This window comes from Anguilla anguilla, chromosome 1 (genome assembly GCF_013347855.1).
Source record: "Anguilla anguilla isolate fAngAng1 chromosome 1, fAngAng1.pri, whole genome shotgun sequence".
NCBI classification, from domain to species: Eukaryota; Metazoa; Chordata; class Actinopteri; order Anguilliformes; family Anguillidae; genus Anguilla; species Anguilla anguilla.
In genome coordinates, this window is record NC_049201.1 from 35,041,187 (window position 1) to 35,329,544 (window position 288,358).

General features: G+C 39.5%; 2 protein-coding genes and 1 pseudogene across 10 annotated transcripts; all 3 read left to right on the forward strand.

Moving 5' to 3' along the window:
• Nucleotides 1–11,468: 11,468 nt before the first annotated feature.
• Nucleotides 11,469–155,429, forward strand: esrrga (estrogen-related receptor gamma a). Of its 9 annotated transcripts, none has more exons than XM_035382099.1 (9): nucleotides 11,469–11,877; nucleotides 23,364–23,495; nucleotides 40,843–41,258; nucleotides 51,227–51,355; nucleotides 105,136–105,246; nucleotides 110,278–110,460; nucleotides 138,428–138,697; nucleotides 151,805–152,001; nucleotides 152,430–155,429. In XM_035382099.1, exons 2-9 carry the CDS (start codon nucleotides 23,365–23,367, stop codon nucleotides 152,505–152,507), a joined length of 1,515 nt encoding a protein of 504 aa, XP_035237990.1. In that variant the 5' UTR covers nucleotides 11,469–11,877; nucleotide 23,364; the 3' UTR covers nucleotides 152,508–155,429. The 9 variants fall into 9 exon arrangements, with proteins under 9 accessions (XP_035237990.1, XP_035237918.1, XP_035237937.1 ...); XM_035382027.1 differs by having other exon boundaries at nucleotides 11,469–11,873; XM_035382046.1 differs by having other exon boundaries at nucleotides 11,469–11,873; nucleotides 110,299–110,460.
• Nucleotides 155,430–163,091: 7,662 nt separating this feature from the next.
• On the forward strand, nucleotides 163,092–170,326 carry LOC118226124 (annotated as a pseudogene).
• Nucleotides 170,327–276,476: 106,150 nt separating this feature from the next.
• Nucleotides 276,477–281,220, forward strand: LOC118226189 (general transcription factor II-I repeat domain-containing protein 2-like). The gene is made up of 3 exons (XM_035415634.1): nucleotides 276,477–278,358; nucleotides 280,743–280,856; nucleotides 281,120–281,220. Exons 1-3 carry the CDS (start codon nucleotides 276,711–276,713, stop codon nucleotides 281,218–281,220), a joined length of 1,863 nt encoding a protein of 620 aa, XP_035271525.1. The 5' UTR covers nucleotides 276,477–276,710.
• The last annotated feature ends 7,138 nt before the right edge of the window (nucleotides 281,221–288,358 follow it).

The window sequence follows — 288,358 nt, forward strand, 5'->3', positions numbered from 1 at the left end:
TGTGGCTGGCAGTAGATGGGCATAATTGTGCGAGTATAATTGATGTGCTGATTTTTTGTTTTGTATATTCAGTGAGCACCATAATTCATTGGACAGTGACACATTTTTTGTTATTTTGATTCTGTACTCTAGCACTTTGAGTTTGAAATGGTACAATGACAATGAGGTTGAAGTGCAGACTGTCAGCTTTAATTTGACAGTATTTTCATCCATATCGGATGAATCGTTTAGAAATGACAGCACCTTTTGTACATGGTCCCCCCATTTTAAGGTACTACTAAGTATTTGTTGAATTGGCTTCACAGATGTGTTTCGTTAGGCAGGTGTATTCATTTGTGTTGTTAGTGAATGCAGAAGAGAGCTGTTGATGTCTAGTCTTGATTCTAGACTTTGCAATTGCCTTTGGAGATTGTTGTTGGGGTGTGACAACATGAGGAAGACAGCAGTGTCGATGCAAATTAAGCTGGCCGTCATCCCGGACGGAGTGTGGCACAGTGGGTAAGGAACTGCGCTTGTAACCGAAAGGTCGCAGGTTCGATTCCCGGGTAAGGACACTGCCGTTGTACCCTTGAGCAAGGTACTTAACCTGCATTGCTTCAGTATATATCCAGCTGTATAAATGGATACAATATAAAGTGCTATGTAAAAAGTTGTGTAAGTCGCTCTAGATAAGAGCGTCTGCTAAATGCCTGTAATGTAATGTAATGTAATAAGGCTCAGAAATGAAAATCAATCAATCAGGAACATTGCAAAAACCCTGGGCATGCTCAAGTCAACAGTTTGGTTCATCATTAACAAGAAAAAAACAATTGGTGAACTCAATTATGTCGAAAGACCCGGTAGACCGAGGAAGACCACTGTAGTGGATGACCAGAGAATACTCTCTATGGTGAAGAAAACCCCCCTGACAACAGCCCAACAGATCAAAAACACTCTCTTGGATGCAGGTGTAGATGTGTCAAAGTCTACCATACGTAGAAGACTACACCAGCAGGACTACAGAGGGTACACTACAAGATGCAAACCACTGATAAGCCTGAAGAACAGAAAGGCGAGATTACAGTTTGCTAAAAAGCACCTAAAAGAGCCCCAAGAGTTCTGGAACAAAGTCTTGTGGACAGATGATACAATGGAAAGAGTGATGGAAAGAGGAAAGTGTGGAGAAAAAAAGGAAATGCCCATGATTCAAAGCATACCACCTCATCCATGAAACATGGTGGAGGGGTGTTATGGCTTGGGCCAGTATGGCTGCCAGTGGAACGGGCTCGCTTGTCTTGATCGATGATGTGACTGCAGACTGAAGTAGAACAATGAATTCTGAAGCCTACAGAAATATTGTATCTGCTCAGATAAAACTTATTGGATGGCACTTCATCATGCAACAAGACAATGACACGAAACATACTGCTAGAGCAACGAAGGGGTTTTTGACAGTCCTTGTGGAAGTGGAAAATCCTTGACTGGCCGAGTCAATCACTGGATCTGAATCTAATTGAACATGCATTCTACATGCTGAAGAGGAGACTGAAATCAAAAAGTCTCAGAAACAAGCAGGAACTGAAGATGGCTGCAGTACAGGCCTAGCAGAGCATCACCAGGGAAGATACCCAGCGTCTGGTGATGTCTATGCATCGCAGACTTCAAGCAGTCATTGCATGCAAAGTATATGTGACCAAATATTAAAAATGATTACTTTATTCTACATTATGTTAAACTGTCCAATATTTTTTGCTGCCCGAAAATGGGGAGGACTATGTACAAAAGGTTCTATCATTTCTAAACGGTTCATCCAATATGTATGAAAATACCCTCAAATTAAAGCTGACAGTCTGCACTTCAACCTCGTTGTCATTGTATCCTCAAACTCGAAGTGCTAGAGTACAGAACCAAAATAAAAAAAAATTGTGTCACTGTCCAATGAATTATGGTGCTCACTGTATATATAAATGTTTGTATAATAGTTGGTGGCACTTCTGTAAATAAAACACCCCTCTTGGGTTGCAAAAGTTTGAGTCTCATCTCCTAGTTCACTGTAAAATCCGCCAACCGACTATCCTTGTAACACTGTCCACCTTCACTCAGGGACCTCTGGGGTTACGTAGCAGAGCATGACATAACCAGACTCATTCTGTACCAAAAGGGCACCCTTTTTCAGATTGAAGAAGCTGACCTAAACACCTTTAACTTAAATTAGACATCTGCTGAAATAAATTTTAAAAAATTTATAAATTAAAAAAAAAATGCACCCAGCACTGTTCTTTACAACCTTTAGAGTAGAGGAAGCAGGAGTGAAACTATTAAGTGTGAGCTGTACCCAGGCCAGTTTGCGTGGGAACATCCCACAATTCAAAAGGCTCTGTTAAGAAACTTGCTGTTATCTGATCCACAAACCTTTTGCTCATCTAGGACTATTGTTTTCTAGAAATCCAGGATGTCCTTCATTCCACGTACAAGTGTCAATGGTGGACCATATTTCTGTGCCTATGAATACTTCACAATTTTTAGTCATAGTCTGAGAAGCAAGAAAATAATGCTATGGCAAGTCACACTCTCACCAGACACACACTGAAACAAGGTTAAACAGGCAGAATAGATGGCATGTGTACAGGGCTTGGATTCCTTAATGTGCTGTCCATAACTTTAACTTGCTATTTAATACATGTTTGCTTTTATCTTCATCAACACAGTTTGACGAGTTCAGCAATCACAAAAATGAAAGCTGTCTTGAATAAAAAAACTCACACTTACATTAAATTTTAAGAAAACGAAAAGGGCACATGCTGATTGAATCTAGGTCAAAGTAATTAATTAGGCTGTCCTTAATCAAAATGCTTGTCAACACTACTACTCCCTCTGTGTTGTTTAGTCTGAAAAAATATAGTTGGGTCATGCTGCAAACAAACAACTAATAACTCACACGCAATGTTAGTCTCAACAGTGTAAGAACCTTTTGATGAACTTGCATTGTAAAGAGTGCCAGGAGATGCTTTTCTCAATATAATTTCAGATATGCATAATTCATTCGTATTATATTGCATTGTACATGGAGAGCTCTTCCGCACTCTGTTATAGTATTTCAATTATAACATGCTTCAACAATACAAATCTACAGAGAGATACGTGATAGAAAAATTTCTTTCCACAAGTTGCTTTTCATAACTTCAGAAGGCAAGTATCACCATGAACTTAAGCAATGATGGAAGGATCTTGTGCTCCCTTAAAAGACTTAAGCCGCGTTTCCACCGCAGGAACTTTACCCCGGAACTAGGAACCTTTTGAGGAACTCAGTGCGTTTCCACCGCAGGAACTAGGGTCTAAATTTAGTTCCGGGGGCTTTGTTTTACCCCCCAAAAGGTTCCTGCTCGGGGGGTAGTACTTTCCGAAAGTACAGGAACCTTTTGGGTGGAGCTTGCAGCGCTGAACATTTCTGATTGGTCGAGTACTCGCAGCATTTTTTTGTGTTTAATTTCAGGCGCCATGTTTAAAAATATGCAGGCGCAAACCGATTTATTTTCATAATAACTTCAAATCAAACTTGTATGTTATGCGGCGCAGTAGCCTACTTTTGGTTATAGCCTGCCAACGTCTTGGAATTATAACGTGTGCTCTTCTGTTCTTGCTTTAGTATTTGTTTTATAAAATGCTAAGCATTCGTGCTGGGACAGCATATTACGTACCAAAAAATTCAAACGGATTAATTTGGTTGCTGAATATTTTCTTCCGGATTTTCTTTGTTAGCCCGTTGTAATTGACTCAAAACGTTTGATACAGTTATGTGAGGTATGCGGTAGTTCTGCGTAATTCACATTGGTGATACAGTAAAAGCAAACTGGAAATCACCTTCCGCACTTTTTGTCAGGGTAAAATAACAGGTTAATTCTAGTAATCGTACCTTTAGCTTTTTCAGACTGCCGTAATTTTGCCATTCTTCAATTCCACAAAAAGACCAGGAAGACTATGGACTAATTTATGGTGCATGGTTCGCATCTGGAGGGCACACTTCGCTGCTCGGCTAGCAGTAACTTTGAAGGAAAGCAAACGGTGGCTGTACCACTACTAATTTAAATTTTCACGCAAGTCCGAGTTTTCGTTCTATTCTTGTCATTTTGCGATTAGCCTATATAGAATTGACGATGAGAAAGTAATCAAACAGCAAATTGTTTACAACGTGTGCATGTTTTCTGCTGTTGTTGCCAGTTATAGGCTACATATAAATGTGAATGCATTCTGTCGCTTTGGATGTCAAGACATGAAAGCGAATGTGAATGCATTCTGTCGCTTCGGATGTCAAGACATGAAAGCGAATGTTCGCATAAAAACATAATGAATGTGTTTGAGAGGATATATAAAACAGTTACAATCTGACTATTGGCCTGTTATGTTATAAATACAAAACTAACCATATATAGTCATTGTTGGTAACCCGTTGTATATAAGTGGAATAAACCCCTCCGGGCTGTCCCGGTTATTAGAAAATAATGTAGGCTACTTCGGTGGTAGTATGGGGTTACAGAAGAAATCATATGACAGATGGACCGACGACAACGTCGCTTTTTCATACGTCAGTGGGCTAATTTGCCTAATCTTCGCGGGACTTTAGACCGCGGTGGAAACGCAGACAACTATGGGCTGAAGGAACCTTTTCGTTCCTGGTAAAGTAGTTCCTGGGACTAAAAGTTCCGGGTAATTTTGGTGGAAACGCGGCTTTAGGCACTGGCCCTGAGACCAGTGGCACAGTCTACAGCAATGCCTTTGGTATTCCAAGAGGCTCAGTCAATAAAGGCTCTCACCACAACCACATGCTGAGATCTACAACCAACACTAAGTTTTGAATTAGTAGACAGTGCTGAGTAGTCAACAGTGCCGGGAAACAAATAAATGTAACCTCAGCAGGGTGTCCGCAGGTAAACTTGGGCTCATATGGTTACTGCAGTATGAGCATCCTCCAGACACCTACTATAGTTATAATCAGTGATACAGGTTGTACCCTGTGTGGTGTATAGTGTGGAAAACTGTCACTTGTTCATGGGTGGGTGTATCAGGGGAGTAAATGCACTTAAACTACTGGAATTGCTGTGTGTACGCAGGTGGCCAGAACTTGGCTCCTCTATAGTCAGGCATCAACCTGTTGTCCTCTTTGCTTCCTTTATTTTAAAAGATTTTCTAACAGCTGATATTCTTGTACAACCCCCCAAAGCAACATATCAAACTCCACTTGTAGTGAAACTTAACTATAAAGGTTGACATTTTGCAACTTTGTAAACGTATAGCAAACTATAGTAATTCACCTAATGGACAAATTCAAAAAGGCAAACGTATCATTCCAAGTCGGCTAACATAAAAGAAAAACACACGTAGTAGCAAAAGGCCCCCTTCTCTTAGACTTCCTTTGTGGGCCCTGTGTTTGAGAATCTCAAGTAGCTCTCTGTTTGCCAAACTATGACGCATGTATGGAGCAGGCTTCAAAACCGAAAACAATCCAATGTGTTTGTACTCCTTTTTAATAAGTACCTGCCTTATCTCACATTGGCAAAAACTAGGAGCTATGATTATTACAGTGCATCCAGTGCAGGGCATATTATGCTGTGCAAATGTCTACAGAGTTTGGAAGGAAACTATTGTAGATTTGTGCAAATATCCACAGGGTCAATTGGACGTTGCTTTGTTTAAATGCTGATATTATTCCTCTACTGTAGGGGAGGGGAGGGGGGATTACAGATAGTCTTAATTGCAACCTCAGATAAGGATTAGAGGGGTCTCCTTTCCAGCCAAAGTGATTTGCAAATACCTGTTCCTAATGCATTAATGTGTATCACATATCAGGACCTGTAATTAGTTCATTCTACACTGAGTGCTCAGAATCTTCTTTTGTGTGCATGTGTATGTGCACGCATTCGCATATGTGTGCGTTTATGCATATTGTCCAGCATAATGTCGCTAAATCTCCTTGGACTTGGATTTCCTGTGCCACAAAGGAAAGTTGTCTTAAAGGGAGAGTGGAGCAGCATAGTTTGATCCCAGCATTGGGGGCCACCAAATGCAAGTGGCAGCAGCAGTGACAGAATCAAAGGAAGGTTAGCCCCCATAAAATGGCATTACCTCCCCTCCACCCACTCACTGTCCCCCAAGCCCAGGGAACCTGTTATCACCTTGCCAAGCAGGGGGTCTTTGAAAATGGCACTTTCTTACATGTGACAGTTGTACCTGTGGATAGACCATTAGATTACTTAGCCCCTTGTTCATTTCCAGTCACTGTAACCTTGTGTTATGTTTTCTTATAACAGTGGTTTGTTTGGCAGAATTTTGTGCTGAGGGAACTGAGAATGCAGTGGTAGCAGTTGTTTAACCCAGCACTGAAGGGAGTTTTTTTTCCCATGGGTTTGGGTAGGTATATGTGTGTGTGTGTGTGGGTATGCGATTAAGTTTGTATGCTTCTCATGTATCCACAGAATATCCATTGTCACCATACAAATAGATTGAATTGCAAATCAGCAATATACTTTTTGTTACAATTTTGGTTTTCACACTAGCACCAAGGTTTGAAAATTTGTATTACCTCCAGTGTATCACAAGTTGTGTGTTTAACCTGCCACGGTGAGCTTGGCAGTAAGCAAAGCACACGACATGGTGTCATCATTTTTTGATGTCATGCTGTGAAACGAGATTTACGTAATTATGAGTAGAAGATGAAAGTGTCCCTTTTTAGCAGCAGGATCCTGTATAGGCAGCATCTCACTTGGAGCAAGTGGCCTCCACTGATCATGGTCATATTCCCCACACTACGCCAGCTGAATGGTCAGATCACAGTCAGTAGCTCCCTCTGTTGCCCACTACTGAACTGCAGACTATACATACATCAGATTCCTGGCCACGTCTGTGTCCTCATTTCAAATCGGCAGACACTCTAGCAACACTCTCTCTCATACCAACTGAATTGTGCAACTACTTTAACCTAATGCAGAAACTATTTAGATATTTAGACATTTTATATATATATATATATATATATATATGTGTGTGTGCATATGTGTGTACGTGTGCATGTGTGTTAGTCATTAATATTTGCAGCATTTATATTTGGGAATGATATTGCAGTTGGATGGTGTGTGGTATTCATGGATGCAGTTATGCACGGCTGTGCCCTGATGAAGCAGTGGAGTGCACAATGGTGTCGCAAAAACCTCAAAGCAGGCCCTTTTCATGGTGTCATTGTGGAGACATGGCAATCTATGCCATATCTACATGCACCACACTTTGCACTGAGATTGTGTCCAAACTGACCACTCTATACAGAGTAGGGAGAGGTAGATCATGAGGGAGTACACTTGTGAGTGTTTGTGTTTGTACAATTGTGTATATGTGCTCAAGTGTATGCGTGTGTTTGCACATGTGATTTTTTTCCACTTTAAAAATGTTCAAGGTCATCATACTGTTGATTCCCAAATACGCAAAATATGTGCAAATAACTTTTTCTCAATGGTGAATTAATTCTGAGACCATGTATCTCAGTGCCAGCATTAGATGGAGTATTCATTCACAAGGTAAAAATCAGAGCACTTGCACAGATGCCAATTACTTACCAACAAGGGAAGAAATAAACAGCCAACATCTTGAATTTATTTAGGCCCAATTTTGACAAGTTGATTTTAAACAACTCCAGCAGCTGCTGCATTGACTGCTTTTCAGGGCCCAGACGGTTGACATGTGACCTAAATGAACTTGCCCGACCCTATTGACTAGTGTGATTGATGCAGCGCCATGTGAGCCCTGGTAATTCCTAGGCAGGTGTCAACAGCTTGTGACCAAAGGGGTCATCATTTTGTTTAACATTTCACATAAAAAAGGCTGCTGATGCAGGGCTCTCGTCATATTAAAATGTGTTCACAATTGAGAGGTCAGGTTTTTTTTGTTCATTGTTCTAGACTTAGTCCTAGGAACTTAGTCCTTTTTTCTGGTATAAAAAAAAAAAAGTTTAAAAAAAATGTTGTTTTTATTTTTCTTCTTTTTTATAAACCTGTTTGGCAAATACATCTTAATGATCGCTGTATTTATGATACCCTTTTAGTGAAGAAAACTTGGAATTTGAATTGAACGGTGACTCACTATTAAATATAAATTTTGATTGAATCCAGGTCTTTGTTTATTAATGAAATGCTAAGCCTGTATAATTAAAGGAAAACATGTTCAGTGATTTGCCTTATCAGAATCCCATTTTCACATATGTTCTTTTTTTTGTATTATGTATTATGAAGCACATTCCAAAAGAAGACAGGGCACTGGAAGCAGGTAGTGCGCCACATTGGATGCAGGCACCCGAATGAAAACCACTAATGAAAAAGAAGAGCGGTTATTGAGACATATCAACACCAGGAGCAATCAGCCCTTCAGGGCTCCGCATGCTTAAGTTCTGATGTATTCATGAAGGTGTCATGGATTAGAGGCTATTAATGGAAAAATAAGGGGTCTTCCAGAATTTGCACCTATTTAATCTTATAATTAACTTCATAATTCCAGGAGCTTGAAGTAGAGAGGGGATAGTGTCTACATGGTAGTTTAGTTACTGTATGTGGATTTATGTTGTAAAAATTGCTCTTAGGAGCAGCATTATTGATACTGTCAATAGTGTTATTTGTGTCTGGAGTGGATGTGACTGATTTGTAGTGTTGTGCATTTCACTTCATGTCCCTTGGAGAGGGCCATCAGAGGGGGTCCCATTAAAATGTTGGGACCCCGTCTTCCCACTGAAGCATTTACACACCCTTTAAGGATAAAGGACTGTGACCGGCACACCTGAACCAGTGTGTTCAGACAACATGCCGTACTCCATAACCCTGCCCAAAGAAGGAAAGCAAGGAGAGGGGGACATGCTGCACTCTGAGAATGGAGCAGCTAGTCTGTCATCACAAGCTTTGTTTGAACAACAGCATCACAAGCTTGTTTCATACACGCATCTCTATGCTGACTGCTTTGTGATGTTTTGAACTTTAATAATTGTGTAAAAATTCTCTTTTCTTATCACTTGTAAGAGGTCTGTTGAATGTTTGTGTGTACAGTATGTGTCTACATGTGTATGTGTTTGTGTGTGTTTGTCTTTCCATATATGCTATGCCACGCTCATCCTCCTCCAATATCTGACACAAAATGAAGTAATAATGAAAAGAAATGCCAATGATAATGGTCATTATTCTGCTTGTGGAAATGATGTTGACTGAAGCTGTAGAAATGCAAGCTTTTTTGATCATAGTAAATCTTTATGTGAAAATGTATACCAATCCCCAGGGATCCACTGGTACACAGGTAGCTCTGCCAATTAAAACACATTTACAATGTCCCTAGACTCACACATTTTAAGACAAAGCTCTTTGAAACATTTCCTTTGCTTCCTCAAAACCATTGTGGAGTTGTGTGGAAATTAAATATGTCTTTTAAAAACTGCACAGTCCAGAAGAATAAATTAGGTGTGCATTGCTTTCTAAACAAAAGTAAAAATTTCAGTGTCTATTATCTTTTCCTGGAAGGACGTTGGAAAGAGGAGAATCTGTTCTGGGTGCATTTACAGATATGTGCACTTGTTTAAGGGTGGGGGTTTCTTTTTTGTTACCCAGTGCAACAGAAGTATGTGTATTCCATGTTTGTGGACAAATACATTATTTATTAATTTTTGGAGATTTGTTTGTCAAGAAATTTGTAGATGTGGGAGCCCACAGTTCGAGGGAAGGTGTTTTTAAAAACGAACCTCTCTCTCTTTTTCGTTCTTTCTGCCCTTTTCTATCCTTTCCTCATAGCCTTAAGCTCAGTGCCTTCAAACTGATTTGAGGCCTACAGTGGACATATTTATTTTTATAGCCATTGGCGTATTGACATTTGTTTCCCAAAGCAATCAAGTGACAAAACTGCACAGTTTTGCAAAAACACATGTTTGTGACTTGGATTCAAATTTGTGTCATAGAATACAGAATGTATCATTAAAGAGGTCCAATGTGGTTCCCACAATCAAAGATACCAAAAGTACTCTTACACCTTAAAAATAATATGAGGGAAACGAAAATAATACTAAGCTATTGAGATACCTATTCTTTAGAGGAATAGCAAGTCATGTGTTGTTAGAATATTAAGAATAACAGTAATGCTTTATTTTCCACGAATAGTGAATTGTGCTGGTTTTGTTATCAAGCACCTGTTTTTGCTTCAGCAACCAACAGCAATTTGTGTATGTATATGAAGGTCGAAATGTTCTCGGTGTATCCCCCGATAATTTGTGTAATATTTCCTTTGAGGATTTAGAGAAGTCACGGTGATTGAATCCATTCTGTGGAGTGTGAATTATCACACGGACATCAAGGTGAAGGGAGTGCCGCTTATCATTATGAAAAATAAAAATGGACATGAGGTTCAAATGCCTTCAAGTAGAAAAAAAAAACAACAACTGAGGGGACAGTTTCACAGACAGCATGACTGTGAGACAATAGTTAGCTTACTGGGGGAGCTTCCGTATTTTCTTATCAGTGGGGAATTGTGGTGCACTGAGAAGCCAGCAATACATTCCCTGCTGCTCGTGAAAATACAGCGTATAGGCGAGGTGTGTGTGGCATGGGGAAAATGTGTCGGAATGATTCCCTGACAAAGAAAATTACTAAAGTCTTCGCAAATTCAAGCAAACTGAAACTGTGCAAGCACCTGGTTGATGTAATATATATTTAATTGAAACTTAATTTTCTCCTTCAAAAGCTAGAGATAACTGTTTTTCTAAGACGAAATACACAATACATGTTATGCACAATAACCTTAATTTGAAAGGAAAGATTTTTGTTTTCTGAGGCCTAAATATAATCTGTTAAAAGACACTAAAATTGAGATTTAACATAGGTTCTATCATAGAATTATATTTTTCATCGGGACATTTCCACTGTTCATTAAAAATTGCATGGCTGTGTTTTAACTTCGCTCTTTCTCTTTCTCTCATAAATACACAACATGTATCCTCACACATACATGCAAACACACACGCACACACACACACACACACACACACACAAATATATACAAACACACAGCTTTGTACTTGGATTAGTCCTAAAGTACTGCTAAAATAAGGTGTTTATTTAAGTAGCTTATGTATGCATTTGTAGGAATTCCACTTCATCTCAGGACAAAATGATCTATCCCCCAAAGAGAAAAATAACAATAAATGGGAGACAAATCCAAAAAGAAAATAACAGTAAACAGATAAATACTGTATTGAAATAACACAATTCTCTAATCATAGTTTGCACAGAGTCCTGCAAGAGGATGTGAAAGGTATGTCTCCCTGTGCCTGACACTGCAAACTGATTGTCTTCTCAAAGAGAATGTGCTGGTTCTTTAAATCCCCCTCCCTCCCTCTCCCTCTCTCTCTCTCTCTCTCTCTCTCTCTCACTGTCACCCTCCCCAATCTCCCTCTTTGTCTCTCCCCTCCCTCTCCACCTGCTCCGCTTCTCTCTGTGAGTATAGACAGAGCCTTGTCCAGTTCCAATTGGCCAGGAAGCCACCAATCTGGCATCTGGATGGGCCAGAGGGACTACATATGCAAAGCCGTACTTCATATTAATGAGCTCCAATCGTGGCTTTAAGTCCTTGATTAGAAGAGTGCAAGAGCTTTTGGTCCCAACTGGCTGTGCCTATAGGCTTGTCATCGGGAGCAAATTTCTGTTAATTGCAGTGCTCTGTCAGGGAGAGAGAGAGAGAGAGAGAGAGAAAGAGAGAGAAAGAGAGAGAGAGAGAGAGAGAGAACTTCGATTTATAGAGGGGGCTTGCTCAAATTATGGTTGCAGTGTGCACATGGATTCGGTAGAACTTTCCCTGCCTGAGTGTTTCTCCTTGCACTCTGAACAAGAGTAGGTAAATTTTCTTTTTATTCATCTTGCATAGGAATGCATGTGTATATGTGAGTGTTGGTGGTGTGTGTTTGTGCGCGTGCTGTGTCTATACATGTCTGTGCTGCGGTGGTAGCCAGTAGCATGTTTGTTATTTTTTGTTATTTATTTGGTCGCTGTCAGGTTGCTTATGAAATCTTTGACATGTTTGTTGGTGTCTATGTCGCCGCTGACAGCCAGCACCGGGCTCGAGTATAAATGCTCTGTACGGTCTACAGCAAAGAGCACTACTACCTGAAACAAGTCTGTAGTTGATTTAATGCTCCCCAGTTCAGGAACCACAACATATAGAAAATTATAATACTACAACTTTCAACCTGTTATTTCCTGTTTTAATATTATAATTTTCTATATGTTGTGAATTTAAGGAGACATGGTCAAGACAAGGGGTGCTGACACACAGTTAATATTTGTATAGCAAATGTGTCTTGTAAGTCTGAGGGCATGAGAGAAAGCAGTCAGGGGGAAAGCTGTCTTAAATGCCAGGAGAGTTAGAATTTCAGACAGGCTGCATAGCATGTGGCCCACAAAATGTATTAGAACTGATACAAATTCACAGAACAAACCATGCAGGGGGACAGTATAAAGTGAGGGACAAATTTTCAGCTCTGGTTAATTTTTCTTAGCTTTTACTGTGGAGCTCCTTCACCTAGTTGAGTGGGAGTTTGAAGTGTAAATTAGAGATGCTGGGAGGTTGATCAGGTTAGTTTACATGGTTATATGTATACACACACACACACACACACACACACATATATGCCCCTTTACATGACCTTATTGGAGTGTAAATGTGCATTATTCATTCCAAATACACACACACACGCACACATATTGCGACTTACTCATTATTGATTAATGCTTCCTTTACTCTTGTTGTGTAATTGAGCATTGAGCAAAAAGACATACTGTAAAAGAGCTTTGGAAGTTAAAATTGCACCAGGTTGCACAATACAAACAATGAAACTATTCACTGCTGGCCTCTTCTATATTAAAGCACAGTTTAGACCTTAAAAGCAAAGTTCCATTCTTGGATTATTAAGAGATTAAAAATAAGGAAGTTGCTAACATATTTAAATTCAATGATAGCGGCTAACCAACTTCTTCCAAGAGCAATGTCTGTTGTTGTGGACTGGCAGCAAGAACCTTAACTGTGACATAAGCATGATGTTATGATAATCATTCCATTAGCAAAATAATTACTCTGCCTAAAACCTTCAATTCATGCTGGAATAAAAATTTTTGTTTAAAATAATATGCATTTGTGAACTAATAGAATGGATATATGTATGCTTAACAGCCAATGGAATTTAAGCTTTTTATTTTGGCTTGTTTTGTTTTGTGTCTATACATCCACTATTTATGCTGAATTGTTGCTTTTCTTTGGTAATCTGAATACTTTGATTGCATAAACCTTTTCTAGAAAATTTATAGATAAAATTGAGTCAATTAATTTTTTGTGAGATTTGAAGCTAATTTAACTCATCATTCTAAAGTATCAGCAAATGACTTTAGCAGCAGTGACAGTGTTTAAAATGAAATCATAATAACAAGTGCTGTTTTACCAATTTGATTATTTCATTCAATGCATTTCCATATAAAGTTAATATTTAATTGACTTAAACATTTCGCTTTATATTCATTTTATTGTTAATGTTATTCAGGTTGTGATGTTGTTTGTTTTCGTAGTTTTCATATTTATATTTAAAATTGAAATAAAAATATAGACATGCATGTCCATCATTTGATTAAAATGCCGCAGGTGTAAAAATGTGAGAGGAGCAAAATTGCAGATGAATTGCAAATAAATTGTTGAACTTGTTGAAAATGTTGACTAATGTATGACCATCAAACATTTCAATGTTTGAAATTAATTGTGAATTTGCCAATTAATTTGCTTTCATTGTTTGTGTAATTCTATTTCTTTATTAAATTAATATGCTAATATGTGTGTGTGTGTGTGTGTGCGTGTGCGTGTGAATTAGAAACACTCTATCTATGTTGTTAATGGGAATAGGTGCTATGGTGTTCTTTAAATATTTTGTCTTTGGGACAGGACAGCTTGGTAAAAAAATTGTTTGATATCTTTTGTTGTGAATTCACATACTACAAATATTACAAATTATAGTATTCTCTGAATCTGCTTATTTTATATTTGTACTGAGGGATCATTCTTTATATTTAGCCATTCATTTGACAGAGGGTATTCCTGTGGGTGTATTTCACTATCAAACAGAAAGAGATGATAAATAGGTTCATCATTCTAAGTCGCTGAGATTGTCCATTCTAATTGTAGCCAGGAGTTTATCCATACCCACTTTGCCCCTTTCAGTTGAGCAGCTGAGAGTGAATAAGACTCTTGGCAGCTTGTCTTTGAAGAAAAGTTGATGATTTTTATGTTCTCCCAGCATGAGGAGAAGGTGGAATGCTGGAGGCAGAGATCAAGAGGAATAAAGAGAGATTGCACAAATTAAATTATTCCTAATCTTTTTATAAAATCATTTACTTCATTCACCCATCAAACAATGTGAATATGAGTCATACAGGTTTTTATTTATTTTTATTTTTTTTTTTGTTTTTGGTTTGTGCATTGTTAATGCATAGAGCCACCCCGGGGTCAGCCTTTCCCAAGTGAAGAGACACATTGCTCTGTTTTACATGTCTCCCACCCCCCCCCCCCCCCCCCACCCCCACCCCCACCCCCATCCGCTGCTGTCTGGCTGCTCATTGTCTTTATTGTAGCCCCACTTATTTGAACGTGAGTGTTGCCACTTCCTCTCGTTTCAAGGGGTCCAAAGCATTCCAAGGGTAATTAACTCCAGTTAAAAGGGAAAACACTTATGAGTGCCCCATCATTCAACAGAGAATGCTGGTCGGGAAGGGCTCTGCTTTTTGCCTTTTGTTTGAAAGGTGTTATACGTACTCCTGTGGATATGCACACACAGACAAACACACACACACACACACACATATGCATGCACACACACACACACACGCACACACACACACAAAGCCTTTGGGAAAAAAACAGTGGGCATTAAAGTTAAGGAAAAAAATTGGTACCTGATAATGCGATTGTCAATTTCTCTGATATATACTCAATCCATCAAGACTTTTCTGACAGGAGTAGATGTGCTTTTATGAGAATTTGAAAGCTGTTTTAAGAGGCATAATACCAGCTGAGACTAGGGCCACAGCATTTCAGAGGTGTGTGGCACAATTAGGAATCATAACCCACCATATCAGCGTATTGACAGAATTAGTAATTAGGAGAATGAGGCCATTACCTTCCTCCTTTTTATTTAGTTTTTGCATTAACCTGTAGACATTCATGTGATATCATCCCTATTGAAATGTATCCTCTTTTTCTCATGTTGAAACTCACTGTCTTGCCATCAGCTTGTCTTTATAAAACAGAACAAAGGATTTGTTAAGGTTGGACATTTTAAAGATTGATCTGTTCTTAGGAAGCCAGTTTCTAACATCTACAAAAGCTTTTTGTGATTCTCAAGAAGTAGTTTCCAAATAGACACATTGTTCATTTATTAGTGGCATCCAAAGCAGCTAGATGGATGCTGTTGTTTTTTCCCAATAGAGATATACAAATTTCGTAGCCTGTGTAAATTGAGATGAAGAGGTAGGAGTAAATTTAGTTTCTGATAGTGTGTAGAGGTGGTGGATAAAAGTTTGTGCTAGTTTGCTCGTGAAATGGGGAAGGCTGATCATGCACAGCCAGGCAGGGTGCAAGTACGGAACTTTACTGTGACCACCAGAGATTTTATTATTCGTCTTACTCACTGCAGGGAACCAAAGATGGTTGTGTCCTCTGTAGAATGTCCTAGCATGTGTGTGTGTGTGTATCTGTGTGAGGGGGGAGTATACTGGTTGCGACTCTATACCAGGAAGGCCAGCACTCTTAAGGTAACGTGATTATGCAGAGTTTGTGCAGTTTGTTTATTTTTTTATGTTCATTGGCCTTGTGTTAAATTGACATTGTCCTGCAGCAAAGGGGGGGAATGATTCGTCACTCTCCATGAGGAGTGACAGTGAAATATTTAGCCTCTCTTTCCCCTTCCGCACTTCATGTGTGCCACTGATGGTGGTGGTGGTGGTGGTTGGAGTGGGGGGTTGGGGTCAGCGCTGCACTTTTTCTGCATTCACCATTCCTCCCTCTCCTCTTCTTTCGTCTACAGTCTTGCCGATTCAGCTGTACACATGGGATATTTTAGGACACCCCTCATATTGTTAAGCATCTCTCACCATCCATTTTCTATATTCAGATGTCTAACACTGCTATCCCTTCTTCATTCCTTAGCAAAATCCTTGATTCCTTGGATAGCTCTGCTCTCCTGTTGTTAGTGAAGGTAGACATGAAGATAGATTAGTTAAATCACTATTCTATTAGGTCAAAAACCATATAAGAAAGTTGTGGAAGTTTTTAAAAGTAAGTCATTAATAAAAATAACATTCTGAGGAGGACACCTCAGTAAAGTAGGGCTGGCTTTAATATTTATGTTGTTTCAAGAGTGGTCCTGAATGTCCCTCCCATTGTGTTGTCAGAAAAGCAATTTAGTACATGAAAGTTCAGCTGTGAAATGGGAAAGATAGGTAAAGTGTTAAGTTAGGCACTATGAATGGTTGTGTTTTGATTTAATTGCAATGGTAAAAGGAAATAAAATATATATTTCTAAAGAAAATTCTGGCAATTGAAAATATGGCATTCTCAATATATTTCCTTTAAAATGGTTTTTATATCCCTTCTTCCTTCCATAGTTTGTGAAATGCTCAGATGTTTCTCCATGAATTAAAAATAACAATTGTGGGACTGAGATTTTTTATGAATGTAAAGGCATGTTCAAAGTGGCAGTAGCATGGCTATGGTTAGGAGAGATGGCAATGAAAAGGCTGCATGTCTTCCCGCGGTAGGTAAAGTAGGAGGATGTCATGGTGCATGGACGAAAGTGTGAAAATCTAGCAGTCTTCTCCCTGGACAGGCGGATACTGGGTGTGTAGTGCAATGAGTTCTTTCCTTACTTGTCTGGACCAATGGGGGAGTGTGGTCTGTGGGGTAGGTGCGACTTAACCGTGCTTGACCACACCGGCTGTTATACGACGCAGCGAGAGGCACGTGTGGCCTGGCTGAACCCCTGTAAGGTCACAAACCCTCCTCCCCTTGCCCTGACTTTGGCGTAAGAACATGAACTGTATAGTTCAGCAAAGGTGCAAACTTGCCTTTTTTACACAAACATTTTTTTTAAACACAGAAAGAAATATACATTTCCCTATCATTCAGATTTTTCATTTTCAGTTGAGGTTTCACATTCAATTATATAAATGTACTGGATGTTTAGCAGATAATATAACCATTTTACTCAGAAGGTTTCAACAAATAATTTGTGCACTGCACAATTTTATACAAATTTTTTTTAACATTTCATTCACTATTTTAATTCATTACGATGCCACTTTCTCTTTCATACGAGCACCAACCGTGTTGTATTTAACAGATCTACAAAATAATATAAAAGTGTGAATTGAAAATGGATAAAACTGCGGAAGGCACATACATTATCTGTTTAAATTCCACTTTAGCAAAATATATATATATATATATATATATATATATCAATCAGTACACAAACTAATCAAATAATAGCAAATTAAATAATCAGTCTTTTTAAAATTTTGTTATTTTGTGAATGTGCTTCCCCCTTCCAATGATGCTGTCCGATTGCACTTTTGGGCAGCTGAGACGGCAAAATCATGTGAGGAAGTGTTCACCCCTGCCTGTCACTTCCGTATATGGTCCATCATATTAAACCCGACAGTCCATCTGCTGCATGGTCTCAACCACTATTGTAACTCAGCAGCATTAAATTCCACCTGTCCCATTAATCATAGCTGAACCAAGGAGGTTAAAGGGACAATTCCTGATAACTAAATAACACAGGATTTAAGAAAAAAAAAAGAGGAATCCAAGCACGCAAGCACCCAGAAATTAATTCTTTACACTCTGTGTGCCCTGCTCAATTGTGCTTTTTTTCCAAATTAGAATCGAAACGGAAACACAGAGGGTGAGCGCATTGCGGTGTATAAGAGAATAAAAGAGATGTCTTGTTTTCTGCTGAACTACATGAACAGTCCTCCCCCCCCCCCCCCCCCCCCCGCCCAGTTTATTTTTGTATAAATTTGTGCATTTACCTTGATTATTTTCTCCACACCACTAACCAAGTAGAAAATGGCACTGGCCTGCTCTGAGGGGCAATTAGCACGGCTGGTGGAACCTGGTCCAGCCACCCATCAGAGCAGGGCAAGAGCAGCGGCTGTAGCCATAACCATGCGCGAAGGCCATCATTCCCGTGTTAGTAAGAATGGCACCTGTCTAATCAATCAAGGGTCTTCCATTCACAGATGGAATAGCAACACTTGAGTGAATAGCTGAGTACCAACATGCTTTCTCAATCTCTCTCTCTCTGTCTCTGTCTCTCTCTTTCACACACACACACACACACACACACAACACTGAGGCGCACGCACAAAGTCCCCAGGCTTAATTCAGCTCATTGTCCTCTCTGCTAATCCTCATCCACGCACTGGCTGTACTTACCCATTTTGACAGGAGTGTGAAATGAGCTCAGGTAGGATCCTATAGGTTTATCCTTTCTCCACACATGGCTCCAGCCCCTCTTTACTGATATTTTTGTTTGTTTTTTATTTGTAATATTACAATTTAATTTTGTAATCTTTGACATTTTTCCTTTCATGCTCTGACATTTGTTTTAAATTTTGATTTTTAGAATATCTCACCCTTTAAATATCCTGTCTTGTATTGGAGCATTTTGGATCAGTTGTATTTATATAATAATTGTGGTAATTAGAATGCATAACCTTATTATTAGCCAGCATTTCTAGCTGTTTTCCTGCAATGTGTGGGACAACACTGATACTGGGGTTGGGAAAAATATATTACAAGGTGGATTAGAATATGAAACCTATACACAAATTATTATTATTATTATTATTATTATTATTATTAGTATTATTATTATTGTTGTTGTTCAGTATGCGCTGATGTGTATTTACCCATTTGCAGTCATGTGTCAGTAAAAATTTTACTCTCTTCTCAGATAGATATTTTCCCATAGCAGTGTATAATAATATTATTATTATTATTATTATTATTATTATTATTATTATTATTAATAGATGCTCGGAAGATGTGCAACCTTGTCTAGCCAGTAATGTCACAAATGATAAAATAGGAATGATGAAGGAACGGATTTTTTATATTTTGCATCAGATTTATCAGTTTGCAAGGAACATGTCAATGAAAGTAAACATTTTAAATGTCCGTCCCTGGTACCAGCAAAACAGTTTGACATTGACGATCTTTATCAACATCTTCATCTACAATCTGCATTGTAAGTCTAAAAATCTGTAGGCTGTACACAATAATAGCTGTTTTTTCTGCTGTACATACTTTGACATATCATTTTTAGCTCTGATTTTTGTATTTTTCATAGTATTTTTTTATTATTATTTGCTAGCCCTCAGCTGATATCTTGAACCCAGTAGTTGAGGCTCATTTTGTGCTTTAATAATGAAGGTTATGTACATTTTGATTCTCATCCAATAACATATGCTTTTTAATATGATAGAATAAAATAGATTTAAATAGAGTTAGAAATGCATCTATTTTTTGAAGTTATGTTGAGCCCATGATTACTTCAATACAAATTTCTTGTGCTTAGGGAGAAAAAATGTATCTATAGATATTAAGAAGCTCGACTGAATGGGTACTAACAAAATAAATAATTTGTCTCTGCCTGTGTGTGTGTGTGTGTGTGTGTGTGTGTGTTTGCATGTGTTTGCATATGTAATAAATGTTTACTCTGGTGTCATAAAATTGATAAACATGTTCTCATGAATATTTTTGAGTGATAATATTGAAATCATTAGTTCTGTGTAGAATTTTACAATTTGAAGTGTGTATTGTGTTGTTTCATTTGTGAAGAAAAGATCATATCAGTGTTTCATGAAAAAATTTGTATAAGATTTCCTCAGTCCCAAGTTTTGTGTTATAATTCTGAAATCATTAATAGCATATTTTAAAAGTCTATGTATTATTATTCCGTCCATTATTGCACTGAAACATCTCCTAAGATAAAGCGCTGGCACAGATCATGGTGTGAAGCCATGAAAACGCACTCTTCTGGAAGCAGTTCAGAAAAGATTCAGCCTCACTGAATCAGAGCTCCTTTACTGTGTGGCTACAACAACAATATACCAATAATGCTGTTAATAATAATAATAATAATGATGATGATGATGATGATGATGATGATGATGATGATGATGATAATAATAATAATTTTATTATTAAGGGATAAAGGCATAATTTACAAAGTACAAATATAATTTTGTCCTCCGTTTCCTCCCAGTGTTATAACGGCTATGTACGTGCCATATGACATAAAAAATAATTATAAAATATCTATCCATCCATCCATTATCTATATCCGCTTTCCTGAGCAGGGTTGTGGGGGGTGCTGGAGCCTATCCCAGCATGCATTGGGCATTACAAAATAATGGTCCATCAATAACAAATTATCTGCAATATTAATAGAAACTAATAATGATAAATAAGATTCTGATATGTCTAATATCAATATATCCAATGATCATATTACTGCTATTAGAATTTATATACTATTACTACTAGTACTACTACTACTACTACTACTACTACTACTAATAATAATAATAATAATAATAACAACAACAATAACAACAGCAACAACAACAATACACATACAAATGAAATAATAATGATAATAATAATAATGATGTTGTGAAACACTTAGATATCGACTATGTTCTAGTGTACAGTATTCTAATTATTTTTCTGTATCAAATACATATATAACTCTCACCTTGCTCACAACTAAAGCATTTATGTAGGCAAGAAAAACTGTCTACCACCCCCAGATTTATATGTAGTGTCCCAACAAGTAAACTAAAGCCCTCTATGCCATAAAACATAAAGCAATGTACATTTTGTTTCCTTCCTTTTCATGTTCCAGTCGATATAAACATGTATTCATCACTAAGGAGAACAAATTATTTTAACTAAAAACATACTGTGATGCACCTCTGAATGTGATCAGTGCAACAAGCACACATTTATTTCTATATTCACTCAGCAGAAAAAAAGAATGAACATGCAGATTTGTAAGCCCATTTTTCCACTCATGTGGTTCCTCGAGCAATGAGCAATGTAGGTCCACTTCAGCATTCCCTGTGTACAGTTCAAACATAGGTGCCTGCTCTAAGCTGCAGTTGTGTGCACATAACCTCAATGGACCTGAAAACTTGTATTTACTTTCCCTTAACTCCTCTAATCTCATTCATATTACATTCATATGGAACCCAGAAAAACAAATACTTATATCAGCTTAATTCAGGAATTGATCTTTAGAAATTGCCTTCTCAAATATGCAATAAAAAAATATGCAAACTTGCATTCTCAATACTACATATGTAGTTCACAGTACCATAAAATTCCACCTCCCCTCCCACGCCCCCAACCATTCCACACCAGCACCACCTCTTGCCACCACTAAAGTTCTGTTGATAAGAATGTTGAGTATAATTGAAAATGCACTTTTAATTCCAAAAACACAAAAATTCTCAAAATGGACAACATACACAGTAAAATGTTCCGTGTAGAATCAACTCTTGCAGAGTACATTTTGTCCCTGTTGGAGCTGAATTAATGCTGGACATTTTCCTGTATAGTAGGCTTTGTTCTGTTAGCTAATTTTATTTAGTTGGTTAGTCAGTAATTAGGAGTGAGATGTAGAGATATAGCCAGGATGAAGAAATCAGTCAAATCTGGAGAAAGAGATACAGTACAAGTCTGATTTCTGACGTCAGGGTTGAGCAGAGCATTAGTTGAGCGAGCTGAGTGATTAGTTTCATTACTGAAAGTGTGGCTGGTGTTGAGGGTTGTATGGCTAATGACATTGATCATGTCCTCTGAGGTGGAACGGAAGGGAGAATTAGGGAGCCTCCTTTCTTAATTAGGAAGACAGTAGGAGACTTGTACACTATCCTGTAAGGACTCTGAGGCCAATTGCTCCAACAAAGCAAGGTGTCAGGTATGGCAATGCCTACACCACATTGCTCTTTTGCAGTGAAGCATGCAAAGGCCTTGAATTGGAGTGCAAACATTATAGTGTCTGTAATGTGTGTGTGTGTGTGTGTGTACATTTATATAAAATGCAGGCCAAAAGTATTAGGCCACTTGTGGTTTATTTAAAACACCTTAGGTAGAGACAAATTCAGTTAATATATGCACTTATTGAATAACAGACCAAAGTATCAACATTTTAATTTCTACCTACAAACACACATACACACACACACACACACATAAAAATGGACATTTGTTTATTTCATGACCAAGAAAAAAAATATAAAACAAACACAACTGTGAGCGTTTCCTTGGAAATTTGTGGAGCGGCTTCAAAGATGATTTGATGTTCATGTTTTCCAGTGGTACTTAGTGGTGGCATTTTTCCCATTAGATGTTTGAATCCAACAGAAATCCAATCTGAACAAAAAGGGGTTGAAGCAAAGCATCCTTCATTTGTTAAATATAAATCTCACACAGCTCCAGTCAAAAGCACAAAACAAAAACTGCTCAGGTTTCATCAAACAAACAAGACCAGTCATTCAACTTTACCCACCATTACACATTCCACACATTCCCATTTCTGTCTGTATCTGATCCTGATCTCCCTGTCCTTCAGGTGAGGTTACATCTTTTTTTTTCATAAAAGTGCCTGTTTGTTGCATCATCATGATCCAGCGTAATCCCAAACAAAGAAAAATAATAGCCCATCATCACCCCATAGGCCTATATATGCTGAAAAGAGAAAAGAAATTAGACAATTCCCACACAGTGATTATTCCAGTTTCACATTGAATGTAGGACAGTTTAACGAAACACCCTGATTTTTCTCTCCTGTTGACGTCAAACTTTTGCCCATTGCTTAAATTCATCTGCGTCTGTGTGCAAGCTTCCGGCTCCCCATAATGCAAACTGATTGCTCCTGCAGTCCCAGCGGCTGATCAGTCATGTGTCATCCAGCATACCTCCTGTTATAATTTCCCCAATACAACTCAAGACCTGATAAACTCTAATAAGTGCAATGATGAGGCCGTGCATTAAAACGTCAAGGCGGTTTCAATTAACGCTACGCATTAACTTAGGCCCTCATCTGCACTCCCTGTCCAAGAGGGCTGTTAAATAAATCTTTAAAATGCCATAAAAAGTCCTTCACTGCGATTAGGCTACATCACTGGCTGTTAGTGCAAAATGGCATAGGTCTTTATCAATATTTCTGATGCGTTTTTTTATTCTCCTTCTTGCTTCTCCTTTTGTTATAGAATGAATTTATCAAAGGTGCGCGTTAATAGTGAAGATAAGTACAGCAAATGCAGCTCATGGAGAATGCAACAGCATTTCAGCATGGAAGCCAGCCACACACTCTATTCAGCACATTCTCTATGTTGTCCAAGGTAAGGAAGTAAAATAAAAGCCAATAAAAGGTTTTTTTTCTGTTTATTGTAGTTCACTGAGGTATAGTTGCACTTTGCTTGTTTCGTTAAGTAGTTTAGTGTACAGTGAGCTGTGGAATGAATGGTTGTGCTGCAGTGTTCCTCCAACATGCATGGCATGGCGAATGTGATGCTGGCAATAGCACGAGGACTGGTTTTTATTTAGGACAGGGGTATTTCCACCAGTGTGGTAGCACAATGTGAGGCACGGTTTGCAGCAGGGTCGCTGGGGAGTGGGCGGGAATGTGGGGACAGGTTTTATGTTGTCTTTATGCTGTTGTTGTTTAGCTTTCTGCCAGTGGGAAGCTAATGTACCTGGATGTGGTGTGCCAGTGGCGGCTCTGCCATCTGTCTCACCTGCTGCACGCAGGTGTCCATCTGCTCAGCTCCGGGACCACGCGCAGGGGCTGCTGCCCAGACGACCAGCGGGCAGCCTGAATTATTCAGCCTGCCAAACCAAATAAAGAGGCAAGAAAAGGGAGGGGGCAAAGGGAGGGGAGATAGAGAGATAGCACTGGAGCTGAAGAGAGAGAAGAGAATGAGAGAGAAAGTGAAATCTTATGAGTCTGTGGCTAAATGCTTTAAGTCCTGTACCAAGAATAAAGCCAATTAAAATCATTTCAAAGAGAGACACAGTAGTATGCGTATGTGTGCATGTGTGTGTGAGAGAGAGACAGAGCAAGAGAGACAAGACAAGAGAGAGAGATCATTTTTGGGAGGTTTGAGAGGCAAAGAGATCATCATGAGAGTGGGAGGGCTGAGTGAGGATGAGGATGGGGGGTCGGGTGAGGGGGTAGAAGGTGATAGTGCTCAGATGCAGAAGAATGTGTTAAATGCTTGAATGATTCCGATTAGCATATAAATTTAGATGTATGAAGATCATCGCACCGATCACGAGTCAGTGAGTTTTATCTAGATTTAGTGGAGGCTGATTTGCGTATAAAATACAGCCAGATGGGACCAGTTAATGCTGGGCCTCTTTGCTCCCATCCATAGGCCACTGCACAGACACTTGCCTTTTTTGAGGCGTCGTTTGTTTAATTGTTTAATTTAAGGTCACATTTGTTCCAAGTTCAGTAGGTAATTGGAAGACTACAAAGGACTGTACTAGGAATTAAGACATATATTACATTTGAAAAAATCATTTGTAACTTTCTCTAGCAATGCATAACCAACTTGTTTTTCTGTGACAATTATCATCAAAACTGGTTGGTACCACAGAACAAATTACCCCTGATTCTGCATGTCATTCAGAGCATTACATAATAAAGGACATCATCTGTTTGTGCACCCTGAAAACACTTGACCATTTAAAAAAAAATACATCTGGCATATATAAATCTGCAATGCTTGTGTTTGTTGTTAACTGAGAAAATAACATTTAGAAAATAACATTACCTGACAGCAAAAAAGTAAACTAAGATTATATCATCACGCAAATCAAGATAAGAGAGAATTAAACAAGCAATGCTGCATTTCTGCACCATATGATAATCAGTGTTGTGTCCTTTACGGTCATTTAGATAAACTGCCCTTCTGCCTTATGTAGGAAGGACCAGGGATAGTTTTAGTAAAACCTTCAATAATAATGTGAAAGGAAATCAATAAGATGGAAGCATACTGTAACTATTTTTTTTTCGGCAGTGTGTTTAACCAATTCTCAACATGAAGAAACTGCAGCATTATATTGTCATTGTAAAATAACACATTGCATTTATACAAAATGTAGTTGTCAGGAATTAAGAGACAACACGGAGATTTTGAACATTATTGTTTTTTGTGACACTTACATTACATAAAGCTGGATGAGAACTGAATGAGAAAAATACAAAATATTAGCATTAAATTGACCATATTTGATTTCCCACAGTTTTTCCTAATCTTTATCTAATTTAACAAAATTTAATTAGATCCAATGTTGATTGAATCTTGGCCATTCTCAGAATATATGTGATTACAGAGATACTGTCGAGGGATATGGTCCTTCAGCCCATATCCCTCTACAGTTTATCTCTGCAATCCCATATATTCTGAGTATGGCCAGGATTCAATCAACATTGGTTTTCAGCTTTGACTAACAAGTAAGTGCAACAGTTATGCCTGTTCTGCAGATTTTTTTATTTTTACCATAACCAAAAAATAAATGTGTTTGCACTGGAAAAAAAAATATTTTATTGACAACCAAAGTTAAGAACAGTGGTTGATTGCTTCTAGGACCATATTCTCTGATTACAGATATAATTCTTGCCTGGAAAAAGACAAGAATGAAAAACATATGAAGGGACCCTTTCTGCTGCATATAAAGGCCTTACTAAAACACTGACATGTACCTTGTTGCTTACTGTGTTACTTACTGTATCACTTTACCATATATGTTTCCATCACTCACTTCTGTCATGGAGTTTACAAAAAAAATAAAAATCAACTGGGAAGGGTTAGGGGATTTTCTGACTGGGCATTGACTCTGGCCTTCAAAAGATAATACATCAATTGGATTATGAAAGGTTAGTCTTGGTCAAACCAATTAGACTCAATTTGCATGCAAAACTCTTATATGGTTTAAGCCAGTTAGGATCACATTACTGGTGGGGCTGCAGCTTATGGTAGGAGTAAGTGGTGCCAGAGGCAGGGCAGTCACGCTATGGCTGTGCAGCAGGAGTGAGGCATGCTGGGACGTGGTTTCCTGGCTTCTTAGGAAATCTGTGATGTGGACTTGTGAACATTCACATTGGCAAGGAGACTGGTTGTAGCACAGAACTGGACAAGTGCAGGCGGCATTTAGATCATACATTATAGTTCAGCACCCTGTGACCATTTGCCTCCCATCATTTTGAAGGGAATAATAGTTATACAAACTATAAATTTGTTTGTAAAAAAATATCTAAAGCAGACGAAAATAATAATAAAATCATGTTTGCGTATGTATTTCTGCATAAGTGCATACAGTATATGTGCATGTGTCTCCTTAGTGCAGTGGTCTCCAACCCTGGTCCTGGAGAGTTACAGGGTCTGCTAATACAAAGAACATTTGTATTTCAGGAAGATGCAGCCTGCTATATGGGAATTTAAGGCAGTAGCAAGTTTTTTAGTTGAGGAATATTCTATTAAATTCAATCCTTTAGAAAGCTAGTTTTCTAGCTTTTAGCAAATTCACCCAGGTTCTTTTTGTACTAAAGATTTACAACTGTGAACCTGTACCCATCACACCAGGCAGTACAAGGGAGACAGACCTTTAAACAGGTAGATACAATTATAATAGAGAAATACCAATATATAACCACCTGTCTCTTTGTAATCAAACCTACAGTTTTCTGCCTAAATAGTGTCACTGGAATTTTTGTGGTTGCTTTTTTTGCTTTTTATTTTCATGGTTGGAAACTATAAGTACAGTACTGTGCAAAAGTCTTCGGCACCTGTAAAAAAAAATGCTATACAGCTAAGATGCATTCAAAAATAATGAAATGAAAGGTTATGCATATCGAGAAAATAATATAAAGAGCAGTAAATAGTTAAAAACTAAATAAAATCAATGTTTGGTGTGACCACCCTTCACCTTAAAACTACATCAATTCTCTTAGGTACACTGTCCGGCAGTTTTATAAGAAAATCGGCTGGTAGGTTGTTCCCAGCATTTTGGAGAACTTGCCACAGTTCTTCTGCAGATTTTGGCTGTTTCGCTTGCTTCTGGCTCTCCAGGTAATCCCAGAGACCCTTGATTAAGTTTTTATCTGAAAAGTAGTCTATTACTTAAAATATTACTTTATTTAACAAAATACAAAAATGTATGCGTAAAATTTCATTTTTGGAAAAATTCATGTTTGGAAATCTCAAATTTGCTTTTCTACTGATACACTAATGCAGAAAACAAAAAATAAACATCTAAGACCAAATATATACTATATTACATATATATTATATTAAACAATCTAGGGTGCCTAAGACTTTTGCTCAGTACTGTATATATATACTCTACATGGCCAAAAGTATGTGGACCAACATTGTATCCAAAATTATGGGCATTAATATGGAGTTGGTCCACTCTTTGCTGCTATCATGACCTCCACTCTTCTAAGAAGGCTAGATATTGGAGCATTTCTGTAGGGATTTGCTTACATTCAACAAGAATAGAATTAGTGGAGATGGGCACTGATTGGATGACAAGGCCTGGCTCGCAGTTGGCTTTCTAATTGATCCCAAAGATGTTCCACACCGTTCTTGACAGAACTGTTTCTACATGGGCCTCGTTGTGTGCCTGTGGGCACTCTCATGCTGAAACAGGAAAGGGCCTTCCCCAAACTGTTGGGAAAAGCACAGAATGGTCTAGAATCTGATTGTATGCTCTAGTATTAAGATTTGCCTTCACTGAAATTAAGGGACCTAGCCCAAATCAGGAAAAACAACCCCAGGGTGTCCAGATATTTTTGGCCATGTAACGTATGTATATATCTTTTAAAATAATATTGACCTGAAAATAAATTGGGGAATGACAGCAAGCCCTTCCAGCTGATGGGTTCGTCTGACAGACTCTATGCATGGGAGAGCAGCCTGCCTCTGTCACAGTGTATCATCCAGCTCTGCAGGAGAAGGGGAGTGAGAGAGGGCCCTCGTGGTTCCTTGCAGTGCGGCTCAGTTGGCGGTGATTCACTGTGCATTTTGCAAGTGGTTTGGCTGGCACTCACTGCGGTGAGCACCGCAGCCAGGTACTGCTCAGGACAGGCAGGTCTCAGACACACTGCAGATCGGGGGCCGCTGGCACCAGCTGCACTGAGAGATTGAACTGTGAGCACGTTTGTTTGTGTACAAACTGTCAAATTTGCTATCATAGACATGCTGATACAAACAAATACATACATGCATGCACTGCCCCTCCCTGTGGTCAATCTGCACCTGTTATCTTTCCCTTAGATATCCCACATTCATAAGAATTGACCTCACACCAAAATTGACAAATGACTTGTGCCTTCTTTGGCTTCCGCACACAAACACACACACACACACACACACATACAGTTCCAACGCTGCTTTCCCAAATAACTCACACCACAAAGCACCCACATTTAGAGAGACAGAAGCTTACTCCTCGGGTCAGTGAAAAAAAGTCCACCGGTTCTTGAGCTATTACCCTAGTGATTGCTATGTTCCTGATAGATGGGCTAAATCAACTGATTTAGCTTATTTTTCTCCAAAGGTGATATTTTATTTATATGATAAAATGCTTGGAAAGTGATTAATTTGTCAGGGGAATGGCTTGTTACTGTAAATTTACTGAACATGTAATAAACTAGATTGCCTTAATACAGATGGGTAAATTAACAGCTTTTCAGCACAGCCCCGATTAATACTGGATTGCAGTTTATAGCAGGAATTAAATCGTGATTATAACAATGAAAAAATTCTTTTAGGAAACAGTTCTGGTTGGCTTCTCTTTTGGCAACACACATGTTCAGTGTATTGGCTCTGCACAGATATTTAATTTACCAAACATTTAAATGAATGTATTAAACAAATTTATTAAATAAAATCATTTAAAAATTTTACATTTTATTTTTGGCTTTAAAAGTCTATTTGTGATTTAAATTTGACTGCTTATTGTCTAACTAAATGTAGGTGATATGCACTTTTTTTAACAAAAGCAGACCAAATTCTGTGTGTGGGTGTGTGCATTCATTCATTCATGGAGATCTGTCACTGGAGTGTTTTTCCACCACCAACTTGTTACCTCTCATAAATCCCTCTCAAAAGGAAAAATTGGCAAAAATCATAAGCATTCCTCTGAATGTTTGATATCTTTCTATTCAATTAAAATAGTCTCAGACATAAATTCACTTTTTAATAGTTCTATAATGCACATTACAACTAAAGCTACAAACATAAGGGTGATACTATGTTTTAAATTAGAACATGCGGGCAATGTAGTTAACACTCAACACCACTAGTGAATAGAAGAGTGTACACTGTGAAGGTGGTATAGACCCACATGCTACTAAAAAGTGTGTATGATGACCTGCCCAGATAAAGCACACGATACTAACCAATCCAGACTGAACACAGCCCTCCTGTCTTCAACTGCAAGAATGTGGCCTTGAAATCCCAAAGAATCTTATAAATAGGTAAATTGAAAAATAAATAGATAGGCGTGTGGGGCTTGTGCATGTGTTATACACAGCAGACCAAGCCACGTTTAGGAAGAGATGCACAGTGGGTATTACAGAACTAAACCAGATTATGGATGAAATGTGAATTAGATTTGGTAACAGATGGTGGTGTTGAAAATTTAAGATGCTTTTCGAGGGGAAAGGTGGCGGGCGGTGGCCCGGAGCATCTCCTTGCATTTGATAGATGGGTATAAATCACAACAATCCCGATTTGACAGCCAATTTGGAGGATCTGATCTGGTTAAAGATGCGGCTAGCCCGCTCCGCTCACCAAAGACCGTTTTTTACATTCCCTGTTTTCCTTCCCTACTATTTTTCATAGGGCTGTCATATATCCCAGAGGAAAATTATCCTTTTCCATTTGTTTAATAAATTATATATACACATTGAGCTCCATTATGTTTAGGACAAAGACAGTTTTTCTTGGTTTAGCTCTGTACTCTACAATTTTAGGTTTGCAAACATTGCACATGTGGTTAAAAGGCAGATTCTCTTAAAGGATATTTTAAAACATTTTGGTTTCACCATATAGAAATAACAGGACTCTTTATGCATGCCCCCCAACCCCCCATTTCAGGGTGCATAATGTTTGGGACAAATGGTTTCACAGGTTTTTGTGAATATTCAGATACTTTTAATTGCTTCTTTAGTCCTTGTATAAGAAAGCACTAAAGAGAAGAAAAGAAAAAAAAAACATTCAGCGGCATTTGCCAAACCTTAGGCTTACCAAAATCAGCTATTTGGAACATTATAAAGAGGAAAGACAGCACTGGAGAGCTCTCTAATCGTAAAGGGCCTGGTAGGCCCAGGAATAAGTTTGTCACAAAAACAGAACAGAAAGTTACATTTTGCTAAGAAGCTCCTAAAAGAAGCTCCTGCAGGATTGTGGAAAAAGATTCTAGAAAACCAAGATTCACTTAGTGGTAGTGTTGCGTGGTATACCGAAACTTTGGTACTTTTTGGTACTTAAAAAAAAGAACGGTTCGGTATTAGAATTTTCCGACGTTCTGTACTTTTAGGTCAAATGGAAAAGCCAGAGAAATGTGTCTCCCGCATTACTGATTGAGTAGATGAAAGGTGTCATTTGTCTGAATCTTCGCTAGATGGCAGTAGCAACTAAGGTAGCCAAGTCAGGTGATGTGCGCTTGTGCATTCACCCTCGTTGATACAGCGCAAGCTTCGACTCAGTTTACTTCAGTAGCGACTAGTGAGAGAGAGACAGAAAAGTAATGCATCAGGCTCAACATGTCTTCTGTTATGTAAGATTTTATTTCTGTTATTTAATATGGTGTTGTTCTAACACTATAGGTGTTCTAATTTGGAAAAATTTCATTATAGGAAGATGCTGTATTGTTATTAAAATATGCAGTTTTAGATCTATTTTAAAGTGAAAGACCTGGTTAAAGGTTTTTTGGTTTACAATTGTTTAATTTTTGGAATATATTTTATATATTTTTCTATTGTTTAGTGTTCTAACCCTATAGGTCTATGCTTCAACTTAAAGGTTGTTAATAAACCAGGTTGTTAATAAACCGTGAATTCAAAAATGAGGTCAACCCTTGTGGACATTTCTGATCTATTAAGTTAATTTCAGTATCGTTAGGTACCGAGTATCGAATCAGTATCGAGTATCGTGATACTAAACCTGGTATCAGTATCGAAGTCAAAATTTTGGTATCGTGACAGCACTACTTGGTGGTGGGGGCTTTTCTGGTTTAGATATGTATGGCTGCCACAGATGCTGGCTCACTTGTCTTCATTGATGATGCAACTGCTGATAGCAGCAACAGAATGAATTCTGAAGTGTACTGAATCTTATGTGCTCAAGTTCACCCAAATGCCACCAAATTCATTGTATTCACCAGGGTCTTTGTGCACCAATAAAAGACTGAAAAAGACAATCAAAAGGCTAGAATAAAAACTACACACTGACAGCTCTCTTATACCTGCATGAAGGAAGCAATTTAACACACCTAACTGATCAGAAACAACCGTGATGCCATTTGTCCCAGATATTATGACACCCTGAAATGGGAGGACTATTTATAAAAAGTGCTGTGATTTCTACATGATGAAACCAAAATGTTTAAAATCGGACTGAAATTGCTTCGGTTATATTTTGTATTACCCTTGGTGGTAAAATTGGTCAGCTGTATTATCAAATCATTTACAATTTATAATTTTTTGTTTTGAATTATAGAAATTAGTGTTTTAAAAATCACTGCGCTACCTACTGTGCTTTTTTTCTACATTTTTTTGATTGCCGCTTCCTGACGTCAGGAAGCGGTCTCATTTGCATGCAGCCTATCACAGCGTGTATTTTCTTATGATTGACGTTGAGGGCTAGGCTGCATTTGTCTAAAAAAAAGAAGTGGGTAGAATTTTTATCAGATTCATTAGTGTCAAACAACACAAGAGTCTGCAGTCTGCATTTTAAACCAGACAACTTTTTGAATTGGGCGCAAAAACAGCGTGGATTTTGCAAAGAACTGCGACTGAACCCCTGAGCAGTCCCCACAATTCGACCAAGCACAGTACGGAGCAGTATGAAGGATAACCACAAAGTAAGTTTCTAATATTATTATATTTTGGATGTATAATTACTGAGTGTATGAATTACCTTTGCCTGACTTACAAGGAGGATAGCTAACAGCTACATTTGCTAACGTTGGCTGGCATAGCTGAAAAGCATCAACATAATTATCACACGAAATATAAAGCAACAATTCAGGAAAAGCCTAATATTATTTATCTAGCTAGCTACGGAGATTTGTTGACTTTGTGCAATATGACAACTCATTTAGCTTTACCTATCTACTGAAATGTAGCCTGTCACCCTATTATTTTATCTAGATTGCTATCACAGTCAACATTTCCCCACCATCCGCACTTTTATTTTTTTCCTGACATCGTAATTTGAGTTCCCCCGAGTTCATTGTACAAGCCTACTCCGAGGGAATGCTGAATTCAGCTGTCTACTTTTCTGTCATTTTAAAATGTATTTTTTAAATAACTTTGCAGTTCATTGGTAAACGAAGTGATGCCGCTTGCCAGACCGAGACACGCACTAGCTGTCACTCAAAATGCAAGGAGTACGCCCTCGACCCCACCCACACAGTATCCAACCTCCATAGTAACATGATAGTAACATTTTTTGTGATATGTCCAAAAGTATACATTTTTATAATTAAAAAAAAAAAAAAAAAAAAAAAAAAAACATTTACAACCATTTAACAACAATTTTGCAAGGGTATAGAATATAAATAATGATGCAATATTTCAAATTTCAGTCCGACTTTAAATATTAAATAACAAGCTGAGAATGTGCACTTCAACCACATGTAAATTAATTACAAATCTAAAATTGTGGAGTACAGAGCCAAATCAATAAAAAATATGTATTTGTCCCAAATGTTATGGCACAATATGTGCATTGCTTATTTTTGTTTTCAGTGTCATTTCATTCACTCCCTTATCTGCCTTTAAATAAATGAAAGCTTTAGGCAGGGCAGATTGAGATGTCTGATTTTATGCACAGTGCTCAATGACAAAAAAGGGTTACAGTGTCTATTGACCCTTGTTACGTTCCTCAGGAGTTCACTTGAAACAGGGTTATTTTGAATGGCCGTGCATTTTAATTTAGTTTTTATAAATAAACTGTCATAGTGGTGAAGTTGGTACAAATCTTCTCTCATTAGCATAAATACTTTTTTGTTTGTTTGGCAAATTTTTTTAAATGTAATTTTTTAGATCAATGCACAACATTAAAATCTGAAATACAAAACTCTGGTAACATTTCAGTTAAAAACCACAATAAATTAAATATGTGTCATCTTCTTGAAAATAGTACTTCTGGTATTTCCAATAATAATAATAATCATAATAATCATTATTATTATTATTATTATTATTATTATTATCGGATTTTACAATTGCAGTATTCAGTGACAGCAGAAAGTTGTAGCACTGTGGGCCTAGCCCCTGCCACTTTTATCACTGTTGATGTGGCATGTGATGTGAACATTCTTGTAACTGTGTGAAGTTGGGCCAGTGAAACAGTGGTAACACTATTGCTGATGGAAATGCAATTAACAGTATAAAAGCTACAACCATATGTCAACTCAGACAAATGTAACAATCCAATGGATGTTATCAAAAGTGTTGAAGTATTGCTACATGAATATTTGAACATTTGTAAAGTTGCAGGCTAAGGAAAACTTGACTAATTAACTCTTTTTATTCAAAGATTGAACCAGAATGTCTGTGAATTTATATTTAGCTTATTATTATTTTGCATTGCAATAAAAAACAATGATATTGATTACATTTGGGTTTTTGATTTGTGACATTTTGCGGGTCTGTGCAGTTATTTTCACCTGGGAATAGTTTGTTTTTTGATGGGTCATTCTATAGCCTTTGTTTGACAAATTGAGGAAGGGATGTCTCTGTACACTTTTTGTGAAAAATGATGATATTACTTCAGCATTTCCAGCATATTGTGCTGTAAAATGAATGCGACACAATCTCAATCTTAAATAATTTGGCCCACTCACTTGGCCCACCCACTAATTAAGTTCTGCTGCCGCTACTGGCAATATTACTGATGTAACAGAACCATGAGTAGCAGTAACTGCAGCTGCTGTCGCAAAAGCATCACTAGTAAGTGGGCTCATGTGGAAAGAACTAATTGCAATAGTAACAAGTGCAGAAGTACCAGTAATGATTATAACAGTGAGTAGTAATATTGTAGCAATAATGTTGAATTGTAGCAGTATTTGTACTGTCCATTAACAGCAATGTCACCAGTGTCCAGGTGAGCAGTAATAAAGTAGGAAGCTGTATTCTGTGGGGGTGCAGGGCCTGGGGTGATGTTTTAAAGCCCTCTCTTTACTTAGCTGCATCTCACCTGATAAACAGCACACTTATGTGGCTAGCTGCTAAAGGAACATGACCTAAATCATCATGATTCACATCTAGTAGTGAGTCGCAAGTTGTCAAACTCCAAATATTTTCAGCGCGCAAGCTCTTATCGAGCCTGAATCAGACCTACACAGCAGTGTAGGTCTGTGTTCAGCCTTCATATCCGTGAGTAGTAAGGGGTAAAAGAGGCTGCCACAGCCACATTCTCTAGCACTCAAACTTCAGCCACCCTACTTTATGTAAATACATGTGTTAAAGACAGTTCATTATCAGTCATGAGGAAACAACACATTTACAGTTTCCACCTAGTTGTAAAAGTATGGTTTTCCTAAAAAAAACATTTATATTATAAATAAAATATTAACAACCAAGTATAACATTTTGAATCATTCTTATGGATAAAACAATCGGATAGTACACGTGAAGTCAATTTAGCTTCACTCAAAGTTTATTTTGTTATTTCCTCTGTGTTCAGTTTAGCATTAGCATTAGGATTTGAGTGTGTGTGTGATTTAATATAAGGCATAACAATGTCTCTTTGATCACATACCATTGGTAATCCTCCTTGTACATGAGAGGTGTGTGCTTTCATGGGACAGGAAGTAGTTTTGTGTATTTCAGTCAGATTTTAAAATGCAGGTCTCACCCAGTGTCTAAGAGACATTTTTACACCCAGCTGTCCCATTGTATAAATGGGTTTTTGCCATTATCGTATTATTGCAGTGTAATCACAGGTGCTATTTTTCCAGCTCTTCATTGACAGTGAAGTGTATTACTGTCTTCCAACCTAGTAATGTTATAACAATTGATTTCCCTCCATCAGATGTGGATTTAAATGTGTGGGGGTGTTTAATGCATGGAAACAACTAAATTGGCTCTTCACAGCCTGCATGCCCACAAAAACCAGCAAGGCTGCTCAATCTGCAGTGACAATGTAGAATTTCAGAGAGAATTTAACTATTTTTCCTAAATAAAAAAAAAAGAAAAAGAGCTAAGGATTTCAGTTTTTGATGTGACTGTTTTTCATTTTTAATAGAGTAACTGGATTATTGGTGGATTATTCTATTTGTTTTTGTTTAATAAAATAAATGCTACATTTTACTTATGACTGTTATTTTTTGATGTAGTCCCTCTATGTTAATATAATATTTATACTCAAATATGTGTGACAGCATAGTTATATTGGCATTAAGTTTACAATATTGTATAAAAAATATAATCTATTATTGACACATTTAAGTGTGTGTTTTAAAAATAAAATTAAAAGTCCTCTCTGCTGCTCCTTTTCAAGAACCTGACCCAGTAATCTGCTATTTATTTTGCCCCAAAAAGGGATTGAATGGAAATAAAAAGAAAAAAAAAACACTCCAAACTCACTGTTCTGGGATTTGCACCTTGGTTGTCAGAGCACTGAATCACTCAAATGGTCTAATGACACCTTGTCATTGCCAAGTGGTTGTATTTTCTCAAACTGTTTGCCTGTTGATTTGCAATGTCTTGTTTCAGCATATTAAACATAAAGCAGCCAGACAAAGAGAGAAGAAACTAAAATCAGACGGTAATCTCTAGGGTTGCACTCACCTTTGAGTGTGTGTGTGTGTTTGGGTGTGTGTGTGTGTATTTTGCATGCTCAATGAAATTGTTTTCCAGGGAAGCTTTTTTTAAACTTTTGTTTGATAACATCTCTGATGGCAAAACATATACAGTGGTGTACATGTCCTTTTCAGTGAGTTCAGTGGGAGTTTGTAACCAATTCAGCTCCTGTACCAGGGAATACAGTCTTTTTGTGTCTCTTAGCCATTGATTGATCACAACAGTTGTCACCTACCTAGCTAAACTCTCTCTCTCTCTCTCTCTCTCCTTCCTCTCCTGCTTTTCATAGTACCATCAACCCAGGCAGCAAGCCATTAATTTGTAAGAGACATGAGTGATTCATGCGTGTAGATTGTAAAGCTCCTGGCTTCACTCCCACTGACTAATTGAACCTGTGTCCCCTCACTTTCCAACCATGAAGAATAAAAGAAGTACAATTGGATGTTTTCAACATAAGTGGAAGACTTGCTTTCTCTGTGCCACATGCCTTCCTTAATTACAAGCTAGTTACCATGTTACCCAAACCCGATATTGTTTTAATAAAGGACTAACAGCCATTACAAAAAGCAATTCAATAAAATACGCATACACTCTCTTCCTTTTTGCATGACAAATAAGATAATGCTTGAGCTGAATTTTAATATTGAGTAATAATTAGGTCTGCATTTCTTTCATCGGCATGCTGAGAAACACAGTATTTCCACACCCCCCTCCTTCTTTTTCCTACTTGACAATTATTATTTCCATCCATGAGCTCAAACTAAGTTTCAGTGCTTTATACACTAAAATTCACTGTTAATAGCCAACCACAGAATTGAAGCTACCCTGTATGCTGAAAACAGATAAGATCATTACTTTTCAAATAGTCCTTTTTTGTCAGAAAGGCTTTCTTTTCTTCTAAAATATAGGCTTTAGAATTCCATTCCTCTCTGAGCTAATGTGAATTTTACTGCCTCTAATTTTAGATTCAAGTGCAGCACAGAATAAAACCTACCATCTGACAATTGAATTTATAGATAGTTGTGAATATTTCGGGCCTGGATTAATAGAGTCATAGAATTTGAAAGACCACGACAGGGCAAGAGGAAAGAGACAGCTAATAACTTTCAACCAAAGTTATAAAGCATGATGTCTCCTGTAGAGAAAGGACTGTGTTGTAAACTAAACGAACAGTTGCAGTGCTGGTTGCCTCTCTTTTTTGTTCAGTCTTGGGCTGGGCACATCCTTTTCAGTGAGCACTTATTAAATGGTTACCAGTCCAGCTCATGTGCAAGGGAATACAGTCCTCAGACAAGTTTATGTCTCTTGGCCTTTGATAGGATCTCAGTACTCACCTACTTATGCCGAGCTCATGACATTCTTTCTTGTACTCTGTTGCCGATGTACTGGTGCGCACGCTACACAATCAAATGCTGACAAGGTTCACAAATTACAACATCTTTTATGTCTAAGATCACGTCGGAGGTGACTGTCTTTCTTGCTCTATTTTAATGTGGAAATTCATAGTCTACTCTCGGTTTTGCAAGAATGCTTGAAAATATTGGGGCCTCTGGGTCTGCTAAAAATCACAGTCAGAAGAGTCTCAGAACTGCTCATACTTTAACGGCCGTCAATGCCGGGCACAAGCACTGATTTGGCTTCGATCTGGGGTTTTTCTCGCAGATCTCAAAACCTTGTCACTTGTCATTCAAAAACTTGGGCAAAAATAGTGTAGTGTGAGCCTGGCATTAGCAGAACTGCTAAGTAATTGCATTTCTTGTATATTTAGATATATATTTAGTTAAATATGGCCTGTGTATGTACATGTACGTGTGTGAGCAAATGTTTGTGTGGGTGCACATAGCCGCATGTGTGTGTGTGAATCTTTGCTTGGTTTGGGAATAAGAGGGAAACAGCTGAGTTGAGTCACATGTATACACTAAAAAAAATTCTTATTGGATAAACCTACATTTTTTTACTTCAATTTGTTATATCTGTTACTTTTATTTCTTTCACCTCATTTGAATTAACCTAAAAAAAATTGATAAATAAAGCATTTTCTTTCAGGGCTACTATTTTAATGTGTATTGCACCGAGGTGTGTTTCCAACCATTTTTGCAGAAAATGAATCAGCCATTTAAGCACTGCAACCCAACATCTACTTAGTTATGCATCTAAGATGCATTATATGTAAGGCCTTAAATGCAATGTCATCATTGAAAAACTCCATGCATGTCTTTGTTCTGTTTTCATTTTGTTTCTCATTAGTCCTGTTGAACATATTCATCAAGTTATTCCAATACCTAGAGGTGTTTACCATTTGATCATGAATCTCCCTTTATTAAAATTCCTCAAGACTGTTCTACCTTTATTTTCCCTTTGTATCTTCAATCTTTCCATTACTGCTCTCCATTTGTTCTTAAATCTGAACTGTTTTAAATTGTTCACATTTTATATTTTATGCGGCAGATTTTTTTCACAGAACAATAAAATAATCGGATCTCTGGCCCGGGGTCAGCTCTTTCTGAGGCATTATGTTATGCTGGAGCGGCTTCACAATAGTCTAAACTTATGGTGAAGGAAAAAAGCATTGAAATGTGTCTTGAATGGACATAAACCTCCCACATCCCACAAGCCTGACCTCTGAAAGGGCTCACTAAAATAGATGACTGTGTGACCATACCTCACTTCGCCCCCTTCCCCCCACTATACAGGGTTGCAGTGAAGCCCAAATGTGCCATTTTAACTGTTTTATTCCACTGCCGCTCAGAGCTGTTTTGAAATGATAAGGTGGCTGAGGTCTTTAAAAGGGGCTTCTCTCACCTTGCTACAGCTATGGTTTATAGGCCTCAGAAGAGTCTGTCTTTTACAAGCTGACTGGATTTTTAGGGTCCTCATTTAGAAGCGGGCTTCCTTAATTAAAAAACCCTTTGTGTGGTCTTTCAGGCTGTCGTCGTTATTTGTTCCTCTCATCCTGATTTACAATTATCCCCACACACTGTTGGTTTTTGAACTCTTGTGATTTATTCATTTATTTGTAGGGTTTTTTACATACCTTATGCATAGGAAATGAGAAATGAAAGAAAAGAGAAGAGACTTGCAAGGAAAGGACATCTACTTTGATTCTGTGTGCATTCTCTGCACACAGAATGTTTATGTATGGGAGGATGTTGGTCCTCAACATTTCAATAACCAAAATCTTCATGTGTTTAAGTAGCTGTGCCTCTAAATTAAATAGAATTCACAGCGCGTTTCTCCCATACGATAGGAAGGGGTCTGCAGGGTTGTTGACTCAGGAGAGGTTTAATCCTCCCTCTTTGGCCGGGGAGCTTCCTTTAAGACCAACAGGAGATATCTATTAATTACTGCACTAATTAATAAGGCTTTCTCTCAGGAACTGAGGGAAGGAGGGGTTGTGTAAAGGGGTAGGGGGAGGGGTATCAACAAAAAATAGGTTGTTGGTGGTGGGTTGAGGGGGACTAGGCAGGATAAAGAGAGAAAAAGCCACATCCAAGGTAGCCATGTGGCTCTCACCTAGAAGTGTTTTTTGTTGACGGGCTGTCTGCGGGTATGATGAAGCTCTGCCTTGGCCCGGTGCTGATTGCTCTCATGTAGAACAAGTAGATATTGACTAGCGAATGAATGATGACCGCTACTGCAGCCCTTTTCTCCTCACTCTCCCTCTCTTGTTGGAGCCTTTTTTGGGTCTCATGCTTATTCCACAGATAGACCTACAAACTGTTTTTTGTACACAATTTGTAACACGGATTATGGTTGATAATATATACTGAAAGCAACATTTTTAAGTACATTTTTAAACTGCCATAATCATAATAGTTATGGAAGTTAATTAGATTTGCATTTAAAAATGTTTTTTTGATAGTTCTATTTAGGTTCGTTTGTTTTTATAGATGGGTATTTTTTTTTTTTCTCTTTTTTCAGTACTCTGTTTTTTAAAATACAGAAATGATACAAAAATATAATGGGCTGCGGTAACAATGCAAAATGCTAGTGTTTCGTGTTTTACATCATTTGAAATTCGTTTGACATATATTTATGATTGTCAAGTGAATGCTGTCCTCCACCTCACAGCCACATGAGTACACAAAAATACACTCAGCCACCAGGGACACCAGTATCGTGGCTTTTACATGCCATGGCTCAAGCTTTTCCATATAATCATGAACATGCTACAATACTTTATTTCTGAATTCTCGGCCTGGTCATCATTTAGCTCCCTTCCTTTGCGGCAAGAACAGTGTTTTTTTCATGGCCAGGGCAGTGGGCTGGAGCAGCACTGGATGGACAGTGAGGCATCATGAAGTGCCAGGCCTCAGGCTTCCCTCTGATGAGGCTGTCTGTCAGCTGTGACTGAGAGACCTGGGAGCAGATGTACATGAGACAGTGCTTCCACCCCTACATCCTCCTTGCCTCTCACAAGCCATCACACTAGTGACAGGTCATGAGATTCATCATCAATAAAGAGTCTTTGAATATCAAACAAATGGGTGCACAGATGTGCAAGAGCTCATATTTGTACTTTTGACACAGCCACACCATGATGTGTCTCCTTCAGATCGCAACCCCGATAAAAAAAAGCGCTGATTAAAAAGGCTAGCTTTTCTGAATGTCACATAATGTTCCTTCTTTTGTCCCCGCAGGCTCCTCTGCAGAATGTCAAGCAAGGACCGTCACACTGAGTCGAGTTGCCCCTCCTACATCAAGACTGAGCCCTCCAGCCCTGCTTCCCTCGCCGACAGCATCAACCACCACAGCCCTGGTGGCTCATCGGATGCCAGCGGCAGCTATAGCTCCACCATGAACGGGCACCAGAACGGCCTGGACTCCCCCACGCTCTATGGCCCAGCAAGTGGGCTGGGACCCAATGGCACTGCCTCTAAGCGCTACGAAGACTGCTCCAGCACCATTGGCGAGGACTCGCAGATCAAGTGCGAATACATGCTCAACTCCATGCCCAAGCGCCTGTGCCTTGTTTGCGGTGACATAGCATCCGGCTACCACTATGGCGTGGCATCCTGCGAGGCCTGCAAAGCCTTCTTCAAGAGGACCATCCAAGGTTGGCTATTATACTCCTCTGGCCCTGGTCTGGTTTGGTTATTTGTCTGGCATCGAGTAACAGTCACCCTTTACTCCAAAACAATATATATATCATATGAAAGTATACAATCCAAAAATGAAAGGAATCTTTACAATGTTTTAAAATATTCTGTGCAAAGTTATCAATTATTGCTGCTTGAATGTATCATTTTAATACATACTGTAGAGCACTTGTTGCAATTTTATGAATGCTTTTGAATTCATTATTGAATAATACGTGTGATATCATGGTCAAATGAAAGCCCTCTTGTTTGTCAACACGTTACCAAGGGGGCAAAAATTGATTATTGGTGTTTAGCTTATTGTGTTCCATTAGCCAATGAAACTCAGATTAATAATAATAATTTAAAAAAAAAATCCAGATAGAATTTGACTTCCAGTCTATTAAGATGTTTAAGATTTAGGGGAATGGGTGGGGATTCTCTACAGCTTGCAGTATCCTACTTTGGACAGACATGTCCAGAGTGTCCAAGTTGGAATGGTGGTTTGAGAGTAAGGGGGGTGGGGGGGGGGGGGGGGGGGGGGGGTGTGGGGGGCGGGGGTTGCAGCGGATGTGGGGGACCTGTCAACAGCATAGGCAGAGCATCCACATTGAGGCTCTGGCAGCTGACAGCTTGGTGGCACTACTCCAATGTCACCTGACAACCTGCATCTATCACTCTCCAATTGAGCCACTCAGGTCTACACGAGGACAGATAGACAGAAAGAGGTAGAAAGAAAGAGAAACAAAGAAAGAGAGAGTGATGGAGAGGACAATGTGTAAAAAGGAATTCAAATTTTTCCAGTCATTGTTACATCCTTTCAATTGAGTATTACACTGTATTATGCCAGAAGTTGGTTAAATACTCAATTCTGATTAGCTGAGAGGGAGGTGATTAATTTTCTATACCCTGTGTGGAGAAACAGTAAAACGCAAGGCGTTGAAGAATCTCCAGAAAAAGTGTCCGTATTATCTTCCAGATTAATATACAAGTTGACCCAACATACAATTTGATTAAAACATTGTCAATTTACAACTTAGGATAATGGCAAAAAGTTAACAACAACATAGCACTACAACAGTTTGACTGAGTTTTGCATTTCTTTTTTTATTATGAGTTTTTACAAACTGCATTCTTATTTTGGCTGAGCCGGTCCCCATAAGTGCAGATCTGTGATCAGATTTTGTACCAACCATCCTATCTTTAGCCATTATAAGGTAATCGTGATCCTGAATCTACACAGACAGATCTGCTGCTGGGAAAAAATCACCCAGCAGCACCTATTTGACCCTGGCATGCAACTGTAGATGAGTTGGCTAATCAGACAATAACAACCAAAGACCCACTTACTGTAAGCTATGCTAGCTACTGCAGTCTTTACGACAAGGAGAGTTCCAATGTCACAGAAGCACTACGCAACTCAAATACCAACTGCAAGCTAAACACTTTAGTAAGAGTGCTAGCGACAGCGCCATGAACTGAGACCGTGTACAATTTCAGAATGTAAAAATCATGACAAACCTGTCAGTCAGGCTTCATTATTTGTTACGGATTGCTATAGTGACAGGCCTGGATTAGGTGGACGTTCTGCAGGTAGCATGTGCCGACCTAACATACACATTACCCTTATATGGTCCAGTTGTTTAACAATAGCCTAAATATGAAAACAGCTGAATTGATACTCTTTAAATGTAACGGTGTACACTAATTGCATATCATTGCAGTGGTAATCGAAACACACCGGACCACTGATAATGTTAACAGACTAATTTGACTGAGCAACTGGCTTAAAGAAAAGAAACAGGCAGAGGTAGTCACCTTGTGGCTCACATTTCTGAAGCAATGGGGACAATGAAGTGCCTCTGTTCACTTTTAATGAAGTGATTTTTTTTTCAATAAAATTCAACCTAAATATTACTTTCATTGTGCTCTATCACTGCATTGCAGTGCAATATCTAGACTATTTTAGGAAGATTGCGTGCATTGTCTTTCACAGTTCTTTATGATTTGCTTCAAGAATAATGAGAGTCAAATTGTAAGTCAAAGCGTAAGAAGGCCAAATGAATTTCATTAAAAGCTGCCAATTTAATTTAAAATTTTATTTTGATGTTGTGATGTTGTGACTGAGCTGCAAAACACTGAAAGGTGGGGAGGCATATTATAAAAAAGATCTTAATCATCATATGTTTGTGCATGCATTACTTCCGGTCCATCCTATTCTAATGTTAACGCTAATATAATGCTGAAACAAATGTAATTCCAAAGTGTGATTAAATCTGTGATTAATCACAATTATCTATCGAAATTGTGAGATTAATTGTGATTGAGAAATATAATCGACTGACAACAGTAATGTATTTTCAGTATATGTAATTTGAAAGTATTTACATCCGTATTGGGAGATCCGTGTAGGAAATACAGCCCTTTTATACATAGTCCCCCCACTTTAGGAGATCAAAAATGAATGGACAGTTGGCTGCTGAACTGTTTCTCGGCCATCTGTGTGTTATGGATATATATATATATATTGATCTTTGGTATATATGGAATGAACATTGATATTTATTGAATGAACATTGATATATATAGAATGAACATTGATATATATGGAATGAACATTGATATATATTGAATGAACATTGATATATATGGAATGAACATTGATATATATTGATTTAACATTGATATGGAATGAACATTTGATAGATAATTATGAGGGGCCAAACAGGAAATATTTAATGAAGTCTGATATATATATGCATTATTTTGATATATATACATTGAAACTGATATATATATACTTCTTTCTTGATATATATACATTGAACTGTGATATATATACATCATTTCTTGATATATATACATCAAAACCGATATATATATATATACATTGTTTTTGATATTTATACATTTAAAATGATAAATATACATCATATTTGATATTTATACATCAAAACTGATATATATATACATCATTTCTGATATATATACATTGAAAACAATATATATATATATATACATAATTTCTGATATATATACATTGAAACCGATATATATATATATCATTCGGAACAGGCATATATTTGGGCATCCCATTGGGTCTTTATTAAGACATAATCAGTGCAATCCAAATTAATTTTTAATTGGATTGAGACTGAAAATTAAATTATTATATTCTGTAAGAATTTTGATGTGAATATAACAAGTGAGACAGTGAAATGTCGCTAGCTCTCCGATTTTAATACAGGCACATATTTGGTCTGCTTATTATGGGTCTTCCTGGGGTTTGCCCAGGTTTGTTCATGTGAGCCGTGCTGTTTCTGAACGAACTTCTCTTTTAATTTCAGCTACTGTATGCTTTGTGGTGAACGTGCTTCGCCCTTATTTTTTAATGGTACGCAATGGCTGACAGAGCCAGATAACTTGTCCAAACACTGTTAGACAGTGGCACATTTATTGAAACACTTGCAAACGCATGTGGTAGACCTGACACTACAAATTACAGCTATGCCCAAACATGCCGCCAAACCACTGAGGATGAACGGCACTGAAGTTGGCTCCCGATTCGCAGCTCCCGATTCTAAATTTCCGGTCCACCTTAAATCGGTTGCGTTATATGATTGGACGGTTTCGCGGTCTTCCTTACGTATTTGCAAAGGTTATAATTTGCTATAATTTGTTCATTGATTAAAAATCAAATTAATTACATGATATGCTGATTAATTAATCCAATTAATCGCAATTAATTGCATATATCAACATTTGCTTGGAAAAGCCCCCAAATTAAGATATTTCAACTCAAAAACATTACATTATTGTGGCACATGAGTAAAGCATTGACATATTAAAAGGGGGCAATAAATTGTTTTATTTCCAATCATTTTTCCAAATATATGTCTTTTTATCTTTGAACATAAGCCTATCACTCAGCCTAAAATGTGGCCATAACAGTTTTATTAAATTAGTTAACATAAGCTTATCACTTAAGCACCAATGTGGCCATAACAGTCTTCTTAACTATTTAACATACTATTTACATGCACAACTAAAGGCCAGTTCAGATCAATGATTCGCAACGAGACTAAACGGTTTTAGAATGTTGCAGTGACCGGTTGGAATTGTGCGATGCACGGTGTCAGAGGGGTGCGTTCGTAAATTCACTCCGGTGGGGTCAGTGGACCCCGAGTGCTCTCTTGTCGTTTAGAAATTAGCGCTGGTCTCAGAGGCTCAGAGCCACACCGACTGCTCCAGCTGAAGGGCCAGTTTGTCAGAGTGTCTGACCCAAGCGGCCAAAACCAGACTTCGTTTTTGAAGCTCATTTCCTGGTGTTGTAGTTCCTGGTTGCTCACTAGCGCCACTACGGATGGCTCCAGTATAGGTGTTTTCATATCCGGTTTCCATGTAAGTCTACGGTACAAATGCGATCAAAATACAAAGTCAATAATTTTTTCTCACAAGAACAAATAGTCATAATAGGTGTATTTTATTAGTCTTATAACTGTCCATGGGTCGATTTCATGATTTATTGCGTCATTTGGGCACAGTGCCAATATTTGTTCTGGACCAATGAGGTACAGCTTGCGTCACTTCCGGATTACTGCGGAGGACTGAGCTACAGTAGGGGCTACAATCTGTGGTCACTGGGGTGGGAGGTGGCGTCTCTTGGCCTTGACATTGCGGCTCCGACCACGGTCCACCTGTGCGAAGTCAGAAAATGCAGGCATCCCATTTTGTAGTGGTTTCATTATAGCGTGTGCTATTTACAGCTGCACTAGACGACCATAAAATAATCCTCCTCTGAAGTTTTGCGGTAGCCGAGTCATTTTTACTATTTCCTTTAGCCCACCAAACAATTACTTGGCAGAAAGCGTAATCAGCTAACGCTTATTTGCTATATGTGGTAGTCCAGTAGCCTATGCTAAAACAGTTCGCAACTTCGGCTACCAAGCCATTTGACTAGCTAGCTAACCGGCAAATATTCCATCTGTCAAACGTGTTTGACGGCTTGTCAGTCGTGTACATTCCGTAAATGTCTATCTGGGCTATGCTACACGAATGTGACAAAGCTAGAAGCTAGCAAGAAAATAATAATAATTAGAAATTCAATGTACATTATTTTTGTCTTTATGCAACAGGTGGAAAACTTGCTCTTCAAAGTGCGTTGTCATATTTACACGCCTGTAAATCAGTTATCAAAATACTTGGTAGATTTGTTAATCACCGCTGACAGTGTTAATTTTTATTCGGTAAAAAGTGACTTGCGAACGATCGGTCAGCTAGCGTCACCCAGCAAGTAAACACCACAAACGGCGATGGAGTAGTAGCAGTTAATGGCTCATTAACTGACTGTGGCGAAAACCTACGACGATAACTTGCTTGGTTAACAGCAGGTCTACCTTTTCTAATTTTGACTAGGCTAATTTTCTATATGAAAATTAGCCTAGTCAAATCACCAGTAGTCTACACATCTCTGATTGATTGACCATCAGTGCAGTCGATGTTCCCCTGTAGTTCATATTGCTAATGCGTGAGCTAACCACGGATAGCTTACCTAGCTCACTGGCAAGCTGATATGCTAGCTAAGCATATTCGTTTTGCCAAGAAACATAAATTGAAGATAACTGAACATAATTGTATTATTAATGTCATACATATAACGTGATTACATGACACAGTACAGTCACGGATGGAAATTAAACTCCGTAAACATTTGATCATATATTTTAAAACATAACGGCAGACAGTCAGCTAGCCTCAAGTTCGTTCTGCAATCGTTCGTTCAGGTTGATGGGCTTTTCCGCACCGGACTGTCAATCACATTGTAAAAATCACAAGACCGCTTAACTCTATGGTTTTGGCTCCAAATCGAGAACATGGCCGCGCCCGCCATTGAGCTTCAAAACGTGTTTTACAGACCCACGGAGAGTCAATGGGTGACGTCACAGTAGCTTTGTCCATATTTTTTACAGTCTCTGGTCTGACCCCCATAATGGCTGACAGTGTGGCAAAATGCGACGGTTGGGTTTTTTGGAAATATAGGTAGTGTTATTGAACACGCAGCAACTAACAGTAACATCGGTACATCAATTAATTAACATAAACATTCAGACATTATATGTGTTAATTCGCGTTTTTCTTTTACACGTTATTTTATAATCAATTACTTAATCAAAATTAATGCGTTAATTTGACAGCCCTAATATATATATATATATATATATATATATATATATATATATATATATATATATATAATGCCTCAGTAAGGTGTTGGACCACCATGAGCCACCAGAACAACTTCAATATGCCTTGGCATAGATTCTACAAGTTTCTACTGGAAGGATAGAAGACCATTCTTCTCTCATTTGGTGTTTTGATGATGGTGGCGGACAGCGCTGTCTAACACGTCGGTTCAAAATCCACGATAGGTATTTTTATACATGCCACAGAGCATGATATGATGTTAATTGCTTAATTGTATCATGCAATGCACCTGTATGGAAGCATCTGAATTTGTTATGTTTCTCTACTTATTTAATCTGGTTTTTCCTTTAATTTGTCACCCGTCTTTATATCTGCTCAGGGAATTAAAATAATGAGAAATTTCCCGGAAATTAATATGTACCCAGTGTGCAGTTTAAATGTCTGCTATATCCAACCAAACTTTTTCCATAACTTAATGTCTTTGAAATGACATCACACTTTTCTGGCACCTATTTTGAAAAGATGTATTATGTGACCTCTATGTATTCATAGAGGTCACATAAGTCTGTCAAAGGTGAATTGTTTCTCAAAGCTGACTAAGACTTTTTAACAAAATATTCCCTCTCCAGTTTATCATACCCCCATGTGAATTGACCATCAGTCCAGAACACATTTCTCCCCATGCAGACGTCAGTTCCACCCAATATGCAGACCCAAAGGGATCGTGGAGATTACCTTACTAATGAATATTGGACCCCTGTTTCATAGACATGCATTCTTTAAATACTGTTTCCTGTTGAATTAGCAGCCGTGAGTCTCCCCACACTCACACTAATCTGCTTTTTAATGAGGAAACATCAGTTCACAGAAGAGAAGTCAATATAAATCAGTGTTTACAAAGTCTGATTAACTCTGAAATATTTCATCAGTGTGGAGGTCCCAGAAGGGCTCTACATTAATTGCATGAGCCTGAACAGTTTTCAGGGGTCTTCACTTGTGAAGTATTTGATCCACCAATCCTGTCCATCCCTCAAATGTCAACGTATGCAGCTTGAGAGCACCAAAGCCCCCCACTAAAAACCACCCATGCACCCAATTTTGCTGGTGAAGGAGACATGTAAATTCAAAGCCTTCATGTGTGCTGATCTGCTTCACAGTATGAGTACTGTGTTCCATAACAAATGTGCATATAATAATAATAATAATTATTATTATTATTATTATTATTATTATTATTATTATTATTATGATTATAATAACTTATATAATTTATTATATAATTTAAAACTGCTTTTAAAGTGTAATTAATCAACAGGACTTTTGGAAGTTTTACTATTTGGCCACATGAAACCTCAAGAAGGGCACTATAAAAATGAAATAGTGGCTTTCCCACCTGCTTCAGTCAAAGCTTAAAGGTTGCAATAAACACTTTTAGATTTTTGTGACCTGTTCAGCAAACAAGGACAGGGGGGGCATGTATCCTGCACCCATTAACATTCATACCCGTAAGACATGTCATATGTAAACCATTCCTCATCACTAGCTCGGTTAGAGCCAGTTAGAGCAGTAACCTTACACTACCAGACAAAAGTAGCACAAACTAGGCTTTGCCATTGTATAGTTAATCCAGAAGAACATTCAATATGTAATAATGATGTAACGCTGAGCTACTGTACACTAACATTAGACTCTATTGCAGTCTCAAACTCTGGACATTACACCCGAATAAAGAAAGTAATTGATTCCCATGTCTAAACTTCAAAGCTATTTAAGTGTCACTAGCTAATGGTCCTTACCAATTCATCACATTCTGCTTACCAGGCACTTACCAGGCACTGAAAATACTAATTGTATTGTAATATTGCAATGCCCGCGGGCTCCAGAAATAAAAACCCATTTCTTGTAGGTCTCTTCGTTTTTGTGAAAAAAAGGCTTTCTCCACATCCAGAGAAGGGGCATAGATTAGGCATTTACACGCACAAAAGTGGAAAGAGCATCATTTATATATTACATGTAGAAAAGTTTTGTTTGTACTTAATATTTGTTTTATGTAACTAACTCCCAGTTAACCCCACTGAAAACCCAACTGAAAAAACTTTCGTTTGGCCAAGGGGCAAGCCAATTTCTGCATTGGCGTTTATACGTATTTTTTATTTATTTATTTTTTTGCAAGAATCATTTAAAAATGTTTCTCGGTTGTTTGTGGATACAAAAAAGTATTAAAACAACTCATCAGCAAATAATTCACAGATTGCAGTTTCCTGAACCTTTATAAAGAATGACGGTACTCTCAGTGTAGGACAGTGCATGCAGCCAAAAAATTTTAAAAAATAAATGCCTGGGCTCTTCAAAGAGACTAACTAAACACTGGAGCCCTCGCATAGAATAAACCTAAAACATGTTTGTTATATAAGACTGACATTTCCAGTTGGTGTCTTAGGGAACTGTAACCTTCATTACCCCAGTTAAAATCCAGTTATACTGCATATGTGAGCTACAAGATGTATAGGCTGTAAAATTATGAGCATGGATGTTGGTCTTGATGAAGGCAAATATAAACAATGGGATTCCTGTAAAATAAAAAGGAATGTGCATACTGGTTCACTTTTTTTATTATACTTAGCTAATATTTGTTTTTGTAAAACAAACAACAGAGAACCATTCTCTAGAAGTTTGGTTTCACCATCTACCCTAGTCATCATGTGAGAAGGAATTCATTATTGGGTAAAGTAACATTTAGTCCTGCACTAATACATTATAAACTGAAAGTTCAGCTGGACTTCACACAAGGGTATCACATATGACCCTCGCACAAGTCGCCATATGGACCACGATCCTACGACTGGTTGTCTCTCAATGACCCTCTAGGTGCCCGATAAGCAGTGAACCAGGAAGGGAACTGTCTGTTAGTCTGGGCCACTGTTTCTCCTGGATTTTTCTCTGTCAGCCTCTATGATCAGTATGATAATTTATGTGACTGCCAAACTCACTAAATTCTGTTGACGAAGAAAAACTAACCTGTGCTTTTAATTTTCATTCAATTAGAATGCATGCTGATTCAAATGCTGTTGTATCCAGGCCAGTGTGTCCAACAAAGATTACTTACTTGGAGAAATTGATTTTGGTGACAGGTTTTATTCTTTAAGTGCAGTGAACAGTAACACATGAAAAAACAAGCAGCATGTGCTACATATTCAGATTCTCATCATGGGTATACATTTTTCCTGTTGTCTAACTCCTTAATGTGTGACACAGTTTAAAAGCTAAAATGTGTTCATGCTTCATGCTATTGTAATTTTTTGTTTTATTTAAAAAGCAAGCTAATATGCTATTCTTACTTTAAGAATTAAGGAAATTATGCGGTTAATCACACCAGAACATAATCACACCAAAACACAAAAGAAATTTACATTTAATGTTGAAAAATAAACAGAAATATTATGTGTTTTTCCGATGAAGTAGTTAGAAATACTTCAGATCCAACCAGAAGGCCAATTTAATTATTTGCGTAACCAGCTAACGACTACATTTATTTTACATTATTTTCCTGTCATTTATTTCTTGTTATATGAATGGTCTCCATTTTAGCCCCAAGAATGAATGTCACAATGAAAAATATCACAGAAAAATATCAATGATTGTACAGTATGAAAAGTCACCTGGTAGTGACACAATGTAGATCATATTGCCACCCAGCTTCCCCAAGCAATTATGAAACACTTTCTTTTCCTTCTCTCTACATGCCTTGCCACAGGAAACATCGAGTACAGCTGCCCAGCCACCAATGAATGTGAGATCACCAAGCGTAGACGCAAGTCATGCCAGGCCTGCCGCTTTATGAAGTGTCTAACAGTGGGCATGATGCGGGAAGGTAAGAGAAGCATCACTCTGTTTTCTTGTTTCTTTTCATTTAATTACTTTTTTGCTATTCCCTAGTACACGTGAATGATGAAAAAAGTAAGAGGAGGAAAGTCAAAATTGATCTTGGTGGCAGTCTAGGGCACCTGGCCACTGGCTCCACTCAAGGCTGCCCAATAGTCTATGAGATGTTGGTCTGGTTTTTACGGTTGGTCAGTTGGTCAAGGTCTCCCCTTATTTCCTCTTTTCTACCTTTTCTGCTTTTCTGAATGTCACTTTCATATACATATAACCAGAAGAACCCAGCCACCAGCAAAGGAGCTGAATGAAGACCTCACCAGTCAGGTCAATTTATATGAAAACATCACAGTAGGAGTCAAACCACGAGAAAAAATACCCCACTTGTCATATCCAATATGTCTGTTCAGAATTTGTGTGAGTGCGTGAGTGAGTGAGTGTGAGCTAGTGTATGTGAGCATGTTTGCAGATGATACAAAACTGGGAGGTCCAGCTAATAGTTTGTAATCTACTAAAGTAATCAAAGAAGATTTAAATAAAATCCAGAAGTGGGTGGAAACCTGGCAAATTAAATTTAATATAGCCAAATGTAAACTTCCAGCAGGATTACGTTATGGGAGGGACAAAATTTGAATTTGAAAAAGACTTGGGAGTTCTGGTTGATCAAAGCCTTTCAGGTTCTAGGCACTGTGCTGTAGCAATAAAAAAAATGTTTTTAAAAAGACCAACAGGATGAGATATACCCAAAAATATTCAATATAAATCCAAGGAAGTTATACTTATCAAATACAATACAATTTGTCAGACCAAACTTGGAGTATTGTGTACAGTTCTGGGGACCGTACTACAAAAAAGATATAGAGGCTCTGGAAAAGGTTCAAAGAAGAGTAACCAAATTGATTCCTGGTGTGAAAGATAAAAGCTATGAGGAAAGACTTAAAATACTTAATCTCTTCAATCTGAGTAAAAGGAGACTCGGGTGATTTTAGTGAGGCTTTTAAATTCATAAAGGGGATCAACAAAGTGAACTACAAGAGATTATCCAGGTTGAGTTGTGTTAGTAGAGTGAGAGGACATACATGGAAATTAGCAAAAGGTCAATTCTGTACAGACATTAGGAAGAATGTTTTAATGCAGATAGTAGTCAAGGTGTGGAATAGTGTGTTTCATTCCACAAACATTACAGGATGAGCATTAGTTTGTCCCGGTCTTGTTCTCCAGTGTACTTTTACCTATGTGTTGTGAGATTTGTCTATACACCGGTTCAGGGTGACAGGTACATAACTGATAAAGAGAGAGCTGGTTTGAGAAAGGACTGAAGGATGTTTCACAGTGTTTGATATGGCATGTTTTCCCATGAGCTCCCAGACAAATAGCAGCCTTTTGTTCTTCCTCCTAGCCACCCATACACACATATATCAAAATGGCAGTGCCATTTGTTGTAAAGTGCTTGAATTTAATATAGTGGTCCCACTCTACATATGAATAAGGGTCATTTGGTAAATTTATTCATAAATTGTCTTATTTTTTTATCATGTACTCTCAAAGAAATACAATAAAGGCTTGCTCACAAATACAGTTCTACTGCATGGCTATTAGCAATAATAATTTGCATACATTTGCTGTTACTTTATACGGTTCGAACATATTCCAAAGACAAAGTTTAGGGTAGTGCTCTGGTCTTCTGAACGGAATATAAAGATTCCAGACGTCATTGTTGTCAGAGTATTTCTGTACATCTCAGCCAGCATCAATTGGGCAAATGGCTGAATTCTAATGTGAGATAACTTGGCTTGTCATTTTCAGGAATTATTTCCTAGTGGGAGTGGAGGTGGGGGTATTTGCACTGGAGGGTAGGAGATGGGCTGTCAGTTAGTGGAGGGGTTGCTGTAGGGGTAGATCTGCTTTGGATCAGAGTTGTCACTGCAGGGAGAAGGGATGTGGGGAAGATCTCTGTAATCCAGATGATACAGGCTGCCCCCCTAAACTTAAATCACACAGCTAAGGGGATACCCCAATGGTACCCACTGACTGCACACAGGATCATATCAGCTCTCCTATCTCAGAATGGACTGAACAGGTTGGAGGATGGGGGAGGGGTCTCAAAACACATCCCTCTATGGTGACAAATCCTGTTCCTGCCACATAACTAGAAACATAACCTTGGCTCCACTAGCAAATGATTGCTTCAAATCCCTTCAAATAACCATTTTCCTTCAAACACTACAGTCTCTGTGCTGTTTTAATGGCAGGCTTATGACAGGACAGGATTGGAGGGCTAGAGAGGACTGGAGAGGGGAGGAGGCACAAAAGAAGGAAAGAGAAGGGAATGGGATTGGGCCAGTAAGCAATCCTACTCTTGTGGGGGAGCACAGGTAGCCTGGGCCACTGCCATAGCACCTCACTCCTATTTATATATTTATGTACATGTAGTACATTCACAAATGCTTCACAAACACACACATATACACACACACATGTGCATACATGTACACACTTCCTCAAATGCACAACTACACCCACATATAGGAAATTGATGTTTCCCATTTTTACTGAGCCACTGGTATTCTGCCTGACCCAGGGAAAGTTGCTACATGTCCTCGTACCGCAAGCCACCCAACTGTAAAATTACATCCTGTGACAGGACCAGAATCAGAGCAAACAGCTGCACCACAGTTAGAACTTTTTACAGGTAACTAAGCTAGGGACAAACATCCATGAGTTTGTGTCGATGTAATAAAAAAGAATGTAATATTGAATAGCACAGGTTTGAATGGGATGATTTTGACTATGAAAGTGCATCTAGAGACTTTTGTAGTGTTAAGTGAACAGAATGACCTATATGAGATGTGATGTATTGGACAAATTATTGGATAATTATTAGGCTTAAATTGGGGTTAATTGATGGAACCTCCTTTAAAAAATATTATTTCTGGTTAAATATTAAGTGTAGCTGTCTTGGTTACAGTGGCTCTCAATGTACTCCAACAACCCATCTTTCACATTCACTTAGGTTAATTGTTTAAGGCATTCTGGCCATAATTATGGGCAACCAGTCCTGTCCAGAATTTTGAATAGTATCCAATGAATGCTGAGATGTTATTTTCATAATTAATGGATTATCCATAACTGTGGTGCAGTCTCTGTTTTGCTCATACAGTATATATACACTGATTGGTCAAATGAATGGGAAGGAAACCATAAGAAGCATACACAGTTATGCCTTATCAAGCTACTTATCATCAGTAATGCAAACATTTAAGCATTAAACAAATCAAGACACTTCCCATTCCATAAACTTCTAATGCTATCAAAATTAGACAAAGGGGCATGTCTTACTCTTATTTCTAAAAAATACAAGTTGGCGATACAAGTGGGAAAGTTATGTTTTGGATATAAAGGTTGTAGAACAAAATTATTTGGTTTAGAGGACAAGTATTACTATATTAGTTTAAAATACAAATATCTTTTATACCAATAACATTTAAATATTGACATATTTATCATTCAGAAAGTATGAAAAATAAATGTTCTAATGGGATTCCAATTATTGCTGGTACTGTCATCATTTTAAAATTTAAAACATTTCAAAGTTCCAAAGGAATTTCATTCATTATGTGTTTGTGTCCTATAGGATGTCCTGTACTTGTTTCTCATTCACACATATGCCCATATCTTTGGGTTGTACCTGTACCTTTAAAATGTTGTTACAGTTTCATTGTTTTTGCCCTCACAATTAATATTTTTTGTGATTAACATGCTATAAAAATTGGGAATTCACCACCAGTGGGGGCTAATGGAAAAAAAAAGAAGAATCATCTTTGTAATCACTAAACCCCTAGCGCACATGCCAAATCTGGCCAATCCTTGCCGATTTAGGGGTACCCTGTTTAAAGCTTTATAACTCCAGGTGTGAACACCACAGAGACTTGAAAAATGGCTTAAATGAAGATTGCCACAAATGCAATTGTCTAGACAAGAATTCTAAAATGAATATGCACTTTTTTGGTTTGCAATGAAATACTGAGAGATGGCATATATACAGCAGGCTAAACTATACATGTGCTGGATCAAAAACATCTTGACCACAAGGTCATAAAATCTAAGGGTGGATATGTAGAACTACTATAAATTTATGAAGCAAAAACTAAGCAGGTGTACCCAGCGTCTCCAAATCTATCCAAATTGTCTAAATTATGCATTTCTGTAAATCACAACATATTCACGTATTTCACTACAAATCAACTGTTTTGACTCAAGAAACTCACTGTTGCATCACTTTCAAGTGGGAATTACAAGCTTTCAGTCAGTACAATGGTCTAAAATGTCTAGGGGTCCAGAAACATATCCAAAATCTCTCCAAAATTGAATAAAATGTTTTTTGTCCATTATAAAGCATATAAATGAGCCCCTCATGAAGTTTTAAGATGAAACATTGCTATCAGATTAAAAAATAATGCAAAAATTGTCACACAATGCGGTACAGTAGGCTACCTACATTTGTAATAATTAAGTCTTGTATGTATTTCTATATCTGTACTCTCGTATGTTTTCTTGTATGGGGATGGGACGACATGAAAACGATTTTCAACTGTCCACCACGTTTTGGCAATGTTCCAACTCTCACATCATCACTGTTGCATGCTTCAGCTTCACAAAACCTATTACACTACTAACTAATGCTTACATTACAGTGTGAAACATCCACATTATATAATACCACTAACCTATTTAAAGACACTCAATTTAAAAAATAATGTGAATAACCGAAATATTTTGAGCAGTAATACTTACATAGCAATGATGAAATCGTATCTGTGTTCAGCAGATGGAGATAGAGACAGTAAATCAATGATACTGTTCTATCCGCTTCTGTTTTACTCCAGAAAATGATGTCAGCTAGCTCTATCAGCAAACATATGGCTTAGCTATGCTCAGAAGTCCTCAATAATAATAGTATTTTCCAAGAAATTACGAAAAATCGTTCACAACGTTAAGTCAGGTGCAGTGTATTTTACAGCTACCACAGAGTGAAGTGAATGTGATGATGAGAAAAATTTTGGTTACGCTGAGATATAAAACGCTACTCCAAAAGCAAAATTAGACATGTTATACATCGTTAGAAAGCTTATACTCTCGCCTACTGAATAATTGAATTGTCAATCAAGCCAGATGGTACTAAAAAGGGCGACAACGCCGTAAATAACACGTGTGGTATTAGGCACAGCTATTTTGGAAGGTACCAGGCATCACAAATGCGCCTATATTTCACAAACGGATTGTCAAAGGCGATGTATGACCACTCAGTCCCAAAAAGGGACATCTCTATGCGTAAACTAATGGTATGGCTGTATATTTATTCAAAATTTAGTCCCAGATTTTGACTGTAGAATGACATGGAATAATTTTTGAAAACTTTGTCTTGTTTATTTCGTTATTCAGTGAGCAGCGTTTTCACTGCTGCATTGGCATATCTTACGGCTATTGTCGGGTTTATCTTGTTACTATGACGGAATACGATTTTTGAGTGGTGAAAGAATTATTTTATGAATGCCCAGATAGACAATATTGTCCATTATGTCATGGGTGGGGGGTGTATTTGCAGATGAGACTGGAAGGACGGGGTGCTTGTTAAATGAACGACCAGAGCGACAATGGTGGCGTTGCGAAACTCCGTATTCGGCATAGTTGTGGTCTAATAATGAAACTAAAACAAAGCATTTCTGTTTTTAACTCATACTTTAGTTGCAGTAGCACTGAATGTCTGAGTTCAGCAATCTCGGCACACCGGCATCCCAACCACTAGGGGCTTTGAGCTAAGAGGCTAATAAGGGGTTATTTCTTTGTTTAGGTTAACTTTTGCAAACATGAACAGATAACATCCATAAGGCCTATCAGTTATAATCCATAGCCTGTATTTTTACTTTATGGGTAGCATGCTTTACTTGCATTTCACATTACATGAGCTCTTGTGAGTGAGAACAGGAGGGACAGAAAGGCAAGGATGTGCAGCAGAGAATGGTGGAATGATCAAGAAGAACCAAGACCTGGAGCTCCACCAACATGAGAGCCAGGTGTGGATGTGCCAGGCAGGAAAGGACTTAACCTTTCTCACTGCTTGTCACCCTCTCCCAAGCATGTAGTGCAGCTAGAAACACAACTGTGGTATGTAGGCAACCAAATTGTTACAAAACGTTGCTTATATTTTGCAGACATTTTGGAAAGATACTCATTATACTCAATGCTCTGCTGTTCATGCTTAGTGCTTGGCCCCCAACATCCCTGTTTGCAGATTTTTTTTTTTGGGGGGGTGGGGGGGATGCTTCTATTTCCCAGACGGTAACAATGGTACAACTTGGTAGGTATGTTAGGGATGTGTGAAACGGCAATCAATTAGAATATCGCAGCAAGTGACCAGTGGCTCAAAAGCATGTTCAAGAATTCATAACATTTGCACAGTTCAATTTAGAGACCTTTGGTATGCAGACAACTAAATTGTTGCAAAACTTTGTTTATATTTTTGCAGACATTTTAGAAAGATACAAATTGCACTTAATGCTCTGCAGTTCACCCTTGATGCTTGCAGGCTATTATTATTATTATTATTATTATTATTATTATTATTATTATTATTATTATTATTATTATTATTTGTGTCAGTGACAGAGTAACAGTGGTCACTGGTTTCAGATGACACGTTTGCTGCCGCCGCGGCAGTTCTGCCGGCCAGAAGGAAATGGATGCAGGGTTCTGACAGTAGAGGGCAGCAGAGTGTAATATTTCCTTCCACTATCCTGCATTGTACTTGACGTCACACTGCGTTGCATTTCGGGGTGATTCGCAATCTTAAAATTAGTTTAGCTCTGTGATTTTAAGATAACATTAGTACTTTAGAAAAATAAAGCCCTAATACCAGCTGATATTGTGCTGGTATCAGCATAGAAGCCATTCAAATATTTTTTATGGACCTGGTAACTCTCTTTTTTTTTAAATTATTACAACAGTTTGCAACATAAAACTCGTAAGACCCTAACAGGGATGTCAAACCCGTTTTGGCGATTTTTCAGCAAACAAACAGTTCATTTTTCACAATTTCATAAATGCTATTCAAATAATTGAGCATCAGAAAATAACAGCTGTTTTCTTTAATACAAACCAAAGTCAATTGGGTAATTATAAAAAAAATATATCCTTTTTGTTATAATAAAAACCAAACATAATACTATAAACTTTAAAATCAAGAGCTAGTTCAGTTTATTTAATTGTATGTTTAATATCAGTCAGCAACACGATAACCAACTGATTCTCGTTTTTCGATTCTATGTTTCAAAATGAATATCGAATACCCATTAATTTCTTGCTTTTTAATTTCTTTTCCTGAAACGGAAAAGGATTGGCCAAAAACTACACAGATCCTTATTCCCCAATGATTACTTGCCGAGGGAAGCAGCTAATTTTTTAACATTTTATTAAAGGAAACAACTATTTTATTATGTTCTGGAAAGTCAGTGATTTATATATTATTATTTGATAATACTGTAGCATTTATGCTATTATGGATTAAAAATAAACTGTCAAACTCTGTTTTCTGAAAAATCGGTTTGACCTCAGGGGTATGCATCATCTCACACTGGCAACAGGTTGAGAACTGGGAATCGAAAAGACACGTCTCCTTTTCACCATAATTAAAAAATAAAAATAAAAAACACCCATTTGTAAAACTAAAATGCTTTATACAACACTGCAGACATGGTCATGGTGAAGCCTAGATAATGACCATGACTGATAGATGGCCTAATGTTACACTCTTCATCAATTTCTTTGATGACAGACTGTCCGATTTACGCCTCTAATTACTCATTTGCGAAACACAAGGAACCTGCCAGGTGAACAGAGATTTCACTTGCTTTCTTACAAATCTTCGAGCAAATAGAACATAAAAAAAGTTTCTATAGGTTTTTACACAAATGTGTGGTCGTTAAACATTTGAAAGGCTGTGTTTTTATTACTTCTGTTACCTCCCACAATAACATGCATATTATAAAACAATAGTCTATGTTGCGAAACTATTTTCTTGAAATAAAGTACACAGCTGGATCAATTCCAATAGTTGTATTTCTGAAATATAGCATTTTGTTATATAGGCGATGAGGGAAGTATTACCTTTTTAAAATCACTACACACGTGAAAACATGTTTTCTTTAACCATTTCTTTAGCATTACCTAGTAACTTGTAATAATTGCGGAGGTCGTCTGTGATCTTAATCCCGTGCAAATCTGCCATGTCCGTAATTTGTAAAGTAAAAATTCCACCGCAAATTACCTACCATATTTCGCCTAAAACAGAGGTCATGTGATAATATTAGTCCTGTACGAATTGGCATCTCGGTCATTTGGGGTTGTATTTTACCGTTACGCAGAGCAGAGCCTTGACGTTTTCAATCATATCTGGGGGATAATGTCAGTAAATTCGAGTAAAATACAGACTTCGGGGGGGGGGGGGGGGTAATCACATGAGGTCCCCAGGTAATACTAGTGCCGTGCGAATAGGGCTTTAGTTAATACTTGTCTGTAATAGTTAATACTTCCCAGCTAGCCTACTAATTAAAATGTTTTCATTTTTTTTAGGAGTTGGGTGAACATATGGTACAAACAAACTCTATAATATAGGCCAAGTCTGACAGGATGACTTTAAATTTGAGGGCAGTTTACTGGAGTTTGGCTTGTTTTCACAACCCCACTGCCTGTCAATAGCCAGGTGTTGATGCGGAATGCGGATGTGCAAATGTACTGTCTCTCCTCTGGCAGGCTATTTAGCAACTGAACGATCAAACATCAAACATTATCAGTGGAATAAACTACATTACATTCACACTGTAGGCTACAGTAGGATGCTACCGAGGATAAATTGACGATAAATTTGCATAAGCCAATATATTTGAGGAAAAAGGATTTTAATGATATTGAAACAGCAACACCAGACCACAGATAGTGGATGAAATTTGCTCCAATTAAATTACAAAAGGCTACATTCAAGTTGGTCCACCTCGCAATTCCACAACTCGGCGCAACACTTTGTTCAGATGATCAGTGTATCTGTTGCAGAGCTCTGTGTGTTGATACGGAATGTGGATGTGCGAATGTGTCTGAACGATCCAACATCAAACATTATCAGTGGAATAAACTATATTCACACTGTAAGCTACTGTAGGACACAGTGCTACTGAGGATGAATTGACGATACATTTTCCCAAGACTTCTGGACCACAACAACCATTGTTTCAGAAACTGCTGCACATAATGAAATTTATAATCACAAAAAAATGGACAGATGAGGTTTTCCTTGGTTGTTAAATTACCTTGGATGTCTACATTAACTACAATGAGCAGCAAGCGATTTTGCCCTGAAGTATGCGCAGTAGAGACGGTTTCCTCGTAACTTTCTAGACTTCACCACCTGGCCCCTCCTACCATCTCCAGTTCTTATGTACGGAAGATGGTCTGCGCACATCTTTGCCGGTCTCTCTCAAAAGTGCCTTAAAAAAAAAAACAAATCACGAGAATGCTGAGGTAGAGACAGCGGTAATGAACCGACATTATCTACGCTCGTTTCCTTCATTTCCCCTTTAACTATGAGCAAATACTCAAATGTTAAGCAATATGGTTTATTTAAATGATTCAGTAATTTCAATAATTGTATTTGGTAAACGAGGAACGAGACGCTGTCAGGAGAGAAACGACTACGGGAAATTTGCCTTGAATACGTTCTAATTAAAAACAATTCACACAAAACCAAATAGCCAAAGCAGACCAATCCGGTGTGTGCTTATAATAAATGTGTGTGATAAATGCTGTTTCTTTTCCATTAATCATTTGGTACAGGACTGAATTGTGCATACAATTCTCAATTACGTTTATGATGCGTTACATTTATACAAACTCTACCTTATATCCTAAGTGAAACTAACATGGATGACTTTAGACTCTGCTCAAAATTATCTGACTATTATTAAGTTTCAGTCTGACCACAAAGTTCGTTGAATAACCGTTTATAGACATAAATGTCACTCAAATACACACAAAAATGTTATGGGTAACAAGCATGTTCCTATTTTCCGCTTATCTTTAAGATGTATTTTCCTTTCCTCTCTTTTCCCGTTAAAATAAGAGCGGCGATAACACTGTTCTACTTTGCTCGTGAGTGCCACAGTTGAAGTGTTAACTGCCACATATGGTTTTGAGTGCTCACATTTGCCACCTGGTGGTGGTTTTGCAAACAAAAGTAGTTCCTGTAGAAATACAAAGAAAATATATGCAAATTTGAAGCTGCCGGGAAGATCTCTCGCGGCAGAAGCGTCATCTGAAACCAGTGACCACTAACATTGGTATTATTAAATAATTTTTGTATGAAATAATTAATTCATAATTGTGTGACCCAAGAATTGAATCCAATGTTTAGAAGCCTGTATTCATTAATGCAATGCATTTTGTCATACATATAAGAATTTTCTCCACCTCATGCTCATCCAGTCCACCCATACTGTGTTAGAGTTAGAATACATTTTCTCTTTACAATTCATTCATTGTCCATGTGGGGATTGGGGATTAGAAAAAGAAGGAGGTGTGGGCACATTCTTCTGGCATTGATGGGATACACTTACGATTATACAAATTCCTGAAGTAAGCAATTAAAACTCCCCAGTTGTTGAGCAATGTGTAGCTCTTGTTGTCCTAATGAAGCTTGGAATTTGGATTCTGACAACAGGGGCTTGCAAAGTAGGGAGACTAGCTGCTGTGCTTCCATTCCGTAAAACTGTCTCTCAGGGGAGATACAGTTTTCCGGAATGGAAGCACAGCAGCCAATCTCCCTCTTATCCAAGCTAGCAGAGTGGGCATATGTACCCCTCCTTCTGTGAGTACACAAATACTTGCATGCACACACACACACACTCACACATCCAAAAACAAGCACACACATGTATACACACACTACCACCACCACCACAACTACCAAACAAATAGACACTATAAAATCTAAAGGCTATCAGAAAATGTTTTGTTACTGTAATTTTGAGACTTCCTTTCAGATTTCTTTATCATGAAATAAAAATGTAAAAACATATATTTTAATTTAAAACAATGCAATACATCAATAATGTCCCTGATAAAATACCATTCCTGATAAAAGTGGTAGTAATAGTAATTAAAAACATGTCTACTGCTAGAAAAAGAGAACAAGGCTGAAAAAAAACAATACAATTTGCACGGAAAGGCCAAAGCTTCAAACTGCATGGTGATCCACATAAGACTGTACCGCTTCAAAGTTTTCTCCCACACTATGAATAAGAACTGGCACTTGAATAGAGACCTAGGGAGATTTTGACATTTTTTCACGATCCTCTGTTTTTTACAGATTAAACAGGCTTTTCTAATAGAGAACCCCTCATGCAACCTCTAATTTTTTCACAAGACTTCCCTATGAGGAAATGTAAATTTTTGGCCTGGATATGATATGAAGTTGATAGGCCCAATTGTTTGAGAAATTATTACTATTGCTTGCTAAAAAAAAAAAAAATGGATTAATTTGATTATATCACCTAAGCCAAAAGTGTCAGCTCAGGAATATCACCTTACATTACAAGGATAGGTTGTATGAAGTAACAATATCATACAGTCATGTCAATGGAACATTCCATTGATTTATAATGAGTATATATATATATATATATATATAGCAGAGCACCTGGTGAAAATATGTTCACAGAATTGAAAGGGTAAAATAAAACTATTTTCTTTTATTTTGATGATTCTTCAACCAATTCAAACAATAATTATGTTTAACAATAATTAATCATAAAATACAAATAAATTAGCATGATATATAACCTTATAAATAACTATTCAAAGTACTCATTTTTTGTCATAAACTGAACGCTTAGTTTACAGGCTATTGAAGCAGCGGGTAGTCTGCTTCAAAAGTGAAAGTAATATGAAATCTCAATGTACCACAGTTTGAGAATAACTGCAGGTTTTATATTGCCTGTAAAACAATGTTTATATATTCCAACAGCTGTAATTGTAAATAGTGGTAGAATACATAAGTAGCTAGTAAAGTTCATATTTTATTACACAAGCAGTAAAGACATGTAACCCATTAGAATAGTGGTATTCATGCCGGATTCACGTCGTCCTCGACTGGGTCCATTGCATGGACATATTGCATGGAAATAAAAATCCTCATCTCCAGAAAGTGCACTTTCACTTTCACCTCGTGAACCATCATCTTTCTCAATAGAATGAAATATGGCTTGAACTGCCTTTGCTAATGTATTTTTCAAAGCACATTCCTGAAGGATTAAAACTACAAGGAAGATTTTTGTGGTCTGTGTGTGTTTTCAGCAGCTACTACTCATGGTGACGAAACAGTGTAAACATAGCAAAACTTTGCGTGGTTTTCAAATGCAGCCCTGGTTTTAATGTCGATTGATATACCATATTTGATAGTTGCAAGTCTACCCTGCGTAGCAAAAAAAAAAAAAGAAAATGATCCTACGTACTTTCACGGAGATTGAAGTGTGTGCTTTTTGATGCAATTTGCATCTCTTGGCTTGAACAGGTTAATTTATTTAAACAGTGACTGAGGACACAAGGGGAATGTATAAAGGGGCATGTATAAATATATGAAGGGTTACGTGTGATATTTCCTAATATAGTAAGAAAGAATTGAACTCAGTTAAAACAAGCATCCTACAATGATGCCTATGATTTTGATTGTAATACTGCTCCTACAACTAAATAGTAATAATAATAATAATAATAATAATAATAATAATAATAATATGACTGGATTGATCTGGTCATGCAGTAATATATGAAGTGATAGATATAGGGAGAGGGGGATATGTCTAGTGGGAATCTTGAGCATCTGTTTCACCTCCACCTCTCCCTCCTTCTATCTTTCCTTCTCCCACGTGCACACACGTTCGCACTGTCCCTTCCATCACCCTCCTTGTCTCAGTCCTGCTCTGCACTACCCCTGACAAGAAGCATAAATCATGCCCCTGTCAGTGGCAATATTACACAACTCTACGATTATTTCAAAGGACCAGGGAGTCACAAACCCCAAGCAGACCATGTTCATCCCACCTCTATCCTACCATTCCCTAGCCTCACATGTCAGGCTGGTATTGAGCCTGACAAACTACTTCACACTCAAATGTGGCATAACTTCAGGGATGTGCTTTGCTAATAAACCAATAGACAATCAATACTTCTCAGTGATAGAGGTACTGATTGGAGATGCTGATTTATTGTAAAGCTGGAACATTGTCTAGGGGTGCATTGGCAAATAAGTTAAATATACACACTAAGACAGGGAGAGAAAAGTCTGCTGCCTTAGGGCCTGGTATGCAGGGTCATTTAAGCTCAGGAATAAAGTCTCTACTTGCAATTTAAAACACCACTTAAGTCAATGTAATTAGCAGTGACTTTGCAATGAATGTAACCCAAGCCAACAAAAAAGAGGGACACCTCTTTTGGACGGTCCATGCACCGGCAAATAATGGTCATCCTTTCCAGGACTTTGTTTGGATGTGCTACTGTATCCATCAAGCACATGATACAAGACACTGGCTGTAATACTACACTTCCAAACATTAAAGGTCAATATTATTTGGGCAGCCTATTTTGAGCAATAAAGTTTTAGTTTGCTACACTATCTGAAATGTGATCTGGCTCTAAGCAATATATAGGCCTATTTATCTGCATGCATTTTAAAAAAAACCTAGCTAGTTGTGTTTACTACTATAATGCAAAATACTGCTGGCTATTCCACTTGTTGCAGTTGGCAGAGGCGACAGATCATTTACAGCAGAGAAATAACTAAACAAGAAGTGTATTTATGGGTATTGGGTCATGTTTTAGAGTGTGGTGACATCAGTTGATTGAATTAACATCCTACATTTTTAAATGTCTTCTTTGCATTGTAATTTCTCATAAGTTTTTTAATTCAACAGTCAAATATATGAATTATATATATATATATATATATATATATATATATATATATATATATATATTTTGAGGGGCTAAGCAGGAAATATATAAAGAGAAAGCTGAATATATAAATATAATCCCTGAATATATAAATGTAATTCCGAATATACAAATACAATTCCTGAATATATAAATTTAACTCTGAATATATAAATTCAATTCGCAAATATATAAATGTAATGCTGAATATATAAATATAATTCCTGAATGTATAAATGTAACTCGGAATATATAAATTCAATTCCCGAATATATAAATGTAATTCTGAATATGTAAATGTAACTCAGTTTATAATCAGGCATATCACAAGACAGTCGTTTTTATTTTTTGAATAATTTCTACCCCCGCTCGCCTCCACAATAAATTTTATGTAACCACTATGTGCAACTACATACAATATAATTGAAGTGGTAAGTTATTGTGCTGTAACTACTGAATGGTTGCTTTGTTAACTATATTTTCAGAGTAGTGAATGTATTCCCTTGATGCTTGAAGTGATAAGTGGGAAAATCCATTTGGAAAGAGAAGAGGAAGCACAAGTCAGGGGGAAGGGTGAGCATAACATTACTGGGGCAGATATGTTTAACAATAAACTAGTCTAGCCAACCAAATCTGCATAACAAATTCAGCACCAATCAGATTACAGGAATCATCTGTCAGAAAAGTTTACTAAATTTTCTAGATTGAGCGACTGGAATTGAGACTAAACAATCACTACACCTTCCTGCTCTCAATTCCCAGCTCTCCTTTTACTGGCTTTACTGGAACCCTCGACAGAGAAATGAGATTATGCACATTCCCTTTCTTTCTCCATAATGTTGATCTTTGTGCTCTGTCTTAAAGCACATTTCATATAGCTGTTTCCTTATATTTTTCAGGTTTCTGTCTTTAATCAGAGGTAGGATTAAAGATGGCAGCCCTTGAATCAATGTGCAGAACCCAAACCATCCCTATCATATGCCCAACTTGCCCCCATCCATTGCTTGCCAGCCTAATGTTACTTTATCCAGGATCCTGCAGCCTGTGAAATAATTATTTCAGAAAGAAGCAGAACCGGTGTTTTCTTAGTCTTGATTAAATGGCCTGCCTCGTTAGCATAGACAGTGTTGTCTCCTCTCTCTAGACTGACTGCTGGAAGGGTAGCATGGACTACATCAACAGACAATTCTCCATCCAGTGGAGAAAATACTTTTTTTCAGTAAAAAGATTGAGTGTAGTTGTCTATTTATTTTGAAAAGTGACATTTATTTTACCCCTGATATAGTCCGTATAGCATACACCACAGTTTCTGTGCAAGGTTGTCACAATGACATTTGAATACAGAGACAGCCTCATTATAATGCTGTAAATGACTGGCAGTCTCTTCTGGCTGCCATTTTCTCAGATAGCTCTCCAGATCATCTCTTTCAGAAACATCACAACTCAGATCTTTGTCTACTATACACTGTAGTGCAGACACAATTATAGAATTGCATCTTTTTTCAGCCTCAGTAATGAGGAATACCTTCTTCTAAAAATATATCAGTGCTATAAGTTGTTAGTGGAACACTACTGTATAACTGTATATAGCAATAGAAGCAGATGTACTAAGGAGAACTGTATGAGGAGTATGATTTTACAGTTACTATAAACACGAGAAATATATTCTGTAAGAATCTGTCTGGCATGTTCTCTCATGTGCAACCATGTCTGGACCTTTCAGCCTAAAAGTAAAGGCTAGTGTTTTGAAGCATTTATCTTTTTTAAATTATTTTATCACAATGTATTGTAAAAGTATCTGAACAGACATTGGTTATGTCTCAGTTGCAAGTCTGCTACCTGCACCCTTCACACGTAGCTGTAATCAAAGGCAGAACTAAAAACTGAAAAGGCACCACAAAAGGAAATGTTCCAGAGAAATATTTTAAGATGTACTTATGCCAGAGAGTGTTTACACACTGCAATGACATAGACCAGTTTTTATAGTCTTCAGTTAAGAATCTTAAGGTAACACGGAACAAAAACTAGTATGTTTTTCAAATCTATCTAGACAGCTGGTTGGTTTGTTCATCCATCCATCCATCCACCCATCCATTATCTATAACCACTTATCCTGAGCAGGGTCTTGGGGGGTGCTGGAGCCTATCCCAGCGTGCATTGGGCCAGGGGCAGGAATACACCCTGGACCAGCCACCAATCTATCACAGGGCACACACACCATTCACTCACACACTCATATCTACTGTATGGGCAATTTAGAGTCTCCAGTTAGCCTACCTGCATGTCTTTGGACTGTGAGAGGAAACTGGAGGACCCAGAGGAAACCCACGCATGGACATCAGAGATTCAAATGCTGTGAGGCGACAGTGCTACCCACTGTCCTTGGTTTTTTTCAGTAAAACTAAATTACTATAAAACTTTTTCTATGATACATTTGGTTTTGTTTTTACCAGAGATCCAGCCCATTACCATGAAGGTGAAATTTAAAATCCAAAGTCTAGAGTCCAAAGCACACTAATTCATTGTGTCCCACTGCTGCTTACCTTTCACAACACTCTGTTCACTTTTTGCGTACCCCAGTATTTGGGGCTTAAAGCACATGATCACCCCCCCCCCCCCCCCCATCCTATTTAGGATATCCCCTCTGGCACAGCCTGAAACAGCACACATAATTGGAGCATTAACTACTGGTAATTGCTGTGGAGATTGTGTGGAGAAAGGGAAAGGTCAGATGCATTTCACATAGTGGCAGAAGGCAACGCTTCACAAATGTGCCAATGTACTTCCACCCCATACTTTCCAAATCATCGCACACATGTACACGCACACACACACACACACACACGCACGGATGTATACACAAACACATGCACACATACACTTGCGCTCGCGCTTACACACATGCACACACACACAAATTGTGTCACCTTCCAAATACTTACAGACTGCAGAACAACTAACAAGACTGAGATGGCATTCCAGTCACTCCAAGAGTAAAAAAGAAAGGAAAAGTACTTACAAAAAAATTACAGACTGCTTCCCTTGTGCTTGCTCTCTAGAAATAAATTACATCTTTAAGCAAGTGAATAACCTGATGGGGATTGCTGGGGTCCGGAGACTGAATGTGAATCCGGAAGAGCGTGTGTTTGGAAGGCAGCCGGCAACAACGTATTTCACATGCTGTTGGCTTTAGGTGGTTTTCTATCCCCCAGAAGCACTTCAGTAGGTAAAGGGACAGCAGGAGGCCTGTCCCATCTCACACATGGGGTCAGCTCCTCTGAGACACCCCACACTCCCCACCTTTGTGCATCGATTGAGGGGCAGGGGAATCCTCAGTGATGGCACTTTTCCCTTTAATTGAGGCATATTTTCCCACAATGTAGCTCTGGACCCATGCTGCTCGGAGCAGTGTCACAACTCACTGGCTCAGGGAAAGTGATCGATCAGTCACTCAAATTTGGCTTAATGTGACATTCTTAATTTCCTATCAAAGGACTCATCAGAGAGCATTGACACAGTGTTCCCTATATGTGAGCAATAGCATGTGTGCTTGTTGTAGCATGATTCTGGTGAAGATCAATGATATTTTTCCAACAGATAGGAAATCACCTTAGACTGACTGAATTTAAAACAGTGATGTTTTCAGTGTTGACATGTTAGATTTTTGAATAGAAGGTTGTATTATTCATGTTAATTTATCAAGTATAAAATTGGGATAAAATTTAAAAGAAATGAAATCTGCAGATATTAGTAAAGAAAAAAGATTTGGATTTCATGTCGGTCCTACCATCCAAAGATAGGCTTTAAAAGCATACTTGTCTTATGTGGAGACACCTAAGCTGTAACAAGTGATAGCATTATTCATTTTTTATGAAAAGACTGAAAGAGAATAAAACAGCTACTGGTTTTAAAGCAGAACAAGGTCTCTTCACTGCATAGTTGCAGATGAAATTAGGCATTTCGATGAATGTTGGATGCTGGCAGCATTCTGAAACAGCTTCAAAGTCTAATGTGAAGAGAATGAAAGAGGGTCAGTAAGTTGGCATGCTAAATTAAGCATGGTGAGTCTGATAGCTTCACATAGCCCAAGCAAAGGTGATATTCATGAACATTGGCTGGAGTTACACTGCAGTACCAGTACTTTTAATTATGATTTTTCATTTTTCCCAAGTTGGAATTCCCTATTGTGTTTTGTTTGCCCATTCTATCAGTACACCATCCTTTGTCTGAAAGGAGGAATGTCCAGTCAAATGGCTTGCCAGCAATCAATGCAAAATAGTGGGGTCTAACCTTCGGAACCCAGTGTCTAAGCTTCGTGAGCCACCCAACAGCCCCTGGGCCAAGGGCTTTTAATAGTACCTCAGGATTTTTACAGAATAATGAGCTTGGTCACTCAGATATAACAGCCCAATGCGTTATAAAGAAAAGAAAGTCTGCAATATATTATTATAACTAGAAAGGAAAATTTGAAGACAAACTAAGCTGGCGTGAAAAGGCCTAGCATGGTAGCAGTACTAGTAGAAATAAGTAAAAAGACTAATGTTAGCTCAGTAGGCCAAGTTAATGCTGTTATAAATGATGGCTAATGCTGTTATAAATGAATGAATGAATGAATGAATGAAGCATTGCATTTATATAGCACTTTTCTGAACACTCTAAGTGCTTTACAGTGATGAGTGGGAAGTCACCTCACCCGGCCACCACCAATGTGTAGCACCCACCTGGGTGATTCACAGCAGCCATTTTGCACCAGAACTCTCACCACACATTAGCTAAGATGGAGAGGGAAAGAATGTTAGAGACCAAGGTTGGGAATTTAGCCAGGACACCAGGGAACCCCTTGCTCTTTGCGAGAAGTGACTTTTTCCGCCTGACTTGCAATGCAATATTGTGCTCTATATATACTGTATATACACAAAACAGTATTCATTTTAAATGCATTTTTCCATGGATTGTGATTCATTGAATACTAGGGATTAGTACAGTACCAATATATTAATTATGTATTATATTAATTTAACAAATATATATGTTGCAATCTGCAGCATTTGCAACCTGGTACGCAGAAGACATATAGGATTAAAACACAAACTCGTAGAAGAATATCAGTAAAATAATATATAGCTGATAGTTTGCATGAAGAGCAAGTTAATACTGCCCTTTTCTCAGCAAGTCTTTCATTTTTCTGGATATTGCCATGTTGTGAGAGATAGAAGTACTAATGCAATGCAAGATTATGCTGGTCTTTCCTAGTTTTTACCTTTTACCTATTGTCTGATGTTATCCATTAATAGTTGTCCCCAAATTTAAATAATACAAGGAAATCATTTTTTCTTACTGTTTCATTTCACACACATAAACAAAAGTACATTCTGTAGAAAGCGACAGTGGCTTTGCCTGGGACCATCAAATATATCCTTATGATGTGCTGTTGACACTTGAGCCAGTTGGTGGAGCCTATATGCTATTTTCACTGAAAACAATTGGTTTAATAAACTGGCAATTCATATAATCTCCAACAATCATGTTTGGTATTCCCTATTAGTTTTTCCTTGATGTGAAACAAAAGCTGTTCCTATTCATGTACATTCCTGTATATACTAAATTTTCCCTACATTCTACAGGCAGCCGCAGTGCAAATGGCTCTAATCTGAGTGTTGTGGTTGTGAGTCTGTACATATCCATTACTGTCTGTCTGTCAATGATGAGTCAAGCTAATTTCTCCTCATGTGATGGATTGATGAAAACGGCTCACAAAGGGCTTCCTGGACTTGCAAATATTGGAGCAACACAAAAAAATACCACAACCAGAGACACCCATTTGTGGTACCAATAAAATGGGCAGGCTAAAATCCTGGTGCCAAAATTCCCCCTCACTTACAATCCATCTTTAGAATCCACTCTGCACTTTTATCGTCCTGATTAATATTTACATTATCAAGCACTGGATCAATGTTAGCTTGCCCTAAAATGATTTGGCAAGGTTCTGAAGAGTGACAAAAGAGGGAGAGAGAGAAGTCACTGAAGCAGCAGACTAACAATGTGGGGAGACCTTGGGCGTATTCTGGAGTCAAATTTTGTTATTCTGTGGGCACAATTTGAGACCTGAGATAGTACAGTACCAATTTCTGGGGTTGGCATTGCCTGAGAAAGACCTGAAATTCCTGCAACTGGGACTTCATCACAGCACACAGGCAGGGGCGCCATAAGCGGGTGTGGGGCAGGTAGGGGGCGATGTAAGAATATAAGGATGACTGACAGGGGCAAATTTTAGGAGAAAGGATGTTCTGAGGTGGTGGTACCCAATGTGAGATCTTTTCATGGAGCCCAAAATCCCTGGTGGCACCCCTGGCAGCAAGTACTAAAGACAACCGTACTAAAGAAAATGATTCTCACCTCAGCTAGAATGTGAATGAGTTTACGCTCATGTTTGCACAAACTGCCCAAGATGTTAAAACTGGGTTCAACCACCAAGCTAAAACTGTATGTTGTGTTTTACAGTTAGACCTTGATTGTGTTATAACATTCATCAGAAACGTTATGCATAATTTGAATTTCTCATTATTATTCCTTTTTTTAAAGATAATGTCAATCTTCCTCCATGTGTACTGTACTATTCACTTTAGTTTTGCAAAACTTTGTAATTATGTTTAATGATGTCTTTATGTTTACTGTTTGTAATGGTTTACATTGCTTTTCACTGGCCAGAAAATTAAAACAACCCTTCATTCTTGATTTTTTTCTACCATTCAGATTTTTCTTGTCAATCGCAGTGGTCCCTTTCACAGTTCACGCAGGGCATACTTAGCTAGCCCTCTTTTAGCTTATTACAAAGCTGAGCACTTACAATTCTGCTATGATAGAAATACCGATTTTGTCAACATTCCTGACAAGATGCTTTTCAACCTATTTTAAAATTTCTCCAAGAAAACACAATACCCAATATTTTGTTTGATTTGGAGACAGATATACAATAGATTTTGGTAACCCTGACACGTCCCTGTCCTGACACACTCCTCACAGCCGGGGAAAATAGATCTGTCCTCATTTGTCAGTAGGGTCTAGTCCTTAGCTGGCAGTGCAGAGCACGTTGTACCCCACTGCCCATCCCATCCCCCTCTGTCCCTTTAGTCACTTTATTTCAAAACTGTCATATACCATACTGACAGACAGACCATGTCCTGAAAATCTAATCTCAAGGGGGTATCTCAAAACAGCAATGGAAATGTATTTTAATAATAATGCCCATTCAAATTAGTTTCTGTATAAATATTACAATAATCTTTTTTCAGCCTAAATTAATTAAATAAACAAGTTGGGATGATATGAACATCTCATTCTGTGACTCACTTTAGATGGCTATCTAGCTGGTAAATATATGGCTGAATGTGCTTCTAATTCATCATGGAAGAGATGATGGATTGTTTGAGGTGTGGTAAGACAGTGAAACAACTAAAGTTGATAACAGATAGGGACTGCAGTGAGAAGTGGTGTAAGAAAAGAGCAAACACAGATGGTATGTTCTAGTGAAAGGGAGCTGTTTTCTAGCAAGGCAAGGGGAGGGCAGAACATGGTAAGTTAAGCTGATGGCTAGCTTCCTCAGTCCAGAGAAGGTTAAACATGAAAATGGCCAGATTTGGACATTTTGACTTGTCAAAGTAAAATTACCATTTATTGTAGGTAATAATTTCAATGAAAAATAAGCAAAGTTAACCCAAAACCACTCTGCATTGAAAAGGCTCCAGCAGTGTTAGCACTGTGGGCAGAAACACTGAAAAGAAGAAAAGATTGTAGCTTGCAGCCTAAATAGCTGAAGGGATGCCCCTCTCCTGCATGTAATGTGCAATGAAAGGACCAACTGTACTGATAAGACCCAGTTATTGATTTTCAAAAGATTTGTGGACACCAAGGTGGGATAAATTAAAGCACAGTTTTTGAGCCTATTCAAAATGTACTGACACCATTTCCAATGCCACCTTGACAATTGTACCCTTTCCCTTTTGCCCCTTGGGAGTATGGGCACTGGCGCCCATAGAATGGGAATTAAGAAAATATCCACTCTTTGTTAAAAATGGGCAACAATCACATCGTAAATTAGAGCTCAGCGCCTGCAACAGACACCTGTCTGGCCGACAACTGCACTCCTTCCCTTTTCAGTACTCAGGGCAATAAATGGCAGTAAAATAAAAGGAGCATCATTGCCCAATCACTTATTACACAATAACCCACATCATAAAACTTATTTTTTAAACTTTCTGCGGTTACTTGGTCTCTTTTACTTTTGAATGAAAAAATGTACACCCTTTCAGCTTTCAGAACAGTAACTTAGATCACTGAATAAATCATTCAGAAAAAAAGTTTTAAATGTCCATATGTAATGTACTTTCATTGCATTCACTTTCCGTATATCCAATACTCGCATTTGTATGGTTCATTTGTCAATGTAAATGTTTCTGTAATCAATAATGCCTCCACTCGTATTCAAGCTAAAACTGTAAGCTTGGTCCGGAGCTATTTTTAACTCTATCCGACAAGCATCCATTTAGAACATGGCTGGCTTATGTGACCACCTCATCCTCTCTTTAGTATGGTAGTATTTTGTATAGCAGGCGTTTGCTTATCTGAACAGCTATAGGTTTACTTTAAAGTCAATCAATCTATGGAAGGACTTAAACAAGACTGTAACCTTTCAAATAAGCCCTCATTGGTGTCAATGGGTCAAGTCATTAGCATGTAATCTAACTGCGTATCTGTCAGGGGGGGCATGCATAACGTGGATTGTGCTGATATGTATAAAGTGAGCGCAGCCTGGAGTGAGCCATATCTCAGAACAACTTATCATTGTGCTGTAAAATGTATTTATAATTATGGCGGATCAGAGAAAAAGGTTTTTACACTGTGACAGAACTAATAAAAAGGCTTAAAAAGCAGATCTCAATTAGAGGCTTTTTTTAAATCATATTCATACAGTGGAGATTCGCTCAAAGATGGGGTGCTACACAAAGTTATAGTGGGCATGTGAGTTCACTGAGAAAGTGAATTTAGCATTCTCCTTATTATTTCCTCTATTTCCTAAAACCTATTTCCTCCACTAGACCTACCAACTAGCTTCACCCAGTTGTCTGTGCTTTTTGTGTTACAGTGAATATATGTATATTTTTGAGATTTACGATTTCACATCTGGAAATTTTCCATGGATTGACATTGATGGAATGTTCGGAAGGTGAACAACACACTCACAACTGCAAGCTACAATCAGATGCTGCAGCTGCCACAGTTACAGACTATTTCTATAAAAGCTTCTAAGGGACTCTGGCAATGTGAGTAACATTTATATCAGTAATGACCTCTGCCATCAACAAGGCATTTTCACCCAGAGAACTGCCGCTCACTGGATATTTTCTATTTTTCGGACTATTCTCTGTAAACCCTAGAGATGGTTGTGCGTGCAAATCCCAGTAGATCAGCAGTTTCTGAAATACTCAAACCAGCCCGTCTGGCACCAACAACCATGCCCCGTTCAAAGTCACTTAAATAACATTCCTTCCCCATTCTGATGCTTGGTTTGAACTTCGGCAGATTGTCTAGACCATGTCTAATGCCTAAATGCATTGAGTTGCTGCCACGTGATAGACTGATTAGATAGTTGTGTTAACGGGTGCAGTTTGCAGTTGAACAGGTGTACCTAATGAAGAGGCCAGTGAGTGTATATTCTCTCCTTTGGTGAACTTATCCCTCTCCTCTGGATGTGTCCCTACTGTCTTCAAGTGTCCCCCATTCCTGCACTAATGACACATAACTCTCTCCTTTCCCTCCTCCAATGAATTGGTCTCGGTATGCAACTCAGCTTGCTTACAAGGCATCTCAGACTAAATGACAAATCATTGATGTAAGATGAACTTAGATAAAACATCACATTGCAAAACTCAGAGGCTCTACTTCCCAGATAAGTCCCCCACCCCCCCTGCTGTACTTATCATTCATCCTGGATGGTGCAGTGTCACCCTCTTCATCTGCTAGAAATGCTGGAATGGTACTCAACAACAAACTGTCCCATGTGCAGATAATTCCTGCACAGCATTAAGAGAATCAACCCATTCCTTACAACCTACTCAACCCTGCTGTCAGTCCAGGCTCTGATCATCTCCCACCTGGATCAAGTCCCTCCTTGCTGGTCTCCCCGCATTTGTCACCAGACGTCTGCAGCTCATCCCAAATGCTGCTGCTCCTCAGATCTACAACCGGTCCAAACGTGGCTATTTCACTTGTTGCATGTTCGTCGCCTTCCTCTGGCTACCTATATCAGCTCATATCAAATTCAAACCTTGGTGCTAGCCAACTGGGCAGCTAAAGGAACAGCACCAGTATATTTTCAAAAGATCATCAGACCCTACACACCTACCAGACCCCTCTGTTCTGCTACCTCTGGATGTCTGGCACTTCCCCTTTGCGCGTACCTACACTTCCAGGTCAACTGTGTGTTCTAGTCTCCAGGCGGTGGAATCAGCTTCCCCTGCATTCAGAACAGTAGAAACCCCTCTTCAGAGTGCACCATGGCTTTGATGATTTCTATCTGGTAGTTTTTTTAGTTACCATACAAATTGTTGTTTGTTAGGTTAGTAGTATGCTTATTGATTGGGCCTCTGTGTCTTCTTGGTGATACTGCATTTATGTTTTTCTGAGAAGAACATTGATGTTCTAACAACTGTACATTGCTCTGGATAGAAACATCTGCCAAGCGATTTTAATGTAATATAATGTACTCTGCCAATAATAAATTTGCATAAATATACACATTTCACACTATGTCATTCAGAGTCTGTTCCTGGAGAGCAGAGATGATGATGACACCTTGCCTGACCTAAGACATTTGAAAATTCCAAATGCGATTCACAGAGGAATGCAAACGTGAACACCATCTTTCAGCTTCAGAGATGCTGCACTTTAATACCACGTTAGTTGACCATGCAAAGATGCTGCAAATCCTATTCATGAGATTCCCAGAGATAGAGTTGGCCAGATAAAAAAATTTTAGATAAAAAAATATTACCACATATGTTTTGACAGTTTATTACTAATAAGCAGGTTAAATACAAGCTGTGGTTATTTCTACAATGGTCAACCATCACTAGCCGTCTGTGTGTTCAATGTTCCCTATCAGATTTGACAGAAGATAGCGTGCAGAACAGAGCATGAGGGGACGTATGAAATGCGTTCAGTGTGAATGTGGCACTGGCAGTGACCATTCTGAAGCACAGGAGTGATGCAGGTTTAATTAGATCAGTTAGTGCAGAGGAATTGTTGAGGCAGAGAGAAGCCTTGTTAATTCAGTCATACAGCTCACTAAGTAGCATTCCCCTGGCTGAAGCTTCCAGATTTCCCCTAAAGTAATCATTGCTTTCCCAATTTTTGAAATACATGCCTCATGTCAGTCACATTCAGCATGTTCTGTTACAGAAATCAGCTCAAGGAAAGAATGTCATTTCAAGAACGTGTGGCCAAAAAGGCTACATGCAAATGCAATTTGTGTTAATAAGGAGGCTGCAGTGTTCCCCATCAACAGATTCATGGGACATGACAGTTTGGGATTAGAGGTTTGTGAAGGGGCTGGGAGTGTTCAGGGTATTGGGGTGGTAGGAAACAGCCATAGTTGTCATAGGTAGACTGACCCACACCACTGACCGGTCATGCTCAAACGTCAAAACTGAGAAAGAGAGGGTGCTACGTTAGGTCACAAATTGTGTTGTACTTTGACAGATTGTAGCCTTGCTTTACAAGAGCAGTAACATCTCATTTGTCACTGTTTGATCTGTAAGCCCGGCTACAGGAAAGAAAGGCCCTCCATCTCAGCAGCAATTTAATCGCTCTGAGGCCGACCATAGCCGACAGCCACCTGCCCACAGACTGCACCACTGATCTGTTTTAATTTAATCGGCCGTCAGTCGGAATGAAAGCATAAATCGCCTCCTTTTGATCGCATGGCGCTGTCTGCATGCTTTCTCTACCTCTGTCGCTTTTTCCTTTTCTCTCCTTCTCCGGCACTCTCCTACTTGTTCCTCTGTATTGGCTGATGTTTGTAAACATAGGTTTGTTGGAATATAATACAGTTTACAGTAGCATGGTTCACATTCAGGGGAACTTTAATCTGCAGTTCATCGCCCACCACCAACACCAGTCCATGATTCATCAGCAAACTTTCTGATATGATGATATTACATATGAAGACTGAGGAGTTGTTTGCTGTTGTTTGCTGGATTGTTTGTGTAAGTACAGTGTCATGAAAAAGTGTATGCCCCCTTCCTGATTTCCTTTATGATTGCACATTTGTCACACAGGATGGTTTCAGATCTTTACACAATATGTAATATTATTCAAAGGGAACCTGAGTAAACACAAAACATTTTTTAAATGATTATTTGAAGAAAGTTATCACACATCCATATCACCTATGTGAAAAAGTAATTGCCCCTTAAACTGAATAACTGGTTACACTACCTTTATCAGCACTAACTGCAATCAAATGCTTCCTATAATTTGATATCTTTGTCTTTCACATTGCTGTGGAGGAATTTTAGCCCACTCTTCTTTGCGGTCCTGCTTTAATTCAGACAAATTGGTTTTAAGCATGAACTGCTCGTTTCAGGTAACGCCACAGCATCTCTATTGGGTTCAAGTCAGGACTTGACTAGGTCACACTAAAACTTAAATTTTGTTCATTCATTTAGATGTGGGCTTACTTTCATGTTTTGGATCATGTCCTTGCTGCATAATCCAGTTATGCTTCAACTTCAGCCCACAAATGACCAGATATTATACTTATTATTTTATTTTATGATACAGAGCAGAATTCATAGTTTCTTCAATAAATGCAAGTTGTCCAGGTCTCGAGGCAGCAAAGCATCCCCACATCATAACACTACCACCACCATGTTTGACTGTTGGTTTGATGTTCTCACTGTGAGATGCTGTATTTGCTTTATGCTAGGTATTTTGGGATCGTGTAATGCGAAAAGTTCCACTTTTGCCTCATCTGTACCCCAAAAGGTTTCGGGATTATCCAGGTGTTTTTTTTTTCTTACAAATGTGAGATGAGCATTGATATTTCTCTTGACATTTTGGCAGGCCAGCTAAAAGATTCAGCACTGTACCAAGTGTTCTCCATTCTCAGTGTGGTTTGGTGGAGTCCCCAGAGCCTTAGAAATGGCTTTGTAAGCCTTTACAGACTGATATATTTCAACATTTTTTTTCTCATCACTTCTGGAGTTTCCTTTGATCGTGGAATAGTGTACTTGTATAAACTTCGTGGTGACTATTTCAATCTGACGACGAGATTAAATATGAGTGAGGTTTAAATTCAACAGGGCTGGCTGTATTCTTTCAGCTGAATCTAATTATCAATTAAATTTGTTTAATTGGTTGTTAATTGGTTGAGTAAATATGCAGGCAATTACATTTTAACATGGGTGATATGGGTGTTTCATGACTTTTTTAATTGAATAAATGAAATAATAATTTTAAAAATGTGTTTTGTGTTCACTCAGTTTCTCTTTGTCAGATATTACATTTTCTCAAAAGATCTGAAATCATTCAGTGTGACAAATATGCAATAATAGAGGAAATCAGAAAGGGGGCAAATACTTTTTATGGCACTGTAAAGTACTGTATTTAATGGAAACAAAATCACGCCTTGAAGCTGTGAGACATGAAGATGTAGATCCATTTGAGAAGGTAATGAGCTTCTTTAAACATGTAAACAAAACGCAGTGTGGTGCAAGCACAGAAAGATTTATTCCATTGTGTATGTTTAATTCTCCATCAGTCTGCTGAACATACCAGGCATTGTCTAAACATATCAGCCTGCCAATCACTCACCCCTAGCACTGATAAGAGACCTCTTGTACTGTTGAATCAACAATAGGGAGGCTCTGCCGGTGAGAAGATAACACCTGCTTATTTTACTTGAATTCTGGGCAGAAGAATAGCACTGTCCAAATCCAGCCAGTAAAACTGGTTCAATTATCATAAAACCATTGCAGTGGCTCCTCCTTTCTTTCAATGCCCTTCGGCACAATGAATGTGTGTCTATGTACCACATGTATAGAGGAGAAACAGGTACGTGGGATGTCTTTATGGCTTTTGTCTTCAGCTTTATGCTGAAGACAAAATGTTCCTTTATTCATTTTTGAAAAGTGTTCATTGTTGATGTTAATTATTTTACCTTGATAAGTACTACAACCATGTATAATATGCATTGCAAAATTCATAGCATTTTATGTAATGACATGTTTATGTTATTTGTGTTATTTGCATTATGATTTCCAAAGAGAAAGTTGGTCATGTGTAATTTTACCTACATATCCATAAGCAAGTCTTTTGAAGTCTCAACAAATCTTTTTCCCTCTTACAACAAAAGCACAAACAAGTCAATGGTTCTCTGTCCCAGTTCTCCTGCCATCTGTATCTAAATTGCAGTGATATCAGAAGCTAAAAAATCCAATTGTGATTCAGTCAGAACAAATTCAAATATTGGCTCTCAGCAATATTCCCACACAGACACCAGCTTCTGTTCATCTCTGTGTTTATTAAGTAAGACGGGGATTCGACAGGTTAACATCAATATCCCCATTTAAAGAAAATGTATAAAGCCAGTCAAGATGTGTGTTCGGTGGCAGTAGGTAAGGATTTGCTCTTGTAACCTAAAGGTCAGAGGTTTGATTCCCCGTTACACTCTCTCTCTCTCAGAAAGCAGCTGACACATCCAGACACATTTCATTAGTATCACACACCCACTTTTTTAATATTTGAAGGTTCACTTGTTAATGGAAAACTGTTCATTTTTTATTCTTTTTCCCCCTTTTTGTGGGTTTTGGAAATATAATTTACAATTTTTAATTTGATTCATTTAGATTAAAATCATTAATCAGGACTGAAAGTGAGTTCATTTTCTTTAAAATAAATGAGGTTGTTAAGATGGGTTTTTATTAAGTGCAGTCTTTGTGGGAGAGGAATTAGAGGAGACCAGTAAAATGTCTCTGGTGACAACAGGATTCTCCTGTTGGGTGGTTTCATATATATATATATATATATATATATATATATATATATATATATATATATATATATGAACAGCAGTGGTATATTGTGATTATATCACAACTAAGAGGTGATGTTTGGCCCGATGAACAGCTTCACCCTTAGCTGTGATATAATCAAAAATACCGTGGCCTGGAGTGAGATATTGATTTTGTAAAACGGGCATCAAATATGATAATATGGACATTATAGACACAATCCAATTAAAACATTATTCATTATTTTTATTCATTACAAGAATAATTTACAAGAAAGTAGTTCCCTGCAGCCAATCTCTGAAAAACTGTCCAACGTCACAGGGATCACATTGCATAGGTCCACTCATTTGTTTAGGTGGAGGACACATATTGCTCTCCGAGGGGAGGACGCTGCATCACCTTCTCCATTCCCTGAGTTTCAGTTGCCAATAGCTCTGGAGAGAGCTCTTACACTTATGCCCGCTTATGGACGTCATCTCTGTCACCTCAAGATCTGCGTCAGATAGTTTCAAATGTTTTCATTTATTTGACTGATAATGATCATTACATATAACATTTTTTTTATTTTGACTTGAATGACTTGTCAGAGTGATAATTGCTTTCTTCTTAATAATGTTCCAAACGGTTGATTTTGGTAAGTGTATGGTTTAGCCAATGTCTCTGAATGTTTGTTTTTTTCTCAGTAGAATAACATTTTGTCTAAAAACCTGAAACCATTCAGTGCAGCAAATATGTAATAACAAAGGAAATCAGTAAGAAGGCAAGTACTTTTCCATGGCACTGTATATAAACATATATGCATGGGTGACAAAGCAAAAAACCAACATAAAGTGTGTTAGTAAGGTGTTGGGCCACTATAAGCTGCCAGAAAAGCTTCAATGCACCTTGGCACAGATTCTACAAGTTTTTACTGGAAGGATGGAACAGATTTGGAGTTTTGATTATTTGGTGATGTTTAACATGCAAGTCCAAAATCTCCCATAGGTGTTCAATTGGGTTTAGATCTGGTGAAAATGAAGGCCGTAGCATATGATTCACATCATTTTCATACTCATAAAACCATTCAGTGACCCCTTGTGCCCTGTGGGTGGAGACTACTCCCATCAGGATAGAAATGTTTTATCATAGGATAAAGCTGATCACTCAGAATAACTTTGTATTGATTTTCAGTGACCCTTCCCTCTAAGGCAGTGGTCTCCAACCCTGGTCCTGGAGAGCTACAGGGTCTGCTGGTTTTCATAGTGACTCTGCATTTAATGAATCAATTAGAGCAGTTGATTACACAGTTAACTCAACTTACCTGGTGTCTTGGGTCTCAATTGGGTGCTGATTTTAAGGTGAAAACAAAAACCAGCAGACCCTGTAGCTCTCCAGGACCAGGGTTGGAGACCACTGACAAGGGGACCCAAACCATGCCAGGAAAATGCCCTCCACAGCATAACAGAGCCACCAGACCCCCTCACTGCAGGGGTCAAACATTCAGGCCTGCGCCGTTCCTGTGCTTGTACCATTCCTCGGGGTATGCCCACTTGCCGAGAATATGATGAAGGATGACTCATCTGACCATATAACTTTTTGCCACATCTCTGTAGACCAGTGCCTATGGTTTTTGCACCACTGAACTCAAATGTGCATTTGTCTTTGTAATAAGGGGTTTATGCACTACAACCCTACTATTGTATCCCTCTCTATGTAGTTGTTGACGGACTGTTCTTGTTGACTCAGTCTGATCACATCCTCCATTGACATACATTCCCAGGAAGAGTTACTCTTCTGTTTTTCCTTACATATTGCACCAATGTACTAGCATCATAGTCCTCAAATGTGTGCTTTCGACCACAATTATCGACCCTATTTACTGATATCTTTTCGATAGATCTAAATGCAGACATGACTTTAGTCGCATTTCCTATTGAAACATTAGCCAGCTGAGCAGTTTTTGTGACTGAAGCTCCTGCCATCCATGCCACAATAATGAACTCTCTTTTAAAGTCACGTAGATTTTTTCCTCTTGCTATCTTAATTCAAAATCAAGGTAAACTTGGCTCACTCAATTCAATTCAATGAAATGTTATTTGTATAGCGCTTTTTACAGAGAACTGTCACAAGGACACTTTACAGAGTATCAAAGCAAGAGATAGAGCAAAAATAGCAAACAGAGAAAACATCAGGTCTGAACCCCCAAATAGCAGGTACAAAAGGTAAAAAGAACTCCCAGTGGGGATAAAACCCTCAAATGACGATGAGAAAAAAATCTAGAGAGGAACCCTGCTATAGATGGGTAGCCCATCCTCCACTAGCCAGACTGGTGTAAAGTAGTAGACAGCAAATAAAATGGGTTGAGCAGGTTACAGCTGAGGTGAAACCTAACAGGAATAATAGAAGACAAAATGGTATAGTTAGAATAGAGCTGTTTAGAGGAGCCAGATGATGGATTTGGAGCTCCAGACAGCATCAAGGGCTGAAGCAGTCTATGACCATGGAGAGAAGGACAGGGCTGGAGCGATCCCACGGATTCAGGCCGAGGAAACAGGTTGGAGCGGTCTTTGGACTCAGAGCGAGGTAAGGGGTGGGAACTCCATGGAAAGAGAGACAGAGAAGACAGGGTTAATGTCAGCTAGACACTTGATACTAAGCTACCCAGTGTGTCAACTCTAAGGGCCAGCTTGACACTTGATGCAATGCTAACTAGTGTGTCCTTTGCATTTATGCAAGCTTGATACTTAATGCTAAGGTCCCTACCAAGCCCAGACATCTGTGTTTAATTTCATAGACTCCATGATCATACACGACTATTTGATAGGATTATAGGACTATTGGAATGGCTAACTATAGGACTGACTAAAGAGGTAAGTTTTAAGCCTACACTTAAAGACAGAGTATGTGTCTGATGCCCGCACATACGTAGGGATATTGTTCAATAAGACAGGAGCTCTATGAGAGAAGGTTCTACCACTAATTGTAATTTTACAAAGACATGGAATTTTCACATAACAAGCATCTTGTGAACAAAGTAACCTTGGAGGAGAGTAAGGAATAAGTAACTCAGCAAGATAGTCAGGAGCCAAACCATTTAGAGCCTTATACGTTAACAGCAAAATCTTATAGTCAATTCTGAATTAGACAGGCAGCCAGTGAAAAGATTTAAGCAAATTGGTGCAACCTGACTGTACAAATGTTACAGTAATCAAGCTCAGCATTTTTATACATGCCACAGAGCTTGCTAGGATGTTAATTGCTTAATTGTATCATGCAGTGCACCTGTATGGAAACATCTGCATTTGTTATGTTTCTCCACTCATTTATTCAGGTTTTTCCTTTAATTCATCACCCGCCTATATATTCCAACTGTTTCCCACTGTACAGTTGAGGCCAGAAGTTTACATACAACTAGACTAAAGACATTCAAACTAAATTTTTCAGAACATCACACATTTCATGTTACCATACATTACTTCTGTTAAGTCAATTAGGGTATCTACTTTATTTCCATAAAAGGTCATTTCAAAACAATGGCTAAGAGACAGATTTATTTCAGGTTTTATGTACTATATCAGATTTTCAGTGGATCAGAAGTTTACAATTTGTTAGTATTTGGTGGCATTGTCTTGTAATGGCTTAACTTGAATGAATCAAACGCTTGGGGTAGCCTTCCACAAGCTTCTCACAATACTTTGCCAGAATTTTTGCCCATTCCTTCTGACAGAACTGGCGTAACTCAGTCAGGTTTGTGGGCCGCCTTGCTCAGACATGCTTTTTCAGTTAAGTCCACAAATTCTTGATGGGTTTGAGGTCAGGGCCTTGTGATAGCCACTCCAATACTTAACTTTCTTGTCTTTAAGCCATTTTTTACAACTTCGGAGGTATGCTTAGGATCATTGTTCTGCTGGAAGACCCAGTCGCGACTAAGTTTTAACTTTCTACCTGATGTCTTGAGGTGTTGCTTCAGTATTTCTAGATAATCCTCCTTTCTCATGATGCCATCAATTGTCTGAAGTGCACCAGTCCCTTTTCCAGCAAAACACCCCCACAACATGATGCTGCCACCCCCATGCTTCACAGTTGGGATGGTGTTCCTCAAATTAAAAGCCTCACCCTTTTTCCTCCATACATAGCACTGATAATTATGGCCAAACAGTTCAATTTTAGTTTCATCTGACCAGAGAACACTCCTCCAAAAGGCTAGGTCTTCATCCTGGTGATCATCTGCAAACTTCATTCTGCCTTTTTTTATGCCGGTCTTGGGGTAGGGGCTTCTTCATTCCGCAACAGCCTTTCAGGTCATGGCGATGTAGGATTCTCTTAATGGTGGATGTAGATACTTTGTTACCTGATGCCCCCAACTCCTTCACCAGTTCATTTGTTGTTGTTTGTGGTTTAGTTGAACCTTTCGGACCACAGTTCATTCAGCCCTTGGTGTTAATTTGTGCCCCCTCCAGTGTCTGTGTGGTCCCAAGTTTTTTTTATATTTGCATACAATTGTTTGTACAGATGCTTGTGGTACCTTCAGTTGTTTGGAAATTGCTCCTAAGGAGGAACCAGAATTGTGGACGTCCACAGTTTTTCTTATGAGGTCTTGGCTGAGTTGCTTGGACTTTCTCATGGTATCAAGGGCAAAAGGGCAGTGTCTCTAAAGGCAAGTCCTTAAATACAGCTACAGGTGCCAATTAACTGCCAATTTACTCATAATTATGACAATTAGCCGATCAGAACGTTCTAAAAAGTCATTATATCAATTTATGGAATCTTCCAAACTGTGTAAAGAGTCAGTCAACTTGGTGTATGTAAACTTTTGACCTACTGGAATTCTGATATAGTGAATTAAAGATGGAAATAAATCTGTCTCTAATCAATTGTTTTAAAATGACCTCTCTTGTGAACAAAGTAAATGCCCTAATTGACTTGCCAAAATAAATGCATGGTAACATGAAATGTGTGGGTTTGAATATTTTTAATCTAGGTGTATGTAAACTTTTCGCCTCAACTGTATCTTCTGTGGCGTAAGAACCACATTAGAACTAAAAGCATCCATGAGCTTTGCAGCATGTATAATAGCGAGTAATCAAATTACCTTATTATATAAACACTGTACAAAGATTAATTGCTCCAGGAAATAGCTTCGCCTTCATAGTTTAATCTCTGAAATTTGCATTTAATTTTTATTTGTATGTGTGTAATTACAAGTAAACGTAAACGTAGATTGCAGTTTTTAACATTTTAATGGAAACAAGTAGCGAGTTAACTCATGAAATTAAAGTTAGTAAAACAGCTGGATTTTTAAGGGAGAAATCCAGTTTAACCTTGCCGCAGGGTGCAATCCCTGCCTCTGAGATCAACTACAAATTAAATAAAATGATCCTCGTTGACTGGTGAATTCAGGTGCCGAGTTCTTTAACCCCTCTCCTTCATGGTTCCCAAATCTATTTTGGTTTTCTTTTTTTCCTTCCTGCCCTACGCCTGAACTTCTGCTGTAATCGTTTACTAAAATGACACTAATTTTAGACATGCACTCACTCGCACACTCATGCACGCACTCACCCACACAAGCACACAGGTCATAGAAAATAAAGTGATTCCATGTAAAATGTTCTATGTACTGTACATGCGTGTTCGTGACTGAGTACATGGTAATGCATCTGTACTAATGGGAGGACCAGATACGTATCGGAGCTAGCAGCAGTGCTGATGGTCTGCTCTTTCCCACTGTGGAATTTAAGGTGTCATCAGATAATTCTCTGTTTTCAAAACCCAGAGCCTCAGTTGTTAAGAATAGGCCATCTTAAATTTTATATAGAAACTGGAATTTAGACTGATTGACTGATTAATGTGTTACAAAGAATTTTTTTTTTTCCATTTTTGATCATATATATATATACATTTATTTTATTTAATATGTTTTCTTTTCTCCCTCCTACTATGTTCCTGCTCTGTCCAGTAAGCTCCGTGTAATTAGTCCTCCATGGGGAACTGGTGTTGTCTGGTGCTTGCCCCAATGCTCTCATTCAGGGCCATTTGTATTCTGGGACTGCTACGTTTGCATTTCTCCGCACTTTGGTGGGTGGCCCTTTCACAACACAAAACCTGGGTCCCAACAGGTCAGGCACTTGCTATGACATTATTCTGGGCATTTAATAACAGAAGTTCTTTTTTAAAGGAAAACAATTAAATGGAGACTGGCTTTGGTAGTGTGCACACGCCTCATATGTTCTGTAGAAAACTAATATGTTTCGTGGAAAGAGAAGGAACTCCCCTTGTAATATTCAGTGAGGCTGCAACAGGGGTTCTCATCTTGCACGAGTGGTTTCCCCTGCAACGTCTTGTTCCTAGACCCTATTGCAATGTGAGCCACTGCTTGAGATCCCCCAAATCACAGTGTATGGATTTAATTAAAACAGGAGAGAATAAAATACTTTCCAATATTTCTGTATGGTCCGGATACCACACAAAAGACTACCTTTGTTTTTGTTTGTTTTTTAGAAATTTTGAAACTCTTTACAACAAAGCTGTTATTATGGGCAACAGATATAAAAAGGAAGACTGTTGTAAAATACAATTAATAATATGCCATTCTGCATTACAATTTATTTTATGTAAATAGGGGAATATGGTTAGTTTAATAGATTTTTGTTCAGCTACTATTGCATTTACAACACATAAGTAATACATGTAGTGAATCATTTTCATTTTGTCAATCTGATGATTGTACATTAGCATTTGTCCTGGAAAGGGCTGCAGGTGTATTCAGAGAAAGACCCTAATGCTTAGTTTTCCCCTAAGCTAGGGCAAAAATGTGGAGTTGAAAAACATATCTTTACAGGCTAGGCTGAATGTTATGACAGCAGCACCTCTAATATGCAACAGAATACGGTAGTGACATTTAGGCTAGCGAAGGAAGAAAAATGGGCAAAAATACATAGCCCCAGAGATATAACATCTTTCTTGTTCTCTCTCTCTCAGTGACCTATCCACAGCACTTAGTGTCTTTGGCAGGATCTGCCGCATGCATTTCCTTTTACACCTAGCCCATAATCTCAGGGCTTAGCTCCCAGCTTGATTAAAATCCCTTCTGAACGGCCTGGTTTGGCTTTGAAGGTGGTGGTGAGGCATGTCGGCCTTGCTGGCTCACAGCAGAGACCCATTTTGTTTTTCCGCTGCACAGAGCACAAGTGCATTTACAGCATACATTGTCAAGAGTGCCTTATCAGGAAGGGGAGAGAGCAGCAGCAAGGAGATGGAAGTAAGATGAAAAGATGGAGCAGTGACAGAAGTCTTTATTGAGGTAGGCATTAATGGAACATGTGCATGCAGGAACAAAGTGACAGAATTCCCCTGACATTCAAGGTAAACTAGAGCAGTAAACATGCTTTATGTCAGTGAGGCTGAACAGCTGCTTAGCAAGAATAGCATTTTTTAGTATTTTTCATTTACAAGGAGGGCATTTCTCCGGTCCAATTAAATCGTTAGAATGTGTGTGTGTGAGAGGGAGAGGGAGAGGGAGAGAGAAAGAGAGAGAGAGAGAGAGAGAGAGAACAACAAAAAACCCCAAAAAAACCCACGCACGTAAAAAATCACCCTCCAAAAGAAAACAAAAAATAAAAATAAAAAATACCCTCAAAACAAAAATAAAATAAAAATAATGCATGAAGGGCAGAATTAGGCCAATACCCACTACTAACTGATATTCAGAAAAGAGCCATCAAATTTTTAAACTTTTAAAAATGAGTGACCCCCACTGCAATCGTTACCAAGTCCTGAAATGCAAAGAGGTGAATATAAAGAAGAGACCCCTCAGTCAACTGGTACTAGGACTAACTGAAGTAAATACTAAACACAACTAATATTTGCCAGCCCCAGGACAACTAATTAGCATATTTGGATAGGCTTAATATTTTTGTCTGTACACTGCATGTCTTGATACGTGTTTTTGCTTTCAATTGTATACATTAGTTTCAGTGGTTTGGCAACATAAGCCATGCAGATAAAGCATTTTTTGAATTTTTTGAGAGGGAGGGAGGGAGGGAGGGTGATAACTGTAGAGGTGAATCCATTTATTCACTAGAATGCTGTGAAAAGTAAAAGCAATGCTTTTTTTTTAGAAAAAGATGTGAGTTGAATGGACACATACCAGCTCTTGAAAATAAAGCATCCCTCTTTCATTAACAAATCAGCTAAAAAAACCATTCTCTCTCTGGAACTGTCAGTGTACTTGTCTCAGGGGCTATGTGTCAGCATGTACTTGTGTAACCATGTGGATCAGACTGAAGCCACTTGGGCAACTGCAACAAAAGGGTTAATGCACTACAAGAGTAGTGGTATGTATTTCTGCGATATTCACCTTTGGGATTAGTCAGATTCATCTGTATCAGAACTGACAAACATGCAAGCAAGTATATTGCAAATTTGCATTTGTAGATGTCTGATTTGATTACATTTTTTTATTTCTTTTATAGTTTACTGTGTATGTACCGGCTCTGTATAATGGCTCTTTTTATTGTTTTATTTCCTTTTGTTCTGAGCAAATTAATTTATTGCATCCACAAAAGTTTTTAAGCAAATGCAGCAATGAAAGCTGGTTCTCTCCTCCTTTGCCTTGCATATGGCCTCCCATCGGGGGGACCTTTCGCCATGTCCGATTAATTAGCTACCTTTAAGTGGAAGAGTATCCCAGAACTGATGCACCCCCTACTCCTTGTAAATTCCTGGACTCACCTTGCAGGATTCCATGGCACCTATGAAATTCAAAACAAGCCTTTTAAGATTTTTATGGTCATCTGTGAAGTGCCAGTAAAAAAATAAGGAGATAATTTAAAATGGAGCAGTGAAAAAAACCTGCATTAACACTGTCAAACAATAGGCCTATCTGCTAGCTTAATTAAAACAGTGAAGTGTCTTGTAATCTTTCAAGGATTCAACAAGATGAAATGAATTTCTTCCATTTTTTGCTCCCACCCCTTTTTCTTTTCACCCGGGTAACAGAGCCACTGCACCTGAGGCGTTTGTCCTGGTGGAGAGAGAACATCCATAAACACTTGCAATGGCCATGTTACTGTTCACACATAAAAGTAATCAAAAGATAAATTTCAGGCAATAACCTCTCCGTTATTTATTATCTTAAGGGAAAGCAATCTGCTCCCTCCTGTAGCTGAGGGCTTCACTTGTCCACAGGGAACCAGGTATCAGTTTGGGGTCCCCTTCCTCTGTGGCTTACAAGCCATAATCTACAATGTGACTGAGCTCTTTTGAGAGAACAGTTTGAAGCTGAGAAATGTTATTGCTTGACTACTGTGCATTTTCCCATACAATACTGACAATCTTCAACAACAAGGGGAAATCTTTTTATTTCTTCATTTTTGTTGTTGCAGCAGGCTGACTGTACTTTTTTCTGAAATCTAATTGTCAACACAATTTCCTCATTCAATGAGTTAAGGTTCTATGTTCTTTAAGAGCAAAGACTTTCCAGGTATGGGACCTTAGAAACACAAGGCAAGCACCCAAGCACTCCTGCATCAGCATTCCTGTTACCCAATCCAGAACTGTGCTGTGTGTTTCTTTTAGACCCTCTGCCTGTGGCCATTCATTGGTTGAGAGCCAATGTCACTCAATATCATATTTACTGTTCCACCTGTTAGTATTTTGGAAAAGAGGTTATACTGTAGAGATGGGTGATGAGGTTTCATGAACCCACATAATGACTAGAGCTGTAAAGAGCTGTCAACCAATTACTTATCCAAAATGAACTTGACTGTTTGCTCTCCACGATTCAATACACATTTGTTATTAACTATGATTTTGACAAATAAATGCAAACATAATTTATTTTCATTAATCCCGTTTTTGGGTTCATTAAACCTTGATGTCCTATCACTAAAGTAGGACACTGTCTGTGAAGTTTCTTATTGCACCAGAGTAGTAAATGGTGAAAGGCTTTTGTGACTCAGTATCACACCACATTTACATTACAGTACATCACAATTGCTTGGAATATGCTTATCCAGCGTGATGTACAGAAGTGAAGAACATCAATGTAAACACTGCAGCTGGCAACACATTGCAGCCCGGCGGTATACATTCCAGTTCCCTTCTTCGTCAACCATTGCAGCATTGCCCTATGTGTAGGCCCAATGTACGTAAATGCTCTGTAACCCATAGGAGCACCCATGAACTGCACCTGACAATCCCGTTTGTGTTTATCACCCTACCATTTCAGGAGTAATTCTCCCACAACAGCAGCTTTAAACCTTGACCCCGCTAACCATCCAAGTGTTAAAGAGCCACATTAATTGGCTAGGCAGTAACAAGAATCTGAGACATTAGGGCCAAGGTTTCTTAACATTTTATAACATTTATACCCTAGTTTAATTTTTGTCTTCAGCACGTTCAGGATAGTGCAGCCAATGCAAGTTTACAAAGGAGCTGATCAGACCTGGGTCAAATACAAATACATATTTGTCTTTGTATTTGAAAATGTAGTTAAATACATGTTTGAAGTATATTCAAATACATTTACACATGAAATATTTTGTATTTGATTTATTTAAATTTTAATGGAAAACCAAATATGTGACAGGTGCTGGTGTTTTGGTCCGCAAGTAGGGCAAGGTCATTTTCCCGTTTTTTACATATTAAGAAAGTGCAGATTATAAGATTTCAAATGATGTGTCATTGAAATCTGAAAATAGTTGAAGAAGATATGCTTATTTGAATGTTGGTACTCCTAAAATCAAGTAGCAGAGAAAATCCCCTTGAAAGATCTTGAACTTTTCACACTTCTCACAGGGAGATAATGGGTGGGAACAATAGCTAGCTAACTCCACCCCAACCACTCTCCCACTAGAGTACCTGTAAATCCTTGCCCATTTAGGGGCTCCCCTATTTAAAGCTTTATAACTCCAGATGTGAATACCACAGAGACTCGAAAAATGTCTTAAATGAAGCAATACATTTGTACCATTTATAATACTAGCTTAGATTACTTTATATTCATAATTTTGTAAGAAATAAAGTGCCACAAATACAATGGTCAAGGCAAAAAATCTAAAATGAATTTGCTCCTTTTTTAGTTCGCAATGAAATACTGGGAGATTGCGGGTTAAAGTATACATGTCCTGGATCAAAAATTTCTTGACCACAAGTTCATAAAATCTAAGGGTGGATATGTAGAACTACTAAAGATCTATGAAGCAAAAACTAAGCAGTGTACCCAGCATCTCCAAATCTACCCACAATGTCTAAATTATTAACACTGGTCTAAACTAGCTAAGCGTCCAGAAACAAATCCAAAATCTCTCCAAAAAGGAATATAATGCTTTTTGTCCATTGTAAAGCATATGAGCCCCTTATGAAGGTTTAAGATGAAACATAGATATAATTTTTAAACATAATGCAAACATATAGTCACACAATGCTGCTCAGTACCTAAATGTGTAATAATTAACTCTTGTATGTAGCCTATTTCTATACTCTGTACACTCCTATGTTTTCTTGTATGGGAATGGGACGATATAAAAACATTTTTCAGCCGTCCATCACGTTTTGGCAATGTTTCAACACTCTCCTCATCACTGTTGTATGCGTCACAAAAACCATTACACTACTAACTAACGCTTACATTACAGTGTGAAATATCCACATTACATAATACCACTAACCTATTTAAAGACACTCAATTTCTAAAATAACGTAATAACCGAAATATTTTGAGCAGTAATACTTACATAGCAATGATGAAATCTTATCTATGTTCAGTAGATGGAGACAGAGACAGTAAATCAATGACAGTTATATCCGCTTCTGTTTTGCTCCAGAAAACGATGTCAGATAGGTCTATCAGAAAACATATGGCTTAGCTATGCCCAGAAGTCCTCAATAATAATGGTATTTTCCAAGGAATTACGAAATATCGTTGACATCGTTTCGTTAGGTGCAACGTCTTTTAATGCTACCATATAGAGCGAATGCCATGGTAAGAAAATGTTCGGTTACGCTAACCTATAAAACGCTATTCCAAAAGAAAAATTAGACATGTTATACATCGTTAGAAAGCTTATACTCTCACCTACTGATTGAGCGTCCGCCATTTTAGAAACCTCACACAGTAAACAAACATAGGCTACTACCACACGGCTTTATTTATGGGCGGTGGCTTGACCGAAACAAAGTGACAATAGCCAACAAAATCAAACATGCTAATTAAACTGCACCCCCATCACGCCTCCAAAACCTGGCTGTAAGAATCACTAAACAAGCCGACTTTGCTGACAAATTATAAGTATTTAGTGACCCTAAAAATGTTGTTTATTCTATTGAGTGACTTCTTCAACACTTTAACTTTCGTAATATGAAAAAAAGGAAAACAGTAAAAAAAAATTTAAAAAACCTTTTTTGCCTCCTAGCGCGATTTCAAGATTTGCGACTTCCGGACCTTTTCTCCAGCACCCGTCACATATTTCTATTATTTTTTAAATACATTCCCTTCAATGAATACTTTCCTGGGAAACCAAATACTTTTTTCAAATAGTATTTAGAGCCTTTTAAAAACACAAAAAAAAAATACAAATACATTTTTAAAATATTTTGAAATATTTCTGTGGTAGACAACAGAAATGACTGAGCCAGCAACAATGTAGGCTTCCTGCTTCATACTGAAGGGGGTATCCCAGAGTTCTTTGTACAACCTTTGTGAGTGGCCTTCAATGTGATGTAAGGGAGTTATAATGCTGTGGGTCAAGCAAGGATTAATTATGAATATGTTTATTTTCTGAATCCAGCGGTTCCAAAAGTCAATGCCCTTGTTAAAATGTTCAGCACTCTGAATACTGAACACAAGCGATATTATGTGCTAGAACTCCTCACTTTACCTACATGTAAAATATATTTTATGTTAATTAATTTAATAATTATTATTGAAAATGAGAATTATCAATTAAAGTGCCGAATTCATTGATAGGTCAATCTACAGTGCACTTGTGGAATCAACCAACAAGTCAAAACAAGTTTTATATCAGGTTTCAAGACTAACTACTTGAATTCAATAAGAAGCAGTCAATTAGTTTAATGAATTGAAATCATACATTCTTTATCGTAGCACACAACATCTAAATTACACAACAGAAGACATAATACAAAACATTAAACAACTAATCTAGAAATACCAGAAAAGAGAGAGAGAGAGACGGATAAGCCAGACTTTGCCAAAGTGTTACTCACTCCCAGTTTAAGAGCCACAGGATAAAAATAAAACCAGCAAAAAAACACACAACCAAGGAACCACCACCAAAATAAAAAGAGGAAAACTCTTCTTCTTCCAGGCTCCAAAACCAAACGCAACACACAAAAAACTTTTTCTTGTGGCCATCTTAAATACCTTACCCAGCATGGCTTGAGGATGTTTGCCTTGATTGGGTGATGCTGAGTTAAGGTGTAGACTAATTTATGTCAAGGACTGGCCTACCTAAAGATTGCATTCAAACAAAAAGGAGTGGTCCAGAAGTGCAAAACCTTTTCGTGTTTTGCACTTCTGGACCACTCCTTTTTGTTTTTGTATGTTGCATCTGCACCTCAGGGTTGCTCCTTTTTGTTTTTGTATGTTGTATTTGCACTCCAGGGCTGCACGTTTTTATTTTTGTATGTTGCATCTGCACCTCAGGACCACTCCTTTTTGTTGTTGTATGTTGCATCTGCACCTCAGGGCCGAAAGTTTTTGTTTTTGCGTTTTCTTTTTGTTTTTGTGTTTTGCACTTCAGAGCCACCGTGGTGTGTACACAAATGTGTCCTGGGCTACACTGAAGGACTGCCTACTCAACTGACATCCTCTGCGTAAGCGGAAGTACATACTCATTCGCCCGCCAATGGCGTCATATTAAAGTGCGAAACAACAAGAAGAAGCCACACTGAATAACGAAATAAACGAGACAAAGTTTTTTAAAATGATACCATGTCATTCTACAGTCAATATCTAAATATTGAATAAATATACAACCTTACCATTGGTTTTACGCATAGAGATGTCCCTTTTGAGACTGAGCAGTCATATATTGTCTTGGACAATCTGTTTGTGAAATATACAGGCATTTGTGATGCCTGCGTACCTTCCAAAATAGCTGTGTGTAATACCACACATGTTGTTTACGGCATTGTCACCCTTTTTAGTACAGTCTGGCTTGATTGACAATTCATTTATTCAGTAGGTGAGAGTATAAGCTTCCTAACGATGTATAAAATGTCTAGTTTTTCTTTTGGAATAACGTTTTATAGGTCAGCGCAACTGAAAATGTTCTTATCATCGCATTCAATTACGCATTCCCTCTGTGGTAGCAGTAAAATACGCTGCACCTAAGAAACGTTGTCAACAATTTTTCATAATTTCCTGGAAAATACTATTATTATTGAGGACTTCTGGGCATAGCTAAGCCATACGTTTGCTGATAGACCTATCTGACATAGTTTTCTGGAGCAAAACAGAAGTGGATAGAACTATCATTTTGGTTGATTCTCAAATCGCGTAAGCTGGCTTTGTCCATGACGTTTGAAAATTTTGAAAAGCGCATAGAGACATATTACAAGAACGTCAAACATCTTGGGCAATTTGTTTAGATTTTCCCTCCCACCGTTTAAAAACAACAATGCATTTGGTCTTTGCAAACGGACATGATGTACGTGTTTATTTGCATATTGAGCGGGGAAGTGAGATCCGATCACAAGTGGTCACTCGAGACGCATGTGGAGATGCATTCTGATGCCAGGTGTGAACTGACATCTGTCTCGGCTGAATCTAGACACAATCTGAATATATCTGGATACAAAGTACAGGTCTGAACAGAGGCCAAAATCCAAAGGCCAAAATCTACTCCCTGCATATCCTACAATACTGAGGGCACTCCAGAGGAACTACTAGGGACTATGGGTTGAATTTGCATTATGGGCAAGGTAGCCTACGTTGGCAATTTTAAACAACCCGTGCGCTGCCTCTAACAGACAGTAATGCCTGTACATGTCTTTCATGGGGGGGAATGGCAAACTCCGACTTCTTGATAAGCTACTTGTCAGTTTATTTGTACACATGCAATCTTTTTAAAGTTATGGCCTTTTACTGTATTTCCGTTTTATATTGTCAGAGAATTCAACAGCCATATGTGCAGTTCCATCTTTTACATTTAGTAAGGTTAGACACTGATAAAATATAATTCAGCCATGGATATTCACTACTAATTAACAATAGAAATCGGTATGATTGGACAAGGGCCGTCAGCAGTCACTTGAAGAAATTCTCATCAAAATACTGTCCTCTAATTAGACAGAATGCTCAACATTCAAAGCTGGTTATCGTATATCCAGTGTTTTTCAAGTCTTTCAACAGCTTCGTACAACGGCGCATGTTGCACCACTGGCCTTATTTTGTGGAAGTATTTTTTAATAATTCCATTAAGTCAAACACTTTGTATTTGAAAATGAAGTATTTTAAATGTTTTCTAGACATATTTTAAAGTAATTGCAAATACATGCAAATGTTCCTTAAATGTATTTTCAAATACATTTAGTAATTTTAATACTAATACTTAAGCATTTGTAAATGTAAATAATGTCCAAATAAGTATTTTAAAGTAATTAAAATACTTTAAATATTTATTTGACCCAGGTCTGTGGGTGATACAAGATTATAATTTAACTAATTTAATTAATAAATATATTATCATTGTCATTATCATCATAGGGTTAAAATATTAAGTTGGGGCTGCTTCTATCGTATGCACATCTACAGTTGTGAACTTGGCTCTCAACCAATGAATGGCCACAGGCAGAGGGTCTAAAAGAAACACACAGCACAGTTCTGGATCGGGTAACAGGAATGCTGATGCATGAGTGCTTGGGTGCTTGCCTTGTGTTTCTAAAAAAAAATGGGCCAAGCCCAAAATGGCAAAATATTAAGATTTTAATGGTTAACAACAAATAATTGGTCAGAAAATTAGCAAGAATGAATCATCAAATTTATTTGTATAGCGTATTTTACAGCAGTTGTCACAATACGCTTTACAGACAACCCTGGCCTAAACCCCCACAGGAGCAAGCCTAAGGCAACAGTCGCAAGGAAAAACTCCCTGTGGCAGATGGGAAGAAACCTCGGAAGGAACCAGGCTCAAGGGGGAAACCCATCCTCCTCTGGTCGGCTCAGGGTGCCGACTGGTGACCAACATGTCAGTCAGTTTTATAGGGTTTATGATGTGGCTCAGATGATGGGTGGGGCCGGGTGGCAGTGATGGGGAGCAGGAGGTGACGACACATGGGCAGAGTGGAGGCAATGACGAAAGAGGGGCTGGACCGAGGTGGGGGAGACCAGACGACCTCCTGTGCCACCATTTGCTTGTTTACTTTTGCTGCAGTGAACTGTTTGGGGAAAAGCTAGAAACAGGAAAATTCACTTATACAGTAGAAAAATTAACATAATGTTAAATAAAAGAGTCATGTTTTGTATGTGGTTGCATGTCATTTGCATGCCACGACTTCCTGATGTCTGTGACCTATCAACATCATCAGAGTCTGGATATCTTATTTTCAGGTTGTCCTACAAGTGATACAGAAACTCTTTACATTTGAATGTATCTGTATGGGAATTGGTGGGTGGGACTAGATTCAGCTGTAAATTATGCCGATACAGTATGGAAGACATTTGTTGACTAAATGGCTGTAAGTCATCAAAGGTCCAAGGTATCAAATGAGCCTCAAACTACCATGCTGCTGCCAGATATGCAGTAGATACTACAAGCATTGTTTCTCCTGAATATGGCCGAGTTTAACGTTAGCCACCTTGCTAACCAGAGGACAGACAGTGTGTATAACAGTACAGATGGCTGTCAAATTAAACTCAATAATCAGCATTGCTACTGGTAGGTAATGTTAATCAGTCGCAAGATAAAGACTTCTTCACAGTATGTATATCCATTTCCTTAAAAATAGAAAATATCAAATACACCGCTCTGCTGTTTTTACTGTTCAATACTTTTTACCTAGGCGTGGCTATACATTGCAACGCCATGTGTATCCTATCCCTATATTTCCTCTACCGACATACAAACAATTAGTAGGTTTGTCATGTACAATAGCCCATTGAAAACGCTTACTTTTAAAAATATGAAATGCACTTTCATTTATTTCTCATACACGGTAAAGGAAAAATGCTTCAACCCGTATGTGTTTCTTTCGGCTAGAATGTGTGTTTGCATGCATGTATGTGTATGTATGTCTCTCAGCCTACATTTATATGAGTTACTATTATCACTAACTCATAACAAACGGAGTACATGTAATGAGTGCTAAGGTAAGTAAAATCAAACAGAAAATCTGGAATGGGACCTCAGTAACCAAAGTGTAGACCAAACAATAGCCAATTTATTTGAAATATATTTTCTTTGTTTTCTTTTAAAAGACAGATAAGACCATGGCCACTGTTACAAAATAAAATAAATAGGCAGAACAGCTACTCCAATAGTCAGAAACAGAATAAATTAAATACACAATAATTTAAATACACAACACTCGAAGGCACTGCACAATAAAATCCAGTAATGTAAATACACAATAGTAATACAATAGTAAGAATGCAAAAGCAGTGGGGTTCACGGCAAACTAATACACACGTGACTATCCAACAGTAGCCGGTCTGCTTAAATATACCATCATCAGGGCCCTGGTCATAGATCTGTATATATACCTATAATTACCATACAAGATTTTAAAGAAACAAGAAAAGTATAAGAGTAAAATACAATGAGTACAGCCCTCCCCCCTCTTCGAACAATGATGTTATAATATAGCGGACAAAGCTGGGATTCTAATTATCAAGTGCACGGGGAGGGAGAATGCAAGAGACAACAACAAACAAATAATCGGTGGTGCCACAAAATCTGTGCGAGCTGGGAACACACACGCACGCCTATAATAGCGATCTACTCAAATACCATCTTCTAAAAATACGACCGGACAAGAAATTCTGACTGCATCAACATGATTGTTAATATTAAAACATTAACAAAGTAAAACAGTATTGATAGAAACACAGGCCGCCACGTTGCGTGTCCCAATTCGCACAGCTTCACCGGTGGAAGAAAGAAGAGAAGAAACGCATCTGACATGCACGTTTTTAAAGGAGCGACATTGTTGCAGATCTGTTGCTCATTGGTTAATGTGCAGTCAGCCCGTTTGCAGAGTAGCTACACACCCAGTTCCTCAATCAGCACACATAATCGCACACCGAAAACAAAGAGAGAGAACATGATTAGCGATTATCTAAACTAAAGTAAATAAACCATAATACCTTGTATCCAGTAAATGGGGGGGGGTAGAAGTCATGAATAAATTGTCAAAGGTAAAAGTATAATCATATACCCATGATGATTAGTGTCAGAAGTAAACAGGTATAAACCTTATAGACTGTATCTATTATATAGGAAAAAGGGCATAATTATATTGACAAAAATAAAAGTACTTAAACACCATGCGACCATTATATAGAGGGAACAATTACATTGACAATAATAAAAGTTTACACAATAAAAGTCCCATTACATACAAAAATGCATGATATCTGATGAAAAACATACTAAAATGTACAAAGCCTTATATATTTGCTACTTGAAATAAATACTGATTATACATACATACACACACACATACATGGAATACTTAATTATCCCGACATTTCCCTAGCAGCATGTAACATTCACATTTATTAATACACATTTATACCAAGAAACATACAATCATTCACACTACCCAGATAGAAAAATTACACATATTGAGGCCTATTACATAAATATAGAATCTTACAAACCTATCCACACATATGTTTGCCACATTAATGAACTGTATGTTAGTACACACAGGGCCAAGCTCCTTGAAATAATTTAGGAAACATTAGGTAGCATTGCTTTGTAAAACAGCGTGTTTAATTTGTCTGAGCTAAGATAGGCAATATTGATGCATGTAACTTGACACAATTTTGATATCAATACTTTTAATGGCAGGCCTAGATTTGAATGAATGACTTACAGACAGTGTTTTGTATGTGTGAGTAACTTGGAATTTTTGCATGTTGAAAACGTGTTTTTCATCAGATATGAATTTTAAAAAACGTTTATACAGATAAATGCAAAGGTGCTGGAACAGTGGCACATTGCATTTCAAATAAAACAATGAGTATAAGGTTGAAGTCCAGACTGCCAGCTTTAACCTGAGGATATTTACAGCCATATCAGGTGATCTGTATAGGAATTACAGCTGTTTTTAAACATAGTCCCTCCATTTTAGGGGAGCAAGTGTAATTCAAAATGAGTCAAGAAAATTCCACTTTCTGCCCTGAAAAGCTCCTTGGTTGCTTTAGCAGTATGAGTATGTTTTGGGTCATTGTTCTGCTACACGAATGCCATCCAATGGGTTCTGAGACATTTGGTTGAATGCGAGCAGATAGGGAATTTATCCTGCTGCTGTCAATAGTCACACCACAGTTTCAGTGGCAGCCATACATGCCCAAGCCTAGACGCTACCTCTACCTTGCCTCACAGGTATGTGGGTTGGGGGGGAGGGGAGGGGGGGGGAAGTGTACAGTAATATCCTATCTGCTGATATACAACCAATTGATTCAAAACTTGTTGGACAGCACTTCACCTTGCAGCAAGACAATGACCCCAAACACTAACACACATACCAAACATAAAGCAAACTAGTTTTTCAGGGCCAAAAACTGCAATGTTCTCAATTGAAGTCAATCACCCATCCTGAAACCAGTTGAACATGTGTTTCACTTTCTGCAGACAAGACTGAAGGCAAAACGTCGTAGAAACAAACAGGAACTGAAGATGCAGTACAGGCCTGGCAGAGTATCACCAGGGAGGTGTCTGGTGATGTCTGCGGGTTATATCCAAGTACAAAATATGATGACTTTATTTCAAATTAAGTGAATTTGTCCAATTACCTTTGCTCCCCTAAAATAATGGAACATTGTAAAAAAGAGTTGTAATTCTGACACAGATTAGCTGATATGGATGAGTACAGAGCCACAACAACAAAGGTTGTGCCACTGTCCCATAACTTTTGGATTTAACTGGATATGGAATCAAAGGGTATCAAGAGTAAGCCTTTGCAGGGGACTGTTAAAACCACTTCTGGCCCTCTAGTGACACACAAACACACACACACACACACACACACTCACACACACACATTTCACCATTAAATTGCTAATCACTCCCACTCCCCTTGGGGCCTGCACTCTGTGGCTTATATCTAGGCTGATCTAGTCTAGGCCTTTGAAGTTCCCTACAGCTCAGAACCAGTGAAATGGCGAAATTAGAAGCCTGACAATAAAAAACAGAGAAAAGGGTCACAACAGCTCATTGCAAGTGTTAGTGGGCTCATGCAGAAACTTCTAGAACAAACATAACAGTTCAATTTATACACACATGCAGGCAAGTGTACTGTAAACACAGCATCACATTTATATAGTTAACAGTGAAACCACCAGTTGAAAAAGGCAGTTTTCAGTAAAAGGTTAACAAACCAAGGTAACTTCAGGGTCCTACTCTTATCATTGATGGAATGTTGGAAAATGTGAATTTAAAAGTCACACAATGTCAGTAGAATATATCACATGAAGATGTTTGTCCAGAATACATTCATTTAAGGTTAAAGAGATTATTATTAATTACATTTATATAGCACTTTTCCAAATGATCAAAGTGCTTTACAGTGAAGGGGAACTCACCTCACCCACCACCAATGTGTAGCACCCACCTGGGTGATGCACGGCAGCCAATTTGCGCCAGAACGCTCACCACACATTAGCGAAGGTGAAGAGGGAGAGAACATTTATTTTGCCAATTAAGTCTGGGGATGATTTTTAGTGGCAAGTTTGCGAGAGACAGATCTGGGATTTGGCCAGGACACCGGGGAACCCCCTACTCTTAGCGATAAGTGTCATGGGATCTTTAGTGACCACAGAGAGTCAGGACCTCGGTTTAACGTCTCATCCGAAAGATGGCATCTCCTACAGCACAGTGTCCCCGTCACTGCACTGGGGCATTGGGGTTTATTTGTACCAGAGGGAAGATTTCCCCCTGCTGGCCCACCCAACACCACTTCCAGCAGCAACTCAGTATTCCCTGGTGGTCTCCCATCCAAGTACTAACCAAGCCCACACCTGCTTAGCTTCAGCCATTTGGCAGGAGCGGAGTGCATGGAGGTATGGCTGCTGGCAGATATTTTAATCACAATATTTATTTTGATTTGTGCACATACATTGGGAAAACATGCAGACCAAATGTGCTGATCCATCACAATATGGTATGTGGGATGTCTTGGAAAGACTAGGAGCTCTTCATTTTTAACTGATTGGATGTATACTGTCCCAACGGATTGTATGTGTCAGTGTTTATCTCTTTCTTCTGTTGCTCTCCGCAATGTAAACGTGTCTCAAACCAACTTCTTGTGGTTTCCAAGGAAACCACCTCTCCCAGGAGAGGTTTGCATAATTAAATTAAGTCTCCTTTGTATGTCAATTAATTAAAATGTGAGATAGGTCTTAAAGCATCACTCTTATTGAAATGAGGAAAGGAGAACACAATGGGATGTGTTTTTACTACCATATAACTGCAATAAATAACCCACCCACACCCCATAGGTGTGCAGGTCATGCAAGAGGATATTGACATTATGAGATCAGGGGAAAAGCAAAGAGGAGTGAAAGAGAACAAAACAAGTGTGATAATGGGACATAAAACAGTGCATATTTTCAGATGCCCCAAAGACCTGAAAACATTTTTTTCTCAATAATATTGACTGATCCTGTTATTTTGTAAATTCCGGAAATTGAGGAATTAACCCAGAAACCCCAGTGTTTCATTTTGCTTGGTTTCCTGGTAGGTTTCAGGCAGTGAAGTGATGATGATGATGATGATGATGATGATTATTATTATTATTATTATTATTATACATATTGCTTATTATATACATTTAACCCTTTTGCCAATCCTTGCCCATTTAGAGGGTACCCTATTTAAAGCTTTATACCTCCAGATGTGAGCATCACCGATACTTGAAAATAGGCTTAAACGAAGCAAGAGAATTGCACCATTTAAAATACCAACTTTGATTAGTTTATATTCATAATTTAGGAAGAAATAAAGTGCCACAAATGCAATTATCTAGGCAAAAATGAATTTGATCTTTTTTTAGTTTTCTCAGAAATACTGAGAGATTGTAAATATACAGCAGGTTAAACTATACAGGTCCTGAATCAAAAACTCCTTGACCATAAGTGCGTCAAATCGAAGGGTGGATACACAGAACTACTAAAGATCTATGAATCAAAAAGTAAGTAGTGTACCCAGTATCTATCCAAAATGTTGAAATTATGCATTGCTGTAAATCACAACATAATCATGTATTTCACTACAAATCAACTGTTTTGACTCAAGAAATTCATTGCTGCATCATTTCCAAGGGGGGAATTACAAGCTTTCTGTCAGTACAGTGGCTTAAAATATCTAGGGGTCCTGAAACATATCCAAAATCTTTCCAAAAATTTATAAAATTATTTTTGTCCATTATGAAGCATATACATATGCCCCTTATGAAGGTTTAAGGTAAAACATTGATATCAGATTTTTTTAAAATAATGCAAAAACATTATCACCCTATGTGGGACGACATTAAAACAATATTCAGCAGTCCACCACGTTTTGGCAATGCTCCAGTTGAGGTCACATCCGGTGCATTAAATGCAAACACTATGATTACATTACATTACAGGCATTTAGCAGACGCTCTTATCCAGAGCGACTTACACAACTTCTACATAGCATTTTACATTTTATCCATTTATACAGCTGGATATATACTTGAGCAAGTTAAGTACCTTGCTCAAGGGTACAACGGCAGTGTCCTTACCCGGGAATCGAACCTGCGACCTTTCGGTTACAAGCCCAGTTCCTTACCCACTGTGCTACACTCCGCCACATGATACTTAGCAAAACAACAGACGCTTACATTACAGTGTGAAATATCCTCATTATAACATAAAATACCACTAACCTATTTAAAGACACTCAATTTTTTTTTTAAATGTATATATCCTAAGTATTTTCAGCAGTAACACTTAAATTTGGACGATGAAATCTTATCTGTGTTCAGTAGATAGAGACAGAGACAGAATTAATGCCGTTCCCCAGTTCTGACTTAGCGCAGAAAACAGTAGTGTTACTCACAGCTATTTTGGAAGGTACTCAGGCGTCACAAATGAGCGTATATTTCACAAACGGATTGTCAAAGACAATATATGACCACTCAATCTCGAAAGGGACATCTCTATGCGTAAAACCAATAAGCTTGTATATTTATTACATATTTCGTTGCAGATATTGACAGTAGAATGACATCGTATAATTTTAGAAAAATTCCTCTTGTTTATTTCAGTGTTCAGTGAGCAGAATTTTTCACAGATGTACTGGCATACCTTCGGCTATTGTTGGCTTTATTTTGTTGCTACGACGGAATACAATTTTTAGTGGTAAAAGAATATTTTCATGTATGCCCAGATAGACACTATTATCCAGTGTGTCATGCATGGGGGGTGTAGTTACAGATGAGGCTGCAGGGAGGGGGTGATTGGTAAATGCACAACTAGTGCGACAATGGTGGCGCTGCAAAACTCCATATTCGGCATAGTTGTCCTGAATCATCTACTAATAAACCTAGAACACCAAGTTTGTGTTTTCAACTCCAGTGCAGGAGCAATGAATGTCTGAGTTTAACAATCTAGGCACGCCGGCATGCCAACCACTAGGGAGTGTGCGCTAAGTGGTTAAACTATTAATTAGTGCATTCTTCGTACTCCCTGCACAGTGTATTTAGGCTTCTCAGCAAGGATGTCATTGAAAATAAGAACAGGTTCTCGACTAGTTTTCCTGATTAAGGAACATTAAAAATCTTTTTTCTCATCATCTGCCTGTGCTCCTACCACCCCTCATGAAAAAATCATATGTGTTCAAAGACCACGTTCGACAACCACATGTGAACACCCAAAATATGAAAAAATACACATGTGAATTACAAAAATAATCCCAGTAATAAGATGTAAGCAAGGCAACCTATTCTATTTCAAGTCCCATGTTTTGTTTTCACATGTGAAAATTGTAGTTCATATTTTAAAAAGTCAGTGATGTGAGAAAATGTGAAGATGCAAATGACTTAATTTTTTCACATGCAGAAATTTCATTTACATGTGGAAAAAAACATTTCACATGTGACATTTTCTTTTCACATGTGAATATTTTAATTTTTTAATTCATTTAAATTATTATTTTTTTAATTATATGGGCAGGGATGACTGCAGTGGTTACAGAAACAGAGACAGGGGCCCATGAGTAGAGCCACCCTCAACTGTTTTGCTCCTGTTCCCTCTATGTTTGTGAAATGACAACTCTAAGATGATGCAGTGATTTCCACTCTCCACCCGGCACCCTGTCTCGTGCCTGTGCCATCTGTGTCCCTTAAAAATGTCCCATTCAGTGATTTAGCCTCCCTGGCAGAATATATCCCCACAGGACACCAAAATGGTGTAATCGCTGTGTTGGCATGTATTATATTGAAATGTAACCTCACTCTTTTGTATTTTTTTGAACAGGTGTGCGACTTGACAGAGTGCGTGGAGGCAGACAGAAGTACAAGCGCCGGATAGACGCAGAGAACAGCCCGTATTTGAACCCACAGCTGGCCCTACCACCAAAAAAGCCATGTAAGAACACATCCTGTCTGACATGCCATCACAGGCTGTGATTTCTCAAAGTCAATAATACAATAAATGACACCATGCTATCATAAAGGCCTGATAAAGTGAGTGCATTTTTTGAAAATCAGAAATCACCTATATGATATTCTTAAAAATTGTACTTGAAAATGAAATACTGATTTTTTACTTTTTAGCACCAGGATTTAAAGAAAATTTGTGCATAACTTTGACTGTGTTCATTTTTTATTATTGAAACTTATTTTTGTTAGTTATTAAAATTAATTTACCAAACTGTATTCGTGAAGGAAAAAAAACTGAATTTAAATTGTGTGTTGAAGTTAAGGAGAAATGTTGATGGAATCCCGGGCAAGGACACATTTTCTCATTTTACTTTTCATAATCTCTCATTGGCCTACAGAGGCACAGCTGAACAGTTAAAGGTTGGTTTTCAAACTAGAAGACATGTATGAAGACCATCAGACAGTCTTTCCTCAATTACCTCTAATTGGACACTGCTAAGGACACTGAGCAATGCTCCATTGTCTCAGCATGCACTCTCCTCAGTGCACTAAACCTCTTAGCATTGGCTCTATTTTCCAGCCGGCACATGGCGTGCTGCGAGCCATCGTACTGGCAAAATGGTATTTTCACCATATATTTTGACGTGCCTGAGTGGTGTGGTAATTTTGTGACTCGCCGCGAGCCGAAGTGGGATGGGAGCCACTGCTGGGGGTGTGTCAATCAATATCGCATGTCGCAGTGCAATTTTGGCAGCTCCTTTGAATTTTCAGGTCAGTCCACTGTCATTTGCACCATTCACCACCTGCCTGCCCAGACTACGTCTATGGCGTATGGCGCAGGCCATCGTCTGGTGGATTGGTAATTTTGGGGCTTTAGCATGCAATGCCTGCATGTTTCACAGTCTATTCAAAAGGCAATCAACGGTTTTTGTGGATCGTATGCTGTCCAATTTGACTTTGAAATAAATCCCAGAAATAGGAAAAATGCAATTATTGTTCTCGTTTTTCTTTTTTATAATTTTAATTCCTGTATTTATTTCTATTTTTAATTGTTTATGTTTGTTCTTATACTGTATCGTGGTCCTATATGTCTTTCTTTTCTTACACCTGTCTGTAATGAGAATGACAATGAATGCAACTTGAACAATCTTTTCATTTTAACTGACTGTAGTTAAAATGATAGCAACAGTACTGGAAAAATTATGGATAGAATGCATTTATAAAGAAAGTTTGATGATTAATGCAATATTTTAAATGTAAGTATGTAATTTCAAATGTAATATGTAATAAACGTAATATTAACATAAAACCAAAATCGAGAAACAATTAGCATTTGAGTGAAATAAGTAATGATCTTTAGAAATTCCTATATGTATTAGTTCATAGCGATATAATTAGCAGTTTAACATATACAACGGGTGAAAATTAAAAAATAACCTTGAACATGTATTGCTTAGTCCAGTAGCCTATTTTTATATATAAAATAGTAATATTATTGCAAAGAAAAAAAAAGATTTTTTGCCATGTAAACTTTATTTCAAATTACTGATGGCCATAGAATGTCATTACCACTGGCAGAATTGCAACAATTTTCACTTTTTACTGTATTAGCAAAAAATTACTGTGAAATTACTTTACAAAGAGTGACAATACGTTGCATTAAGTTTGAGGCGATCGCAAATGGTTTGTGTACAATTTAAACAAACATTAATGTTGTCCAATGTTTCAACTGCATGGGACAGAGGTATTGTGCATAAATGTTTAAGCCAGCAACCAATTAGTAAGACGTTTTTTTTTTTTTTTTTTTGCTTATTGCCAAAAATGGCATGTATGCGGGATTGGATAAGTCGTGGTTTTGTCATGTTTTAATGTCTATTATATTGTCTGTGTAGACTAGTCAATAGAGAAGAGTAAAGAAACCTATTTCAGACAATCCTGATTTTCTGTAGGCTTTACGTCATTTGTTTGCCAGTTACTAATCATGTGTGAGGTGGAAACCTGGTTTTACCCTTTTCTATACCCTTTTATATGTATGTTCTATTTACATTCTATATGTAGATGTGATAGCTGTGCTGCATGGGGATAGACTTGCTGTTTTGATGCTTATGAGTAAGTAGTACAAGTCAAACTTATTTGGAACCAGGAGATAAATAATTGAATTAAGTGTAGTTAAATCTGACAAAACCACCACTCATCCAACCCCGCTCAGTTCTATTAAGCCATGCCATTGTTGGGAATTTATGATGGGCTCCTGCATTATAATTTTTAATTCTTTCATTTAAGCAACACTTGGTCATTTTCCTGCTGTGAACGGAATCACTGGCATTGTAAGATCTCCCCAATTTTATTTTTGAACAAATTTGAACAAGTTTCTTTTATTTATGAGATTCGTTCAAACTCAATTTTTGAAAAAAAAAAACTGATAGCCCTGCTCTGCACCTCCTGCAAAAGAACATCTTGTGAGAAACATCTGATTAGTATATCATTATCCTCATCTTCCAATACAGTGTTAAACTACATAAATTGGCAGCACAGCCTGCACAATGCACACTGCTCTTAAGGGGAATGAAAAGAGGTCATTTGATTGGCTATTAGTAAATGCAGCTGCCCCACATTCACTAATAATATATTTAGTATAACCAAACCCTGCTTCCAGGTGCTCCACAGGTTTTGCGCAGTGCTCCTCATCTCTTGTCCCAAAAATATCCAGAATCACAAGCCATGCACCATGTGACATTGATTGCGGAAAACAGAGCTCCAGTACTTAAAGATACCATCAAGAAAATCATCAATGAGCAAGCTTCACAAAATGAACATATGCAATATTTAGTAAAACCATAAACTAGCATGAGTAATTCACTTATTTATTCCTGAATACATTTTTCAATATTATGATGTTAAACTCGATCAGCTTTTAAATAAATCTGCAGAATATTAAAGATAATCACATTTGTGTCTTCGTAAATTTAAGCAGCTGCTTTTTTATTAGTTTTTTTTAAATTTTATTTTAAATTAAGCTCAAACTGAATTACATTCACCAACATTAGGCATGATAAAACCACAGTTGAATCTCCTTCTTCACACAGAGAGAGAGAGGGGGGGGGGGGGGGGGGGGGGGGGGGGGGGGGGGGGGGGGGGGGGGTTTAATCCATATTAAATCCAATCTGGCAAAGATATCAAACCCACAATGCAAGGCTCCCAAGCTGTCTGACTGTTCTGCAAACACAGAGAAATGCAGTGCTTAACAGATTTGTCCCTAAAGCCTTTTTACTTAATGGTAGCATATTCTCATGGAATACAATATGCTTTCATGCATGATAGTAGCAGAAATAATCATAATAATTACAGTGGAAAAATCATAGCCATAATGAAAAGAGTAACAGTCTTTCATTTCATCCTGTTGATCCCTGGTAGGTCCCAGGCTTATACTTATACTTATTTAAAGGTTTTTTTTTTCTTTAGCCAAGCCTCAAATTCTATTTCATTACTCATTTAGGTTTTTGTATTTTCCATATAGATTTTCATTTCAATATGATACATTTTTTGTTGTTGCTTTTGTTTTCGGCTCTAATACAGTAATAGGTCTGCATCATCTTGCTCCATCTGTATGAAACATGCACGTGAACATGATCTTCTCATACTTTTATTTTAAATATACAACAAGTAAATGTACTAATGTATATAAGCAGTTTATTTTAAAGGTTAGCTTGTAGGGATGGCCAAATTTTTGCACAATGATGAAACAGAAAGTGGGTGACAGATTGCGAGCTTATGTTTACCTCAGTTGTTTTTGGAATGGAATTTATTAGGGGAAGATCCAAAAAAATAATATTATATAATATTATCCTATATATCTTCAATTTTTAAAAAAAAACAAATATTGCAAAAACTTTTAACTTTGCCCTCAGGCATTAGGAATGCATATGCCTCTGTTGTTATAGGATGGAAGTGTTCATGCATTCATGAAGAAGCAGCAGAGCTGGAACACATGGACAGCCTGCACACAGGGCCCACCAGGATCAGGACAAGCAGCCTTGCTTCCTGATTGATTATTTGCACATAACAAAGGAAAGAGGATTGGAAATTGGGTTGCATTGATTGTAATTAGAGAAACATTAAATAAGATTTACTGAGAGATAGCACTCACAGGTCTCTTGTCCCTAGAGTAGAGGGTCTGCCCCAGATAGAGCTGATATACTTCGGCCTCAGCCAGTGCCTGCAACCGGAACACTAAAAAACTAATAAATAAAGGCAGAAGTTAATGCTTTTTAATTTACTAACAGCTGTCTTCATAAGCTGCCTTCCATCCAGGTGTCACATGCACACTAGGGCAAGAGCATTTCATTTAACCCTGAAACAAAATTCCATCAGCCCTGGGGTGCACTTTACGTTTCACCACCCCCCTTACAATAAAATAAAACACCAAACATTAAAAAACTAAATACAAGAAAGCGGCACCCCACTATCGCATCAATAGATGTGGCCCAAAAACATATTTTCCATTTTGTTCATTTTTATGTGATATATGAATAACAGTAAAATACTATTATTGTCATATTCATTTTTTTTATATTTATATTTATTTTCCAGTAAACCCTTGTGATCATTCCCATTCCTTTATCTCATTTAACTTCTGAACTTGTGCTGTCTCATTTCACTGTATTGAGGGTCACTCAGAAGAGTCAGTTCACCTGAAAATCTATATTAAGTATGATAAAAATGTAACTGTAGAAAAATCTGAATAAGCCACTTTCTCTTCAGATTCATTGGGCTGGCGATATCTGAACTTTTGTACTGAATGAGGAAAAATGGCAAAACTAGAACGTATCTGACAGCATATAAAATTGAGAAATCCATAAAGAAATTATTTATTTATAGACAGTAAAATATGCCTTTTCAGTTAAAGTCAAAGGCAGATGTTAATTGAATTTGGAAGTGTCTTTGCTAATGGAAATGTTTTTCCTGATTGTATGATTTGATAATGTTTCTTTGTTTTTTCCTTGGTGTTCAAATACAGTCCCCTTTGGCTGCCTTGCAGATAACAAGATTGTGTCCCACTTGCTGGTGGCAGAGCCAGAGAAAATTTATGCCATGCCTGATCCCACTGTCCCTGACAGCGACATCAAAGCCCTCACCACGCTTTGTGACCTGGCTGATCGCGAGCTAGTGGTAAACATTGGATGGGCCAAACACATCCCAGGTAAGTTCTGACTCCAGGGGTCACTTTAGCCAGACCCAATACTTGCTTGTTTGCATGGAGATACAGTGCTATTCATAAGTATTTGGCAATGGCGCTATTAATGTTGTTTTGGTTCTGTACTCCAGCACTAGGGATGTATCCGAATCCGAATACTGTATTCGGGAAAGCACGAATAATGCGATGGAAACAGATATGTCTTCTACCCGAAGCTGCTCATTATTATTCGGATTCAACAAAAAAAAAAAAAAGTCAGCTCCATGTTGAGTTCTCATAGCCTCTATCTAATGTTACGGGGGGGGGGGGGGGGGGGGGGGGTTGGGGTTACGCACGGCTGCTATCTGTATCTGGAACTCCAGCACACACACCAACAAACTTTAAGCCACTGCGCTGCAAAACGTTTAATAAATAAGTTCTGTGCGTCAGCCATTACGTTTCTTCAAATCGATTCATATCATTGTGGATGGCCACAAGATAAAAATGCCCATTCTGTTTGCAACATAGGACTTCGATTTCACTAACTAGTAGTTTCATTTACAACACATTATTGAAAAGTGTTCGCTATATTCTGTAGTCGCCCCCACCGAGGCAGCGCACAGCAGGCAGCGGGCTGAGAGCTGACCATTCCCAGCTATCACTCAGGGAAACTCTCGCATCGAGGAGGAGGAGACGTCAGGTGCGGGAGCTAGCGAGACAAAAGCCTGGTGTGGCAGTTGGATTTCTTTCAAACCCCCGCAACCTATACATCAAAATGAAGCTTAGAACCTGTAGTTTTAGCTGTATGTGTTAATTTCTTCCATTTAAAAAAATCCAGATTCCAAATCCAGTCCAGATTTTCATGGTAGGCTAACAGTTGCCACCAAGGGAAAATATGAGGACATCAGATGGTTTGCAGTCTATCCAAACTTAGTTCAGTAGGGGGAAAAAATAAAAAAATAAAAAAATAAAACAGACAAAAAAAGTTAATGTGTTACTGTTATGTAATTACTATTGTAAAGTAGTAATTCATGTTTCCCTAGCAAACTGCAGTAATGATAATACATCAAGAAATGCGAACGCAGCATCATTGGAATTTAAGATTATTCCCTTCAACTGAAGGACATTTTTCTATATATCTTTACTGTAAATAGTTTCTATTTCCAATGCAAAACAGAATCTTTCGATATATATATTTTTCAGTTTCTGATTGTTCAATGTCCCCCCAGACAGTTCATAAAACTTTTAATTAAATTTAAAAATAAAAAAAATTAAAAAGGAGAGATGAAAAGTACTGTATGAGGATGTGGAAATATATCTCATAATTATTTATATGCCAATATTGAATCAATTTGATTTGATTATTGAATCAAATTCTACATACTAAAGAAGTGAGGAGTTTTTATGGCACCTGTATTTGGTATTCACAGTGTCAACTATTGAATGAGGGTTTAGACTGTTAAAACCTTTGGATTCAAGAACCAAGGTTTTAAACAAATTCTCACTTCCTCAACAGTATGTAAACCAGTGGTTGGCATTTTGGTCTTTAAGCACTCTTTGCATACAACCAATTGTCTCCCCTATTATGGGAGGACTACGTATAAAAAGGCCTGTAATTCCTCCGCAGGTCACCTGATATGGAGTTAAATACCCTCAAATTAAAGACAGTCTTTAATCTCATATTCATCCAAATACCAAATATACACCACACGGTATAGTGGGAATATGTATCCAAATGTATTTATGTTAGAGCAATAATGAGTAAACTAGAATATTTCTATAAATTAACCAAAATACCAGATTTTTGGCCAAGTTGTATACATATAAGAAAAATTGAAATTGTGCATATTGCATATTGCTGGTGTTTTGCAGAAATGTATTTTCATTTATTAGCACGACACTAGATAAGACACATGATGTTTTGAACCATATTCATTAGATGATATTAATCTACCAGATATTTACAGAAGATGAGGCCTAATGAGATATATGAGAGGCCTAATGAGATTTAACAATACTTGTTAAAAGCCAAAATGGCAACAACAAAAAAACGAACACTAAGGATCTGCTTCCAGAGTAAAGCTGTCACTCCATAATCAGGATTTGTATTACAGTAGATGGTGGTAGCAAACAGGAGGCAGCAAATTTAGTATTTCACAGCTATTCATATCTGTAGTTGCTAAGGGTGAAATTCAGATGGTAAAACATTTAAAATATCTTAGAGTTGTTATTTATTCACACCTGTCCTTTAAACAACCTGAAACAAGGTCATCAGTACAGTGAAAGTTAATCTTAGGAACTTTAGACTTAGTGAAAATTGTTTTGTATTTGATTAGCATTAAGTTTGTCCTTACGGGCTTGTGGTTTTGGTACTACACGCACGCGTTGTACGTTATGCTGTTGAACCTCTGTTTCTGAGTAAAAAGAAAGACTGAGAAAGCGTACTTCCTCCTCTTGTGTGTTCATTCGTAGTTATAACCCAATTATAAAGGGGATACAAGCGGGAGTAACACGCGACTGCGGTGAAGGAAGAATTTGCGGTAAAATAATTTTAAAATGTTTTTTTTTAAAACAATGGAAAATTTTATAATTTAAAAATGGAAAACTGGACTGAATAAAGGAACTGGTAATTGCATTACAAAGAAAAACTAGCAAACATTCGTATGATAAAGAACAACAAAGTGCTGCTTACAAGTGGACATTAACAAAACAAAAAAAAACATGACAGCATTAGTTGGAAATATAGGACCATATGATGAAAGCACTGAACAATGGTGTTCATACACGGAAATATTTGAATATTTAGCATTGGCAAACAAGATTGAGGATAATGTGCTTGTGCTAAAATTTTTAAGCGTCATTGGAGAACATTTGATATGTTGCGTAATTTTGTGCAGCCTGATAAGCCTGGTGACAAGTCATATGCAGAGATTGTCAAGCCATTGGTAATTGCAGAGCTATTCAGATTTCATAAAAGAAATCAAGAAGGTGAATCTGTTGCACAATTTGTAGTTGTGCTTAAACGCCTATCTGAGCACTGTGATTTTGGACTGAATGACACTATTTGAGACAGACTGGTATGTGGGCTACGTAGTGAGGCTATTCAAAAGCGCTTACTTGCCGAAGCTACCCTAATGCTGGAAAAAGCCATAGAGATTAGCTCATCAATGGAAATGGCGGATCGTGAAGCACAGCAGTTTAGCACATTAGCTCAAGTGCACAAATTGTCCACTAGCTTCGAGAACAAATTAGCCACTGACAAGCCATGTTACCGCTGTGGGAAAACAGGACACAGGTCATCAGAGTGTTGGTGTAAGGATCTAGACTGCACGAGCTGTGGCAAGAGAGGTCACATTGAATGTGCCTGCAAGAAAAAAAGGACTTGTCCACAAAGCCATCACATTGAGAGGAAGAAACCTGACATGTGGAGAAACAAAAAGAAACATGAACAAAATGGAACTTGAAAGTGAAGAACAGAGTGAGTATGGCACTGAGGACAAAGTATCAGATGGTGATGATGGCTGCTGGGTGATACCACTGTTGGAAGGAAAAGCTGTGAGGATACAGGTGGACACTAGCATATGTGTCTCTTTGGTGCCTGAGGCTGTCTACAAGGAAACCCACTACATACAGCTAAGTTAAAGCTGAGGACCTATACTGATGCACCTGCTCCAGGTGATGGCGGTGGATGAATGGCACAGCAATGGGCCTCAGGATCTCATTACGATATCTCTGTGCATTCAAATTGCCATGGATAAAATGCACTTGAGTTCTCTGCCCATAGTATATGTCTGCCCATACCAACACCTCACCACCACCATGGGCCACTCTGTTCACAACGTTGACATCAGCAAACCGCTCACCCACCCCACGCCATACGCACTGCCTGCCATCTGCCCTGTACAGCTGAAACCATGATTCATCAGTGAAGAGGACCGTTCTCCAGCTTTCCAATGGCCATCGAAGGTAAGCTCATGCCCACTCACGTCGATTGTGATGCCAAACTGCAGACAAATCAAGACCCCGGTGAGGACATCAAGCATGCAGATAAACGTCCCTGAGGCATTTTCTGTCAGTTTCTGCAGAAATTCTACGGTTGTGTAAACCAACTGTTTCATCAGCTGTCCATGTGGCTGGCCTCAAATGATCCCACAGTTGAAGAAGTTGGATGTGGCGGTCCCGGGCTGGCGTGGTTACACGTGGTTTGCGGTTGTGAGGCCTATTGGACAAACTTCCAAAATCTCTGAAACGACGCTGAGGTGGCTTATGGTGGAGAAATGAACACCCATTACTCTGGCAACAGCTCTACAGGACATTCCTGCAGTCAGCATGCCAATTGCATAATCTCTTAACTCTTGAGGCATCTGTGACATGGTGTTAAAAAACAAAAAACTCAACATTTTAGGGTGGCCTTTTATTGACCCCATCATAAGGAACATCTGTGTAGTGATCGTGGCTTTTAATCAGCATCTTGATATGCCACACCTGTGCAGGAGATGGATTATCTTGACAAAGGAGAAATGCTAGCTAACAGTGATATAAAAAAATTTGTGGCCAAAATTTGAGAGAAATTAGATCTTTGTGCACATACAACAAATCTTTGAAGTATTATTTACGCATTAAAAATGCCTGCAAAAAGTTTTGCATTTATATTTTTGTTCAGTGTATTTGTTTTAGCGTTAAGTTTGTGGTTTTGGTACTACGCGCATGCGTTTTATGTTATGCTGTTGAACCCCTGTTCATGAGTAAAAAGAAAGACTGAGAAAATGTACTTCTTACTCTTGTGTGTTCATTCGTAGTTATAACCAAATTATAAAGGGGATACATAACACAAATCAACTGTCAACAGATGCTGCTAAGTTATATGTTATGCATTCTATGATTATTTGCACTTCTATCCTTTTGTATTACAAGCTGGTCCCAAACAGGAAAAAGCACTCTCCTCTGCATACTTTAAAAGTTTGAAAGTTTTAGACAAAAAATCATCAAATTATTAGTACTGTAAAATAATCAATAAGTATAATCTCCTAATTTTTAATAACTTCATGAATCTTGTATATACACTTACCGGCCACTTCATTAGGTACAACTGTTCAACTCCTCGTTAACGCAAATATCTAATCAGTCAATCATGTGGCAACAACTCAATGCATTTAGGCATGTAGACAAGGTCAAGACGATCTGTTGAAGTTCAAACCAAGCATCAGAATGGGGAAGAAAGGGGATTTAAGTGACTTTGAACGTGGCATGGTTGTTGGTGCCAGACGGGCTGGTTTGAGTATTTCAGAAACTGCTGATCTACTGGGATTTTCATGCACAACCATCTCTAGGGTTTACAGAGAATGATCGGAAAAAGAGAAAATATCCAGTGAGCGGCAGTTCTCTGGGCGAAAATGCCTTGTTGATGGCAGAGGTCAGAGATATTTGGAATGCAACACCTACCAGTATTTGAACAAGACCAGGTCAAAACCTAGTATATGGCTGGACCAAACCGGCCGACCAATAGTGTAACTTCATCAGTCAGTCACTCAGTCACAGACATGCGTGGTGTAACTTCATCACTCACTCAGTCACTCAGTCACAGACATTCGCGTTTATAGGGCTGGCCCCGCTGTTGCGGTCCAGCCAAAAATGATCAGTTTTAAAAGTTTGCACAAAAATTCACGAACGTTTAAATCTCATGGCTGAAATCAAATCAATCATGTGACCATGAATCAACTATGTAACTGTTTAGTACTGTTTCTTCCTTTTGCTTTTTTATTTGGTTCTTTTTTATTTTCTTTTATTTTCTTTTTTTTTACATTACATTACATTCATTTGGCAGATGCTTTTATCCAAAGCGACGTACAAAAAAAAGAGCATTTCATGGTCGTAGACAACTGCTGAACACGGGTTCAGTAAGGTACAATACTTATTTTGTACAGCTATTTCTAGCCGAGAACAATGAACATTATTCTGGCCTAACATCTGCAAGCCAACTAGGCAGAAGAATAAGCTACAGTATTAGGACAAATACAAATTACCAAGAAGTGCAGGGATGGGGCAACACGTAACAAGCGACAGGAAAAAGGGTTTTTTTTTATTTTTTATTTTTATTATTATAAAAGAGTGAAGTATACAGCGTGGTGGTGGTTAGTCTAGGTATAGTCTGAAGAGATGAGTCTTCAGGCCACGGCGGAAGATGGGTAGTGAGGGGGAGGTTCGGAGAGGGACGGGGAGTTTGTTCAACCACTGGGGAGCTAGGGTGGAGAAGCTCTGTGATCCCTTTGGGCGGGTGGGAGGGGTTACAAGGCGCCCTGCTGCCGCAGAGCGGAGTGGTCGAGCAGGCACATAGAATTGAGTCATGTCCTGCAAGTAGATGGGGGCTGTCCTGTTGGCAGCAGTGTAGGCAAGGGTCAGGGCTTTGAACCGGATCCTGGCAGCGACCGGTAGCCAGTGGAGTGATCGCAGCAGAGAAGTGACGTGGGAGAATTTGGGGAGGTTGTAGATGAGTCGGGCAGCGGCATTCTGAATCATCTGTAGTGGCTGTATGGCACAAGCTGGCAGGCTTGCAAGGAGAGAGTTGCAGTAATCAAGACGAGAGGTCACCGTAGCCTGGACGAGCAGCTGGGTGGAGTGTGTCGTCAGGTATGGTCGAATCCTCCTGATGTTGTACAGGAGGAATTTGCAGGACCGTGATGTTGCCTTGATGTGCTCCTTGAGGTCCAGTTGGTCATCCAGGACCACCCCCAAGCTCTTGGCAGAGTGAGAGGCAGTCACTGTGGTGCCATCAACCATGATTGAGAGTTCACGAAGCAAGGAGGTCTTGCACGGGAAGAAGAGCAGCTCAGTTTTGTCGAGATTGAGCTTCAGATGGTGGCTGGCCATCCAGGTGGAGATGTCAGCCAGGCAGGAAGAGATCTTATCATTGACCTGTGTGGCCGAGGGGGGGAAAGAAAAGAAGAGTTGTGTGTCATCTGCATAACAATGATAGGAAAAGCCATGTGAATTAATGACTGAACCAAGAGATCTGGTGTATAAGGAGGACCCAGTACAGATCCCTTCGGCACTCCCGTAACAAGTGGATGAGAAGCAGAGGCAGACCCCTTCCAGGTGACCTGGTAGGTCCTATCTGCAAGATAGGAAGCGAACCAAGACAGGGCAGTCCCGGCAATTCCCATCCCAGCCAAGGTGGAGAGGAGTATTTTATGGTTGACCGTGTCAAAAGCTGCAGACAGGTCAAGAAGGATCAGGACAGAGGAGAGGCGTGAGGCTCTTGCAGTGGCAAGTGCCTCCGTCACAGCTAGGAGTGCAGTCTCTGTTGAGTGCCCGGTTCGGAAGCCAGACTGGTGAGGGTCTATCAGGTTGTTCTGATGGAGAAAAGAGGTTAATTGTTTAAGAACTGCTCGTTCAAGGGTTTTGGACAGAAAGGGTAGAAGTGATACGGGTCGATAATTTGTTACATCGGAGGGGTCTAAGGTGGGTTTTTTGAGAAGTGGGGTAACACGAGCCATCTTAAAATCAGAGGGAACATGACCAGAGGAGAGAGAGGAATTAACAATGGAGGACAGATAGGGAAGGAGCTCGCTGGAAATGGATTGGAGAACTTTAGATGGGATGGGGTCAAGTGGACAGGTGGTTGCACGATGAGAGGTGATGAGTTGTAATACATCGGAGTCCTCCAGCATTTCAAAGGAGGTCAGTGTGGCTGTGGGTTTGTCCCGGGGGGTTGGGGGGCTCACTGGATGGGCGAAGGAGTGATGTTCTGCTGGAGCGTAGTGACTCAGTCAGCCATGGGCAGGGGGGTGAGGAGCGTGCTAGTTTGGAGACAAGAGGACAAAGTGAGTCGAGGGACTAGGAGAGGCAGGAGTTGAGGGTGGAGGTGGCAAGATCAACTGGCAGGTTAGAGAAAGACGCAGGAGGGGGAAGTGTAGACAGAGCAGTGGAGATGAGGGAGGTCTTGGTCTGAGGCTGTTTTTCATGGTTTGGTCAAGATATCTTTGTTCCAGTGAAGGCAAATCTTAATTCTAGAAGATTCTGTGCTTCCATCATGTGCAAACATCATCAATTCATCACTCTCTGCAAATGTGTCTGCATGGTCCATAAAGAGGGATCTACCCTCTCCCCTCCCTCTCAGAAATAAACATAAAAAGTAAACACATTTCCTAAATTTACCTGGAAAGTATAATAATGCTTTATTTGGGTACAAACAACTACCTTTTACAAGCAAAAAAGGTTCAAATTAATAATGTATTTCTAGGGGTGCAATTTTATGTACCTATAGGGTACCACCCCAGTGACAGTGTCTGTACCTTTTAGGCCCTTTATTACATTCATTTAGTGAAGGCACAATTATCCAAGTAATCCAAAAGCAGAAAATACACCATTGCTCAGGGCTGGGTCTGGCTGCCCACTTCTGGGTATTTACAGTGGGCTCCAGAATTGTTGGCACCCTTAATAAAAATGAAGAAAAAAAGCTGCACATAATAAATGACACAGATAATAATATATATGTTATGTTCAAACATATGGGAAAACTATATACTTTTCTTTCAATACATTTACTATCATGCTTCAATGTTTTTTTTATTAAGTAATCAATTTTTTTCTGAAAACCATAGGTGCCATAATTATTGGCACCCCTAACAATTATTGTAAGTAAAATCAAACAAAATGAAATTGGCAATAAAATTTTACTTAATTTAGTTCATCTCAGTCTAAAGGAACTATATTGTGTCATTCCATCACTTCCAGTTTCACTAGAGAATAAAAATTAGGTAACAAGCATACAAAATCCCTTTGTCATCCATCAGCATGGGAAAAGCCAAATAACTGTCAATTCAGAAGAGACCGATGGTAATTTACCGTCACAAGTCTGGTAATGGGTACAACAAAAGACATACACAGTTAAACATACCACTTAGCACTGTAAGGGCAATAATATAAAGGTGTAAAACATATGGAATAGTTGCAAATTTGCCAGGAAGAGGAAGCAACTGCATGGTGTCCCAATGGACAGTGAGGAAGATGGTGAGGGAGGCCATTAATAACCCAAGGATCACTGTTTAAGAATTGCAGAGATTGGTTTGTTTCTTGCGGTCAACAAGTCTAAAAAAAACATAAAATGGCACCTTCATACCAACTAACTCTTTGGAAGGGTGGCACGAAGACAGCCCTTACTGAGCACAATAAACAAACCAAGAATCTGGAGCTTGCCAAACCTCATTGGAATTATGACTGGAAGAGAATGCTATTGTCAGAGGAGACCAAAATTTAACGTTTTGGCCATACACATCATCGACATGTTTGGCGGCAAAAGAGGAATGCATGCAGGAGAAGCACCTCATACCTACGGTCAAATATGGAGGTGGGTCATTGATATTTTGGAGATGTTTTGCTGGCAGTGGTCCCGGGGCACTATTTTAGATCAATGGCACAATGAATTCAACAAAGTACCATGAAATTCTGGCAGAAAATGTGGTGGTCTCTGCTAAGAAGCTAGGACTTGGTCATAGGTAGATTGTCCAGCAGGACAATGACTCCAAGCATACATCAAAATCTAAACAGAAATGCTAAAGTGAAATCAACATCCATGTTTTCCAATGGCCATCTCAGTCTCCAGACTTAAATTCCATCAAAAACCTGTGGTCTGAACTGAAGAGGGGGGGTCCATAAGCGCAAACCCAAATATATCAATGATTCTGAAAAGTAATGGTCAAAAATCTCTCCAAATGTGTTCTCTAAACTTATCACAAATTATAGGAAAAGACTCCTGGCTGTCATCTTTGCCAGGGGTGTTTTCACAAAGTATTAAACCAGGGGTGCCAATAATTGTGTTTTTTGGGGAAATATTTTTTTAAATTAAAAAATGTAAGACTTTGGTTGATTCTAATGAATCATTAATCAAGCGCACTAGTTTACACATGTTGGAAAATAAAGCTTATGTCAACTGTATTATTTTTTAGTTTAGCTATTTTTTTTAGCATTTTTTGTGTATATTTATCAAGGGTGCCAATAATTCTGGAGCCCACTGTATATACAATTATCAATCACTTTTATCAATAACCAAATTTAATTATATGTGGTTTTTATATGTGTTATTGTAGTAAAATAAAACTAAAAAAACATTATCGTAAACTGAAATTAAAATAAAAACTAGTGAATGTTTGAGGTAATTCAGATTAGTTAATGCAGTTAAAATCAGGTGTATTTATATTAATATATTTTAATAATATAATGCTTGTATTGAGAAACATGTTGTTAATATGAGCTGTAGCTACAGTATGTAAATTTGAGTTTGCATAAATAATAAAGCATTCTAAATATAAATAGCTTCTGCATATGCCTTTACACATTTCCAAACACATGTAGATTGAGATTGTGCCAAATAAATTCAAATAAGAAAAAAATGATGAATGCTGAAATGCTTGTGGAAACATTCGTAAGCACAGTTAACGATCAAATCTGATTGTACACGTTTCGTGAATGAGGCCCGTTCTCTCAAACTGGATCGAAAACCATGAGATAATTTCCACACAATTTTAATGGTAACTTTATCAGTATAAACAAAACATTCAGTGAGTGGTGCTGGGTCTGTGAACCAAGGTATGATTTCTCCATGGACAACATTCATAGTAGCAACCATAAACCTGAAACAGGTACACACAAGGTCATTGTTCAATATGTGTTATGACAGATAAGTAAATGTTTTTTGTTTTTTTTTCTCCTAATTTTATGCTTAATTCCCTTGCGAACAGTTTTTGTTATTTTAAATAAGGAACTGTGTGCCTAAAAAGGCTCCAGCCATGACGTACAGTAAGAACAGTGCCATTAAGTCATGGACAGTCTGATTTTGACGGTAAAAAGTGGCTCCTTTAGTTCCAGTTATTGCCCGTGTGCCGAATCAGCCGACAAAATAGGAATTTCATTTAATCTACTTAACAAAGTCTTTTTTTTACTTATAATCTCTGGCAGTCCCATCCACCAAGACGAACATCCAATTCCAATCTTGGTCTCCAGAGGTGAATGTAACCCGTTGGTGAATAAGGTGAGAAATAAAGCGGAGGCAGATTAGAATAGATTATGTTGAAAATAGAGAAGATTAAACTAGGGGACAGTGCAGGGATGAAGAGAGGAAGGGGGTGGAAGCTCAGAGGGAAATGACAGCCATTGTAGGGGGTGGGCACAGCAGTGACATCAGGTGGTTGTTGACTCTTCTTTCTTAAAATAGGTTGTTTACTCGCCTCTACCCCACACACATACAAACACACATAGAGTAATTCTGACCCACATAAGTGACCATACTGTTATTACTCTGTCACACAATAGTGATTGCACAAACAGGAAAGGCAATGACATGTTTGGATGTAGGACCATTGTTTCTAACAGTTCTCCTATGAAGTGGATTCTGGGCCTGAGCAAGGCAAAGAGTGGTACTTGGGTTTATTCTGCATCATAGAGCCAATTTCCCCCTAGTAAGGAGATGCAGGACTGAAGGTTTATTTCCAATTCCCTATACAAGACTGCCCTGGGTTTCCCCTGTGTACTTCAGGTGAACCCAGTACACACAAAGAGAAGCTACACAGCTAAGCCATCAGACTACAGATGCATGCAGAGCGCCATGACATACCTAGCACCCCCCCTCCAACTCCTCCTCTAGAAGAAACACGGGTATTTAGTCCGCTCTTCTGATTTAATTCAAGTGCTAGGACACATGCGTGTGTCTGTACATGTAAATTCATGCCTGCTTGGATTGTAAACATGCTCCCCCAAAGGGGACAGAGAAGTCTGTCAACTGGAAGTCTACGCTTTGCTCACCTCAGGAAGTTCACCCCCCCCCCCCAGCTAGTAGAGTAGCTAGTAGTGAATGACCAGTAGAAGAAAGATGATGGTATGATTTGAACTGAGCAGGCAATTCCTGCTGTTTGATGAGGATCGTCCCCTGTGCGTGTATCCCTGGAGCTCTGGGCCCCACACCGGAACAGCTCCCAGTATCATGATGAAGACATCCCTGGGAAGAGCAGCGATCTAATATCAAAGTGCACCTACATAACGGAAGGCTCTCTATCCCCTTAAAATGAAATGGCCCCTAAAGCTAAAGGGTTGTGCAAAAAAAGAGCCATATGCCTCCCTCTATCACTACAAATACACCCCGTCTGGCCCTTTTCTGATCACTCACCAGCAGCAGCTACTTTGTCTCAGTTTGCCTAACTTATTTGTCTCCCGCTAAAGTAGTTTGTCTCTGTGCTTTCTATGCTACAGTAATTTTTTAATCAAATTGATGAAGCCACCTTCTCCCAGAGAGAGCTGAAACCAATTTATCGCTCATGATATGGTGGCTATGTTGCTAACAGTCGTAACAAACTGTCAGGCACCCGCACAGGAGCTAATTTGAAGTCATTAGGTGTTCAGCGTACGGGCAACAATTTGTTACGGTGGTTAGTAGCACGGCTGACATTTCTGAGTGCTCTCGCTTAAGATTCGTCCTAGCCGGAGAGCAGGCAAATTGTAAACTAATTTAAACATCACTCAGTATTACTGGCGCTGCCTTGCTGGAGAGGCTTGGATAATGAAGAAGTCTGTGTTTTGCTGAATGGAGTTAAAGACATGCAGTCCTCTATCCCGCCAGCTCTAACGCAACTTACATGAAGGACTCTCTCCTTTGATTTGTTTTTTAATGGGTATCGGCCTCATTTTTAGTAATCATTTGCATATTTTAATATGCTCGATGCAAACACTTGATGCGTTTTTACGTGCAGTTTTACTAAGCAAAGTGAGGCTGAATGCACCAACAAAGCCCACTGCACATCCAGATGCCATCCAATACGGAATTACAGTATTTAAGCCACCATTGGACTTAGAAATGTGATATTAACTAAAAATGAAAAAAAAATGCCTTCAACCTACATAATGTGGATTAAATTGAGGAATCTCATTTGTGAGATTAAAGCATTCAGCAGTTAATTTTATTTTCAAGAGGCATGTCAGTGCATGGAGGAGGGTTGCAGCTTCTGACTAGAGGAAAAAAGTAAATATTTGAAAAGGGAAAAGGGGAAGAAAGAGAAAGACCATTCAAAACCAATTTTATCTGTAAATAGAATTAAGCTTTTCACCCAGCGAAATAAAAATAAATGAAAGCGTACCATCACACAATTGTGACATGTCTTATCAGAGAGCAGAGTGGCACAAAGGCGGATGGCCACACTTGACTCTCTGTTAAAGGAACAAGCAGGGACAAGAATGGACAGCGGAGCCCTAACAGTGCCTTTTTAGCATGACCCAGTACCGACCATTAGAGTCCCTTTATGCCTGGTGAAATTGCTCAGGCTTCTCCTATTCTTACATCCTATCTCAGGGACTTTTCTTTAGTTCTCTTTCAATTTTCACTGGCACTCGGATAAGTACACACTAACACAATATGATTGAGTTGTAAAATGGAACCATGTTTTCCCTAATCTCTTTAATGTAGATATCGAGGTTCCTCCACACTCCACTTCACTCTTGTTCCCCTCTTTTTGCCTCTCTCCCACACATAAACATGCTCTCTCTTTCTCCCCCCCTCTCTTTCACATGCTCACTCTCTTTCTGTCTCTATTGTCAACCCTCATAGCAAGCTATGAAAAGCAGAGAATGGTCTGCAGTGAAAGGGGGTGTGTGTGTGTGTGAGGGAGTGAGAGAGAGAAAGAGAGAGAGAAAGAGGGGTTGGGATGCAGTTAGAATTCATGGGGACACAATGAGTGGTCGCATGCATTTGGCTTTGTACCAGATTTCAGTATTTGTAAAGAATATCAAAACAATGCTCAGTACCTTTCTTGACTGAGACATTTTCCTTATGGATTAACCTATATATGGTGATAACTTTGGGGATCTTAGAGCAACTGGCTATGCCTAGGTTCACATATTCATCCATAGTTCAACCAGTTCCAGCTTGTCAGTATATGGAAGGTATAACACAAACACAGGAAACTTCTAATTATATATTGATAGTTCTATCTGATATTCTTATCAGAAAAGAGTTATTAATATAAGAATGGTATTTATATTATTCATAATTTATGGGAGGGGACCGAATTAAGTAAGTAAATGCACCAGGCTATCAATGCATTTTACTCATAGGCTGTTCCTAGCAGTTGACAAGTGGTTGTTGATTTTTTTGATACTTCAAATATTTGTTACTGTTGCTATATTTATGTATGTCATTTCTATCGTTCCCCACTGCTGCACTATGAATTCTTTCAATAAATCAATGTTTAAAAAAACTGAGCTCTTTTTTTTTTTTAGTTTGATATGATTTTCAACTAGTGTATCCAATATTTTACATGAATAACACCCAGCCTTACTAATCAGTATTCTTATTTTCCACTTTGAATTCACCAGGAACAATCATTTCACAGATGTTCGATTAAGTCATTAATGAGAGGGTTGCAATTCTCAGGATTTATGCATTTCAATCCCCCCAAATATTCAAAAATATTCAAAGTTTACACCTTTTTTCCCCACTTATTACACTTTGTGAAAATGAACTGAATGTGACATGTTGTGTTACTTAATAATACATCCTTTGGCATAGTGTTTTGGTCAGATGGTGGGTTTTGGCATGAAAGAGAAAGGATGTAATACTGCCAATGAAATATGGCAGTGGCTCTTTGATGTTATGTAGGTGTTTGTATCTGGGGGCTCTTGTTAAGATCAATGGAATCATGAACTCTAACAAGAAGAAAGATCAGACTTGGCCAAAAATGGTTCTTTCTTTTGGCCAAGCATTCCTCAAAATCAAGTAAGAAGTAATTACAGGAAAGATGAAGGTTTTGGAAGGGCTATCGTAGTCAGTTCCCAATATTGAATATTGTTGAAAAATTGTCTTAATTCTTGAAGAATTTCTTATTGGAGGGGTTCTCTTGGGCCTCAAGTGGTTCCCTATACTCAATGCTGTTTCACTTTACAGTCTGAAGTTACATAAGAAATTAGCTCATACGTAATCAGATTCAAATAGCTTATTTACAAAGCCCTGTCTGAATTTGTGAAGCTGAGTAATTTGACTCATTCAGGGTTCCATTTTTGTGTGAAAGCCACCCTCCACTGTGTATAGAACATATCCTGTGCTATCACCTCCCCCCCACCCCCTCTATCTCAAAATGAGGGGTAGTCTGTCACCCCCCCCCCCCCCAACAAAGCCTGAAACTCCTGAAATATTGATTAATAGAGGGTATAAGCTCCTTTTAGCAAATCAAATTTTTACTTTTACTTTTGGCTCCTCAGCATTCAGCAAAGTGAGACACACTAAATTAATTGAAACTTATAAACGTTCTGAGAAAATGGCTGAAAAAAGCAAAACATATCTAGGCACATGGGATTTGGCAGGACAGAAGAGGTGGCAGCGATGTAAGTTCTAAGTGAATAATGTGATCATCATTCTTAGGAATTGTCATTAATCCGTTGATGTATCATTCCAAATTAATATGGCAAGCATTGTAAAATTAAAATTATTTAAAGGTTTCATTTTTTGTGCCAAATTAGTCAGCCATCACAACAGAGTGTGAACTTATTTTATTATTTTTTAATTGTATAACCTTTTATTTTAAAATGACCCGTTTAAACACCTTTTTTGCTTGCAATGGTAAATATATATAGGGGATTGTCAGTAGCTTTTCACTTATAGAAAAAGTGTCTAAAATATGCAGTGTCCTCCAAAAATATGGGAACAGTAGAGTGAAATTTGTTATATTTGCTATACACTTAAGGCATTTAGATTTGGATCAAAATATGAATATGAAATAAAATTACAGACAGTCACCTTTTATTCCATGGTGTTAACATGTGTGGATGTTTTACCACTTTACCACAGAAATTGATGTTTTTGTGTTGAGTCCCCCATTTTCAGCTGTTAATGAATAAACTAGTAAAAATTAAATCAAAGCAATAATGTCTAATATTTGGTTGTATAGCCCTTTAATGCAATAACTGAATCAAGTCTTCGACCCCAACATATCACCATCATTGTTTAGTATCTTATTTGGAAATGCCTTTCTAGGCATTCACTGCAGTCACTTTCAGTTGATCTTTGTTCTGGGTTTCTGTCTTCAGTCTTCTCTTCAGCAAGTGCAATGCATGGTTGATTGGATTGAAATCAAGTGACTGACTTGGCCAGTCAAAAACTTTCCACTTCTTGCATGAATTAAGTGAAAAGTTACCTACTGTTCTCATACTTTTGGAGTGTACTGTAAGTAGGGCTTTCAGTTCCACTTTCTTTTCCCCCGCTTTCTCAGTCCTTTTCTTTCTCTCATTTAACAGTGGCAGATGGGAGAGGGCTGCCCGTAATCTCTGAGTCTCTCTCCTCTTATTCAGCTTTCTCCCAGCTCAGGTAGTGAAGGCTGATAGTTCAGCCTTATCAATATGGGTGCATGAGAGGGGATTAGTTACCTGGCAATAAACAAGAAAAAAAACACACACACACCCACACACACACACAAACAGGTGACAAATTAAAGGTAAAACTAAAATGTGTCTTAGTAAGGTGTCTTTGCATAGGTTATACAAGTCTCTGGAACTCTACTGGAAGGATGGAATACCATTCTTCCAAAAGATTCCCTTCACCGTTCCCTCACTTTGTGTTTGATGATGGTGGTGGAGAACGCTGCCTAACAAAATCTCCCATTGATGTTCAATTGGGTTGAGGTCTGGTGACTGTGAAGGCCATAGCATATGATTCATATCATTTTCATACTCCTCAAACCATTCAGTGACTCATGCCCTGTGGATGGGGCATTGTCATAGAGACCATCAGGATTTAAATTTTTCATCACGGGATAAAGGTGATCACTCAGAATAACTTTTATTAATTTGCAGTGACCCTTCCCTCTAAGGGGACAAGTGTACTCAAACCATGCCATGAAAATGCTCCCCACAGCATAACAGAGCCACTGGACCCCCTCACTGCACTGGACCACCTTCACTTTTTTCCACATCTCTGTAGACCAGTGCCTATGATTTTCACACCACAGAACTCTCAAGCCTGCATTCGTCTTTGTAATGAGGGTATTATGCACTGCAACCCTACTATAATATTCCTGTCTATGTAGTTGTCGATGGATTGTTCTTGCTGACTCAGTCTGATCAAATCCTGTATTGAGGAAGAGTTGCTCTTCTGTTTTTCCTTACATATTCCACTAATTTACTAGCATCACGGTCATCAAATGTACGCTTTCAACCACGATTTCCAACCATATTTACTGATGTCTTTCCCATAGATCAAAATGCAGATGTCACTTTAGTCACCATTATGACTGAAACACTAGCCAGTTGAGCAGTCTTTGCAACTGAAGCTCCTGCCATGCATGCCACAACAATGAACCCTCTTTCAAAGTCACTTGGATCTGTTCCTCTTGCCAGCTTGATCAAAAATCGAGGTCAACTGTGCCTGTTCAGCATTTTTATACATGCCACATAGCATGATAGGATGTTAATTGCTTAATGTAATATGGAGCAAGTCCATTCATAGATTTAAAAACTAATAACCACACTTTAAAATCAATTCTGAAATGACCTGAGAGCCAGGACAGTGATTTTAATATTGGTTATGTGTGTGCTGTTCTTTGTTTTGGATCGAACCCTGGTAGCAGCATTTTGTATGTGTTATTGCTTAGCAATTGTTTTCTTTGGGAGGTCAGAAAGTAGGGCATTACAATAATCCAGGCTACTAGTAATAAATGCACGCATTCGTTTTTCGGTGTCATCCTTGGAGAGAAATGAGCTGGCCTTGGCTGCATTCTTAAGGTGGTAAAAGGAAGATTTGGTAACACTTCTAATATGTGTTTCAAAATTTAAATCACAGTTAAAAATAACTGTGATTTGAATTGTAATTATTTTTGCAAAAAAAATTTGGCTTCAGGTATTGCTGTTAAAGATAGTGAATTTAGGCATACGATCAGTGTCACTTTTTGCCTTGTCCCCAATAACTAAATTCTTAGTTTTGTCTCTGTTTAGTTGGAAGAAGTTATGTCATGTCATGTATATATATATATTATTATTATTTTTTTTTTTTTCCACAAGAACTATTTGTTTGCACAACCACCACCAGGTGACAAATGTGGGCACAAATTCATTTCTGACTGTTAATACTTCGACCACGGGACTCACAAACGAACTGGAACAGCTGTGTGTGGTCAAATTACCGCCGCTCGTACTTTAACAGGAAAGAAGAGGAAAACACATTTTAGTGACAAGCTGTAAATAAGGACAGGTTGTACTTATTACTCATAACATTTATGTGGGTATTTGAGTGAAATGTACGTATATAAATGATTATTTATAGAAATTTGTGGTCAGACTGTGAAACTTAATAAAAATGAACAGATGAGGCCCGAACTCCAATTAATCACGCAAGATATTACAAATTATTTTATCCTTATTTTCAAGTCATACATGTTTTGGCTCCTGCCATCTTCAAGAGAAGAGTATTGCTCATACCATGTTTATTTCCCTCATGCAATATTTTTTTATAGTTTCTTATATTCTGAAATGCTTCGGAAAAAAATAAGTAAAAACACAAGTAGATGTTTCATCATTGTGCAATACAGTAAAATCATTACTGCACATGAACTTACTGCATATGAAACATCTTGACATCTGTTTTCACTACCACTTCTGCCCATCGAAGCCTTATTCCTCTCACTTAATAAAGGGCACATTTGTTTAGGGAAGTTGAGGCGCTGGTTTATCCTAGACTGACACTCACCTTACATGTGCAGATGAGTGTAGCTTGTCAATTGCTTTGTCCGCCATGTCAGGTTGCATCGGCCCGGGACAGGAGGGGGTGGCCTCTGTGATTGCCAGTTGAAAAAACGAGGCATTATCGTTCATTTTTGCCCTCTCTTATTAGTTTGATTACATTTGCAAATCAAATCAATCCATCAGACAGTAGCGAGCCGCATCCCGCAATTTGAAGGCCTAGTAATCTCCATCTAATAAGATGCAAATGTGTCACATCAGTAACCAATAAATCATTGGCGTGTCTTCGGCAATCATTAAACATCAGAATGAACAGTCAATTTTTAGTATTTTCAATTTGTGATATGCTGCTGGAATATAAAGATAGATAGATGTAATTACACAAACCAAACTCTATTTCAACTCATTTCAGACAGCAAATTTAGTGGAAGGTATAAGGAGCCTGTCATCACATCGCATTATTTCTGGAGGTTCATGCAAAGTTCACAGACAAGCATGAAATGGCCATCACCCTCCACCAACCCCCCGCCAAACCTCCCAACCCCCAAAATAGCAGTTCAGAAGGGGCATCCTTTCCATCAAAGAACAAGCAGCCAAGGAAATAGGATTGGATTGGAGCTGTCTGGCAGCTCTGAGGAATTATAATCGGTGTGGCACGCAGGAGGTATTTGAGACTGCAGGTTAAATAGGGATTCCCAGCATTAGAAGAAATGCTGGGCCAGATTGCCTCAGCCTCTGATATGCGCGTAATCACAATGTAAATTATTATTGATGCACTGGGATGACATAGGCATGCTCTGATGTACCCACTGTGTTTCTTATGAATAAAATGATTGAGCATATTTGAGCCATCTTTCCTGATAATTACAATATTCACGCGTCACACTGTATAGTTACCCATATTTTAATTTTCTTTTAGCTTTGACAAGTGTTGTGTAAATATGCTCTTCTCACATTGCCTGATGAAGTGCTGCACTTTCTAATGCATTATATTCATTTCTAATTGAAATCAGGTAAAAAGGAGAGGTGTTCTGTGTATAGTCATGAGTCAGATGTACAATTCCCTCCAAAAGTATTGGAACAAGAGGGGAAATAGTCCATGTTCAAGAAATCAGGATTTCAGATCAAAGAATGAATACGAGACAGAAGTAGACAACGTCACCTTTTACCTATGGGTTTTTTATGCATACACATTCTACCATTATGTAACAATAGCAGTTTTTGTGTTCAACCTCCCAGATTTAAAATGAACATAAGTATTAGGACAATAAGCTTAAGGTAAATTAAATAAGTGAAAAGGTCTGTATTTTGTTGCAAATCATTTGCTTACACAAAATTCATCAAGCCTCCATTCAATTGATATCACCAGACTCTTTGGTATGTTGCTTGTTGATGCAACAATATTTCCAAAAGTATACCTTGAAAAAAATGTGACGTTGTGAACTGTGAATCAGACAAATTTATCTAAATTTCAATTTCTTGTGTGTACAACATAGAATTTCTGTTTTTTGTGTGTGTGTGTGTGTGTGTGTGTGTGTGTTCTTGTCCCAAGGGCAATGTAAGGGCCATAGGTATTATGTTAAATAGATTCTGAAAACTAGAATTTTGTATTTTTCTATTTCCCTGCCCATAGTTTTCTGTTAGTCAAATGCCACATTCCCCTCTCCCAATTTTTCAAAGGCTCTCAAACAAGCACTTTCAAGCCAGCGTTTTAAATACAGCTAATCTTCTTTAAATTACTATTTAAGTTAGGATGTGGTTCTGAAAATTTAAAAAACTCCCCCATAATGGTTAGATCTATTCTCTCCTTGTGTTCTGTCACTATCAGCTTCATTCAAATTAAAATTCAGATTCAAATGCAAATGTGCTTCAGAAAGAAAGGTCCACTGGAAAGTCCAGAATATTCTGTGTTCATGCTCTACTGCATTTTACATTTGTTCCTTTTCTCAGTTTTGTTAGTTTCTACTGACAGTGTCTCTTTATCTCTATTTCTATTTTTTATTGCTCATTTAACAGTGCTTCCACAACAAAGTTCACACCTGGCATGTCACTGCAAGCTTGAAGAACCTGCAGCCTTCTGTTTAGTCATTGTGTGTGTGTGTGTGTGTGTGTGTGTGTGTGCGCGTGCGTGTGTGTAGGTGTGTGTGTGTGTGTGTGTGTGTGTGTGTGTGCATGCATGTGCTTTTGAGAGCAAATATGTATGTGTGTGATCCTGAGAAGATTGACTCCATTTTATAATTTAGAATTTGTTCCTTTATTGTATTATATTTGGGCTTGAATATAGTTGTCTCCCTCAAAATCTTGTAGCTTTTTATTTGGAAAGGGAGAAATGTGTACTCTGTTATGCCTAAATCTGAACACACAGACAAACGCCTATCCTTCAACCTTACCAAATGCCACACACTGCCAATCCACCCCCTCCTCCTCCTCCTAGCCCACGCCACACATTGTGGTGGCATTTGTGGCCTGGATTTATAGTTTGTCTTTATCTGTTGCTTCATCTGTGGCTAGCTATTACAGCTGCCCAGCCAGGTTATTGTTTGGGCCTGATAGATCTGTGTGTAGTCCATCAAAGGAGAGCTGTGTGGCTAGAAAGCCATTGGGCCTGCCTGATGATGAAATACGAGCTATCAGCCTCAGTAATGGCTGTAAAATTTCATAATTACACGGCCTTTATTACATTGCATAATGACCCTGAAGCAGTATGGAACAATTAATTAAGATTTTCAGCCATGGCTTTTTCAGAAATTAAAAGGTGCTCATTTCTGTGGAATGGGGTAATGTCTTCTCTTGAAAGCATTAAGGCATGCTTAAAGCGGGCTCCACTCTCTTTTATTAAAATCCCATTTAGATTACAGGGTGTTTGTTGTGCAGAATGCAGGAATCTCTGTGTCTTCTGTTTGACTTTACTACCACATCTGTCAAACAGGAAATAAAGAGAAATACTATATGTAGAATACAATACATATGTCATTTCAGAGAGTGCTTAAATGATCATAAGTCAATTAATTTTGTTTTATAATGTATGTGAAATATATTTTATGAAATATTGTAGTTCTGATATTTTCAAAGCTTGGATTGAGACAAATCAATAAATTTGGACCGCAGCTGTCAGTTGATTATTTATATATTCATCCCATTTAGAAAAAGTATGCATCCGATAAATAAAATTACTGGAGAAAACACATCCCATGCAAGGTTTGTACTTCAGATCTCTCTTAACAAAATTCCTTCATGATATGCATCATTGAAAAAGATAGACTGCAAGCTGTTTCCTTATTTATTTTGGGGGAAACGAGTGTGAATGGCACCATCATAAACCAGAGCATAATGAATTAACAGCAGCATGCTAATACAACCCTAAACCCGTTCGTCTCTTCAGAAGAATTACAGCCTCTCTCACTGAGCTTGTTTGGTGGGCCCCTGAGGAATCACTGGCAGCTACTTGCCGCTCAAAGTAGAAAACCCCTGTGAGGCAGTGCACGCCAAAAGAGCCTGTCGCCGCGACACGTAAGCTCCTGAGCCTTGTACATACAATGCTAATTCCCCTAATAGGAATTTTGCAAAACCTGTGTCATTCTTGCAAACATTAGGAGAAGCTAAAATGCAGAAGGAAACGTGTATAGATCATGGAGAATATGGCAGAGGAATTTAAAAAGACAATTTGCTCACAACCCTGCAGTGGACAAGAAAATAGGCAAATGTCTGGATTCAATCAATATTTATCATTAATTGTTCATTTAAAATAGATGCAAAATTTTTCTTCATGAACAAAGTTTGGCACAAATGCAAACATACATTTTTGTCACAGAACTCATTAAACAATTTCTTGAATAAAAAATAATGCTTTAATTTAATTGTGAGTTACAGTTAAGGACAAGTGATAACTGAGTCCAAATTTTCACTTGGTGGTGTGCTGACCAGGTGCCCTCTTTTTCTAGAAATGAAAATATCTCCCTAGGTGGGATTTTTAAATTCCCAAAAATGTCAGGGATTTAGGTTTGCTTGTTCCATAATGAAATGCCCTTTTTTTTGAAAAACAAAAAATGGTCACACCAGTCAAAGGAGAGAGAAAAGAAAATGACATTTCATGGAGCTGAGCCATTTAATGACCTACTGTATCTTTTTCTCCGGTCTTTGGTAAGAAGATTTACTCACAGGGAAGTGTAATTCTCTGAGAAAGGAGCAGGTGTGATATGTTGTACCATCTTTGTACCATTAACTATCTACCTAAAAAATAATTTCATCTGAACTGCCTTCATAGCAAGTTGTTTACTGCTGCATTAACATTGCCTACAAACCCCAATATGGTTGCTAGCTCTCTTCAAATTGACTACTGAACTGTGGTGATAGTCATTTAAAAGAATTAAATAGATCAGAGGATTTTAACTTTCCAAATATCACCTGCAATTAAATATGTATAAGATGATCCTAGCAAACGTAAGTTGTGAATAAATAAATAAATAAATAAATAAATAAATAAATAAATAAAACAAAACATTTCGGTACTTTTCAATCTTTTGCCACCTCTGATAGATTGTCACCTGGCTACTAGCTGTAGCCTCTGTTAGTGCGTGAAAATGTGTGAAATTGTACATCCCTGTGTCAATATGAAAACCCACTGGGATCCATGCTAAACTCACCCAACCCAAGATGCTCTCATCAGCAAAAGTGGGAGAGCAGTTACAGATCAAGGTCAAATACTCTTCTTTCCAGACCACAACCACATTGACAACTGTGTTTGCCAGCATGAGACATCATTTAGGCAAGCTCTCACTGTGATGACAATTCGATGAAAATGACAGAGGGGCCTGGGAAAGGGGGTAATTAAAATGTAAATATTGATATTTTATTATTTGAAATGGCTTTCCAGCACGGCTTGTAATGTCTCTCCATCTGGGCGTCACTTGGTAGTGGTCACTTTACTGCAGCCCTGGGACCAGGCCAGACAGGCCTGCCTCCATCCCACTGTAATGTCAAAATGCTTGTTGCAGCTTAATTTTGATATCTAATTAAGTGGAAAAGTACAGTCCATACAGTAATCTGAGGCATCTTAACCAGCTGCCTGGGTATATTTAGAATTAATCTCCACTACGAATCGCTTCTAATGTAAGCAATTAAGAGTCTGCCGATTGCTAATTATGTGCATTAGAATCAAGCAGCTCTTTGTGATTAGTTGACGATGGTGCATCCTTTCTCCCCCTGGGCGAGTGAGAAAATCCAGGCAAGAAAAATTGAGGTTTATAAAACAAATATTCACTGAGAAAAAACAATCCCATTCCTCTCCCGTCTCTCCCTCACTCTCCCGCTCTCTTTTTCTCAGTGTGTGATGAAGTGGGAGATAAGTACCATCACAAGGCCATTATTTTTTGTTAATTATGATCTGCCCAGATTCACAGCACAAATTTGCCACCTCAGTTTTTCACAGGGCCTGGATGAAGACTTTTGAAATAAACATCTATTTATCTCTTTAAATGTTAGTGTTCTTTTCACTAAAATTATATATATTTTAGTTTGTTTATTTATGTTTCATTAGAACATTAGACTGAATGAATTTGCAAGCTGACACCAGGCACCATACAGCAATTATTATGAACATGTTGTATGAAATTACTAATAACTGTTAAATATGTACTTTACATTATATACTCTGTTATTCTATCACTAAAAACAAATTATTCCGCATTTGGAGACACCCCCTGGGAATGGTTGTTTTTAAGATTTATTCCCTTTAATTGAGATAAAGAGCAGGATGGACTCCTGTATAACTGATACTCTATTTTATAGGATCAGGTTAGCCTGTGTCTAGTGAGGTATTCTGCTGTGATAGGTGAATATTTGCTTAGCTGATAACACATGTCTCGAATATGGCTGTGCTAATGCATTTCTCACCCTTCCCATTTCACACCAGCACTATTTTTCATTCATTTTTTCCTGACTATTGTTTAGTGGACTTGAAAGGTGGTTATGTGATAAAAGCAAAGGTTTTTCTGTATTACAGCACCAGTCATTGCATACTTCTCATGTCTCCCTTGGTGATCCTGTCCTCTGGGGGGCAGACCTGAAAGGCTGTTGTAAACATAAACCTTTGATTGGTTTCTTTTTCAGTTCTGTAATACCATTTTATTCCACCAAGCACATTTAAACAATGTCTCCAGTAGGTGGCATGGCTTGTGCATAGAGCAGGTAAAGTGTGGGCACGGCAAGAGCTGTCTGATCACACTCTGGGAGTAAATGGACAGTGAGGTGAAGCAGAGACTTGGCAGGACCTTTTCTCTCAGTATGCCCTGGCATGCACAGGGTCAGGGTACAAAGCACATGTTTTGAATTGGTAACACAAGGTAGCGCTTTGTTCGTTGAGGTGATTTGTAGTCAATTAGTGTAAATACAAACAAAAAAATCAGGAGGAAGTAGTTTTTTGTGACAATACAATTAATATGTTACACAATGTGTTCAGTAACAGTATGTTACTGAAGCTGAAAGCTTTGAGCGCTTGGATGGACTGATTGACACATATATTCCTCTCTTAAGGCTCCTCCTATTCTTATTGTGTATGTTTGAAATTATTTATTTAACGCTATATGTAATAAATTGACTCCCATATTTGGCCACTTCTGAAGCCTGGCTCAGCCTCCATTTTTGTCTTGTTGAGGTTAATTATCTTTCAAAGAGATATGAGTTGAAAAAGCATGTAAATCCTTAAAAAGGTTTTAACGATACAGAACAATTCCTAATAATTTGTTAAGTGCATGTCAGAGACTATTTAACTTTATTTAATTCATAATAAGGAATCTGAATGCAAATATTTACCAAAAATACTTGGAAACAAAGACATGTCAAATATTCAACTGTCAGTCAGTGCTCATGCAAAATCTTTTTTCATTCACCCTGTAGCGACTGGTGTGGTATGTAAGTGTCAGATCAAGGGGTCTGTGAAGATGAGGTGAAGGCTGCCCTGAGGTGGTGTGGAAGGGGTGAGGGGTGGTGCACCATGAGGCCCACTCCATGCTGCTCTCAGCGACACAAACATGCAATAAGAACAAATTTGGCCGATGCACAGGCCAGGGGAGTGGCAGGCCAGGCGCCGTGAGGCCCATTGTTGAGGTGTCCTTCCCGGTAGGGGTTAACTCTGCAGCCAATTCCCGTTCGCACAGCATATCACAGATGGATGCTCATTCCTTTTGAACACCAGCAAAGGTTTTTTTTTTTTTAAGATGAGCCATCAGATATGATTTCTTAGCATGCCCTTCACACTTCCAGTGCTTAGCCTTTTCTGTAAGTTTACAGCAGAGTGCATCAGTTGACTCTGAACAAGGTGGGGAGGGGGGTGTATGGGAAAGATGGAGGGGGGGAAGGTTTGGGCAGATGAAGAGCGCCGAGTGCTTCAGCCTGTCTGCTGGAAAAAAGATTCAAATGGGAGGGGTGGGATCGTCCGATGATTACACACAGAATCAGATAATTCCAGTGTATCGCTCATATGAGGAAATTTTTTTTCTGTTTTTACCACCAAATTTAAAAAAAGAAAATAAATAAAATAGAGAAAACAGAATTCCCCCTTAATTAATGTATGGGGAGGTCTATAATTCTCACTGCAATCATTCAATTTAATGCACAATACCAACAAAATATTTCCCGCACTGAATTAAGATTGAGAGTGAAGAGTTGGTGGAAGCAGAGGAATTGTTGACACAAAGCAAAATAGATGCTAGATTTCACTGCCACTGAGGTTGGTCAGCTAAACTTGGTTCCTCTGATCTTTTCAGCTGCACAGTAGAGATGATAAATGTAATTACAGTTCAAATTGTTGGATCTTTATTTAAAATGAAATGGCAGTGATGAAAAAAGGGGGCCCACATTGCAACTTTAAAGTTGCTGTCACATTAACATCAATAAAGTGGCTTTTCTATCATCAGCAGTAAATACACATTGATGCTCCTTTTCTTTTCCACATCGATCCATCCATGAGAACGCAGATTTGTATCTGTTAATTAATGCGTACTGAAACAGCATTTGTATTAATCAGGTAGATAAGAAAAATTGGATGCCTGCGCTCACATATCAACCATTAAAAAACACTTGGTGCCAGATAAAAATCATTGATGGACTTCAATAAAAAAGTTCTTCTTTCCACTCAATAAACTAATCATCCCACTTTTAATTATTCAGCAGAGAGATGTGTGGAGATTGGGGAATGTGTAAATCTAATTATTTACTAACAATACTGCCTGGGATGGTGGGATGGTGCTGTCACAGGAAGATGCTCCTGGCAATGGGCTCTGTCCATCTGCCTCTCGGGGTATCCTCCATCCGTCCCTCCCTCCCTCCCTCCATGACCAACACTACCACCACTCCTCCCTCTCATGCCTTGTAGTTTCATACTTTTTTGACTACCTTCCTTCCCCTGGCCCCTCCTTGTTAGGAACCTGTGTGTGTGTGTGTGTGTGTGTGTGTGTTATATTGTGGGGGAAAGTTTCCTTTCAGCTTAACATCTCCTCCACCTTCTTATCCTACTCCACATTCATCCTTCCCCTTCATCTCCCTCCAGCTTCAGGACAAGCAACTGCATTGTGACAGAGCATGGCAATATTTTTAGCCATGCCAGGTCCCATCACAGATCACTTTACAAGAATGCAGCAGTCATGTATTAAAGACCCCCTTAAGAAATTCTCCTCTAATCCCTTTTGATGATTTTATTAAGTAGTAGTGGATGTCCCTGCCAACTGGCACTCTGGAGTTATACCAGCAGGCCAGGAAAAGCACCAACTGTTCCATGCTGTTCCACGGCTCCTAATGAGATCAGAGATGTTAACAGTTTGAGATAATAAATTAGCAGTTGTTATAAACAATAGCCTGAGACCTATGCATAATGAGCTCCTTGCCATTAGTGATCAAGTCAGGAAGAGACAAAAAATGAAGCGATTTGGTGAGCGCAGGCACAAGCTTCCCATGACAGGGCTCCCACCATACCAGATGTTGTTGAATATCTCTCAATCCCCCCTAAATTACAGCACCGGTGGTCATTTTAGGATAATTTCTTGTTTTCACTTTTATGTTCCTCTCTCTAATGTGGAGGACAAATTGGGGGGTGGGGCGGATGGGCCGGGGTTGGAGGAGTGAATCCAGTGTTCCAAACTTCCCAAAACTGCACTGTTCGTTCCTTTACTGCCTGATACACTGTGCCTTAATTACAGCTTTTTTTAATGGTAGCAGTATTTAATCATATAAACCAAATGTCATTGTGCCTTGCGCATGACCATGTCCCTGTGTTTATTGTTCTTTCCAATCCCAGGTTTCTCGACTCTTTCTCTGGCAGACCAGATGAGTTTACTGCAAAGTGCATGGATGGAGATCTTAATCTTGCGTGTGGTGTACCGCTCGCTGTCCTTTGAGGATAAGCTGGTCTACGCTGAAGACTACATCATGGATGAAGACCAGTCCAAACTGGCTGGCTTGCTCGACCTCAACAATGCCATCCTGCAGCTGGTAAAGAAGTACAAGAGCATGAAGCTGGAGAAAGAAGAGTTTGTCACCCTCAAAGCTATAGCACTAGCTAATTCAGGTTGGAACATCATCTTTTATTGCAATTTTGGTGGGAGAGGGAATTTTCTGGACTTCTTATTTGTTGCTACCTCTAAGCAGGGCCATGTGCAGACACTTAGAGGGGCAAGGGCCATGGGCAATAAAAGGGGCACACCCTCCCCCCCCAACTGCACACACCAGGATCCCATCCAAAGTGACACCTACTACAAATTCATTGGACCGTCATTCGGCCATATTTTTCTAGAAAATATAGAAAATTAACATCTGCATACGTGAGATGAGGCAAAATACCAAATTTTGTACAAATCGGTAGATTTTTGCAGGAGAAGTATTTTAAGTGTTTTTTTTCTTCTTTTTTTTTTCAAAAAAATTGAAATGCAGAAAATCCAGTATGGCACCATTTATGGTTCCTTGAGGCAAATTATTTCCTCATGAGAGGGACCTGTGCACCAAATTTTGCGACTCCAGGGCTAAGATGCTGAAGTTGTGTATTTAGACAAATTGACTATGCATCTATTAAATTGTATGATATTAATTTATATAACATCACATCATGAATACCTGTGTTTTTAAGGCCACTACTCTCAGCTTTGAAGCAGGTCTTGTGCACAGTACGCATATCTTGTGCTTTGAATCAAGTCGAGTTGCTGAGACATTTTTCTTCTTAGTTAGGGTGCAGCTACTTTTTGAAAAAAAAGGGGTGTTAAGAAACCTGTCGTCCATGACTATCCGTGCCTTTATATTATATGATGAACGTGAGTTATTTTTTTAAATTCCATTTAAAAGGGCACTTTAGGACAGCCAGGGTAAAAGGGGAAAGGAACTCATGCTACAGTTGTTCCCTACCTCTGCAAGCGCCTGCCTCAGAGGGTGTTTTGAAAATATACGTCATTTTACATGAAGAACCTGAACCAAAAGGTCAATGAAATTAAGTTATATTAATTGCTACTTATTCACATATTTGTTTTTGTTTTTTTCTTTAATTATATTTACAATGAATGCAAATATGCAAGCACATTCATATACATCCCTCCATGTGAAAACAGCATATCCCAAAAGCATTACCATGGTCCTTTTAGCATTTGCATAAAGTTCACTTCAGATCCCTCTTTAATAAGGTGCCGATCATTAGGCACCTGGATGTCAATAACTGGCTCTGATGTTCTCCACCATTGACAGTCAGGCTGTGGCCTTGTATCTCCCTTTGTTTTGACCCTATCTTTGAACTTTATCTTGGTTGCTGGCCAGTAGTTTTCCCTTTAATTACAAGAAGGAAACTGTCAATAAAATCTGTTAAATGGAATGCAATGACCGGCCTGAATGGGCGTGCAGCTATTTGTTCAAATTCTACAGCGCTGAAAGTATTGACAGTTTGTTTTCTAGGGCCATATGTGACGATCAATCTCAGGCTGGGCTCAGCCACGCTGAAAAATGAAAAACCAGATTGCTTTTGCTTGCTTGTGGATGAAGGCTCACTATTTGGTGAGCCAGCAAAAGATGGGCTCTTCTGCCCCAAGTGTGCCCCGTGACATTTTTGAGAGATTATTATTTTTAACTTGTTTTGAACTTTTTTATTCACTATTAATGCACCAACAGGAGGGACATTGTTTTAAAGACAAAGCACATACTTTTTGCAGAGGAGCCTTATGGGAATTAACCATGTTTTTTATTAGGTAAAAGAGCTAGGTTATATTTGTAGACTCATTTAACAATAATCATTATTATAAGTGCACCACCGTTTGTACACAGGTTTTACCATTGTTGCTATCATTATTTTTTAGCTTATGAGCTTCAAAAAGGTTTTTTTTTTAAAAAAATAATAATAATAAACCTGTGAATCTTGTATTATTTATTAATAAGCTTTCCATTTAGCTGCATAATCTGTACCCCTTCACAAATAATGAAAAGAGTATCAATGCATTTTTTAATTTAAAAAAAAACATCAGTGACAATTATGACAAAAGCTGTTGAACTCAACCAACTCCATTCTGAAATGTGGTTGTTTTTAACAGCAGCATTGTTTTGCCAGCTATAAAACTGGATGATTATTCATTCCAAAATTAAAAAGAAAATGCAAAAGATAAATGAAAAAGGAAATTTAAAAAGGAACATGAAAAATAAAGATGGAGGATTATCCAGCCCAAAATTAAAATTGAATTAGAAAATTGAAAACTTTTTATTTTAATTTTCCATTTTCATTTGTGACTCAACATGGTAAAGGGGGATCCATGTACTTTCTGTTCAGTTCATATTCATTTTGAAATAACAAATTTAATAACAAAAAACAACTTGTTTTTGTTTACCGATGCATTGCTTTGGTTAGGTATTTTTTTCAGTTTTTAAAGCACAAACTACAGTCTGAATATAATGTTTTAGAATATTGGTCTAAATACTGATTTTGAGATTTCCATTTTGCACTTTAGCACAACTCATCTTATGACTTCAATGTTTAGGTACCGGCTAATGATATGAATTAGAGACACTGCCCCCTCCAGTCTATTCAGCTCAATGTATTTTGAGGGTGCTAATATAAAGTTAATAAATATCAATTTATTATTTTGTGGGCAGCGTATTGTTCGAAATCTATCACAATGTCTGTCGTATACTTATCTGTGGGTTTTGAACAAAGCACATTAGCAAACATATGGCCAATAAAAAGGTTGGAATTAAACCTCAAAATTGATCCAACGTCTTATCCTGCTGTTACTTAATGTTAGTTAGCAGACTAAATTCCATGGATTTTTTCCTGAAAATAAAACATCAGCATCATCAACAGCCTTGTGAATGTTATGCAATCCAAAGTTTTTTTTGGTGATCAAGCATCATGAACTCACAATAACTTGTGGCAACTGAAGAATAGGCCTTACTGTAGGCTACAATCTTCTTGCAAAATTGGTTTATTTGTTTCATTCAAGTAAGTTCCTGAGATACAGGAAAATATAACTCATAAAGTACTTGTATAACTACATCTAAGGAAACTGCACAAGAAAATGTATGATTTAATATTTGCCTAACGAATGTTAGCTAAAGTTAGAGTTGCCAGCAATGTGTGAATCCCTGTGGTTTGATAAAATTATATATAAAACGAATCCCTCCGTAAATAAATATCTACTGGACAGCAGCAAGCTAGCAAGCAAAATTGCAAGACATGTAATCTTTTACAACATTACAATACAAATATAGCTGCAAGCAGCGATGAGGGGGCCAAGCAGTCCAGCAGGGCAGAGTCGCCATTGCAACTTGATCGGATCATGTTAAAGGCGTGGCTGCAAGCACTGATAGCAAGTTTTATGTCAATTGACCAAAGATTGGGTCTAACTGAGATATGAGCTCACGTCCTGTTTGGGTCATTTGCCTTTGATTTGGCTGTAATGGATGAATGTTTTTGAAAATCAAAAATGTATCAGATAACTTTTTTGAGGGTTGGTCCGAAGATGATCTGTTTGGTGAAGATTGGGCAAACTTGGTGGCCTGTGAAAAATTTTTAAACCTTGGATTGGATATTGGATAAAATCCAATATGGCGGCTGCATCAATTAGGTTGACATGAGAAGTTGCCATGTCTTGGCCTTGGGACCTCTCACGGTATTACCAGACATGATTTTTTTTTTAAGAAAACACATCACCAGTTATTAGTCAAAACACATTTTTGCTTATTGCAGCGCCCGCCAGAGGTCAAATGATGGAAAAGATTTTGTTCTACCTCAAAATGGGGTCCCGAGTCCATGTACCAAGTTTGGTTTTGATACATCAAAGCGTTGCTGAGTTATGACCTCACTTCCTGTTTGGCAATTTTGCCGCCGATTTCGATTGGCTGTGACGGATGAACGCTTTTGAAAATCAAAAATCCATCTGATAACTTTTGTAAGGCTTGGTCTGAACCTCATCTGTGGCAAATTTGGCGAAGATTGGACAAAATTTGTGGCATTTGAAAAATGTACTTTTTCAGAAAATCCAATATGGCGGAAAATCCAATGTGGCAGAAATTGACATCAATGGATGCGTTGAACTCGGCTTGATCCAAGGAATCCAACGGTACCTCATTTTTTAAAATCGGGCATAAGGCTCAAAACTTACATGCATAAACGTACCTCCAATTTTTACCCGTTGGTGGCACTAGAGCGCTCGAGGTGGAGACATAAATATTGGTGAAAAAAATCATGGGACTGTCCCCAATCAGTGTGCCAAATTTCTAAACGTTTTACCATACAGTTCTAGGGGCTGCCATAGACACCCTAGCCAGAAGAAAAAGATGAAGATGCATAATAAGAAAAGGTAGAAACACAATGGGTGCCTACGCAGCTTCACTGCTTGGCCCCCAATTACAATTACATCACATGGCAGCACAATCTGACCTACCTAGCTAGTTGATAGTGTGTGACATGATTGGTTCACTAGACTAGCAAGTATACACATTGTTTTTTTTAAAAAAACATTTAATGTAGTATAATGTTCTATCTAGCTAGCTACATAAGTTACTTGTAATTCTTGTGTAATTGTCTACTCATTTCAGAGGGTTCAAAACAAGCATCCATGTCAAGAGAACTTTTACTGACTGACATCTGCTACTGCTAGTGCAGTTGAGTAACCATGGAAGTTCAAAGTACTTCATGGTCGTGCTCCATTTCTTAAGGATTCTTACTGTTATGTATGTCTTATAGGTATAATTAAGTTGAAAACATGACTGTAAGCTACTTAGTTTTGTGGAAATAGGCAGGAGTTTTTATTATAGTCTATAGGAAAACTAAGAGCTGCCGCACACACTCACGATGACTTAAAAGACAGCCTTTTTCATATTTTTGTTTCCCATTTTAGTGTTAAGAAAGGAAAATTGGAGATTCACAATAAAAAAGATAAGAATTAATGTTTTTCCTGCATATTTTTCATGAAACAAAAACTAGATTTTTTCACTATCCCTTTTTTAAATTTATTTATTTCAAAACATATATGAATTGAATTCAAGGCACATGGATTTGGGGTTGACATTGCGTTGCTCCCAACTTTACACTATGCTTAAAACACATTGTCAGATATGATATTGGTCAAACATGAGATACGCACAGATTTTGAATCTTGAAGTACTCACCTATCATCATTGATACCTTAAGTATCATAATGAGCAAACATGAAAAACAATGTGAAAACATGAAGTCGGTCACGTCTTCTTTTTTGATAGAAAAAACAAGCTATGCAAATAACATGCAAATAAAGGAAGGAATCAGAGGCATCAGGTACCAAGCATCTACATCCATCATTAAGAGAATCCTACATCGCCATGGCCTGAAAGGCTGTCGCGCAAGGAAGAAGCCCCTACTCCAAGACAAGCATAAAAAAGCCAGAATGAAGTTTGCATGTGATTATCAGGACAAAGACCTAGCCTTTTGGAGGAGTGTTTTCTGGTCAGATGAAACAAAAATGTAACTGTTTTGACATAATGATTAGTGCTATGTATAGAGGAAAAAGGATGAGGCTTTTAATTAGAAGAACAGCGTCCCAACTGTGAAGCATGGGGGTGGCAAAAACATATTGTGGGGTTTTTGCTGGAAAAGGGACTGGTGCACTTCAGAAAATAGATGGCATCATCAGGAAGGAGTATTATCTAGAAATACTGAAGCAACACCTCAAGACATCAGCTAGAGTGTTAAAACTTGGTCACAACTGGGTCTTCCAGCAGGACAATGATCCTAAGCATACCTCCAATGTTGTAACAAAATGGCTTAAAGGCAATAAAGTTAAAGTATTGGAGTGGCTATCACAAAGCCCTGACCTGAATCCCATCAAAAATGTGTGGACTTAACTGAAAAAGCATGTCCAAGCAAGGAGACTCACATATCAAGAATTACAATTTTAACTAGTTAAAACTGAATTCATGATATCAGAAATTGGTATTTTAACTATTTGAAATGATATTGTTGATATCAATAATTGATTTTATGATATCAGAAATTGGCATTTTGACTTGGTCAAATTCCAACTCCCATTGAAATGAATGAGAAAAACGTTTTCAATCTGACTAGTTAAGATAGAATTTCCGATATCAAGATTTGCCATTTTAACTAGTTAAAATTTAATTTCTGATATCAATAATATGCATTTTAACTAGTTAAAATCGAATTTCTGATATCAGAAATACACATTATAACTAGTTACAATTGAATTTCAAGAATTTGCATTCTAACTAGTTAGAATTTGAATTTGCAATATCTTCTAGAAATTAATTAAAGCTAAAACGACTTGCCATATAACTAGTTACAATTTAATTTCCAATATCAATAATATGCATTTGAACTAGTTAAAATCGACACGTTATGACTAGTTACAATTGAATTTCTGATAGCATGCTAACTAGTTACGGTTAGCTAGTTAAGAACACCTCTGTTTAAAAACCTATTGCTTACAAGCAAGCTAGCGGGGTTAATGCCACCAACCACCCCACATGGAATTCCTGGTCAGCAAGGCTTTCTCCGGTAACACTCACAGGACCTAGAACGCTAGTATTAAGTAACGAATAGCAATTGAAAGTGATTCTATTAATCATTTTTTACACATGTAGCACAATGTTTACAAGTACAGTATATTTACATGTAGGAATGACTGTTGAAAATTTGTGTGAACTTATGTTGAGTCCTTTTTTCATAAATTTCAAAAAGAAAATGAAAACTCAAAGTGGCAACCTGATTATGAAAAGTGAAAATATGCAATATTGAGGAAATACAGATGGGCTATGATTCTGAAGTTAAAGATTTTCTAACTCAGTGGTAACCAACCCTGTTCCTGGAGATCTACCATCCTGTACATTTTCACTCCAACCCTAACAAAGCACACATCTTTCAACAGATAAAGATCTTGTTGAGCTGCTAATTAGTAGAAAGAGGTGTGCCAAATTAAGGTTGAAATGAAAACCTACAGGACGGTAGATCTCCAGGAACAGGATTGGTTACCACTGTTCTCACTTATTTTGCAGGCTGCTTGTGATGTCTCAGACGTTTTACATTATGAATTAATTTTTTTATTTAGCCATTATTTAACTATGAATGAAGGTTAGGCAGGCCTATGGAATGATGTTTTCCATCTTTTGACCTTTCATGTGAGCAAGGAACAAATAACATAAGTCAGAATTAAACTATTTTACTTAACTTGTTTGTATATTATCCATTCTATAAGTACCAATGTCAATGACCTCAACACAGGTTTCATAATCATTAAAAAAATGGAATGAAAGAGGAAAATGCTCAGATCACAGATCTCATCCATTAAAACCAAGTGCCTCAAGTGCCTTGAGAGCATTTTGGAGTCTTATGTCAAGTTACCCATTCCCCAATAAACTGTTATCCCCTCATGAGTTATGGCTAACCCTAGTGTTTGTAAACTACCACTGTGCTCAACTTGTATGAGACCTGGACCCACCCTGCTTTCTTTGATTGATAGGAGGGCCACACCCCCTCATTTACATACAGCTTGAATGCAAAAATGAAAAATGAAAATTAGAAAGAAAATGAAGTTTTAAATTCTGAGCTAAATAGTGATCATTTCAATTTTCCATTTCATTTTCCTTTCACATTTTCAATTTTTATTTACATTTTTGGCTGAATAATCCTCCATATAAAACACTTTTTGGTCAAATGATGTCCCAGGATTTATTATTTCCAGGCCTATAGTTTTCTTCAGATCACCCCATGTCAATATAGGGTCCGTTTTTGTCTGCTTCTTCTTCTGCTCTCCCTCGACAAGCATGCTTTGCATGAGTTCAAAGATTTTCTACTTAGTGACCTTCTGGGGCAGAGGGCTGTGGATGCTTATGTGACTTGAGTGTGGATGCAGATGCCATGAAATAAGTAGTGTGTAATAATGTTTTGCCCAATTTTCTTACCATACGAGTTTTGAAGAATAGTGCTATTAATTAATTACCTAAATGCAAATCTTCCACATTATGAAAGCAACCCTTTAGGTATGCTTATGTGCTTTAAATTCCAAGAAGACAAATTAACAAGATTGGCTCATGCAAAAATACACATATTTATCTATGATAAAATGCTACATGATGCTCTCTAATGTTTATATTTGCATATTTTCCAGTGTAAGATTCTTAATGAAGGTCACCATCTAGAATAATTTATGTGCACACAATTATCTATTTTCAAATTCAATATAAACTCCACCTGCTCTACAATATGTGTATAGTTAGCATGTTCCACCATTCCAATCCAGTATATTTCAAAAGTCCTTATCCAAATCAGTGATTTGGTGAATTAATAGTATCAGCATAGCATTCACTTTCTGTGATGGAGAAGCAATGTTATTTTCAAGGCACAGACACCAAAATACATCTCTCCCAGGATCCTTGGCTTTCTGTGTATACTTCCAACATTGATAGTTAGATTGATAGCAGTGCTGGCGCTGCATCCTTCAAGGAAAGATGCAGGTAAGCACTTTCTCCCAGGAATTTCTGTTAGATCACAGGTCACTTTTCTGATACCCAAAGCTCATGTGACTGATGAATGAGGCCTCACTGTCTGAATTCAAGATGGGAGCACGGCATCCAGACAAAGACAGGCTGGAATATTGAACTGCAGCTCTGACCATACAGCGCCACCAAAAGCTGGGACACATTGACCCTAGTGTGAGACCAAACAGGAGGGAGCATTTGTGCTTTATCAGTACAAGCAGTACAGGTCTTATGGCAATTGCCACCACACATCCACATCTTGTAATAACTAAATATTTCTGTGCGTTTCTCTGACATTTTTACAAGACAACAGCAGTCAGCCCAAAGATACTGTTCACAGTAGAGTCTGTACACATCTCTTTCAAATAGGTCCAGCTGAGCAGCATCAGTGCTGTTTCATATCTTGCCCCTGAGCTGTTCTTTTATGTTCTGCATTTATAGGCCCAAGGGGAATCTCTGCCATTTACAGAATTAAATATTTGTGTGCTTTCAGCTGGTGGACTAAAAAACACAAGTACGGTGACCAGACTTGTTGCTGTGTACTGTATATCTAATGAAAAACATGTTTTCAACGTACAAAAATAATGGCAAGTTACTCACACATACAAAGCACTGTCTATAAGTCATTAATTCAAACCTGCCAAAATCTACGACTGCTATTAAAAGTTTTGATATCAAAATTACGCCAAGTTACTGTACTACAAACAATATTGGCTATCTTGCATCACACAAATTAAACAAATTAAACAAGCTGCAACATGCTACCCAATGTTTCATAAATTGTTTCACTTGGCTCTTTTGAAAATGGAAGTGTTTTTAATGAGCTATTGGACAGAACAGACCGACTAATTGTTTGTATGTCGGTAGTAGATCTATAGGACTAGCTAACATGAATTTATAAATATTTTTTAAAATGTATTTAAACCTTTATTTAACCAGGGAAGGTCCCATTGAGATTAAAAATCTTTTTTTCAAGGGAGCCCTTGTCCAAATATGGCATTGCAGGTTTTAAACTACAGTGTAGTTAAAAAGTAGTTATCAGTACAGGGTCAGTGGTGAATGGGAACAGTTTTTAGTTAAGATAACTGGACATACCTGGAGTGAAATCATTATCTTTCAGCAGTTTCTATATGACAGGTAACATCACCTACTGGACCGATATTAGATAATTCCGAAAGCGTCTGTCTGTGTACTAGCATTATACAGTCGGTCTGTCGTCACCTTAGCAAGGTAGCTAACGTTAAACACGGTGAAAATTCCAAAAGCGGATCTGTCTAAAGTCTGGGTGTATTTATTTGGATTTCAGAAATATAAATGAGTTTTCCGCAAAGATTGTACAGATGCAAAAGCAAGAGTTCTAATGTTTTATTTTTAGTTAGCCAGCGAGCCAGTGGTAATGAGTTTGAGATTTGTGTCAGCTGGAGGGTGGATTTGATGTCTATCAGTCATGTAAAAAGTTCCCAAGGCAAAGGCAGTAGCCAGTAAGCTACGAGAGAAAGAGACATCAGAGCTGCAAAGATTTAATGTTTTAAACTTGTATATACGTTAATTTTGTGTCTGTATCCAATGTTTTTATTGGTTGATGTATGAAAAAAAGACCAATGGGGAGACACATTCTTTGTGGGCTAGGGACATTTCAGGCAGGAAAAAGAAGAAGGAAAAACTGCAAAATCCCCTAAGTTTGGGACTTTATTGTGTGGACGTTTGAAGTTGTTTGCGATTTCTGTCTGTTGAAATGGGGTCATAAGGTACAGGAATTAATGTTTTTAAGGGCTGAGAGTCTGTGGTCATTGTGGTTATTTCTGCAGGGAACCCTGAAAAGTGCTGTATAGGTAAGGGGCATGCCGCCCCACCAAGCCGTAGCCATGACTTGGCGAGATGGCATACCTGCCATTCGAATTCCTACCAATTTTTGTTTTTTATTCCCTCAAGTAATCTAAAAAATCAAATCTAATTACCAAGAAATATAACAATTAGCTTATTAAATCTGCATTACAATTTTTAGCAACTTTTTCTTAGCTGTAACTTACACAAACATTTAAACATCTTTGCATAACAGCCCAGTGCTCAATTCCAAGTAGAATGATATTAACCCCTTAGCGCAGTGGTGTCAAACTCGTTGCCATGGAGGGCCGTGTGTATGCAGGTTTTCATTCCAACCAATGAATGCTGCCTTAATTGAGTCCAATTACTCATTCAGCCATATGCGTTTAACTGCATTGAAGCACAGAATATAAGAAAATTTTTATTTAGACAATGCGGGTCACCATAGACGTCGGGTCACCATTGTGCACAAACCTGCATCCCTAATTCAGCAAATAATTTAACTAATTATATAATCAAGATCTGAGGCTGGAATGAAAACCTGCATACACACGGCCCTCCATGGCAACGAGTTTGACACCACTGCCTTAGCGCACATGCCAAATCTTGCCAATCTTTGCCCATTTAGGGAGTACCCTATTTAAAGCCTTATAACTGCAGATGTGAACACCACAGAGACTTGAAAAATGGCTTAAATGAAGCAGCATTTGTACAATTTACAATACTAATGCAGATTAGTTTATATTCATAATTTTGGAAGAAATAAAGTGCCACAAATGCAATTGTCTAGACAAAAAATCAAAAATGAATTTGCACTTTTTTAGTTTGCAATGAAATACTGAGAGATTGCATATATACAGCAGGTTGATATATGTGTATACATGTGCTGGATCAAAAATGTCTTGACCACAAGTTCATAAAATCTAAGGGTGAATATGTAGAACTACTATAGATTTATGAAGAAAAAACTAAGCAGTGTACCCAGCATCTCCAAATCTATCCAAATTGTCTAAATTATGCATTGCTGTAAATCACAACATATTCACGTATTTCACTGCAAATCAACTGCTTTGTCTCAAGAAACTCACTGTTTTTAAGTGGGAATCACAAGCTTTCCATCAGTACAGTGGTCTAAAATATCCAGGGGTCCAAAAACATATCCAAAATCTCTCCAAAAATGAATAAAATGCTTTTTGTCCATTATAAAGCATATAAACGAGCCCCTTATGAAGTTTTAAAATGGAACATTGCTGTCAGGTTAAAAAATAATGCAAAAATATTGTCACACAATGCGGTACAGTACCTAAATGTGTAATAATTAACTCTTGTATGTATTTCTATACTGTGTACTCTCATATTTTTTCTTGTATGGGGATGGGACGACATGAAAACAATTTTCAACCGTTCACCACATTTTGGCAATGCTCCAACTCTCGCGTCATCACTGTTGCATGCTTCACAAAAATTATTACACTACTAACTAAGGCTTAAATTGCAGTGACATATCCACATTATATAATACCACTAACCTATTTAAAGACACTCAATTTCAAAAATAACATATATAACCAAAGTATTTCGAGCAGTAATACTTACATAGCAATGATGAAATCTTATCTGTTTTCAGTAGATGGAGACAGAGACAGGAAATCATGATATAGTTCTATCCGCTCCTGTCTTACACCAGAAAACTATGTCAGCTAGGTCTATCAGCAAACATATGGCTTAGCTATGCTCAGAAGTCCTCAATAATAATAGTATTTTCCAAGAAATTTCAAAAAATCGTTGACAATGTTTTGTTAGCAGCGTCTTTTTTTTTACTGCTACCACGTGAATGCGTAATTGAATGCGATAAGAAAATTTCCGGTTATGCGGACCTATAAAACGCTATTCCAAAAGGAAAATTAGACATGTTTATACATCGTTAGAAAGGTTATACTCTCACCTACTGAATAAATGAATTGTCAATCAAGCCAAACTGTACTAAAAAGGGCGACGACACCGTAAACAACAGGTGTGGTATTATGCACAGCTATTTTGGAAGGTACCCAGGCATCACACATGCGCGTATATTTCCCAAACGGATTGTCCAAAACAATATATGACCGCTCAGTCTCAAAAGGGACATCTCTATGCGTAAAACCAATGGTAAGGTTGTATATTTATTCAACATTTAGTCCCAGATATTGACTGTAAAATGACATGGTATCATTTAAAAAAACTTTTTCGTGTTTATTTCGTTATTCAGTGAGCAGCGTTTTCACTGCTGTATAGGCATATTTTAGGGCTATTGGCGGGTTTATCTTGTTGCTATGACGAAGTACGATTTTTTAGTGGTGAAAGAATATTTTTATGAATACCAAGATAGACAATATTGTTCATTATGTCAAGGGTGGGGGTGTTTTCTAGATGAGACTGCAGGGAGGGGGTGCGTGTTAAATGAACGACCAGAGCGACAATGGTGGCACTGCGAAACTCCGTATTCGGCATAGTTGTGGTGTATCATCTACTAATGAAACTAAAACAACACGTTTCTGTTTTTAACTCATACTTGGGTTGCAGTAGCACCGAATGTCTGAGTGTAGTAATCTCGGCACACCGGCATGCCGACCACTAGGGGCTTTGCGCTAAGAGGTTAAAAAGGGTGATTGTGTACTGAATATGCAATGAGAAATTAACAATGTACTTACAGCAGATTACAGTACAATGTTCTCCAACTTTTACAAAAGCAGGTCCATAATGATGCATGGGTGTTAAAAGAGAAGTTTTTGGTTGGAACCTACACTGGTTGTAGGCTGGAGAGGCTTGAGGGTTAAGTGGAACATGCTGTTAAAATAGGATGTTTGGTCCCTTGCAGACTCTATGCACATAGAGGACGTGGAGGCAGTGCAGAAGCTGCAGGATGTGTTGCATGAAGCTCTGCAGGACTACGAGGCAGGGCAGCATGTGGAAGACCCGCGTCGAGCTGGAAAGCTTCTCATGACCCTCCCTCTCCTCCGGCAAACCTCCACCAAGGCCGTGCAGCACTTCTACAGCATCAAGCAGGATGGCAAGGTGCCCATGCACAAACTGTTTCTGGAGCTGCTGGAGGCCAAGGTCTGACTCCACCCTCCTGACCCCACCCCCCTTCCTGACCGCACCCTCAGAGAGAAGAGAGAAAGAAATAGAGTTCGGTGATGGAAGGGGTCAGGCCTGAGACTTACTCCAGTCCAGCTGGGAGATTTGGATACTTCCACTGCTGGAGAAACCTTGTCTTTTAACTGTAACAAATTACAAGGAGAAATGTACACAGTAACAATGGTGTTTGTAACTATCAATGGCAGTAATATGTATTATAATGTTATGGTGATTATTAATGAAAACAAAAAGTTAAAGGGAAAGACTGCACAGATCATTTATCAGTGAACCAGCTTTCAGCTCCTTTCTTATGAGTTTCTGGTGCAGTTGTTTGTGCTATTGAAACTGTTTTATTTTTCTCCAAGAATTCTGGAGCAGATGAGAGGACACCAGCCCTGCCAAAGGATGGAAATCCATTCAGTGGATGCCAGCAAACTTTATGATATTGCAAAAATGTCCCCTGTAACAAAGGAATCAAACCAAGCAGTTGCTGATTGCAGTAGAGTCTGGTGCAGCACTTTGACTGAATGCAGTATTAGATTTCATGGGATCAGTGTATTGATGCATTTGACAAACAGAGGTCTAGAGAAACTTCCGTTTCATGATGGCATATTCCATCTAGATTGCTTTCAGCTGTTTGATTCCTCAGTTATTTATTTTTATGTCTTCCAAATAAGTTTTATGTTTTTCAGGGAACAGCTGGGGCTGAAGTCACTAATGCAATATATATATATATATATATATATATATATATATATATATATATATATATAATGTGGTACTGTGTGAAAGAAGAACAGCTTTTAATTTAAGATTTATTTTGTATGTTTTGAACAAAAATGAAGGAGAGCGTATTTTTTGTTTGTCTTGTTAATGAAGAACCGTCTATAAAAATAGGTTTAAAGACATTGTTTTAAATTATGTGGTGTTAATTGATAGATTTTTGTATCAGTCCTTCCACTTTCAGCCTACTTATTAATTGTGAGAACATTTAACTTCTTTAAGCAATAATCATTTAAATTGAAGGTGCATGTTAACACATATGCAATTTATGTTTGTGTCAGTCAAAGTCAAAGATATTATTTTAGGCTACATACCCTCCAGCTCTTACCTCTTTGATTGCCAACTAAAATCTGATTACAATTAAGATTCCAATGACAATACATACAGGATATAATCAATACATAGAATATAATCTAATAAGTACAGCATTTCATATGAGAAGCTAAATAGTAAGTCAAGATGAAACTACATCACTTTCTATAATGGCTATTTCAGTATTAGTAAGGGGTCCACGTATTTTCTGAATATTATATTGTAAATTAGCATCTTATAAATCTAAACTAAGACATTTTATTGGTACAACATTTAAACATAATGGGAAAGAAGTTCCACATTTGCTATGCTTTTTTTATTTTAAAAATCCATTGTTTCCTTTTTCCTTAGTTTTTTTTCTGTTACATTTAAAGATGCGTACTTTTTGTGGTATTCCAGTTCTTGTGCTGTGCGCTTATATTAGACACAGGGTAGAATTAGAGACAATACTGGATGTACAAATCCTCAGGAGATTTCAGCAGTGTATTCTTGAATTACATATCTGGTAATAAGGCTCTTCCTATTAACTGCTAGATCAACAAATCCAAACGATATCTATGCTGACATATAAGTGAATAATTATCAAAAAAGAAGGAAACGCATATATAAAAGGGATCATTTGTGTAACAGATTATTGTAGAATAGCAATATCTATCTTAGGTTTAAATAAAAAAAAGAACTTGAGTATTTCAGATCAATAGCTTACGTAGTTTTATTTGAAGAATTGTTTTTTTTTTTTTTTTTTTTTTTTTACAAAATGCTGTACATAATGCCTCCCTTGCCAATCAGCTAAGTTGCAATATTAACTTTACTCTTTGAAGATGCAAAGGCAAAATAATATTTCTGTTTTTGCTGCAAACCAGTTTTGCAAAACTATTGCTTAAACTTTGTGTGCTTAATTAAAAGCAACAGATAAACGTAAAAGAATTAATACATTTTTAAGGAAAATGGGGGGTTGTGGGCTTTTTATTTTCCTTCAGTCTTGTTCTATAAATACTGTGTATCTACCATTAGCTATACAAATATATAATAGATTGTGGTTTCGAGAGGTAACCGTACTGTGATTCTAGGTTTAATAATCACCCATAGCAACTCATGAGATGGTCAATAACTTGAAGGTTGCTGTTGATAAGTTGTTGCCATTTTATTTACATGCATACAGAACTCCTGGAACAAAGGTGCTGTTGTCCTTTTGGGGATTTAAAAAAATATTGTTTATTTATCTACCTATATTACATCTGTTGGACATACATGGGGATGAAAGATATGAAAACAATCTCTAACCAGCAATTTAAGCGGGGCTGATCTTGATCAGTAGAATTTGAAAACTGAAGGAGAATACAAACAATTAACACTAGATTTTTCTTGCAAAAGTGAACTATATTAGATCCTTTTCCCAAAAAAATATGAAGTCTGTATTCAACATAACACAGGTATATTCAAGCGTGTATACAAATGAAAATTTAGTTACCCTAACCACACTTTTAAAAATAATTCTACATATTAAAGAACAGTATTAATTGACAGTATCCTCATTGTTGGACAGTAGCTAATGCTTTCAGCTTAAATCATATTGAGAGTGTTTTGTTGTGTCTTTCAACACCTCACTCAAATATTGAATATAAACAATTTGTGTTACTTAGCCATACCAACTTAGATTTTTTCTGACCTATTTTCTTATTTAAAGCAATATGATTGTGCAACAAACAGATGTTGCACTTCCTGTTTGATTTAGATCAAAATGCTGTATTTATTGGACTATTTTGAATTTAAATGATAGGAATAATGATGTGAAAATGTAAAAACTGCTATTTTTTATTATAGAAACAAATATGGGTGTTGGTTGTTGTATTTATTAATGCATCAGTGTATATCTGCAAAATAATTAAAATGGCAGTTATACATGCAAATATGAAAAATAATAAAATGGAGAAAAAGAAAGAAAAACAGGTTTAAAATGAGAATAAATATAAAAATGTCAATCCAGGAGTTGCTGAAATAATCTGTAGTGACAACCATGTCTGTAGTTCTAGATGTGCTCCACATCTGTAAAACAATTACCTGTATATTTTTGTGATGTGTACCATAAAGTGTGATCCAACAATATGACCATTTGTGTAAATGTATTTATTTTACATTGTATATATTGTTCAATGCAAAATGAGAGACCTATGATTCTGTAACTATGATCAGTTCAGATGTGTAATTCCAATTATGCCTTTCAGGATAATGGTAGAGCAATATTAAACATGCTTCCAGTTTTGAACTTTCCCTCTCACCTGTGTGTTATTTCAATGACGTTTGTACTGGGAGGTAGTTTTACCTCTGTGGTTTGTGAAATGACTTGTCTTTACTCCTTAATGTTGTTAATGTCCACAAAATTACTTTTTAATTTCAGCATAATTACCATGTAATGTCAGTCTACTGGGTAAATGGTAAGGATTTAATAAGGAATAAAGTTTAAAGTTGGAACTGAGGTATAAGGTGGCTCACTGCCTGTTGTGACATGATTGCATCTTGTCACCAGCTGACCTGAATCCACTGTTCCACCTCTTGCCAAGCCTCCAGAGCATCATCAAATGTTTAGCTGCACAGAAATGCACAGAAAACAGATTGTGCAGTACAGATCATAATACACTGCAAATAAATCCTTCAACAATAGCAATCCTCCAAAACATCCATAATGCTATTTTATATTGTGAATGAGACTAATTAATTGAATATAATGTCTTTTAATATCAAAACATGTTGTTTCAGTCTAATAAAAGAGGATACACCATGGCATAAAAAAGGGAATTTGACTTTTTGGTGGAGCAACCTCCGTCTCAAGCACTGGTTTTGAAGCTTTGGAAGCTTATGACCAATTTCATTAGGCAAATACATTTTCTGTCACTCACTCCTTCTCAAAATATATGCGTATATGAACATATAAACATAGACATATGAATATGAAATATGGCATATGGATATGAAATGAAAATATGAAATGAAAATGTTTTCAGCGTATGTAAAAACAGCTTCATGTACACAAATGAATTAGTGTTCTGCATGTAACTACCATAATTACCATACAGTAAATTATTTTTCCATATCTAAGGCTCAACCTACTTTTACTCCTCTCATGACAACCAGCACGTCCCAACAGACAGCTTGGGAACAAGAAGAGAGAGGAAAAACCCCAAAAGAAAAATGTTTTTCAAATGAAAGATATATATTTTATCAATCAAATTTTTGTATTTTTAGTTTGTTTGGTGCCAGTACCTGGATAAAGGCTTAGATTTATTTAAGGTTTAGGAAACTGGATTCAAATTGTGGTTATATTCCCCAGAAGTGACAATTTATTGTCATCTTAATATTTATTTAAGTTTTTAAACACAATTATAACCATTAAATTGTAATAAACACTATTAGATTATGATGACCTGTTCAGCAGACAAGGACAAGGTGGGCATATGCATCCTGCATTCATTAACATTCATATCCGGAAGACACATAGGTAAACTCTCTTCTGGCTGGACTACCGGCATCTGCCACCAGACCCCTGCAGCTCATCCAGAATGCTGCGGCTCGTCTGGTCTTCAACCTCCCCAGACACTCCCACGTAACTCCCCTGCTCACTACCCTCCACTGGCTGCCTGTTATAGCTCGCATCAAATTCAAAACATTGGTTCTAGCATACCAGGCAGTCAAGGGATCAGCCCCAGCATACCTTCACAAGATTTTCAAACCCTACATGCCAGCCAGATCCCTCCGTTCTGCTACCTCAGGACGCCTAGCACCTCCCCCTCTTCGCACCTGCACTTCCAGAACACGTCTCCTGTCTGTTCTGGTCCCACGATGGTAGAATGACCTCCCTGTGGAGGTCAGAACAGCTGAGACTGTGAACAATTTCAAACGACGACTGAAGACCCACCTCTTCAGGCTGCACCTCTCTCCATCCCTCCCTTCCCCCCTGTAAATGACTAAACTTAGGGTTGTAACTAGGCAGCTGTTTCATAGGTTAGTTAGTTGATGCGCCTGTCTTAACGACTACTTGTACTTTTATTTATTTTTATTTTTCCATAGATTGCGTTGTTGCCGTTCTCGTTGTTAGTGTTAATCAGTTTAACCATCAGGGTCCAAGTTGAACTATGCGGTCGTTCCCTGTACTTGGACCGGTACTTCTCTCTAGGGGTTTCGTCATACTTGTTCCTGGTTATGGTTATACACTTTGTTGTACGTCGCTCTGGATAAGAGCGTCTGCCAAATGCCTGTAATGTAATGTAATGTAATGTAATGTAAACCGTGCCTGATCGCTAGCTAGGTTAAAGCCAGTTAGTGCAGATTGTCCCATGCAGTAACCTTACACTTACAGATAAAACAAAAGAAAGCAACATAAACTAGACTTTACCATCATATAGTTACACCTGAAGATGATTCAATGTGTAATAATGTTGTAACACTGAGCTCAAATGCAATTTAATTGTAACTAGATATTGGTGGGCCTACTTATCGTACCACCACATTCTGCCACAAGTTGGAAATGGGAAATGCAAATAACTGTACAGGTTATTGTAACATTGCAATGCTTGTGGGCTCCACAAAAATAAAACCCATTTTTGTAGTCTCTTCATTTTTTGGAAAAGAAAAACCGTATTGCTTTCTCCAGATCTAGAGAAGGGGCAATGCTTAGGCATGTTCAACTTAGCTTGTCTTACCCGCACAAACGTGGGAAGTGTGTCATTCATATATTACATGTAGAAAGGATTTCACTGGACTTCCACTGAAAACCTGGTGTTTAGCCAAGGGGGAAAGCAAGCCAATGGCTATAAAACAGGCTTGTGTATGTTTGTTTGTTTTTTCCACAAGAATCATTAAAAGAAATTTCTTGGCCATTTGTGAAAGCAAAAAAAAAAGGATTAAAACAACTCATCAGATCTCATTTTCCTGGACCTTTAACATTTGCCCTTTACCTTTAATTAATTGGAAGCATTCATGTTTTTCTTTCCAAACACAGTTTGATAAGTTCAGCAATCTCAAAAAGGAACTTGCAAAGCAAGTCTTGAATTTATTTGAGTCAAACTTAAGGATAAAGGTTGATTGAACCTATAAACCCAACCCAAAAACACTTGACAATGTGTAGGCCAAATGTTTTACCCTAGGAATGAGAGTAAGGAGAGTTGGAAGAGAAGAGTAAAGTTCCTGGCATCATGAGACAGTACTGAAAGGCAGACTTTGCAGGATTTTTTACTTGAAAATATTATAAAATAACCAGGCACATCTTCTTCAGATGAACTGGCAATCTATGTCTTTACTTGGTTTCACCAAATTCCTCCACCTTTTACCTGCATTTGTTATTCTAAAATGTGTTTGGGGCATTTCATGGCGTGGCACTCTTTTCTGTGTCGGGAGGATTGGACATGGCTACAGAGCCTGTGGTTTGTGATCAGATTCCAGAAGTGCTTGTTGCCTGCTGAAATGATGGATGCTAAGAAGCCTAGTACTGCAAAGCAAAAAGACAAGCTGACGGCTCATTCAATAACTAGAGTCAACCTTGGAATTGCTTTTCCTCGGTGGCGTCACCTGAAGTTCGCTAAGGGGATGAAAAGCGACACAGAGCTGGCCTGTTTTCTGTTGGTTGTTACTTTTAGCTAGTTATGTTAGGCAGCTAGATGCCCGAGGTTGGGGAACTTTTGTATTGAATTCTGTTCTCCCATCAAGATGTCTTTCTCCCTATGGAAACTGCTGTTACTGTTTATAGTCGCAACTTAGCTAGCTTGGTAATTCACCAGCATTTATTTCAATTGAGAACTGAATTGCATACTATCTAGCTACATATAGCCAACTTCACTAACAAAGCTGCAAACAAAGATCCTCGTCCTCATCATGGTTCACTGATTATAAAACACAGCATAACTTGAAATATTTCAATCATTTATTTCCAACTCCATGCCTCAGGAACATAACAATGTAATATTACATAACGAGGGCGGCACAGTGCAGTGGGTAGCACTGTCACCTCACAGCAAGAAGGTCCTGGGTTCGAATCCCCCTGTGTCCGCAAGGGTTTACTCCGGGTACTCCAGTTTCCTCCCACAGTGCAAAGACATGCAGGTAGGATAATTGGAGAATCTGAATTGCCCACATGTATGAGTGTGCAAGTGAATGGTGTGTGTGTCCGCTCATAGGTTGGTGGCCTGTCCAGGGTGTAGTCCTGCCTCTCGCCCAATGCCTGCTTGGATAGCTCCAGTACCCCAACCCCCCCCCCGACCCCCCCTCACGACCCTTCCCAGGATAAACGGGTACAGATACTGATTTGACAGCGGCTTCATCAGAAGCAACACACAATAACTGCATACGCTGGAACAACTACAGAACATAGGTCAGATAAGGTAGTCACAATTTACATAAAGTACTGGTTACCTATAGTTATGAACATATACATAAAACGTTGCGGCTAATATTTGAAAAGGATATGGATAACTGTCATTTACTTTACAAGTGTATTAGCTAGCAATAATGTAGCTATGGCCTGCTAATGTTACTTATTCCACACACAATTCAATGTTTACATATCAGTTCTAACTAAATGTCCAGAAAAGCTAAATACCGAATGAGGAAACACACAAAATAGCTGCACTATGCAGTACCATACAATGTTCTCACACATTAAGGGGTGCACTCAGTGTAAAAGATCATTATTACATTATTATTATTACAATACCTAATTACTGTTACCATCTATATGGAATCATTCATGTTGCTAAAAATGTGATTTTCAATATCCCACCTCACCTTTCTGTTTGACATTTTGCTTGTAGCGCTCAAGGGTGCGTCCTCGGAGGTGTGGGTAGGGTTGAGGACGGAGGAGGTGACAAACACAGAGTCTAGAAGGGCAGCAAAAAACCTGCATAGTATACCTTTAAGGGCAATCTGGCAGCTTCCCTTCAGGCACCTGACGGAATGCATTGATTTAAAACATGCTCCTAACATCACAACACCAGAAAAGGGCTTCAGCAATACTGTTTGCCCCCTCCAGCTGTTCAGACTGACTGTCACGGTCCTCATATAACCACAGCTGGAATCTGAATGAAGGAAAAGGCACATCACTGTGCATCAAAGACAAATGAATGTGATTTTCTCTCTGTCTCTCTGTTACATACACACACTACTGTAGCATGGCTATACATGACATTAATGAATGCCACGTTTAAAAATAACTTTAACTGTGAGCACTCTTAAGCAAAGAAAAGACCTCAGGACTCTGTGTAGATCTTTTCTCCACCACTAATACACATTGCATAATGTAGGGAGATATTAATGTTCTGTGCCAAAAGCATTTAAGGCTTTATAACAGAGAGCAGTGACCTGCAGGCAAATATTTTTCAAGAAGATGATATCATAAGATATTGCTGAATGGGGTCCACTGACACAGGCTTTATTTGCCCTGCTGTACATACGTTTTACTTATCAGCTTTCATTTATTTTATTTTATCTTTATGCCATTGATTAATTATTATGATACAATAAAAGCTACTTGAGCATTTTAGCTGCTGCGTACCATTATCATTAACCTTGTGGAACGCTAAAAGTGCTCTATAGCATTTATAATCATTCCCTTAACTCTTTCCTCTATCACACATAATGATGCAGAAAGTATACTTCCAGTCACATAGCTCTGACTAGAATAAATCTGGGAAAGCAAATCTGGCACATGAATTCTAATGCTAAAATTACAGTATGCTATTAGGAAATCAATTAATGTTCTGTTGAGGGAGCAAAAATCTAGTAAATTACACATAGTATATATGCAATATTCAAATAACAGCTGGTCAAGATGTGGTTATACCAATGTTCCTTTTACCTTTTTTGACTGTTTTAGAAATTATACTGAAGTGAAATTAAAGCATCTGTAGATTATATATTTCTTATATATTTGTCAACAGTGTGCGTTTAAGTGGAAATAGTTATATTTTAACTAAAGCTAAGTTCAGTCAGGGCAACTCACTTATATAAATATTTAAATGAATATGCAAAAGAGTTACTTAGGGTTGGTGCTGAATGGATCTGCTTTTGGCACTTCTTGTACCTGCCCCAGTGTGCACAAAACTATCAAACAGAGACCACGATAAACCTCCCCTACTAAATAGGATACACACTAAAACCCCCCTTGTACATAAAAGCAGATCCAAACAACAGGTGGGGTGGTAGAGAGCGAGCAGCGATTTTTAGTGCAGAAACTGTTTGAGCAGCAGAGCATACAAAGAACATCACAGGCAATGAGCAGCATAGGAGAGGTCTGACTATTGGTATAAAAATGGTGCTGAATTAGTTATGGGTGTACGCATTTAGCTGAGTATGAGAACACATGGTTGTGGAGGCTGATCAATAGTCGCGTGCAGAAAGAATTTTCTGACCAGACTTGCTCTGTGCACTTCATGTGCACCACTCATTTCAGTCAGAACCCCTCACATAGTTAAATATTTTAATGAATATGCAGAACAGTTATTTAGGTTTGGTGCTGAATGTGATGAATTTAGGTTAAAGTGCTGATCTAATTTTGGTTTTTTGTGCATGCACTATCAGCACTATCACCTATACACCTCCCATACTACATAGGAGATATACCAAAACCCCAAAAATAGCAGACCATCCACCTAAACTATGCGTACATCAGAGCACCAGCTATTTCCTGAAACACCAGGGGACCATACCAATGTCCCTCCAGCACAGAGACTGTACTCAGGCTGTGATCCTAGACCAGATGTTAGCCATACAAACAGTATGAGACAGCAAATTATTTTTACAGCAGAGCACCAGCTGTTTCCTGAAGATCAGGAAGTCCAAATTAAAATACCAGTTAACCATTGCATAGCAAATTTATTTATTTATTTATTTATTTATTTATTTATTTATTTATTTATTTATTTATTTATTTATTTATTTATTTATTTATTTATTTAATAGCAGCAACAAGTAGCAAATGTTAGCAGCACACATTTGCATATGTAGAATATCATGTTTTGAGCTTGATTGATGTGCTTGGTATTGAGCCTAGTGTAGTCTTCAAAGCAGCAGAAGACTACCGCCTATGACTTTGACCATGTCTGAATCAGCGCAGCTTTAAAAATCGTTACACTACCTATGCAAAGTGTATCAACTAACGTAATAGAGTGACTAAAATCCTAGGCAAACTTAAAGTGCCTAAAAAACATTACCTAAGTCAGTAAGTCAGTCAGTGCATAAACAACTCTAGTGGTAGCTCTTCTATTAACACAAAATAAAGAAAATAAACAAAACCACATACGGCCAGTTCCTATAGAACATTAAACATTTGGTACATTAATCTCAAATTAAATGTGCAGTATATCTCAATATACTCACTACATTCTATCTTTCTGCTTAGGTGCACATGTGGTGGCAGGCCATCTACCCCGTACACCACTACACAACAAAAATAAACATTATTTTTGGTACAATGTACACACATTAAATGTTCTCAAACATGAATGAGAACAAAATATCTCTGTAAAATGAACTTATAATGCTTTCACAAAGTATTAGCCTTACAGTCCTCTCCTGAGTTTCTCAGTGCATGTGGATAGAATCTGTAAACATCCGACCAACTAAATTACCATCGGCGGCAAACATAAAATTTGGTACTTCTATCCACATGTTTCTTCAGAAGCCTATGGGTGCTGCCATGACAGATGACTACTTCTGTTTGCCGGTTTTCTGTTTCTGGGTGCCTTGCAACTGAGTGCCACCATGAGAGCAAGAAACATAGCTAGCCCAAAGCAACGTTATGTTAATTAGCTAACTCATAAATGTTAAATTGTTTTTAAAATGAGCTCAGGTTCAACTTGTGCCGTTGTTGGTTGCCACAACAATTCAAGGAAATTGAATATTCTATCAGAAACTTCTTGTGTAGAACATCAACAACTTCGACAAAAATGTCCGTGCCCTGTACCCTGCATTCCATGCCGACGAAGGAGGAACGGAAACTAGTGTGGCTTGTGGCTTTGAGACTAAAATATCCTCCGAAGAGAGTGTATGTTTGCTCATTCCACTTCGTCAATAAAAAGCCCAAAGAACTGCACCCCGATCCGGAGCTCTATCTGGGCTACGACCGACCTCCTCCAAAGAAGAGGCGAAAGCTAGTCCGTGTGACTCTGACTCAAATCGCTAATTCCAGCAGCAGCAGCGTTAACGTTAATGAAGACGTTGAAGATGGACCTCGTAATTTAAACAGTAATTGCCGTTATTCCATTTTACGCAGCAAATCACATGGCATCGCTTTTCCAGCAGATAGCACATATGATGATTAGCCTTAGCTAACAGTATTGTTAATATTTATATTATATTAATATGCCTCGTATTTGTTAAGTATTGTTTTTACATTCATTACTGTTGCATTGATTAGTACAAGCAGGTTGAATATTATATCTCAAATTTCAAATCTGTCGCTATATTATATTGCATATAATATTGTATACTGTCATTGTAAAAACTGTATGTTACGCAGTCTGAGACTGAATGTAATCATGGATGTAGGTAGTCTAATAATCAATGCAAGTCTCAAATTTAAAACCAATGTTTATACAAGGGGCACAAACTTCAGCGTGTATTTGCAGTGATAACACATGCTATCTACCTAGGCATACACTGAGTTATCTGTTTATTTTCTATATCCATTTACATACATGGAAGTGATTCAGATGTAAAGTATCTGTTGTACTTACTTGTCTACAGTGTTTACTCTCCTAGTGTGTAACTTTGGCCATACTTTTGTGTTTGTCAGACTGCTCAGTGGACTTCACTTCGACTGTCTCAGACCAGACCAGCATCTCAAGTTCTGCACATCCCCCTGACCCACAGTTGCACTCAGTCCATACACAGTGGGAGGACCCTGCACGACAGGATCATGATTATTGCCAGACGGCCGGCGGAAAATACGTGCAGGATAAGATGATTCAGTGTGATGAGATTGGCTACTTCATGTTTCAAAACGACGCAGATGCTTTGCTCTACACTGGTATAGCCCTAGAAACTTTTAACATCCTTGTGTCAACACTGGAAGGATATGCTAGTAATTCATTTACAATGTCTGTGTGAGATAAAGTTCTCATGACATTTATGAAATTAAAGACCAACCATGTAATAGGTGATCTGAGCAGTTTCATGTATCACAGAGTATGGCTAACAAGATAATCTCATATTGGATTGACAAACTGGAGGAAGTTTTGCGACCTGTAATTCTATGTCTTCCAAGAGAAACTATTCAGGCAACCATGCCTGCAGCATTTAAGAACTTTCCTAATACTACATGTATTGTAGATTGCAGTGAGAGCCTTTTACAAAAACCCAAAAACCTTTATTATTCACATAACACAGTGAGATACCTGGTAGCCATTGCCCCATGTGGACTAATCATGTTTGTTTCTGCAGCATATGGAGGGTGATGCAGTGACAAATTCATAAGCATGGACTCAGGAATATTGGACTACTTAATGCCTGGAGGTGAGGTCATGGCAGATAAAGGATTTACCATAAAAGATTTGCTGTTTGAAAGAAAGGTTAAATTGGTAATGCCTTCTTTTACAAAAAAACGTGGACAGCTAACTGAGGAACAGGTGACATACACTAGACGAATTGCACATGTAAGAATTCATGTTGAAAGAGCAATCAGGCGTTTTAAAGTTTACAAAATGCTATCACAGGTTGTTTCGATTACCATGGCTCCTAAAATAGGCAAGATTCTAAGAATATGTGCTGCTCTTGTCAATTTAAGAGAGGATCTCATTCGTGATTCAAACTAATTTAGCATTTGATCAACATGAGTGGGCTATATTTACAGGGCTATCAAGAACATTATACAGGACCATCAAATTAAATGGTGCAGTAATGATATTAAAATCTATAATGGGTGAAAATTGATGGGTACAAAACATGTAGGGAGTTATGGATTTTATGTGAACATTCTTTGCATGTTTGTTCTGTTGTACAGAATGTGAATACTTATGCATTTCATTTACATAATAGAAATTGTATACATTTAGTGCCATCACTTAAAACAATGAATCCTCGTCACCTCTAATCTTTACATTGAATTTGTTTAAACTCTAACATCTTAATTTTGTTTGGAACATTACCTTGGAAGATGGCAAAACATATGTAACCACTTGCAACATTTAATGACATGCTGGTATGTGAATGTTTTGTACTTTTTATTTGCAGTAAAATATACTGTAGGAATCATGTTGCATATCTTTTCATTCTTAGAACAGAAAGTTAACAACTGTGCCAGCATGTTTTTGCATAACATTGAAAGAAAGTTACTTTACACAGCCCAAGGTATCAGAGATGTCATTCTGATTCTCTTAATGTATGGCACACATTTATGGTCATGTGCACTAAACCTTGCCCATTATCTAAATGTATCTTTCATTTAGCTTAAACCATCCTGCAGCATATTCGTCTACAAGTCGAGGTAGCATACGTGAGAAGTAAAAACCTCTCAAGCGCTTTACTAGCTCCCTCACAAATGCTCACTGGGTATCCAGATCAGAAGTGTAGCAGACTTTAGACCTGCGCAAAACATTGTAAGCTGTACTTGCATGTAATATCCCCTGTTTTCTGCAGCTGCAGCTCTCCATCTACTAGTTTGATATCAGAGCATTTCTGAGTAAGCTGGTCAGTGAGTGAGGGCTGGGTTGGCACAGGACATCTTATTTCTGGAAGCACACATGAGTCAATGACCCCATCAGGTCTTGCAGAGAGCCATGGTTCTTGGACACTTACAACAGTGCCCTTGTGAGTAATGTTCATGCCCTGTTCTTTCAGTTGATGGCAAGCTCTAACTTCATTTTCTTTACCATAGTTAGTTGCATAGTTGTCATGAAAGGAGGGGTATATGTGCTCACATAGAAATTTGTCACTTCTTGTGGCTGCATGTATGGGAACCTTTTTTGCAGAGCTTGCTGTAAATCTGATTTGAATTGTGCCACAAATCAGATGCACTTTGCTCTCTTATTTCTAATTCTAGTTGAGCTGCTTGTGCATCACAAACTTCAATGTATGCTTGGTAGAATGTCTTGCATGAGTCACAGCTGAGATCATAACCGTGTGTCTGGTGTGGCTGAAAAATCTTGTCATCAACTGCACTGTTTTTCCTGCTAGGTTGTTCTGCTGATCTGCTGAACACTTTTCTAGTAAGGTGTTCTTGAGGACAAAAAGTGGTTGAATGGGGGCTTTGTCCACACTGTCTCTGAAGTGTTTGTGTGACAGATGATGTGGTGTATTTGGGAGTGATTGAGTCACTACAGCCCTACAGTTCACGTTGTATTGCTGTTCTGCCTTGTGGTGCCTGAAGTTAAAGGCTCAAGGTTCTTTGATGTCCCTGCATTCCACCTGTGCTGCACATCTATACATGCAAGCCCTGTCTTTTCACTGACCACAGGATTATGCACCTGCAATAATGACATCTTCATCATTTCTCCACTTACTATTGACATTACTATTAAGCATGAACATAAGCATATGTCCTGTCTCACGTCCCTTAGTTTGGTGTGCCTGAGTATGTCTCATTATTCAATTATTTTTTGTCTCGTTATTTAATCATTGTTCCCACCTGCCTCTCGTTATCCCTCACCTCTGTGTTAATTGTGCATTATGTTCTCCTGTGTCTTGTTAGCCTCTGTCTATTTAAGTTCTTGGTTTGCCTGACTCGGGTGCTGGTTCCTTGTGTTTCTGCCTGCATTCCCGCTTGTGTTTTCGACTGTATGTATCTGCCTGCTTTTGTTCTGCTTGTGTGTGTTCCGCCTGTCCGTATTCTATCCTACCTGTGTTCCGCCCTGCTTGTGTTCTGTTCTGTGTTTTTTTTAGTTCTCAAGAATTCTTTTGAGTTTGTGGTTTTGCCCCTCGTGGCCCCTTTGTTTGTTCTTGTGTTTTTTTTTTGTAATTAAATTCTTTGTTATTATTCACCCCTTCGTTTCGTTAGTTTTTCCCACTCTGCGTTTGGGTCCATTTCCCTGAAAACCCTGACAGTTCCAATGTTTAAACAATAGAAATGAGATATTTGGGTTTATGAATACCTTCCACAGAATAGCTGCTGCATGGCTACATAACTTCCCTAACCCGGCAATGCACGAGCAGCCGACTTTTCTCCACGACTCCACTTTCTTTCCGCATTACCCACACTGTATGTTTAGCTTGATTGACACTCTAGCTGGGCTCTACGGCTGCTCTCAGAAATATAAAGTCGCTGTGTTTCTTGAACAGTACTAACAGTACTTTTGTTACTGTGCAGATAATTATATGCTTCTGTGCTTTTGTAATTCCATAATTCTTCGCCATCAACACAGAAAACACAAGGTAATTAACAATGTCGATGTAGCTAACATCTGGCCATTGCTTCATGTCATCTACCCACTCCGTGAGAAGTGAGGGGTGAGGCATTGTTACATAACTGTCCTCACGACTTTTTAAAACATCCGTACTATGTATCCACCTCCGATTTTTGTCCATTTGTGCTAAAAACCGGCTTTTACAGCCACCGTGACAGCTACACAAGCGTAAACAATCAGTTCGACTGGAAGAGCAAAACCGGCTTTCTCTATGAATCATGGGTAAACTCAGGAAGTCAGGAAAAAGGTGAATACAATCATATTAGTGTACATCTTTTGAAATAACATTTTAAGCATATTTGGTAAATGGTAAATGGACTGCATTTATATAGCGCTTTTATCCAAAGCGCTTTACAATTGATGCCTCTCATTCGCCAGAGCAGTTAGGGGTTAGGTGTCTTGCTCAGGGACACTTCGACATGCCCAGGGCGGGGTTTGAACCGGCAACCCTCCGACTGCCAGACAATCGGTCTTACCTCCTGAGCTATTTACCCATTTGAAAACGGCAAACGCCCCACAGCGCTATGTATGGAAGAAAAAAAGTGAGGCTTTTAATCAGAAGAGCACCATCCCAACTGTGAAGCATGGGGGTGGCAGCATCATGATGTGAGGGTGTTTTGCTGGAAATGGGACTGGTGCACTTCAGAAAATAGAAATGCATCATAAGGAAGGAGGATTATCTAGAAATACTGAAGCAACACCTCTAGACATCAGCTAAAAAGATAAAACTTGGTCGCAACTGGGTCTTCCAGCAGAATAATGATCCTAAGCATACCTCCAAATTGGTAACAAAATGGCTTAAAGACAACAAAGTGAAAGTATTTGAGTGGTCATCACAAAGCGCTGACCTGAATCTCATATAAAATTTCTGGACTGAAAAAAAAAAGCTTGTCCGAGCAAGCAGGCCCACCTGACTGAGTTACACCAATTCTGTCAGGAGGAATGGGCAAAAACTCCGGCAAAGTATTGTGAGAAGCTTGTGGAAGGCTACCCCAAGTGTTTGACTCAAGTTAAGCAATTAAAAGGCCATGCCACCAAATACTAACAAAGTGTAAGTAAACTTTTGACCCACTGAAAATCTGATATAGTTCATAACAGCTGAAATAAATCTGCCTCTTTGCTATTATTTTGAAATGACCTCTAATGGAAATAAAGTAGATACCGTAATTGACTTAACACAGGAAATGTATGGTAATGTGAAAATGTGTGGAGATTGAGTTTGAACGTCTTTAGCCGAGGTGTATGTAAACTTTTGACCTCAACTGTACGTTATTGTTGAAATCGAGTGTCTTTAAATAGGTTAGTGGTATTTTATAATGAGGATATTTCACACTGTAATGTAAGCGTTCCTTGGTAGCTAAGTAAGTGTTCGTGTTTAATGCACCGGATGTGGCCTGAACTGGAACATTGCCAAAACGAGATGGACAGTTGAATATTGTTTTAATGTCGTCCCATGCCCATACAAGAAAACATTACCTACTGTAGAGTACAGAAAAATATATAAGAGTTAATGATTACACATTTACGTACTGTACCACATTGTATGATGCGTCTTAAACCTTCATATGAGGCCCATTCATATACTTTATAATGGACAAAAAGCATGGTATTTTTTTTTGGAGGGAATTTGGATATGTTTCTGGACCCCTATATATTTCAGACCACTGTACTGATGGAAAGGCTGTAATTCCCACTTGAGAATGATGCAACAGTGAGTTTCTTGAGTCAAAACAGTTGGTTTGTAGTGAAATGCATGATTATGTTGTGATTTAAAGTAATGCATAATTTTGACATTTTGGATAGATTTGGAGACACTGGGTACACTGCTTACTTTTTGCTTCATATATCTTTAGTAGTTCTGCATATCCACCCTTAGATTTTACACACTTGTGGTCAAGGAATTTTTGGTCGAGGACATGTACAGTTTAACCTGTTTTATAAATGGGATCTTGCAGTATTTCATTGCAAACTAAAAACAAGCAAATTCCTTTTTTGCCTAGACAATTGCATTTGTGGCACTTTATTTCTTCCAAAATATGAATATAAACTCATCTCAATACAAGTTAGTATTGCAAATGGCACAAATGTCCAGCCTCATTTAGGCCATTTTTTAAGTCTATGTGATGCTTACACCTGTAGTTATATAGCTTTAAATACAGTACCCTGTAAATGGGCAAAGATTGGGCAGATTTGGCATTTGCACAAGGGGGTTATGTACACAAAATTTCTGAAAACTGAGTGCATTTAAAAATACCCAGATGAAACATGTATGTCCTTGTTTTTGCAATTGTTCTGGGGCATACTATTTAGTAAGTAAATGAATGCTTTGGTCTTTTAAATATGACATACAGCTTGACATACTCAGGATTCTGGGTCTTAACACCTCCCTTTGCAACTGGATCCTAGACTTCCTGACGGGCAGACCCCAGGTGGTGAGAATGGGTAACCTCACCTCCGGAGCCCCTCAGGGATGCATACTCAGTCCCCTCCTGTACGCCCTGTTCACGCATGACTGTGTGGCTGCGCGCAGCTCCAACGCCATCCTTAAGTTTGCAGACGACACCACCAGCCTGGGTTTCATCTCCAACAATGATCAGACCGCCTACAGAGAGGAGGTCAGCGTCTTGGCAACATGGTGCCAAGACAATAACCTCTCTCTCAACGTCTGCAAGACTAAGGAGATGATAGTGGACTTCAGGAAGCGACGGGGGGGGGTCACGCCCCCATTCACATCGATGGAGCTGAAGTGGAGAGAGTCTCCTGCTTCAAGTTCCTCGGGGTAGTCATCAATGATCAACTTACCTGGCCTAGGCAATCGGACGCGGCAGTAAAAACTGCCCAAAAGCGCCTATACTTCCTGAGGAGACTCAAGTTTGGTTTGGCAAGTTTGGCATGTATGGCAGCTGCTCCGCTGCTGATGGCAAGGCCCTCCAGAGGGTGGTGAAGACAGCGGAGCCCATCATTGGCTGCCACCTCCCGTCCGTACAAGGCATCTACCACACACGATGCCTTAGGAAAGCACGGAAAATCATAAAAGTCTACAGCCACACAGGCTATGGTCTGTTCTCGCTGCTGCCGTCTGGCAGATGTTACCAGAGCATCCCAGCACTGACTACCAGACTCACAAACAGTTTTTTTCCCCCAGGCCATCAGGCTTCTCAACCAGCAACATTAATCTTAGTGATCACATTGATATCCTCAATGTATGCTCTAGCCACTTTCTATGTACGATTCAATATACATTACCAAAATTTAATGTACATATTCATCAGCACTTTATATTTATAATATTTAATACTCTTATTCCTATTGTCAATATTCCCCATCTTTACAGGCTTTGGTACTGCTGCTAGCTGCTCATTCTGCTATGGATATATTTGATATTTTTGCTATTCTTGTTATATTTTTGCTTACTACGTAGTTGTTGCTTGCCATGTCCTAAGAATTTCATTGTTCAGAATGACCCTGTGTTATACTGTGCACTTGATAAATAAAAACACTTTGACTTTTGACATATTCCATAAACAATACAACGTATTTTTTGTTTTTTGGTACATTATTAAAAGTGACCTCAGACTGTTTACAGAATTGCTTCAAAATGTCTTATTATCACCCCCAACTGAATTGGAGTGTAAACAATACAAGTGTGGGATTACATTACATTACATTATAGGCATTTAGCAGACGCTCTTATCCAGAGCGACGTACAACAAGTGCATAGGTTTCATGATGTAGAGGCGCAAAAGAAACACTAGAGTGAAGTAAGGATCGTAGTGCCAGAAGTGACCACATCGATCAGGACTCCAACCCTGTAGAGTAAGCTTGTTCAGCAAGCAAGAATCCTACCAAGTACAAACTAGCACTGGAATCACACCTAATCATACAAAAACAATCCTGCCAGATACACTAACAATCAAATTATCCTAGCTAGGTATAGTGAGCTGAACTATAGGCTAGGGAGGGGTGGGGAGAGGTGCAGCCTGAAGAGATGAGTCTTCAGTCTGCGTTTGAAAGTGGTGAGATTCTCTGCTGTTCTGACCATCACGGGGAGGTCATTCCACCAGCGAGGGGCCAGGACAGACAGCAGACGGGAGCGGGAAGTGCAGACGCGAAGAGGGGGAGGTGCCAAGCGTCCAGAGGTGGCAGAACGGAGAGTTCTGGCTGGTGTGTAGGGTCTGATGATCCTCTGAATGTACCCTGGTGCTGACCCCTTAGCTGCCTGGTATGCAAGCACCAAGGACTTAAATTTGATGCGAGCCATAACAGGCAGCCAGTGGAGGTCAGTGAGCAGGGGGGTGACATGGGAATGTCTGGGGAGGTTGTAGACCAGACGCGCTGCAGCATTCTGGATGAGCTGCAGGGGTCTGATGGCGGATGCTGGCAGACCAGCCAGTAGCGAGTTGCAGTAGTCCAAGCGGGACAGGACCATCGCTTGAACCAGGAGCTGGGTTGCGTAGGTGGTGAGGAAGGGGCGGATTCTCCGGATGTTGTACAGGAAGAACCTGCACGTTCGACTCACCGCCGTGATGTTCTGGGAGAGGGACAGTCTGTTGTCCATCACCACTCCAAGGTTTTTTGCGGTGGGTGATGATGACACCACAGTGTCCCCCAGGGAAATAGAAAAGTCAAGAAGGTTAGAGGATGGAGCAGGGATGAAGATCATCTCCGTCTTGCCTGGGTTCAGCTTAAGATGGTGGTTATCCATCCAGCTCTGGATGTCCCTCAGGCAAGCAGAGATGCGAGCAGAGACCTGAGTGTCAGAGGGCGGGAAGGAGAGAAAGAGTTGGGTGTCATCGGCATAACAATGATAGGACAACCCATGGGCAGAGATTATTGGGATCATGGGATGATTTATTACACTCCCATAGTATGGTTAGGATGGGGTGATGGGGAGTATTTTTTCATACTCTTCATCACATACTAAATCTATGCACAAAACAGTAATACGTGTTTACTTAATAGACAGCAAATTCAATGAGGACACAATAGGTCGGAGGCCGATTCAAATATAGCTGTAGTGTGCCACTGGAACTTCAAGAGCTGCCGCAGTTTCTGTATCAATCCTGAAGGAGTGCCCATTACAGCAGTTAGGGGGCAGACCTTTGCATGGCTGAGAAGATGGAGTTTTGCACAGAACCAGAGGCTGGACATAGCCATTGCTGGCATTGGTCATGAACAGAGGTTCATGAGGAGATGCAAAATTGAATGCTTGCCATAATGCCTTTGATAGAGGTCAGTTGAATTTTACAAGATTGAAAGCGGTGAACTAAGAAAGCACATACTATGGTAATGTTTACAGAGAGACGTGTAAAAGAAGTGGCAACACGGAAAAAGGAGAATGGTAAATGGACTGCATTTTCCAGCAACTACTACTCAAAGGGCTTTACAATTAATGCCTCTCATTCACCCATTCATGCACACACTCACACAACAAATGACGAAAAACAGCCATGAAAGGCAGGAGCAATTGGGGTTAGGTGTCTGGCTAAAGGACATCTGTAGCAGCCAATAATGTAATAACTACCGTTAATGTAATAACTGCCAATAACGTAATAATTTTTCAGTTCTTAATGTAATAAAAGTCGATAACGTAATAACTTACCAATAATGTAATAAAATTTCTGAACCAATAACGTAATAACTTATTACATTATGTGCAAAAAGTTATTAGATTATTGACTGGTTATTACATTATTAGCTGGGTTTACAAAAATCATTAAAACTGTAATAACAGGAGCCGATAATGTAATAATATACTAATATACACCATGTATAAGTTTTATTTATTATCAAGTGTCAGACTTCCATAACACTTAGGCCTACCCTTACTGTTGCTTCTTTCAAATAGCTGCTCAAAAACCAGGCCAATCCTGACCCCTGAATCTTAGTCCTAACTCTGAGAAAACACACACACACACACCTACTCTCTCTCTCTCTCTAGGAATTCATTGTTTGATGGTTAGACTTATCTCCAGCCCTGTCTTATACTCCTTTGCCATTTGAGTACCAAATTAAGTGGGAGCACACATGTTTGCAAACACAGACAATTACTCTTATGCTGTATAATATGAAATCTATACCTCTTTGAAGATGCTGTGTTCTCAAATAAAAAAAGACCACCACTTCTTTCCATGAAAAATATAATCTTTAATCAAGTGTATTTAAATAACTTCTTCAACCAAACTGGCACTATTATCCGTTGTGCTCAACTTTCCACCTCTTAATGCAAAATTCTAAACTGTAAAATATAGTATATAACATGACCTACAAAGATAACTTTGGTAACACATCTTTCAGTTTTATCATAATAATAAAGGATGGTTTACCGTCCATTTTTTAAAGAACTAAACATTCTCTTGATACACATTACATTTACAGTATCTATACCAATTGGTCCCAGCATCATGTTTTGTCTCAGAAAACAAAGTTATGTGTGACACTTTATAGCCAATAAATAAAACTTAAAGCGATATAAGTATATTATTACATTATCGGCTCCTGTTATTACATTTTTTATGATTTTTTAAAAACCCAGCCAATAATGTAATAACTTATTACATTATATTCAAAAAGGTATTACGTTATTGGTTCAGAAAATGTATTACATTATTGGTCAGTTATTACATTATCGACTTTTATTACATTAAGAACGGAAAAATTATTACGTTATTGGCAGTTATTACATTAACAGTAGTTATTACATTATTGGCTGCTACAACATCTCCTGACAACTCTCCAACTGCCGAACGACTGTTCTTACCTCTTGAACAAATGCCACCCCAGGCAGTAGTACCATGCAGAGTCATAATCTTGATGTCATTACCCCTGACCTCATTTAATTAGCTGCAGCAGACAAATAGGTTGAGAGAGAAGGGTTTAATACAGTACAATCTGACTGAAGGCTGGGAAATTCAGATCAGTGGGCCAGGGCACAGAGTACGGAACTCCGAAAAATCTATTAATTTTATTCTACCTTAATTTGTGCAGGGTATGTAGACTGACCATGCAAGCTCTTTAACAGCAGCGGCCTGTTAACCCCCCCCTCCATTAGTCTAATATGCATGTCTTGACTGTGGGAGGGAACCCACGCGGACACAGGGAGAACATGCAAATTCCACACAGAAAGGCCCCGGCCAGAATCCAAACCCTGGACAATCTTGCTGTGAAGCGTGCTATCCACTGCACCACTGTGTCACCCTGTAAGAATAATTAAAAATGAAATGAAAAACTAAATTTAACATAATAAAGCACCTGCAAACCATTATCTCTACTATGCTCCCCCAAAACCGCTAGAATGAGAATTCCAAAGGTATGGAACTCTCGACTAGATCATAAGAATGAAATGTCATTACAGTGATTAAGCTCAGAAAGCAGGTCCTAACATCCTTTATTATAAACGAGATTCACCACTATTTGATGGATTGAGGAGTCGAGAGATAAAGGCGTGTCCTTGGGGAATTACCCTCATTGCAAAATTCAAGCAGAGAAAGCAAATCACATTTGGTAATGCTCTTGAATGCCATTGACAGCATAATGTCCTGGATGCAAGAGAGTTCCTCTATGAGAGGGAAGCTTGCATAAGATTACTAGCCAACACATCCAGCAACTCAAGGGAGGTAGCAGGCCCAATATTTCTTCCTCAGATGAAGGGACATTTATCCTGTGAAACATGCTTTTGAATATGACAACACATCTGGCAGGTGGCAAATTAGAGAAATCGTCAAAAGATGCAACACAAAAGGCAATTTGTAGATGTTGAGTAAAATCCAATATAGTGCATCAGACAATATTCAACAATGTGAGGACTACTACAAGAACCAAAGTTAAATGAACCGATATAGAATTGTAGTGATTTCAGTGACTGACAGACCAGGTGGATAATTGCGCAAAGCCATCAACACATTTATTAACAAGAGGTTAAACACATTCAACACACAGATAAGACTTGCCATTAGCTGCGGCAGAGAGCACTATTACTACACTATAACCAGGAAGTAAACACTGTATGTGGCAACTGAGTGAACTGCGGCGGCTAGCTAAGTAGCTAGTCCTCCGCCAAAGAATTTACACTTCTATTTCATTCTGAAAAGATGGCACTGGGAAGGGTGAATCAAAATCAAATTTTATTTATAGAGCACATTTCATACAAGTGATGCAGCTCAATGTGCTGTACATAAAAATAAAAAAAGGAATTTAAAAATATTACAGAGGAGAAAAAATAAAATAAAATTTTTAAATCGGGGGCGGCAGAGAGACGAACACAAATTTGAGATAAATGTAGTATAAATTGAGGTATAAGAGCATTCTAGGTAAAGGCCATGCTAAAGAGATATGTTTTTAATTTCCTTTTAAAACCATCTACTGTTTCTGTGTTCCTCAAATCCTCTGGCAGGGTGTTTCAATGGCTGGGGGCATAGAAGCTAAAAGCTGCCTCCCCAGCCTTTTTAGTCCTCACACTTGGAACAACCAAAAGCCTGGTGTCAGACAATCTAAGGGACCTGGTGGGTTCATACCTTCGAAGCATGTCAGACATGTACTTAGGTGCTGAAATATTTAGGGATTTGTAACCTAATAAAATAATTTTAAAATCAATTCTAAAACTGACAGGACCCAATGTAAAGATTTTAAAATAGGTGTAATATGTGCTCTCTTCCTGGTCATGGACAGAACTTGTGCTGCTGCATTTTGTATGAGTTGTAATCGACCAATAGTTTTTTTGGGGAGACCAGAAAAAAAGAGCATTACTACAATCCAGCCTGCTATTAATAAAAGCATATACTAGTTTCTCTGAATCAGACTGTGAAATAAAAACCTGCACCTTAGCAATGTTTTTTTAAGTGATAGAAAGCTGATTTAGTGACATTTCTAACATGGGCTTCAACATTAAGATCGGCATCCATGATTACTCCCAGGTTTGTAACTTGGTGTTTGCTCTTCAGTGGCAGAGATTCTAGATATACATAGATTTTTTCTCTTTGAGGCCATTATACATTATACTATTATGCCAGGTTTCCTAGCTCTCACCTATATGATTAGGCCATAATTAAGGACAGAGGAAAGTGGCTACTGACATTTAGAAAATGGTGGTGAAGGATCAACGGAATTACATTTCCATACATTCCACAGGAAATGGAGGTGACGTCAGCAACAACGCCCCAGCTTGACATCTGGTTACAGTGAATCAATCCTGTAACCCAAAACATGGAGCAGGCCTTAAAACTTAAAACCGAGGTAATAAAACCGAGTGACTATCGTCTTTTCTCTCTCTCGGTACTTCCCTCTTGGCCTTTTACCTGTCTTGGTCGTCTTCCTGCCCTCTTAGGACAGGTGCAGACATTATCATTGAGAGTGCCACACACTGGAACTTCCTTAGGCCTAGCTCAAGAGTTCTCACAACTTTGCGAAACTCTTCAATTCCAAGTCTCGCAGAATGCATAGATTGTGTTTTCTGCCGCTACCATGATTTATATTAACACATAGATAACGTCGCTGTTTACAGTAATTAGGCACTGAATATTTAGCTTGCTTACAGTGACAAAGGACCTTAATCCATGTGGAGCCTAGCATACGCCCAATGCTATGTTAGCTAATCACAAGAAACTCCAGCAAAACAAACTTTTCCAAGGAGCAAAATCTTCAGACCGACTGAATGAAACAACGCCCCACACACGACAAAGGATTCCAGTATGCATGGATCTCAGCTGGAACCTCCACACATTTTGTCATGCCATACTACATCCTTCAGTAAGACTGACTAAAATCCCAGGCATAACCGTACTGTAAGCTTAGTGTTAAATTGAATGTGATTCTGCATATTTCCATTTAACATAACATAATGATGGGAACAGGCCATTCAGCCCAACAATACTCGCCATTTTCCGGACTAAATTAGTGCTCTGGTTACCTATAGACTAGATAGTAGGGTTGAGCCGAATACTCGGATGAAACGAGTATCCGGTAGGGATAATGTACTTTTTACGAGCACGAGTACCATCCGAGTAAAATGTGTCAATATCCGTACTCGTGGTGAAGGAAAATCCTCATTGGGTAGCTGTGCCCAGTGTCCACATCGTTCCGTGATAGGCCAGGCAGACAGAGCTCCTCCTCTACACAGAGCCTATACAAAGTTCACTGCTGTGCTGCGCCCACACAACACAAAACAATCTTGCCATCGTAACAGCTAATCTGTCTACAGGGATCTATTATCTATTGCAAAATAAAGTTTGCAATTCTCAGATTCGGCTCAACACATTATTCTCACCATAGCTAAACACACATTTACTGGACATTCACACGTAAGCACATATTACTGATTACAAACAGACATGTCTAGTTTTTAGCTTGCTACAGTGGGGCTAACTAGCCAGTTAACTAGCTGATGGTGGGGCTAACTAGCCAGTTAGCTAGCGACTACATGATAAAGCATGTACTTGTATTTCCTAGCATTTAGCGATCTCATACACACACTCTACTAGCATCATTGACATCCTAGCATTCTTATACATCCACTGTACAAGTGCAATATCACTTTTGTGCACATTTAGACATTGTCGCTCACCTGAAATCACAACACATACATTACATTGTGGTTAACCAACTGTAACCTGGCACGCTCTGTCTACTACTGTCTTCTCACCGTCAAGTCATTTAAAAAATAAAAATAAAACCAGAGTAACGATAACAGCGTCTTTTACTACTAGAGTGAATGCGTAAGTGATGACAAGAAGATTTTCGGTTACGCTGAACTATAAAACGCTATTCCAAAAGCAAAATTAGACGTTATACATTGTTAGGAAGCTTATACTCTCACCTACTGAATAAATGAATTGTCAATCAAGCCAGACTGTACTAAAAAGGGCGACAACGCCATAAACGACACGTGTGGTTTTACGCACAGCTATTTTGTAAGGTACCCAGACATCACAAATGCGTGTATATTTCACAAAAGGATTGTCCAAGACAATGTATGACCACTCAGTCTCAAAAGGGACATCTCTACGCATAAAACCAACGGTAAGGTTGTATATTTATTCCATATTTAGTCCCAGGTATTGACTGTAGAATATGGTATAATTTTTGAAAACTTATTTTGTTATTCAGTGAGCAGCGTTTCACTGCTGTATTAGCATATCTTATTGTTGTGTTTATTTTGTTGCTATGACAGAATACGATTTTTGAGTGTTGAAAGAATATTTTTATGAATGCCCAGATAGACAATATTATCCATTATGTCATGGGTGGTGGGTATAGTTGCAGATGAGACTGCAGGGATGGGGTGCTTGTTAATTGAACGACCAGAGCGACAATGGTGGCCCTGCAAAACTCTGTATTCAGCATAGTTGTTGTGTATCGTCTACTAATGAAACTAAAACAAAGCATTTCTGTTTTTAACTCATACTGCAGGAGCAATGAATCTCTACAGTCGCCCTGAGGGTCAAGACACAATGATATTTCAGAAAACACAACAACATTTCACGAAACACAACAAAATTTCACAAAACACAACAACATTTCACAAAATACAACAACATTTCACAAAACATAGCATTTCACAAAACACGACATTTCAGAAAACACAACGACATTTCAGATTACGGAAAAGGTGGGACAACACTTCTTGTTTGTGATTGGACAGAACCCAATTCCCTGGCGACAGTTCAATGTCATTTCCTGTTTCTATTGTGTACTACTCTCAGCAGTGTCCTTGCACAAATTTTAAACTGAGTTTGAAAGGATGGAAGAAGAGACTGAAATCATAAGGGAATATTTTAACAAAGGACATTCATGATGTAATTCTTGATATGCTTTCAACATATCATCAGTGTTGGGCAGTATCGTCGCTACAGGTAGCGGCGTTACTAGTTTACAGTTTTTTGCAATTGCCAAGACACAAAGACTAGTACTTGTGGCACAATTATTGAAACCACTAACTCATGTAGCCTATCTATTGACCAGGTATGCTAAACCATAAGCACATTGTCTGCTTTACACTAAGTTTGAAATTCTAAAACACACTTTTTGCAAATAACTACACACGGTTATCTACATTAGACACATCATTCAAAACTAAAAGCCTGTGTGTGTTGTTTGCTAAACACTGCCATTGAGATACCACGCTCAATTATCAATCACCTACACCCAGAATGCACATGTGAAAACACCTGTAACCAATTAGATCACTTAGAAATCAGAGCTTGAACACTATAAATAGGATTCAGGTTTACTCTTTGGTGTGCACAACAATTGAGGCCAATTTTGGAGACAGTGTTAGAGGTGTTCGAGTAATAGGAGGACGAGGATTACAAAGAGAAGGAAGACAAGGAAGAGGAGGAGGATGAGGAGGACACAGAGGATGAGGAGTGGCGCGAGGACAAGTCAGAAGAAATAGGAGAACTGTCACAGATGAGATTCGGGCCACTTTGGTTGACCATGTAATCAACCATGGGTTGAGTCTACAGGAGGCTGGTCAGAGGGTCCAGCCTAATTTGAGCCACTACACTGTGGCAGGTGTCACCTGGACATTTCAAAAGGAGAACAGGTAAGAAATCCTACCCTCTATATGATTTTACAGCATTTCATAAGAAGGAGATCTTAGACCCTAAACATTTGCATTCTGTTTTTGCAGAATTGCAAGGCGACCCCCCACAGGAGGAATAAATCACCTGTTCACACAAGAACAGGAACAACACATCATAAACATGGTCATTGCAAACAACAGCATACTTTTGCGACAACTGCAACACCACATCATCACTGACAACACATTAAACAGGGTAAGTTTATCCACACTGGGCCATACATAAATATGTATGTACAGTGGTCCCTCGCTATAACGTGGTTCACCTTTCGCGGCCTCGCAGTTTCGCGGATTTTTTTAGTGCAATTTTGCATTCTTTTTTTTTACAGCGCATTGTGTTCTGGGTCCTGATTGGCTGTAGACCATTGTCAATCAATCTCCTCCGTGCCGTGTCTCCTGCACAGTACAGAATGCGTTCAGCTTGTCAAATTTACATAAATCTTCGATCGCTAGCAGTGTGACTCTGAAGTGCTGTACTGTATGTTTGTAAGTTTTCTCCCCAACAAACCCAACAATGTCGGCGAAACATTTTGCACCGTCAAAGGCACCTGCGGTAGCACCCAAAAGGCAGAGGAAGATGCTAACCATCGCACAAAAAGTTGGACTTCTGGACATGCTAAAGGAAGGTAGAAGTTACGCGGCTGTAGGGCGCCATTACAGAATAAATGAATCTTCGGTTCGTCACATAAAGAAGGAGGAAAATAACATAAGGACGACAGCAGCAATAAGTTTCAACAAGGATGCAAAAAGGGTTGTAACTGTCCGCAACAAGACCATCGTAAGGATGGAGTCTGCTTTAGCTTTGTGGATCAGTGACTGCAGGAAAGAGAACATTACGCTGGATACCAACATTATCCGCACAAAAGCTAAAAAGCTTTATGAAACTTTTGCTGACAGCGATGACGTCCATGACAGCGAGGAGCAGGATGATGCGGAGCCCAGGCCATCGACGAGTGCTTTTCACGCAGAACCAAGCCCATTTAATGCCAGCAAGGGCTGGTTTGACAAATTTCAGAAACGCTTTGGACTTAAAAGTGTTTCACTGCATGGAGAGGCCGCCTCTGCGGATACCGCTGGAGCAGAGGCATACGCGAACAACAAATTTAAAGCGATCATCGAGGAAGGGAGATATAAGCCTGAACAAGTTTTTAATATGGATGAGACAGGCTTATTTTGGAAACGAATGCCCTCTCGCACCTTTATAATGCAGGACAAAGCCAAAGCCCCAGGATTCAAGGCCCAAAAAGATCGCGTGACTCTGGTTATGTGTGGAAATGCCGCGGGCTTTATGATAAAATCGGGGCTTATTTATAGGTCAAAAAATCCAAGAGCCCTAAAAAACAAAAATAAGAATGCGTTGCCCGTTTACTGGATGCACAACGCAAAGGCTTGGATGACAAAAGCGCTCAATCTGAATTGGTTCAGAGTGTTTCATCCCGGAGGTCAAGCGTTATTTGAGAGGAAAAAGGACTAGTACTTCCGCTCGTAGACAACGCCGGAGGCCACGCTGATGATTTGTCTTATGATGGTGTGCAAATCAAATTTCTGCCGCCAAACACTACATCGCTGATTCAGCCCATGGACCAAGGCATCATCCGCGCTTTCAAGGCTCTCTATACGCGCAACACCCTGCAACATCTTGTTGAGGCTATGGACTCGGATCAAGATTTCTCACTAAAGGACTACTGGCGTGAATACACCATTGCATCATGTCTCCAAAATATTCAGAGAGCCATTCAGGAGATGAAAACTGAAACTTTAAATGCCTGCTGGAAAAAAATGTGGCCAGAGGCAGTGCACAACCCTACCGAATGCTCTCTTGATGAGATCCATCACTCTGCGGTAGATACAGCTGTGAATCTGGCTAAACAGCTCGGGGGAGATGGCTTTAATGATATGACTCCTGATGACATTAATGCCCTGATTGATGCCCACTCACAACCGCTGACTGATGAAGACCTGGCAGAGATGACAAAGCCACCAAGCGAGGACGAGGGAGAAGAGGATGAAGAGGAAGCAAGTGTTGATATAGACGAGGAGGGTGGACTAACACTTGATCGCTTGGCAACCATGGTGAGAATGGCCAATGAACTTCAGCGAGCTGCGCAAGAATGGGACCCTTTGATGTTTCGTTCATTACAGTTCTCAAACATAATCAAATCTGTTTATAAGAATCTTCTCGACCAGAAGAAAAAAGAGCGCCAACAACTACCCATAACTATGTTCTTCACTCGGAAAAAGACACCTGCACCGAGGCCTTCAGTGGAAAAAGACGCTACAGTGAAGCGGCGCCAGGACGAAGAGGCGCGGTCAGAGGAACTGTGAAATACTTGTGAGTCACTATTAATAATTTCTTATGTGTCCAACCTCGTAGGTTGATCGTTAAAATTAAATTTGTTAGTTCTAAAATCCATCATTATTATTTATAGGAAAACGTTTATATTTTTATTTCTCAAACAAATGTTTGGGCCTGAAAACAGGTTTTGATCTTTGGTTTCATTCTATAATACTGGACTTTTACTGAATGTTTTTCCTGGTTTTCTCCTTATGGGTATGTAAAGTGTTACATACAAAACACAAGTGTTTCAAAATACTGCATTTTGGAAAAAATAAAAATGTTTTTGTTACTATTTTGCATTTGTGTGTGTTTATTTATATATATTTGAGTAGATATACATTACTGTAACAATCTTTTACAACCGGGTACAGTGTAACACTGGTAATGCAATAGGCATAAACCTACTGATAAGGTTTTCATAGTAATGTTTTGTGTTGGGCACATCGGTGTGTTGTTGGTTGGCAGTGTAAACACCTCACAGCTAGACCAATGAGGGTTTGTAGCTGGAGGGGAAGGCACCGCGTGTTTTCCCTTGGCTGGTGTGATTCAAAACCGGAGATGTTAGTTATTTTTCCTCTGTTCGTAAGAACAGGGCACAATTATACTTAAGAATGCACTGGTTCCGTTGCCACGGGTCAGATATGAAGGCGTTGCTTCATATCCCGCTTAAAACTGGCCTGAAACGAACCAGTAACATTCTTGTTACTCTCCGTTCGCAAACGGGGCTATGCTGTCATCAGAGATATATCTGATCTGTCGCTGGACTGTCAATATTCCAACGGGAGCATCAGAATATTCACAAATGTGCGGAACACATCAAAAATATCCATGACCACAGCAAGTAAGCGTAACAGTTAATAGGTTTTACCCTCGTGATAATCTGACTCCATATTAAATTATAATTTAAAATGTGGGTTTAACTATACGTGGAACTTGGAGTGGTTACACTCGACTCTATCCTGTGCCATCATTCCTCAATATATGCTCCCGGGTTTAGCACTATTGTTAAATCTCAGTTCGGTGAAGAATCCAGAGGGTAGGATGACCACCATAATACATGCCTTCCTTTGTGCATAGATAGTTATGAGCCCAGGACAGTATGTATCTATCGGGCTCCTTAAGGCGAATTTGACAAGAACCGGCGTATAACGCCCATGGGTCCTCTTAAGCCAAAACACCAGAACCAATACCACCAATCCCGTTAGCGGGCAGATCGTGGTCGCCTATCTAACTTGAAGACCTCACTAAAGACGTTCGCTGTACTAGACCCCTGATCAGTAGGTCCTAGTCATAATTTTCCCCCTGAGTATTTCATCGGAATTTCGGCTGAAAAGAAGATAAAATGGATTAGAGTCATGAAGACCACGCAAGTTAAAAAATAAGAAGAATTTATTGAACAGGCAGGTAGGTCATTAGCTTCAAATTCAAAATCAATTATAAGGTTTAAAAACATAAATACAGAGTAAAAGGTTCTTACCCAGCCTGTTTAGCTACACACTAAATCACAGAGTCTGCGCAGTGTGGGAAGTCGATTGCGATCTTCCTTGTCTATCTACACACAGAGCACAGAGTATGTGCAACGTGGGAAGTCGTTTACGATCTTCCTCGATTGCTTTGTCTCCCTTCCTTTTAAGCCAAATCCCGTGTTTGGTCTAGGCGGTATTGCCATAAATTAACCTGGCCGAGTCAAATCTGGAATTTCGGCCCCCACCATTTGGAGGCGGTTGTTAAAACAATTAGTGGGGAAATTGGGAAAAGGAGATGATTACCAGAGAGGATTCCATGGTGATAGTTTTAGAAACTTGAATTTGTTTTTTCAAATTCTATTTGGTATGAAACATATTTCATTCAATTGCTTGAATTTTCTTGAATACGTCCATACCAAACATGTCAAGTGGATGTAATATTATGGTGCAGTTGTCATGAAAATACCCTTTTGTTTAACCATTTTACATGCAATCCATGTTATTATTACATAAGGCATAATACAATAATACAATGAAAACATGTGCATGGTTTGTACGGTTTTCCGGGGTTTGTAAATAGGATAAACAGATGGTTTAAAGTCCAGATCCAGAAAAGAAAATAAAAAGTGTAATGACAGAGGGGACCACATAAGGGCACTGTGGTACTGTCAAGCGCAGTTGCCCCACCATTTTGCCAGAGGCCTGATGACCGTTAATGACCCCCACAACCATAGACAAAGAGACCTGTTCCCCTTATCTTAGTTGTGTCCAGATGGCAACATTCCAGAGGCCCAATGGCCTGCTCATCCCGAGGAAGTCCGAGTAACTTATTGTTTTACCACAAGGCTCTCGGGTTCTTTGAAGTATCAGAATGAGTCCCAGCGTGCCGGCTCGTTCAAATGCCAGCCTTTTCTGGGTCCCAGTTTGGCTCCCTTCTACAGCAGAAAGATCTATTCATATGATGGCGTGTGTGTGTGTCATTTTGATGCAAAAAAAAACATTTTGGAAAGGGACAAAACAGTTTTGAATGCAGTGTTTGCTTTTGCTAGAGATTTGTAGAGTTTTGCATGTTGTGTTTGTGGTTTTGTGTTTTGTGTTTAGAGTTTTGAGAAAATAAGCCAAAGATTCAGAAAACGTGTGTAAACAATTGTGAAAAACTGTAATCGCAATTAAATATTTTAATCGATTGACAGCCCTAGTATTTAATTAATTTTGTCTGAAATATTCCTCCATACTAGTGAAGCAGCATCAACTTCGGATGAAACAGCTGTACAGAGTGCCGTTTGAAAGAAACTCTGAAAGAGTGAAACAACTGCGCTATGAAGTAAGTTACATTTTATATATTAGCCTATTACAATATTGCTACTGTATTCCAGTTTACTGTATTACTGTGCTACACGATATGCACTGATATCTGTATCCTTTCTGTCATACAATATGCTTTTTCCTGACTGTTCCAGAGAGTCATGGAGCTAAATGCTGCAGCAGACCAGCATGTTTATATATATATATTGATAAGGTTGGCTTCAATCTAGCCAAAAACAGATGCTGGGGAAGAAACAGCTTCAGGCAGAGTGCCATTGTCAATGTTCCTGGGCAGCGTGGTGGCAACATCTCAATGTGTGCTGCAAAGCTCATATGATCAGATTCCTTGACACCCAGCATGACATCCTCATTCCCAATGACCATAGGAATGTGCCAGGTTACTCCACGTTTGTTGTCATATGGACAACGTAAGTTTCCACCGGGCTGCTGTGGTCCATAATTGGTTTGACAATCACCCACGATTTCAAGTTCTCCCCCTTCCACCTTACTCTCCTTTCCTGAACCATATGGAGGAGTTCTTTTCAGCGTGGCGTTGGAAGGTATATGATCGCCAACCCTACCAACGCACAATTCTTCTCCAGGTGATGGAAGAGGCCTGTGGCGACATTGATGTGGAGGCATGCCAGGGTTGGATACGCCACTCAAGACGGTACTTCCCCCGATGTTTGGCCAGAGAGGACATCGCTTGTGATGTTGATGAGGTGCTGTGGCCAGATGCACGGGATGGACTGTAATTGCAATATACTGTATTTTATTTACAGTACAATACAGTAACTATGTTCATGTCATCTTCAGTTAAAGTAATTGTGTCTGATACTGTTATGAGTATATGAGTATTGAGAATAAACAAATGTGTTTTTTTCTCCATTGTATTTGTGTTCATAGTCTATATTTACAGCATGCTACAAATGAAAGTCAAAGACTCTAGATAATACTGTTTTATACTTAGAACATCAGTGTGCAGTTAGCATGTGGAAATAACTATTTATTTGGTGTTTGTGTGTAAAGTTGTGATGCAAAAATACAATTTTTAGAAGAGTTTATATAGCTTTGAATGAAGTGTTTGCTTTTGCAGGAGATGTAATATATTTTGTATTTTGTGTATTTATTTTTGGTTTTTGTGTGTAGAGTTTAGACAAATAGGGCCCTAGTTTCAGAAATTGTGTTTCAGCAATAGTAAAAAACTGTAACTACATTTCTCAGTAGCATGGTGGTAGCCTCGCTGTTTTCTGAATCAAATAGCTTTTCAGTAGCGAAGCTCTTTTATTGATCAAGTAGTGCAGTAGCATTAGCATTTCTGAAGCTCAAGCGCAGCTGAGCTTTCTGCTGCGGTCTGAAATAAAACTGCTAAGGATCAGTGAGTGACGTCACCACCATACACGGACCTGTATGTGTAGCCGACAGAAGTACTTCCGTATGACTGTGACATCACATACCAATCCCTGGGCTGATGCCTGCGACTTGTCTGCTGCACGGGAATACAGACATGCGAGCTTGAGTTTACTTGATGGAAAGATGGCAGAGGGTGAGGACGGAGAGGAATTGATCCCAAGGGAGTAGCCGTGGCCGTACCTCGAGAAATACATGAGTTTAAGTGAAACAACAAAGACAAATTATGTGTTCAGGTGCTTACTGTGCAACCCCAAGAAGAAGCTGCTCTCAACTTCCAAGACGTCAAACACTAATTTACAGTTTTTTCTGATTGCTTAGGCACTATCTTTGAAACTATAGGCTATTTTTGCAAAACTCGACACACTAACCACAAAACCTTACACCAAACCAGTAAAACATTATACATCTCTTGCAAAAGGAAAATATTTTTGCAAAACTCATCAAACTCTTTTAAAAAATTGTGTTTTTGCATCAATACAGTACACGAAGCACCAACTACACACTGATAGTATAAATGAAAAACACTTGTGGCTTTTGCTTTTTCTGTGTAGTAAACACATACACACAGGTATCCAACTGTTTAAAGTATGGATGTGTATTCTGAAAACACACTATCAATACAAATAAGGGGAAAAAGTTATTTTTTTCCTCAATTGCGGTGCAGCGAAGGCAAAAAAGTTTAAGACTATGAAAACATAACCTTGTGACTTCTTAGAGGTTTTTTTTTTCACAAAGCTTAAAATGTCATTTATTAAATGTAACTGGACAGGAGAAAACAGTAAACCCACACGGGCACTTCATAAATCCTATGGTGGCCTGGGAAAACCCTTCACATGGAGAAATTTTGACATATAGATTTTTTTTATATTTCTGAAAACTAGGAACACTCCCCTATTCATATTCATATTTGTGAATGATGGCAATATCTCTCTCAAATCCAGAGTTATGAGCTTTTTAATTCTTCAAAAAGTAAAAAGTGAGAAAAATGGCTTTAAAGATTCTGTCCTGTTACATTCTAATTCTACTGAGGAGCATGAGCCAAATTTTCTAACTAACTTAGATGCCTAATTAATTTATTTTTTATTAGCTAGTGTTATCTGTATTGATTTCTGGACACTGCAGCAGCTTGTGAGACTGCTCCTCTCGTTATAATCATAATCGTCATTAGAATGCAGCACTCTTTGTCAGCTGTAGCAACTGTAGCCTAACTCTCAGTATTGCTAACTCACTACATTCACAAAACCTTAAAATTAAACACTTTCCCTTTCGTTTTCATGGGAAAAAATCACCATGTTGTAGTACGAAATTGGAAGTAGTTGAATCACTCAAACATTTTAAATGCCCTAAAAAAACATTTGCGCTGGCGATTTGCCAACAATTTGCGGCCGCAACATCCAACAGGGTTCTCCAGGCCACCATTTTAATCAGATGTATTGTACAATTATAACAGCAGCTCTTGATAAAAAGGGTAGGCACGTACGTAGCTCAACTGGAACAGGCTCCGCTTCAGCTCAAACAAACACCGTTTATGTTCAGAAAACGTTACATATTTATCACATTTATTTTTTACTTGTCCGATCAGACAACTGCATGAGGCATTCAACTTGCCCGAACAGAATTTACTGGTCCCGGGGAAACTGGCAAGCGTTAATGTCGAGCCCGGAGAAACTGTTGCTTGCTGCATGCTAATCCCCCCCTGTGTTAATCATGGCTAACCGGCATTAGCCTACCTGACTGCTCTCAACATCATTCTGATTCTCCTTTCTCTTCCTCTTCAAATATTGTCGGATGTCCATCAGGAAAATTTAATTGACATATTAGGCTATAGGATCCGAAAGTTGTCATCACCGAATGATAGTTAACGCCAATGCTGGAGATGGGCAGGAGCTGTCTGGACTTGCATATGAGTACCGACACTTCTTTTGATTACCAACATTCATTTATTTTAAACAGTATGTATTTTGAGGAGTAGGTACTGGCACTTATTTTGGTCCAATTCAAATACTGGTTCACACTATGGTATTTTTGTAATATTTGAAGCTTTGCTAGCTACCTATCTTTTCGTTGTCTTTCACTCACTGAAGAAAGTAAGTTCCGCTTAGACAGACAGACAGTGCGACCTTTGCAGGCTGCAAGTCTTCCGACCACCTCAGAAAGCAGCGAGAAAGGAGCAAGCATAGAGCGCGTGGCCTAGGCTCTTATTGAAAATAAATGTGGATGCGACAGTATGGTTTTGAAAGCACGTTTAGGCAGAAATATTTAGAAAGTTATATATATATATATTAATCAGAAATTATGTATATATATATATATATATATATATATATATATATCGGTTTCGATGTACATATCAAGAATTGATGTATATATATATATCAATTTCAATGTATATATATCAAAAATGATGTGTGTGTATATATATATATATATATCAGACTTCATTAAATATTTCCTTTTTGGCCCGTCATATATTCATACTGAGAAGATTAGTCAGCGTAGCAGGTTTTAAATATCTACATTAAAACTGGGTGTTTTTGTAAAATTTTCATGTTTCAATTTTTATTTTTATTTTTTTACAGGATTACACTATTAATAGACCCCCCTGATTTTCATCTAATTATGTTAAACCTTTTGGGATTTATTAGGTGTTTTGTTAAAAGCCATTCCGTCATACAAACTCATTGGCTTCCTGTGGGCACATTTTGAAGTGTGGCAACTTTTTAAGATAATCGTGATTAGGTTCGGCAGACCTTGTGTCGTGGAAATGGGTAGGAAGAGATGTCTTTGTTAATTTATTCAAAATGGTGGTTTAATGTCGCTAGGTTAAACAGGCAGAAGTTATGTCATTTCAAAGTTTGTGTACTCAATTGACTGCTAAAGCACTACCAATCATCCAATTAGTGCCAAAATTGCTCCTTCTGTAAAGCATGCAACGTCAAAAGTTGTCACACACTTGAAATGAGCAAAACATCAGAAGACTGGGTACCAACCCTTGCGCTTTCTCTTTAGATGGCATTCTGTAAAGGTTTAATTGCAAAAAAGCATGTTGTTTGTTATAGCAACTCAAAGGCGGCATAAATCCCTTCAGCTCAAAATCCCAAAATTGAGGAAAACATCATGACACAGTATGATACCAATTAAGCCTATTCAAAACAATAGGAATGCAATTATCTTTCTTGCTTGGACACACAATTAGCAGTAGATTCTACACAGTTTTAACCAATCGCACAGTTCACCATCATTCTATGACAATCAGTTCAAAAGTTAGGACCGTTTAAACACTGAGTATTCTATAGCGTGACCAACTGGACAATCGGTGTAATTTTAATCTCATAAAAAAAACATTTTCAACATACAAAAATGTCAAGTTACTCACACATACAAGACATACACCGTCTATAACTCATTCATTCAGACTGCCAAAATCCAGGCCTGCCATTAAAAGTATTGATATCAAAATGACGCCAAGTTACGGTACTACAAACAATATAGGCTATCTTGCCTCACCGGAATTAAATAACATGTATTCCAAAGCAATGCTACCCAATATTTCCTCAATTCCTTCAGGTCACTTGGCCCTTTGTTTTGTAATCTTACCATTTTACAATGTCATGCAAACTTTGTTAGATCAAAGTGTTAAATATTTAGAATTGTCTCCTGGATAATAGAACCAGTTTGTAGATACTGTTGGACTTCTCCACGTCTGCTGAGTTGGTGACACAGTCCTAGTATCTCTTTGCCAACCTGGACATCTGAGGTAGTGGCTCTTGCATGCTGTCCCAGAATAAATCTGTGTCGACCACACCAGAGACTGATGCCTTGACAGCAGCTGGGCCAAAATTGGTGAAATAAAAGGTGGATCTCCTCCTGAGGTACATCTTGGAAGCCAGGGATGCCAGCGATGCTGCTCTGATCCTCGCTGAACAGAATGATGCATGCAGGGTTGAAAACCCTGCAGTCTTTGAGGAATTGCATCGCTGGCTGGGCACCATGCATGTACTGTCAGGAGTGGGTGCGGGAATGGACCCAAACGTAGAGTAAAACAGAAAGTCCAAAACTGGGGAAAACAAGACTTTAATAAACTAACAGGGAACAAAGGGACTTGCAGGGCGAAACTTACAAACAACGAAAATCTTCAAACAATTTACAAAAAACAAAAAATACAAAAACCCAAAGACGAAGGAAAACAGGGCAGGCAGGGCACAGGCAGGCAAACAACAGGTAAACGGGAAAAACGGGCAGAAACAGGAACAAACAAGCAGGTAGCAAACCAGGTACAAACCAGACAAAGCAAAGCAAAAGATTCCAGCGCCTGAGTCGGGGAGAGGGAGACTTAAATAGAAAGACGCAGACGAGACACAGGAGGGCACGATGAACAATCAAGCCACAGAGAGGGAGGGGAACACGAGACAGAACACAACTAATAATTGGATAATAGAAAACAATAAAACAATTAACTGAACACAAACCGAGGTGCCGCCATCTGGCGGCCCACCGGAGAACAACAAGGGGGAAGACAACAGAAGACAACAGAACCCTGACAGTACCCCCCCCCCCCCCAAGGGACGGCTCCTGACGTCCCAGGAGGCCGACCCTGGGAGGGGGTGAACTGGAGGGCGGGGACAGGGAAACAGAACACAGGAGACTCGGGACAAAACTCAGGAACAGGAGACACAGGGCTAGGCAGGACTCGGGCGACACGGGGAGACTCAGGGCTGGGCAGGACTCGGGCGACACGGGGAGACTCAGGGCTGGACAGCACTCAGGCGACTCGGGGGAAACTCAGGGCCGGACAGCACTCGGGCGACTCGGGGGAAACTCAGGGCCCGCACATCGGGCGACACGGGGGAAACTCAGGGCCCGCACATCGGGCGACACGGGGGAAATTCAGGGCCCGCACTCGGGCGACACAGGGAAATTCAGGGCCCGCACTCGGGCGACACGGGGAAATTCAGGGCCCGCACTCGGGCGACAGGGGGACTCAGGAACCCAGGGGGAACTCAGGAAACCAGGGGGGACTAGGACAGGGGCAAGGCAGACATACAGGACTGGACTGGGGCGAGGTGGACACAGGACTGGACTGGGGCGAGGTAGACACAGGACTGGACTAGGGTGAGGTAGACACAGGACTGGACTAGGGTGAGGTAGACACAGGACAGCAACGAGACGGGGCACGACAACACTGGACTGGGTTGGACAAGACTGAGGGGGAAACAACAGACTGCCAGATACAGGAAGGGTTCGGGGAACTTACACAGACAGACAAAGGGACAAGCAGGCGGGGAGACACACGGCGACACCGACAGACACACAAAGGGACAGGCAGACAGGGAAGGCGAGGGGGGAGCCCAAAAACTGACATAGGGACTGACACACAGGCAAACAAGACAAAACACACGCGGACTGGCACACTGACAGACAGGCAGACAGGCGGGCAAACACGTTGGCCGATGGGCTGACGGCCTGGGGGGCAGACAAACAGGCCAACAAACTGGCTGACACATGCGGGTAGACTAACAGACAAACAGGCGGGCAGACAATTAGACAGGGGGGCCGGGGAACACACAGACACACGGTTGGGAGGACGGACACCAAAGGGAGAATGGACACCAGGGGGAGCGACGAGACCGGGGGAGGGACGACCACTGGGAGGAGCGACGAGACCGGGGGAGGGACGACCACTGGGGGGAGGAGCGACGAGACCGGGGGAGGGACGACCACTGGAGGACGAGGGAACACTGGAGCACGAGGGAACACTGGAGCACGAGGGAACACTAGGGGGCGCCGGAGCTACAGGGGGCGCCGGAGCTACAGGAGGCGCCGGAGAACCGGGCAGGGCAGGAGAACCGGGCAGGGCAGGAGAACCGGGCAGGGCGCAGGGCGAAGCTGGAGGCTTCTCCAGGGCGCGGGGCGAAGCTGGAGGCTTCTCCAGGACGCGGGGCGAAGCTGGAGGCTTCTCCAGGACGCGGGGCGAAGCTGGAGGCTTCTCCAGGGCGCGGGGGCGAAGCTGGAGGCTTCTCCAGGGCGCGGGGTGAAGCTGGAGGCTTCTCCAGGGCGCGGGGCGAAGCTGGAGGCTTCTCCAGGGCGCGGGGCGAAGCAGGAAACTGCTCCCGGGGAGCGGCGGACCGAACAGGCGACGATGACCCCGACTGGAAGACAGGCAGGGCAGGGGGACCGGGCAGGGCAGAAGACAGGGACACAGACCCCAGCTGCAGGGAACCCGGCTGGGCCGGAGACAGGAACGTGGACCCCAGCCGTAGGGAACCCAGCTGGGCAGGAGAACTCTCCTGGGCGCGAGACGAAGCGTGAGGCTTCTCCAGGGCGCGGGGTGAAGCGTGAGGCTTCTCCAGGGCGCGGGGCAAAGCAGGAAACTGCTCCCGGGGAGGGTCGGTGGGCCGCTCCCGCGGGCTCCTCCGGCGGGACGGCGGGCTCCGGTTCGCAGGGCTGCGAGTACCTCTCTACCAGAGGGGGCATTTCTGCAACCCCCCGGAGGTACTCGTCCCAGTGCAGGGCCGTAGCAAACAGAGTCTCGAAGTCTCCGCACTTATCCACGCCTGAGTACATGAGCCCGCCGTGGAGGGGGTCCCTCATGTTGTCCTTAAACAACTGGCACACGATAGACTGGGGCAGGTTGGCCTTGGCGGCTACGGCGCGGAACTCCCCCACGTAGTCCAGGAATGGGCGCGACCCCTGGCACGTGTCAAATAGTTTGTCCGCCCACTGACTACTGGACAGGGGAGCCTGCCCAACGGCAGGACCAGGGCCGGAAGCTTCCCCAGCCATCACCGGCTTGCTCCAGACCGGAGGCATGGCCAGCAAACAACAAAACCCCGAGGAGAGAAAAAAAATGGGGGAAGAAAAAAAAAAAAAAAAACTCTGCTGGGTCCGGTACTGACTGAAATCTTCTGTCAGGAGTGGGTGCGGGAATGGACCCAAACGCAGAGTAAAACAGAAAGTCCAAAACTGGGGAAAACAAGACTTTAATAAACTAACAGGGAACAAAGGGACTTGCAGGGTGAAACTTACAAACAACGAAAATCTTCAAACAATTTACAAAAAACTAAAAATACAAAAACCCAAAAACGAAGGAAAACAGGGCAGGCAGGGCACAGGCAGGCAAACAACAGGTAAACGGGAAAAAAGGCGGGAACAGGAACAAACAAGCAGGTAGCAAACCAGGTACAAACCAGACAAAGCAAAGCAAAAGATTCCAGCGCCTGAGTTGGGGAGAGGGAGACTTAAATAGAAAGACGCAGACGAGACACAGGAGGGCACGATGAACAATCAAGCCACAGAGAGGGAGGGGAACACGAGACAGAACGCAACTAATAATTGGATAATAGAAAACAATAAAACAATTACATTACATTACATTACAGGCATTTAGCAGACGCTCTTATCCAGAGCGACTTACAGAACTTTTACAAAGCATTTTTTACATTGTATCCATTTATACAGCTGGATATATGCTGAAGCAATGCAGGTTAAGTACCTTGCTCAAGGGTACAACGGCAGTGTCCTTACCCGGGAATCGAACCTGCGACCTTTCGGTTACAAGTCTAGTTCCTTACCCACTGTGCTACACTCCGTCCTACAATTAACTGAACACAAACCGAGGTGCCGCCATCTGGCACCTTGCGGCCCAACGGAGAACAACAAGGGGGAAGACAACAGAAGACAACAGAACCCTGACATGTACTTGGACAACTGCTCTTCTGCGAGTTGATAAGCCTGTCCGAAAATGGCCAGGGTCTCCTTCTTTTTTGCATATGGAAGATTTGCAATGCTGGTAAAGAAATGAGCACACGATTCCACCTTTAACTCTTTGTTGACCGCGAAAGTGATCTGCAGATCTTCTAATATGTCACACACCTTCATTGTGACGGGCCTGTTGCTTTCAAACAGGTGGAGAAGCACCTGTGATTTCTCAGCAATGATGCTAAGATGTAGCTGCAATGTGACAGAGAGCCCTTCGTCTTGCGTAAAATCATGCAGATTCTCCAGTGAGTTGGGAGCATTTCCTCCTAAAAAAATCCCTTGTACATGGAAAAGTGCTCTGTGTGGTAAGCTGCTGCCATGTACCACGAGTTCCATCGTGTACCACAAGGGTTTGAAGCCATTCTTGCTGGTTTTCCTGAGGTACTGAGAAAGCTCAAGTACCTCTTCTTCCTAGCACCTGCCATGTAGAACACCTGTGAGAAAAATCTCATTAATGTGTTGACCTCTGAAAAAGGCTTCCTGAAAGCCTCCCCAGCCAGATTCATTATATGTGCCAGGTAGGTCACATGACTGGCGCCGGGGTACAGGGCTTTGAGGGCACTCTTGAATGCTTTAAGCATGTATGCAGCGTTGTCAGTATCAAAAGAAATGACATTCTCTTGTTTCACTCCAAACTCATTCAGAGCACTGACCGCTGCATTTGCCACTGTTGAATAGTTGCATTTATTCAGGAAGACTGTATCAATGAGGTAGCTGCAGATTTTCTCAGATTCATCCTTGATGAGAGGAGACACCATTATGTTGAGCATGCAGCGCCCTTCCACATCAGATGTTTCATCAAAAAGGACAGAGACAGGCTTGTCACTTTGATTACATTCTTCTCCATTTTGTATACCTCAGGTAGGCACCTCTCTTGGAGGCTGCATCACTACCCCCGTCATACATTATTTTCCAATAACGGGATAGCCCATTGTGGTTTATTCCTTACATGTTTTGGTAATGTCAACATCATTCAGTTGAACGAGCTGTGCTGTCTTATAACGTTACAATGTATTGTGTTCACTTTATTGAAATGTTAATAACCCTGTGACGACCCGACTGTCTATCGGAGTGCGATCACGAAATGCTTGGCATTGTGAACCAAGGCAAGCCAATCGACTGCAGCATCTGAATGTGTGGAGATAATGAGGAGAAAATTGCTTGTGCAACAAACGACAACAAGATTGAATTCCTTCCGTGGTGCTGTGTCCAAAGTTACAGAGATTCCTCTTGCCGATCTGAATACTCTTTGTTTTTGAAAGAGTACTGCAATTTTAAAGCCGTTCAGTGTGGTACTGGATATACTGCAGGGAGAGGCAAAAACTATGGCAACGAAGGACATCTTATCTCGAATGACAACTGGAATCCCTGATGTCATTGTCCAAGCAATCAAGACACATTTGGCATCTTCCTTGGACACATAAGACACCCTGTTGGCTGCTGTAACCCTGCTGAATTTTAAGCTACACTGGGTAAAAGAGCAAGAGAAAAGGGACCACATTAAACAAATGCTTGCGACTGAATGCCATTCTTTCTCCACTGAAGAAGACACCGAGCCAAGGATGTCCACCTTCAACCAAAGTAAGAGTGACTTTTTTGCATTCAAGAACTAGAATGACAAGGACACATCTTCAGACACTGAGGTGACGGACTACTTGAAAACGGTGCATGCAATGGAACGTCCCCATGGATTCCCCAGAATTTTCTAGATTTAAAAAAATTGTTTATTTTCAATAATTAAACAATTCCAATAATTGTATATTTTGCATATTCGATAAACGAGGAACTAGATGCTGGCTGGGCAATTTATCTTGAATAAATTCAAAATTAAGAACTATTTTACTATATACTTATTGCAGACATAGGTGAGAGTCGGTAAGGGCTAAATGTAACAGTTTTTGGATTTTGCTCATTAACTTATTAATATTTTGCCTAGCACTGTGAAATTTTACTTGAAACGGCGCTGACAGTAGTCAGTAGTCATTATCCGTTTCAATTACATTCAAAACTTAATTGAGTTGGATAAGTTATGCTGGGTTCTTACTAGGCTACTGAAAATTACTGTACATCAAAACTAAAAAAATAGCCTACTGCTGTAAGGTCTGCAAAATGACATGAGGATAATGTAGTGACCTGTAAATTAAGTTATGTGTGTTCTGCAGCATTGCAAAAGGAGGCATTTATCTAATTGATAACAGACTTTAATTTCAAACAAGATTAGGCTATTTTATGTGAAATAAATGAAAAGTTAAATTCATTTGGTCATAGCCTATTTATACATTAAAAACTAGCACAAAAGCAAATGGCCTATATAAACCAATCTGGTGTGTGCTTATTATAAATGCATGTAACCAGATGACTGTTTCTTTTCCATTAATGATTTGGTAGCGGATTGAATTGCGTGTGTACAATCCTGAAAGGGCTACTGTAGCAGTAAGTGTACAATAAATTATTGACCATGTTACATTTATGATGTGTTACATTTATACCGACTCTCCCCTATATGTTAAGTGAATCTCACATGGGTGACATTAGTCTATAGACTGTGCTCAAACAAACAAAGAACCAAACAAACACAACCAGATGCAGAGAGGTAGCCTATAATTTTGAGAAGCAATGGTTAGAATCGTTCGTAGTGTGGGAATTTACAAGCGCGCATATTAGTGAATATTCCTACAAACACACAGAGAATGTAATACAGCACGCATTTACAAATAATGCAAGCTATCAACGAAACAACATTAGCTAAACTAAATAAACATTGATATTCCAGCTCAACTACACGCAACTCATCAATAACAATGCCTCAATCTGAAGTAGGCTAGGTCTGTTTAGCTAAGTGGTTATTATATTGCTATTTCCCGAATTTACTTACAGTATGCTAATATCGATTGTGCGAGGACATCAGTTTTAGAATCCTAGCCACGCCACGGGCTATTTATTACCAATATGATCGAAAAACATACAGTCTACCTAATACTTCTAACACAACCAGATGCAGAGAGCCTAGCCTATAATTTTGAGATGCAATAGTTCAAATCGTTCGTAGTGTGGGAATTTACAAACGCGCATATTGCTGGATATTCCTACAAACACACAGATACGTTGCAATACAGTACACATATTTACCAATATGATCATAAGAAATATACTTAGGCATGAAGTTGATCCTCAGCTGGATCAGTTCGCTGTTCGAAATGACACCGCTCTTCATCAATGCCATTTTCCAAAATTAAACGAAATGTTTACCTCAAAAGAAATGAATTAGGCCACACTTTGACATTCTATCCTGCTTTTGCAGGCTTCGCATTTCTCACATGGATCTCGCATCACCCCTCCCCTACTCTCCTTCTATGGAGAGTAGTTATAATGTCGTTAACATGTGAATGCGATTCAGGCGGACTTCCTGATGAGCGAAATTCACATAGTAATGAGTAAGGATTAACGAAGCATACGTGGTTTAATTAATCAAATTTAGAACTTTTAAAACAATTAAGCATTGGAAAGTCGCGATTCTAAGGTTTCTGTCAATGTTTTTGTTGCGTCTGTATGATAACAACTCGTGAAGTTAATCATCCAAATAGAAACAAAAGTTCATTTAATCTTGCCGAGCTCCGCCGGCGGAGCTCTCGACCCCAGAGGGTTAAACAGCATCCGGGTTAGATCCGCGTTTTAAAGAACTGCCCTTCCTGAAAAAAGAGGACCGAGAATGTGTATACGCAAAACTTGCCCTCGAGGCTGCAGAGTGCCCGCCAGTAATAAATAATGAGGCAAGTTTCGCCCCCCATATCACCTATTAGATTATCATGTTCATTTTATATCTGGTAACGTTATCTATGGAGAGCTAATTTGTAAAATGATAAGTGGCATATGTAATTTTAATGTAATTTTACCGCCACTTGCTGGCGCCACATTCACTACTAAAGTTGAACCCTATTTCCTTCACGTTGAGCTGAAAGGGATAGTATTTATTTTTAACAGTTTATCGGTATTACAATTTGTGTGTGCAGTGTTACACTTAAGACATTTAACAGAGTTCACACATTCTTATATACGTAGATGCCAGGGGAAAGGCAGGAGGCAGAAGAGGGAAGTTCAGAGTTGTCAGGAACCAAGGAAGAGACCACAGGTGTGCTTTTAAAATAAATATGAAGTGGTGTGAAGAAAAGGTTGTTGTTCTGTGTTAATCAGAACTGAGAAACATGACAAATAATGTCAAATAATGCAGCTCCAGATGAGTCACCGCCTTCAAACAGACAGCCTTGGATGCACTGTTTGGGGATTCCTTCATCCAAAGACAAAGAAAGTTCAACAGGGAGTCAGCCAGAGAACAAGTGACGAGGTACCGAGCGAAAGATGCATTGCCTTTGACCGAAAACACCATGAATTGGTGGAGATCAAACGAGAAAGAGCTACCACTACTTTCAACTCTAGCCAAATGATACCTGTGCATCCCAGGCACCAGTGTGCCATCAGAGCGAGTTTTTAGTACTGCTGGTGACATACTGAATGCACAGAGAAGTGTATTAAAGCAATTAATTTTGTTTAGGTGATTTTGAGATTGCTGAATTTGCGGATGCACTTATCTCCAGTCTTGATTTTTTCTTTTGAGAACTGTTGCGAGCTAAACCACTGTTCAACCTGAAGTTGCACTTAATTATTTGTTAAAAATATTGTCATTGTACCTTTTGTATTAAAACTGAAAAGAAAAATTTTGAACAAATGGCTGTTTAATAACAACAAAAAATTGGTCCAATTTACATTTACAATGTTATGTTTTTTTGTTTTTTTTTGGGAGTAGACAAGGTGTGAGTTTGTCCATATGTGGCCAAATAAAATGTCTATGTATTTGCCATTGAATCGCTGTGTTTACTTATTTATATCCATAATAATTCATTTATCCCTTACAAGAAAAACTTGGAGGAATCCTCCACTATCCAGGTATCCATTTATTTCACACAGATTGAATTTTTGGCTAAATAAGTTACTGTATCGATTTCAACTCATTGAATCGTATCGTATCGCTCTAAATGAACCAATATCGTCCTTGTATCATTCGCCAACCATGTACTGTGATGTGTATTGTATTGCTGTTAAAACGTATCGTTACAGCTATACTAGCTAGTACTAATACAACACTATTTCTACGACCAGCCTATTGTCTGCAGGTACGCCCACATCAGAAGTTGCACAATGATATGCATCCTCGAGTTCGACACTAAACTGTCTACTTCCTGCATTAATCGTCTACTTCCTGCATTTGTGAAGGAAAGCAAACATACAGCGTAAAATATTAACATAATGAAATAACTAATCGACAAATGAAGGACGACACATTCATTAGAAGGACAATATCAGTCATGATAAGCAGGGACGTGTGTTTACAATGAGTCTAACATGGAGTTTGATGTTGAATGGGCTTCTATTGGATTGGGGAGGGGGGGGTTTGCTTACATGGGTATCAAATATCTACAAATATCTAAATATTGAAGCAAGCAACCTAAAAACTGTCTGGGGTGCACACAAAAGCCCGGGTAGGTGTGAAAATGACCCCAGAAGTGTTATAAAGTGAAATTCCCCTTTAAGATGGCACAAACTATGTTTGAAAATGTAAATTAAATTTTTCTCAGTTTTTATTGAGTTTTTTTCTTTTTTAAATAACTCAGATATGGCCCCCAGTGGTTATAAGCAGTATCGATTACACGTTTAAACATTTACAATATGGGATGTAAACATTTACAAAAGGTGATGAATTGACACATCCATGAGGAGCACAGAACCCTCCACCCCCCCCCCCCCCCCCACCCCTCCTCAAAATGTATGCCTATAGGTTATTATTTGTGTCACGGTTTTCGGGGGAATGGACCCAAACGCAGAGTGGGAACTCAGAAAGCGTCAAAAGGAAAATTCAAACAAAGACTTTACTTATAAATAAACAGGGAACAAACAAAAGGCCATGAGGGGCAAAAACACAAACTCCAAAATATCTACTAACAGAAAACATGAGGAACTCAAAACATGGGCAGGGCAGAATATACAGACAGGCAGAATAAACGGGCAGAAACAACAGCAGGAAACACACAGAACACAGGCAGGTACAGATACATACAAGCAGAACACAAGCGGGAATGCAGGCAGAAACACAAGGAACCAGCACCTGAGTCAGGCAAACCAAGAACTTAAATAGACAGGGGCTAACAAGACACAGGAGAACATAATGCACAGTTAACACAGAAGTGAGGGATAATGAGAGGCAGGTGGGAACAATGATTAAATAACGAGACAGAAAATAATTGAATAATGAGACATACACAGGCAAACCAAACTAAGGGACGTGAGACAGGACGAAAACTATGGGGAGGCGAGAACAGGCTGGAACAGAGGAGGCACAATCATGACAGTCAAACAAACACTACACTGGACTGGACTCAAGACAGACATGCAGCGGACTCAAGACAGACACGCAGCGGACTCAAGACAGACACTACACTGGACTGGACTCACAACAGACACTGAACGGACCAACACACTACACTAAAACGGATTAAGACACTACACTGGAACAGGTTAAGACTCCGACACAGGAACGGACTGACAGACAAGGAACAGACTGACACAGGCAGGGTGAACTAACAAAAGGACATACAGAGAGACAAGCAGGCGGGGAGACACACGGCAAGACTAACCGATACACCAAGGGACAGACAGACAGGGAAGGAGAGGAGGGAACCCAAAAACTGGCACATGGACTGACAGATGGGCAGACAAGACAATAGACAGGCAGACTGACATACAGACAGACAGGTAGACAGGCGGGTAAACACACTGGCCAATGGCCAGAGGGGCAGACAGACAGGCCCCCCAGGGGGGAATGCCCTCCCAGGCGTGGCTGCAGAAAGGCTTCAGGGCTGCTGGATGGCTGGGGTCTCTGGGCACTGGGCCAGGACCGCGACGGCTCGGGAGCACTAGGCAGGACAAGTGGCTCCTGCTGGAGTCTGGGCAGGGCAGACGGTTTCTCCTGCGGGACAGCGGGCTGGGCAGGTGGATTCTCCTGCGGGACAGCAGGCTGATTCTCCTGCGGGACAGCGGGCTGGGCAGGCGACTTCTCCTGTGGGACAGTGGGCTGGGCAGGCGACTTCTCCTGCGGGACAGCGGGCTGGGCAGGCGGTTTCTCCTGCAGGACAGCGGGCTGGGCAGGCGGCTGCTCCTGCAGGACAGCGGGCTGGGCAGGCAGTTTCTCCTGCAGGACAGTGGGCTGGGCAGGCGGTTGCCCCTGCGGGACAACGGGCAGAGCAGAAGGCTTCTTCTGGACGCTGGGCGGAGCAGGAGGCTTCTCCTGAACGCTGGGCAGAGCAGGAGGCTGCTGCTGGACTCGGGACTGGACAGGCAGTGCGGGCTCCTGGACACCGGGCAGCGAGGGCTCCTTAGAGAGTGGGGGCATCTCTGCGCACCCCCAGAGATAATTCTCCCACTGGAGGGCCGATGCTACGAGGGCTTCAAGGTCAGATGACCCGATAAGCCTAGAATAGACCAGCCCACCATGGAGGGAGTCCTTTAAGCCGTCCCGGAAAAGCTGGCACAGAATAGCCTGGATGAAGCCACTCTGTGCGGCCAGAGAGCGAAACTCGGTCGTGTACTCCGCCACTGTACGCGACCCCTGGCATATGCTCTCCAATCTTAACCCTGCCTCCTGCCTGGACAGGGGGGCCTGTCCTATGGCAGGGCTGGTCCCGGAGGGCCTACCCGAGACCACCGGTTTGCTCCACAGCTGTGGCATACTGAACAAAAAATAACAAAAAACACAGGGAGGAAAAAAGAAGGGGGAAAAAAACTCTGCTGGGTCCAGCGCTGGCTGGTTCCTTCTGTCACGGTTTTCGGGGGAATGGACCCAAACGCAGATCGGGAAAAAAACTACAAAAAATGATGAATTGACATAGAAGTTAGGAATAACAAGAGGCAGGTGGGAACAATGATTAAATAACAAGACTGAAAATAATTGAATAATGAGACATACACAGGCAAACCAAACTAAGGGACGTCAGACAGGACAAAAACTACGGGGAGGCGGGCACAGGCACAACCATGACAATTTGATTACAATGCAGTACATATGTATGACATTATACATGAAAAATAAATTGTCAAAATGTTTTCTGTAAAATCACCAAAACGGGGTTGACCTCCCTATTAGGGTCTTGCATAGGTTTTCCATTACAGATTGTTATAATATGACAAGCAGTTACCGGATCCATAAAAATACTTGAATGGCGGCTACACTGACAGCTATCCTAAAGTAGGCGTATGCCAGCCGATACCAGCCTAATATTAGCTGGGGCTTTATTTCTCCCAAATACAATTTTCATTTCCAAATGACATGGCTAAGCACTTCTCTAAAGATGGTGAGTTACAGTCTTTTGCCCCCAATTGTAGAAACTCTATTTCCCTCTGGCCAGCAGAACCTCTGCTGTAGAGGTAAATTTGTCAAATGAAACCCTAAACCACTGTATCCTGCCGGCAGCATGATATAATTATTGAGTAATAGGCCCTGCGGTGCTGTCCCGGTTTGATTGCAGAGTGGAGGTGCTGAAACTCAGCCCTGTCCCTCTGGCGCAGTCCATGCGCTGCAGGCCGGGCTGGTGAGACAAAGGTGAAGTGGAGCAGAGTAGCGGCTGATGGCAGGGAGAGGCGGGGTCCGAGGCCCACACCACAGAGGATAAACAGATGACCCGGATATGGTTTTTTTTGCATGTCATTAAAAAGGTTCCACTGGCACCCCTGGTTGACCATTACCCACCATTATGGATTGAAAGAAAGCATTATACAGATGGGAGACAAAAGAAAAACCTGAATAAATTAGTGGAGAAACATAACAAATGCACATGCTTCTTTACAGGTGTACTGCTTGATAAAATTACACAATTAACATCCTATCATGCTGTGTGGCATGCATAAAAATGCTGAACAGACCCAATTGACCTCCCTTTTGGATCAAGGTGGCAATAGGAAAAGATCTAAATGACTTTGAAAGAGGTTCATGTTCATTATTGGGGCTCGGATGGCAGGTGCTTCAGTCGCAAAGACTGCTCAACTGGCTAGTGTTTCAATGGGAACAGTGACTAAACAGTGACTACTTAGATCTATGGGAAAGACATCCATATGGGAAAGAGTCGAACATTGTGGTCGAAAGCACACATTTGATGATCGTGATCCTCATGAATTAGTTTGAAATGTAAGGAAAAGAAGAGAGAACAGAAGAGTAACTCTTCCTCAGGTGACTGAGAATGTTAATGCAGGATGTGAGCAGACTGTGTCAGCAAGAACACTACATAGAGAGGGATATTATAGTAGGGTTGCACTGCATAAACCTTCACCGTGTTCTCGACAAATGGGCCTGTGCATGTGTGGTGTACACCAAGAGAATGGCACAGGCCTGAATGCTTGACCCCTACCGTGAGAGGATCCAGCGGCTCTGTTATGCTGTGGGGGGCATTTTCTTGGTATGGTTTTGAGTCCACTTCTCCCCTTACATTACATTACATTACATTTATTTAGCAGATGCTTTTATCCAAAGTGACATACAAGTGCATACCAAAGGTCATTGGAACAACTACAAAACACAGATCTGATGAAGTATAATACTTATTTTGTACAGTTATTTACAGCTATGAACACATTAAGTCAGTTTCCAGTATTGGGGGGGTGGGGGGGCATTGAGTTTATGATACTACAGAATTCTTTCCCCAGATTACTACTTACACAAATGCCTCTGTAATTATTGGGGTCTAATTTGTCTCCACCTTTATAAATTGGGGATATACAGTATACAACAGAAGTGAGTACACCCCTGTGCAATATCACTTAAATGTCAAATGATTTAAAATTGTATCACCTTACAGTAATTGCATTACTTCTAAGTTGAACAGCAGGGTATTTGCTCTTATGTAAAATTAAAAACTAACAGTTTAGATTTACTATATTAAAAATGCAGGCCCCACAGTAGGAACTCAATGCAACAAAAGTCAGTACACCTTTTATTACTGAGATTCAAATCTTTTATTTTTTCAATACTTTGTATGTCTACCTTTATTTTTGATGACAGACTCAATCCTCCTCGGCATGGAGGATACCCGTGTTGCACAAATTTCTGGAGAGATGTTCTGCCATTCTTCAGAGACAATTTGTTTCAGCTGCTCTTTGCTGGAGGGGTTGTGTTGCTCTACCTTTCTCTTTAAAATACCCCAAAGATGTTCTATTGAATTCAAGTCAGGCGACATACTTGGCAGGGTCATAGTTATCACTTTTTATTCTTTAGAAACTCTTTTGTGATTTTGGCAGTGTGCTTTGGATCGTTATCATGTTGGAATATTCCTTTTCTGCCAAGCTTCTGGAGACTGGGAGTCATCTTGTCAGCCAGTATTTTGGTATACCCACAGGCATTCATGGTGCCATCTATAAATGTCATCTCCCCAACACATTTTGCACGCATGCAGCCCCATATCATCACACTCCCACCTCCGTGCTTCACTGTCGGGACTATGCATTCACTGTGGTAGTCCTGGCCAGGTTCACGCCAAACATGCAGGACCCCATCTGAGCCGAACAAATTTATCTTGGTCTCATCTGACCAAAGAATGTGCTCCCAATATTTATCAGGCATTTCATGTTCTTTAGCAAAGTTTAATCTTGCAGTTTTGTGCCGAAGAGCAAGCAAGGGTTTTTTTCTTGGACGTCGTCCATAGAGGTTGACGTTGTGCACCGTCTGAGCTGTCACAGAAACTCCGATTTCTATTGATAACCCCTGTGCCAAGTCTGAAGCAGTTGCCCGTCTGTTTTTCAGAGCTAGATTGTGCAAGCAGCGCACTGTCCATGGCGTCATTTTAGGAGGACGGCCACTGCGGCTCTGATTAGTGGTACTATGGCTCGTTCTATACCTCCTGATTACTGCTGCAGCTGTGTTTCGACTGATTTTTAGTTGGTCACCGATCTTCCTGTATCCTTTTCCATCTTTGTGAAGTCTCACAATCAAATTTTTAAATTCCTCTGGCAATTATTTTCCATGTGGAGCCATGATGCAGACATGCAGATAGACACAGCCCATAGGTCCAAAATTGAGAATGTTCCGGTGTTCACAGGTCATTTTATAACCATGTTCATGCAATTAGGCTAATTGGAAATCGCACATGTACTCAATTTTGTTTCAATGATCACAGGTTTTCTAACTTGTGTGTCAGTGATCACAGGTGTATTCACTTTTGTTGCATTGAGTTTCTACTTTGAGGTCTGTATTTTCAATATAGTCTTTCTAAAGTATTTGTTTTTGGTTGTTCATAAGAGGAAATACTCTACTTGTCAACTTAGAAATAATGCAATTATTGAGAGGTGATACAATTTTGAATCATTTGACATTTAAGTGATATTGCACAGGTGTGTACTCACTTCTGTTGTATACTGTAAGCCCCTGGTTCCAGATCAGGTCAGGAAAGCATCATGAACTCAGTACTAGGTTGAACAATTTAAGCAGAGCTTCAAGCATCTCAGGGTGCTATTTTTGAGCATTTCAAATGTGATATTTCAGTTTGTTTGTTTTTAAATAAATTTGCTAAAAACCTGTTCTCACTTTGTCATTATGGGGTCTTGTGTGTAGATTTATGAGAATAAAAATGATTTAATACATTTTAGAATAAGGCTGTAATGTAACAAAATGTGTAACAAGTGAAGGGGTCTGAATACTTTCCAAAGTCACTGTATACAAGTCTATGGCTTGACAGAGAAGCACTCTACCATTCTTATTTATTACATTGTCTGGGATATTTCTTTTCGTAGTGGTTGGTGTGAGGTACAGAGAGGTGTTTCCAAACCAAGCGCCAACTACTTTCCCGGATTAGTGAAGCCTTTCCCCCAGTGGCTAAAGAGTGAACTGCAACGCCTAGTTTAAAAAAGAACATGAAATCCTGCACACCCCATGTTAAGTCAATACCCTAAAAAGAGGCCAATTTTCTTTGTGGAAATATAAAATCAATAATTGTTTTACATAAAAAAATATGGTTTAACTAGTTAATCCCATCTCTTCTAATGTCTCCCCTGGGTCTGATTTGTTTAAATAATTCCGCCAATATTCCCAAATTTGGGTTAATTTCAGTGCATGCAATGTGGCTTATCCTACTACCGTATGACCATAAAAGCAAATTCCCCATCCCATTGCAATCCATGAAAAGGACCACTTGAGGATCAGGTGTTCTGCTGGTGGGGGGCTGTGTTGCAGAAGGGGTCTGTGCATTAGACGTTGGAGGTGGGCTGTATGTTAGGGGTGGGGGGGAGCTGTCTGCGGGGGTGCTGGTCTTCGGCTGTGGTGAGTGTTGTGAGTGAGTTTTATGATGAGCCTGCAGGGGGTCAGCAGGGGGGTGGGCTGTGGTTTGGAAATGAGTGGAGTGCATATCAGTATCTGTGTTTGAATGGGCAGTACATGAGTGTATCTTTTGCTGCTCTCTCAGATACAGCAGCTCCATAGCGAAGGATCTTTCCTTGCACTATATCTCCTCTTTCACAGAGGCCAGCTGTGCTCTCAGGACCTGTTTTTCCTGCCTCAGTGCTGCGGTCTCCCCAGTCTGTGCCTGGTTGTCCTGCCTCAGTGCTGCGGACTCCTTACTCAGGGCCTAGTTGTTTTTCCTCAGTGCTGCGGTTTCCTCACTCCGGGCCTAGTTGTCCTGCCTCAGTGCTGTAGTCTCCTCTGTGAGGATCTTGTTGTCCTGCCTCAGTGATTATCTCGCCTCTATCAGAGCCTGGTTGTCCTGCCCCAGTGCTACGGGCTCCTCTCTCTCAGCCTAGTTGTCCTGCCTCAGCGCTGAGGTCTCCTCTATCTGGGCCTGGTTGTCCTGCCTCAGTGCTGAGGTCTGTTCTGTCAGAGCCTGGTTGTCCGGCCTCAGCGCTGTGGTCTTTTTTGTCAGGGCCTGGTTGTCCTGCCTCAGTGCTGCCGTCTCCTCTCTTAGGGTCTGGTTGTCCTGCCTCAGAGCTGAGGTCTCCTCTGTCAGAGCCTGGTTGTCCTCCCTCAGTGCTATGGGCTCCTCTCTCTCGGCTTAGTTGTCCTGCCTCAGTGCTGAGGTCTGTTCTGTCAGAGCATGTTGTCCTGCGTCAGTGCTGAAGACTCCTCTCTCAGGGCCTGTTTTTCCTACCTCAGTACTGTGGACTCCTCTGTCTGGACCTGGTTGTCTTGCTATGGTGCTTCTGTCTCCTCTGTCAGAGCTTGGTTGTCCTGCCTCAGTGCTTCTGTCTCCTCTGTCAGAGCCTGGTTGTCCTGCCTCAGTGCTGCACATTCCTCTCTCTCAGCCTGGTTGTCCTGCCTCAGTGCTTCTGTCTCCTCTGTCAGAGCCTGGTTATCCTGCCTCAGTGCTGCACATTCCTTTCTCACAGCCTGGTTGTCCTGCCACAGTGCTGAGGTGCTGAGAAAAAATTATAAATACACTATCGATGCCCATTCAGTAAGATACCTATGTCATGTTAAGATTCTCTCCTTTCGCTAAAATATCTGTGTTGTGAAGACTGAACTTGGCCCATTTACTAAGATGGCTATTTCATATTCAAATTGCACTGTACCTGTTTTTCTAGAAGGCCTATGATTGCACTGTGCCCATTCAGTAGGATGCGTATAACATACCACGATTTCAATATGCCCATTCACTAAAATACCTATGTGTTAAAATTGCACTTGACCCATTTAATATGTTACATATGATACATGAAGACCATTAACACTTATCAACTACATTCGAACACCTCGCCACAGAAACGGTGATAAGGCACTCTAAATAATTCTGTATGCAAATCATCAAGGAGAAAAACAGTGGTTCACAATAATACAAGGCTGGGTTCCTGAAATAAATTAATGCAACCCCATGAGTCCGTACAAATATACATACATACCCACACGCAACTTAAGCTTATATTAAATGCTACTCCTACAATGCCTATATTTTTGTACCTTGGTTACAAATCTCGGCAACCGCGATGTTATTGAAGGAGTCCTTATATGACTGAATGTCGATGATCCACTATAACACAAAGAAACAGGGATTAACTCAAAGTTTCACTGACAGAGGCCGGTGGTTGTTATCCAATAACATAAGCAGCCTTACCCAATGACTGGCTCAGTGATATCCCCCCTCCAACTGGGGCCTCATCCTGAGAATAACAAGCCGGGAAAAGGGGAAAGGGATATTTAGTACAGGAAACCCTGCCAACATAACTCATTCCCCAAAAATATAACACAGCAGTAGTACAATATGGAAGACTTTACAAACTCACGTTTGTCCGTCTATGTTGCTATGTTGCTTGGGACCAAATGATATAGCAGCTACAGATTGAACAAGAAAATTATCATAAGCAACAAAGTATTATTACATAATATTCATGCATTAATCAAAGCAAATTGTTTGAATGCTTACTGTTGAAAAGGTCTACCACACAAGTTCACTGCAGGCTGGAGGATTAACACCTGCTCAAGTAGTCAAGAGCTGCTGACAGTATAAGAATAAAGGACTTGTTTTAAGTCCCTGATTGTATTGCAATACAAGCTGCATGGTTTAAATCATAAAAAAACCACTATATTATAAACATACCGCTGTCTCATTCCCACGCTGAATTCAAATGCTTCCGCACAAACGCAAGCTGCCACGTCAGAACAGGATTCTCGTAACACCATATAGGCTAAGTTCAACTACCAATAACTCCCAGGTCCTAAGGTCTTACAGAAGCATCAATAAAACACATACACATTGTAGAAATATATACTATTTCTTTCAGGGCAAAGCACATATCCATGCAATGTTTTCTTTTAAAATCAAACTGCTTGTCAGTTGTAATAGTGTACAATTCAAGCCTGTCCAGCAAGATTCTCTACAATACTTTAGAAAGAATACTGGTTAGGGTGATTATAGGTTTATAATTTTCCAAGATGTTTATTTTACCAGCCTTGTCTTTAAGGATAGACACAAGCAATACTGATATAATTGAGTCTGATGGGATACCATGAACTAGAAAACCAGTAATGCAGAGAGAAAGTGGAGGAAGTTTTTGACTAGCACGTTTAAGGTGTTCAGCAGGAATAAGATCCATTCCACATGCCTTGTTGTTATCAAGTCTCAAGATTACATGAAGGACCTTCTCCGGCCTAACTACCATGTTCTCAGTGATGTCAACATTTTTTTTTTTTACCATGTATGTATTACTTTTAATACAGTTGAATATATCCTAATAGTGTCGTCACCTTATTGTAGCAATTTTATCTGAGCTGCATGCTCCATTTATATTAGACAGTAAGGAAGTTTTACAATTGTTAATAACTCTTCCAGAAGTCACAGTAACTATTATTTTTCAACTTCCTGGCAAGTGAGTTAGCCCTCACTGTATTATTCACTCCTTATTTCTTTTAATGTAACAGAGAGCAGATTTAAATCTGGCATTAGTATGTTTTTAAGATTACACAAGGGCCCCTGCCTAATTCTCCCTGATTGTGCCTAAGTTTTAAATTCTTCTCCAGCTGCAGCATGTAGCTCAGCCACATAATCTTTCCAGCCAGGTTTAATATTATACACCTTATTCTTTGCTTTACAAGCATTGAGAGATCCAACAATATTACTGTACATAGACCATAGATCTTTACCATGCTGCTCATTATTACAGTTCATGGCACAACACTCCATGGCATCTCTTGGTAATTCAATGCTATCTAGCAGTATGTCAGTTTGGGTGATATATCTATATCATCCACAGTTAAAGTACACCAATCCAACTTCCCTGTGTTAGCATTGTTACCAGCAACAGATAACAGGTATATTCTCAACATTTAATGGCATAACAATTGGTATATGATCTGTAGTGGCCAACCCATGATATATCTCCATGCTATCCAAGGAAGCATGTGCATCTGCTGTGCATATACAATCATCAAGCCATGATGTTGTATGCCATGCTTCACTAATGTATGTGTAACTTTTCTCAGACAAAATCAATTTACTAGATGCAACATGGTTATTGTCAATGCAGAACTACATGAAGTGTTGTAGCATTATCCTCAATGAATGAGTTAACAAACGGTAACCTATTAAGATATATCTGATATGATTCATAAGAAATATTTACATTATAAATAGTGAATTTCTTGTCATTATAATTAATCTCTATTCCAATAGCCCAATCAACATTAAATTGTACTACCTTCACCAGTAGATTGTACTTCCTATTCCAAAATATAGCCACTGCACCCAGTATCCTGGCTTGTACTATTTTTGCACTTAGATCTGTAGTGGACTCCCCAACTGCATGAATGTCCTTATGATGTGTGTTCAGTCTTTCCAGATCTTGTTTAGCTAACCAAGTGTTGAACGCACAGGGTGTTACATTGCTTAAAAAGACTTTCAACCACCAAACAACTGGATTTATCTCTAAGATTACTTATGAATGGCTAGACCTACAGACAAAGATTGTGGCTCATTTGAAAAGTTAAGTCTTGTTTAATTTGTCATGTAACTTTGTTGAATAAAAAGTATTTCTGACTTAAAAACCTGTCACTGTTCAGATAACCAAATGTTAGGTAAACAAATTACAGCTGCACATAAAGAGAACTTTGGGTGGTCAGATATGCCAGCCATGTTCAAATGGAGGCTTGTTGGAATGAGTTGGAAATGGCACTTGACCTAGCCAAACAGCTTTAGCTTGAATACAACCTGAGGCATTTTGGATTACAAAAACATATACAAAGACAAAAGAACCATAAAGATGCAAGTATTGGATATACTGAAAGTAAATTCAACGTAAGTACATTACATATGGACATTTAAAACTTTTTTCAGATGGATTTATTTGGTGATCTGAAGTCCTGAAAGCAGACAGGTTATATGATTATTTCATACAAAAGGCCAAATAACTGAAAAGAGTTTTAAAATAGGTTTTAGGATGTGGGTTAGTGTGTAACAAGTATTTTGGGGATTAGAAGGCTCCTTTTGTTTTACTGCCGTTTATTTACCCAATCACTGAGAAGGGAATGAGTGGCATTGTTGCCCAGAAACAAGTCTGTTGCAGGTGCTGAGTTAAAATTTATGACGTTTGTTGCCAATAAATTGTCGATCTTTGCTTTATTCCTATTCTGTGAGCACTGGCTCCCATACCACAAGGGGACAGGAGGGAAAAAAAGGGTTTTTAAAGTAAAATAAACAAGTTATAAGAGCTTGATTTAAGCAGAAATACTTGTGTGCTGTCTCATTATTCTGACAAATATACATCTGGTAGCCTAATGTATTCTGTGTCGGAAACCTGGTATCAAAAGCAGTGGTCTTAATGAATTTATTGAATTTAAATGCTGAAAAATATGTTCTTATGACTCTGTTGATTTTGAATCTGTTAATGATATCTAAATCAGCATTAAACCCATGCCAATGCATTTTCTGATTGCCAGAAAATCTGGTGGGTACAGCTGTAAATCATCAAAAATTTTCCTTAACATTTAGTGGTTCCACGTTCAGAAGGCACACACCTAATAATAATGTTAATAATAATAAAAAAAGAAGAAGAAAAAGAAGATTTGTAAGTGCGACCCCTCAAGCCACTGCCAAGGGATTCTCCCCTGCCCAAATTAGCTTGTTTGTGGGTTCTGCTATGAAAAATCTTTTCAAATTTGAAATGTCATATCAAAAAAATAAAAAATAAATATATAATAGTAACAGAAATGATAACAACATAAAATAATAGATATAAATGTTGTGGCACCCTGAGGCCCTATTGGTGCTCCACAGGAGAACACAAGGAACACCATGGTGGCCGGGCCTACCGCCACCGGCGACTACTGGGGCAAGTGGTGAGTGGGCATTACCTCCCAAACGACATTTTGGAAGATTTCAGGACCAGGGACAGCAATCCGCAGACCAGGTGAGCTTCCACATATCAGCACCACGGACAGGGCTACAGCAGAGTGCAGGTATGTGGAATTTTCCAATCTGCTGCAGCACACCTGAGGCTGCTTGAGCTGATTACCTCACAGGCTATAAGGAGCAGAACAAAGAAGTGAGAGGCTGGCTGGGGCTAGAGAGAGAACTACACCTGGCTTCTCTCCTCACCTTTTCCTGGGGCGGTAAGCGGCCGTGGGCCAACTTAAAAATACAGAAGGATTGCAGAATTGAAACTCAAGTGTAAAGGACTGTGGAATTGGTTGGATTAAAGTGCTGGCATACTGTCTGACTTTGGGAGTGGTCTCTTCTCACCTAAAGGACAGAGGGCTGGAGGACAATTGCTACAAAGACTGGAAGGAGGATGTAGAGAGGAGACAGACCTGGACCGGGCTGGCCTGTACCCAAGCACGCTCTCATAACTGTTGTTCCCTTTGTCTCTTCAGGAGGAGCGTACTTGCCCTAGAGTGGAAGACTAATACCCCGACCAGGAAGGATTTCAGTTATTTTTCGCTTCCCCTTCCCCTTCCCCCAGGATTTAATATCAATAATATCAATTTAATATTCCTTTTATGTTAACTGATCCCAGGACTCACTGTACTGGTTTCTTCTACTGGTTTGGCAACCGCAACCTCAGTTGGCCAGGAAGCTCACAATGTATGTATAATCTATTAATAAATACTAAATGAATGAATGAGGGCCTTTCCTAAATAAATAAAGGAAATATGCAGAGAGCAAGTGTAGTGATGTCTAGCATTGTCCTGGGATAGATTGGTCTTGCACAGCATCCTTACATGTGACGTCACTCATCAAAGGGGCTTGCCGTTATGCTAATGTATAGAGTACAACCGCAGTTAGTTAGCTCCGGGACTGAAGTTCATCTGCATGTTTGATTGTGTTGATAAACACTATCAACATTAATAAGCGTGTCACGCATCATGACCGCAAGAACAATTGAGCGGATGCAAAAAGAGACTTAAGTACAGTAATATAAGGCATTATATTTTTTACATAACATTTATTTAGCAGATGCTTTTATCCAAAGCAATTTCTAAATTTAGAGTAGTGCCCTCTATTCAGCATTTGACATTATTTAAAATTCCCACGATGAAGTCCATATCACAGTGATTTACTATAAATGGTTTTTATAGTATATTACAGGATGAAACACAATTATTAACTGTAAATATTACAGCGAGGGCTAACATGTAACTCTGAAATGCATACCAGTTAGTTTAATACAGAAACAGTGGCAGCTGTGCCCGGTTCAGATCAATGAAATACTGTAAAGCTATGACAGTGTTTCCTGGCCCCAGTAAAAAACACACAAATTCAAAAGCTACATTGTTTTCCTGAGCAGGAAATGATATAGCTGATGAAAGCAATGAAAGGGAAAGGGTGCTGAAAATCAGCTGTCATGAAATTGTACTTGAAGTGGGTATGATAAAAGCAGACACAATGCTATGTGGGAAAATAAAGTGAATAAAAAATTCATTCTCATTCAGAGGTGGCCAAAGTAGTTTAATTATCTTGGTTTTAACAATACAGCTTTGCAGATAAGAGAGACACAGTGACATCTGTCTTCTTTCCATGTACTTTCTTTTTCACTAAGTACCTGTGCTGAACTTGTCTTTTGAATGATATGGTATTAAAAATGCACTGCACACAGTTTCTTGTGGAGCAACCACAATGTGAGATGCATAAGAAGCATGCTTCCTTCCTTTGAGATGTCTGGTCCTAATTATAAGAACAAATATAAAAATTCATTTTAGGTAAAACAAAATTGGCTCAGGGGGCCTGGCATTACTTGAATACAAACACTTCATAATTTACTGGCTGAGATGAAGTGTTTCCAAAAGCCACTGTTTCTTATCAACTTTGAGTAGCATTGTTTAATGTTGTTCCAGGCCCCAACGGGCCTGACAAATGTTAGATATTGATACATATACAAAGTTTAATACATTGCTTCTAGTAGTGCCCAGCATTTAGTGTTACTTAGAGAATCCAACAGCGACACTACATGGAAGTGGCATCTGGGTAACTTAGCCTTATCAATGGAGACAAAGGAGCGAAAGCACAGAATTCCATAATTGACTTTCATGGGGAAACAGACATGGTGAAGAGTTGTTATGTTTTCAGTTGCAGTATAAATAGAATAATGATGGAAAAGTACCTTATTAATCCTTTCTCCCCAAGCATTTATTAAGGAAATTTTCACTTGGATGTACTAGTTTTAAAGCCTCAAGACTTTGTGGCAACACATAGCAGACATCTTATGGCGTATGTGTGCTGTCAGAAATATGTATCAAAATCATGGAAATGTGCGAAGAATTATTCATGGTATACACAAGATTTCACAGAATTCACATGAACTAGCATCAAAAGTATTATATAAAATTCACCCCAAACCTCTTTCCAACCACTGCAAAAACAATTTGTGTAGATACCTAAAAGCAGTGACATTTTGCAAGGGTTTTTCCAAGATGTTCCAAAACCTCTCCAAATAGCACGTTTTAGGTAATGTTTTGAACACATAATCTACACCACAATAACAAATTTAATTCACTCAAAATCACATAGTATGAACAGATAAGATAGGAGAATCAATTCTAAAACATATCTTACTTACATTAAAACTATGTTTAATGCTGAAATACATGCGTTAGCTTTCAGGAATTATAAACTATAATTATAAACTAATATTAGTTTGGGTTAAACGTGCTTTGCTGTTGCTAACGTTACTGGTGTGAACATCACCCACCTATTGCCAGATTATTCTGTCATGTTCCGGTGTTCCTGTCTGTGTTTCCCCTGTTGGGCCGCCAGATGGCGGCACTTCTGTTTTGTGTCCTGCTCCCCCCCTGTTAATTGTATGATTGTTTCATTGTCTCGTTATCCCATCATTGTTCCCACCTGTGTCTTTTCCCCTCCTTCTGGTTTGATTGTTTTTTGAGTTCACCTGTGTCTTGTTATCCCCTCCTTTTTTGGTTTGATTGTTTTGAGTTCACCTGTGTCTTGTTACCCCTTGTCTATTTAAGTTCTCTGTTCCCTTGACTCGGGTGCTGGTTCCTTGTGTTTGTTTCCAATCTCTGTTTGCAAACCCATTGTATCTGCGTTTTTTACCTGTTTGTGGTTCGTTCTGATTGTTTGTTCGTAATCCATGTGTTCGTGCCTATCCCCTGGTGTTCTGGTGTTTTTGGATTTTTTCATTTTCTTGTTCCTGTGTTTGTTTCCGATGTTTCAGACCCTTTGTACCTGCCTGTGTTTTTTACCTGTTTGTGTTTTGTTTCTGACTTGTATTTGTTTGACCTACCTGTTTGTTTGAATTACCCTTGTGCTCTGCCTGCCTGCGTTCTGCCCTGACCGTGTTCTGCCCTGCCTGTATTTGTGAGTCCCTCTTGTTTTCTGCTTTGTTTAGTTATTTTTTGAGTTTGTGGTTTTGCCCATTGTGGCCTTGTTTGTTCCCTGTTTGTTTACCCGTTAGTAAAGTCTTTGTTAATTTTCCCCTTTTTGAGTTTCGTGTTTTTTTCCCACTCTGCGCCTGGGTCCCAGCACCCGAACCGTCACAGAAGGAACCAGCCAGTTTGGGACCCAGCAGAGGTTTTTTTATTTTTTTTATTTATTTTTTTATTTTTTTTTTTGTTTAAAATGCCATCGGGGTGGTGGGAGCTTGAACCTCCCAGTGCCCGGGGCGGGCGGTCGCGGAGGCGCCGTGGTCGGGCTGCCTCCCGGTCGGCCAGACCTCCAGCTGATCAGCCGGCGGATCCTGACCCTTTTGAGGGGTCTCAGCTTGCGATCTTCCCAGGGTCCGGCCTGCGGGGGTCCCGCCGGTCCCGTCCGGCTGCCCAGCCGGGTTCCCTACAGCTGTGGTCTGTGTTCCTGTCCCCTGCCCAGCCCAGATGGCAGGGCCCTCGGCCTGCTCCACCCCAAGTCCCAGAGGGACCTTCACGGCCTGCTCTGCCCCGAGTGCCGGAGGGACCTTCACGGCCTGCTCTGCCCCGAGTGCCGGAGGGACCTTCACGGCCTGCTCTGCCCCGAGTGCCGGAGGGGCCTTCACGGCCTGCTCTGCCTCAAGTCCCGGAGCGGCCATCACGGCCTGCTCTGCCTCAAGTCCCGGAGCGGCCTTCACGGCCTGCTCTGCCTCAAGTCCCGGAGCGGCCTTCACGGCCTGCTCTGCCTCAAGTCCCGGAGCGGCCTTCACGGCCTGCTCTGCCTCAAGTCCCGGAGCGGCCTTCACGGCCTGCTCTGCCTCAAGTCCCGGAGCGGCCTTCACGGCCTGCTCTGCCTCAAGTCCCGGAGGGGCCCCCAGAGCCACCTGGAGCCCCGGAGAGGCTCCCAGATCCGCCTCGAGCCCCGGAGAGGCTCCCAGATCCGCCTCGAGCCCCGGAGAGGCCCCCAGAGCCGCCTCGAGCCCCGGAGAGGCCCCCAGAGCCGCCTCGAGCCCCGGAGAGGCCCCCAGAGCCGCCTCGGGCCCCGGAGAGGCCCCCAGAGCCGCCTCGAGCCCCGGAGAGGCCCCCAGAGCCGCCTCCAGCCCCGGAGAGGCCCCCAGAGCCGCCTCCAGCCCCGGAGGCCTCGCCTGCTCTGACCCTTCCGCGGAGGCCGCCTGCTACACCCAAGTTTTGGGCTGTACTTGTGCCTCGAGCCCCGGGGGGGCCTCCGGAGCCGCCTCAAGCCCCAGGGGAGCCTCCGCAGCCGCCTCGAGTCCCGGGGGGGCCTCCGGAGCCGTCCAGAGCTCCGGAGAGGCCTCCAGAGCCGTCCAGAGCCCCGGAGAGGACAACGGTCCCATCTGTTGTCCCGCAGGGGCCGCCGCAGACTGCTCTGGCCGCCCCGCAGGCTAAGCCGCCTGCCTTGCCCCCTGGCGTTCGTGCTCCCCCTGGCGTTCGTGCTCCCCCTGGCATTCGTGCTCCCCCTGGCGTTCGTTCTCCCCCTGGCGTTCGTGCTCCCCCTAGTGTTCTCGCGCCCCCCAGTGTCCGTTCTTCCCCTAGTGTTCTCGCTCCCCCTAGTGTCCACACCTTGCCCCCTGGCGTTCGTGCTTCCCCTGGAGTTTGTGCTTCCCCTGGCATTCATGCTCCCCCTGGCGTTTGTGCTTCCCCTAGTGTTCTCACGCCCCCCAGTGTCCGTTCTTTCCCTAGTGTTCTCGCTCCCCCTAGTGTCCACACCTTGCCCCCTGGCGTTCGTGCTTCCCCTAGTGTTCTCGCTTCCCCTAATGTTCGCCCTTCCCCCAGTGATTGTCTCTCCCCTGGTGTCGTCGCTTCCCCCAGTGGTCGCCTCTTCCCCGGAGTCTGTCCTGCCCCCAGTGGTCGTCCCTCCCCCGGTCTCGTCGCTCCCCCCAGTGGTCGTCTCTCCCCCGGTGTCGGTCCTTCCCCCAGTGATCGTCTCTTCCCCGGAGTCCGTCCTCCCCCCAGTGGTCGTCCCTCCCCCGGTCTCGTCGCTCCCCCTGGTGTCCATTCTCCCTTTGGTGTTCGTCCTCCCAACCGTGTGTCCGTGTGTTCCCCGGCCCCCCTGTCTAATTGTCTGCCCGCCTGTTTGTCTGTTGGTCTACCCGTATGTGTGTCAGCCAGTTTGTTGGCCTGTTTGTCTGCCCCCCAAGCCGTCAGCCCATCGGCCAACGTGTTTGCCCGCCTGTCTGCCTGTCTGTCAGTGTGCCAGTCCACGTGTGTTTTGTCTTGTTTGCCTGTGTGTCAGTCCCTATATCAGTTGTTGGGCTCCCCCCTCGCCTTCCCTGTCTGCCTGTCCCTTTGTGTGTTTGTCGGTGTCGCTGTGTGCCTCCCCGCCTGCTTGTCCCTGTGTCTGTCCTTGTAGGTCTCCCGATTGTGCCAGTATCTGGCAGTCTGTTTCCCCCTCAGTCTTGTCCAACCCAGTCCAGTGTTGTCGTGCCCCGTCTCAGTCCTGTCCTGTATGTCTGCCTTGCCCCTGTCCAAGTCCCCCCTGGTTTCCTGAGTCCCCCCTGGTTTCCTGAGTCCCCCCTGGTTTCCTGAGTCCCCGTGTCGCCGGAGTGCGGGCCCTGAATTTCCCCGTGTCGCCCGGAGTGCGGGCCCTGAATTTCCCCATGTCGCCCGGAGTGCGGGCCCTGAATTTCCCCGTGTCGCCCGATGTGCGGGCCCTGAGTCTCCCCCGTGTCGCCCGATGTGCGGGCCCTGAGTCTCCCCCGTGTCGCCCGATGTGCGGGCCCTGAATCTCCCCCGTGTCGCCCGATGTGCGGGCCCTGAGTCTCTCCCGTGTCGCCCGATGTGCGGGCCCTGAGTTTCCCCCGTGTCGCCCGATGTGCGGGCCCTGAATTTCCCCGTGTCGCCCGATGTGCGGGCCCTGAGTTTCCCCGAGTCCTGCCCAGCCCTGAGTCTCCCCGTGTCGCCCGAGTCCTGCCCAGCCCTGAGTCTCCCCGTGTCGCCCGGGTCCTGCCCAGCCCTGAGTCTCCCCGTGTTGCCCGGGTCCTGCCCAGTCCCGAGTCCTGTTCCCCCGTCCGAGTCCAGTCCCGAGTCCTGTTCCCCCGTCCGAGTCCAGTCCCGAGTCCTGCGTCCCGTTCCAGTCCCGAGTCCTGCGTCCCGTTCCAGTCCCGAGTCCCGTCCTGTTCCTGTCCAGTCTTGTTCCTGCCCCAGTCCTGTTCCTGCTCTGTGTCCAGTCCCTGTTCCTGTCAGAGTCCTGTTCCCGTGTTCTGTCCCTGTTCTTGTCTTGTCCTGTCTCCAGCCCCCACCCTCTGTTGACTCCCTCCCCGGGTCGGCCTCCTGGGACGTCAGGAGCCGTCCCTTGGGGGGGGGGGTACTGTCATGTTCCGGTGTTCCTGTCTGTGTTTCCCCTGTTGGGCCGCCAGATGGCGGCACTTCTGTTTTGTGTCCTGCTCCCCCCCCTGTTAATTGTATGATTGTTTCATTGTCTCGTTATCCCATCATTGTTCCCACCTGTGTCTTTTCCCCTCCTTCTGGTTTGATTGTTTTTTGAGTTCACCTGTGTCTTGTTATCCCCTCCTTTTTTGGTTTGATTGTTTTGAGTTCACCTGTGTCTTGTTACCCCTTGTCTATTTAAGTTCTCTGTTCCCTTGACTCGGGTGCTGGTTCCTTGTGTTTGTTTCCAATCTCTGTTTGCAAACCCATTGTATCTGCCTGCGTTTTTTACCTGTTTGTGGTTCGTTCTGATTGTTTGTTCGTAATCCATGTGTTCGTGCCTATCCCCTGGTGTTCTGGTGTTTTTGGATTTTTTCATTTTCTTGTTCCTGTGTTTGTTTCCGATGTTTCAGACCCTTTGTACCTGCCTGTGTTTTTTACCTGTTTGTGTTTTGTTTCTGACTTGTATTTGTTTGACCTACCTGTTTGTTTGAATTACCCTTGTGCTCTGCCTGCCTGCGTTCTGCCCTGACCGTGTTCTGCCCTGCCTGTATTTGTGAGTCCCTCTTGTTTTCTGCTTTGTTTAGTTATTTTTTGAGTTTGTGGTTTTGCCCATTGTGGCCTTGTTTGTTCCCTGTTTGTTTACCCGTTAGTAAAGTCTTTGTTAATTTTCCCCTTTTTGAGTTTCGTGTTTTTTTCCCACTCTGCGCCTGGGTCCCAGCACCCGAACCGTCACATATTCGTCCATTAGAAGCTTTTGAAAAGAGATGGTCTGTACCTATAGCAGCAGTAGCAACCGATTATAGCTTGCATCTGCAATGGGATCTGCACATTCTGAGTGTGTTAGTCAATGGGAAATTATCCGATGTGAAATCGTAAACATCTAAAAAAATATCAGCGCTATTTGTATAAAAAGCACAAGAAAGTATGTGAACTCGACTTCCGGTTTGGCTCCAGCTAAGATGGCTACGCAGTTTTTCTACTCCCGCTTCCAACATTCTAAATGTAATATTTTTCATAACAGACTTAATTTTTTTCCACTCAAATTCAACCGATGGACCCACCAGAGCAAACACTGGCGGGGGAAATGACTCCCGGTACCCCTGCGCCGCAGAAAACGACGATCAAAAAATCTAGGAAGAAACTCAACATGCTAACGGCTATCGACGAAACAGGCACAGAGACCTCTGACACACAATCAACAGCACTGGTAGACCTGACGATCTCAATCAAGGAGCTCAAGGTCAGTCTTTCTGAAGTTTGTACAAACGTTCAAGCTATCCGCTCAGACATATCTACTTTCAAGTCTAAATTACTGAAGATTGAATCCGAAATGGAAACCATTAACACCACACTTGTAACCGTCTCTAAGCGCACTGATATTATTCAGGCTGCACAGAGGCAGGACAGGGACAGAATAGCGAAAAATGAAAAGGAACTTACCCATCTCACCAAGTCTCTGGCTGAAATTGAAGACCGCAATAGACGCTCTAATTTACGAGGGTGAAAACGCCATCGCCTTTCTTCAAACCAATCTGCCTAAATGGTTTCCATCACTTGCTGGCAGAGGTCTGATAGAAATAGAGAGAGCTCACCGCATTTATGGCCCGAAGACCCAGAATGGCAGCGGTCAGGGGAAACCTCGCACACTTATTTTCAAACTGCTTCGTTACACGGACAGACAGGCCATTTTGCAGGCGTACAGGGAACCCGGAGCTAACCCAACTTACGGACAGACTCGGCTGCTTTTTTTCCCTGATTACTCAAGATATACATCGGACCACCGCAGAGCCTTTGCCCCACACATGGCCGTTCTCCGTCAGGAGGCTATTCCACACTTCTTGTTGTACCCTGCCACCCTGAAGGTAACTCACAACAACCACACAACCGAACTGAAGTCTCCAGAGTACGCAGAACGTTTCGTCCGAGAACTGTGAGGCTGTTCTCATGTACTTTAAACCAACTACTGCTATATCATATTAGCAATCTGCAGGCCTATATGGGCTGGTCAAGGATGGACTGTGAATTGCTTTTAGTTTGCCATGGGCTGGCTTTCTTGACTACCTCTTTTAATGCCATATATGCGCTCTCTTATTTCGGAAGAAAATCGGCCTTGTGGCGGTTCAATTTTTCATACACGGACAGATTAACCGGTGCATAATGCGGTAAGACTGTTTAGTTCGTAGCTACTTTGCTAACCTACAATTGGGAACATGCTACAAACATCGGTTCTTTAAGCTGTCTATAATTACGCTGTTTTTTCATTTCTAGTGTAAGCCATCACACTGCATGTTTTATTAATGACTCAAAAATAATTTTTTAAATTATGAACCGTTCTTTAAGTTACTTAACCATTCAATACGGAGATAGATCTGCTCTTATTCCCTTAACGCTATCCTTTTACTGTTAGTAAATATATAGCATATCACCGAATATTTTTAAAGAGGGATGCTCTTTGATTTTATTATCTCTCACATTTGGTTGTTTACTTTAAGTGCAACATACAGCATACAGTTTACAAAGTGAATTTAATACGTAGTTAGGAAACCATTCCTCCTCACGCTCTCTCTCGACTGTGAATATATTCCTGGCGTTATGTTGCCCTAGTGGCTACTGGGTAACCCCATAATATTTTATTTTCTCTGCCATAGGCGTTTGATACGAATCAACAACTGTAAATTGTCATATTTAAATCTATATGGATTTTGGAAGCATGGACTAACCTCTTAGTTCGATCCAAAGAAGTACTGAGGTTATTGTTTTGCCGGTCATAGCAAGGCTGCTCCTTATGTGCCTTGGCCGACTGGCTAATTTTTCTTTCTTTTTTTCTTTTTTTTACTTTTTATCTTTTTGTTCTATTTGTTCCATGTTCGACACTGCACATATGATCTATGTATACCCAGGGGGGTATTTATTTTGTTGCTGATCCATCATTATACTTTCTGGCTCGACCCTACACAGCATTATATTATAGATGATGGCTGATTACACAGCAGTATCGTGGAATATTAATGGTGGAAATGGACCTATCAAGCGGGCCAAATGTCTTGATCTCCTACATCGTAAGAAAATTCAAATTGCGTTCATACAGAAGACCCATTTAAAACCAGTTGATGTACACAGATTCCAAAATAAGCATTTCAAAGTCTTAACAAATTCATGTGCTACAAATAAAACAAAAGGAGTTTTAATCCTAGTCAATAGGAAACTCAGCCTAACTCTCCATAACACTGGAGGGGACTCAGAGGGAAGGTTTTGCTATGCTTATCTCACACTCAATAATAACAAATTTTGCTTTGCCTCCCTGTATGGCCCTAATGATTTTGATCAGACATTCTTGGATTATGCAAAATTGGAATTACTTCAGTTTGGTGATACTAAGCTTGTTTTAGGAGGATATTTTAATTTGACTGTTGACCCTACCCTAGATAAATCGCATCAACTCAGAATTCCCCCCACCTTATCCTACCTCCATAATTTTATGAGTGATTTGAATATTGTGGATCCCTGGCGCCTTAGAAATCCTGAGGTAAAGGATTTTACCTTTTTTTCCGGTCGCCATAGAACATATTCACGGATTGATTATATTTTTGTTTCGTCCAGTTGTTTGAAATATGCTACTGCTACTGAGATCCTTCCTATGCTATTATCCGATCACGCTCCTGTGCTGCTCACTCTGTCCCTCACTCCAACTATTCCTCAATCCAAAAGATGGCGTTTTAATGTATTTCTTCTTAAAAATGAACAATTCATGCTCTCAATCATTCAAGAACTTAAACTATTCATTCGTTTGAATGATACTCCTGATGTGTCCCCTCACACATTCTGGGAAGCTACAAAGTGCTTTATCCGTGGTAACAGTATCTCTTTTGCCTCTAGCTTGTCTAAAAATCGCAAGGAGAAGATGGCTATTTTGGAGAAATCAATTTGTGAGTTAGAGACCCTTCAAAAACAAAGTTTTGATGAGGACAGATCACAATCCTTAAATTCTCTTAAAGCAGAGTTTCAGGATATCACAAGTCTGAAAGCAGAATTCTCACTCTTAAAAACCAGACAACTTTATTATGAAAATTCTGAGCGACCAAGTAGATTATTAGCTTTAAGACTCAAACAATCGGAGCGTCTATCCACAATCGATGTGATCAGGGATGAACTGGGTGATATGCACATGCACCCCACCCAAGTCAATGTGTCACGGTACGGTTAGGGGGGACCCAAACGCAGGTAGAAAAAAAACACAAACTCAAAAAGGGAAAATTAACAAAGATTTTACTTACGTGACAGGGGACAAAAAAACAGGAAACCAAAAGGCCACGCAGGGCACTACCAAAAACACAAAACAGAAAACTCAAAATTCAAAACACACACACAGCAGAAACCAGGCAGGAACTAACAGGCAGAACACACAGGCGGAAACTCAGTCAAACAAACACAAACAGGTCAAAGCACAGGCAGGTACATAGGGTCTGAAACAAACGCAAGTCGGGAACAAACACAAGGAACCAGCACTCGAGTCAAGGGAACAAAGAACTTAAATAGACAGGGGGTAACAAGACACAGGTGAACTCAAAAAACAATCAACCCAGAAAAGGAGGGGATAACAAGACACAGGTGGGAACAATGATAGAATAACGAGACAACAATAATACAATTAACAGGGGGGAGCAGGACACAAAACAGAAGTGCCGCCATCTGGCGGCCCAACAAGGGAAACACAGACAGGAAAACACAGAACCATGACACAATGATCTTTTTTTAAAAGCTTTTACACTAAACTCCACAAATCTGAAAAATCAGCCAGTTACACAGAGGACATTGACACATTTGTGGACCCACTGAATCTTCCCGCTCTATCAAAGCCCCAAGCTGACCTTTTAGATGCCCCTATTACTTTAGAGGAACTGAAATTTGCCGCTTGTTCAATGCAAAAGCATAAAGCCCCTGGTCTTGATGGCATACCCCCGGAGTTATTGGGGGCACTATGGGACCTGGTTGGGCCGTTATTACTTAAATCTATTGAATACTCTTTTGAAATTGGAACGTTTCATAGAGATCAGAAGACTGCCCTTATCTCACTGTTATTGAAAAGTGGCAAGGACCCATTAGAATGCTCCAGCTATAGACCATTAGCATTTTTGAATTCAGATCTGAAAATATATGCTTAGGCTATAGCAAGGAGATTAGAGACTGTTATCACCAGTCTGGTACCCCAGGACCAGACCGGCTTTATCAAGGGCAGATTAGCAGCTGACAATCTTCGAAGACTGTTCCATATTATAGACTCAACTTCTACCTCAAACACATCCTGTGGATTGATATCATTGGATGCTGAAAAAGCGTTTGATCGCTTGGAGTGGGGATATTTGTGGGCAGTACTGAAGCGTTTTGGTTTCAACGAACGGTTTATACATATGATTCAAACCCTGTACGACAACCCTACTGCCGGTGTACAAACGGGACATTTGATATCCCAACAATTTTCTCTTGAAAGAGGCACCAGGCAAGGTTGTCCATTGTCCCCAATGCTGTTTGCGTTATCTTTAGAACCTCTCGCTCAAGCTGTAAGGCAGAGCCCTTCCATAAAACCCATATACATTAACCACCATATCTCCTTATACGCAGAGACATTATACTGTACATATCAGATATTCCAAACTCTGCTCCTCATGCTTTAACATTATTCAACCAATTTGGCTCCTTTTCTGGCTATAAAATTAACTGGTCGATGTCTATCCTAATGCCATTAAACTCAATAGCCAGCTTATCATCCCTCTCATCTTCCATTCCTATTCAAATTCGACCCTCCGGATTCACTTATCTAGGCATTAGGATATTCCCCAACATTAACAGAATTTGCAAGGATAACTACACAGTTATGTTAGATAAAATCAAGTTTGATCTCACAAGATGGTCCCCTTTGCACCTCTCATTACATGGTAGGATCTCAGTTATTAAAATGAACGTTCTTCCTCGGATAAATTTTTTGTGACCCTTAGTCCCCCTCTAAAGTTCTTCAAAGACATAGATGCAATGCAATCAAAATTCATTTGGAATAACAAACGTTCTAGAATACGTCTGGAAACCTTTCAACGCCCTAAACTCCGGTCTTAAGCAGAATACAATTTCTTTACGTATGGGGCCTATTATTGATAATTCATTGGCTATTTGGAAACAAGTGGAAAGATATCTAGATATCCCAGGTAGATTACATAAGAACTCCCCCTTGTGGCGTAATTACAATTTATTATCAGGCTCCAAGCCCTTTATTTTTCCTCCTTGGTCCAATAACAATGTGTATGCTTTAGACGACTTGTTTGATGAAAATTGTCTACAAACTTTTCAGACTCTTAAGGAAACATTCTCTCTTCCTGCTACCTCCTATTTCTTTTACCATAGGGCCCGCTCAGCACTACGTGCAAACAGGGTCTCTCTGACCTCCCCTTTGTGCGAACACACTCTGTACAAGTTCCTTACCTTGTCTAATACCACACGGGGTTTAGTATCTTTTTTGTACAATAAATTTATTAAGGCCAAACTGAAACCTTTAGGTGTGGTGACGATGTGGCATAGGGAATTTGAACGACTAAATGTGAACCTTAACTGGGAGAATATCTGGGAGAATGTATTTATTTCCTCTAAGAACCTGGCACATCAGGTGATTAATTACAAATTGGCCCACAGATTTTATATCACTCCTCATCGAGCCCACCAAATGAAACTCATTACTGATAATTCCTGCAAGATATGTAACATTGGGATTCCGGGTTATTTTCTACATATGTTCTGGGAATGCCCTGTTATATTAGACTTTTGGAAACGGGTGGCCCAAACTCTATCAGACCTGTTAGCTGTCAAGCTTCCCTTATCCCCGGCCTTACTACTTCTTGGAGACAACTCAAATAATGTTTTGAACTTACAAAAGAGGCGTCTTTTTATGGCAGGATTGACTGCAGCTAAGAAGTCCATACTTAACGGTTGGTTAGAACCTCAATGTGATAGAGGGTCTGTGTGGCTGAGGTTTTATTTGTCCATCCTAATTCTTGAGCGCTCAACTGCGAAGCTTCATGGGGCTTCACCTACGACCTTCAATAACTGGACCAAGGGGATTGATTTTATTAAGGCTTTAATTTAGGTTGGGGCCTTTATTTATATGGATGTGTGTGTGTTATATGTATGCCTGTGTTTATAAGCGTGTACGTATGCATATATATACACAAGTGTATACTTTATTTTACCTTTTTAAAAAAAATGTATTTCTCATTTTTTCTCTTGAATCTAGGCTACACCTGTGGCATAATGGTGTGATCATTATGTATAAAGAAATATACAGTGTATGTGGAGCTACTACCTTAATGGAGTACTTACATACAGCATATATGAGCCATCCCTCTTTTAATAGCATCATATTGACAGATTTGCCTTGGAAAATTTGTGAACTACATTGTATGAATCCCCCCTTGTGCTTTTTTTTTCCTTCTTTCTTTATGTATATGTATATATGTATATTTGTACGTGTGTGTAGTGTCATGCCGTTGTGTCTTTTTTTGTTAAATGCCCAATAAAAATATATTCACAAAAAAAAGAAAAGAAAGTATGTGAACTAATAGCCAAAATTGGTAGGTCTTGCTGAAAAGCTGTTGGACAAGTAGCATAGAGAATGTTGATGTGGAATAAAAATAAATAATAAGGACAGCACTAAACTGTCTTTTTCATTTAACTTAAATGCCCTCTGGTGGGGCCATAACTTTGTCTGGGACCCTATCTTTGAGCAAACCTCTACTTTATAAACATAAAAATGAAGCCTCCAATTGAGATCCGCTTTTTCAAATAATTCTGTCACAGTTTAAAACTTTTTCTCCGATTTGCCGAAATTATAAATACATTTTATAGCACAATGGCAAGTAATTACTCACTATCAGCATGGGCTGCGTTTCCGAGTTTCGATGTACCTTAACGTTTTATGAAGGTTCTTAAGGTATACCTTCTTAAGGGAAACCGCTTTTTTACGAGTGTTTCCCAGACTATACCTTATGGCAACTGTTAAGGGACAACTTAAAGGTACATCGTAAGTTGGAGCTGGCCTTCACTGTGGTGCTGAAAAGTTTATCAATCGATGCCAAGCGAATCGATTGTCTCACTTGTAAAGGCTTGTGAATGACGTTTTAATATTACACGTGTTGTCATAATCATTTTACATCAGTCTAATATTGCAGAAGAGGAAGCTATGCCTACTAGAGATTATCTGCTAATCTCTTTAAGAGTCTGTTAAGACGAGACCTTGTGATAGTTTCAATAAATACGTACATATAGGCTACAATGGATAAAATAAAAAGCATCAATCGGGACATATAAGCCATAATCTGGGACTTCGTGGAAGCCCAGGGAAAAGGATATAGGCTACATATGGGTGAATTATTTTGTTCTTATTGAAACAAAGGTCTAATGTTAATTTGTTTTTGTCACACAATATATAGGCAACTGTAGCAGCATATCACTGCACTGCACTGATTCCTGCGAACTTTTCTCTGCAATGCAAAAATGATCGTAGATGAAAGGCAAAAGCGCGTCTGTGGAAATTGATCATGATGAATTATATACCGGGTGCCTTATGAATAGGTCTACCTGTTGAAGTGATTTGTTCATCCACCTTAATTTGCTGTTGGATAATCTTAAATTTAACCAAGAATATCATTATTGGGTTGTTTACCGAAAATCGTAAAACAACATGGTAAGAAAAATGTTCTGTAATGTTGATATTTACCCAGTGCTATTTTGTTTTATATAGGAGGTGTGAGCTAAAGGAAGGGGATTTGGCTATGTTTGCCCATTATGAGCCACTGTACCTGTACTGTATGTGTGTTTATGGCTAGGCCAATCAACGTGCTCTAGTTCGGTCATGCAAGTAGACTCACTCAACGTTGTTTTTGCACATGTAAGAGGGAAATTAAACTGGGAGCCAGAAAAGGCTGACATTTGAACGAGCCAGCATACTGGGACGCAGCGTGTACTTCAAAGGACCCGAGAGCCTTGTGGTAAAACAATAAGTCACTCGGACTTCCTCTGAATGGGCAGGCCATTTGGCTCTCTGGAATGTTACCACCTGGACACAACCAAGATAAGGGGAACTAGTCTCTTTGTCTGTGGTTGTGGGTGTGGGTGTTTTGGGGTCGTAAAGGGTGAAGCGACCGGCACCTGGTGGGGGCACTACACGGGACAGTACCACACTGCCCACATATGGACCCCTCTGACATTACACTTTGTATTTCTTTTCCGGATCTGGACTATAAACCATCTGTATATCTTATTTACAAATCCCGGAAAACCTTACAAACCATGCACATGTGTTCATTGTATTATTGTATTATGCCTTATGTAATAATAACATGGATTGCGTGTACAATGGTTAAACAGAAGGGTATTTTCATGACAACTGCACCATAATATTACATCCACTTGGCATGTTTGGTATGTACATGTTCACAATAATTCAAGCCATTGAATGAAATATGTTTCATACCAAATAGAATTTGAAAAAACATAGTTTCAATAACTCAGGAAAAACTTAACACAATGGAATGTCCTCTCTGGTAATCATCTCCTTTTCCCCATTTCCCCACCAATTGTTTTAACAACCTCCTCCAAGTGGTGGGGGCCGGAATTAGAGATTTATGATTCGGACAGGTTAATTTATGGCAATGCCGCCTAGACCAAACGCGGGATTTGGCTTAAAAGGAAGGGAGACAAAGCAATCGGGGAAGATCGTAATCGACTTCCCACCGTGCACATACTATGTGCGCTGTGTGTAGACAGACAAGGAAGATCGTAATCGACTTCCCTCAGTGCACATACTAGGCTATGTGTTCTGTGTAGAGATAGCCATGGAAGATCGCAATCGACTTGCGGCACTGCGCATACTCTGTGTTCTGTGTGTAGCTAAACAGGCTGGGTAAGAACTCTTTTACTCTGTATTTATGTTTTTAACCCTTATAATTGATTTGGAATTGAAGATAATAACCTACCTGCCTGTTAAATAAATTATTCTGATTTTAACTTGCGTGGTCTTCATGACTCTAATCCATTTTATCTTCTTTTCAGCCGAAATTCCGTTTAAATACTCAGGGGGGCAATTATGACTAGGACCTACTGATCAGGGGTCTAGTACAGTAAACGTCTTTAGTGGGGTCTTCAAGTTAGATAGGTGACCACGATCTGCCTGTTAAGGGATTGGTGGTATTGGTTCTGGTGTTTTGGCTTAAGAGAACCCATGGGCGTAGTACGCCGGTTCTTGTCAAATTCGCCTGAAGGAGCCCGATAGATACGCACCGTCCTGGGCTCATAACTGTCTATGCACTATCCATGTAAGCCAGGCATGGAAGGCATGTATTATGGTGGTCAGCCTCCTACCCTCTGGATTCTGCACCGAACTGAGATTTAACAATAATGCTAAACCCGGGAGCATATATTGAGGAATGATGGCACAAGATAGAGTCGAGTGTAACCACTCCCAAGTTCCACGTATAGTTAAACCCTAATTTTAAATTATCATGTAAAATGGAGTCAGATTAACGCAAGAGTAAAACATAGCAACTGTTACGCTTTCTTGCTGTGGTCACGGATATATCTGTTATGTTGTTCCGCGCATTTGTGAATATTCTGATGCTCCCATTGGAATATTGACAGTCCGGCGACAGATCGGATATATCTCTGATGACAGCATAGCCCCGTTTACGAACGGAGAGTAACCTGGATGCTACTGATCCGTTTCAGGCCAGTTTAAGCGGGATATGAAGCAGCGCCTTCATATCTAACCCGTGGCAACGGAACCAGTGCATTCTTAATTATAATTGTGCCCTGTTCTTACGAACAGAGGAAAAATAACTAACATCTCCGGTTTTGAATCACACCAGCCAAGGGAGAACACGCGATACCTTCCCCTCCAGCTACAAACCCTCATTGGTCTAGCTGTGAGGTGTTTACAAGTGGTGACCCCGACGTGATAGGGAGTATCTGGAGTGTTCAATGAAGTTTCTGCTGGTGTTTTTCATCCCGGCGTGATACCCTTCACTGTGGGTATCTCGCATTTTCTTCTCTGGGTTTCCGATCCTTGGTGTGGTGAGTGACACAATTCTGTTGTATATTAGCCTGTGCTAGGGAGAGTTTTAGTCACTGCATAGGGGATCGACATATCCCAGACAGGCCTGGGACCGTAGAAACCAGGCATTTTCCATATTACTACCCTTCGGGGGAATGCATAAACAGGGAAAGAGAGAAGCTTAGGCTGGCATGTTTTTATGAAATGTGTTGTGATAATACGGCGGAATGCGTTCTAGAACAAACTAGCCTATAGCAGTAGATGGTTACGTATGTGTAAGGAAATGTAAACGTTTGTAGAAAGGAAGGGAGTTTTGGTGCAAGGCTTACTACTGTTTCTGCGAGGAGGCGCAGAAAACCTTGCTCAAACTCAGGAGAAAATGAGGCACTGGTGAAAAGCCAGTGAATTTTGAAGGTGAACAGTGAGAGTTTATAGCTGCCAGTAAACGTGTGCAATCATAGAATGCACACGCGAAGAAGTTTGAACTTTGCTAGAGGGCTAACTCAGGAAAAGTGGCAAGGTTCTTATTATAATTAAATTAAATAATATAAAAATACTGCTGAATGCTGAATCAGGTGCATAACCTCGGCTTCAAAGTTCCAGCCCTGAAAGCAGAGTCTATGCTGATCCTTAAACCCAGGTATGGCCCTGCGGCAGTACACGCGTCTCAAGACCTCTGACAGTGCAGACTGCAGCTGCACCAAGTTTTGAAACTGTTCGTATCTGTCCGGAGGAAACCATACTTTAAGTCTCAGAGATCGAGGCCGGTACCAGTGTAGTCACTGAACCTCTGAGTACCGTGCCCGATGTAATGTCACAGGACCGCTGAGTGCCACGGCAAATGCAAGTCTCCATCCCTCTGAAAGTGTAGCCACAGGCTACAACAAGGGTAGCGACCGTCTAGAATTAGCCACATGTGGGACTCATGTCTAAAGACCTCTGAGACTGGTGAAAAGGTATCAGGACACAGAACTTCTGCATTTCTGAGGTGCTGGAACCAAGGTCCTTGGCCTGTGTTATCTGTCTCAGTAAACAGTGGTGTACTATTAATTAAATAAATAGGTTAGGATTTATGAAACAGTTGAGATAAGCCAGTGTAGAAGGTAAAATTCCAAAATGGCTTATAACCAACCAAAAAATAGACTTTGACCTATTATAACTAAAATAACCATTAGCCTAGAGCTAAATTAAGTTATATAGGCATAGGTGTACCACCATTCACCTTCTTTAGAAAGCTCATTTTCAAAAAAGTGTAGTGAATTCTGGTGTACCCTATTGTTTTCATCTGAGTTTTTGTTCTATGTGTCTTAGCAACACAAGGATGAAACCAGAGTATTTAAATTAATAATATTAACTACTAATATATTAATTATTAATGCCTGCCTGTGCACGCCATTTAGAAACTGTTAGAATTCACTAACAGACTTATTTGGGTGCCAATTAAATTAGCTAAGGCATGTCAGATACTAGAGATCTAATGTTATTTTTGTGTGAATTTCACCATAGCACAACATATACATATTAGAATCTTTGTCAAACCGTTGATAAGCCAGTCAAATGCCATAAATGAACATAAGGTCATCAAGCTTAAACTCAGTTAATAAAGGCCAGTATCATCTGTGCCTGCAAGGAGAATTATTTAAGGAAGAAGTCTTCCAAACTACATATGTCAAATAAATAAATAAATAAGGAGAAGAAGCACTTACTCCTAAGTTTACATCAAGTTTGTCTTTTAACATTAAAATGTTGAAAGGGGTGTCATTTTTTGGCAAGGACTGGCTTACTGGTCTCACTTTATTCTACTTTTCCACATTTTCTCTCCTTAGATTCCCTCCTTCTTTTTCATTTACTGTTCCTCCTCCTCCTTTCTCCCTTCTCCCCACCGGTCTGTCTTGTTCTGTTTCCCCCCCTTCTCTGTCAGTTGTTGAATATTTAAGGAGCAGTAAACCTACACTCCCAAGACAGTGTCTGATTTTCTTTTTGTTTTTTCATCTTTTTATTTTTTGTCAGTTGTGGTTTAACCCCCAAATTATGCAGATAGTAACCATACCTAGATTTTCTCTTCTTTGCACAACTACAGGCAAAGAGTTTCACACCTCCTGGTTAGGGGGATTTGTAGGTCCTTTCTGGAAGAATGTTTTAGAAATATGTGAAATTTTCTTAAGATTTATGGAATTTCTGTTAATGTTAATGACAAGTTTCACATTCAGTTTAAAATATATCTGTCACAGACTTCAGGATGCTACAACCCCCGAACACTACTTGTCTTATATGTCTTAAATTGTGCTTTTTGTGTTTTTCTTTATTTTTATACTGTATGTTTATTATAATTGTTCTTTATTTTTATACTATCATTTTCAATACCCATCCACACAAAATGTATTGGATTTGTCTCCTTTCTTTTTAATTTCCCAAATCCAGTTTATCCAAAATTACAAAGGATATTACCATGAGAAGGACAAAAAACATATTTACCACAAAATGCAGTTGTCATGAAAACTCCCAACTACCTCATTCATATATACCATGTCTTACCAACCTTTTTCCCCCAATAATCCCACCAAGTTTGTTAAGGTTCAACCTCCGCACAGCCCCGTGGATGTCAACCTTAAGTACAGTGTCTCCAAGACTTTGCTTCGATAGATTCAATCGAGAGGACACCTCCTGGTACAAAGTTCCTACGTCACTGTCAGCTGTCTTGTGAGTTTTCCTGTGCTTAAGAACACGGCGGGCCCCGACTGATGGAATGGACTTAGTGCAACAGGTCATCTGAGGCACAAAAGTTCCCATCTTCACTCCAACATCTGATCCATTCCATACCATACACACCTCAACCCACACAACCCTTGATATCAGCCTTCCCAGTTATTCCCACCATCAGCCCTACGACCCTGGACCTCCGGCACCAACCATTTGGGAAAGTGTCCATGACCCCTTGGGAGGACGTTCTGAAGTGTCCCCCATTGGGCCAGAGGGGGGAGCTGTAAGAGGGAAATTAAACTGGGACCCAGAAAAGGCTGACATTTGAACGAGCAGCGTGTACTTCAAAGGACCCGAGAGCCTTGTGGTAAAACAATAAGTCACTCGGACTTCCTCTGAATGGGCAGGCCATTTGGCTCTCTGGAATGTTACCACCTGGACACAACCAAGATAAGGGGAACTAGTCTCTTTGTCTGTGGTTGTGGGTGTGGGTGTTTTGGGGTCGTAAAGGGTGAAGCGACCGGCACCTGGTGGGGGCACTACACGGGACAGTACCACACTGCCCACATATGGACCCCTCTGACATTACACTTTGTATTTCTTTTCCGGATCTGGACTATAAACCATCTGTATATCTTATTTACAAATCCCGGAAAACCTTACAAACCATGCACATGTGTTCATTGTATTATTGTATTATGCCTTATGTAATAATAACATGGATTGCGTGTACAATGGTTAAACAGAAGGGTATTTTCATGACAACTGCACCATAATATTACATCCACTTGGCATGTTTGGTATGTACATGTTCACAATAATTCAAGCCATTGAATGAAATATGTTTCATACCTAATAGAATTTGAAAAAACATAGTTTCAATAACTCAGGAAAAACCTAACACAATGGAATGTCCTCTCTGGTAATCATCTCCTTTTCCCCATTTCCCCACCAATTGTTTTAACAACCTCCTCCAAATGGTGGGGGCCGGAATTAGAGATTTATGATTCGGACAGGTTAATTTATGGCAATGCCGCCTAGACCAAACGCGGGATTTGGCTTAAAAGGAAGGGAGACAAAGCAATCGGGGAAGATCGTAATCGACTTCCCACCGTGCACATACTATGTGCGCTGTGTGTAGACAGACAAGGAAGATCGTAATCGACTTCCCTCAGTGCACATACTAGGTTATGTGTTCTGTGTAGAGATAGCCATGGAAGATCGCAATCGACTTCCCGCACTGCGCATACTCTGTGTTCTGTGTGTAGCTAAACAGGCTGGGTAAGAACTCTTTTACTCTGTATTTATGTTTTTAACCCTTATAATTGATTTGGAATTGAAGATAATAACCTACCTGCCTGTTAAATAAATTATTCTGATTTTAACTTGCGTGGTCTTCATGACTCTAATCCATTTTATCTTCTTTTCAGCCGAAATTCCGTTTAAATACTCAGGGGGGCAATTATGACTAGGACCTACTGATCAGGGGTCTAGTACAGTAAACGTCTTTAGTGGGGTCTTCAAGTTAGATAGGTGACCACGATCTGCCTGTTAAGGGATTGGTGGTATTGGTTCTGGTGTTTTGGCTTAAGAGAACCCATGGGCGTAGTACGCCGGTTCTTGTCAAATTCGCCTGAAGGAGCCCGATAGATACGCACCGTCCTGGGCTCATAACTGTCTATGCACTATCCATGTAAGCCAGGCATGGAAGGCATGTATTATGGTGGTCAGCCTCCTACCCTCTGGATTCTTCACCGAACTGAGATTTAACAATAATGCTAAACCCGGGAGCATATATTGAGGAATGATGGCACAAGATAGAGTCGAGTGTAACCACTCCCAAGTTCCACGTATAGTTAAACCCTAATTTTAAATTATCATGTAAAATGGAGTCAGATTAACGCAAGAGTAAAACATAGCAACTGTTACGCTTTCTTGCTGTGGTCACGGATATATCTGTTATGTTGTTCCGCGCATTTGTGAATATTCGGATGCTCCCATTGGAATATTGACAGTCCGGCGACAGATCGGATATATCTCTGATGACAGCATAGCCCCGTTTACGAACGGAGAGTAACCTGGATGCTACTGATCCGTTTCAGGCCAGTTTAAGTGGGATATGAAGCAGCGCCTTCATATCTAACCCGTGGCAACGGAACCAGTGCATTCTTAATTATAATTGTGCCCTGTTCTTACGAACAGAGGAAAAATAACTAACATCTCCGGTTTTGAATCACACCAGCCAAGGGAGAACACGCGATACCTTCCCCTCCAGCTACAAACCCTCATTGGTCTAGCTGTGAGGTGTTTACACACACACAGTTTTTATATTCTTAATAAACCGGAGGTTTGTTCCAAGTCAGTGTGATCATTGACTCACACACAAACGAACTAATTTCTACAGGGTATGCAGTCAGAAAAGCCATATCCTAAGTTAGCGCCACTTTTTTTTTTCTTTTCACAAATTGGATTATTATCATGGATAGGCCCTATACTTAATTACCATCATGATGGGGATAGACAGGTAAAACGACAACACGCTCACGACGTGCTATGCACAGACACGTTGATTGGATAATATAGTTAATATTAAACTCATTTTCGCATGCCGATGTGCTACTAGATGCGCACTGTAGTACAACTGTCGATTTGAAAAGCAAAATGTTGGCATAATAAGGCAAAACTGTGACAGGATTACCGGAGCGCAGCGCTAAGGGACAGCTTACGAGTGCCAGAGACCACCCTTTTAAAGGTATACCTTAATTAAGGTATACCATAGCTAAGGAGACGCTGGGAAACAGCTCGAGACCTAAAGGAAGAGCTTAAGGCAGTGGTGTCAAACTCATGCCATGGAGGGCCGTGTGTATGCAGGTTTTCATTCCAACCAATTAATGCTGCCTTAATTGAGTCCAATTACTCATTCAGCCATATGCGTTTAACTGCATTGAAGCACAGAATATAAGAAAATTTTTATTTAGACAATGCGGGTCACCATAGACGTCGGGTCACCATTGTGCACAAACCTGCATCCCTAATTCAGCAAATAATTTAACTAATTATATAATCAAGATCTGAGGCTGGAATGAAAACCTGCATACACACGGCCCTCCATGGCATGAGTTTGACACCACTGGCTTAAGGTATACCTTACGACGCACGTAGCGCTAAGGAGACTCTGGGAAATGCAGCCATGATCTTTATGATGCACAGCCCCCTCTGGCAGTATGCAGCTAGATTACATTACATTTATTTAGCAGACACATTTATCCAAAGCGATGTACAAAAAGTGCAAATCAGGTCATTGGACAACTACAAAACACAGGTATAGGAACAATACTAATTTCGTACAGCTATTTGTAGCCAAGAACGCAGTTCAGTTCATGCTGTGAACATTATTCTGACCTAACTTATGCCAAGCCAAACTAGGGAGAAGAACAAGCTACAATATTAGGACAAATACAAATTACAAAAAGTGCTGGAATAGCACGAGTGTCATGAAAGGGGGGATTTAAAATGAAATGATACACAGAGTGGTTCAGTTAGTTCAGGTATAGTCTGAAGAGATGAGTTTTCAAACCATGGCGGAAGATTGGTAGTGAGGGAGGGGTTCGAAGAGGGTCAGGGAGTTTGTTCCACCACTGGGGAGCTAGGGTGGAGAAACTCTGTGATTCCTTTACTTGGGTGGGAGGGGGTGCAAGGTGCCCTGATGCTGCAGAGCGGAGTGGTCGAGCAGGCCTATAGAATCGAATCATGTCCTACAAGCAGACAGGGGTCGATCTGTTGGCTGCAGTGTAGGCAAGGGTTAGGCCTTTGAACCTGATCCTGGCAGCGACCGGTAGCAAGTAGAGTGACCTCAGCAGAGGAGTGACGTGGGAGAATTTGGGAAGGCAGAAGATAAGTTGGGTAGCAGCATTTTGAATCAACTGTAGTGGCTGTATGGCACAAGCTGGCAGGCTTGCAAGGAGAGAGTTGTAGTAATCAAGGCGGAAGCTCACCATAGCCTGGACAAGCAGCTGGGTGGAGTGTGTAGTCAGGAATGGTCAAAACCTCCTGATGCTGTACAGAAGGAATCTGCAGGACTGTGATGTTGCCTTGATGTGCTCCTTGAGGTCCAGCTGGTCATCCAGGACCACCCCCAGGCTCTTCGCAGAGTGAGAGGCAGCCACTGTGGTGCCATCAACCATAATGGAGAGAACAGCAGCTCAATTTTGTTGAGCTTCAGGTGGTGGCTCGTCATCCAGGCTGAGATGTCAGCCAGGCAGGAAGATATTTTATCATCAACCTGTGAGGCAGAGGGACGGAAAGAGAAGAGTTGTGTGTCGTCTGCATAACAATGATAGGAGAAGCTGTGAGAATTAATAACTGAACCAAGAGATTTGGTGTATATGGAGAACAGCAGAGGACCCATTACAGATGCCTGTGGTACTCCTGTAACAAGGAGATGGGGAGCATAGGCAGACCCCATCCAGGTAACCTGGTAGACAGGGCGGTGCCAGAAATGCCCATCTCAGCCAAGGTGGAGAGGAGTATTTTGTGATTGACCGTGTTGAATGCTGCAGACAGGTCAAGGAGGATCAGGACAGAGGAGAGGCCTGAGGCTCTTGCAGTGGCGAATGCCTCCATCACAGCCAGGAGGGCAGTCTCTGTTGAGTGCCCAGATCGGAAGTCAGACTGGTGAGGGTCTAGCAGGTTGTTCTGATGGAGTAAAGAGGTTAGTTGTTTAAGCACTGCTCGCTCAAGGGTTTTGGACAGAAAAGGTAGAAGCAATACGGGTTGATGATTCATTACATCAAAGGGGCCTGAGGTGGGTTTCTTGAGGAGTGGGGTAGTGCAAGCCATCTTAAAATCAGAGGGAACATGACCAGAGGCAAGGGAGGAATTAACAATGGAGGACATATAGGGAAGGATCTCGCCGGATATAGATTGGAGGACTGTAGATGGGATGGGGTCAAGTGGGCAGGTGGTTGCTCGATGAGAGTGATGAGTTGGAGTACATTGGAGTCCTCCAGCCTCTTGAAGGAGGTTAGTGTGGCTGTGGATTTGTCCCGGGGGGTAGGGCGGCTCACTGGATGAGCAAAGGAGTTCTGAATTTTAGCCACCTTTCCTTAGGCGGCCAGAAAGTCATCTGCCGAAAGGGAAGAGGGAGATGGTGTAATGGTGGGGGGTGTCAGAGAACCAGAAGCAACTAATACAGGGGAACGAGAAGCTAATGCTACAGGAAGCGTTAGCCACCAAGTCCCAAAGGACAAAGGAAAGGGAACAACAGAAACTAAAACACAAAATAAGATCCTTGGGAGAGCAACTCCCGTACACACAGGATCAGACACCAAGAGGCAAAACTCTGATACCAAACCCTGAGACTGGTTTCAAAATAAAAAGACAACTGAGTGAAAAAATACTCAGTGAAAAGAAAAACCTGAGATGCAGTTCAGAAAGAAACAAACAAAATACAATACCAGGGACAACGTCCCAATACCAAACAGCTCACACGAGCTCAAAATAAAAGTATAAATACCCTAAGCCGACAGAATGCGCTCACCGCGCTAAGAGACTGAACGTCTTCTAAATGAGGACACGGAATCACACACGTACACAATTCTGCACAGAGTCCATCGAGTACCTATATCTTACCGGTTTTGTGCAAAAGAGGTTTGACACAGAAGCGCTGATTGCCGGTCAGTCAACACTTATGAAGGCACTTCCCCAGGTGAAAATAATAGGAAATCAAAACACCTGAAACAAATGAAGCATTTCCCAGACGCCGGGTGCCCTCTAGTGTCAGCACAAGGCCACTGCACCCCAGACCCATGACAGATGGGGGTGGAGGAGGAATGAGGAGGGAAGAGAAGGTGGAGAATAGTTTACGTGGATCAGAGACACATGCACTGATCTTTGATTGGAAAAATGAGGTTTTAGCTGATGTGAGGGCAGATGTGAAAGTTGCCAGCAGGGTTTGATATGCTGTCAGGTTATCAGAGGATCTGGATTTCCTCCACTTCCTCTATGCAGCCCACAGTGATGTTCTGCTGGAGCGTAGTGACTCAGTGATTCATGGGCAGGTGGGTGAAGAGCGTGCTGGTTTGGAGACAAGAGGACAAAGTGAGTCGAGGGACTGGGAAAGGCATGAATTGAGGGTGGAGGTAGCAAGGTCAACTGGCAGGGTAGAGAAAGAAGCATGGGGAGGAAGTGTAGAGAGAGCAGTGCAGATGAGGGAGGATTGTGACAGATTAGAGAGATTTCACCTGAAAGTTACAGTGGGTGAGCTGTTAGAGTTGTGGGGGAGCAAGTAGGAGAGGGAGAAAGAAAGAAAGAAGTGGTCTGAAACATGGAGGCGCGTCACTGAGAGCTGAGGAATGGAGCAGCTTCTGGTGAATACAAGGTCTAGTTGGTTACGAGCGTTGCGTGTGGGGGAAGAAGAAGACTGGGAGAGGGCAAAAGACTGGAGGAGTGAGGCAACCCTGGATAGTTGGGAGGTCTCTGGTGGGAGATTGAAGTCTCCCAGTAGAGTAGCAGGAATGCCATCCTCAGGGAGGGAGCTCAGGAGAGTGTCCAGCTCATCTAGGAAGCAGCTGAGTGGACCTGGAGGATGGTACAGAACAACAATGTGGAGTTTTGTAGGATGGGTTACAGTAACTGCATGAAATTCAAAGGAGGAGGGATTAAGGTTAAGACTGGGGAGGACACAGAACTTCTAGGACAGGGAAATGAGAAAACTAGTGCCCCCGCCTCGGCCAGAGACCCTGGGGGTGTGCGGAGTATCCCGCATACAGTGCAGCTGGAGTGGCGGTGTTGTCGGGAGTGATCCAGGTTTCTGTGAGAGCCAGGAAGTCAAGAGACTTTGTTTTGGCAAAGGCAGTAATGAAGTCAGCTTTCTGGACAGCAGACTGACAGTTCCACAGTCGACTCACCACAGTGAGTTCCTGAGATGTGGACAGATGTGATGCGCCTGCGGTAGATGGACCATCTGGAGCGAGGCAACGCACACAAGGGAATTGGGGTTAAACACATGACAAACTGATCAGTTTGAGTTAAAAATATGGGGAGGCAATTATGTAATTGTAATAAGCTTGTTAGGGCAGAGTAGCACCAGCTGAAACTACTCAATTAGCAAAAAGAATGCAGGGCTATTTAAAGGGGAATTACACTTTATAACACTTCTGCTTCTCATGACTGACATTGTCCTTCTAATGACTGTGTCGCCCTTCATTTCTCGATTAGTTATTTCATTTTAAATGTCTAACGTTAGAAACAAAGACCTATTTTTTTAGTGCAAGTCCACATAGTAGTACGGTTTTCGTTTTTTTTTTCTTCTTCGATTTCGTTTTGCGGCAAAATCAAGAAGAAGTGAAGAAAAACATTCCGTTAACTTAGTGTTGAAATCAAACAAACTAACGTCTGCTAGCTTTTGTTTGATGCGATATCGGTGTAATAATGAGGTGCATTGTACCCGGTTGTTATAATGCCGCCATTAAACTTGCTTTGAAAGCATATTTTCATAGTTTTCCACGTGATGCAACGTTGTGCCAGACATGGCTGTCAGACACCCCAACATAACAGCTGAAGAAGTTCGCAAACGAGGACTAAAGGTATGCAGCGACCACTTTGAAGCCTGGGGCTGTACCCACCCTAATACAACACTATTTCTACGACCAACCTGTTATTGTCTGCAGGTACGCCCACATCAGAAGTCGCGCAATAATATGCATCCTCGAGTTCAACACTAAACTGCCTAGGTCTACTTCTTGCATTTGTAAAGGAAAGCAACAAAACAGCGTAAAATATTAACATAATGAAATAACTAATTGAAAAATGAAGGACGACACATTCATTAGAAGGACAATATCAGTCATGAGAAGCAGGGACGTGTGTTTACCTCGAGTCTAATGTGGAGTTTGATGTTGAATGGGCTTCTATTGGATGGGGGGGGGGGGTTGCTTACATGGGTATCAAATATCTAAATATTGAAGAAAGCAACCTAAAAACTGTCTGGGGTATGCACAAAAGCCCGAGTAGGTGTGAAAATGACCCCAGAAGTGTTATAAAGTGAAATTCCCCTTTAAGAGGAAAGCATAGCACTAGATAATTCAATACAGACAAGCACTGACTCAAAATTCAAAATTCAGCTACTGTAGACAACAACATCATATTGTTGGCCGTTTACTATCTTTTCCCCATTAATACTAGAGAAATGTGACTGTTTCATGAGTGGTTCATAATGTTATCTCTCATCTTGTTTATGATTCTGATTGTTTTTCAGGCCAAATAGCATTCATCCTTCAGTGAGAGAGGGAATAAGAGAGCACATCCTGACCTTCCCACGCCAGCAGAACCACTGTTCACGAATGAAGGGAGATGTGGACAGAGAGCACGTGAACCCCAATCTAAATCTGCTGCAGATGTACCGGCTGTACAAAGAAAAGAACCCAATGTCAACAGCAAAGTTCTGGCTCTAAAGGTACATCTTCAAGCAGCAGAACTTGAGTTTTGGGCAGCCAAAAAGCGACACGTGATGCTTTCTTCACCAAATTAACAGCAGCTACAACAAATGGGAAAAGGATGAAGATTACTGCTGAGAGTGAGCTCCACCACCGGAAAGGTGAAAAAGCATACTCCCAGCTGCAGGCCGATGCAGAGTGGGCCAAAGCTAATGATGACTGCCATGTTATCTGTATAGATATGCAGGGTGTTGTGTATTTGCCAAATTTGACACACTCCAATGTGTATTACCAGCGTCAGTTAGAAAATTATAATCTTTGCATTCAAGAGCTGGGTACTGCAGATCCCACCACAATGTGTGTCTGGCATGAGGGCATCGCCCACAGAGGGTCCATCGAGGTTGCAAGCTGTGTGCTGAAGTGGGTGCAGTCTTTTTTCTCTACCCTGGTCAAGCCCAAAGAACGGAAGCTTATCATCTATAGCAGTGGTGTCAAACTCGTTGCCATGGAGGGCCGTGTGTATGCAGGTTTTCATTCCAACTAATTAATGCTGCCTTAATTGAGTCCAATTACTCATTCAGCCATATGCGTTTAACTGCATTGAAGCACAGAATATAAGAAAATTTTTATTTAGACAATGCGGGTCACCATAGACGTTGGGTCACCATTGTGCACAAACCTGTATCCCTAATTCAGCAAATAATTTAACTAATTATATAATCAAGATCTGAGGCTGGAATGAAAACCTGCATACACACGGCCCTCCATGGCAACGAGTTTGACACCACTGATCTATAGTGACCGATGCTGTGGCCAAAACAACAACTGGCGAATGCTGAATTTGATGGCGCTGCTGATATCCAGGGGCTATTTCACCAAGATAGAGGTTCATGGTGTCTGGCCACTCTATCCTGCCCTGTGACTGTTCCTTTGCAGCCTTGGAGAAGCGGCGCAAGATTTCCACACTGTACACCCCCAGTGATGTGATTGAGATGATCCGTGAGGCAAGGCAACAGCATCCATTCAGAGTCATGGAGATGAAGTGTGAGGACTTCAGACAGCTCCCAGATGCAACACTCAAGCGACCAGCTGGCCTCCTAATCACATCTATGATGTGGTTGAAAGTTTTTCCAAATTTCCTAAAAACATCTCATAAGAAATATGAATATGAATGATTGCTTGCCTGTCACAGAGAACTGTACTAAGAATCTTTATTGAATTCCTTGTTTCTATTGTTTTTCATGATTTCAGCTGCTGATCCGTGGCATCTGCACACAAAAGAGAGTCACCGCCTCTATGAGGGATGGAAGTCGTGGCTGGTCACCAAACCCTGGAAAGGACAAGCACCTCCAGCTCCCACATTCACCAAGACTTACCCTCGAGCATACGAGAGCCCTCTGGCGATTAAGAAGGAGAAGCACCACGATCTGATAACCATGCTAATCTACATGCCTGCGGCTGCCCGAGCATTTTATGAGGCACTAGAATGTGAAGTTTAGGTCCAGCACCAAATTGCTATTCATGATCTGTTCTGTGTGTGATTCTGTGAGTTAATCTTGTGAATATTACTGAGACTTTTCATCTTTGTAATAGTGTTGGAATAGTTGGCTGTGCGTACGCACGTGTGTGTGTGTTGTTGATTTGTGTTTCTGCAATAAATTATTTGCCACCTTATCCATAATCTGTACCCACAGCTGGTGTCTGTTTTATAGTACAATGATAGTACAATGAAGGGAATATTACACACCAAATACATTCAGGTGATGTTAATCTAGAAGTCAGTATTGCATTGCATTTACCCTAAATTTCCTGACAAACATGAAGGTGACAGGAATGTGTTAAACATAATAGGGTCTTAATTCAAATGGCTCAAGCTGCTATTATGAATCAGACTTATACTGTTCTCCCACATTCCAAAAATATAAAAGTTCTAATAACTTCCTTTTTTTCATTTAGCAAAATAAAAACAAATCTAACAGTAAGAAAGAAGTGTGTGTTCTATATCTTCAGTACAAAACATTGATAATGTGATTTACACAGGCCTAAAATAAGAAAGGTTTGATTATCCAGAAATTGAAACAATGGAATTATATGGTTCTTCATCTGTAGGATTCAAATACTGAGTAAAATAACTAATTGAACAATTTTTGCATGAGACACTCTAAGCTCTCTGCCAGTCGTCACATGATTAGCACCATCTTCAATCACATTGAGGCTGGCATGGTTGTGTTGTTTTAGATGCTCCCTGGGAGTTTTGCAACCCTTTTGGATGGCTGGGCCAGAATTCGGTATACCCACACTGTTGAAGGTTTGAAATCAAATAATTAAGATGGGAGATTAAATTCTACATCACCAGAACAAATATGACAAACACAAGAATGGGCAGACCCTTTGTAAAGGATCTGGATGAAAACTATTTCCATGCAAAAGCTTTTTTTAAATAAACATATTACATTAAACATGAGACCTTTCTGCAAAATTTAAAGCAAGATAGATTTTTATTTTCATTTTTTACTGTTTTTAAATGATATAAAAAGGAAAAGACCCTGTGCAAAATTTTGGGAACCCTTTTGGATTATTCATTTTTAAAAAGATAATTACTAAAGACCCAGGTGATTTGCTCGTTAGGGCTTCAATGAGTCAGGTGAATATAATTCCAGGGCTGAACTATTTATTCTGAAGTAACTCCATGCCTTCTAAAGTATCCGACTGTGGTAGGTGTTCTGTTTGGTGTTAACAACCATGGGCTCCTCTAAACAGTTGTCCAAGGATGTCAGAATCAAGATAGTTAACTTCCATCAACAAGGAGAAGGCTATAAAAACTCTCAATGTTTCAAACTACCTATTTCTACTGTTAGAAACATTATCAGAAAATGTAAGATAAATGGAACAGTTGAAGTCAAGGCAAGGTCTGGAAGACCAAGAAAAATTTCCAACAGAACGGTTTGAAACCTGGTGAGAAATGCTCAGCGCAACCCCCACATCACAGCAAGAGCTGCAAAGAGAACTGGCACACTCAGGTATAGTTTTTCACAGGACAACAATACAACGTATTTTAAACAAAAAAAACCTACATGACTGAGTTGCCAGAAAGAAGCCTTTCCTACGACCTCAACACAAATTTAAGCGTCTGAAGAATGCAAAAGAAAACCTTGAGGAACATTTTGGAAGAATGTGCTTTGGACTGACAAAACTAAAATGGAACTTTTTAGCCACAATGGATCCATCCATCCAAAGAAGGCATATTTGGAGAACAATGGGTGAAGCATTTGTAGAGAATAACACTTTGCCAACTGTTAAGCATGGTGATGGATCCATTATGCTTTGGGGTTGTTTGGCAGCTGTGGGCACAGGAAATATTGTGCAGGTGGAAGGAAGAATGGATTCCACCAAATATCAAGAAATTCTAGAGGTTAATGTTCGAATGTCAGTCCAGACATTGAAGTTGAAGAGAGGCTGGGTATTCCAGCAAGAGAAATATCCAAAGCATATCTCAGAATCAACAATAAAGTACCTCCAGGAAAGATGGTTGAAGATTTCTGAATAGCCACCACAGTCCCCAGACTTAAATATTATTGACAATTTGTGGAGAAATCTTAAACATGCCGTGCATGCAAAGAGGCCAAAGAATATTTCTGAGTAGTGGCGACTGGTGAGCTGAAAATTGGTGGGGCACAAACATATATATATACAAAAAATACATACATACATAAATACATATAAAAATAACATTGCAAAAACTACAAAACAACTAAACTAAACTTTTATTTCTTCCTTTGTATTCTTTTTTCCCCCTCTTATCTCCCCCCTTTCCCCCTTCTCCTCCCCCTCTGTGTACCTTTCCCATTTATATTTATATTTTTTATTATTTTTATTTATTTATTTTTCTATCTCTATCATCTTCCCCATTCTCTACTCTCTCCTCCCCCTGCTATCTCACTCATCTACCTCTCTTATTCCTCCCCCTTCCTCACTTAGTAGCTATTCTTTTCAGTTAAATACTGTTTCATGTATATGCATATATATCACACACATATTTATAGTATGTCTAAAGAAGTAAACAACAAGTAAATACATATTACCAAAATACATAAGATAATAATAGAAGAAAAAACGAAAAAAAAAAAAAAAAAACATTATGCTATGCATTGTATGCCAGGAGGGGGAGAGTAATATAAGGCCAGTTTTTCAATACAAGGAGTCATCATTTTACAATATAGGATAAAAATGGTTTCCAGATATCATTATACTCCTTTTGCTTATTTTTAAACTTGGTGATTGATTCTTCCATTAGGGCCAGATCACACAGAAGATTAAGCCACTGAGTAGTGGAAATGTTCACTTTGTATTTCCAGTTTAATAAAATTACCTTCTTTGCTACTGTAATTGCCATGAACATAAATTTGGTTAGCTCTTTTGATCGTGAGCCAGTAAGATGGCTGTCCTGTTCCATATAGTTTAAAATACAGAGTGTAGGAGATGCTGTGACTGAAATACCCAAGATTTCTCAGAGAATGCTAAAAGCCTTTTTCCAGTAATTCTCCACAATAGGGCAGAGCCAAAGAGCATGTAAATGTGTATCTGGAAGACCTGTTTGACAGGAAGTACAATTAGGAGAGTGCATGGAGCCCATTGAAAACAACCTTCTATTTGTATAGTGCATCTTATGTAATATTTTGTATTGGATACAATTTAAATTAACGTTGCTGGAGATATGGTGAACATTTTTAAAAATTATCTGCCTGACGTCCTTTTTTTAGATTAGATTAGATTCAACTTTATTGTCATTGCACAGAGTACACGTACTGAGACAACGAAATGCAGTTAGCATCTAACCAGAAGTGCAAAAGAAGCAGTAAAGTGCAGTAAGGTGTATGCACATATGTATAATATAAATATAGAATATGGAATATGAAAAGCTAAGGTATATACAGTATGAAAGTGAATAAATATGAATACAATGTGGTATAAACAGTATAGACAATCATAAACAGTATAGACAGTGGATGGATATAAATATGTTAAATATATTATCAGCAAGGTGCGGCAGTGCAAGGTTCAGTCATTGGAGTAAGTTGAGTGGGGGGGGGGCTCCAGGGTGGTATCCGGGGTGGGGGGGCTATCACCGTGGTGCAAAGTTCAGCAAGGTGACAGCTGAGGGGAAAAAGCTGTTCCTGAACCTGCTGGTCCTAGAACGGAGGTTCCTGTAGCGCCTCCCAGAGGGAAGGAGGGCAAACAGTCTGTGGCTGGGGTGAGAGGTGTCCCTGGCGATGCTGCGCGCCTTCCGCAGACACCGCTTATGCTGGACAGTCTCAATTGCTGGGAGTGGAGTACCGGTGATGCGTTGGGCGGTTTTCACCACCCTCTGAAGTGCTTTCCGGTCCGAGACAGAACAGCTGCCGTACCAAACTGTGATGCAGTTGGTGAGGATGCTTTCAATCGTGCAGCGGTAGAAGTTCACCAGAATCTGAGGAGACAGATGGGCTTTCCTCAGTCTCCTCAGGAAGAAGAGACGCTTTTCAAGCGGTACTCCCAAGTCTTCCGTCCAGCTATCTAAGGAGCTCAAGGTGTTTTCCCCTTCTACTAGTTTGCTATAAATCCTTGAAACTAATCCTTCGGGTTCCTATTTTCTGTAATAAGCCTACCCAGTTCTGATCCAAACGGTTTTTCTATGACCAATTCCATTCCTGATTTAAATAACTCTTTTATTTGTAAATATTGAAAATAAGAGGAGGGGCTTAGACCCATTTTTTCTTGTAAACTCTCAAATGGAATAAACTTTCCTTCATCAAATAGATGGTGAATATGAGTAATCCCTTTTTCTTTCCAAGCATGAAATTCAAAAGGTTTACCACCAATACGAAGGTCTGGATTTTGCCAGATAGGTGAGTTTCTGGAAAGGGTCAATGTAGTATTCTTAATTTTATGTGCTTTAATCCATGCTTCCACGGTACTTTTAGTTATAGGGTTACTTAGAGGCCATTTTTTCATAGAATCTGAGAAGAATGGTACATCTTGAATTCTTATTGGTTTCATACAAAAATTTGAAAAATTGATATTTAAGGAAATCTGGTGCACCTAGACCACCATTCCTCTCGCAGCATTGTACCTTAGCTAGCTTTATTCAAACTTTCTTATCCTTCCAGTAAAATTTAGAGTGTTTGGTTAAGGGTATTAAACCATTTCTGAGGTGGACATAAAGGGATCATTGAGAGGAAGTAATTAATTATTGGAAAAATTTTCATTTGCACAGTGTTAATACGGCCTATTAATGATAGAGTGAGATATTTCCATCTTTCTAGGCCCTCACAGACAGATTTTAGTAGCTGTGGAAAATTTAATTTAATCACCTTTCCTCTCTATGGGGGAATTTGAATTCCCAGATATTTAATTCCTAGTGGGGACCATTTGAAAGGGTATTTCTTTGCCAAGACTTCCCATTTCAATTTGTTGACTGGAAGGATTTCAGATTTACTCCAATTAATTTTATAATCTGATAATTCACTAAAGTTTTCAATTGTAGTCAATATATGGGGCAAAGATCGGGCAGGCTCCTGGACAAACAGCAAAATATCATCTGCAGAAAGGCTTATCTTATGTGTAATGTTAACTGTGCGAACTCCAATAATTGAGTCATTCTTACAGATAGCGATAGCTAACGGTTCTAGAAAAATATTGAACAGGAGTGGAGAGGCAGGACAGCCTTGTCTTGTGCCTTTAAGTAGTCTGAAAGGACTTGAGATTATATTATTTGTAATGACTGACGCGTGTGGTGAGCTATCAAGTATTCTAAACCATTTCTGTATATATTTGCCAAAACCAAATTCTTCTAATACTAAATCTAGGAAGTTCATTGAATTGAAGAATTGACAAGGTCAAATGCCTTTTCTGCATCTAAAGTAATGATTGCTGTAGGAATGGAGCTTGTAGAGGCTAAATATAAAATATTAAAAAGCCTTCTTGTATTACCTGCATGGCGACCTCTCATAAAACCAGTGTGGTCAGAACATATTAGCTTAGGAAGTGTTTTTTCTAGTCTAACTGCAATAGCTTTAGTAATGATTTTTATATCTGTATTAATCAGCGAGATTGGTCAAAACTTACCACAGAGTGTAGTGTCTTTGTCTTTTTTAGGAATAACTGTAATCAGTGCCATGTTCATGGTGTAAGGTACATTGTTAGAGCTATATATGAAGGACATAATTTTTGTAAATGTTGGTACTAGAATTGACCAGAAAGACGTATAAAATTCGACCGGATATCCATCCTGGCCAGATGATTTCCCGAGGGACATAGATAGCATTCCTGCTTGGAGTTTGTTATCGGTTAAGGGATTGTTTAAATAGTCCTGATCTTCAGCCGATATAGAAGGGAGATGCAAATTATCAAGTAAGTGCTTAATTTCAGCAATGTCCGGTTTTGTTTCTGGTGTATATAATTTAGTGTAAAAATTTGATAATTTGGTAATTTGATTCATTAGACCATGTATGCTTCGTTAAACTTTACTCATTACTATGTGAATTTCGCTCAGCAGGAAGTCCGCCCAAATCGCATTCACATGTTAACAACATTATAATTACTCTCCATAGAAGGAGACTAAAGGAGGGGCGATGCGAGATCCATGTGAGAAATGCCAAGTCTGCGAAAGCGGAATAGAATGTCAAAGTGTCGCCTAATTCACTTCTTTTGAGGTGAACATTTTGTTTAATTTTGGAAAATGGTCCGTCCGGAAGCCGACACTGATGAAGAGCGGTGTCATTTCGAACAGCAAACTGATCCAGCTGAGGATCAACTTCATGCGTAAGTATATGTCTTATGATCATATTGGTAAATATGTGTACTGTATTGCAACGTATCTGTGTGTTTGTAGGAATATCCAGCAATATGCGCGTTTGTAAATTCCCACACTACGAACGATTCGAACTATTGCATCTCAAAATTATAGGCTAGGCTCTCTGCGTCTGGTAATAAATAGCCTGTGGCGTGGCTGGGATTCTAAAACTGATGTCCTCGCATAATCGATATTAGCATACTGTAAGTAAATTCGGGAAACAGCAATATAATAACCACTTAGCTAAACAGACCTAGCCTACTTCAGATTGAGGCATTGTTATTGATGAGTTGCGCGTAGTTCAGCTGGAATATCAATGTTTATTTAGTTTAGCTAATGTTGTTTCGTTGACAGCTTGCATTATTTGTAAATGTATTATTTGTAAGTGTGCTGTATTACATTCTGTGTGTTTGTAGGAATATTCACTAATATGCGCACTTGTAAATTCCCACACTACGAACGATTCTAACCATTGCTTCTCAAAATTATAGGCTACCTCTCTGCGTCTGGTTGTGTTTGTTTGGTTCTTTGTTTGTATATGATGTAACCATGTCACATTTCCTAAGTTTTGTTTTCATTAGTTAGTGGTTTGCCCCTTTTTTGTAAAGCACATTTAATTTTCACCTGTTGAAGGAAATGTGCCATATAAATAAAGTTTGATTTGATGTCACATTTCCTAACAATTTTGTTTTTATCATATTTACAGAGATGCTGATCAGGAAACACAGCCTAGTTCACCACTAGCTAAGAGGCCATGCAAGCGTTGCAAGAGTACACCAGTCTCATCTCATCTTCCATGCGTATAGTTTGCTTCAATAAATGTTCTGAAAATCAAAAGATGTCCTCCCATTCTCACCTGGTGTTGAAAAATAGTAGTCACAACACTAACTTTTAGAAATTTATTTTATATTTCTCATTGGATTTGCTAAACTATTTTGTCATCTTTTGATACCCAAGACCTTGATGAACACATTTCAGTGACCAAAAGTCTTGGTCACAATTGTTTAGTGTGTTTTATTACAACATTCCTGTGCATGTTCAAAACTACTGTTTACAGTTTGTGTGTTTTTAGAGCAGTTTACAATCCACACATGATTATGACCTACTTACTGCTGCCATATTATTGTAGCTGAGTTTGTGCTGAAAACAAAGATATGAAACACTTTGGAATCACTGTATATAAAGTTGATGAAATTTACACAAATGTCAGAGCATCGCACAATCACCAGTGTGCCTCATTTTACCCTTAGACCCCAGAGGGTTAAAGCATGAGCTGACCACTAGGGCCCCTGGGTGCTTACAGTGTGAGTTGACCACTAGGGCCCCCAGGCCCCTCGATGCATAGATCGAGCGTAACACCTGGGCCCCTTGGTACATACAGTGCGTGCTTAAAACGAGAGCCCCTCAGAGAGTACAGTGCTGTACAACTCAGCCACTGGTTGGCAGGCTACAATATGCTGTGACATGATACAATATTCACCAACAAGTCAGTTCATTCTGCATAACAGGACAGTTTGAAGGGCGTCATATTATGGCAAGCCATTCGTTATTTGACTTACCATTACTAGCTATCCCTTTATTTTAGCTAGCTGCCCATTTTCCCTCGCTAGCTGCCCATATGATTTGGCTTGTTAACAGAAAGGAGGATACGTCCCCCTCAATATTTAGAACACGTGCATTTGTCCCCCCCAATAAAAACATGCACAAATTAGTGCATAAAAATTCACCAGAATGCAGGAAATGAAGTGTTTGACACGCAAAATTTCCTGGGGGAGGACCCCAAGACCCCCCGTTTAATGTGGCCCCCCAATGTTCAAACAAAACATACGACCACTGAGTTAGCTAGCTGACATTTTTGCCAGCTAGCTGCCCTTACAACCAAATTAGCTACACTAAAAAGCCAGCTAGTTCACTAACTATCGGCCTAAAATCCAGCTGTCTAACTAGTTAGGTGGCACACAAATTAACTAGTTAGGTGGCATTTGTTCGTGGGTCATCTGTGTGAGGGGTATAAGATAAAGGTTAAAACAGCATGCCAGTCATGATGCTTAAATCAAAGCTATTAGCTAGCTAACTATTAGTGCTATTAGTTCAACACTACTATTTGTTAAAAACATGGGATGCTGTGGCCATGCGAATAAAAAACGAATTGAGAGCTTATTAGCTAGCTCAAATAAACAAGTGTGCTAAATGCACATTGTGGTGTTACACACTAGCACACTGTTTAGTGGTTATCATGTAATATTGTTGTTGGGAGGGGCGGGGGGGGGGGGGGGGGGGGGGGGGGGGGAGGGGGCCTCCAAAAGACATGTGCCCAGGGGCCTCACGGGACCATGATCTGGCCCTGCTCTGGACTTGGTCATTTCTAAGGGATTGAATATTACTGTTCCCTTAATTACTAATGTCATTATATCATAATTATTTTTAAAAAATTGAATGCACTATTGTGTACAAAAAGAGTGCAAAATTAAAAAACGCTCGCTGACTCCTCTTCTGCAGCCAGGTTCTCAGACCTTTTGAACCTTACATCTGGATCTAACTCTACTATGGGTAAAAGCTCTGTAAATCAACTAGTTGACCATTTTAACAATACATTAAAAACCACTATTGACATTGTAGCCCCGGAGAAACTTAAAAAGTGGTCCTCAAAACCTAAAATGCCATGGAGGAATGGGGACATCAGCCTGCTCAAAAATAATTGTCGTAAAACAGAAAGAAGATGGAGAAAAACAAAACTACAGATACACCATGACATTTATAAGGAACAACTGTGCAACTACAATAAAGCTGTACGTACAGCAAGACAGGCCCATTTTTCAAGAATTATAGCTGACAATGGAAATAATCCCAGATTATTGTTGACTACTATTGATTGCTTGATAAATCCAGCCTCAGCTACTAACTGGTCTAGCCAAACTTCATAAAAATGTGAAAAGTTTGCATCTTTCGATCAAGAGAAGTTTACTACATTAAGATCTGAAATAATACAAAACTGTGTGAACTCAGAATTAGACACTCCAACTACAGTGTGTGTGGCTAATATGAGCTCTTTCTCTGGGATAAATGAGGTTCAGTTTTGAAAAATTGTCTCACAAATGAAATCGTCCACCTGTCCCCTAGATCCCATTCCAACAAAGTTTTTTAACCCCTTAGCACACATGCCAAATCTGGCCAATCCTTGCCCATATAGGGGGTACCCTATTTAAAGCTTTATAACTCCAGATGTGAACACCACAGAGACTTGAAAAGTGGCTTAAATGAAGCAAGATTACTCATTTTGATTAGTTTATATTCATAATTTTGTAATAAATAAAGTGTCACAAATGCAATTGTCTAGGCACAAAATACTGAGAGATTGCATATGAACAGCAGGTTAAACTATACATGTCCTGGATCAAAAACTCCTTGACCACAAGTTCATAAAATCTAATGGTGGATATGTAGAACTACTAAACATCTATGAAACAAAAACTAAGCAGTGTACCCACTGTCTCCAAATCTATCCAAAATGTCTAAATTATGCATTGCTGTAAATCACAATCTATTGTTTTGACTCAATCACTGTTGTATCATTTTCAAGTGGGAATTACAGGCTTTCCGTCAGTACAGTGGTCTAAAATATATTGGGGTCCAGAAACATCCAAAATCTCTCCAAAAATGAATAAAATGATATTGTCCATTATAAAGCATATAAATGTGCCCCTTAACCCTCTGGGGTCTAAGGGTAAAATGAGGCACACTGGTGATTTTGCGATGCTCTGACATTTGTGTAAATTTCATCAACTTTATATACAGTGATTCCAAAGTGTTTCATATCTTTGTTTTCAGCACAGACTCAGCTACAATAATATGGCAGCAGCAAGTAAAAACACACAAACTGTAAACAGTAGTTTTGAACATGCACAGGAATGTTGTAATAAAACACACTAAACAATTGTGAATAAGACTTTTGGTCACTGGAATGTGTTCATCAAGGTCTTGGGTATCAAAAGATGACAAAATATTTTAGCAAATCCAATGAGAAATATAAAATACATTGCTAAAAGTTAGTGTTGTGACTACTATTTTTCAACACCAGGTGAGAATGGGAGGGCAAATGGCCTTTCTGTAATGAATATGCATTGGGTAGGACGACCTGCCAGCTAAGTAGGCTATTCACACCTGGCCGCATGCCTCCCCACCACTAAGACAAAGACTCAGTGAGCCATTTAGAAGACAGAAACAAAGACATCTTTTGATTTTCAGAACATTTATTGAAGCAAACTATACGCATGGAAGATGAGATGAGACTGGTGTACTCTTGCAATGCTTGCGTGGCCTCTTAGCTAGTGGTGAACCAGGCCGTGTTTCCTGATCAGCATCTCTGTAAATATGATAAAAACAAAATTGTTAGGAAATGTGACATCAAATCAAACTTTATTTATATAGCACATTTCCTTCAACAGGTGAAAATTAAATGTGCAAACCACTAACTAATGAAAACAAAACTTAGGAAATGTGACATGGTTACATCATATACAAACAAAGAACCAAACAAACACAACCAGACGCAGAGAGGTAGCCTATAATTTTCAGAAGCAATGGTTAGAATCGTTCGTAGTGTGGGAATTTACAAGCGCGCATATTAGTGAATATTCCTACAAACACACAGAGAATGCAATACAGCACACATTTACAAATAATGCAAGCTATCAACGAAACAACATTAGCTAAACTAAATAAGCATTGCTATTCCAGCTCAACTACACGCAACTCATCAATAACAATGCCTCAATCTGAAGTAGGCTAGGTCTGTTTAGCTAAGTGGTTATTATATTGCTATTTCCCGAATTTACTTACAGTATGCTAATATCGATTGTGCGAGGACATCAGTTTTAGAATCTTAGCCACGCCACGGGCTATTTATTACCAATATGATCGAAAAACATACAGTCTACCTGATACTTCTAACACAACCAGACGCAGAGAGCCTAGCCTATAATTTTGAGATGCAATAGTTCGAATCGTTCGTAGTGTGGGAATTTACAAACGTGCATATTGCTGGATATTCATACAAACACACAGATACGTTGCAATACAGTACACATATTTACCAATATGATCATAAGAAATATACTTACGCATGAAGTTGATCCTCAGCTGGATTAGTTCGCTGTTCGAAATGACACCGCTCTTCATCAGTGTCGGCTTCCGGACGGACCATTTTCCAAAATTAAACGAAATGTTCACCTCAAAAGAAGTGAATTAGGGGACACTTCGACATTCTATCCTGCTTTCGCAGACTTGGCATTTCTCACATGGATCTCGCATCGCCCCTCCTTTAGTCTCCTTCTATGGAGAGTAATTATAATGTTGTTAACATGTGAATGCGATTTGGGCGGACTTCCTGCTGAGCGAAATTCACATAGTAATGAGTAAAGTTTAACGAAGCATACATGATCTTATTAATCAAATTTAGAACATTTAAAACTATTCATATTATTTGCCAATGGGCGCATTGGAAAGTCGCGATTCTAAGGTTTCTGTCAATGTTTTTGTTGCGTCTGTATGATAACAGCACGTGAAGTTAATCATCCAAATAGAAACGAAAGTTAATTTCATCTTGTCGAGCTCCGCCGGCGGAGCTCTCAACCCCAGAGGGTTAAGAAGGTTTAAGATGAAAATTGCTATCAGATTTTAAAATAATGCAAAAACATTGTCACACAATGCGGTACAGTACCTAAATGTGTAATAATTAACTCTCATATGTATTTCTGTACTCCACAGTACGTAATGTTTTCTTGTATGGGTATAGGACGACATGAAAATAATTTTCAACCATCCACCACGTTTTGGCAATGATCCAACTCTCACGTCATAACTGTTGCATGCATCAGAAAAAGTATTAAGCTACCAATGAACACTTACATTACAGTGTGAAATATCCTCATTATAAAATACCACTAACCTATTTAAAGACACTAAATGTCAAAAATAACGTAGATAACCAAAATATTTTGGGCAGAAATACTTACATAGCGATGATGAAATTGTATCTGCGTTCAGTAGATAGAGATAGAGACAGTAAATTAACAATGCAGTTCTCTCCATTTCTGTCTTACTCCAGAAAACGATGTCAGCTAGGTCTATCAGCAAACATATGGCTTAGCTATGCTCAGAAGTCCTCAATAATAATAATATTTTTCAAGAAATTACGAAAAATCGTTGATAACGTTTCATCATGTGCAGTGTCTTTTACTGCCACCACAGAGTGAATGTGTAAGTGAATGCAGGGTGCGTCGTTGAACACAACGCTGTTAGGGAAATGCAGTCCGCTTGCATTTCGGCAGTAAAGATGTTTAATATGCTAAATTTGCCAATAATCAACCAATACCGCTATGACAAATAAAAACGACATTCACCAGTACGGTGGTCACATTAGGTGCATTATGGACACACAACTTTGTATTTAGGGACTTTGTAAATTCCCAGGGCGAATAACAGGGATGATTAAGCTCCGCGGTGACCGAAGACACTCCTGCAAGAGGCCTCAGGTGGGTGTGTTATCCGTTTTAAAAACAGTTTGTTATGCGTATAGCGATTGGATATTTCAGAATTCCCGACACAGCAATAATTTACCAGTCCTTCTAAAAACAAACTTTGTGGAATTGGAAACAATTTACACGTGGGACATGTCCCCCGATTAGATCGCTTGGGCATCACGCTCCTCTGCCGCAAACAGTCGCTTGTGAGCATATTACAAAGGCAGCGGTGCGTCGTTGAACACAACGCTGTTAGGGAAATGCAGTCCGCTTGCATATCGCCAGTAAAGATGTTTAATATGCTAAATTCGCCAATGATCAACAAAAACCGCTATGACTAATAAAAACGACATTCATTCTATGCACTACGGTGATCACATAGGTGTATTATGGACATGCAGCTCTGTATTTAAGGACTTTGTAAATGCCCGGGGTGAATAATAGGGACGATTACGCTCCACGGTGAGCAAAGACACTCCTGCAATCGGCCGCATTTGGGTGTGTTATCCATTTAAAAAACAGTTTGTTATGCGTATAGCGATCGTATATTTCAGAATTCGCGACACAGCAATAATTAACCAGTCCATCTAAAATTTTTTCAACTTTGTTGAATTAAAAACAATTTACATGTGGGACAGGTCCCCCAATTAGATCGCTTGGGCATCACCCTCCCCTGCCGCAAACAGTTTCTTGTGAATGTATTAAAAAGGCAGGGATGCGTCCTGTGCGAACAATTGATTACGGTGAGCTATAAAGTGCTATTCCAAAAGCAACATTAGACATGTTATACATCGTTAGAAAGCTTATACTGTCACCTACTCAATAAATGAATTGGCAATCAAGTCAGACTGTACTAAAAAGGGCGACAATGCTGTAAACAACACGTGCGGTATTACGCTATTTTGGAAGCTACCCAGGTGTCCCAAATGCTTCACAAACGGATTGTGCATGACAATGTATGCCCCCTCAGTCTCAAAAGGAACATCTCGACGTATAAAACCAATGGTAAGGTTGCATATTTATTCAATATTTAGTCTCAGATATTGACAGTAGAATGACATGGGATAATTTTTGGAAACTTTGCCTTGTTTATTTAGTTTAAGTTTGCAGCGTTTTCACTGCTGTATTGGCATATTTTAGCTAACGTTAGCTAGCTTGCTATAAATGAATATAACCAACCAGAGATAGTCTAATAGTCCTTAAAAGGCACTCTAATAAGTGAACCTAACGTTAGTCAAATATTTGCATTGTCTAGCCTGTAAGCCAGCGGCACGAACTATGGGTCACAAGTTATCCATTTAGAATGAGCTATCACAGCAATCTGACTAACTGTAGGGATGGCAAAACATAGTTTTAGAATGTCGCCAGCAGTGTATGCGTGTGAGCTCGACAATACATTTCTCACAGAAAAGAGAGTTTGTTGCCTTTTTTTTTTTTAGTTCATTACAGTGGTGATAGAAGTGACAATAATTAAGTGGTGCTGTGCTGTTAGCCTTTACTGATCTCCATACAAGGTTAATGTGAAGTAGCTAGCACAATCGGACAGCACTAACCCATAAAAATGTACTTTGAATGATACTTGTTCAAACGAGCGGTAAATATGAAAAACATTCGATTATAGTCAGCGGCACCAAAATTTTCTTTTACACCCTCAGTAAACAGCACAAGTCCCAGTAGAAGATTGAATTAAACATTTTAATGTTATATATTTTCTGAAACGTTATCGATTCCGCTTGGCCACAGTGAGTGAAACTAGGCGATCTGAGCGTATAGTTTCTATGTAAATTACGTTAGAAGGATTCTGCCTTGTTGTTTGCTACCTAAACTTCACAGCACACTTGTAGCAGGACGGTGTGTCCAGTCAGATTTCTTTACGGGGCGTGGAAAGCGGAGTGGTTACTGTACTTGTGACGCACTAAGTTGATAACATTCTTAACCGACTGAAAATAGGACGATAAATTTAAAACGCATATTTCCCCAAAAGTAAAGAACAGACATACTTAATACTTTACTCATCGTGTTTCTTCAATGCCTCTTGTGCAAATAGCACATAAAACCGAGAAAGTGTGAAAACCACCATGTTACTCCTTTAAAACCCTAAACTGGGAAGACCAGCCTTGAGAAGATTAGAGCAACACGAGTCTCTTTTTTTTGTAAATCACTGTCAGGAAGACTGGCTTTAACACTTTGCACTTAAAAAGGCAATTTTAATTTAATAGTTTATTTGCATTCATTCCTTCATATGTCTATGAATAATCTTATAATACAAATGTTTTTGCAATAACAGTTTGTGGCAGGGCTTGGTTTGCGGGATGAATTCAGGGTAATTAGATGACCATGCCTACTGGTTAAATTGGCACACACCTGGATTATGTTACGAATCAATCTAGGATTTAAAAGTGTGCTCCTTTCCACAGTAGGCTTCGGAGACCGGGATCCCCATGATGACGAGAGAGCACATACAGGCTGCGTTAAAGGTTGAAAAGCGACCAAGTATAAGTATAGGAGTCTCCGAGCATGGAAAGCTCTCCGCTAGTGCAGATGGTGAAGCAGCTAGCACAGATGCAGGAGTCGCAACACCAAACCCTCCGCTGCCTGCAGGAACATCAGCAACAATGCAAGCAATGTCTGCATCGCAGGCTGCGGATAGAGCTGTCCTGATAGAGTTGCTAAAGGAATAAATATGGAATAAATATTGAATAAATATAAAATCTTACCTTTGGGTTTACACATAAAGATGTCCCTTTCAAGGTTCAGTGGTCATTTATTGTCTTCAACAATCCATTTGTGAAATATATGTTCATTTGTGAAGCCTGGGTAACTTCCAAAATAGCTGTGTGTAATATCACACATGTTGTTTATGGTGTTGTCACCCTTTTTAGTACAACCTGGCTTGATTGTCAATTAATTTATCCAGTAGGTGACCGTATAAGCTTTCTAACAATGTATAAAATGTCTAATTGTACTTTTGGAATAGCGTTTTATAACCCAGCATAACAGAAAGTTGTGAATCATCATCGCTCCCTGACACATTTACTGCTGCCTTAGAGTGAAAGACACTACACCCGGCGAAACATTACTGATGAGTTTAGTCATTTCTTGGAAAATATTGTTGAACTTCTGAGCATGGCTAAGGCATATGTTTGCTCAGCTGATACTGTTTTCCGGGCCAAGTCAGAAGAGGAGAATGACAGCATTGCTTCTCTCTCTGTGTCTTTATCTACTGAACACAGGAATTCAGTTGTCTTTAAATTGGCTAATGGTATTTTATAATGAGGATGATTCACAATCTTGTGCTCGAGATTGCTGCTCTCCTGCTCAATTGCTTGTGTCTGACACAGACTTCCTGTTTGTGGTGGAAAGAGTGAGGAGTGTTTGAAAAAGTTTGTTACAAGATTGTATTGTGCTTTCAAGTGTGTATTTGATATCTCATAAAAAAACACGTTTTCAACATACAAAAATGCCAAGTTACTCACACATACAAGACATACACCGTCTATAATTCTCCACTGCAAGACTTGTCTGCACAGATTCGATTGCCGCAATAAAGGTATGTATATTTAGTGAAAGTTTTTAATTAAATGCGTTTATACGACCACTATGTTTATCAATCCTCATTATCAAGCGAGCGAGCTAGCTAACACATTTGGTTCACTTTAGCAAGCTATCTGGCTAGCAAGCCTTTATGAAGTGGCAGTGAGCCACATAAGCAGCGTAGGATCTACATTTCCAGAGGACATCGCTGTATTCTCAAATAAATAACCAGCCAAAATAAAATGGTGATTGAATGCATCACACATTTGTTTTTTTATCTGAGATAATGATATTAGCTGCTATATGATGCTGTGTCAATAGCCAACGCGTTATTGCAAGTGAGTGTGTCATCTAGTCACGCGTCATCGTAGCAAGCTAACCAGACAGTAAAAACGCAAATAAAACACTTCTAACATGGATCATTTTAAGCCATGTTATCTAGCTTTGTCGTGATAACATGAGAGAAGGATTGCTGTTGGAGAAGTGAATCAACCAACAGTTAGCGCGGGTAACCTGCACGAAAGCGCATTGTAGTTTTTCTTACATATTTCATCCAGTCAATTTAATTTCATCTAACGTTACAATTGATTCACTCTTTAGCTCTGCTAGATAATGTCTTACTCTTTCAGATCATGTAGTAGAAATAAAATAAGGAAATATAATTCATTTAACTTACTGAGAATATATAATAAGAAATAATGAGGCTGTGTCAATAGCTAATGTGTTATTGCGAGCGAGTGTGTCATCTAGTCACGCGTCAGAGCACATTGTAGTTATTTTCACCACCAAATTCTTATGGACAGGAAAGCTCGCTAGATAGTATTACTCTTTGAGATCATGTAGTAGGAATAAAATAAGAAAATATAATTAATGTACTGAGAATAGATACTAAGAAATAATAACAAATTAATAACAACAATAATAATATTCATAAAAATACATGTTTGAAACTGGAAAACTGATTTTTTTAAATTAATTTTTTATAGATGGCTGGAAAAGAAAGGAGTAAAAGCAAGGTGTGGAGTTACTTGGATTTCACCAACTTAAAAATGGTATTAATATATTTAATTTAATATCATCTTTTACTTTTTTATCTAAAAAGCTATTTGTGTGTTTATTTTTATTTTTATTTGTTTATATGTTAAATGTTCTTAAATATAGACACTTTAATAAAATATAAGTTTTTCAAATTGATTTGAAAATGTTGCACTTTTTGACAAAATATCGGTCAAAAAAACGGTAATCGGTGGGCTAGAACTCTCCAAAATCGGGATCGGCATCGGACCCAAAAATCTGGCATCGGTCGGGCTCTAATATATATATATATATATATATATATATATATATATATATATGAGGGGCCAAATAGGAAATATTTAATGAAGTCTGATATATATACGTCATTTTTGATATATATACATTGAAACTGATATATATATATATATACATTGAACTGTGATATATATATACATCAAAACCAGTATATATATACATTGTTTTTGATATTTATACATTGAAAACGATAAATATACATCATATTTGATATTTATACATCAAAACCGATATATATATATATATATATACATAATTTCTGATATGTACATTGATGATATATACTGATATATACAGGGGCGACATAGCTCAGGAGGTAAGACCGATTGTCTGGCAGTCGGAGGGTTGCTGGTTCAAACCCCGCCCTGGGCATGTCGAAGTGTCCTTGAGCAAGACCCCTAACCCCTAACTGCTCTGGCGAATGAGAGGCATCAATTGTATATAAATGCAGTCCATTTACCATTTACCATTTGAAAACTATATATATATATATATATATATATATATCATTCGGAACAGGCATATATTTGGGCATCCCATTGGGTCTTTATTAAGACATAATCAGTGCAATCCAAATTAATTTTTAATTGTATTGAGACTGAAAATTATATTATTATATTCTGTAAGAATTTTGATGTGAATATAACAAGTGAGGCAGTGAAATGTCGCTAGCTCTCCGATTTTAATACAGGCACATATTTGGTCCGCTTCTTATGGGTCTTCCTGGGGTTTGCCGGGTTTGTTAATGTGAGCCGTGCTGTTTCTGAATGAACTTCGCTTTTAATTTCAGCTACTGTATGCTTTGTGGTGAACGTGCTTCGCCCTTATTTTTTAATGGTACGCAATGGGTGACAGAGCCAGAGAACTTGTCCAAACACTTTTAGACAGTGACACATTTATTGAAACACTTGCAAACGCATGTGGTAGACCTGTCACTACAAATGCTCCACCACGAGACAGCCATGCCCAAACACACCACCAAACCACTGAGGATGAACGATGCTGAAGTTGGCTCCCGATTCAAAATTTCCAGTCCACCTTAAATCGGTTGCGTTATATGATTGGATGTATAAAATGTCAAATCCTTACGTATTTGCAAAGGTTATAATTTGCTTGGACCCTGAGATCTGGTGGGAGGCGGGTGAAAAAAGGTACAATGAATGTCTCAGCTCAAAACAGTTGTATCTTTAATGTATTGTGCACATTTGTAATTAAGGAAAACAATGTTTTAAAAAGAATGTATACTATTGATGCAAGCTTTTACATAATATATTTCAAGTTTATTGAGTGTCATTAATGCTGAGAATTTTTTTTACCCACGAAAATCGGTCATCCTCCTCTTGTCCTCAGTTTCTTCCTCCTTTATCCATCTTTCTTAAACTGGTGAGGCGCAAAACTTTCCCTTAAACTAATCATTGATCTCAAACTGTTTTAATTAATTTTCAGTGATTAACAAGCATGCAAACATCTGACTAATCCATTGGAAAGGGACACAGCTTCTTTGCTTTGTGTTAGGGAGATTAAATGATAAATGTGATTTAGAAAAATCCATTTTAATCACTAAGCAGTGGAGGAATCTTCCGCCGATTGTCATTGAGTATCAATACAATTAATCCACAAAATAGGCTACTCAATACTATCATATATAGCCAGCTCTCCCCAAATAGGCAGTTTTAGCGAGTAGCCTAGGCCTTATAGCCTACATTTATTTTCATTTGCAGTATGAAAATTGTGCACATTTTTAATCAACATTGTTTACAGATACATGCACTTCTTTCTCCGCACTCGTATTCATGGAAAATATCAGCAATGCGTAGGTTGTAAACAAAATTGAAGTGCAGGTTTTGTTTTTGCTGGGTTATTCTGAAAGCTAACACGGTAGATAACAGACTGGTGTATCTTGTTTGTTAAGTGTAGACTACTTGGTGATTAAAACACGGTATGAGGACGCTGTATGTTAGGCTACTTGCCATTTGATTAATCCGATCGTTGGCACTCTTGATTATAAAGGAAAATTACTAATGAAAACAGGTTGAGGTCAATGATTAGTTTAAAGGAAAGTTTTGAGCCCCACCGATTTTCAGCTTGCCAGTCGCCGCTGAATAAAACATTATGTAGGCTATGTGGGAAATATTCAATCCTAGCTTAGCTGCTGACCAGCAACCTGCTGATTTTGCTCAAGCAATCAAAGTTGCTGTTAATAATAGCCAGCGTTCGTGGGGGCTGTTTATTCATCTCTCTTTAAAATGTTGCATAGATGAAATTATATGTTAATGAAATTACCTACTGCGCCCGCTTCCAAACAATCAAGACAATCAACGTTATTTTTCTTTCTGTTCCTGTCTATATAAACGACTGTTCTCCCTGAGTTTTTTTTCTTCGGATTTTTGATTGGTTGAGCGAGTAACTGGCTAGAGAGAACACATGGACTGGAGCCTACGAAAAATGGACTGAATTGTCATAGTTATTTGTAAAACTGCCGGTCAAAATTATTTATTTATTTACCAAAGGTGGGTGGACACCGTCCACCCACGTTCACCCCCAATTTAACCCCTGGTTGTCGTGCATCATCTGCTAATGAAACTAAAACAAAGCGTTTCTGTTTTCAACTCATACTTGGTTGGTTGTAGGAGCAATTAATGTATGAACTACATTCAGCCCGCTGCTAATTATACTATGCCCAGAGTTACAGCCTTACTTGAGTCCTTTGCTTTGGGTTGGATGTTGAAACACTTCTTGGTTTTAAGTGCAAAGTCTGTGGGAGTTTGTGGAAAAGGAGAAGCCGTTCGCCCTTTTCTGGTTCTAAGACACGCAGCTTGATCCTTGTCGCAGGCAGCTTGCCTCGTGGGACTTGCTCAGCAGGATACGCTGGTTGTGCGTGGCTCTCTTGGTTATTCAACCACGGGTAATCATAGGAGCACTTTGAAGCGCCTTGTTCCTCCTGCAGCCAGTAGCCGAGGGTATACGCAACTTGCTTGGGTGCAGGCATTGCGAACTCTTCCTGGCGTGTGGACTCATGCGAGAGGGAGATGGGAGAAGGGTGGCCAGTCCAGGGAGAGGAAAATTGAACGGAGAGTGAAACAACGGCAACCTCTGTTTTATTGAAATTTGCATGTTTCAAATTTACAGTCAGCCAGTGCTGTAACAGGACAGCTGTGGTATGAGGCGTAGTCGAATGAGTCGCTTTGATGTGGGCATTTCAAGGCTCTGTGATGCTCACATCTTGAGTTATAAAGCTTTAAATAAGGTACCCTCTAAATGGGCAAAGATTGGGCAGATTTGGCATGTGTGCAAACACGTTTATGAATCAATTAATAAATACAGAAATAAATTACAGCTGCAAGCAGCGATGTCGGGGGCTAAGTACTAAGGGTGAACTACAGAGCACTGAGTGCAATTTGTATTTTTCTGAAATGTCTGCAAAAAATATAAACAAAATTTTGTAACAGTTAAGTCACACTACATGCCTCAACGGGAGAGGGAGACAAGCAATGTGAAAGGTTCAGTCCTTTTTTAATCCCAGCCTGGCACATGCACATATATGGCCTTCATTTTGGTGGAGAACCAGGTCATCCTTGCCTTTCTGCCTGTCCTGTTCTCACCCATAAGTGGTCATGTAATGTGAAATGCAAGTAAAGCACGCTACCCCAAAATGAGAAACATACTGTAGGCTCTGGATTATATTACATTGCATTTATTTAGAAGATGCTTTTATCCAAAGCGAAGTACAAAAGTGCATATCAAGGTCATTGGAACAACTAAAAAAAAAACACAAGTTTGATAAGGTACAATACTCAAATTTATTCAAACCCAGGGAACATATCAGATTACAACTTATATGTTCCCTGGGTTCGAACAAATTTGGATAAGCAACACACACCAGTAATGCATGCACAGTGACAGCTGCTTACAGTGTTGTTGATTACAGTGTTTGTGCATGCATTGTAGCTCTAGCCTGCATTTAGTCCAACTTATGGCGATTATTGAGAATAAGAGGGGGAGTGTAAGAGAAGGAATGCAGTCTACTTATACTTTGTCATGGACTATGAACCTTATCCAAATATCTTACATAGCATATTTGGTGTTTATTGCATGTAAGGGCATATCTGCAATAATGATTTTAATAATACAATTTTGAAGTGGTTCTGTAGCGCCACCATGGGTCATAGGTTTATGAAATGAGAGAAACATGATTTGCATGGGTCTTTTTTCAATTTGTACATTCTAAGAGAAGAACAAAACAGTTCGAAAAAGTTCATTTTCAGAATTCAAAACGGCAGAAAATCAAAAAAAAAAGGGGGGAGATTTTAATGATATTATTGGTTTAAAATGAGGTGGTAGACATGGAAAACAATCTAGTGGATGTACATCAAACGGTGTGGCCGTAATAATAATCTTTTCAGAGTTGCAATTTTGCAGGTGGCACTGTGGCGCCACCTAGAGTGCCAGTTGCATGCGTGAAATGCATAATAAATTGGCAGCAATACCGAATATGCCTGGAAAAAAAGTATTGAAAAGGGGTACCAATATAGGGAGGCACAGAAGAAAAATAAGAAGAATCTTAGCAAAAACAATAGGGGTCCTACACACCCTTGGTGACTGACCCCCTAATAATAATCCTAGCAAAAACAATATGGGTCCTATGCATCCTTGGTGCTTAGTCCCCTAATAATAATCCTAGAAGAACAATGGGGGTTCTGCACAACCTTGGTGATTGGCCCCGTGATAATAATCCTAGCAAAAACAATAGGGGTCCTACTTGGTGCTTGGCCCCCTAATAAATGCAGAAATACCCATTTATGTCAGATGTGATCTATTTTTCATTTATATTTATTCATTCATTCATTCATTCATTTATTGAATCATTTATTTATTTTTAATTTTGGTCCTCCATCAACACATTACATTACACTTATTTAGCAGATGCTTTTATCCAAAGCGGCGTACAAAAAGTGCTAATCATGGTCATTGATGAAAATGAACATATCATTTAATAAATAAAATTTTTATTTTATTCAATATATTTTTGTTTACATACTTTAATAAAAGAGGCTCAGAGGGAAAAGAACATATGAATTCCTTTAGATTTTTGAATAATCCTTTGATTCCCATAAATACCTGATAATTTCCCATTCAGAAAATTTCTGCAATTTTGTAAGTCTGGTTTTTATTATGGATGTTTAAAACATATTTTGATATCCAGTCATAAAGAATTAGCAACATCTGAGCCCCATAGTATATCACAAAACACTTTAAAAATGAATTGGGGCTATTAAGCTGCACCCATCCATTTTTAATCATGGACTGAAAAATATTGATATTAATATTGTAAATAAAAACTCACAGCAGGTACTCATGTCACAACATATTCCTGATCTGGACAAGATGCATGAATTGAAGACACTAATTACAGTGGTAAACATCTGCTTTCTTGCAGCTGTGGAGGCAGGGGGGAACACATTTGGCCCTATCTGTCCTCTCCAAATATATATCACTGGGCATAGTCAGTCTGGAGAGGCTGTTTCCAGGGAGTGCAAATGGAGGGAAATATGAAAAACATTCCATATATGGAGTCGTAAATAAGCAGTAATTTTTACAGGAGTTTCCTTTAGGCTACTTGAGGGAACATGCTTTGTCTTCAGATACTGCTGTTAGCTTAAGATGTTTTTCTTATGCATTTGTTGTTCATTTCATTTATCATTCAAAGTGTTGTGCAAGAACAAAAATGCAACACTAAAGACAATGTTAAAGACAACTAGATTTTTATTTAGTTTGTAAAGAGAACTTAATTAGTTTCCTCAGGTGTGTGCTATACAGCATGGCCAATTGGTTTTCATTTTTTTAAACACACACTAGTATGCAGTATATCTATATGTTATTGAAATATTGTGATGTGCTTATGATGAGATTGTAATTGATAGATCAATGCTGTAAAATACCAAAGCGTGTCACAAATATAGTTTATTTCCAGTACCTTTTCTGTCTGATTTGCCTTGTTCCACCACACTGGCCTGGATTCAATCAATATTTTCCTTGACTTTGTTTCATGTTTTTTTTTTCTAATGATAAAAATATGATTCAACGAAAACCAGAATTAACTAGCATGTAATGCAGAAGGTGGAATACACAGCATAACGGTGCAAAACACCTACTTGCACGTGCTGTGTGGCAGTGTAGTATTGTAATGTAAAGGTCAACGTGGAATATAAACATTATTCACTGGCTTTTAACATTAAACACTACCTAACAAAACCTTATGTGAATTCTATTATTTAAATTGCCACCATTCACATGATGAATATCACCTCAGCTTCTGGTACCAAAAACAGAAGTATGATATTAAGATCTTTCACTAAGATTAATAATCATGTTGAGGCAGCAGTGAATGAAGACTTGAGGATTCACCTTTGCATTAGGCATATCAACCATTGACTATGTGCTACTGTACAAAATTATCCTGAAAGCAGTCTTATACTCTGTTTGGCTAGCTATAGTCCAAGATGTCCTGCCCAATATTTAGATAAGCAAGTCAAACTTTGTTGTTGTTTGTTGTGTAGTAGTTTTGTATTTTACCAAAAGTTGTAAAAACTGACCAATCATATCATAATACAAATAGGGTATAAGCAGTGAGCCTCAGTAGTCAGCCTTCTGACTTTTAACATTCAGTCATGCTGCATTACCACATGCATGCTAACCTGTCAGGCACAGGAATTGATGAAACCAAATTATGAAATGAGGTCAGTTGTTGAAAAGGTAATTTTGCTCTGGTATTTCTTTATATCAAACATTATTGACTCTCCCACATTGTATTATTTAGCAATAGTGCTAAGACATGAGACTTAGTCTAATTTTGGTAGTTGTGTGGGTTTTTATGTCAATGTGACTTTAAGGTTTCTTGTTTGATGTGTTTTAATGTTGTCAATGAGACTTTAATGTTACTGTTTAATGCTCACTATTATCCAAGTAATAATAAGCAGCTTAATAAACTGTAATTGTCTACTTCCTTCTGATGTTACATTGTGCTTATTTATATAAAAAAATGTTAGCAATGAATAAGCAGGTTTATATAATGATGTTCAAATAAAAACATTTGAGTAAGATCCCTGCACATAACCATAGGCGGTTTTACCATTGGTCATAGGTAGGCAATCGCTTGGGGCCTCGTCCGCGAAAGGGGTCTCGTGAATTTGTTCCCTTTTTTTTATTTTTTTTATTTATTAAATATTTTTCCTTTCTTGTCACTCCAAACGAATGATAATGTGTAATAGATAAAAATAAATCTATCTACATGTAAATGTGGGCCTATCCAATCAAATATCTATATTTGCCAATATTTATCACCCACATTTCACATTGAATGGACTATTCCACCTTGACTTCCCTGCATTTGCGCCTAATCAATGACGTGGAAATTCGAGTTGCCATCAGAGGCAGAGAGTCACTATGTTACCATGAAGCATTTTCAAAATGGATTTGAGAAGAGAAAGAGGAAGGAAGAAGCCCAGTTTAAGGAAAGTTTGCCTAAACTGACAAAATTCTTTAATAAAACAGCCAGAGACTCCACGACGGAGGAGCAACAAGTAGAGTGAGAGCACCTATTATCGACCACCCCAACCACTAGTGTATTTACTTCGTATAGAACTGGACATTGTTACCTGTTTAAATGTAAGTCCTGTAAATATACACATAATAAATTGTCTAAATGTAAAAAAACAATTTCATACATATACATTTAGTAACATTAATACAGCCTTATTTACTATATCAACTTTAAGACAAGCAACACACTCTGAATTATCTCATCGCGACCCATTAAATCCAATAGCGCAGACGTTGCTTCATAATTTCAAACTGCTTTCCTAACGGCTATTTTACATCCTGTGACTTGAGTTACAACAGTGAATATGTATGGATTCCTAGACATGCTGATAGCGACCACCCTTTCTCATATTAACCTCAAATACACAAGACAGGACACATATACAGTATGCTAGCAAATCTAAATTCCATTTGTTTATATGGGGTGGTTGATACATGTCCCCTTAGCAACCAAAAGCTAGCGCTGGACCACCTCTGAGTTATTTGCCGGCACATAAAAAAATCGCGAAAGTACTTTAAAAAAAATAACCACTGGAGGATAACGAGGACATTTTTCCTATATACCTAGGTACAGGTTGTTACCGATATTTTGCCTATTTTTTCATATATAGTTGCAAAGTTTACGTTTTCTGTCGTCTGTCGAACGAAGTTGGTTGATAATAGGTGCTCCCACTCTAGCTGACGTTACAACAGGTGTAACGTTAGTTGAAGAAGCTGAGCTAGCTAACGTTAGTAGCCTTACTGCTGCCTCAGCCTGTTGTGCACCCACCGCACCTACTACAACTTCTAGTGTTACTGATCTGCTGGTTGCGGTGAACCAGCTACAGTGTGGGAGGAAAGTGTCAGAGGCAACACAGACAGACAGCAGCAGCCCACCACAAACCAGACACCCGCTCGGACCAAGACTTTTACCCCTAAAGAATAGTGGATGTTCAAATGCTTTATCAAAAAGCATGTACTATACTTTTGTCTTGGAAGAATTATATTATTATAATTCTATACTTATAATCTTTTTCTTGCCATATTGTCTTCTTCTAACTGACTGAAGGTAATTTGAAGTTCTTCAGTTAGAATCCTCATTTGGTCTGTCCTTTAGTTCTGTGGCTTTGTTAACTGAAAAGATCTGCCTCCAAATAGTTTTTGTTCACTAGCTATGGTTGCGTTAAGCAAAATGGAGAAGGGCCTCACATTGGTCTTTGCCTGGGGCCTCCAAATCACTAAAACAGCCCCTGCACATGACATATTTCAGATGTGATTAAAATGCATAAACCCTGGGATGTATTTTATCTTTAGAAAGGTTACTTTCCTTTTTAATATCAGTCCAGGTCTTGTGCATGATTTCAAACTGGACAGGTCTCAAATTGTATCCGTCCTCTGTGGCAGTGGGGAACTTATAGGACACCTTGACCTCCTTATTTTCAGCCCTTCTTAGTAACTGAGCATTCAGTGCTGCTAATCAAATTCACTTTTACCCACATTAAAATAAGGTAGCCCAACAGTATGAATGCACTGAATTTAGCAAAAAAAAACAAAACATATCAATACTATCTGAATAGCCCATTCTTCCTTTAGAATTATTAAGGAACTGTTTTTTTTTTTTTGATTTTGAACAAGTGAGCACTGAGATTATATTATCTTTATCAAAAGGAAAGGAAGAATCCAAGGTAAAAAGAATACAGTATCTATTTTTAACAAAGCTCCCCATATACCCTTGCGGAAAGTGGTAGTTTGTGGCAATTTGCAGCCATGTGTGATGCAGTACAAGCACAAGACTGAATAAAGTTGCCTGACAGGCTATTTTTTTTCCCAGCTTCAGTCTGAAAATCACTTTAGTCTGAAGAATTGGAAAGATGGAAAAAAGAAATTCCAAAAACAATTCAACAATATAATGGTTAGAGGTGTTTATGGGGGGACCCTGATCTGTCTGTCATCATTATATAATAGCAAGAAAAAAGTAACTGAGATTCAGCTAGAGTGAAATAAGATCTCGGAAAATGACATTCCTTTTTACCAGCTGTTTATGTTTGCAATGGAAAGTGACAGTAGGCAGCCCTGGAATGTTTGCCCTGGAATGTTTTTAATGCAGCTTGTTGTTGTTAATTTCCATTTTGGAAGATGTTTTCTGTGAATTGAGATCAAGGTAGTCAATAGTGCAGGAGATGAGAGGAAAAACACAGTTACATTTTTCTCCCCCCTGTATCTTTTGCTGGCATCAGTCAAATCTGCCCTCTTGTCAGAATGTGGCTGACAAGTTTTGGCAGATCTTGGCACATAAAGAGAGCAGAGGTTCAAAATGTAAATGTGAACAAGGTAACAAGTGCCAGAACCAGCCCCAGGGGCCACAGACTCTTTCCCCAGCGCCTATCGAAATCAACATTATCATATCAATACATGTCAGAGAAAAGTAATTTGCTAGTCAAGGCAAAAGAGAGAAAAGAATCCCCATAAATATTTAAAATCTTGTCATTCTTTCAAGTAAATTTGGAAATACTTGATTTAACAGGAGACCTTCACATTAAAGCCATGACATTATCTTGAGAGCATTTTTTCCGATTCATTTTGTAATGCAGTCATGGTATCATCTCCCCTCACTCTTGTCTCACTTGTCTGGGTAAGACTCTTTAGGCACTGAAAATGTTCTTTTTTCTTTACTACAGAAGCATATGTTTATACAGCAACAGCCTTTCATGTGTTCTAAGTTAATGTGAGATATAGAAAATGCTCACACACTGATATTAAACAAAGGGAATGTCCACACTGAGGTTTAAGGATGAAAAAATCTTCTCAAATATTTAATGGTCCATAGTGCTGTACAAAACAAATGTGCCACCAAAAAGGTGTAGGGTGAGGAAAAATAAAGAAACGTTTTGGTAAGCTACCTTCCTATTTATAGGGGGCAGGGTTAACACTTACCAGATACTTAAAGGTACAGGGCCAAGAAAATACAATATAGTCAAATCAGATATTACAATCTAATGTTAAGAGGCATAACAATAACAGATCATACTCCCTTAAAGAGGGGCCTTCCATACTCACAGTTTTTGAGATTGAGATGTATTTGCTCCAGCACCTCGGACTTTGAGCAGAAGGCTAAAGACATGTATGATCGTTTCCTTACTCGTTCCTATCCCAGATCATGGTTGGACACAGCCTTCAATAAGGTACGCTATACAGACATCGATGGACCAGGACACAGCAGAGAAAAACAATGCTCTGTTACTTGTGCCACTACTTATTCCTCTATGAGCCAGGAGATAAAAGAGATCATTAAAAAACACTGGCATGTACTGAGCTCAGATCTTGTATGTCTAAGACTATTTGCTCAACCACCTCTGTTTTGTCACTACAGACCCAGAAACATTATGGACTTCCTGGTTAGAGCGGACACATATAACCCATCTCCAGCCTCTGGACGCCTTACCCAAGTGACAGGTTTCTACCCCTGGGCCCAGTTGTTCAAAAAATTTAATCTGGATCAGAATGATCCGGATTTGGAAATCCCATGTTTTGCTATACAGGATCAGGTAATCCATCTTACTTTTGTGCCGGTTTTTCAAAGCAACATTGGATTGGATTGGAGACAGAAAACAGCACAATAAAACAATACAAACATCCCCTTCCATTTTCAATTTCTTTTAAACAGTCAGACCCCTCATCTGACTCACAACAAATAAATAAAAACAAACAAATATACATTATTCACAAATACATTGTGGATATTTTGAACAAGATGTGCAATTGAGAATTTAAATGGAGTTCTGAAGAGGCGCTTTACATGCCTTAATTACTTGCGAGTGAAACCACATAATACTTGCCTGTATTGTCCTGCACAACATTGCTAACAGGCACAATGTACCTCTCCGTGATGATGCTCATGATGCACCTGAGCCTGTTGAAGACCCAGACCAACCTCCAGCGTTCTCTCAGAATGAGGGACTGACTGGACGTGCCCAGGTGTGGACTCAGGTGTGTGCTCTGCCCTCTTTATGGCAGACTGAAGAAGGTATTTTACCGAAACGTTTCTTTCTTTTTCCTCACCCTACACCTTTTTGGTGGCACATTTGTTTTGTACAGCACTATGGACCATTAAATATTTGAGAAGATTTTTGCATCCTTAAACCTCAGTGTGGACATTCGTTTTGTGTAGTATCAGTGTGCAAGCATTTTCTATATCTCATCTTATATGCATTTAGCTTACGCACCTTATTAAAAGACTTAGTCTTTTGGACTGTTTGACAAGAGCACAAACTAAGTTAATGTGAAATGATATGTTCTGAAATCCTGATATATGTCAGCAAAAACATGCTCCTAAGGCATCTTACCGCAGATGCTTCTCGATCATTACATTTTTTGCGAGTTTAAGAGTACCTTGATTTTAATGTGAACTATCTATTGCCTGAACATTAATGTCATGTGCAGGTTTAATCACATTTAAAAAATAATAATTTAAGTATATAACATCATAAGTAAAAATATATTACCAAATATGTAATGTTCACTGTTATGTAATTTCCAAGTATCACATTTTCTGTGATAAAGTAGCACAAACACTGCAAGTCTACCCCTGGTTGTTCACATGCAGTCTGTGTGCAAGAAGTTACAGGAACATGTTTCATGCATAATTGCTGCATCCTGGTAGTAGAGAATGCAACATGGCTAACAGAAATTTCAGGATTTTCAGAAATGTCAATACATTTCCACAACACTCACTCATCCATCTCATATTTAGCACATTAATTATGCATGGCTGTGGACAGAGGCTTTCTCATGGCTTATAGTATTTCCATTGACCAACATTACAATTTGCTTCTCAACTTGAATGGTTTATTTTTCTACACAAGATTTATGTAGTAGTTATGAACGGTCATCATTCAATTTATATTTTTAATGTTTCCCAATCATTGTCATTAAAAATTCAAAACTTTAAACAAAACCATTTTCCTATGTGGTATTCTCTAACATTTAGTAAATAGACAATTTCTTGATACTCATACAGACACAGGGATAAATGGAGTATTGTATCTGGAAATCATGAGGGAAACCAATGAGATTATTCTTCATTCTATACTAGATACATTCATAGCCTCAAAGGCTGAATCTCATCCATGATTGAGAACAGCTGAGTCTACAAAAACGGAACCTTCCCAACATATCTGACACGCAACAAGGGGCACACATGCAGCGAGAAAGAGAGCAAGGTGGGATTAATGATTAACTGTTGTGTGCGGATTCATCTGGCTGGTCAAAGCCTATATTGTGCATTTCAGCATGTCACTGTCAAGGGGAATTAAATGCCCAGCAGGCGATAGGGTCCTTTGGCAAGATTTATAGAAGTGTTTCTTCAAATTAAAATCAGCGGGAAGTAGCTTGCTTCTACAAGGAGTATACACAGGCAATGTTAAGCACTGACTCAAAACTAGTCTTACCCACAAACTGATAAACTGAGAAATCGCATTGGAAACAACATCGCTCAGGATAAGCAATGGTGACAGACTGTTGACAGAGTGTTGCTCAAAGCCAGCTCTTTGAATCACAATTTTTATCAGACATCATGAAATGTGTGGTATGGCCGAAGAGAATCATAATCCCTCATGGCTACTCTTCAAGGTTCACAGATGCACAGGAGTTGATTTTGACATAAATATCATAGTCCAGATTGTCTAACCCAATTATGCTGTTGACAGGAGCATAAAAGAGTAGTTGTAAAAACAAATACAAGAAGTCAAAGCTTTGTATTTTTTGCATGTTATATGTGTGTGTGTGTGTGTGTGTGTTTGTATATTAGTATTAGCTATTTGAGTTGGGCAGCATCATCATTTTAACACCATTAGACCATTTTGGCTATAAGCCCAATACTCACTAGCTAGCTTGCTACCAAGCCAATATCTCTCCATGCTTTGATGACAAACTAGCCATAATTTATTATGAGAGAGGAATCACCTCTACTGTCAGATTTCATGATTATAAGTATTGCCTACAGCTTGATATTGTTTTGCTAATGGAAAAAAGCTAATGCTCTAATAAATACAATTAAATAGATAGCCTGCTAGCTAGCTAGTAGTAACCTGTGTCTGTTATATGGGAAACTTTCTGCCTAACTCCAAAGCAGCCAAAAGCAAAAGAGCTGGACAGACACAAAAGTACTGTATCTACTATTACGACCCTGCCCTTTCTGGCTCTGCCTGGGTACTCATTTATTGTAATTTTTCCTAGGTGTGAGTGTCCCAATTGATTGCTTTGGTGAGCCTATGTGGACTGCCCCTCCGGAGTTTGACCATTGCTCTCCCTGTTGCCAGCACCTTTTCCATACATTTGTTCTTTTGTTTCAGTTTTGCACTACACCTACATTTACCCTGACTGCATCATAGTTTTACTTTGAGTAGTTTCATATACTGACAATTGTTTAGCTTATTTTTCTAATAATAATAATAATAATAATAATAATAGTAATAAAACTTTACATACACTGTAGCACATTACTTTTCATGTAAGCAGCTCAAGAGAGCTTAAAAGAGAAGCATGGCATCTTTCATCTTATCAGAGAGACTGTTCCAGAATCTAGGAGCCTGGACTGAAATCTAGGTCAGCTTGGTCTAAATCTAGACACAAAATTTATTTGATTTATTACTATGTATTTGATTTGTACTATATATGTATTGTTATTTGTACTTGTTTTCAGGTGAGTGTCCCTTATATTGATAGAATGGCATAGCAGTCTCCAGGGTAAATGGCAGTTGACAATTTCAAAATCAGGAGACATTTGTCAAAATTTGACGTATGCAAAAAAGGACTTAAAAAACTTTACTTTGCAGGGGATAAACTTTTCTATTGAGTAAGTAAACGATTATGGCTTCATTCTCACAAAAGATGTTTACGAACTTTCTGTTAAAATTTTATACAAACATAAAACATTTAGTTTTAGACCTTTATTTTTCTGTTTGCACTTTCTCCCTAGTATTTAAAGTTCGTCTAGTTATTTATGCACAGGTTTACTATGGTTAACCAGTTCGACTTGCATATTTAGCCTAATTTGTAGACTACATTATTGCACATTACAGCACATCTTGTGAAAATTAAGTGACTATCCAATGAACAATCCAATGAATTTTGAGACAAAGCCTGATGGCTTCATAGTTTCTTAAAACAGTTTTTTTGTATTTTCTAGAGTTTGCAGATTTGGTAAGGAGTTCCAGCTTGCTATTGCTCGGACAAAATAACAACAAAAAAAAAAGAGTTTGCTGCTTTGAATTTGTTTTGCTTTCCGGTAGGTGGAGATGACTATCTGACTATATTGCCTTGTGGAGTAATTGTGTCGAAGCTTAAAGTATTAAAGCTTAAAGTATTTTTTGACATTTGTTACAAAGATGTTTCTTTAAAAGCAAAGTAATAAATAATTGAATCTGTTTAACAGTTTAAGCTAATATGCATTATATGCTGTGACAGAGCAAGGGATGTGGTCTTGGATGGCAGATGTTACCTGACCACTTGGCTCCAGGCACCCTTGTGGACAGCCCCACCCTCGTTGTGAACACCTGAGCAGTGTTGCTAATCGGCAGGGATGGGTATAAGAGAGGGTGTGGTAGAGTTAGTGGTAAAGGACAAATTATGTGTGTGCAGACGGACTGGGAGAAGCACTTCCACCTGACCTGTCTTCTTTCTACTCGTTTCCTGCCAATGCGGTCTAACGGAGGAAAACTGCAGATTGGTTCCTTTAAGGATTTAAAACTTTATTATTTTTGACTGTTTGTGTAACCTTTGTTGTGGCCGGCAAGCAGCTTTCCTACCCCGGTGTTAGACAGAAATTTCAAAGCTGTTGAAGGGGATGGGAATCAAATGGGACTAACACTAGGAGACTACTATCGTCGCTTCAGGGCTCTTTAATATGAGGATGCCGGCCACCCATTTGGTTTGGAACAGCAAGATGCCGCTAACTGATGGTTTCAGCCAGCAGTGCACTGAACAGTGGAGTTTGTTGAGCAGGTGACGCTCAAGCAGTTTGTTCTGAGCCTGCCGACAGCCACTGCCAACTGGGTGTGCTGCCATAGACTAACTTTGCTGGATGCCACCATTGACCTGGTGAAGGATCACCTCAATGCCCTCCAACCTTGCTCACCAATACCAGCCCCCACCCCAAGGGAACACTGGGCTTCTCGTCTGGTTCTGGTGCCCAGAAGATGACCACCAGGGGGATCCTTGTTGGTAGTGCGGAAAACATCCTCTACTCCTCTCTCTACCTTACAGTTGATGCCAAAAGTTTGCATACACCTAGACCAGACATGGGCAAACTACGGCCCGCGGGCCACGTACGGCCCGTTAGGCTTTTTAATCCGGCCCGCCGAACTTGTCCAAATTATAGTAAAAACCTTCTTTTTTCCCCTTTCCCTGCAATGCCCACCTTTCCCCAATAGATGGCGCACTCGAAACACATTGACCGTTGTTGGAGTGGCGCGTATTTCTCTTTATTTCACTTTAATTTTCACTTCGTTTCACGTCACCATTAAGCCCTTCTGTAAAAATGAGCGGACCAAAGAGAAGGAAAGTGGACAGCGAATGCCGAGTGTTTAATAAGGAGTGGACAACAAAATACTTCTTCACTGAAGTCCGATCAAAGGCTGTATGTCTGATATGCCAAGAAGCTGTTGCGGTTTTCAAAGAGTACAATATCAGCCGTCACTTTGCCACGAAACATGCAAACTATGCTAGCAAGCAGTCAACACAAGAACGGGCGGCTACTGCTCAGAGGTTGGCAGCTAATTTACAGAATCAACAGAACTTTTTTCACCGACAAACTGCAATTCAAGAGTCAAGTACCAAGGCAAGTTATTTGCTGGCATTCAAATTAGCAAAGGCTAGCAAGCCTTTCTCCGAAGGCGAGTTTTTGAAAGAGTGCATGGTAGAGACAGCAGGTCTCTTGTGTCCGGAGAGCAAAGCCAAGTTTGAAAAAATTAGTTTAGCACGCAGGACAGTGACTCGTCGCGTGGAACTGATTGACGAAGATATAGTCAGCGAGTTAAACAAAAAGGCGGAGTCCTTTAAGTTATATTCACTAGCACTGGATGAAAGTAACGACATAAAAGACACTGCTCAGCTCCTAATTTTTATCCGAGGGATTAACGACAGTTTTGAGATAACGGAAGAGCTTTTGAGCATGGAATCACTGAAAGGGAAAACGCGAGGAGAGGACTTATATGAACAGGTGTCTGCTGTCATCGAGAGAATGAAGCTACCTTGGAGTAAACTTGCCAATGTCACCACGGATGGATCGCCAAATTTAACTGGAAAAAACATCGGGCTGCTGAAAAGAATCCAGGATAAAGTGAAAGAAGAAAACCCTGACCAGAATGTTATTTTACTTCACTGCATCATTCATCAGGAGTCTCTGTGTAAGTCTGTATTGCAGCTTAATCACGTCGTGGATCCAGTTGTAAAACTTGTTAACTTCATACGAGCAAAGGGACTTAATCATCGTCAGTTCATTACGTTTCTGGAAGAAACTAATGCGGATCACCAGGACCTACTTTACCACTCTCGCGTTCGCTGGTTAAGTTTGGGGAAAGTGTTTCAACGAGTCTGGGAGCTCAAAGACGAGATTCGCTCATTTTTTAATTTAATGGGGAAATCCGAAGAATTTCCCGAGCTGAGCGACACAAACTGGCTTTGTGACTTTGCGTTTGCTGTGGACATATTTTCACACATGAATGAGCTGAACGTGAAGCTACAGGGTAAAGATCAGTTTGCGCACGACATGTACACAAATGTGAGAGCCTTCAAATCCAAGCTGGTTTTATTCTCCAGGCAAATGTCAAACAAATCTTTCGCACATTTCCCCACACTAGCCGTGCAGAAAGAGGCCGCCCGAAATGCGAAGAAATACTGCAAATCGCTGGATGATCTGCACAGAGAATTTTGCCGTCGGTTCTGTGATTTTGAAAAAATTGACAAGTCACTTCAACTGGTGTCCTGTCCCCTGTCACAAGACCCCGAATTAGCACCGCAGGAGCTGCAATTAGAACTGATCGATCTTCAGTCTGACTCCGTCTCAAAGGAGAAGTTCAAGTCTCTTAAACTGAATGACTTTTACGCTTCACTTAACGAGACCGCGTTTCCAAACCTCCGGAGGACGGCGCAGAAGATGCTGGTGTTGTTTGGCTCGACTTACGTGTGTGAACAGACGTTTAGCGTCATGAAAATCAACAAAGCCCATCACAGATCCAAGTTAACTGACCAACACCTCAGATCTGTCCTGAGAATTGCCACAACAAAACTAACTCCAGACTTTGATGCACTGGCAAAAAAGGGAGACCAACAACACTGTTCCCACTGAAATGGTGAGTTTTTCTTCTGTGTTTTGAAAAAATGCATTTGGAAAGTTTGGAAGTGCGTCTTTTAATTAAGAGCAATGCGTATTTACGCACAGCACCGGTACAGTAGCTCAATTAACACGCCGCACATCGCTCTTAATTTAAATTTTCAGCTACAGGTAGGATATTTAATACAGCCCATGTCTGTGTGCTTGGCAACAATACACGTGTACTGTTTGCGCATGAAGGCGAGGTCTTCCGTAGCGAGTTTGTAGAGCGCGCGGTCAAGACAATCCATTTATGATTTTGCGGAGTTTAACACAAGTAGATATTATTGAGCTTGAGTATTTCGTTGTGTAATAATATGTTTTGAATGTTGAAAGTGATTCCATTTTTCAATAAATTTTGATTTCTTTAACTTTGCACCTTAAATTGAAACTTATTAAAAACAGACGCAATCTTGATAAATCACAGTGCGTGTGTTATTTGAATCTATTTACATTTCCTCATCCCAGTATCTGCGAAATAGTATGTAAATGTCATATCTTGCATATTCCTTGAGACAAATTTATTAATTGATAAGGGCTATTTTTCACATTTGAAAGACAGTTAATAAATTGGGTTGTAGTGTTCTTACTGTGCTATGAGGTTTGCACACACTACATTTAATGCTTTAGTATATCCGGCCCAAACACTCCCTCCAAATGCACCTGGCCCGGCCCCTCTGTCAAATTTGAAAACCCATTGTGGCCCGCGAGTCAAAAAGTTTGCCCACCCCTGACCTAGACGAAAGACATTCAAACTCAATTTTTCACAACTCCACACATTTCATGTTACCATACATTTCCTGTGTTAAGTCAATTAGTTTATCTACTTTATTTCCATAAGAGGGAATTTCAAAATAATAGCTAAGAGAAAGATTTATTTCAGCTTCTATGTACTATATCAGATTTTCAGTGGGTCAAAAGTTTACATACACTTTGTTAATATTTGGTGGCATTGCCTTTTAATTGCTTAACTTGAATCAACCACTTGGGGTCCACCAGCTTCTCACAATACTTTGCCGGAATGTTTGGCAATTCCTCCTGACAAAACTGGTGTAACTCAATCAGGTTTGTGGGCCTCCTTGCTCAGACACACTTTTTCAGTTCAATTCACCAATTTGATGATGTCTTGAGGTGTTGCTTGTGTATTCTGAGATAATCTTCCTCCTTCATGATGCCATCTATTTTCTGAAGTGCACCAGTCCCTTTTCCAGGAAAAACACTGCGACAACATGATGCTGCCACGCCCATGCTTCACAGTTGGGATGGTGTTCTTCGGAGTAAAAGCCTCACCCTTTTCTCTATACATAGCGCTGATCATTATGGCCGAGAAGTTCAGTTTTTGTTTCATCTGACCAGAGAACACTCTTCCAAAAGGCTCGGTCTTCGTCCTGGTTATCACCTGCAAAATTCATTCTGGCTTTTTTATGCTGGTCTTGGAGTAGGGGCTTCCTCCTTGAACGACAGCCTTACAGGCTATGGCGATGTAGGATTCTCTTAATGGTGGATGTAGATACTTTGGTACCTGATGCCTCCAACTCCTTCACCAGTTCCTTTGTTGTTGTCTTGGGGTTCAGTTGAACCTTTTGGACAAAAGTTAGTTCAGCCCTGGGAGTTACTTTGTGCCTCCTTGTTGAACGATGCAGCATCTGTGTGGTCCCAAGATTTTTATATTTGCATACAATTGTTTGTACAGATGCTCATGGTACCTTCATTTGTTTGGAAATTGCTGCTAAGGAGGACTTGTGGAGGTCCACAATTGTTTTTTTTGAGATCTTGGCTAATTTGCATGGATTTTCCCATGGTATCAAGGGCAAAAAGGCAGTGGCTCTAAAGGGAGACCCTTAAATACAGCCACCGGTGCCAATTAACTACCAATTAACTTCTAATTATGACATTTAGTCAATCAGAAGCTTCAAAAAAGTCATTACATCAATGTTTAAAGAGACTGTCAACTTTTGACCCATTGGAATTCTGATATAGTGAATTAAAGCTGAAATAAATCTGTCTCTAATCAATTGTTTTAAAATGACCTCTGATGTGAACAAAGTAGATACCCTAATTGACTTGCCAAAAGAAATATATGGTAACATGAAATGTGTGGAGTTGTGAAATACTGAGTTTGAATGTCTTTAGCCTAGGTGTATGTAAACATTTGGCCTCAACTGTATCTCCCCATAACCCCTTTTGTGTTACCCACAGTCCCTGATCCCAGCGGTCGCACCACCAAACACCCAGAGGCCTCAGATATCTGGGCAGGAATTCTGTTGTTGCGGGTGGCCCAGCCACGTCTACAGGAACTGTCCCTTCATGGAAGTGGGACAAGTGGTGTAGGTTGATATTTTGGAGGGGATGCACTGGATAATGATGAGGATCCAAGTGGGTACATGCCAGGCTTCGCTGGTTTCAACAAACCATGTATCATTCAAGCTCTGGTGGAGGCATTGGTGGAAGCAGCAATGTGTGCATGTGGATACTGCACACAAATAGAGGGAAGATGATACTCATGCAAAGCCAGTGCCACAGCAAATCAAATGGATAGATTAGTGAAAAAATCTAATATCATTACAACACCGCAGGTGCAGGAAAATCCCCCGACAGACACACCGAAGCTGAGACCACAGGCGAGAACGAGAAGGGTACACATGACTTTCTGGTCCACAAGGTGGGCGGCACTTGAATGGGCATTAAAACAAACAGTTACATTCACCACAAGGTTCTTTACCACCATAGAGATCCAGAAATGACTTTGCCCGAAACTGGGTGGGCAGAATATCCAACCCTTGCGCTATAAAGTTCACAACTGCTTTTAAACAATCCCTTTTTGAACAATCATGGCACAGTGAATAACTAGGAAAACAGTGGCTGATACAACTGGGGCGGGGCACGCCAGATACACACGCACCTTGGAAAAGAAAAAGATACATTAGAAACAAGCAGGGAATATAATTGTATGTGGACTTAATAGTTGGGTGCCAGGCACGATCTCATAATTCACAATGCTGTCTCTTACACATCGGCTCACATTAGTTCACTTGCGGGACTCAAACATCTGCAAACAAAATAAAGCAATAAATGACAGTAATAAACAAATTGGGCATTACAATAAATGTTCTACATATTTCACAATGCTGTCTGTTACGCAATGGCTTCCATTAGTTCACTTGTGGGATTCAAACCTCTACAAATAAAACAAAGCCATTAGTTAGCAGTGCTGTGAGGACTGATGATAGTTGGAAGTTAGAAATTAAATGTTCTAAATACTTTGCAATGCCATCTTTTATGCACTGGCTTGCATTAGTTCACTTGTGGAATTCAAACATCAGAAACAAATGTCTGAAAATAAATAAAACAATAAATAGTAAAACAAGGCTTAACACAGTACTATGGGAATTACTAAATTAAAAATAATAAATGAAATGAATCGCCAAAATTACCGTCAACAATCTGGAATATTGCCAAACTCAGTTGGTGGTTGTCAAAAGTCAGGCAAATAGACAGGCAATGCCGTAACCTTACAACAATGTGCAATGGGATAACTTTGAGTGGATTGCACCAATCCCAGTTTAACAGCTAACTCTGCTGCTTAAGGGCCAGATAGAATTATATTATAACTCATTGTGATACAGCACTTTGATGCCCACTTAGAATTGTGAAAGCATACCTCCAAACAGAAGAATAACTTCAGAAAGTCCCCGGGCCCCAGCAGCAGCAGCAACAGCAGTGTTTGGACTCTTGAACCGAAAGACAATGGATTTAAGAAACATGCTCCCAGTTGCTCATTCACCCATTTGCACCTGTAGAAGATCTTACTAATTAGGGTCATTGAGAATGAAATCAGTAGGCATGTACGTGAATTGGTTGCAAGTTATGGTGATAATGTATACAAACTGAACTTAGTGTGAGAACTAGTTAGGGTCACTACATAATGATAAAACTCAGTTGAACCAAACACGTTGTCGCATAGGTGCAATGGGAATTTTCAATGTAATGTATGTTGTTTAATGGTAAATGTGACATTATTGTCACATTTTACAGGCCTGCCTATATGCTGCATGACCTTATTTGGAAAGCAATTTGGATGCTGACAATGGAAGTAACACTAAGGCCATGTCCAAAACAGCGTAACCCCTTAAAACCCACTTAATACCCAGGGCTTTTTGTAAAAATTCCCCCATCTTTTAAATAACTCCCATTATCTCCTAAACTATATACAGTACAGTACAGAAATGGTTCAAAGCTTGAAATAAAGAGCACGTTTGTACCAAAATGACCAAAAGAGTGAGACTCTGGGGATTTGAACATATAGGACATATTTATTCTGAAAAACAACAAAAAAATCAAAAAATAATTTTGTATTTTCTTTATTCCGTAGTTACTGCATGTGCTTCTGATACTGGACGAAACCATTTTTTCTTTTTCCAATAGTACCCTAAGATGTATACAATACCGGGATAAAAGTCTGTAGTCGATTGAACGAAGCAGTAAAATTTGACATGTTTTTTCCCAAAGGTGCACCCAAGTGTCCCCAAAACCTCTCCAAATTTGAATATTATTAGCATTTTTTTTCCCAGTCATATTCCACTTCCAGAAGCTAATTCTTTTGAGGGTGGTGCCCCCTGGAACCTCGCTAAACAAATATTTTTTATTTACCCATTCTCTTTTTGACCAAGCCCTGTATTTCAATCAAACTGTGTTCTTTTTGAGAGCTTCTATGTACAAACGTGTTCATAATTAGTGATTACTTATCACACAAACTATATTCACTTAGAAACAATCAAGCCATTTGTTTTTTTTTCCTCCAGCTGGTGTAGCTCATAGCGTCAAAGAGGTACACAAGCCTCCTGATCACAACAGGGTGAGAGTCCACAAGGAGGAAAATTTTAATTATTCATAAAAATATATAAATCAAATATGAACTATTTACAATAATATTGTGTCCTCTATCAATATTGCTGTGTCATTTATGCAAGCATTTGCTGCGAATGACCAAACCGTAATTTCAGCTAGAAGGAAGCCATAAACTAAGTTCTAAAACTGTGTAAATGAGCTAGAAAAACATAAGACTGTAAGGGCAATGTAACATGTAAGGGGTTTCCAAGTCATAATGGGTAGATTGTGGAGAGGTCAAGTTCTCTTCAGGCAGTAGCTTGCTTTTAGGTAACTTATGCGGCACTGGAAGGGCTAGTTGAGATAATTTTTTCACTGATTGTATGCTAAGTTTCTTTTTCAGAATTTCACATCTGAAATTATATTAACGTACATAGAAAAACTCATTTTCAAGCAGGGCCGGCCCTAGGATTTTGGTGGCCCTAAACAACTCGACCGGGGTGGGGGTGGGGATGCTGTTAGATTGTGTTGAGCGGGGGGGGGGGGGGGGTGGGGGGGGTGGTCTTAATACCACTAGTTCTGCGATAGTTCCGGTGAATAACGTAAATACGAAAATAACGTTATTTACCTTAGATATACATTGGATCGTGTGGCCCCCCTCGTGGTCGTGAGGCCCTAAACAACCGCATAGAGCGTTTATGCCATGGGCCGGCCCTGTTTTCAAGTGCTCCTGAAAATACTTTCAGCTCAATAGAAATAATGCATAATGAAATAATGACTTTCCCATGTTTATGTAGAGTGGATTAATTGCTTATGGCTCAGACGTGGGTTTTGGCAATGTCAATACCATCACTGTAGTATTAGCAGTTGTTTGACTTGTGGACAGTTATAAGATTATAAAATACCATAATCATCAACCTGGGACTGCCTTGTTATTTATTTTGTTTTCTCTAGTAGTTTTACAAAGCAAGGCGTTTCTTGCATCACAGTGTGAAGAGTCTAAGCTTTAAAACAGCATATGGTTCATAATGCTGAACCTTGAATCAATGACCGATATAAGCAATAATTTATGACAATGTTATTTTTAGATGCCGGTGTCTAATTTCAAGGCCATTGAGCTGTGAGGTTAATTGCCTACTATTGAGTATACTAGTTACGTACAACTTCTATGCAACTTGTAAACTCAATAATAGGAAAATAAGCTAATTTGGACACTAAAATTGTGTTCCCTTTTTTAAAGGGGCAGTTCACCTAAAAAAAAATTAAGGTATATTTCCACTTACCCAGAGTACTATCTATTCATTGTGATAGTTGCTGAGATTTGACAAGTTTTCTAGGTACTGCAGCTCACCCCGATACAACAGAACTCAATGGGTCCAAACTTTTTTGGCCTTAAAGTGGCAAAAACTTTCATTCAAAAAAACTTTTTTAAATGCGGCATCATTGCATTGCCATATCCCAGTGAGTATGCCTTGTGTGCATTTGTAAAGAACCTTTGATTTGACAGTCAAATATGTAGTAATATTCGTGCAGTTGATATTGCCATAGGAAAATAATTGTTTTTTCTTTATCACCATGAAAACAATGGGCCATACAATAATTTACCTGAAGGGACAATGCATCCAGATGTGTTTTTGTTTTTTAGTTATTTATTTATTATTGCCTTTTTCCTTCCTAAATGTGATTAGGCAGGTTGTTGCTTTTTTGTTTTTTCATTAGAAATAGGTCTCGCATTATAACTACATATTATAAGTAAGCCTCAGGTCATCTTCACTTTCTATTAAATCATTCTACAGCATTGGCAGTGAAGTTCAGGTTTTTATGAGTGTAACAATGTGGCTGATGTCTGTGGAGGGAAGTGTTTTCCCTCAGTGTTTCCAAAGGGTTTCCTTTGACAGAGAGCTGTACTTTTACAGTGTGACATGCAAGGAATGGGCAAGTGGATTGTGCGGGGAGTGGAGTATTTAAAATGGAACATTTGCCTACTCATTTCAGTAGTTAAGCAGAAGTGTGCTCTTTTTAACCTCCTTACCACCATGGATGATTAATAGCATCAATAGCAATTAAATCCATTAGGACGTTTTGCACTTGTAAATTTGCACACAATGTGTTAATCATCCCAGGGCCTGTGCAGGACCTTGAAATTGTTATGGGGAAGGTGCTTCTTTTAATGAGGGTTAACATTTTTCACAACTCCTCTATAGCTATATAGAAATAAATTTAAAAAAGAGGAGGAAGCATGGTGCACCCACAGCTTCTTAGCAGAAATTATTTCAGCTTGTTCCAGTCATATTATAAAAAGGAAATCTCTGGATATGCTTCCTGCTTAAAGAAAAGCCTGCAGAGAGTTATTACCATTATTAAAGTACTGGCATGCAACCTTGCCCATACATTTTCAACTTCTGTCCCTCTCCAGAGAGACAATTTTCCTTTCTTAAATAAACTGTCATGCTAGTGTTAATATATTGTTACTGTGCTCATACAGGGAGAAATGAAGCTGATATAAAGCATGTATATGTTGGATTGGTAATTGCATCTTTAGTGTACTTGAGTAGAATAAATGTGTTTCCCTCATGGCTGTGCTAATGTGATAAAGGGAAATTGGCAGTTAATCAGGTCTCTGCCACAGTGAAAGAGACAGACAATGAAAAGAAAAGTGCCACACCAAGGTTTCTGCATTAACACGTAGAGCACTTTGCAGATAATTGTATTTCATTTCAGTGGGGTTTTCCAAATGCATTGTAGAAGACATGATAATGCAACAAATTACTAATAGGTAAACATTCTGCTTCATTTAAATGATAAGAGTCAGTCAGAAAGAGGCTTTCCCAAAGCAATAAATAATACACTTAGTGTGTGCCTTGACAGATAAAGGGCCTAGCTCCTACAGGTTTCAGCCATGCAGTTAAAAGGGGATTGCCTCTGCTGATACCCTCATCTTTAGTGAAATATTTCCAGGGCCCATGACAGCTCTTCTCAAACTGAAACGGAAAGTGTTTTATCGTGGAATAGTTTGTCTGTCAAGCCAACAGAGCAGCCCCTGTTGTAGAAGCGCTCGCAAGGACCCTTTTCCCTAGACAAGACCCACAACAGCATTGTTTTTTGTGGTTCGGTAAGTTTCTATTGACTCTTGTATTGGGATGGCAGGTATGCCATCCTGCCAAGTTTATGTGGACGGCAGTGTAGCATAATGGGTAAGGAGTTGGTCTTGCAGGTTTCATTCCCCGCTAGGACACTGCCATTGTACCCTTGAGGAAGGGTTTGCTTCACTACACATCCAGCTGTATAAATGGATACAATGTAAATTCTATGTGAAAATGTTGTGTAAGTCGCTCTGGATAAGAACGTCTGCTAAATGCCTGTAATGTAATGTAAAGTTACATCTTGGTGGAGCAGCATGCCTCATACCTATACAGCACCGAGACTTTGGCACTTCTCAGGGTTCCTTACAGAAATAACCACAATGACCACAGACTCTTCATTTCTGCACTTTCTGACCCAATTTCCACAGACAGAATTCACAAACGACTTCATACGTTCACACAATAAAGCCCCAAACATTTTGCGTTTTTTCCTTCTTTTTCCTGCCTGAATAGATCATCACAAATGCTCCACACCCATAAAGAATATGTCTCCCCATTGGACATTTAGGTACATCAGCTCATAGTTAATGTTACCGGTCATACAGAAACTTGTGCAAGATAAGGACTTCTTCACGCCAGGTGTATCAATTTTCTTTAACTCAAAAATAGTTCATTCATCACTGTGCCTGTACTGATAACTACTTTTTAACTGGCCTACTGGCCTATATACTGACAATTAGTAGGTCTGTCGTGTACAATAGCCCATTAAAAACACTTCCATTTAAAACATACGACATACATTTTTATTTATTTGTCATTCAAGGAAAAATTATTCAATCCACGCCTATGTTTTTTTTTTCAGAATGCAGGCTGTGTGTTTGCATGAATTTATGTGTATGCGTGTCTGTCATAGCTTACATTTATATATGAATTACTTTTATCACTTACTCATAACAAACAGAGTACAAAAAGAAATAATATTTGATGAAAAAAACATTTCCAAGGTACTAAAATGCCAAGCACTCATGCATACAAAGAACTGACTATACGTCATTAATTCAAACTGGCAAAATCTAGGTCTGCAATTAAAAGTATTGATATCAAAATTATTCCAAATTACAAGAAACAATATTGGCTATCTTACCTCACACAAATTAAACAAGCTGTATTCCAAAGCAATGCTACCCAATACTGTATTTCCTAAATTGTTTCATATAATGATTTTAACCAGGCTGAAGGAATAGGTTGACCCCATACAGCATACTTATGAGTGACGAGAGCTAAGGGCCCTGGTGATGTGCAGTAAGCAAACATAACATTCAGTTTCAGGTTGAGCACTAACTCTGCTGCAGAAAGACTCAGATAGAATCTCTCTGTTGATGTCATGTAATTAAATGTCAGCCTTGCTGCTCTGTTCTGAAATGAGCTAGATCATTCAGCTATATGTTCAAAGTTATAAGGGCAAACAAAAATACCCTTGAGCTATACGGTTTTTGTGCACATTACAAATAAGTTAGGTTGAAAGTACTGAACTGAACTTGGCAGGGTGTCATGGTGTTAGTGTGTAATCCCTTTTTATTAAATTGTGATTCTAGGTAAGGTACAATCAAAGGGGAAGAAAAGTATTTATAAATAAATAAATAAATAAATGCATCATATGTTGTACTCCTTTGCATTAAATGGTTGCCTGACATCTGCCATCCATCCACATCACTAGACACTTGGTATCTGTTCAGTTCCAGTTTATTTTCAACGACTTTCTTTTGGAGTCAGAATAATGGCAAAAGTTGCGCGTGTAGCTACAAGGCTCGCAAGCAAAAAAAAACTTTGCACATGCAAATCCCTAGCTCGCGAGCAAGAATCAAAATGTCACATGAGGGAAAAAACAACAGTGTATGCGCAACA

Coding starts and splice junctions, on each gene's coding strand:
- esrrga (XM_035382027.1), top strand. CDS start 11,587: ATGAGCTCCAATCGTGGCTTTAAGTCCTTGATTAGAAGAGTGCAAGAG. Junction 138,698..151,804: donor TATAGCACTAGCTAATTCAG/GTTGGAACATCA, acceptor GGTCCCTTGCAG/ACTCTATGCACATAGAGGAC. Junction 152,002..152,429: donor GCATCAAGCAGGATGGCAAG/GTGCCCATGCAC, acceptor TTTTTCTCCAAG/AATTCTGGAGCAGATGAGAG.
- LOC118226189 (XM_035415634.1), top strand. CDS start 276,711: ATGAGCGGACCAAAGAGAAGGAAAGTGGACAGCGAATGCCGAGTGTTT. Junction 278,359..280,742: donor GTTTGGCTCGACTTACGTGT/GTGAACAGACGT, acceptor TGTTACCCACAG/TCCCTGATCCCAGCGGTCGC. Junction 280,857..281,119: donor GGAACTGTCCCTTCATGGAA/GTGGGACAAGTG, acceptor ACAACACCGCAG/GTGCAGGAAAATCCCCCGAC.